General features: G+C 41.8%; 1 protein-coding gene across 1 annotated transcript; it reads left to right on the forward strand.

The window, feature by feature from the left end:
- The first annotated feature begins 73,112 nt into the window (after positions 1–73,112).
- On the forward strand, positions 73,113–232,796 carry LUZP2 (leucine zipper protein 2). Its single transcript, XM_054171665.1, has 12 exons — positions 73,113–73,506; positions 152,293–152,410; positions 154,081–154,151; positions 158,802–158,883; positions 165,272–165,334; positions 185,158–185,220; positions 188,224–188,286; positions 192,364–192,438; positions 198,248–198,412; positions 215,521–215,607; positions 229,706–229,783; positions 232,109–232,796. The coding sequence occupies exons 1-12, from the start codon at positions 73,445–73,447 to the stop codon at positions 232,214–232,216; spliced, it is 1,035 nt and encodes a 344-aa protein (XP_054027640.1). The 5' UTR covers positions 73,113–73,444; the 3' UTR covers positions 232,217–232,796.
- The last annotated feature ends 55,562 nt before the right edge of the window (positions 232,797–288,358 follow it).

A 288,358-nucleotide genomic window follows, 5' to 3' on the forward strand; every position in this document is an offset into this window, starting at 1 on the left:
CAACCCTGACTGATACTGTGATACATGCCACCCTGTTACTCCTCCACCTTCAGCAATGAATATATGGCTAGAATTGCCCCTTTCAGGCAAGACTGCTTCTGAATTCCCAGAGATCACAGAACTTCACATTGTCTGTCCTGCAAATCCTGCAGACTTGGCATGAATTCATAGTAATATGCTAAGTGATCTTGAGGAGGCTGGTTTTTTTGCTCCATTAGCTTCTCTACAATTTACTTTCAAGTTAGGGAAATCAGCCTATCTGGCTTGCTTTGACCCTTAGGAACACTAATAAAGTTTCTCTGGGTCTCACTTCAGGTCCTTAAATTCTTAAATTTAGGACCTTACATTCCTTTTAGGTCCTAAAATTCTTAAGATCTTAGCTTTTTTAAAAGAATGTCATGGGACTAGGAGCTGACCTTATAACGCATTGATTTTGTCTAGCTCAGGTATTGCAGCAGCAATAGCAGTGCTGGATCAGAAATCATGTTACAGAAACTCTGCAGAGGTGGTGTTTCATCTCAAGGTGATATCTTTGTACTTGTGGTTGGGAAAACAGCAAGGAAAATCAGCAGCATTCATTAAGTTATTATATAATCAAGTTTATCTAATTACATTAACACTAATGCATTTTTATCAGCCAATATATATCAGAGCTCTGTAGGATCAAATCAAGGTGCTTCTGAAATTGAAGTCATTTTGCCTTTTGGTTTCAATAGGGAAGTGCATTTACTCCAAAACATGTTTGCTTCATGAGATAACTCAAATCTTTCGACTGGTTTATTGTAACACACCTTTATGTGTCACAGAAATGTTTGCTCCTGACAATTTTCTCACCTGTGCTCTTACACAGAATCACAGGAGGCCAACTGTTGCTACAGCAGCAATGAATTTGGTCCCAAACAAAGATTTTTACCTGAGAGTACAACCTCCTTGGGGAAATGCTAATGAATCTTTATTAAATACTGATGATCTGTCTTGCTTGCCTCTAGGTGAAGTCAGAATTATGACAATTCCACCAGGTTAAACTAGTTCTTTGGGTTTTTTACCTGAATGGATATTGTAGTTTCTATTTCTAGAGAATATGGTTTAGCAGTCCTCTCATCCTCACATTCTCTACAACTATGCATTGTGTGAACATTAGGTAGTGTTGTTTCTGCATTTGTAAATAAACCATGGGATTTGCTGCCTTTATAAGAAGCAGCACTTTGCTACAGGCAGCATAGAAGTGGTGCAGCCTGCACCTCTCCCATTTTTGAGAGCTCTGAAATGTTTAAGGAGATGGGGATGTGAAGCTTGATCCCACCAGGAGCAGAAGAGTTCAGCTCTGGGTGACACCAGATGCTTAAGCATGTCATTAGCTTATTTCACTTCAGTAGATCTGAATAAATTACTGTGACTCTTCATGTGTTTAAAGTTAAATATGTGTTAAGTACTTTACTGCATCAGGAGTAAAGTGCTAATCGAGTCCCTAATCCTCCGCATATCCCAGCACTGGAAACTGTGTTCTTGAAATGGCATTTAAATGATACCGGAAAGTGAGTCAACAGATTTTCCCTCCTTGCATTCACTTAAATGCTGCTGCTGGCTTCAGTATGAAGAAAATAAATCAAATTATCCTGTGAGGAATGGGGATGTGCCTTCTGGAGCCTGACTTGATGCTCTTATTAGGGAAAGGCAGGTAGGGAAGGGGATGAGCAGTGCCTGTGCTGGGCTGCTGTGTGAGCTGCTTCTCAGGTGACCATTTCTGCTTTGTTACCATTAAGAAAATGCATTTGTTTTTATGAACTTATACTTGCAGGATTCTTCTGCTGAAGCAGATGCTGGTTGAGTTTGCTAGTGTACTCCTAACGTTGTTACTGTGGTCCTGTCTTTAACACCTGCAGGTCACATTTTGAGAGGTAGCGTAGCTTCTGTCCAGGGTTCAGCTGGCTCTGTCAGTCTCCATATAATCCTGTTGGTTCTGTCTGCAGTCAGACTGCAATGTGGAACATGAAAGTTTGCTGCAATGAAAGGGAAAAATAATCTTTATTTAAAGAAAAGAAAAAAATAAATAAATCTATGTGTGAGTTTTCAGTGAGCCACACAAACAACATGTGCTCTTGGGCTCCCTCGTGTTAGAAGAATTGCTTTGCATTTATCTGGTACTTGCACCTAAATTTCCTGCTTCTGAATAGAGAAGGAAAGGATTTAGTGCAGTCTAACAACTGAAGAAATAACACCAAGGAAGAAATCCTTTTATCAGCTACTCCAACACGCAATAAACAATAGCTTTGAAAGCAAACAACTGTGTGAAGCAGTTGTAGTTGAATGGGCTACTGCCTCTCTTGAATGTATCCTACAGAGAAGCTGCTTTTACAGCGTGCCCTAAGTAAAGCATACAGTTCATTCCTGGTTTAGATTGAAAGCACCTGGCATGCCTGTTCCTAGTGTGGGTTGCTTATTAGCTGGCTGGATGTTTGGGAGGGGAAGAAGTAAGCTGTTCTGCTTTATTTCTTCTGCAAAGGTAGGTCACTGCTTCTGGTGTCTGTGATTTGCTTCTCTGCTTTAAGTGTGTATTATTAACAGAAAATCTGTCTATAAATGAGGGTCTGCAGGCTTCTCGTGTATTTCTCTGTATTTCAAATCAGATATTTGTCAGCAATACTGAGAAAATTGAGCCAACAAAGAGCAGGAGATGGCTGGAAGAATTGCTGCCTAAGTTCTCTATATATGGGCATCAGAAAGACTGCTTTTATTTATTTATTTGCCTCCCAGTGGGGGGGAGAAATACTTCAAACATACTTTAAAAGAGAAGTTATGGCATTAGATGCTTAGTATCTGTAACTGTGGTGACCTAAAGCAATGTGTGGAAGGCAGGATTCAGTGGGCTACAAGGATATTGTAGTCCTTGGTGGTTTAGTGCAGTTATTATTTAAAGAGTACAGGTTGCAGAATGTGGTAAGCATGAAAACAGCCCTGGGAGTAATTTTACCTACTCTTAAAGGCAACTCAAGTCTGAACATATGAATGTTGGCTAACAGTGTCCCCATGTAGAAGATGTTGCAGTGACATAACTTGGAGGTCACAAGCAAGGCAGTTCCCAAGTGAAGCCCTGTCTCAAAATATGTTTGGAAAGACAGTTCTGAAGGCTGAAATCTAGTGCTTGTCTGCAACGGTGACCTCTGAAAGGAGCTGCGTGGCATAATGCTCTGGTAGATGGCTGAAGCTATTCAGCGAAGCACTTCTGCATCTATGATAAAGGACATCAAAGAGTTTCTTGCAGCATTCAAGGTCTTTGTAGAGCAGATGTGAATTTTCAGACAGTCTGTTTAGTTTAATAACCCCAGCGACTTCTTTCACCTAATCATTCCTTCACTGACTTTTAGCTCCGCTCAGCTAATTTAAACTGCTACATTTTAAGGGCACAGCCTTGTAGTCTCCATTAAACAAGGAGGCTGCTAAGCTGTGGATCCAAAGCTAGCAGATATATTCCCCTAATTAGCAAGTGAGCAAATTTATCAAATCTAATCAACTCCACTGCTTCCACTACTGCAGGTGATCAACTCTCTGCAAACAAATAAGATTTTGTAGGCAGAAAAGGTATCAGCATGTGTGTGGGCTGTGCGTCTGCACATAACGTTTGGGATGGGGAGTGAACTGTTCATGCATGTCCACTGTGGCAGGCTACTTGATACTTTCAACTACCCCCCTCAGAACGTTTAAAAATAGAAAGCTGATGGTTTAGCTATCATTTCAGTACAGTTGTTAGTTTGTGAGGTAATCTGCATAGGAAGGACAGTGGTGGCTGTACCTGTATTGTGTGCTGGGTCAAAGTGGGCTGCCTCACAGTGCTGGGTTAACTCTTTGAGGTCTTTTCCAACCTTACTGATTCTATGAGAAATGGCATCTGCAGAGAGAAGCAGCACAGAAACCATCAAGTCCAACATATCACCCAAGACCTCATGACTACTAAACCATGGCACCAAGTGCCACATCCAATCCCCTTTTGAACACCTCCAGGGCCGGTGACTCCACCACCTCCCTGGGCAGCACATTCCAGTGGCCAACAACTCTTTCTGGGAAGAACTTTCTCCTCACCTCAAGACTAAACCTTCCCTGGCACGGTTTGAGACTGTGTCCTCTTGTTCTGGTGCTGGTTGCCTGGCAAAAGAGAACAACCCCTACCAGCTTCTGGTGTGATTGTCACTGGACTTAGGGTTTGTGGGGGTTGTTTGTGGGGTTTGTTTGTTTGTTGTTGTGCCTTTGTTGTTTGTTTGGATTGACTACAACAGAATCACAGAATTTCAGGGGCTGGAAGGGACCTCAAATGATCATCCAGTCCAACCCCCCCACAAGAGCATGGTCACCTACACCAGATTACACGGGAATGCATCTGGGAAGGTGTTGAATATCTCCAGAAAGGGAGACTCCATAACCCACCTGGGCAGCCTGTTCCTGTTCCAGTGCACCCTCACTGTGAAAAATTTTTTTCCTCATATTTATGTAAAACTTCCCATGCCTCAACTTCCGCCATTGCCCCTTGTCTGTCATTGGGCACCACTGAGAAGAGCCTGGCTGCATCCTCTTGGCATTCACCCTTCACATATTTATAAACATTAATGAAGTCACCTCTCAGTTGACTTGCTGGAGCGTGTCCAGAGAAGGGCAACAAGGTTGATGAGGGGCTTGGAGCACAAGCCCTATGAGGAGAGACTGAGGGAGCTGGGGTTGCTTAGCCTGGAGAGGAGGAGACTCAGGGGTGACCTTATTGCTCTCTACAACTACCTGAAGGGAGGTTGTAGTGAGGCAGAGGTTGGTCTCTTCTCCCAGGCAACCAGTACCAGAACAAGAAGACACAGTCTCAGGCTGCATCAGGGGAGGTTTAGGCTGGAGGTTAGGAGGAAGTTTTACATGGAGAGAGTGATTGCCCATTGGAATGGGCTGCCTGAGGAGGTGGTGGGGTCGCCGTCGCTGGGGGTGTTCAGGGCAAGGCTTGACAGGATGCTTGGTTGCATGGTTTAGTTGATTAGGTGGTGTTGGATGATAGGTTGGACATGATGATCTTGAAGGTCTCTTCCAACCTGGTTTTGTTCTATTCTATTCTATCTGTTCAGTTTCCTCCTCTCTAAGCTAAAGAGCCCCAGCTCGCTCAGTCTCTCCTCGTAGGGAAGATATTCCACTCCCCTAATCATCCTTGTGGCTCTGTGCTGGACACTTACACCAGAAAAGAAAACACAATTAGTTCACCAAACTTTGTGGTTTTCCTAAGAAATATGTAAATCAAGTGACAGCTTGCAATGGGAAAAAATAACTGAAGAGCTGTTAAAGGATATTTTGTTGCAGCTGCAGAAACGCTGCTAAAGATTCTGCTTTTACAAGTGGCTCTTTCACTTCACAACAAAAGTGTCTAGAGCTGGCCTTTGAGCCAGCCAGCCTCTCAGCTGTGGTAATCTCATTTTTCACTCCTTGAGTATATAACCCCAGCCTTCAATCTATATTCTGTATGGCTGCTTCTTGTGTCAGACTTCTTCAAAAGAATTAACCTACTCTGATTTACACTTCAGATTACAGCTGAGATTCTGGCCTTTGCCTTTTGACATATGAATTAATGAGAAACCAGAAGGAGGAAAATGACTTCTGAGCAGCTTTGCAGAACCTGTGGACTACTGATTTTTTCCAAAATAAATGTAGAAGATTTTACATAGATACTACTTTCTTGTTTATACTTGTATAAATAGAAGAATAAATATCAATCAGTCGTGAAGGGAAGGTTTACTGGCTTAGTATTTTAATGTTTTTTCTGTTTCACAGAATCACCAAGGTTGGAAAAGACCTCAAAGATCATCAAGTCCAACCTGTCACTGCAGACCTCATGAGTAAACCATGGCACCAAGTGCCACATCCAATCCCTTTTTGAACACCTCCAGGTGACTCCACCACCTCCCTGGGCAACACATTCCAATGGCTAACAACTCTCTCTGGGAAGAACTTTCTCCTCACCTCGAGCCTAAACTTCCCCTGCTGCAGCTTGAGACTGTGTCCTCTTGTTCTGGTGCTGGTTGCCTGGGAGAAGAGACCAAGCCCCCTCCTGGCCACAACCACCCTCTCTTCTCCAGGCTAAACAATCCCAGCTCCCTCAGCCTCTCCTTGTAGAGCTTGTCCTTGAGGCCTCTCCCCAGCCTTATTGCCCTTCTCTGGACACATTCAAGTGTCTCAATGTCCTTCTTAAACTGAGGGGCCCTGGAATAGCTTTTACAAGCCAGTATGACTGAGCAGTATGTCTGAGTGGGTAATTCAGTCACTAAATTACTCACTACACACAGCTAGTCAAAACATACCAGAGGGCTTTTTATTTTTTTACTAAATTGCTTTGCAGATTTCCTTCAGAGGAGTTTAGTTTAGTTTAGTTTAGTTTAGTTTAGTTTAGTTTAGTTTAGTTTGTAAAAATTGTGGTAGTTACATATCACACCCTCTGCTCTGCACATAACACTTAGTTCTGGGTGTTAAGTTCTGTTTTGGCAAATGACCAGTTATGCTGGTTTAAATTAATTTCTGCCACTTGTTGTTGATATGCTTGATGTACATCTTGGGTGAGCTTTAGTTTGAAAGTAGCAGGCAATGAGTTGAGCAAACTGTAGAAACTCCTCTGCTGAATGATTAAAACATTACTCTGAGCTATATGCCAAGAAGGCTAATGGCATCCTGGCCAGTATCAGGAGTAGTGTGGCCAGCGGGAGCAGGGAAATCATTCTGCTGTGTACTCAGCACTGGTTAGGCCACACTTTGAGTACTGTGTCTAGTTCCGGGGCCCTCAATTTAAGAAGGATATTGAGACACTTGAATGTGTCCAGAGAAGGGCAACAAGGCTGGGGAGAAGCCTTGAGCACAAGCCCTATGAGGACAGGCTGAGGGAGCTGGGATTGTTTAGTCTGGAGAAGAGGAGGCTCAGGGGAGACGTTACTGCTCTCTACAACTACCTGAAGGGAGGTTGCAGCCAGGAGGGGGTTGGTCTCTTCTCCCAGGCACCTAGCACCAGAACAAGAGGACACAGTCTCAAGCTGTGCCAGGGGAGGTTTAGACTCAAGGTGAGGAGAAAGTTCTTCACTGAGAGAGTCGTTATCCATTGGAATGTGCTGCCCAGGGAGGTGGTGGAGTCAGCATCCCTGGAGCTTATCAAAAAGGGTTTGGATGCGGCACTTGAAGCCATGGTTTAGTAGTCATGAGGTCTGTGGTGACAGGTTGTACTTGATGATCTCTGAGGTCTTTTCCAGCCTTATTGATTCTATGATTTTATGGCCAAATCCTACAGATAAATCCATTTGTGCCAGCTAAAGGTCTTGATCACTATTTTAATAGTGGTGGGAAGATAAATGTGAGATGTATTTACTTTATCTCCTGTTTTTGCCAATACAATTGGGGAATAACAATTAATATTTGTGTGTGTGTATATATTTGTTGACCAGACAATGCATGGTTCTCCTTGACCATTACTTTGATTTGGCCTTGGCAAAACAATGGCCAACACTGCTGTATGATTTATATATAGATACACACACATACATCTATGTGTGTGTATATGTATATATCTATCTATCTGATGCAGGCCAGTTTTGGTATGAACATGAAAGTGCATGAGCCTTTCTTTTTTTTCTCTACTATCAAAATTACTTATGTTCACTTACCACACAAATTATAAAGGGACAGAAGCTCAGCCAGTGCTATTTTAACTCCTGAAATTTGATCAAAGGCTTGAGAAAAGTGTGCTCTTCTCCCAGCTCTGTAGGGAGATAAAAAAGACCTGGGGCCGGTACTGAACTGTGTTTTGTACCAAGGCTTTTGACGTCTGTGGTCTTGTTGAAGGAATAAAGCCCCTTTGCCAGTGCTGGGGCTGTCATGATTACCATCTCCCCTTTCTCAGATCAGACTCCTGAGCAGATGGCACTTGGGAGGAACCCACTGACAGTGCAGAGCTGGGATTCCGAAGGGATGCCGGTGAGCTCGTTCCCTGCTCCTCTTATGAGGAGAGGCTGAGGGAGCTGGGGTTCCTTAGCCTGCAGAAGAGGAGGCTCGGAGGACACCTCATTGCTCTCTACAACTACCTGAAGGGAGGTTGTAGCCAGGTGGGGTTGGTCTCTTCTCCTAGGCAACCAGCACCAGAACAAGAGGACACAGTCTCAAGCTGTACCAGGGGAGCTTTAGGCTGGATGTTAGGAAGAAGTTCTTCACAGAAAGAGAGATTGGTCACTGGAATTTGCTTCCTAGGGAGATGGTGGAGCCTCCACCACTGGAGGTGTTTAGGAAGAGAATGGATGAGGCACTTGGTGCCATGGTTTAGTTGATTAGATGGTGTTGGGTGATAGGTTGGATTTGATGATCTCAAAGGTCTTTTCCAACCTGGTCTGTTCCATTCTGTCCCGTTCTGTTCTATTCTATTCCTTGTGAAACCATATCAAAAAGCAGCTTATGCTCAAACAAAGGGAGTTACCAAACTTCCTACATTCAAAATTGCTACTTGTCAATACCCAAGGATCAAAACAGAAATGAAATGCTGTTTAGGGTTGAAAATGGGGCATGGATATTTGTGCATGGCCATTTGAAAAGTAATAAGAAGTAATCCCTGTAACAGAAGGACTTTGTATATGCTACTTTTCTTTATGTTGCTATTACTTTGAGTAAGGGGGATGTGTAAATTTTCCTGGAGACTCTCATGGAATAGACCTGTTAGTGTTACTGGAGGCAGTAATGTTACGCTGCAGCCAAGCGCAGCGTGATATTTAGGGTTAGTTCTTGCTCCTTCAAACAGCGAAACAGCACTGGGATGTTTGGATTGAGTGGTTGTGTGCTCAAGGATCTTGCTTCCTATGCTTTAAATCTGAGTTACTTCCTAAATGCCTACTGGTGTGGTAAAAGCAGTTACAAGTCTGACATGATGTGTGTCTCCTGTGGTACTTTATTTACATCTCCTAAGTAAAACTCTGTACATCATTCAAACATATTAAAAAATGTTTCCTTCCCTTTGAGTAAGGAAAGTGCCTCTTCTTCTGGAAGGAGTTAAAACACTGAGCTAAACACTTCTTGGTGTTTAATGACAAATTAAAACTACTACTCACAATGCAGCTTCATCCCATCTTATCAAGTAACCTGATTCTGCTGTAAATCAAAGTGGGGTGGGGTGTCTTTGGTGATGTGCTTTGTTTATTTGTTTGCTTGGTGGTTTGGTTTCTTTGGTGGTGGGTTTTTTCCTTTGTGTTCTTGAATATTTTTCTTCTTCCTGCTGACATAAGAAAACAGATTTAACACATCAAAATGCCAGCATATAGAAGCAGAATAGGGATGAAGTTCTTTGTACTTCTTATAATCGGATTAGGAAATGAGAACATTGCTATTTGTGGAGCCTTCTTTATGGCTAAATATCAAAACAGTTTCTGAGGTTCAATGCTGCTTCAGTAAGAAGAAAATACCTTTGCAGAAGGCTGTGCTCAGGACTGGTGCTCTGAACCTGAGAACCAGTTGCTTATCCAATATAAATCACTGAGATGGTTTTGAGGTCAGCAAGTCATGCTGTTTCATACCAGCAAAGAAAGCAGTTGATGATCCTTGAAGTCTCTCTCAACCTTTTTGATTCTATGCTTCTATGATGCCTTCCAAATGCTGTTCTGTTTCATTTTGGCTCCTAAATGAAATTTGCTACGTGTGGTGTCCTCTGTAGTTTATAGCTTCTGCAGGTATCTTCAGGAGAAGGTTATAGCTGAATGCTGTTTGCCTGCGGCATGTGGGCAAAGCAGTAATGCTCCTACATTCCCCTGAAGTTGCAACTAGGTATAGAGATGTCCCTCATTTCCTGTAGGCATTTAATAGTACAGGACAGCACAGCTTGTGCCTGATTAAAGGAAGCTGTGTTGAAGCTCGTTGATGCAATTTCCACATAAACAGTATTAAGATATTTTGGTGGCATTTCAGCACTCAGTGTGCTTTGCAAGTTGGAGGAATTATATTATGAAGCATAACTTAGTAGACAATTTATTACATGGAGCTCAGGATGTTGTTAAGTGGAACTCTGCATGTATTACAGTTTTACTTGTTGAACAATTTATGTCTGATCATGGTAAGGAGTCAATGGGATGCTTGCTGTGAAGATTGTATCTTTACTTGCTAAGTCTTCTGCTGCACTTGTTTGCAGGATGCATTATCTGTAGTTTCTCAGTACCCTGTAGCTGCTTGAGTAGATAGTTTGTTATAGTCAATAGAATAAAGTGATAGAATGCTGAAGGTCATAGAATGTGATGTGATTTAAGCAGCAGAGTCGAACTCTTTACTTGTGTTTTTGCTGTCTCAGATTGTAACAGTTCTTGGCCCTATAAAATAATTGAGGATCACTTTTAGGGCAGAAGTAGTGCAATAATATTGGCCAAAAAAAAAAAATAGTTGGGGAATCAGCAATGAGCTATGAGCTCTAATTATTTTTGTACACCTCTTGACTGGAAGGCATCTTAGGTTACTACAAAGAGAAAGGTCTTGATTCTGGAAGGAATTTCCCACAAGGAAAAGGGCACATTAGTAGATAAGCAACATATAATGTGCCAATGGCATCCTGGGCTGCATCAAAAGAAGTGTGTCCAGCAGATTGAGAGAGGTGATGCTGCCACTTTGCTCTGGTAAGACCTCCCCTGGAGTACTGCATCCAGCTCTGGGACCCTCAGTGCAGGAAGGACATGGGTACAGAGGAGGGCTCTGAAAATGGTGAAGGGGCTGTAACACCTCTGCTACAAGGACAGGCTGAGGGAGCTGGGGTTGTTCAGGCTGCAGAAGGGAAAGCTCTGGGGAAACCTAAGAGCAGCCTTGCAGTACCTGAAGGGGGGCCTAAAAGAAGGCTGCAGAGGGCCTGTTTCCCGCAGCCTGGAGTGATAGGATGAGGGGCAGTGATTTGAAATGAGAGGAGAGTTAGATTGGATGTGGCTGGTGGAACACTGGAACAGGTTGCCCATAGAGGTAGCTAAAGCCCTATGCCTGGTGATATTCAAGGTTAGGCTCAGCAAGGCTCTGGGCAACCTGATCTAGTGGAGGATGTCCCTGCTGACTGCAGGGGGGTTGGACTGGATGACCTTTGGACGTCTCTTCCAACCCAAACCATTCTATGATCATCCAAAATGATTATAATAAAAAATAGAATAGAATTAACCAGGCTGGAAAAGTCCAACCTATCACCCAACACCATCTAATCAACTAAACCATGGCAACAAGCATCCCATCCAGTCTCTTCCTAAACACATCCAGTGGTGGCGACTTCACCACCTCCCTGGGCAGCACATTCCAATGGCCAATCTATCTTTCTATGAAGAACTTCTTCCTAACATCCAGCCTAAACTTTCCCTGGCACAACTTGAGACTGTGTCCTCTTGTTCTGGTGCTGGGTGCCTGGGAGAAGAGTCCAACCCCCAGCTGGTTACAACCTCCCTTGAGGTAGTTGTAGACAGCATTGAGGTCTCCCCTGAGCCTCCTCTTCTCCAGGCTAAGCAACCCCAGCTCCCTCAGCCTCTCCTCACAGGGCTGTGCTTCAAACCCCTCCCCAGCTTCGTTGCCCTTCTCTGGACACCTTTCAGCAACTCAACATCTTTCCTAAACTGAGGGGCCCAGAAGTTCATGTAACCCCATGACTAGAGCTGTTCTTATGATTAAATAACTGAGAAGAATTGGAGTGTTCAGGTGGAAAACTGGAGACAAAGGGAGGAAAAGAGGGAAGAATCTACTACAGTTGCCGAATGTGTTTTAAGGAATATCCTAGAGAGAAAAAAGATGATACAACTTCTCTTGTACTCTGAAGATACATCACTTGAGCTCAATTAACATATATATTAGTGTTTGTAAACAAAACACACCTCTAAGAATCCCTTTTTTTTAGGAGTGGGAGTGCTGAAGGATTACAGAAAACTGTGTGGGAAATTGAATCCTTTCCTTTCCTTTACATTGCCTTTTATATGAAAGCTGTGGTATGGGAGCAGGGAGTACTCTGATGCTGGAGAAAGCATTTGATTTGACTTAATCAGAAACAGGAGGTTTTTCTGCTCATTTACATAGCCTCTTCCCTGGAGGTTTTTAAGGTGAGGCTGGATGTGGCTCTGAGCAAACTGTTCTACTGTGAGGTGTCCCTGCCCATGGCAGGGGGGTTGGAACTGGATGATCCTCGAGGTCCCTTCCAACCCTGACAATTCTGTGATTGTCTTTTCAGAAAAAAAAAGGAAGAGAAAAAAGGCTGCTTAGGGTTGAGCAGCAGGAGGCTGAATCAAAATTGTAACACAGTAATTGAACATGCTGGAAATTCCTGGGATTTGCAAGCGGATCAATTGAAAATGTTTGGGATGGTAATTGAAGGCAAATTAGCAATTTGGACACCAGGTGGTTTGAATTTGAATAACAAAGGAGAGGAGACAAATATGTTGCTGTTCTGAGGGAAGTAGGTTGGAAATGCCCAGATTACAAAACAGAAACACAGCTGAAGTTTTCTTACGATGAAAACTTGCTTACTGGGTAGAATAGTAGCTGGTGTTTGTATTCCAATATTCCAACAATAGCTCTGAAAGATCTTCTTTTGTTAAGCCTTTGTAATAGCTGCCTCCATAAATACTGTCAATAAGATAACCTGCATATGAGCTGCTTTTGGGTTTTAGGCTATCTGCAGAAGAATTACAAATCAATGTGCTTTTGCCTTATTATTTAGTTCCACATCCCCATCCAAGGGTTGGTACAAAAGAGCCTCCTGAGATGAAGACTTTCTCTTTTTTTGTCACAAGGCTTCTTTCTTACTCTTCAAATCATAGCAGAGCTGTCATTTGCAGAACACTGCAGCAAACAATAGAACGCTGTCGTCTTAAGAGGCTCTTGTGCTGGGGATGTCTGCTTTATTCAAGTGGCTTTTGTGCATCTTCAGAGCAGGTATAGCTTTTAGATTTTGATTTTGATTTTTTTTGTCCTTTGGTGAATGTTTTCATGAAGAGCAAGAAGAGAAAGAACAGGTCATGGACCTCGAGTTCCTTGTCTGTGGGTTTTAATTTTATACTAGATGCTTCAATGCAGTTCACTGTGCGTTAGTTCTAAACACCATCAATAATGTCACCTTTGATATGCCTGAAATGTTGATTTTCTTTCTGATCAAGTCCCCAGATTCTAAGCTTTCACAGGCAAAGTACATTTCCATCTGTCTGGGTTTGAACATCGCTTAGCATACTTGTGAGGAATATATTAGGAGTTTGAATAACACAAATGTTTTGGTTCTCTGTGATTGTCTTTGTTTATGCCTTTATTTCCCTTTGTGGCAGTTTTAGGCTGATGCCTAGGAAATTTTCCACAGGTCCTGAGCAGAAAGTGGAAGAATGTAAATCAATTACCTTTGGATGTAAAGGGAAAATAATGAGAAGGTCTGAATAATCCCGCTGGTCTGACAACTAACATAAAGTTGTTTGTATAAAGTATTCTTTCTCTTTTTCAGCTCTTTGCTCTAGCTGACACTAGCTGGTGGCTTTTGTTTGGCTGTTGCTGATCTTGGCTCTGTTCTTCTTGTGGCTAAGTAACTAACAAGCTACTTTCTGCTCTTCTATTTTTTCCCCCTTGTACAAGGGGGAAGGGGGCAGAGAGGGGGAAGCTATTGATAGCCCCCTGGTTTTGTGCAGGTGGATCCTTGGGTCATTTATAAATTGTAAATATATGTACATGGACAACTACATGGTGTGGTTGTAGCCAGGAGCGGGTTGGTCTCTTCTCCCAGGCAACCAGCACCAGAATGAGAGGACACAGCCTCAAGCTGTGCCAGGGGAAGTGTAGGCTTGAGGTGAGGAGAAAGTTCAGCCTCTCCTTCTAGGGATTGTGCTCGAGGGCTCCCCCCAGCCTCATTGCCTTTCTCTGGACATGTTCAAGTGTCTCAATGTCCTTCTTAAATTGAAGGGTCCAGAACTGGACACAGTACTCAAGGTGTGGCCTAACCAGTGCTGAGTACAGGAGCAGAATGACTTCCCTGCTCCTGCTGGCCACACTATTCTTGATGTAGTCCAGGATGCCATTGGCCTTCTTGGCCACCTAGGCACAGGAATGTGCTGCCCAGGGAGGTGGTGGAGTCGCTTTCCCTGGAGGTGTTCAGGAGGGGATTGGACGTGGCACTTGGTGCCATAGTTTAGTCATGAGGTCTTGGGTGACAGGTTGGACTTGATGATCTTTGAGGTCTTTTCCAGCCTTGTTGATTCTATGATTCTGTGTATATTTTGTACATATTCATTGCATTTCATATTTCCAGATATTAGTTTGCTTGCAAAAACAGCTTCATTTGCTTCCATCCCAAACTGAACTGTTCTGCCATATTTTTTTGGGGGGGTAGTTCTCCAAATTAGTTGGGGGTGTGTGTGGTGGGGTTGGGGTGGGTGTGATTTCAACTCACCACACCCTTCTGTATAGGCCAAAATGAAGTTAGTGACTGTCACAACACTGAAACTCATTTGAGGACTTCTGCTTAAATGCTGAGAGGGGGGAAAAAAAGGAGACATGCTGTTGGGTTTAAACCATTTGATAACAAGACAGATGATTCCTGCAGTGCTGCTTTATGAATAGCAAGTATGAATTAGGGCAAAGCATAAATCTGCTAATGTGCATTTAATCACCAACAAATGTCTGGACTGTGTTCTGTAATAGCCATGTGCTAGTGCTCACTGAATCCAAATGAAACAGAAGGAGGATGATCAGATGTGGATGTGGAGTTCTCTGGTTCTGATAAAGCTAAAAATCTTATTTGTGACATAGTGGCTGCCTGTCCTTTCACTGGCTCGGTACTCAGACTTCCCCTCTTCTGCAGCTCTAATATTTATTAATGACACTCCCTTATCAGGAGCTTAGTGACTGACCTGGGCTGGTTTCTCAGCCTGACTTTGTAAATCATATGCAGTTCAGTTTCTTTTGAAATATCTTAACATTTTCTCTCAGATGATCTGTGCTTGGTGGATTCATCGATCAAGGAATGCTTTGCAGTATGGAATTGTCATTGCTACTGAGTAACCATTTGTGGTGGTGCAGGCTGAGTGCCTCTTGTTGCCACCACACAAGCCATACCTGCGATGTTGCGAGGGTCCAGCCCAGTGGGTGGACATGGGAAGTTATGTACTTCAGTCACCGGTGGTGTCCCCCAGGGATCAGTGCTGGGCCCCATCCTCTTTAATATCTTCATTGATGATCTGGATGAGGGGATTGAGTCAGTCATCAGCAAATTTGCAGATGGCACCAAGTTGGGAGCAGATGTCGATCTGTTAGAGGGCAGAAGGATCTGCAGAGGGACCTCAACCAACTGGACAGATGGGCAGAGTCCAACAGGGTGGCATTCAATGAGTCCAAGTGCTGGGTGCTGCACTGTGGCCACGGCAACTCCATGCAGAGCTACAGGCTGGGGTTGGAGTGGCTGGAGAGCTGCCAAACAGAAAGGGACCTGGGGGTGCTGATTGACAGCTGCCTAAACATGAGCCAGCAGTGTACCCAGGTGGCCAAGAAGGCCAGTGGCATCCTGGCCTGCATCAAGAACAGTGTGGCCAGCAGGATCAGGGAAGTCATCGTGCCCCTGTACTCAGTACTGGTTTGGTCACACCTTGAATCCTGTGTCCAGTTCTGGGCCCCTGAGTTTAAGAAGGACATTGAGACTCTTGAATGTGTCCAGAGAAGGGCAACAAGGCTGGGGAGAAGCCTTGAGCACAAGCCCTATGAGGAGAGGCTGAGGGAGCTGGGGTTGTTCAGCCTGGAGAAGAGGAGGCTCAGGGGAGACCTTACTGCTATTTACAACTACTTGAAGGGTGGTTGTAGACAGGAGGGCTTGGTCTCTTCTCACAGTCTCAAGCTGTGCCAGGGGAGGTTTAGACTCGAAGTGGGGAGAAAGTTCTTCACTGAGCGAGTCATTCGTCATTGAAATGTGCTGCCCAGGGAGGTGGTGGAGTCACCATCCCTGGAGGTGTTTAAGAGGAGATTGGACATGGTACTTGGTGCCATGGTCTAGTCGTGAGGTCTGTCGAGACAGGTTGGACTTGATGATCCTTGGGGTCTCTCCCAACCTTAGTTATACTGTGATACTGTGATACCATCCCTTGAGGTATTCAAAAAAGGCTTGGATGTGGCACTTGGAGCCGTGGTTTAATTGTCAGGTGGTGTTAGGCATTAGGTAATGGGTTGGACTTGATGATCTCTGAGGTCTTTTCCAACCTTGTTGATTCTATGATTCTATTCTATTCTATGATTGTTGTGGCCAGGAAGGGAGTTGGTCTCTTCTCCCAGGCAAGCAGCACCAGAACAAGAGGACACAGTCTCAAGATGTGCCAGGGGAAGTTTAGGCTTGTGGTGAGGAGAAAGTCCTTCACAGAGAGAGTCATTAGCCATTGGAATGTGCTGTCCAGGGAGGTGGTGGAGTCACCATCCCTGGAGGTGTTCAAGAGGGGATTGGACATGGCACTTGGTGCCATGGTTTAGTCATGAGGTCTGTGGTGCCAGGTTGGACTCAATGATCTTTGAGGTCTCTTCCAACCTTGCTGATTCTGTGATTCTGTGTGATTCATCCTGTAGTGCCCTACTCCCTATAAAGCCATCAGCAGGATTCTGCACTTTCTCTTTCTTCCTTCACCTCTCCTGTGGAGATGGTCCCTGTCTGGTAATGGGGGGTGGGGGGGAGAGTCATCTTGCAGTCTCTTGCGCCTCTCTAGGCATAAGGATGGGAGGAGAAGGGGGAAGGGCAGTCTCAGATCTGGCCAGCTGAGATTAGCCTAACAGTAGAGGTCGGGGGCGGGGGAGGTGCGGGGATGAAATAGCCCTGGGTGTTTTGGGTGTACCCTCAGGTGGGAAGAGGGAAGTGTTGGGAAGTTTTTGAGTATGCTTTGGGATCTCTTTTGTCATTGTGCTTGTGGTTCTCTGTAAAAATATTCAGTGCTTTTCCATTTAAACTTTCCATCTCTTCTGCAATCCATTTGTCTGAGTCTCATTTTTTCTGCCTGTGGTGGGAAGGAAGGGAGGATCGGCCCTTCATCCTATCACACCATTCAAACAAATACTGCGGAGCTGGGTCTGTTTTGGGGCTGTGTATTAAGCAAGCTTTCAAACTAGCTCATGAGCAGGAGCCCAGCTCTATGTGATCAGCACAGGCATCGCTTGTTTCCCTCCCCGCTCTATGGTTTGGTAATTGGAAAATGTATTCATGTGTTTAAGAGCACCCAAAGAAAGAGTGTTGGCAACTCTTGAAATGGTTTGAAAGCAGAGAAGTAGGGCAGCTGATTTACTGACAGTTGTTTGGTTTTTTTCCTTTTATCTCTCAGTTTTAAATTCTTTCCTTTTTTGGATAGAGTTTTGCTTGTCTCCAATTGCTTTGCAGCACCTGGGCTCGCAGCACTTTCTCTCCCTCACATGGAGTTCAAGTATATTTTCCTACAGGACAAGGAATAGTGTGCTAATGCATGTGCAAGGATTATCAGGCATAATCACAAGTCTGATGGTGCAAGTATTTAAATATCAAACTTCAATTTAAAGGATATTTAAATCTCTGAAGACTTAAGTATCATTAATCCTTACATAATAAGTGCTTCTGAAAATGGGCATATGCTGAAATGGTCAGTTCTGTATGCTTTGCATATGATTTGTTAGTCATAGTTCATGTGCTTAAAGCATATTTGCATATTTAGTTATTAGCTTGAATTGCTTGACCTATTTTGGGGACCTTTAAGTAAATAACATATTTCACCTTGTAACAGAAATGCTCATCTTCTGATGCATAAAGGTTTTACCAGCCTGTGAATTATGCTCACTGTTGTGACCCAAATGGTATCCAACCAGGCTGGGTTGGCTTCTATTTGAAAATATTTTTATAGTGAGCTTTCAATAAGTGTTCTTGACCATTGAAGTGAGAGGTCTTGCTGCAGCCGTGGCACCCTTTGTAGGGAATATGGCACCGTGGATCATAAAAACATATTCATTTTTTTTATGGTGTTTTAAATCACTGAATTCTCCAGTAATTTTCCAATGATAATAATGAAGAAAATTGGCTTAGGTAATCTGAGCTCCTTTTGCAGCCCAAGAATGTGTGCTCTGCAATTTCTTCAGGTATGACTGAGGAACGCAGCCTGCCAGATCTCAGTGTATGGAGAAACTGCACCATTGTGCTGAATTTGCTTTGTTGGTTTGAGTGCTGCTCCAATGAACAGTTGTTCCTTGGTTTCATTATATATTTTTTTTAACTCTAATTAAACACCAACTCACCCCAAAATCCTAACAACATAAATGTAAAGGTTAATAATTGCATTCAATAGTAAAGACTGAGCCAGTTACAAAAGGAGAATGGAATACAGAATACAGAAATACCCAGGTTGGAAAAGATCTTCATGACCATCAAGTCCAACCTATCACCCAACACTATCTAATCAACTAAACCATGGCACTAAGTGCCTTATCCAGCCTCTTTTAAAACACTTCCAGTGATGCTGACTCCACCACCTCCCTGGAGGACAGAAGCATTTTCATCTTTTAATTTTAAAGGTCATGATTGCAGCTTGCCCTGTAGCACTGAATATGTGTTGAACTCTCAGTCTTCTAGCTTGTGTCTTGTCCTCTCAGTTATAATTGGTTGTGGGTTGGGCCATATTCATTAAAGTGAACTTGATCCTTCCTGATTTGTTTGAACTAATATTCATTGGCATAACTCATTTCTTAAATTGCCCTGTAGCCATAACCTGCAGATCAGGGCAAGAAGGAAGGGTTTGCCTATATCTGCCATGAAAGAAATGATGTCATGTATCTGCTAGAGTCTGTACCTCCTGGTAATTTACAGACTATTTCCTCCTCCTCATTAGACTTGGGATTGAATCTGTATCCATGCAGAGTTCCAAATCAAGCTGGATAAATGTGACATTTTCTCTATGTCGAGATATTACACTAATTCTGTACAAATGGATTCTCTTTGGTTACTGTGCAAAGGGAAATGTTTTTGTTCCCAGATGACAACTGGGTTAACAGATGCGATTTAAATGTCATTTGCAAACACTAACAAGATCATTTCAATTGCACTTGTGTATATAAATCCCTGCTGTGTCTGTGGGGGAGATGGGGGAACCATGGGCAAAGCTGACTGAAAGGCTTTTCTTTCTTTCTTAAGAAACTTCAACTTTTCAGTGTCTCATTCTAAACCAGAATAAGAAGCTACCACCTTATGGCTAAATTATAAGACTTTTAAAATATCACAGGGGGAAAAAAAAATACGATGCACAGAGGAAGAAGGAGGAGTTGGAAGTGTCAAACCACTGAGAGAAATGCTGTAGCTGCACAACAGCCTTTCCTAAGAGATAAGGAACAGCTGCAGAGCGAAGTCTGCCAGGCTGGAATGGAGCCACGAAGTACCAGAAATAAGCTTTCATGAAGCATCAGGTGGATTTGATGCAGCATTTAGGAGGCATAGCCTGTTTTTCCTTGGAGAGGACAGTCATTTTCCCTTTCCCAAACCATTTTGCTTAGTGGTTTTATTTTATGTGTGGTTTGTTGCTGGTTTTTTTAGCATTTACTTTTTGGGTTCTTATTAATGCATTTTTGGCTTTTTGTTTTCAGTCAGGAGTGGGGGTGGGAATATTTGTTTTTTTCTGGTAGTTTGGTTTTGTAAATCTGTTACTTTAAAAGACCTGAAGATACAACCATCCTGGGGCAATTTCAGAAAGCAACTCACTTTGTTGCAGCAGATGCGTAGTTTTGGAGAAAAAATCTGAAGATGGATGAGAAGTAGGTGGCTGAGCCTTGTAGAAATGATTTTAGTAACTAGCTCAGAAGCAAGAGTGAAGCAGCTAGGACTTGGCATTGGGAGAGTGGGAGAAGCAGAAGATATGGCCAATACAGTTTTTACATCTTAAAGGTTCAATTGGGATGCCTTTTTTTGGGGGGGTGGATTTTTTCTTCCTTTTCCCCCCCCCTTTCTTTTTGTAAGCCTTGTTAAACAGTACTTGAAATACATCTGACGAATGAATAACAAGTTCTCCTTGACACTAATGGCTGAAACTTCTGTCTTCACTCTGGAAATTCAGTTTCTGGTGAAGACCATTTTAAGCCAGATTTGAGCTGGTGGCACTGAGTGCTGGGTACCATCACAGTTCTGTCTCTTGATTTCATAACACTGCTCAGCACTTTTCAGAAGCTGCTCCTTGAGATCTTGATATGAGTAGAGATTGTTCTGTATTTCTTTGGCTTCTAGGAGTTTAGCTGACATGGCAGCACACATGCTAAAACGCTCTTGCAGTGTCCTTGCTTGGTTTGTGAAGTGCTTCATGATCTTCTGGTAAAAAGTTTAGCTTCTGGCTACTGGATTTTCTGTGTGTTTCCAGCTCAGTAGGAAATTACTTTTGTGGCTGAACAGTGATGCAGATTTCCTTGATAGTCAACAAGCTAATTAAGTTGTCTACTTCAGTATTGATTCACCTTTCAAATATAATGCAAAGAAAGAATGATAGCACAGGAGCTACTCAGAAATCCATGAAATTGATGGGAATTATTGTAGTGACCAAGCCTCACTATCAAACCAAAGGGCTCTCTCTTACCATACTTATGTATTACAGTGGCACTTCATTTGCATTAGGAAAACGTTTCTGGCTTCTGGATTTCCTCATTTCTTGTCTTTTTCTTCTCTTGACCTTTTTGTTACTCAGCACTCTTCGCTTCTCCATGGACCATTAGAGATGCAACAAGAGACTGTGTTGTGAGAGCTCTGATCTCTGATCACAGGATATCCTTCCATGTTCCATGTAACATTTTGGTTTGGTGGGGCAATATAAAGCCATATAAAGTTAAGTGGTGTGATTAGTGCCTGGTCTTCCTCCCAATCAGCGATACAATTAGTTCCCATTTTGCAAGCTTGACAAGCAATTTTCCAGGCAAATTTCTCATTATGCAATTTGTCAGGAAAATAAATCAAATTATCCAAGATCTGTGAAAGTTTGATGGAGAGTCTGGACTTAAACCCAAACCAAAACCACAAGAAAAAACCCCAATGGCAGCACAAAAGTACATCTGTGATAGGATATTTTGAGTTTGTTTCATTCTAATGTTTGAATTTTGAGTGAAGGGGATTAAAATTAAAGGTAGCAAGGGGCATGCAGTAAAATCCTTTAGATGAGGGAATCTTTTATTTAGCATAGCTGGCCAGCATGCTGTCAAATTCACACAGACCTAGAGACAGAGAGCTGTATTTCAGCTTTGACCCTCAACTTCACCTTCACTGTGTGAGGGTTTTTTTGGGGCTGGCAAAGCTATCCAGAGCCCTGTGACAGAGGTAGATAAATGGGTGGGGAGCAAGCAGCAGCTTCCCTCAGAAGTTGTAATTAAGGGGGAGGTATATGAACCAAGATGCCCCTAGCACAGTTGTATTTCCTTTTGTAGCAACCCTTTTACTGTGTGTAAGGAGAGGTTATTCTGAGCCCTTGTGAAGGGTTCCTGGACTCCCTCTCATACTTCCTGTGCGACCATATTGAAGGTTTTCCAGTTGGATAGAACTTAATGAAATGCCAAGAGTGGATAGCAACAGGGAAGAGGGTGTTTGGATTAGTACATGCTGTGTAACAGAAAATAGTAGGGGAAAAAGGGATAGGGTTCTTTTGACAGGAAGAACACAACTTATTTTTTCTGTTGCAGAGCCCTCCTGAGAAGCAGGGGGTTCAGTTGGGGAATTAGAAATAAGGCTAAGCAGCCAATAGAAGGTATTATTTAAAGGGAAGTTGGAAATGAGCATCACTTAAGTACTTTCTCTGGCTAATTCTTGGACTGATTTTCTCGTTGTGTTTCATTTTGGTGTTTATAGGTAAATTGTGCTGCTGGTTTGTGCATTTAGGAACGTGAGCGTTAGCTTACTGCGGTTCTCAGTCTCAGTGGTGTCCCATATTTAAACAGAGTACATTTTTATCTCATGTATCTGATTAATATATTTCAGATAGGAGTAAATTTAGCAAGATAATAATTAGTGTGATAAATATCCAAGGACTGATTGCATAATGTCAGTGGCAGATAGGGTTTACCCCATACACAGACAAGCAGCACATGTGTTAACACTTCTATCAGACATGCTCAAAATAGATTTCTCATCAAAAACATTAAGTAAGAAGTAACATTGTTCAGTTAAAGAAATGTACAATGTCAAGCCATACAAGTCCAGTGGTATTTCAGACGTTTCGGTGAAGCTGAGGCTGTAGAGAGATATGAGCCTGCATCTCCTTGCTCTTAATGCTAAGCTTTAACTACTGTCAAGCCCTGATTCAATATGAATCAGGACATGTGTCTTTAGCAAGCAAGTAAAATCTGATCTTTAGTTGCTCTGCAGACTGTTGTGAACCCAATCCACATTTGCTACTTGTGGTAGTTTAGGCTATGCCTTTACATTTTTTTTTCACAGAACAGTAGTAAAATGTAAAGCAATCACTGTTGGGTGTTAAAAGGAAAAGAAAGGTAATTCTAAACTATTCCATAGGAGAGGAACTTAAACTGGTTGTACCAAAACAACCTTTCTCTTCTCTTCTTGCTTCTTTGGTCTGGAGAGATACTAACTTGCTTCTGCTTGACCTTGGCTGCACTGTTTTGGTTAAGTCTCACAGCAACTTTCTCTGCTCCTTTCTCCCATTTTGTACTGGGGAGGTATGCGTGTGGGGGGGTGGATGTAGAAAAGGAGAAGCTAGTAGCTTCCCCTGGTCTTTGACCAGGGGGATTCTTGTGCTGTTTATTAATTGTAAATATCTGTAGGTATTGTAAATCCTGGATATTTTGTACATCTTCATGGCATTCCACTGTAGATTGCAGTTTTGCCTGTAAATACAGCTTTCATTTGCTTCCAATTGAACTGGTCTGGCAAAGTTAATGTTGCGGGGGGATGGACATTTCAACCTACCACACTGTTATTTTCTTGCTTTTCAAATTCCAGGTCCTTCCTGTTAACAATTCTTTTCCTTAGCTTAAGATCTTCAAGCTAGTGAGAAGAATCCAGTAAACAGAAAGGTGTTTGGAAAAGGAAAATGAAACTAAAAGCCCAGGAGCCTTTATCCTTGATTAGGTCCCTTTTGTCTAGCTCTCTTCATCATAGCTTTGTTTCCTTTAGAAATGATGTTCATGTGCTCTTGGTAAGCACAATAAATAGTTAGAGCTATGCATTTTGTTGCATTATGCCTCCCCTAATATCATCATATTTGCAAAAATCAGTTAATGTCCATAAACAGGAGATGTTATCCCAAATCATTTACTGAATTACAAGAAGGAAGACATTCCAAATTCCCAGGTAAATATTTTTCCAGTTGCTGAGATGGTCATTGTCTTTGTTGTCACTGAATGTATGTTGCTGCAATTACTGATTCTTGTCAGGGCAGCTGTGTGAGAGACAAAGGAAAGGAAATGCAGGTTTATCTTTGAGGAAGTAGAGGGGTAGCTGTTCCATTTTGACTTAGAACTGGCCTTGCTGCCATTGTGCTAACACACAGGACCATGCTAAATTCCAGCTTGATGCAGTTTCTCTGCAATATCGTTGGTGCTACTGAAGTCATTAACAAATATGCATGGACAAGGTCATATAAAACACTGGTGCTGACTCTTAGGGTCTTGAGGGAGGTTTCTGTAAGTAATTGTGTGAGTTGTAAAGATGGCTTATCCTGCTTGTGTTAGTTATCTGAGATTGTATTCAGGTCAGCTGCAGCATCATGCAGTACTGAACTCAAGGAATGTGTACTGCAGAGCAAAGGTGGAAATTCTAATAGAAAGCTTTTGTATCTGTCCTAGAAACGTCTTTGTGCAGTGGGTAGCTCTTATTCAGGTGGCTTGTATAAAGGTATAGCTACATAAATGGTGACATTCAATGTAATTGCTGCAACCTGGTTGTATGGTTCTTGGGGTCTCATATCTTCTCTGTGAAAACAAAAAGCACACTAAACTTCTAAATAAGCATAAAGCTGTTCTCACTCCTATGGCTTGACCAAGTGCTCCTGGCTTTGACTAATCGGTGCACTTCTCTTTACAACCACAACTATGAAAGCTTTGGTGTTGGTCACTGCTCACAAGTTGCATCATCTGTGTATGGGATTTGTTTGGGGTTTTTTTTTTAACACAGATGAGGGTGGTGGTGGTGATAACTCCTCTAAGAAAAAGAGGAGGTGTGAAGTGTGATCCTTCATATCTTTGCAAGCTCTCAGTTCTGCTGGACTGCAGTTGAAAGCTGAGGTTCTGTAATATTTCTCAAGTCTTTCTGTTTTGACAGCTGATCCTGGAAAATTTGGATGGTTAGAATCTGTTCAGTGATTTGCATGCAAGACAAGTCTTGAATAGAACAGGGCTTAAATTAAAAAAAAACAATCAAAAACCCCAACAGTGGAACTAGCATGTGCAGTCAGCAGGGAGAGAAGTATATGTCACTAAAAAGGGACTATAAGAGCAGATTTATCTATGAATTGCATTGTGTAAGAGATTAAATAGGATATAAAGAGACACTAGCATGGAATGAAGGAGTAACTGGAAAAGAAAATAAGTTTGCAGAGTCATATTTTTGTGAACAGAAATGCATCCAAATAGCACAAAACATTAAAGCTTACCAGTGAGTGAGAATAAAGCTTTACGCTGTGAAGGTAGGTGACTGATTGCTGTTGTAGATCTACACAGCTGAGGACAAGTATTGCTGTGGTAGCAGTCTTGTTGGTTTTTTGCCCTGTCTTTCATCATGTCTGAGTCAACCATCTTATCTCAACCCATGTGGTCAGCAATGGGCTGTTGTGGCCAAGAGAGCCAATGAGATCCTGGGGTGCATTAAGAGGAGTGTGTCCAGCAGATCAAGGGAGGTTCTCCTCCCCCTCTACTCTGTCCTGGTGAGACCACACTTGGAATATTGCATCCAGTTCTGGGCTCCCCAGTTCAAGAGGGACAGGGAACTACTCAAGAGAGTCCAATGGAGGGCTACAAGGATGATTAAGGGACTGGAGCACTGCCCTATGAGGAGAGGCTGAGAGCCCTGGGGCTTTTCAGTCTGGAGAAGAGAAGATTGAGAGGGGATTTAATAAATGTTGAAGTATCTGAGAGCTGGGTGTCACGAGGGAGGGGACAGGCTCTGCTCAGATGCACCCTGTGATAGGATATATATATAGGATAGGGCAATGGATATAAACTACAACACAGGAAGATCCACCTCAACATGAGGAGGAACTTTTTCACTGTAAGGGTCACAGAGCACTGGAACAGGCTACCCAGAGAGGTTGTGGAGTCTCCTTCTCTGGAGACTTTCAAGATCCATCTGGATGCATTCCTGTGCAACCTATGCTAGCTTTTATGGTCCTGCTCTGGCAGGGGGGTTGGACCTGATGATCTCCAGAGGTCCCTTCCAACCCCCTAACATCCTGTGATGTGGCAAAGGGAAATTAACCATGTTTATTTGTGAGAAGTTAAACAAAAGAGGGGGAAATAGAATACTTGAAACTGTAAAGGCAGTGGCAAGTTTCATTTGGTGCCATGGTTTAGTTGATTAGATGGTGTTGGATGATGGGTTGGACGTGATGATCTATTCCATTCTATTCCATTCTATTCTATTCTATTCTATTCTATTCTATTCTATTCTATTCTATTCTATTCTATTCTATTCTATTCTATTCTATTCTATTCTACATTGTTGCTTGCTTTTGGAGGATATTTAATATGGCTAGATAGTTTCATGGATCTTCTTGGGCCTTCTGACAAGTATACAGCTCCAAGCAACCGTGAGGGACTGAAGGATTCAAAGCAGTTTAAGCTCAGCCTATTCTAGATTTGTGCTTCTCTTCTCTTGTAGATGGCTACCAACTTACAAACAATTCTAACAGCTGGCAAGAAAAACACTTGGCTTAGCTGTCAACACCAGAACTGACAATTATGAGAAAGGCCACTTCTGCTCTCACTTACACTGCTTCTGCATTAAGCTATATTTTGAATAACAGACTCAATTCTCATTCATAGAATTTCAACTTTCATATAAAACTTTCTGACCACAGTTTAAGGCACTGAAACAGTCTGGAATGTGTGCTGTGTTGGGATACAACAGAACTGTTGAGTGTGAAAAATACTCTTGCCCAGCAACAAATTTCAGTTATGATTAAAACATTTATTTGGCCTTTACTCTTGGTCAGTGTATTGCCACTCTTTGAAGTTGCAAGCTGAGCAGAGCAGGTGATAAATTATATATGTGTATGTATCAAAAAGGCCCTCAAAAGAAGAAAATGTGTGGTATAAAAGTGCAACTAAAGAGGACTTAAAAATATTACAGACTCAGACGACTCAAAGGGAGAATAAAAATACAGAAAGCAAAGGTGAAAGATGAAAGGAAGCCTGCAGAAAAGGTTATGGTAAATAATAAGAAATTTATAAGCAACAAAAGGTCAGCAAAGGAAACAGCCAGGCCTCTGTTCAGTAACAGTAGTAATTTATTGACAAAAGAAAGTAGAGTGCTAAGAAATGAAATGAATTCTGTTTCAGTGCTTGCAAAGGAGAAGCGAAGTGAGATGCCAGAACCAGTCATAAATTCCCCCAGAGCAAAGAGTAGCAGTGAATAAAATAGGAGTTGTGCCAAAGTAAGTACTCTAGAAATTAGAGAGTCTGAACCTTAGAGCTAACTAAATTGCACAGCTAAAGCTTGTAAGTCTACCTCAGAGCTGTGCTTAGCAGAGCTGAGGGAGCCTTTTGCCTTTCCTTGATTATTTATTTTTCTCTCCCCTGGAGGAAGCATCACTCTGGTCATCAAGAGGAAGTTCTGCAGGGTCTTCTCCATCTCCCTGGGCAGAGTAGCAGGAAGGAACATTTTTATCTCCCTCCCTGTTGTCAGTCTACTTATTAGCGACTGGAAGACAGAGTAAGCCAAGTACTGTCACAAAGGATCGTTTTAGGGACAACAATAGAAAAGTGAACGCACTGGGAATGCACTTGGCAAACAGAAAACTGATGAAGAAAAAACTGAAGAAACTTCAGAAAACTGAAGAGTCAGTATTGGGGAAGGCTTTTTTTAAGAGAGAAAATTGTACAAAATTTGGGAGGCATGCCAGAACCTTCTGGGGTGAGCACGGTGAAGGACAAGCATGGACCTCACCTACCCATCTGCCTGTCCTTAATGTCTTGGTGTGGCTTATCTTTGATAGGGGAATATCAAATGGACGGTGGAAGTCCATCTTGCAGAAAATAGAAGCTAATAGTGAGTGGAGCTCTGGATTTGATGACAGAATATGCAAGTCATCCTCTTTTAAGCAACTGCACTAAGCAATGACTTCACTGAATTTGGAGAGACGAGGGAAGGATACTTTTAGTCCATGTAGTTGTTTATTTGAGATAAGCCAATAAGGCCTTTTCCCACAGAACAGTAATTAAACATTTTAATTAGGGGTAGATCCTCATCTGTTTTTTGATGATGGAGACAGACTAAGCAGTCTCGTGGTATTGTTAAGCACTTCAAAATGTATCACTGTGTAGTCTGTATGCCACACTGCATTGTGTGGCATGCTTCATTAGTCCATGCGTCCACATTAGCAGCAAATTGAACAAGGTTTTACCCCTGTCAGGATTACAAGGTGTAAATGTTTTTATATGTGAAAATAAAATATGTGTACAAAGCTGTCAAAATTCTCATCTTTGGTAATAGGAGCAGCATCAACCTTTGGTTAAATGGCCTGAGTAATGTTGCCTCCTATTACTTATTATTTTGTTAGGTAATCCAAACGCTGCTTTTCAGTGAATGAAATCCCACCCTGCGCTGGAAAGCTGAGCTTGATGGGAACATGATGGGAACTTGGTGTTCTGTCTTGCTGATGGTGAAGTGCTTTAAAAAAAAGGCAAAAAACCACAACAGAGTTTAAGCTTTTGACCTCAGTGATGTGAAGAACTGTGTTCATGCCAGTCACCTAGAGCTGATTACACCTGATACAGGGTTAGGGACACTCTACAAAATCAAGCATCTTGTCCTGAGTCAGTGCAGTATGTACAAAAAAATGAGTTATCCTCTGTAGATGCTTATTTTCACTGACTATTTATTACAGGGAAGGTGAGAGTCACCTTCAAGTGTTTATAGTATAGATGTCTCCACTGAGCTAAGATGAATCTCAGAATAATAGCTTTTTCTCTTTTGGAATAAGAGGAACAGTATTGACCTTGCCATTATAAATGAGACTTTCCTGATGGCTACCTCACTTCATGCTGGTAGTGTTTAATAATAGCTAAATAGATATGGAAGGCTACACCAGACAACAAGGATTAGTAAACAGGTGATTATTTTTTTTCTAACAATTTTCCTCTTTATTTTTGCTTCTTTCACTCTTTTGTCATGCTTGATTTTGTTTTGGTTGGTTTGCCTTGATTTTCTGCCTCTACTGTTCCTCCCCTCCTTTGTTTTAATGTTTGGTTTGTTGGGTTTTTTTCAATTCTTCAGGCTGGAACACCCAAATCAGTGTTTTAGTGAGTGAAGAACTACTAAGTAAACCACCCCCAAAAAATCAGGAAATGCATTCATGTGTGTGCCATGAAGGAGAATGTTGGGAAGACAGTCAATACTGTTTCAGTTGCTGTTTAATAAATGGAACCACTGTCTAGCTAACAAACGCTTGTGTTTCCCTCTGAGCATCAAGATGGAAGAGTTCATCGTGCAGTGTTTCCTTCCCTTAGAACAACTAGAAGTTCACAGCACTTATTACTTCATTTTTTTCTCTGCACAGCTGTCTAAAAGCTCTTATAGTGGTGTTGTGTTCTTTGGGACATTATTTTCCATGTAGAAAGATTTCTTCCACCTCTGTTTTCTGATACATTTTTTTTTTTGAGTTCTGGCAGCGGAGTTTGTAGCTCCAATTTTCTTTTCACAGCATTGATTGGGAAGCTGCTGCCCCTACCACATACTAATGTCTGTCAAACACTTGATTCATTCTGCAGTCTGAAAAACCTTGAGCTCCACAGTCTGCCAGCACCACCAGAGTGCTGTGGGCTTCTGTTCCAAGGAGCTGTCACGCTGTATATCACTCAGAGCTCTTGCGCATCCAGCCACTTCCCATGTGATCCTCTCCTTTAGAGAGAGCTTCCAGTTGGCAGCACCTGATCCTTAGTGCCACTGAAAGCAAGCAGACAGTGAAACATTTGCCAAAAGTTTTAAATAAGGAAACCATAACTGAGCTGAAGAGCAAAGCTGTGCTGGGGCAATGAATAAACCATTTCATTCAAACACAAAATTTGTTGCCTCACTCTATTCATTAATGAAGGTGATGGGTGCCACTTAACTCATTAGAAATGAAGTATGGTACATGTCAGCTGAAACAGAAGAACTGGGAGGACAGCTGTAATTTTGCAGTGCTATATGTGATATGCTACCAGGGATACACTCAGGGGGGCTGAGTAATAAGAAATGTTCTCAGTGGTGGCCAAAATCCATGCCACGGTGATGTAAACCTGCCTGGGTGCATCCCTGTGTAACCTGGTGTAGGTGATCCTCCTCTGGCAGGAGGGTTGGACTGGATGATCTTTCAAGGCCTCCTTCAGCCCCTAAAATTCTGTGAGTCTGTGAAACTCATCAGTGGAGGAAGCAGTGATCCACCCAGAGGTTCTTAAGGATATCATTCATGCAGTACATGGTTTCTGTGTTGCCCAGCCTTTTCAGGGGTTGTTGCATTCAGTGATGAATAGAATGATCCTTCTACCATTTTCATCTTTGAAGCATTTTTGTGAGGCTTAATTTTGCCAAGGTCTGATACTTTGCAATAATTAATGTTTTGCTGATTCAGGCATTGAGCATATTAGTGCATAACTTCCTTAGCTTTAATAAAGACTATCTCAATATCCTTCACAGTAAAGACATTGCAGAAGTGTTAAAAGTATTCTTGCATAAAAATGTTTCCCTTCTTAAAAGTTAATCCTGTATTTGAGGTCTTCAGTAATGATATTTCCTACCTACATAATAAGGGACTTCAAGTCCATTTCTCTCTGAAATTTACATTTTAATGACAGCAAGCAAAAGGGCAGGGAAGGAATATTAAGGAAAAATCCCAGCTTGGGACAACATATCCAATAAAAGAGTCTTTTAAAGCTGATGATAGCTGCTCCTTTTGTTCAATGGTGCCAAACACGAAAATTGAGGTACTGATTAATGGTTCGGTGAGGTTCTACTGGGTAACACACTGTGCTGGAACTTCACATGCATGCCAGCTTCTTTTTTGGATCTGGGTAAGGAACAAGCCTTGATTAATGAACAATTATATTTTCAATTAATTTAATAAATGGTCCTTCCCTTCTGTCCCCTTCTTCTTTAGCAGACACTGGCCTTGGTTCTCCTTTGATTGGCACGTTGTGAGCTGATAATGTTGAACGAGTACAGAAGAGAACTTTGCAGAAACCATACATCAAAATTGTCCAAAGTTTCTGGGTAGTCCATAGGGGAAAACCCTTTCTTTCCCCCCCCCCCCCAAATTATTTTCAATGACAAATGAGTATTTTTGGTGGTTGTTGTTTCCCACAATTTATTTTCCTGCCTCTAATGACTTCATCTATAAAATCCAAAATATCTGGGGCCAAGCTATATGGTATGAAGTGGCTGTGTTTGTCTTTCAATGTGTCTGAAATATGGCATTTCTATTTATTTTGACATCTTGGATAAAATAGGGCTAAAAATAGTATTTATGCTGCCAGAGTATGTCTGGAAGGACATGACTTAGTTTAAAAAAGAAAATAAAAAGTTTCCCAGGGAGCTGTTGTGTTGTGATAAATTCACTGTGAGCAGCCAGGGAAGAACTTATTGGATAAAAGTCAGGTGTTTCAATGTATATGATAGTGGATTTTGCCCTTATATCTCCATTTAAAGGAAGAATGTCTCCCAGGAATTGATTTGAGCTTAGGGTGTGCTGTGCATCTGAACATGGATGTGACAAAAAGTCTATCTTCACTGTTTATAGAGAGTAATGAATGTGTCCAGAGAAGGGCAACGAGGCTGGGGAGAGGCCTTGAGCACAAGCCTTATGAGGAGAGGCTGAGGGAGCTGGGGTCGTTTAGCCTGGAGAAGAGGAGGCTCAGGGGAGACCTTGCTGTCTACAACTACCTGAAGGGAGGCTGTAGCCAGCTGGGGGTTGGTCTCTTCTCCCAGGCAACCAGCACCAGAACAAGAGGACACAGTCTCAAGCTGTGCCAGGGGAGGTTTAGGCTGGAGGCAAGGAGGAAGTTCTTTACAAAGAGAGTTGTTAGGCATTGGAATGGTCTGCCCAGGGAGGTGGTGGAGTCACCATCCCTGGAGGTGTTCAAGAGGAGATTGGATGGGGCACTTGGTGCCATGGTTTAGTAGTCATAAGGTCTGTGGTGACAGGTTGGACTTGATGATCTTTGAGATGTTTTCCAACCTTATTGATTGTATGATAAGATTCTAAATACAAATATAATACAGTTCTATATGTTCTAAATACACAGGATAAATATGAAGGTCTAACCATGATAACTAGCTGTGATCTTCAGAAACAGCCCTGGATTTAGGTGGCACAATTTAAATCTAAATCTTGCTGTTGACATTTCATTCTAACCACATCTGCCCTCTATCTGTTAGAGAACTATATCTAATAATTGGAATTAGGCTTATTGATTTTTTAAAATTTTTTTTTTGGAAATAGGTTTGGAACTACCTGAAGCAACTCTAGGAACATCAGTTAACTTAGAGAGCTTTCTTCAGCTCTCATAGACTCATAGAATCAGTAAGGTTGGAAAAGACCTCAAAGATCATCAAGTCCAACGTGTCACCCAACACCTCATGACTACTAAACCATGGCACCAAGTGCCACATCCAATCCCATCTTGAACACCTCCAGGGATGGTGACTCCACCACCTCCCTGGGCAGCACATTCCAATGGCTAATGACTCTCTCAGTGAAGAAGTTTCTCCTCACCTTCAGCCTAAACTTCCCCTGGTGCAGCTTGAAGCTGTGTCCTTTTGTTCTGGTGCAGGTTTTCTCCGAGAAGAGACCAACCCCCTTCTGTCTACAACCTCCCTTCAGGTAGTTGTAGAGAGCAATGAGGTCTCCCCTGAGCCTCCTCTTCTCCAGGCTCAGCAACTCCAGCTCCCTCAGCCTCTCCTCGTAGGGCTTGTGCTCAAGGCTTCTCTCCAGCCTCGTTGCCCTTCTCTGGACACATTCTAGACTCTCAATGTCCTTCTTAAATTGAGGGGCCCAGATCTGGACACAGTCTCCTTTGTGCTAATCATATTATTCACACTGAAACTGTATCAGTATGCAGCTGGCTGGCTGAGTGGCTTGTAGCTCTACGTCTCAAGCTCTTCCTCTGTCAGAAAATTACCTCATTGCCCTCTACAACTACCAGAAGGGTGGTTGTAGCCAGGAAGGGGTTGGTCTCTTCTCCCAGGCAACCAGCACCAGAACAAGGGGACACAGTCTCAAGCTGCGCCAGGGGAGGTTTAGACTCGAGGTGAGGAGAAAGTTCTTCACTGAGCGAGTCATTCATCATTGGAATGTGCTGCCCAGGGAGGTGGTGGAGTCACCGTCCCTGGAGTGTTCAAGAGGAGATTGGACGTGGCACTTGGTGCCATGGTCTAGTCGTGAGGTGTACCGTGACAGGTTGGACTCAATGATCCTTGGGGTCTCTTCCAACCTTAGTTATACTGTGATACTGTGAAAATTCTGAGGACTGCACAACAGAGAAGTGTTGCATTGCTGTTCATTCCACACAGTTAAATAACGATATCTAAGAGTTGTTATGTGCTGCCTTCCAACATCTTTCTGATTCACAATCTTTTCTCAGTGGGCTCATCCCAAGTGGACTAGGGCTAGTAATCCCAGTATGCTTAGGAGGCATTGCTTGATTAATGAACACCTCTTCTGAGTTATGCATTAGACTTCCTGCCTTTGAGACTGTCTTAATTAGCTAAATGCAAAGGCTCTCCTATCAGTACATGGACAGATTGTGATATTTTAAAAACAAAAATATGGTAAAAAGGATGTTAGTCATGTTCAAATAGCTAGCAAAAGGATGGCAGATTGTTCAGGGTGCTGTTCTTTGGGGACTTTTTGTTCCACATAGCTCTGCTTTTTTGCATGGTTTATGTATAAGAGGGGTTAGACATGACAGAGTGTTTGATGTATTTGAAGCATGTCCTAGAAAGCTGGTGGAAGAAAAAAATGTGAGGTACTTGGAATACATGGAAATTTCCCAAAGGTGGGACCAAGTCTTTAATCCTAACCTAGGGAGTGAGAGGTGACCCTGACAGTGACTATTTAGTATTGCTGTGTTTTTCAATACTGTCAGTTGGAGAGAAGGGAATTAAAATTCATTTCAGCTGGAAACAACTGTATGAGAAAGCTCAGTCTACTTTGGGCATCGGTCAATTTCATTTGCTAACTTTACGTGATTATGAACCTAGTCTCTAGGTTGTGGATTGTTGCTTGTTTTGTTTTGTTTTGGGTTTGGGTTTGGTTTGGTTTGGTTTTATAATAGGGCCAAGTAACTTCTAGTCTGTTAACTGCTTGTGGTGGGTTGAAATTTCCTCCCCAACCTTAGCTTTGCCAGACCAGTTCAACTGGAAGCAAATGAAAGGTGTATTTACAGGCAAAACTACAATCTACAATAGAATGCAATGAAGATGTAGAAAATACACAAGATTTACAATATTTACAGGTATTTACTACTAATAAACAACACAAGAGCCCCCCTGGTCAGAGATCAGGGGGAGCTACTAGCTTCTCCTTTTCTGTATCCCCCTCCCACCTCAACTCCCTGTCCACAAAGGGAGAAAAGAAAGGAGCAGAGAAAGTTGCTGTTAGACTTAACCAAAACAATGCAGCCAAGGTCAAGCAGAGGCAAGTTAGTATCTCTCCAGACCAAAGAAGCAAGAAGAGAAGAGAAAGGTTGTTTTGGTACAACCAGTTTAAAGTTCCTTATCTTTCCTATGGAATAGTTCAGAATTATCTTTAGTTTCCTTTTTGCACCCAATAGTGATTTATTTACATTTTATTACTTTTCTGCTCAAGATCTGTTGAAAAACTTTTAAGGTATAGCCTAAAACTACCACACTGCTTTATGTTGCTTTTCATGTTGAGGGCAGAACTGGACTCTCTTTTCTAATGCACAAGTGAAAATCTGCAGGAATTTTGAAGTACTTCAGCATTTGTGGAGCCATCCTACAGAATTATGAGGGAAAAGCAAGAGTATTTGAGCAGCAATTCATGGCAAACTCTCTCCAGGCATTCACAGGAATGTGTGCATCTTCAGGAAGGGCTTTGTCTGCTTGAAGAACTATTCACCTTAGTTCTGGAGGTTTTTACTTTGCTTTGTTTTACATGCATATATTATGAAGTCTTTGTACTGAAGAATCTGCAGTCTGGGGTCAGAGTGGCTGGAGAGCAGCCAGGCAGAAAGGGGGTACTGGTCGATAGTAGGCTAAACATGAGCCAGCAGTGTGCCCAGGTGGCCAAGAAGGCCAATGGCATCCTGGCCTGGATGAGGAATAGTGTGGCCAGCAGGAGCAGGGAGGTCATTGTGCCCCTGTACTCAGCACTGGTTATAGGCGACACCTTGAGTACTGTGTCCAGCTCTGGGCTCCTCAGTTTAGGAAAGATGTTGAGATGCTGGAAGGTGTCCAGAGAAGGGCAACAAAGCTGGGGAGGGGTTTGGAGCACAAGCCCTGTGAGGAGAGGCTGAGGGAGCTGGGATTGTTTAGCCTGGAGAAGAGGAGGCTCAGGAGAGACCTTATTGCTGTCTACAGCTACCTGAAGGGAGGTTGTCGCCATGTGGGGATTGGTCTCTTCTCCCAGGCAGCCAGCACCAGAACAAGAGGACACAGTCTCAAGCTGTGCCAGGGAGGTTTAGGCTGGATGTTAGGAAGAAATTCTTCATAGAAAAAGGAAGAAATTCTTCATAGAAAGAGGAAGAAATTCTTCATAGAAAGAGTGATTTGCCATTGGAATGTGCTGCCCAGTCAGCACCATCACTGGAGGTGTTTAGGAAGTGACTGGATGGGGTGCTTGGTGCCATGGTTTAGTTGATTAGATGGTGTTGGATGATAGGTTGGACTCGATGATCTCGAAGGTCTCTTCCAACCTGGGTAATTCTATTCTATTCTATCTTTCACTCCTTGCAGCTCATACATTGCTCTCTTCCTTCTGTCATGTTTCATTTTTCTAATGTATCAGTTTTGAGCTCCATCAGTCCAAGTGGCCTGGAAATTTCAAATGCTTCCACTATGTTAGTAGCTGCTAAAATTGGCACAAAACATAAGTATTCCTCTTAAACAATTTTTCTGTTGTGTAGATAAGGAAGTATGCCAGAAACTTGAAGAATGCTTCTGGTAAGCTTGCAATTTATAACTGCAGTTGATCACTTTCCTGAAATCAAAGGCTTTGAAATCACAATCAGAATTGAGAGCAGAGCAGCAAATGCTTTGCTCTTCAATAGGCTGCGGGAGCTAACCTCCTTTTAATGACTTATCTCCTTGGTTTGATCTCTGCTTGAAGCTGCAAGAAAGCTAAGCTGTTAGATTTTTTGCTGGTGTTAACCACCACCTTTTCACCAGTAATGCTGAAAAATATTTAGTGCAGCCCAGAACTGGATTATGGTTACAAGAAGAGCAGGGAACTTTTTCAGCTTTTTTTGTATTACTTGTGTTGAAGTGCTGAATATGTAGACACAAAACACACACAGATGTGCATATATAGGTTCTACAAATATTATAACAGTTTACAGAACATCCTCTTACACATGTATACACATATGCTTAGATTTTCTATAAATATTATAACAGTCTATAGAACATTTGAGAAGCAGGGGAGTAAAGGAAGAGATATGAGGCATTCAAAGTTAACCTTCAGTGGGAGAGTGTGGCTGGAAAGCTGTCTGGCAGAAAGGGACCTGGAGGTTCTAATTGACAAGCAACTGAATTTGAGCAAGCAGTGTGCCCAGGTGACCAAGAAAGGCAGTGGCATCCTGGCTTAGATTAGAGATGCTGTGTCCAGCAGGAGTAGGGAGGGGATTGTTCCCTGGTACTCTGCTCTGGTGAGGCCACACCTTGAGTATTGTGTCCAGTTTTGTGCACCTCAATACCAGAGAGATGTGGAGGTGCTGGAGCCAGTGCAGAGGAGGGCAAGGAAGCTGGGGAAGGGCATGGAGAATAAATCTTGTGAAGAGTGACTGAAGGAGCTGGGGTTGTTCAGTTTGGAAAAGAGGAGTGTGAGGGGAGACCTCATTGCTGTTTACGGCTACCTGAAAGGATGCTGTGGAGAGGCTGGTGCTGGTCTCTTCTCACAGGTAATTAGTGATAGAACAAGAAGGAACAGCCTCAAGCTGTGTTTGGGTAGGTTTAGACTGAATATTAGGAAAAAAATTTTCACACCAAGAGCAGTCAGATATTGGAACAGGCTGCCCAGGGAGGTGGTAGAGTCACCAACCCTGGATGAGTTTAAAGGTTGTTTGGATGCACTGCTTGGTGAACCTTACAGAGCAGGGTTATAGGTTGAACTTGGTGATCCTGAGGATCTTTCTCAACTTGAATGTTTCTGTGACTCTGTGATTCTGAATAATAAAAAAGCCTAGTGAAACCAACTTTAATCTGAACTAATAAAAATATGATAAGCCACACAAGTGTGTTGATAGTTGTAAACATGCTCTGATAAGGTCTTGCATCTTCAGTATTGGGGTTTTTTTTAGCTCCAGTGTACTCCTAATGGAAAGAATAACATTGCTTTTAATAGGAGAGGTTTCCAATTCAATATTTCTATTTTTGTGAAGTCAATATGGAGATTTTCAGCCTGATTAATGTATCTGTTCAAAGTATGTCCAATCCTGCCTCCTTCAATTGCTTCTTGTTTCATGGTTTTTAGGTTAGGTGCTGAGAGCCCTGCCTCAGGGCATGCTCTGCGCATCTCAATACGTTGCTGATGTCTAAACTCAAAGGAATCAAAAAACTCATGCCAAGCCTTCAGGATGAGCTTGCCTGCCTTGTGCTGCATGGCACAGGAGCATTCCAAGTGTATTCAGCTTTCTATGAACTGGAGAGTTCTGAGTTGTGCAAATATGCTTCTGAGGTGAGGAAGGATTTGGGCGGGAGTAACCCAGTGCCTGGTCAAGGGCTCTGACCATTAACTTGTTTCATGCAGGATGGAGGGGAAGCATCAACATCACTGTATTGTTTGCCATCCTATGAGATAAAGTTAACACTGTTTTGCTACTTTCAAAAGACCATTTCCATAGGCAATTTGCAGCACATTTTGAATGGACAGTGGTGTATCCTCTCAGCCTGAAGAAGCAGGAAACATCTTATATGTTTCTGGCATATAATCTGCTTGCAAAGTCTAACAGTTTGAGTTTCCTGGGGTACAACTTTGAGGAATATATGCTATTAGTAGATTTATTATTGCTTTTCCTCTTAGGTATGGCTACCTCTTTTATGACTATGGAAATACAGAACAGTAGATATAATGCACTTACCTACAGAGAAGGTGGGGAGGAGTTTGGAGCACAGCCCTATGAGGAGAGGCTGAGGGAGCTGGGATTGCTTAGCCTGAAGAAGAGGAGGCTCAGGGGAGACCTTATTGCTGTCTACAACTACCTGAAGGGAGGTTGTAGCCAGGTGAGGATTGGTCTCTTCTCCCAGGCACCCAGCACCAGAACAAGAGGACACAGTCTCAAGCTGCACCAGGGGAGGTTTAGGCTGGATGTTAGGTAGAAGTTCTTCCCAGAAAGAGAGATTGGCCATTGGAATGGGTTTCCTGGGGAGGTGGTGGAGTCACCATCACTGGAGGTGTTTAGGAAGAGACTCGATGGGGTGCTTGGTGCCATGGTTTAGTTGATTATATGGTGTTGGATGATAGGTTGGACTCGATGATCTCAAAGGTCTTTTCCCAGCTGGTTTAGTCTAGTCTAGTCTATTCCATTCTGTTCTATTCTACATATAAAGCATTATGCAGTAAATATAGTTGCTACAGTTTGAAGGGGGAACTTTAGCCTGGTCCCTGACTGCAAAGACTGAAAGCAATGATAAGGTCTATATAATTCAATGGCTTGATATTGGGAGATAGAGTAGTGGCAGAAACAGTTCTCTCTCTCTCCTGTTGTTTCTGCTTGCGATTTTCCTCTCTCTTTCTTCCATGGCCTTGCTTGGGTGTCTCTGTTTTAGACTGCTCTGTGGGGTAATGGGAGGGAGTGGGGGAGGAGATGAACGGGTCCCCTGGATCCATCCAGGGGGGGCCTGAGGAGTTTCTGTGTTGTTCATCAATTGTGTGTGTGTATATATATAGAGAGAGAGAGTACATATATATTGCATATTTTGTACATACTCATTGCATTCTATATTTCTAGATGTTAGCTTGCTTGTAAATATAGCTTCATTTGCTTCCAAAACCTTCTTAGCTAGTCTGGCATTTTTTATTTTGGGGTGGGTAGCTTCAACCCACCACATAGAGTCCAGGCTTGATTGTCAGAGTAGGAAGTTTTGCCTAGAGTGGATTTTTGGATTATCTATGAAAAAAAAGAAATGAAAAATAACTGCCATCTCTTTACCTTGCTGTTCTATTAGTTCTTCAGTGCTGAACAACAAAAACCCCACAACCCTCTAACTGTAGCCTCGGAGTACTTTTGCATTCTACCGCTATGATAATGCTAATTATGTGGTGCTGATAGCCGCCCTCGGTGACCACAGTAGCTCTCAGGCAGTCTGGGTTTCTATTTTCTGGGTCTCTCCCTGTGTGAGGAAAGATGACATGAATAATTAACCGAATGGCACCTCTCCTCTCCTCTCCTTTCATAGCGTGAGTGCTGCAGTTAGGAGTGCACAAAGTCTGTGTCACGCTAACTTGGAAATCCAGGAGTACTTCAGGGGCACGCACAGCTCTCTGAAGCTATGGCTTTTTAAAAGTCTGCTCTTAAAGGAGAAAGCATCAGCAAAACCCTTTACAGTTTTGTCATGGAAATAAATGTTTTGGGTGAGTATATTGAATTAATTTCTTATTGAAACTCTTCATCCTGAACACCTTATTTTTTCAGGGTGTTTGAGAAGTTGAGGAGAAATCTTCTGTGTCTCAGATTAATGCTGTGTTTTCCATCTCAGTTAATAATTTCTCTGTGTTCCTAACACTGTACTGGGTAACCATGACAGTTGCTTACCAGTCCTTGTACATTTTACACTGTAAGGGATCTGTTACCCTCAGGTATTCATTTGCATTCAGAAACTTAGCTACATCTTACTTTCTTTATCCTTTGATGCAGTGCCTTGCTAATGAAAATCAGATCATTAGTTGGATTTATGGACCAGTAGCTCTATCTGTGAAGCCCAGAAATCAATCTTTTGACTTGCTCTTTTGAAACTGCTTCTCCTTGAGCAGTTGGACTATACTCAACCAACACCAGCTATGACTCTCCATCAAGCTTCTGGCTTAGTTTTGGAGATTGTTACTGAAGTAGTTAACAGGGGAAAAAAGTGTTAGGTACTGAAAAAGTAAAGATGCAAGTGTTTAGGAGGACTGCTTGCTGAACATGTGTCACAGAGGGGATAATAATGCAAGAAGAAAAAGGACTCTCTTGCCTACGTGCATGTGTTTGTCAGTGGAAGAGATGAGAATAGAGTCCATAAGGAGTTGTGCTACATGGTTCTTCTGTGCTAGATCATTCTGGTGGGATGTTACTGAAAAGCTGCTTGTTCAGAAGTTGTCAACAACATAAGCTAGCCTGAAGTCAATGCACTTCTGAATAAATAGCTGCATAAATTAGACACTTACCAAGCTGGATACAGATGGCAAAGGGTCCCAGAGACATTTTCATTATGGATATTGATCCATGGACAATCTGGACTCATGTGCTGGGAAGCTAAAGTTAGGATTTTCTTAAGTTGTTCAACATTAAATTTGACATTTCTTCCAATATCACAAATACCCATGCCAAAAGGAATTGTCTTTGGACGTTACGGAGGAAGGGCAGGATTGCAAGGAGATGTTTGTATATAATAAGCAGTGACAGTGGTGGGCGGCTTAAGTTGTCAGGGGACACTGAATTCGCAGCTGGATTGTTAACCTCTGTGCAACAGGATGGTGATAATGCTTTTGAAATACTGCCAGTGCTACTAGGAAAATGTATTGCTAAAGTCAAATGCTCCACACATCAGAATAGGTAGATTTATGTGATAACTTGGCAAAACCCCCGAGAGAGTCATGTTTGCTGCAGACAGACTGAGTAAACTCCTAGTATCCTTATAGATAATGTCTCTGAGGAGCTTAGCAACTGTTATCTAGGCTGTGAGGAAGTGAATTGAATGGGCTTCCTTGTCTGCTTTTTGTTTACCAGTGCATTTAAAGAAGTAACTACAAGCTGAAGGTAGCAAATGCTATAGAACTGATATTCATTACCTCACCTGGGCAGCAGATTGCTGCCTCTTGAGCACTATTCTGGTTTCATGCAATTATTGTTGCAAATAAGATCAAGATAGAATTATTACCAGCATCAGTTTAAAAGATGCTTCATGGACTGTCACAGCTCTCTGTGTTATTTTGTTCTGTTTTATTTAATTTAATTTCATTTTAATTTATTTTATTTCATTTTTGTTTAGTTTGTTTTGTTTTGGTTTGTTTCATTTTGGTTTATTTTATTTCATTTTATTTCATTTTGGTTCATTTTATTTCATTTTGGTTTATTTTATTTCATTTTGGTTTATTTTATTTTATTTCATTTTATTTTATTTAATTTCATTTTATTTCATTTTATTTCATTTTATTTTATTTTGGTTTATTTTATTTCATTTTGCTTTATTTCATTTTGGTTTATTTCATTTTATCTTATTTTATTTAATTTCATTTTATTTAATTTAATTTTATTCCATTTTATTTTATTTTATTTTATTTTGGTTTATTTCATTTTGTTTTAAGTCATTTAACTTTATTTCATTTTATTTGTTTTTCTATATTCTCAAAGCTACAGAAGCTGAAAATCTGAATTTGTTTCAAAATTCAGCTAAACTGAAAACATATCCTAATATCAGTCTAAAGGATGTTAATGAACTGGGATCATCCTCTTTCTGTAGGAAAGGGAAGCATTCAGTATGATGTCAGGCAGCATCAAATATTAATGATGGGATTACTCTGTATTCATAGAATCATAGACTCAATAAGGTTGGAAAAGACTTTGAAGATCATCAAGTCCAACCTGTCACCCAACACCTCATGACTACTAAACCATGGCACCAAATGCCACATCCAATCCCCTCTTGAACACCTCCAGGGATGGTATTAAAACTGTTGCTTCTGTCTAGAAAGACTCTGTACCTGAACAAGGCAAACGACTCACACGGACATCATGAGAAGTCTGTGTCTAATCAAACACAAACCACCACCAAACTTGGGTGTGCCAGTTTTTGCATGTAGTACAGAATGGCCTTTATAGGCTTTTATAGTACCTGAGGGAAATTACCAAACTGCAAGTTGGGTATTATAAATGCTTATTCTCTAGATATTAACAGCTGCAATATTTCACAAGGAAAGTAGCCCTATACACTATGCTATGCCTTGAATCTTTGTAATACACCAGAAAAATATTTCTGGTACTTCTTGGAAAAGAATCCATGTAGAATTGCTGCCCAGGGAGGTGGTGGAGTCACCATCCCTGGAGGGGTTCAAGAGGGGATTGGATGTGGCACTTGGTGCCATGGTTTAGTCATGAGGTCTGTGGTGACAGGTTGGACTTCATGATCTTTGAGGTCTCTTCTAACCTTGGTGATTGATTCTGTCATTCTGTGAAAAAATGCTGCAAAAATGGAGAATTCAGTTTCCTGGGCTAATATAAAAGAATATAGGATTGATGTATAGTGCTTCTTTCTTTTTTCTTTCTTTCTTTGAGGTGAAACACTGTTATCAATAAAATAATGAACAAAGAATGGACTGTCCAAGCAGCTGTAAGGAATTTGTGAGAGCCACTATGTCATGGTGCATCTGTGCATATTTCTGTGGCCAGCAGGAGCAGGGAAGTCATTCTGCCCTGTACTCAGCACTGGTTAGGACACACCTTGAGTACTGTGACCAGTTCTGGGGCCCTCAGTTTAAGAAAGATGTTGAGCTGCTTGAATGTGTTCAGAGAAGGGCAACAAAGCTGGGGAGGGGTTTGGAGCACAGCCCTATGAGGAGAAGCTGAGGGAGCTGGGGATGTTTAGCCTGGAGAAGAGGAGGCTCAGGGGAGACCTCATTGACTTCTACAACTACCTGAAAGGGTGTTGTAGCCAAGTGGGAGTTGGTCTCTTCTCCCTGGCAAGAGGACAGGGTCTCAAGCTGTGCCAGGGGAGGTTTAGGCTGGATGTTATGAAGAAATTCTTCACAGAAAGAGAGATTGGCCATTAGAATGTGCTGCCCAGGGAGGTGGTGGAGCCACCATCACTGGAAGTGTTTAAGAAGAGACTGGATGAGGCACTCAGTGCCATGGTTTAGTTGATTAGATAGTGTTGGGTGATAGGTTGGACTTGATGATCTCAAAGGTCTTTTCCAGCCTGGTTAATTCTCTATTCTGTATCTTTAATACATGAATTTTATGAGCCATGTTGCTGATGTGGTTACTAATGACAAGTGACAGAAAGCTGCTTGAAGCACAAGGTAAAGTGATATCCCAAGCAACATCAAATGGCTCTTGAATTCTTCAAGCCCACCTTCATTGTTTTTCCAATGCTTAAACAACTATGAGCCAGTTAAGCTGAAGGAGGAAAGCAGAAATAAGGATGTATCCACTTCACAGTGGGGTAGGCAGAGTATTCTAAAGTGATGTACTGGAAAACCTTGTACAAACTGGTATCCAAAGATGATGTACAGCTAAACAATCTGCATCTCAGAACTACTTGTTCCCAGCATGGAGTATGAGTTGGTTCAGGATGATACCCTCTAATGTTTCTTCACAGTGGCTTATTATTTGTGTCAGCTTTTCATTGTTGCTAGCTGTCAGTGCTGGGATTTTTTTTCCTTTTCCATGTAGCTATTACACTAAGAATCTGGCATAGTGTAGGAACTTTATGTCTTCTTATTTTTATGTTGTATACAGAGATTTGATGTCATGTACTGTTGAAAAAAACCCAACAAGCACAACTCTAAACTTATTATTTGCATAACTAAACAGAAAAGATTTTACAGAATTAACCAGGTTGGAAAAAACCTTTGAGATCATCAAGTCCAACCTCTCATCCAACACTATCTAATCAACTAAACCATGGCACCAAGTGCCTCATCCAGTCTCTTCTTAAACACCTCCAGTGATGGTGACTCCACCACCTCCTTGGGCAGCAAATTCCAATGGCCAATCTCCCTTTCTGTGAAGAACTTCTTCCTAACATCCAGCCTAAACCTCCCGTGGCACAGCTTGAGACTGTGTCCTCTTGTTCTGGTGCTGGTTGCCTGGGAGAAGAGACCAACCCCCACGTGGTTACAACCTCCCTTCCGGCAGTTGTAGACAGCAAGAAGTTCTCCCCTGAGCTTCCTCTTCTTCAGGCTAAACAACCCCAGCTCCCTCAGCCTCTCCTCATAGGGCTTGTGCTCCAAACCCCTCACCAGCTTTGTTGCTTTTTAAATTAAATCAAGGTTAATTAGCTTAATTAACTATCAACACAATGAAAAATTGTCAGTGGAATTTTATATCTTGTCTCTGGTTTAGCGGAAGATTTTTATCATGGACTGGAATAGTACAGGAAAGACATTTAACTTCTTAATGTCATATTAGGGATGGGAAATTTGTTTCCAAACCAGCTGCACTGAAGTATGCTATACTAATATTTCTCAGAAGTGTGAGTGAAAGAGGGTGACTGAAGTGGCAAAATTATAGCCTTTTCTTTTAATGCATAGATCTCAATGTTCTAGAGAGAAATCTGTTTTGAGAGAAACTGAATGTAAATCAAGACTTGCTCAAAGATGTACAGGAAGGAAATTTTCTGCTATTTGCAGTCTGAAGAAATCACAGCTACTGACTCTCTGAATTGCCTAAAGGCCTTGATTCTACAGATAGACTCCAAGCACACCAACATTCTGCCCTGTAATTTGAATTAAGGTCAATCTCTACTGTATGCAAGTTGGCCACCATCTGATGACTCATCTACATGATGTGGAATGATGAATTCAGGGGCTTAGTCACATCACTTGAGTGCCTCCATTGTGCACTGGCAGACTTCATGTGAATGCCTCCAGCTGTGGAACTTTGGAGGTGCAAAATCCTGATGATGATTCATGCAGTTAATCTTTGTACCCCCTTATGGAACTTCATTTCTCATGTCTAGCTGACTTTATATATATCACTGGGATCAGGGGAGGGGAAAAAATAAAATTGGAACAACTTCTTTTTATATCAAGTCTTCAAGTATAAAGTGCAGTCCTTTTCCTGAAAACTTGACATTTATGCAAGCAAAGTTTTCAACATCTTGCATGAATCTCAGTTCTTTCAATACAAGCTCATCCTTGTTTTATTTGTGGATTAGTCAGCAGGGATTTGTCTTCAAGACCTACCACCTAGTTACATGAAATAAAAGATGCAAAGTGCCAGAACTGAAAGAGAAATATTCTACTTCCCCCTTCCTTCTCTGTAGAAGTAGTAAAGAGTTGAAGGCGGTGATGTAAAGAGAACACATTGAAAATAGTTTTGCTTTTTTGTTCATTTGGGTGTTTTTTTTCTTGTTAAAAAGGTGACTGTTGTACCTTTAAATGGCAGCTGGCAGAGCTTTTAGTTGCAGAAAGCTTATGAGATTTGGACAGGAAGTTAGCATTGTCACTCATGGTTCACACTCTTGTAAATTAAATAGATTTCAGGTTTGTAGACATCAGCAGTTTGATCTAGTTCCCACGGCAGGTAAAGTGCAGGAGCAGAGCTTCAAAGCATTTTTATTGTTTCAATCTGATTCTGAATGATAACTTTAACAAAAAAATAGAAGGTTTTGAAACAACTGAAAACAAACAAACAAGAAACAACTAGGGGAGTATCAGCTTGGAGCTAGTGCTCCCTTAAGCAAGGAAGCTTTGGAACAACTCTCCATGGCCCCCACCCCATTGTTTAAAAGGTGAAGATAAATTTCAAACCATCCAAGCACACTTTAAATTGAGATCATCTCCTACCTTTTGGGATATGAATATTCTGTATAACAACTGCTTCTTCAAGTGTCAAACTACTTGTGATTTCCTTAGGCTGATTACAGTCCAGTGACTTTATTTATTTTATGGTTGATTGGTTGGTTGGTTTTTCCTGATGACAGGGATTGCTCCCCCAGAAGAGGGAATATGTAGATTGAGAAGGAGGAAGAATTTACTTAGAGCAAAGAAATTTCTCTGTGGATACATGATAATGTAATCACTAGCAGGGAAGTCATTGTGCCCCTGTACTCAGCACTGGTTAGGCCACACCTTGAGTACTGTATCCAGCTCTGGGCACAGGACATTGAGACACTTGAACATGTGCAAAGAATGGCAATGAGACTGGGGAGAGGTCTCGAGCACAGCCCTGTGAGGAGAGGCTGAGGGAGCTGGGGTTGCTTAGCCTGGAGAAGAGGAGGCTCAGGGGAGACCTTATTGCTCACGGGAGACCTTATTGCTGTCTACAACTACCTAAAGGAAGGTTGTAGCCAGGAGGGGTTTGGTCTCTTCTCCCAAGCCCCCAGCACCAGAACAAGAGGACACAGTCTCAAGCTGCACCAGGGGAAGTTTAGGCTCAAGGTGAGGAGAAAGTTCTTCACTGAGAGAGTCGTTATCCATTGGAATGTGCTGCCCAGGGAGGTGGTGGAGTCACCATCCCTGGAGGGGTTCAAGAGGAGATTGAACGTGGCACTTGGTGCCGTGGTTTAGCCATGAGGTCTGTGGTGATGGGTTGGACTTGATGATCTTTGGGGTCTCTTCCAACCTTGGTGATTCTGTGATTCTTACTTTCAGGATAGTAATTGAGGTGAGATTGACCTTCCAAATATTCATCTTTGCTGGTGGAGACCAATTCAAAATTAGCAGTTCTTTCTGGAGATCAAATCAAAATTAGCAGGTCTTTCTGGAGGGACTTGTTTAGCTTTTGTCTTAGCTGTTTGCAAGAGACACAACTACTGGAGTAGCTGAGAGCCAGTTCCTCCACTGCTCTATGCTGCACATAAGAAAAATTCATCACTAAATCGAACAAACTGCTTCAGGAGAGAAGCTGCTTATCATGTCCTCTTCTGCAACAACACAGCAGCACTAAGAGTAATCAATAGTGAAATACACTGTTAAATAAAGCCAATTAGAACCCATTAGAATATAATTTTACAAGGAAAATCCTATCCATATTTAAGTGACAGAGGCTTCCTTTTTAAACTGCAGTATTAGTGCTTACAAGGAAAAGAAATGTATGACCATAGTTCCATTTGAAGCCTTCAAAACATGTGTGCAAAACATTTACCTGTGTGGGAATGGAGCTGTCAAGTTTTACACATCAATCTACTAAAGATTTCTGTTACACAGGCACGCTATAGTATCACAGAAATGAATCTGTAAACTGGTTGACTTTACAAGTGAGAGAACTTGATTTCTCCTGAGGCTTCAGGCTGTATGATTTGCATAAAAGTTGCATGCTATGTGGAGGTTCAGGTCCCCTGGGAGTGATACTTACGTTTCTGTGTGGCAAGAGGAATGCTTCAGGCAGGTAGATGCAAACCAAAGAGAGACCAGCTTCTGAGAGTGGCGTGTGCTAAGACAGCAAGAGAGATATTTGGAACCATAGCTTGCTTTCCCAGATTGCTCCCCAGGTGGATCAGAATAAATTTGATACTGAACATGGGGAATTCTTTGGAGACTGTAGAATGTGCAAATTGATATGTTTGGGTATGTTGCAAAAAGTCAAACTTCCCACAGACATCTGAAAAATCCCATTCTGGGGTGTGGAGTGCCTCTCCTGTGCTCTACACCTAAATGGTTTTGTGTATCTGCTCCTCAAAAATCTATCACTGAGAATCTTTCACTTGCAGACTGCGTGTAGTTATTCTTCCACTCTCTCCTCTCCACAAGGAGATGAGCAACACCAGAAATTATTTCCACAGTGCATGTTCTAGTAATTGCAGAGGCTATGTATCTGAATGCTTATGCTTCAAATTAACTGAGGTGCATGCAGCTTCCTTGTCTGGATAAAAGTTAGTGAGCGTGTTTGTTCTGACCCACAGTCTGATGAATTGTATTGTTAGAGATGGTAACAGACAATAAGGTTCCTTTTTCCCCCCTAATAATCCACCAACAATGAGCAATAGCTGCTTTATCACCTTTCCATGCAGTCATTCATGTCTATATCTACAGGAATTTCTATCTATAGATAAATATGTAGACACATCATGAAAAAAAATCTGGAGATATCACCCCAAAACCATTGCTTTTTCTTAGGATTTATAGACAAGTAATCATAGAATCAACAAGGTTGGAAAAGACCTCAGAGATCATCAAGTCCAAGCTATCACCCAACACCTCATGACAACTAAACCATGGCTTCAAGTGCCACGTCCAACCCTTTTTTGAACACCTCCTGGGATGGTGACTCCACCACCTCCCTGGGCAGCACATTCCAATGGCCAATCTCTCTTTCTGGGAAGAACTATCTCCTCACCTTGAGCCTAAACTTCCCCTGGCACAGCTTGAGACTGTGTCCTCTTGTTCTGGTGCTGGTTGCCTGGGAGAAGAGACCAACCCCTACCTTGCTACAACCTCCCTTCAGGTAGCTGTAGACAGCAATAAGGTCTCCCCTGAGCCTTCTCTTCTCCAGGGTAAGCAATCCCAGCTCCTTCAGCCTCTCCTCATAAGGCTGTGCTTGAGACCTCTCCCCAGCCTCATTACCCTTCTCTGGACATGTTCAAGTGTCTCAACATCCTTCCTAAAATGAGGGGCTCAGAACTGGACAAAGTACTCGAGGTGTGGCCTAACCAGTGCTGAGTAGAGTGGCAGAATGACCTCCCTACTGACATACACTGCAACATCTCAAGAAGACAAGGTAGAAAATTATTTTATATACCTGTAAGATAACAGATCAGTTTCTGAATTGAGGTATAGATGCAACTGAAAGCAATAATCAGAGCAATAGTTATTATTGATTGGTCTTATAAATGCAAGCTTGTAAAATATTTGTTGAAGAGCAGAAGACCAAACAGATTGTTGGTCTTGGTTAGTCAAAGATTTTGGAAATTACTAGTTTGTTATTTACAAAAGATCACAGAATCATAGAATCAGTCAGGGTTGGAAGGGACCACAAGGATCATCTACTTCCAACCCCGCTGTCATGGGCAGGGACACCCCACACTAGATCAGGCTGCCCAGAGCCTCATCCAGCCTGGGCTTAAACACCTCCAGGGATGGGGCCTCAACCACCTCCCTGGACAACCCATTCCAGGGCTTCAGCACTCACCCATTGAAGAACTTCCTCCTCAAGTCCAGTCTGAATCTCCCCACCTCCAGCTTCATTCCATTCCCCCTAGTCCTATCACTACCTGAGATCCTGAGCAGTCCCTCCCCAGCCTTCTTGTAGCCCCCTTCACATACTGGAAGGCCACAATGAGGTCACCTCACAGCCTTCTCTTCTCCAGACTGAACAGCCCCAACTCTTTCAGTCTGTCCTCATAGGAGAGGTGCTCCAACCCTCTGATCGTCCTCATGGCGCTTCTCTGGACACGTTCCAGCATGTCCATATCCCTCTTGTAATAGGGGCTCCAGAAATGGATGTCTGAGACCAGAAAAATACAGACAAAAGAAAAAAAAAAAGTTCCTAGGTGTCAAAGGATTTGAAAATTAATGAAGATGAAATCAAAAGCACAAAAATGATAATGTACAGAAACTGAAGCATGACAGCAAACCCACAGTGGTTTATGTGGGCATGGAAGAAATATACTGGCTGTCAGAATCCACATCTCTTTAGGGAAATAAACAAACTTAACAAAAAAAAAATGGGATGGAATAAATAAGTCACTAATAAGGCAGGAAGTATCAATGGCTTTCCATCTCCAAATGGACCTTTGTGAAAACCATTTGATTTCTGTACAGGAATTTAGAGGGAATGAAATCTCCGTTTCAGAAGTTTTTTGACACATTAGTTATTTCCTCTATAGAATGGATGCTGGGTTACTGTATTCTTTTCAGCTCTGTAGGTGAGCAATAAGGACTAAGTCCATGATAAGATTTGCATTTATTATGTTTCTATCTCTCAGTAACTCTTTTCCACTGGGTATCAGAGAAGCTGCTGCAGTACACCTACAGAGCCTTTCAATCCTGTAAGAAAATCCAATTGAAGGATGAAGTAAATTGATGCAATGGTAATGCCAAACTTAGTCTGATACTCTCTGTGCTTAACCTTATGAACAGCTAGCAGAAATTATATTGGAGGTAAACCAAAACATTTGAAAAGTAGAGATAAAAGATTACTTTTCAGTAGAGACCTTCCCCTTCTTACAAGTTCCCTTTGGGTTTTGAGCACAAAATCTTAGTTTATTTCAGTAGGCTTAGCTTCTTAGGGCTGCCTTCTGCTACCTTTTGCTTTCTGGTAGCTTTTTGGCTAAGAAATACAGGACTCATTGGTTAGCTTTGTGCTTTTAAAACCCCCTCACTTGGGATCTTGGCCTTGAGCATATGCTTAAAAAGAAGCCTATACTGAGCATGATATTTAGACAATCTTTACAGAACATTTTAACTTGAGACTGAAGTTACTGAAACACAGCTTTGAAGAATTTTGTCCTTTCTCAGGCACTTTATTGCTGGAAGAAATAAAGGTTGAGATTTTTAGGTGAGCTTTAAGGTAGGTACTTTCTTTAACCTAAATTTTAGTATGATTGGAGCAATCAACTCTTATAAAGTGCCAACAGTATCCTAGTGCAGACATAAATCATGACACAAGCCTTCAGGAAGTCTGCTCTGGGCTAGGATATAAATTTTCATGGGTAGTGTGAAGCTGGCTACTGTGTGATATTAGCAGCATGGAGTGCAATCAGCTGGTAACAAAAAAGCACTAAACCTATTTTCCTCAAATTGTTTCTTGTAAGGCCAAGTGCTTTGTTGGTCCAAGATACCTAAATTACAGTTATTGTAAATGTCTCCTTTAAAAGCATTCACTGACTGCACAGAGCAGCCTGGCTCCCTCTCCAGCTACAGGCAACCCCAAAACATAGAATACAGAACAAACCAGGCTGGAAAAGACCTTCAAGATCATCAAGTCCAACCTAACACCATCTAATCAACTAAACCATGGCACCAAGCGCCCCATCCAGTCTCTTCCTAAACACTTCCACTGATGGTGACTCCACCACCTCCCTGGGCAGCACATTCCAATGGGCAATCTCTCTTTCTGTAAAGAACTTCTTCCTAACATCCAGCCTAAACTTCCCCTGGCACAGCTTGAGACTGTGTCCTCTTGTTCTGGTGCTGGTTGCCTGGGAGAAGAGACCAACCCCCACTTGGCTACAGCCTCCTTTCAGGTAGTTGTGGACAGCAATAAGTTCTCCCCTGAGCCTCCTCTTCTGCAGGCTAAGCAACCCCAGCTCCCTCAGCCTCTCCTCACAGGGCTTGTGCTCCAGACCTCTCACCAGCCTTGTTGCCCTTCTCTGGACACGTTCAAATAATAGTAAATAAAATAAATAACAGCAAATAGAATAAATAATAGTAAATATAATTGACTAGTAAAGTGAACTATAGAAGCCACAAAGTGCTCCACCTTCTAATGGCAAATAACTCTTTCTGTGAAGAACTTTCACCTCACCTCAAGCCTGAACTTCCCCTGGCACAGCTTGAGACTGTGTCCTCTTGTTCTGGTGCTGGTTGCCTGGGAGAAGAGAACAACCCCCATGTGGGAGTCTGCCAGAAATGATAAGCAATTAAATTCTCTATAATGGCTATGAAGTTAATAGAAGCAGCCTGCCTGGTTCAAAAATACTGCCTATCTCTCTCTGTAAACATAAGCCATATTAACCTTGTAATTCACATGCTGTGCATTACTGATCTTTTATCCCCGTATCTAAGACCGGGGAAATTATTATTGGGTTTGAGGACTGCTAGACTAATGAAGAAAATACCATTTCCCTTCTATTGATGACTTAAGGTGGACTGAGAATCAAGGTTACAGGAATGTCAGGGATGAACTCATCCTACTCTTCTTTCAGAGAATAGCTGTAGCTTATGAATACAGACGTGACTTCCACCGCTGGAATCTGTTATCTCGTGATGCTAAATGTCCAGCATTGCTGCTAGTCATTGCAGGTGCCTGAAATCCTGTGGTATGCTTCTAGCATGAATGCCCTTAAACTCAAAAGCTGTGTTTTGAATTAATTTTCAGGGGGTTTCAGAATTAGGAAGTTAGGGATTTTATTTTTTTTTTTAATTAGTTTTTTTCGGTCTTGCTGGGGTCAGAGTGGCTGGAGAGCAGCCAGGCAGAAAGGGACCTGGGGGGTACTGGTTGACAGCAGCTGAACATGAGCCAGTGGTGTGCCCAGGCAGCCAAGAAAGTCAATGGTACCCTGGCCTGCATCAGAAATAGTGTGGCCAGCAGGAACAGGGAGGTCATTCTGCCCCTGTGCTCAGCACTGGTTAGGCCACACTTTGAATCCTATGTCCAGTTCTAGGACCCTCAGTTTAAGAAGGATATTGAGACCCTTGAACCTGTCCAGAGAAGGGCAACGAGGCTGGGGAGAGGTCTGGAGCACAAGTCCTGTGAGGAGAGGCTGAGAGAGCTTGGAGTTTTTTAGTCTGGAGAAGGGGAGGCTCAAGGGAGACCTTATTGCTCTTTACAACTACCTGAAGGGAGGTTGTAGGCAGATGAAGGTTGATCTCTTCTCCCAGGCAAGCAGCACCAGAACAAGAGGACACAATCTCAAACTGAACCAGGGGAAGTTTAGACTTGAGGTGAGGAGAAATTCTTCACAGAAAGAGTTATTGGCCACTGGAATGTGCTTCCCAGGGAAGTGGTTGAGTCACTGTGCCTGGAGTTGTTCAATAGAGGATTGGGCATGGCCCTTGAAGCCATGGTTTGTAAGTCATGAGGTGTTGGGTGATAGGTTGGACTTGATGATCTCTGAGGTCTTTTCCAACCTCATTGATTCTATGATTCTGTGATTCTATGATTTGTAGGAGGGCGTTCAAGGATCCTGTTATGATAATTCATGCTGGGAATTAAGACTGAAATTTTGTATGGTAGTCAGTCTGGGAATTATAGATTAGGTCACCTATTAGAGGCTATTTTTTATGTGATTCAAGAACCTGTATTCTTGAGGATCGAATACATGATGATCCCTAGAGGAAGTGCTTTGAAGACAGTGGCAGATTTCCCTCTTCCTCTTGCAGCTGATGCAGAGAATGCCTTGAGGGTCTGCTTCAGCCCATGCTCTTGAGCTCCTTCAAATTAAGTTTGTTCAGCCTCAGGATCAGTAGGTGGAGAAGTCATCTTGTCATTCTCCTTCTGTCCTGTACCATTCTGTATGTTGCACAGTCACAGCATTTAGCAAATATCACTGTAACAAACAAACAAACAAAACCCAAAAGGAATTAGATGAAGTAGAAGATGAATGATACTTTGGTTTCTTACAAGCATTTGGCAAAATCAATCCAAGTGGTTCCAAAGGGAGAAAAAAACTCACATTGCCTTGATGTGAGCGGTAGGCAACTTTCATGGATCAAAAACAAGCCTAGAGAGGAAGACTTAAAACCAACCAAAACAGTTACAGCATGGGGAAAAGTATTTTGGAAGACAATTTAGGGAACAAAAGTAGATCCTTTAATGACTTAGGAAGGTGTGTTAATCAGTGGTAGGAAAATTGCCACAGTAGGTGAAGGACCATTTGGAAAGCACATGGAAGCTGTTCCAGAAGAACTTCATTGGAGCAGCTGTCTGGCAGATTGAGGACTGGCAAACAGAGGCCAAATCTGCATGATAAAATTTTATAAACTCATAACTGGGAGGCCTGAAACTGACTGCAGGAAAAGGACTTAACTGCTTCTGTAAGAGAGTGGTAATCAACTCGACTGCTCATTAGAGCCCTCAGAAAGAAAGTAATGGAAACAAATGAACAACATCTCATTTAAATCATTAAAATTGCTTTAAGAGAATTATAGTGGGAGTCCACCTATGCTACTCCTTGACGTAGCATAAGAACAGTAAATCAAATAAACTGAAAATTAAAGAGTTTAGGAGATGAATTTTAATGCTCATTTAATGGGATTTCTTTCTTTCTTTCTTATAGAACCTTTCATAATGGAACTGATTTGTGCAAAGTGTCAGAATTGAAGGAATTAATTAGGGGGGAAAAAAAAAGGGGTTCAGCATGGGTGAATATAGATGTTGTTAGAGTAGGTAAAAATAAAATGAATGCAGGTTTTCAGGTTTGTTTTAGTTAGACAGAAACACTGGGTTGGATATAAGGAAAAAGGCACTGGAATAGGCTGCTCAGGGAGGTGGTGGAGGCACCATCTCCGGAGGTATTTGAGAAACCTGTGGGTGTGGTACTTTGGGACATGGTGGTCTTAGGTTGATGGCTGGGCTGGATGACCTTAGAGGGCTTTTCCAACTGAAAGTGTTCATAGAATCATAGAATCAGTCAGGGTTGGAAGGGATCACAAGGATCATCTAGTTCCAACCCCCCTGCCATGGGCAGGGGCACCCCACACTAGATCAGACTGGCCAGAGCCTCAGCCAGCCTGCTCTTGAACACCTCCAGGGATGGGGCCTCAACCACCTCCCTGGACAACTCATTCCAGGGCTTTACCACTCTCACCCAGTGAAGAACTTCTTCCTCACATCCAGCCTGAATCTCCCCACCATAATGGTTACATGATGTTTTCACATAGTAAAAAATGCTTTCTGTACATGTTCCACTATTATGAGGGCAATGTGTTCTTTGCCAAAATCTTCCTGGGAATTATTTCCCTACTGATGTGAAGGTGTGAAGGAGTGGAACAGGACACACACATGGGCAGAATAAGTGAAAAAGAGGAGAGAAGAACTGACAAGCAATTACACTGATGTTTGATGGAGCAGTATTTGTGTTTGTACAGCCTAAAAAAGCTGTATTGGAAGGGGGGTGGTGAAGAGCAAACCCTGTGTACTACCCTCATAGTCTAGTTACACTGAAACATCTGTTGCTTGCTTAGATGCTATTTACAAAGAGATTTTTGTGCAGATGACTGGTACAGAGCTATGGCTCTTCTGAGGAAGTTACACAGCAGTGTTTATTCATCACCACCTGCTGCTTTGTGAACAACAAGACATACAGCTGGCATGTGCCTGAGGAGAATAAATGTCCAAACCCAAGAATGACTAAAGAAGGGGGGAAGAAACCCAACCCAACCAAAAAGAGAGCATAAATTACCTGTCAGATGGATTTGGAAGGCATACTGCAAGGCTGTATGGAAAATATGAGCAGTACCACCCTGTTCCAAATTATGTTAGCTTCTACAGTCTGCATTTCTATAATGAGCTTCATAAGTTAAAGCAAAAATTACCAGGATTTTAATACATAATTTAGCAATGGTTACATATGGAGATCATTGCCCTTTCCTGTAAGTTGTTTGGTCTTTTTTGTTGTGCAATACTTTGTGGGTTTGTTTTGGTTTTGTTGATTTTGTTTTGGGTTTGGTTTCAAACCTTGCTTCACAATGTATCCCTTTCTTCAAGTCTTGTTTTGTGCCTTTAGAATAGAATAAATGTAACCACGTTGGAAGTAACCTTCGAGATCATTGAGTCCAACCTATCCTCCACCACCAGCCTCTCTTCATAGGGCTTGTGTTCCAAACCCCTCACCGGCTTTGTTGCCCTTCTCTGGACGTGTTCCAGCAAGTCAACATCTTTCCTAAACTGAGGGGCCCAGAACTGGACACAGGACTGGCCTTTAAACTCCTCAAACCATCAGGAACTTCTCCCCACCTGCATCCTTCCTCACAAGGAACTGCCCAGTCTGCTTGAGAAACATTAATAGTAGCGAATACCAAAGTCTTCAAACGACATTTTTAAGGCTACAGATTATCTACAATACATAATAATATGTTACTGCTCCTTCCCAACTTTGGGCAAGTCATAAATTCAGGTGGCTTGACACAGCCTGATTGCAGAAACACTCTGAAGCAAGTAAATATTTGAGAGCTTAGGTTACCACAGAGGCTGTTATATAGCAGGAGACAAAACGGGTGTACTCATTCCATTTTCCCATTCTATGCTCACACCAAGGATAATTGCAGTGTCTTAAAAACAAACCAGCTTAACCCTGCTATTATGTTATTCTGCTTCAAAGCAGTGCTGAATTCCACTGTAAAGAAAAAGTGACATTTGGTGCAATAAAATCATTTTTTCTTATGAAACAAATGCGCAAAAAAACCCCAAAGCCCCAAAAAACCCAAAACCCACCACAACCCAACTAATGTAAAAATGCCATAAACTGAGCTCCATTGGGTAGCTCTTTGATCTCCTGAGCAGTGTCATTGTAAGTTTGAAGCCTACTCACAGAGACAAGCAATCTGGCCCTTTGCAAAGAAGGTCATACACAAAACACAGGGAGGAACCTTGCCTGTAACAGAAATGTTTGTCGTTTCTGTGTGAAATCCCTCCCTAGTTTTATCCAGGTACTGAAATCATCTCTCCACTTTGGTCAGCTTTCTATAAATTGAGGTTTTCTTAACCTTGTTTTCTATACTATACAACATAGTCCCTTGTTGGACTTCAGGTGCTTAAGCTGCATTTTAGTCCACAGCTGTTGCGAGAAGCAGATGGGGATAAACAACATCTGAAGTCTAATATCTGCTTTAGATGCTGCACACCTACATGTTCTTAGAAAAACAGTACCACATGGCATCCATTGCACCAGCAGCCCCAATGCCAAACAAAACCATTGGCAGGACTGTGCTACATATCAGACTCATGAAGGATTTTATCCATATCTCTCTTATAATAATAATAATGTATCAGCTTTTCCATACATCAGAAGCTATCTAATTTGGGGATTGAGGGGTCAAAGTATCAGGAATAGCGTGGCCAGCAGGAGGAGGGAAGTCATTCTGCCCCTGTACTCAGCACTGGTTAGGCCACACCTTGAGTCCTGTGTCCAGTTCTGGGTCCCTCAGATTAGGAAAGATGTTGAGTTGCTGGAACATATCCAGAGAAGGGCAAAAAAGCTGGGGAGGGGTTTGGAGCACAAGACCTATGAGGAGAGGCTGAGGGAGCTGAGGTTGCTTAGCCTGGAGAAGAGGAGGCTCAGGGGAGACCTTCTTGCTGTCTACAACTACCTGAAGGGAGGTTGTAGCCAGGTGAGGGTTGGTCTCTTCTTCCAGGCAACCAGCACCTGAACAAGAGGACACAGTCTCAAGCTGCACCAGAGGAGGTTTAGGCTGGATGCTGAAAAGAAATTCTTCACAGAAAGAGAGATTGGCTATAGGAATGGGCTGCCCAAGGAGGTGGTGGAGTCACCATCACTGGAGGTGTTTAGGACTAGACTTGATGGGGTCCTTGGTTGCATGGTTTAGTTGATTAGATGGTGTTGGATGATGGGTTGGACTCGATGATCTTGAAGGTCTCTTCCAACCTGGTCTGGTCTATCCTACCCTATCCTATCCTATCCTATCCTACCCTATCCTATCCTGTCCTGTCCTGTCCTATCGTATCGTATCGTATCGTATCGTATCCTATCCTATCCTATCCTATCCTATCCTATCCTATCCTATCCTATCCTATCCTATCCTACCCTATCCTACCCTATCCTATCCTATCCTATCCTATCCTATCCTATCCTATGATGCTGAGGAGACTTTGGCAAAGGCAGTCATCTTCCCCAGAAGGCAGCAAGCAACAAAATGGAAGCTAACTACCCTAGATCCTATGCATTATGGTTCTCACTCATGTAGTCTGTTATCAAATTAACTTTTGGTGGGCTTCACCTTGTCACTTATAGTGCTATGCCAGATTGTGCAATTACCATTTCTGTATGACAGGCAGTTGCCAGACAGCTGGGGGTGGAAAGAAAAGCGTAATAACGATATGCCTCATTTGTGACCTGAAAACCTCTTCTTTCTGTTAAAATCTATGACAGGATCTGCCCCAAATTAAGGAACTCCAACAGGAAAGCCTTGAACTATCGAACATTAAAGGTCATTTTAGTACAAAAACATAAAGGTCAAAGGAAATCGTGGAAAGTTGTTTGGAAAGGATTGAAATACTTATTGTGGAGTGTTTTAAGGGGTAATGTTTGATGAGGAATGAGTAAACTAAAGAAGAATGCAAAGAATTAATTTGCATTTTGGTTTTTTTTTTTAAGTTATTCTGAGCATTTTCCAACCTTCCATATTTAAATTAGCACTTTACACATTATCCTTCACTAACTAATGAGAAGTGATTAGCTGAAGGATTATATAGAAACAAATTCTTCATAAACTAAGATGCAATTTAATAGATTTTACAGGGTAACCAGGGTGAAGATTTACAATGTCATGGTTTGTCCTAGATTAATAACAAGTCTCAGTAGAAATGCTCAAATAATGTATTGAGTTAATCTTTCAGTCATGCCTGTTCTGTTCTGGGTAAAAGTCACCCGCCAAGAAAGTCTCTGTGCAGTGAGAATTACATGCTGATAATTCTTTTATACTTCAAAAATGGTAAACAAACCCTTTCATCACTTCCTATCCCTTTATTGGGATTATTGAATACTAATATATTGCTGCATACTTTGATTTGCATGATCTTGATAATAGGCTTACCCTTTGGAGAGTCACAAAACAGGAATCAGTAGCGGTGACAATTTAGTGTACATTTGATATTCCAGAAGGGATAAAGAGATTGTATTGTTTCATTTAAAGGCTACAGTAACATGATACTTCAACCTCACTCTCCCAGAATCTCAGTCATCTCCTTCCTTAACTGCTGCTTTATTAAAGAAACAACCAAACAAACCCCCCAAATCACTCCAATGTACCTTCCAGCACAGACAGCACAAGGCTAAAAGATGAGCAGAAGGATGGCAGAATAGGTGTGCAGGAAATGTGATCTTCTGCTTAGTTTTAAACCTAACATTTTAAAGAAGAACAACTTGTCCCTTACTTTTGAGATTTCTCCTGCTTTCCTTAATTTTCCCAATTTAACCATTTTTGGATAAGCCAGCCTTACAGTGGGTGGTTTGGTTGGGTACTACCTCTCTCTATTCTCTGTCCTAGTGAGGCTGCCCTGGAGTATTGTGTCTAATTCTGGGATTCTCATTTCACAGAAGAGCCCAATAGAGGTCCACAAGGACGATTAGGGGACTGGAGCATCTCTCTTATGAGGAAAGGCTGAGAGACCTGGGACTCTTTAGCCTGGAAAAATGAAAATGGAGAGGGGAATGTATCAATGCCTATACCTGTTTAAAGGGTAGGTGTCAGGAGGATAGGGCCAGCCTTTTTCCAGTGGTTCCCAGTGACAGGACAAGAGGTAATGGGCACAGACTTGAACGTAAGAAGTTCCATCTAAATATCAGGAGGAACTTTGAGGGTGAGAGTGCACTGGAACAGGCTGCCCAGAGAGATTGTAGAATGTTCATCTCTGGAGACTTTTAAAACCCACCTGGATGTATTCCCATGCAACCTGATTTAGGTGAACCTGAGTTAGAACGTGAAGTAGACTAGATGATCCTCAGAGGTCCCTTCCACTCCCTATCATTCTGTGAACCTATGATTGGTTACAAAAAAACCCCAACAAACCCCTCATTTAAAGCATGCCTCTTGCTTGAACAGTCTCTCAGCAACTTATTTAAAATATGAAATGGTTTTATGCTGCCTTGAATTCAGAGTGATCTTCCCTCAGAGAAAGATGCAGAATACAACATCAGAAAGATGGAGCCAGAAATGTCAGGGAAATGCTTGGTTTCCTCTGGTGTCTTTTTAGTGAAGATTATGTTAGAAGGTGAATTCAAGTGAAAATGTAGGAGCAAGTGGTTCTGAATGCATGATTTCATAGCTGTGTATTATGGATTTAACATGTGCACAAGCTTAAATGTGTCTTTCAGCAGACCTGTAGGAAGCTCAGTGTGTTTAGCAACTTACTGTCACCTTTGAGATTCTGTCTGAATGCATTTGGGCTCTCTTTTAAACAGAAGGGGCTTGAATGTCTCAAGTGCCCTTAATGTATAGTGCTCTATATCATGATAGGTACTCACCAGTTTTATTCAGCTTAGGACGTAATGAAGAGAGTGTTTTTCTGGGGAATTACACTGTGAACTGCCTTTTCTAGAGGGTTTTATAGAAATGCCAGTGTTCTTAGGGACAAATCATCCAACCTCACACACAGTTCAAATAAATGACTTTTCCCCAGAACCTATTGTGATTACAGAATGGGATTTGAAAGCAGCAGTTAAGTGTGTAGATGCCATCCATGTTGCATGCTGTGCTTTAGTGCCAACCTGCTTTGCATGAGTTTGCTGTGACCCAGCTCATGGCTATGAAAAAAAATAAATCATCTCTCTTCTCCAACCTTCTAGCCAGTGGTTATTGAACAAGAGTAGCTGCTAGATGTATTCCCCATCAGGAGAATCCATACTTCTTGAAAGAAAAGCAGCAGTGCATCCAGTTATGAGGTGAATGAATAGGGGTTGACTTCTAGCTCTGTCCCCTGATAGTCAGTCCATTGCTATGTTCTTTGTTGCTCCAGGCATTATAACTGGTACATCTGCATTTTACATCTGCTAGTAGAAACTAGATTAAAGAGGAGGCATGAGAATACGCAGAAATTCTATAGAGGTAAAGCTTGTTCTGTCTTATTCTTCAGCAATTCACACGTGACACTTTGGATAGATATTCCTCCTAAAATCTGAAAGGATACATCATGAATGAGTGATAACTCATATTTCTGAATGAAAGTCAGGAAGCAAAATGTTCCTATAGAAAGAAAATGTATTTAAAAAAAATTAAAATAAAATAAAATAAAATAAAAAATAAACAAACAAACACAAAAAAACCACCCAAACAAGCAAACAAACAAAAAAAAAACCACAAGCCCAATCCAAACAAAAAAACAACAAAATTAATGAATGGTGTGGCCAGCAGGAGCAGGGAAGTCACTGAGCCCCTGTACTCAGCGCTGGTTGGGCCACACCTTGAGTCCTGTGTCCAGTTCTGGGCCCCTCAGTTTAAGAAGGACATTGAGACTCTTGAGCGTGTCCAGAGAAGGGCAACAAGGCTGGGGAGAGGCCTCGAGCACAAGCCCTACAAGCAGAGGCCAAGGGAGCTTGGGGTTGTTTAACCTCTAGAAGAGGAGGCTCAGGGGAGACCTTGTTGCTGTCTACAACTACCTAAAGGGAAGTTGTAGCCTGGAGGGGGTTGGTCTCTTCTCTCAGGCAACCAGCACCAGAACAAGAGGACACAGTCTCAAGGTGTGCCAGGGCAAGTTTAGGCTCAAGGTGAGGAGAAAGTTCTTCACAGAGTTGTTAGCCGTTGGAATGTGCTGCCCAGGGAGGCGGTGGAGTCGCTGTCCCTGGAGGTGTTTAGGAAGAGACTGGATGAGGCACTTGGTGCCATGGTTTAGTTGATTAGATAGTGTTGGATGATAGGTTGGACTCAATGATCTTGAAGGTCTTTGCAACCTGGTTAATTCTAATTCTGTCCTGCAGCAATCTCCATGTGGCAGGAGAGGGCTCTTTCTCTGTGGTTTTCATCATGTTTTTCCAGATTAGTTTTTCAGCTGCCTTAAAAGCAGGATTATAAAATCCTGGGTTTGTTTTGGTTTTTTTTCTTTTTTCATTTCTAACAGATTTTCTATCTATGTGAACAGAATTTTGCATTCTACTCCATCTGAAGAATACAAATCTGGGAATGTGATTTGGAGGCATAATCACAGAATCATAGAATCAGTCAGGGTTGGAAGGGACTACAAGGATCATCTAATTCCAACCCCCCTGCCATGGGCAGGGACACCCCACATTAGATCAGGCTGGCCAGAGCCTTATCCAGCCTGGGCTTAAACACCTCCAGGGATGGGGACTCAATCACCTCCCAGGACAACCCATTCCAGGGTTTCACCACTCTCACAGTCAAGAACTTTTTCCTCACCTCCAGCCTGAATCTCCCCACCTCCAGCTTCATTCCATTTCCCCTAGTCCTATCACTACCTGACATCCTGAGAAGTCCCTCCCCAGCCTTCTTGTAGGCCCCCTTCAGATACTGGAAGGCCACAATAAGGTCACCTTGGAGCCTTCTCTTTTCCAGACTGAACAGCCCCAACTCTTTCAGTCTGTCCTCATAGGAGAGGTGCTCCAGCCTCAAAACTCCCATATCATTTTGGTGATAAGATGAGCTGGAAAATCACACATCTGAAGGATTGCAGTTTGAGATTCTGGGTTCTGCTGAAATCCATTTATTAAACCAAGTTCTATTTGATATCAGACCTCACAGGTGACACTACACACCCTATATTTGACCAAAAATGATGATAAAATGGAGCATTCTGTGAAATCTAGCAATGGCAGGAAAAGGTGAACAGGACAAGAAAGCTGTTATGCCACTGTTTAAAGATGATGAAATTCTTTTAAGGTAAATAATAAATCAGTACTACTGTTAGGGTTTTTTTGTCCACTGCTTTTGGTGTTGAGGAATGTTGGGTTAAATGTGAAAGTTTTGTGGTTACTCAATGCTATTGTAAAGCTACCTTTTCTTCTACATTATATTAGGTAGTAGTACTTTCTAAATATGACTAGTATTTGCCACTTCAGTGTCTTGTTTGATATACATAATGGCTTTAATTTGAAACTGCAGATCTGGAAAGAGAATATGAGATAATCATAAAGTCAGGGAAGGGCTTAGGTTGGAAGGGACCTTAGAGATCATCTGCTCCAACCTCCCCACCATGGGCAGGGATACCTCTCAGCTAGACTTGGCTGCTCAAAGCCTCATCCAACCTGGCCTTGGACACCCCCCAGGGAGGAGGCATCCACAGCCTCTTTGGGCAGCATATTCCAGAGTCCCACCACCCTTTTACCAAAGAACTTCTTCCTAAGATCCAGACTAAGCCTCAGCTTAAAACCATTTTCCCTTGACCTGTTGCTAGACACCATTATGAAAATAGAATAGAGCAGAATAGAATAGAGCAGACTAGAATAGAATAGACCAGACCAGGTTGGAAGAGACCTTCAAGATCATCACGTCCAACCTATCAACCAATCCAACACCACCTAATCAACTACACCATGGCACCAAGCACCCCATCAAGTCTCCTCCTGAACACCTCCAATGATGATGATTCCACCACCTCCCCAGGCAGCCCATTCCAATGGGCAATCACTCTCTCTAACCTTCCTGTAGGATCCCTCCAGACATTGGAAGGCAATTCTAAGGTCCTCCTAGGGTCTTCTCTTCTCCAGGCTGAACAACCCCAGCCCCTCAGCCTATCCGCACAGCGGAGATATTCCAGCACTTGGACAACCTTTGTGGCCTCCTCTGGATTCACTCCAGCAGCTCTGTGCCCTTCTTATGATGGGGACACCAGAACTGGACACAGCATTCGAGGTGGGCTCTCACAAGAGCAAAGGAAATCATTCTTAAATGTTATGAAACCTTTCTAGGCCATACTTTGAGAAAATATAAAGTGGTGATTTCTCTGAAGTCTGAGCAATCATAAGGGTTTTTGTGAGCTCAGTAGCTCAGCTCTGAGCTTGCTTTTTACCCTATGCTTGAGTTTTCACTGCAGCTAGGATCACAGATGGCTGTGGAGAAGTACAGATGCTGTTTTCCTACTGTGATTCCCAGCACTGTACAGAGAGACAAAAGCAGTGCGTTAACATTTGAAGTAAGCAGAACAAAAGTGTCCTGCTCATACTTGTTTGCTGTGGTTGATTGACAGTTTACTCTGTTTGTCACCAAGCATTTTTGTGGGCTGGGTGTTTTAGACCATTATTGAGATGTCTGGAGTCCCTATCACAGGAAGGATCTGGAGGTGCTGGAATGTGTCTGGAGAAGGGCCATGAGGATGAGCAGAGGGCTGGAGCTGCTTTCATGTGAGGACAGACTGAGGGAGTTGGGGCTGTTCAGTCTGGAGAAGAGAAGGCTTCAAGGAGACCTTATTATTGCATTCCAGTACCTTAAGGGGGCTTACAAGAAAGCTGGGGAAGGACTTTTTAGTGTGTCAGGTAATGATAGGACTAGGGGGAATGGAACAGAAAAATAGAAATTAGTAGATTCAGATTGGATGTTAGGAAGAAGTTCTTCCCCATGAGGGTGGTGAGACACTGGAACAGGTTGCCCAGGGAGGTGGTAGAAGCCCCATCCCTGCAGGCTTTTAAGGCCAGGCTGGATGTGGCTGTGAGCAACCTGCTGTAGTGTGAGGTGTCCCAGCCCTTGGAGGGGGGGTTGATCCTTGAGGTCCCTTCCAACCCTACCAATTCTATGATTCTATATACAAGTAATGTCAAAGCAGTCACATGGTAGGTCTGGCTCAACTGCTTCTGCCTGTGCTTGCCTTGTTTGTTTCCCAAGAAGTGCAACTGTTGCATTAGAATGCAGATAGCATCAAGACTTTTTTAGCTATGCAATTAAAACATAACATTAGTGTGATAATCTCACTGTTGATAGAGTTTAGCAATTTCACTGACTTCCCATTAATTCTCTATTAATGACACTTTTGTATGATCTTGATAGTATAATCCTAATGCATGTCACATCTAATAAATTTTGAATTAAAGCTGTGCTCCTAGCTCTTCAAAAAAAATCATTTTTTAATAGGGTATAACAGCAAACAGTTCAAAATATTAGGAAATTCTCATTATTTCATCAAGGAAATCCAATTATCAGTTACATTCCTCCTTTATTCAGCTGTGCAGACTTCTCTCTGCAGAGAGGAAAGCACATATGTGCATCGCTGGTGGGACTACGAGCACGCAGCATGTTCTGTTTGTGGCTGTGAAAAGATAACTGTGGAGCATTCTCCTTTGCTCAGTCTCTTTTAGAGTAACCTCTATTTGGCCATGAAAATGCTGCAACAACTTATATATTGAGAAATAACACAGTAAAGCAAACCAGGTATAGAATGAAGAGGAGAACATTTATGACCATCATAAAAGGCTGCAGCAATTCCAGACTGACAAGATGGAGGTATGGTTTATGTGTGTGCCTTCTGTGCTACTAGTTATTATATTGTGTGTTTTCTGAGCCTCCATTTATACTTTTGAGAGACTGCTCCTGATGTTGTTTAATATCCAGGCAGAAATACTTATTATAAATCAAGATCCCTTACGGAGAGCTTATCAGCAGTAACTTCTCGATGCTTCCACATCCCCCCAAGTGTTTCAGATTATTTCACACTCTTGGCTTCAAACAAGGAAATGGTGATCAAACTGAATATGGATTTAACAAAGATGTTCAAGTATTTTGGGTGTAGGAGTCTGAGTAGTAGTAGAGGTACCAGCTCTGACATTTGGGTCATCTAGATTGGGAGGTTTGTGAAGTTCAAGGCTGAAATAGGCTAATGACCTTGTTGGAATCTCTTGGGTTGCATGCAGTCTCTTTACAGACCAAATGTCTTACAGCTGATTTCACTTCTTTTTACACTCTATATATTCTTTACATTAATTTAATTTATTTTTATACACTTCTGTATTCTTTGTATTTCTTTTTGGTGGCTCTTTATTTATTTATTCTTTTTATTCTTAACACTGCTGGTCAGTTAGGATCCAAATATATTAGGGCAGATCATCTCCCCTACATAGAATAGGTGCCAGCTTACCTTTGCTATGTTAAATTGAGGGTGGGGATGGAGAGAGGAAGCAGGAAGGAATTTTTTTTTTTAATTGGTACAAATGTTTTAAAGAAAATAATTTGCTCAACTGTTCAAGTGGCCTTTAATCAGGGTCTTAATTTTGAAGTTGATTTTTGGTTTGATCCTCTAAGGAATCGGTGCTAAAAGAATTGACGCTAAGCATTCAACGATCTGACTAAGAGGAGAAAATACTTTGAAGACTTCTCTTCCACAGTACAAAATATTGCTTGCTTTCTGGCAACTTCAGTCTCATGTTGATGTAACAACAAAACAAAAAGTAATCAGAAAAGAACATTCTTGAATGCCAAACTGATTTTAAAGTTGTCTAATCTGAAATGGAAACAAATCTTTAAAGCAATTTTTAGCATGCTCTGAAGTCTGTTAAACCTAGGAGTCCATTCGTTGTGAAACCAATGAGAGCAATTTCTGATCCCTCTAGGGCTACTCAGATGTGACTGAAATTTGTTATTCTTTCCTTGATTTGTTTAAAATGCTGTTCAAACACTGTTGCCCAGCCTTTTTGGTTTTTAAACCAATTAGTCTCACAGAAATGGGGTGGGTGGGGGGAGAATATTTTCTGAGACTTGATTTCCATTTTATCTGGAAGGTTCATCAAGTAGCTTTTGCTGTATAAAATTCAAACTTACATAACTTAATGTTATTAAATTAAACATCAATTATTTCACAGTTAAATAGTTCTTTAATAGACCTGTATGTGGATTGCCAAACCACCTTGGTACCCACCTATCTTTTCTACCTTCAGATTTTAAATGAATGCCAGTTTCAGAGGTAAATTTCAGTATGAGAAGGCAGATTTGCCGTGTAGTATCTGCTGGCTCTGAGATGATAATAAAAAAGTTTTAATGTCAATGACTGCTTGACTGAAACACTGTTTCTGAAATCATCCTAACTCCTTTCTTTTTGTACAGTGACTTGGTGAACCCGGTGGTGTGTTTGATTTAAGTCTCAGCTCTTATAGCTGCAGAATGAAAGAGGTCTCTCTGAAACCTTGGGCTTGAAGTGCCTGGTACAGTGAACTCTAAATAAACACCACTGTGTGTGACAGCATCTACAAGTTACCGGGGTGATTTGTTTCAGATGTACAAGGAGAGAAGTTTGTAACAGCTTCCACTCCAGAAGCTGCTGCAAAATATCATTTCACATTTCCTAATAGCAAGTAATGCTTGCAGGTAATTTGTGTATGTTGGGGGTTGTTCCTAGTTCTTGTTCTTGTTCTTGCACAACTTATGCAGAAAGCCGCAGGGGATCTGGTTTCCTTTGTACTGCTTTCTTCTCCTTCTCCCTTTCCTCTACCACATACAACTTTAATTGTAAATGTATGGATGAAGCGGTTCAGAAATTCAGGAGTGAGTTGGTTTTATTGTGTTTTCTGAGATCCTAGAGCTGCTTATTATCGTGTATGCAGTGATCAGATCAAGTCTTGTTGTTGCTGCCAGGATTTCTGAAGTTATAATGCTACATAAAACGTAGGCAAACCCAGGGTGTTAAATACATAATGATTGCTGATTTGTACAGCAGAAAAAAAGCAGGTGTTCTGTAGAATGAAATAAAACTTCCCCCCCTCCCCCAGTAATCACATGCTCATGAAACTTCTCATTTCTCTCTATTTCAGCTGCAAAGATGTGTGGACTGCATATATTTGCTAATGCTTCAAATGACAATTTGAATTGGAAGTCTAACCTGCTAAAAGAAAGGTTAACAGCCAGGTTAAATTTACTTACATTTCACTTATTTGTTATTTTAATGAACTTACTTCTGAACTGGCTGCTTCTTGGATTTAAAGGGGGTTACCTTGAAAATCACTTACAAAGTTCAAATGACCTTCAAAGGCACATTTGTAGCAGCTTTTACTCAACTCTGATGTTTAAGCTATAATTTCAGCACTATGGTAGCCAGGATATTTTTTTTTTCCCTTCCAAAGTTACTTGGGCAATAACCTAGGGCAGTTGCACTGTCATTTTTTCAGCTGAATATAAATGAAGATGATGTAGCAATACATTGAGAGATAGTACTCTAGCGTCATTTTGTTAGGTGAGGTGGCAGTTAAGCTTACTGCTCTAAGTTTAATTTTTAATATTAAAACAAAAGCAAAAAAAAGAAAGAAAAGAAAAAGAGAATAGAATAGAATAGAGTAGAATAGAATAGAATAGAATAGAATAGAATAGACCAGACCAGGTTGGAAGAGACCTTTGAGATTATCAAGTCCAACCTATCATCCAACACTATCTAATCAACTAAACCATGGCACCAAGCACCCCATCCAGTCTCTTCCTAAACACCTCTAGGGATGGTGACTCCACCACCTCCCTGGACAGCACATTCCAATGGGCAATCACTCTTTCTATGAAGAACTTCTTCCTAACTCTCCTCATAGGGCTTGTGCTCCAAACCCCTCCCCAGCTTTTTTGCCCTTCTCTGGACATGTTCCAGCAAGTCAACATCTTTCCTAAACTGAGGGGCCCAGAATTGGACACAGGAATCCAGGTGTGGCCTAACCAGTGCTGAGTACAGGGGCAGAATGACCTCCCTGCTCCTGCTGGCCACACTATTCCTCATCCAGGCTAGGATGCCATTGGCCTTCTTGGCCACCTGGGCACACTGCTGGCTCATGTTCAGCCTATGGTCAACCAGTACCCCCAGGTCCCTTTCTGCCTGGCTGTTCTCCAGCCACTCTAACCCCATCCTATAGCTCTGCACGGGGCTGTTGTGGCCAATGTGTAGAACCCAGCACTTAGATGTATTAAATCTCATGCCCTTGGTCTCTGGAGACAGTGACATAATGGACTTCAAGGTGCTGTGGGAGTTGCATTAGCTACCTGCGATTTGGACTGCTTTTCTGCTATGTGTATATTTGTACAAAGCAATAAGAGATGTCCTGTTTCACCTGAAATATATACTGCTAAACAGAAGTGAAATACAAGCTCCTGAAAAAGACACTGCTAGAAACTCTTCCAAGTTTCTTGCACACATTTGTCACTCGTGTTCTTTCATTTGCCGTGCCAGCAAGTCTCCAGGGCATCACCATTCAGAGCAAGTGAATTCCCACAGTGTTTATAAAAGCATGTGTACTGAAGATTGAGTTGGGAATCAGTCACCCCAAGCCTATTATCTCACAAAGTGGTACTGTTAATGTGTCAGGTTTCAATCAAGAGCAGTAATAAGCTGCATGCATTAACTCTATGTATGTGTTTGTGCTGATTGTGTTTGTACATGTGGAAATGAAACATTAGGCCCAGTGTATTGAAATGCTTCAGCCTGAGACTTCAGTTTTGCTGCCTTCTTTTGGTAAGAACATTTGCCCTTCAGTAGCTGGAGAGATCTATTAAAAGTTTAGTTAAACCAAGGAATATTTCCCAAGGCAGCAAAAATCTCCACTGGAAGGGGTGGTGATGGGGGAGGATTGAGAAGATAGAGTGGGAAAAGCAAGAGAAAGAAAACAAAAAGGTAAAAAGAATGTCACATCTATTTTCAAGTTTAAGGTGAAATCTTTCTATGAGGGGAGGTAGAAATGAGAGTAAGAGTTGAAGTGTCTCCTGTAAGTCACTCATCCCTTCTGCACCTGCTCTACTAGTACTGCTGTGTCAGAGCTCTGCTGGTACACGTCTTGCACCACTGAGTTCTACAGTGTTAACTAGCTCAGAATAATTATACTTAAGAAGAGACAACCTGTGTTTGTGGCTTTGTAATTCCTCCATTATTTAAGATGCTGTTTGTCCTACTGTATTTCAGAGATTCCATTATTACATGGGAATTCAGTATGTCTGGCTAGTCTTTGTAAGATGCAGGTGTGCAATATGTTGTGTTGTGTTGTATGGAGTATTGTGTCCAGTTTTGGGCTCCTCAGTTCAAGAGAGACAGGGATCTGCTAGAGGGAGTCCAATGGAGAGCCATGAGGATGATTAGGGGTCTTGAGCTTCTTCCCTATAAAGAGAGACTGAGAGACCTGGGGCTGTTTAGTCTTGAGAAGACTGAGAAGGGATCTGATCAATACCTATAAATATCTGAGGAGTGGGTATCACGTGGAAGCAGTCAACCTCTTTTTCAGTGGTGCACAGTAATAAGGAACAGTGGATACAAACTTGAACATAGAAGGTTTCACCTCAACATGAGGAGAAACTTCTTTACAGTGAGGGTGACACTGGAACAGGCTGCCCAGGGGGGTTGTGGAGTCTCCTTCTCTGGAGACATTAAAAACCAGCCTGTCAATGCATTCCTGTGCCGAGCACCCTAAGTGATCCTGATTTTGGCAGGGGGGCTGGACTGGATGATCTCTGGAGGTCCCTTCCAGCCTCTAACATTCTGTGATTCTGTGTATCAAGTGTAAAAATGTACCAGGTTATTGTTTTAGCTATGTAAAATGGTGCTTCAGTTCAACAAAACTGTGCATGCATACACAACCTCTATCATTCTGTGATTCTGTGTATCAGGTGTAAAGATGTACCAGGTTACTGTTTTAGCTATGTAAAATGGTGTTTCTGTTCAACAAAACTGTGCATACATACACTTGGATGAGTGTATGTATATGTGTATACACACACATATAACAGTTAAAAAAGCTGGCATCCTCTGCACTGCAGTGGTGCCATCTACATCATAATGTAGCCTGCTTCACTGGACATGAAATTGGGATAGTTGAGTTCTTACCCATAGCTTTATCTCAATTGTAGGTTGTGTTTTTTGGTTGGTTTTTACTATTTTTTCCCCACATATAAAAATCCCCTGATTGCATTTGTAAAGCACACTGCAGTACAATGCATTGTGGTTTTTCCACCCCCCCCAAAGATTGTTCCCTTATTCTCCTGAAAATCTTTTGCACAAAGCCTTGCGAGGGCTTCAACACTGAGAATTTTAGGAAGATATGATAATGGTTTGCTTTGTTAAGAATATTTACAGAAGCTTCTCTATCAGCAAATAGGCATTCAAAATAACTGACTATAACACACACCATCACTTCATGATTTTCCTGGTGGGTTTTTTTTTTTTATGATTACCATTCTTTCCATATAATGAAAATAAAATTAGGACCCCTGCTAGAGTGGTTACTGGATAAACACAGGCATAAGTAGATGTCTTTCTGCTCTGGCAAGCATAATCTTGTGCTGTGTTTTGCAAAGAGAGACGCTTCCTTCATTTCCCTTTCTGAAGCAGGCAATGAGGTTCTTGCACTCTCAGTGTGTTTCACCAAACTTGCAAGAGCCTGGGTTTCAACTGGTGTTCAAAATGCCCTTGGAATTTTGCAGGAATAGTTTTGCTGTTTTCTTCAGCTTCTATTTTCTGTGTATGTTTATTTGTAAAAGAGCATACATGAGCACCTTACTTCTGCTTGCTAAGCTAGGAGTAATTATTTATCTAGTAAGACTGTCAATAAATTTAAGCCAAGAAAAGGAAAGCCTTTAATTATAAGATTGTTTCTATCCAAGGTCTTTGAAGTTGTTACACATTGATATTTGATCTCACTTTAAGTGTATGCAGTACTAAGCAAATTGACTATGTGAGCCATCTAAGAAGATCTGCAAACAATTCTCTCACATTTTTTTGGTAAAAATACACTTTAAATGCACATTGTGGGGATAAAATAAATCTCCTTGACAAAAAACAACCCAAAGGAAAACAAAAACCACCAAAGCCTTCATAATGGAAAGGTCCAGATCAAGGTTAGTTAGATGAATACAAGGGGCGGGGGGGGGGGAGGGGGGAGGGGGAAACAACAGATGCTTTTTAGGATAGGATAGGATGGGATGGGATGGGATGGGATAGGATAGGATAGGATAGGATAGGATAGGATAGGATAGGATAGGATAGGATAGGATGGAATGGAATGGAATGGAATAGAATTAACCAGGATGGAAAAGACCTTCAAGATCATCAAGTCCAACCTATCACCTAACACCACCTAATCAACTAAACCACGGTACCATGTGCCTCATCCAGTCTCTTCTTAAACACTTCCAGTGATGGTGACTCCACCACCTCCCTGGGCAGCACATTCCAATGGCCAATCGCTCTTTCTGTGAAGAATTTCTTCATAGCATCCAGCCTAAACCTCCCTGGTGCAGCTTGAGACTGTGTCCTGTTGTTCTGGTGCTGGTTGCCTGGGAGAAGAGACCAACCCCCACCTGGCTACAACTTCCCTTCAGATAGTTGTAGGGAGCAAGAAGGTCTCTCCTGAGCCTCCTCTTCTCCAGGCTAAGCAATCCCAGCTCCCTCAGCCTCTCCTTGTAGGGCTTCAAGCAAGTTGCTTGAGCACAGTCAGGTAGTATTTGAGATTAAATGCCCAGCCCTTAATTATAGAAATTTCCTTGTAAAGATGCAGGTTCTTGCTTTTGTCCTACCTGCATTCAGCACTGAGAGTTTTTTGTCACAGCAACACAATTTTATCTCAGCCTATCTGAGCATGTAGGGTTGCAATAGCTACACTCCTTGCTTAGCCACTGCTGCCATCTCCAAACAGCCTCGCTCTGTGTAGGCTGTGCCCAAGTGAGAGCCCCCCACACCCATGTCCTGAAAGGAGGTAGGAAAGCTTGCTGCAAATCCTGTGCACTGAGTCCTTGAGGTGCTCATAGGCTGAAACTGACCTGTGACAGTCCTGGGTAGCATAGTCCTATCAGACCAAGACTAAGGAAGCAGTACTGCTAAGGAGAAAAGCTTCCTAACAGTTCAATCAATTCTGAATGAAGATGTGATATCTGGGGGTTGTAACACTACTATAGCTGCAGACTACCTGTACAGGAGCCACTAAACCACTCATAGAGAAAGCATAGTAAAACCTTCAGAAGAAACCAAGATGTAGCAATAGGCTTCTTTCTTCTACTCTTCACCATAATCTACCCTAAAAAGACAAAAATAAAGAGTTAAAAAAGCAGTGCAATAATGGAAATGAAAAATAATTCAAGTTGCAAAATCTCATGAGTTTTCTTAAGCTCATGCAGCATCATCAGGCATAATTTTCTCCCTTGATGCACCAGTGCCTTCCTCCATGTTCTGTCTGTGTGCACATAAAAGGGAGATGTAAGAACTATTAGCTGCTGTGAGGTGCCTGGTAGCCTGGGATGGTTGGCTTTTTTTCTGGAAGAGAAAATGACAAGCTGACTGCACTTTTTATGACCTTTTTACTATTCTATCATAAGTATCCATGGTAACATGACTGTTTCTTTCATGCTGGTATGTAGCATCAAAATAACAATAAATGCTGATTTAAATTAATGGGGTGGAATAGAATTTGCTGCCAGATGTGCTGAAAAAAAAAATAAACAAATTTACTAGAGTTGGACACAAGGAAAAGGAGTCAGAAAAACATACTTTTATTCCTTTCTGGCTGTGTATGTTGCCTTTTCCTTGTCTCTCCTTCCCTCTCATTGGGAATGAGAATGTAGCAAATAATTTAATTTATTAATTCTATTTGTATGTCAAGTCAGTGTCTGGTTAAGGGTCAACACTTATTTCCAAAAGGTTCCAATCCATTCCAAACAGTGAATTTCTATTTGCTTTGATGGATTCCAAAATGTCTCCTCAATTGCCAATTAAATAAATTGGCACAGCAGCCTAAACAATTAAACTTGTATTTTATGCTTGTGATGTATAATGTAGCTGTGGTGGAGTCACCATCATTGGAGGTGTTTAGGAGGAGACTTGATGGGGTGCTTGGTTGCATGGTTTAATTGATTAGATGGTGTTGGATGATGGGTTGGATGTGATGATCTTGAAGGTCTCTTCCAACCTGGTCTGGTCTATTCTATTCTATTCTATTCTACTCTAGATGCCTTTCATATGTTCAGACAAGCACCAGATGACCGAAACTCCCTCTTGTAGCAATCACACTTGCTTCACTTGGACACAAGTTTGTTTGTTGCATTCCATGGAAAGATGATTCTTGTTTAAATGTCATACTTTGGTATGTTTTTGCCATCAGCTGAGCTTCGCTTGTGTCAAGGTAGGGAATACTTAGAATCTGAAAGCACCTTTATCCAGGGCTGATTTATTCAAATAGAAGTTAAGATCTGAGTAAATACAAACATGGTGAGCAGGAAAACACCCTTAATAGCACCTAGTTGCTTCAGGTCCTGAAGGGTTTTTAGAGGTGACATTGATGTTTCAAAGTATCACTTTGGAAGCTATTTCTGCTCTTTCCTTCAACTTGATGTTGCACTGAGGTGAATGAGTATCTCATTGAAATAGTAACTTGTGAATTTTTACCAACAGAATCCACACCGTTCCAGATGTTGTAGCTGGCTGATCTGAGACTTATCTCCTCCTTGGAACCATTCTGTTTCTGTATCACCTGTCTTTGTTTAACGTCTTTATAAGACACTAATTGGAAAATATTAGTGCTGGATTCATTGTTTTGATGTGGTGTGGGGTTTTTTAAAATTTATTTATTTATTTCTTTTTCCTTCCAGAAGGATTTTCTCAGCTATGTTCTGCTGTCACCTCAGAGAGAAGTGCCCAGCCCCGTGTGCCCATCCCTCCCTGGCCGCCGCTTAAGGAGCGGGTACCAGCGCATCCTCCGGCCGGGCTGTGGGCTGCGAGCTGTGGGCTGCAGCGGCAGCAGCAGCAGCAGCAGCTCGCCCTGCCTCGTGACATCACTCCTGAGCTCAAATCCCACTCGGAGCTCCTTGCCCTACTCAGTCTGCTGGTTTGTCAGCTGTGGCGGAGCGAGGACCCTCCCCAGCAGGGCAGGCAGCTCCCCAGGCAAGGCGAGGCTCGGGAACAGGCGAGGAGAGGGGGAAGAGTCGGCGCGAAGAGGAACGGAACAGAACGGAGGAGCTCCAGCATGAGATTAATCTCCGCTTATTACTTGCTGCCTTTCTTTCCTGCACTGGTCTTCGGCACTAGGTGAGTACCGAGAGCTATTTTGCTTGGAGTTCTGCTGGTTTATTTGTTGTTTTCTGTCTTAGATTCAGTGCTCTCAAGAGAAATGATAGAGATTTCATCTTCAGCTGGGGTAGGAAGTTTAGAGCAGATATCTTCTGTGATTCTTATCTCGCCCCCTCCCCCTCCCGATCCTCTGAAAGAGACTGAGTCTTCTCTTGGTGTTTCTAGGCTTTTTTTCCTCTTGTCATGTAAAACTGCTACTCCTGTAGAAATTGACCCACAGCTTGTGTGGTGTAGCAAGACAGTAACAAATACAAGGTTTGCGTATACAGCAGCAAAAACAGATCGAGTTTCCTTGGAAAGAAGGAAGCCAAACAGCTGAAACTGAGACCATGCTAACCTTTTATCTTCTATAGAGTGACAAGATGAACACTTGGACAGTCTCATGTCACTTTATGTTTCCATATCTGAACATAGACCTAGGGTTTACCTTTTATTTTATTTTTTTAGTTTAGTTTGGGTTTTTTGTTTGTTTGTTTATTTATTTTGGGGTGTTTTTTTACTGTGAAAATGCAGGTGAGAGGTTGCAGTGTTATGCCAATGCCAGAAAACATGTGTCAAAAAGTTGCTGGAATCTAGAAGCATTCCTTTCTGTGCAATTATAATCAATCACCGAGAAAATATGAACAAAGTCTATGGCAGCTTAAAAATAAAACCTCTTCTGACCAGGCAGTGTTCTGATAAGATAATGTGTACTGCTCAGTTGCTCAGAGATAGTATATTCTCTCTGTTGTGGACAGAATATGTTCAGCAAAGCAAAGATAAAGCCGAGGCACTCTATCCCATTGCCTCGATGTACACAGATGGAAAGTTAATGCTGGTACAGAGCAGATCTGTTAAAATGATGCTGCTGTCAGTTCAGGCTTTTTAACTTCCAGTTCCTTATCAGAAAACCAAGCTCAAATTTTGACTGTGATATTTCTCTGCTGTGTTAGGAGTTCGTAGGGTACTTAGTAATAAGTCCACAAAGCATGTTATCAGCAGATGTGTGCGTGTACATTTATCAGGGTGTCTCTTCCCTGTAAAATCAGCATGGAAGCAGCTTTTGGCACGTGCACTGTGTGTTTTTAGACTTAATTGGTCACTGAGACTCAAAAGAAAATAAAAGGAAAGGAAAAAATTGTCTGCAGGTGCAGCAGGAACACATCTCTACATAAACACAAGTAGCAACACAATCTCTGAGTGGAGAAAAGGCCTCAAATAGAGAAGTTAAGACTATCCAAGTATTTCAGTTACTTCAGTCCCTTGGAGAGGGTTGTCTTGGTGAGGGTAATACTTCTTATTTAGGGACTTTGTAATACCAGTCCATGCAAATCACTCCAATGATCTTTGAAATATAACACCTGGAAGAAAATGGTATTATACTGTGATTCAGTAATTATCCCTTCTGATTTAATAAATGGTCCAAGGAAACATTCACTAGCAGTCAAGTGTGAAACTTCTGGTCAATTCAGATTAATGATTTTGCACTCCTTTAATAGTGATGCATTCTCTGCTAAATCATGCCAGAGTTAAAAAGGGGAGGAAGCATCAAGCCTGTTTTTAAAGATGCAGGCTTATATCCCACATGAGCTTTTGCAGATTAAACTCTAGTGAAAAGGGAGGTGGGAAACTATACTAAATTTTCACATTTTGATGTTTTGATGAAGTCTTGCAAACTACCTCAACATTCAGAGGGGTAAACTGGAACAAGGTGCTTAGTGTAAAGCCGTAAAAGCAGGTCCTCATCTTGTTCAGAAAATACTATCTGTGAGAAAAATGACCTGTAAAAGCCAACAAGTCTCTCCCCACCTTCCAAACAGTAGTTGGAAATAAGATGAAGAAGCTGAACTTGCCACATTAATGCTAATTGTGAGCCGTATGACTCTGAGGAAGAGCTGTACTTTCATAAGAGTATAAGTTTGTGGCGCATAATTCACCTTCTTGTGTAACGTGAGGGATGAAAATGCTCAATGTGAGCGGACTTCCAGCTAAAAAACTCCACCCAAGTAGAATGTGTGCTGCAAAGTGAAATTTTGCTTTTGATGCCAGCTTGGTTATCCTGTCAAAAAGGAGACTGAATGTCTGCTGTAGAGTTGGAGATTTATAAAAGTCCTGGACAACTCTGTTCAGCAGTTGCTTGCAGTCACTTAATTTTTAGCTGGCTGCATAGAACATGGAGTAATTTTTCAACAGTACACGATGGAAGTTTAAAAAATGATTTGGTGCTATCAATATGCCATCTACTGGAAAGAGATTATGCTTTAATCTCCTTCAGCAGAAGGCAATTCTGCCTGTGGCAGTTAGTATTTCTTGTAAACATATGGTTAATTCATGGGTTGGACCCAAACAGAGGTTTGCAGGACTAGTTTATGTGCAAAAAAAGCCAACCCAGGGTCTAATATCCTGCTGCCTGAAATTGCTTAGCTAAGGCAAAGCATCAGCCTTGCAGGGGAGAAAGTTTTCCATCATGAAGGTTTATTTTTCTCAAAGTTTGTACAGCACAATGCCTCCTTTTTGTGCACTGGTACTGGACTCCGTGAGCATGGCACTGTAGAGGTGGACAGCTGCTGCTTTTTATTCCTTGTCATGTGGTGATGCCATCCCTTTTTCCATCATGTCATGGTGACAGTTTGAAAGATCTCAGCATGTCTTCAAGCCTAATTGAAAACAAATAGGAATTAATGAGTTCAGCTCTTACCACAGCATGTCATCTTTTCTTGGTTTATAGTATTGTTAAAAAGAGGAAAATAGGCAGCTGGCACTTTAAATATTGCAGTCATCGTTGAATCTGATTTTCAGAATTGTTTGAGGGGAGCTTATCAGCATGGTCTAAAGTCAGGCATGAGCCAAATGCCTATCAATTTACAGCAGGTTCATGGTTTGGAAATGAGCAATCTTTTCTTCATTACTTAAGCAGTTTTGGTGGGGCTTTGAGTCACCCGTAGTCCTATTTCCAGTTGCTTGTAGTGACAAAGAGGTAAGAAGATTGAGGTGTCCAGTTAACTATAGATGTATTGATGGAATGAGTAAAATTTACTGCTCTAAAATCAGACCCATAAAATGTTAAGGGGAATATTTTGGAAGGTGAATCTAACTTGATAAAACTACTCTGAAGTGTGTGTTTTCCTGTCCACTTTTACTTTTCTTTGGATATCTTGGTTTGGGCAGCTATAATGTGATGGTTGTGTACATGATGCTTTTTTTGTCATGCTTCGCTGAAGACCATGTTATTGTTTTCCCATACCACTTCAGAAATGAGTCAGTGAGTGCACACAGTGCCAGAGTCAGATCCTGCAGCCACCCCTGTGCTTTTGTGGCCCCAGACACCTAAGCGTTCGGACTGGAAATTGTTTCTCGAAGGAAATGCTTGCATGAAGTCAGTCATTGGCGTCAATAACTAAGAGCTGTAGTCCAGCCTGTCTTGTCTAATGAGGCTTCCTTACTTCCAGTTAAAAGGACAGTTTTGTGAATATTACTTGACCATTGCTATTGAAAAGCTGGACACCAATAATCTTACAAATTTTATTTTATTTTCTAAATGACCAAACTCTGAATGCTTAGAAGCTTGATGTGATACAAAATTTGCCTTTCCCTCCTCTAGCAATAAATTCCCTTCTGTCCATACATGAAATATGACAAAGATGCAAAGACACAGAGTATTCTGACAGAACACTTTATAGCTGAGAACAAGATCATATACCATACAAGATGCACTTTAGTAATAGAATAGAATAGAATTAACCAGGTTGGAAGAGACCTTTGAGATCATCAAGTCCAACCTATCATCCAACACTATCTAATCAACTAAACCACGGTACAAAGCACCTCATCCAGTCTCTTCCTAAGCACCTCCAGTGATGGTGACTCCACCACCTCCCTGGGCAGCACATTCCAATGGCCAGTCACACTTTCTATGAAGAACTTCTTAACATCCAGCCTAAACCTCCCCTGGTGCAGCTTGAGACTGTGTACTCTTGTTCTGGTGCTGGTTGCCTGGGAGAAGAGACCAAACCCCACCTGCCTACAACCTCCCTTCAGGTAGTTGTAGATAGCAAGAAGGTCTCCTCTGAACATCCTCTTCTGCAGGCGAAGCAACACCATCTCCCTCAGCCTCTCCTCATAGGGCTTGTGCTCCAAATCCTTCCCCAACTTTGTTGCCCTTCTTTGGACACGTTGCAGCAAGTCAACATCTTTCCCAAACTGAGGGGCCCAGAATAGCAACCGTACTACCACAGCAACTCATTAAATGGATGTGCAAATAGCAGGGCTGCAGAAGACAGAACTTATTTTATGGCAGAGAAATGACCACTGGTCTTTTTTTTTTTCTCTTCTTACTGCAGCTTACTGGCAGTCTGACTGCATTGGTGTTAAAAGGCAATCTGTAGTTAATTGGCTTCAGAAGAATGCCACCTCTGCAGTTTGTAGCAGGATAAAAGTAGTGTGCTCATTTCTGGAGGGTGGATGTTGCTTCATGAAGATACAGGTGTTGATCTGGTGTGTGTCTATTGTTGCAGGTGATAGAAAAACAGTTGGCTTGCCTTATTAAATGTGAGAACTAGATCTAAATGCTTTATTTATTTTTTTTCCCTGCATTTATTTTCAAGGTTGACTCTTTTCTTTACATTTGTTTGGTTTGGTAATCAAGAATATGAAAATATTGATATTTTTTTCAGCCCCTCAGATAAAGGTGTGCAAAAGATTCAGTTTGAGACTTAAGGAAAGATAAAGGGAAACACCTTTGATGTTATTGTAAGGAGGTGTGGGGGAGAACATTTAAAAATCTTTGTCAAGGTCTTGTCTTAAAAACACTGTTTGAGCTATAATCAGATGTTGAAAGTAACTGATTTTCATTTAGACTGATAGGAAAGCAGAGGGAACCCTGCTTCTTTCTAGAGTTTGAGGTGGAAGAATGAGACTCGGTCTGTGCTGATGCCCTCGGCCGTAGCCACGCCATTTCTACATACTCTGCCAAGTAGTCAAAAGTGATTCTCACTTTTGAGATCTCAGGCTGAGGTCCTGCAATGTCCTTGCTTTTCCCCACGACTGAAATGGAACTCTACAGAACAGTAGTAGGCTACTTTTTTTAGCAATAAAAAAAAAGATGCTGCATTTTTCTGTAGGCTTCTGGATAACACGAGACTCTCTTAGTATCACACTTTCCAAACTCTTCCAGAAATTCAGTGGCATTGACTCATGCTTAGAATTCCTTTCACACTTGCTTTGGCTCTCTGAGTTTCCTGAGCTGTGCAAGCTTTCTGATTTCCATCAATGTGGATGATGCTGCATGTTTGGTTGATCACTGGTGAGGACTTATGTTTGAAGGACAGAAGTGGCATTTAGCACATGTCTTGTGTCCGTACTATGCTTACAAACCCATGGGCTTCGTAGTGGTCTGTGTTGAAGGCTAATAGCACAAATTTACCAGTGGCACAGCTCTGTTATTTCAAGGAATATGCTTAGCATCATGGCTTTGTTTTGATGACTTATAAACAAGTGTCTAGATCTCCTTGGTGAAACAAAGCCTTTTCTACCTTCTGGGAGAAAAAAAAATCCCCAAAGCACACAAAACCCAACCAACCAATTAACAAAAAAGGCAAATGTAGAATGTGAAGGAAGAAGAGGAGGAATAAGGGGGGGGGAAAAATAAGGGAGGAGAAGAAACAGCCATCAGGAAAGACCTATTTCAGGTTTGATCTAATCTGCAGTCAAAATGTTCTAGAAGTTCCAAGTGATCTCTGGTAAATCTTGAGGGTCTCTACAATCCAGTTTTACTGCAATAGAACAGTGTGGATTCTGCTTTTTATGCTCTGTATAATGCCTGCCTGCCCAGGAGACTTGCTGTGGAGCTACTTTTGACATTTTAATATATTTTTGTGTGTTTAGAGAAATTGTAAGGCTGACTCTTTCGTGTTCCTTTCTCATTTATTAATTTAGAGCTGGGGCAGAGTAAAAGGATATCTTAACCTCAACTTGTAAGCCCTGTTTCTGTGAGATTGTGAGTTTGATATTATTGTCTATATTTAACAGAAACTTGTTCACAGATAGTAATCCTCCTGATACGCTCCTCTAATGACAAATACATCTCATTCATGTCACTTGTCAAAACTGCTGTTCAACTCATTGTTTAGTTTTGCACAGCTGCATGGTAAGGGTCAGATCTGTAAATATTCTCTGTGTGGAAGACAAGGAATGTGTTTGGCAGGAAGAATAAAGGCATTTCATACCATCCCTCAGTCTTTATGTTGTGCGAAGGTTTAAGATGCGTAATGTTGCAATTGCTATTTCAAAGACATCAGAGTGGCAATTTTAGAAATGCTGAATAATAAGTAGGACACTGCATCAAACAGCAGGTTTTGTGTGCTATGATTGAGTCCTCTTCCTTCCTTTCTTGTGCTGTTACTCACTCATCTTAGCTCTTACCTCCTATCACTCCTGTGTTTATTAGTCTTTGACTGTGTATTATCTTTGCAATGCTTTCTGTAGTGTTCCCTGTGAAGTCTCTGCTGTGTTAGTTGAAACAAAGAATATTTGGGTGAATCATGATTGAAATCAATGTGTCTGACTCTCACAAGCTGAAGAAACAAGCATGGACAGAATTTCTCTATATCTTCCCTGCCAATATTGATTGATAGTTTCTATGGAAAGGAGTAGAGAAGTGCCAAAAAAAAAAATGCAGTGTGTTTTGTCTTCACTTGCTGTCTTAGGAAGGTTAAGGCCACTATACTCCCAGCTACTGTATTTTACCTAAATGGTTATTTTATCCACCCCCCATTTACATGTTGTTATTTATGAATGGTCATAGTTGGTTAACTTCTACTCACAATTTCCTTGTGAGATTTATGTAGATTTCCTTTTCATTTACCAATTCTAAAAGTGGAAGCTGGTTGCAAAACAGATTTCCCCAGTGTGGGGCAAGTTGAAGCACTTTGAAAATCAAGCACATATTTGCTAAATCCCATCTAATCACAGAGCTAACAGCTTTCCCTTCTGGTTAGAGATGGAGCTGCAGCAGCTTCTAACTTCTCTATACAGACACTACACTTCCAGGCCACTACACTTTCACAGTCTTGTCACTGACTTTGCTCCTGTGTTATCTCTTAATGAGCATCAGAACACCTGTGAAAGGGCAGGCAAATGGAGGTTTGTGATGGAGTACAGTCTCTGTAATTTCACTGTAGAATAATGCTTGAATACATTTTCAGGAACTCATATGGGTCTTTATAAAACTTGGCTTGGTAGTAGGTGACAGGAAGGGAAGTCAAATTACCTGGCACGGCAAGGGATAAACAAAATGAGATTGTTTACTGTGACTATACAGTTGTTGGAGTTCCAAAACTTCATTCTGCTTTTCAGGTGTTTCTGATTTTGTTGATGTGAATGACTACAGATGTAGGAGCTGTGACTTTGTACCTCAGAATTGCTTGGGGAACCAAGGGACACAGAGAAACAATAAGCCCAGTAATGAACCATGTCCGCCTTGCGTACGCTATGCTCATCACAGATGAATGATCTTCCAGTCATGTGTTTGTTTCAGGCCAGCATGTGGCAGCAAATGAGGTAGGGAGGGTGGGGAGAAGAGATTTTACTGAAATGTGGAAAAGAAAAGAAAGTGTGGAAAACATGAACTGACAGGACTGAAAAGCAGCTGTATGCTGGGTGGCATTAGGCTACCTGTTGAAGAAGTTGCTTCCCCCTTGATGAAGTGTGGTGTAATGAAATGTGTGCTCGATGTGCAAAGAGAGAATGCCTATCTTGGAAATGGAGGAATAAAATCCATTTTACTACTGCTCCACTTAGTTTTTTTGTAAAGAAATCTCTGTGCTCAGGCAGGGCACAGAGCAAACGGCTGCCTTGAGTAAGTCACTGAACCTTTGAGCTGCTTTGCTGAAACCGATCAGTTGATGATTAATTCTTCTTTTCTGTGTCAAGATATGCAACACAGCCATTGTATCCTTACTACTTATTACTGACTGCCAGAGTCCATCATCCCTGCTGTACATCTACCCCTCTGCTCTACAGAGAGTACAGAAGTTCCTGATATGAGCTCCTCTGAAAGTAGGCACTGTGGCTTTTTTGTTGGATTTGGTTGGTTTCCTTTTTCCTTCCGTGAAGGGAGCCAAGATTTGCCAAGGGACCAGACATTTCAGGAAGGCTTAATACCTATAATCTGTAGTGGATTTTCTCTAAATGAGCTGAATGAGTCTAATCTGATGCCTTTGGAATTTCAAAAGCAGACAGCATGTTGGCTGTACTAACCTTGTGAAAACCTGAACATCAGTGAGAGCTGTATGCTTTGAAAATGAAACTATTTAGCTGCTGATGTGTAGGGGGGAAAGAGTCCTGATTGTTAGCAATCCATCCTGGCCTCTTTTAGAAGGTCTAGCCTTGCAGCTCTCTTTGTTTCAGTCCGGGCTGAGGAATAAGGTAATTTGGCCTAATGTAAATTCCTAATTGCTTAATGTTCAATTCCCCCAAACTTTGGAAACGCTGTGGCCGTGGTCGGAATCCGCGTTAGCATTGCTGCTTCCCTTCTGTTTCTTCATTATGCATCTCTAACTTTGCAATCAGTGCTGCCTGTGCTATTTAATCCACTGAAAGATCAGTCTCAAATACTGCTTTCTTTGAAATCTCTTCTTGTGAATATGAATGATGTATGAAAAAAAAAATGCACTCCTCGAGTACATGGGTAGTGAATAGAGACTTCTCTGCAGGTTTTTTTATTTACTTGTAAAACAACTATCTGCTGTTCAGTATACACAGATGTGCTGTATTTGGCTCAGGGAAGCTTATGAAAGCAGACATTCAATTTAGTATTTTTCTTTAACTCATATCTCCCTCTTTATCCCTTGTTTCAAGCATCCTAGTTCCTTCCCAAATTTCTACTCAGCTGGAGCTCTTTAGGCTCAAGGGGAAATTGTTATCTGTTACTGGAAGCAGAAAGAATTAAATTGCTGTAAGAAAATAAATCAATCTGTTTTAAAGAAATGCTAATCAGTTCTCCAACTAGTCTCAGAACAACTCCCTGTTTCAATGTGTTAGTTATGCCTATTAATATGTTAGTCAGTTATGCCTATTTAATACATACCTAGACTGACGACATTTAAATAGCTTCTGAAATAGCTAGGAAGAAAATACAGGATAGAGATACCAGAACTAAGTGTTTAAGGAATACATCTTCCCTTTTTTTTATGAGGCTAATCCTTCATGGATGGCTTATAAAATATAATCTGAAAAGTTTAACCCCTTTCCATCAAATAGGTGATGAAGAGAAGTTGATATTGCAGTCAGGGTTAAATATTGCAGCTTTCATTTTACTGTAGGGACAATATGTTTCTTTGCTGCTTAAACCTTATGTGTTAAAAAGGTATTTTCATGTGTAATGAAAAAAACTTTCCCAATAACATTTAGTCATTACAGGAACATGAAGTTTTTGTCACCCTAACTCTTGACACATTGCATTAAATCTATGGAATAAAGTGCTGTTGCCAAGGGTGGTTGCTACCAGAGGAACGTGAAAGAACTTTGGAAGAAGCAGTATGGAATAATTTCATCTGCCTTAAATCTTTTCACATTCTAGGGCATGAAATGATCCTTACAGTAACTGCAGCCATTCCTGTAGAAGACTACTCAGGTCACAGAATGTTTGTTCTTGCAAATATTTGCAAGGACCCATCTGGAAAAATAAGTAGAGGAGTTTTCAGCAGTTAGTTTGATGACTGAGCTGGAAACAAACACACACGTTCAAGCAATCCCTTCCCAACCACCCAATCTGCAGGGAACCTGTATCCCTATAAAGCTTCATTGCACAAAGCCAGAAGTGAGAAATTGCCACAGCCATTGTAGGGCCTAATAGAATGAGACAAGATATCAAAGGGAGGGTGATGGGAAAACAGACTAATTTGGTATCTGCTAGAAGGGGGTAGATGAAAAAAGACATTATGTGGTGAACGAGTAAGTTGGACTATTGATCCTATTCCAAAGATATTCTGCTTACCTGTATCCTACCAGAGGCAAGCTACCTGAAACTACCTGATCTTGAAGGTCCCTTCTAACCTAAACTATTTTATGAATCTACACTCAGGAGCTACTCTTTCTATAGAAAGTTAAAAAATAATAATTAATTAACATATATGTAGTGTGTGAGCAAAAATTGGGGGGAAGCAGTTTTGCTCTGCTCTCCTTGTTACTGCTCATTACTTAGAAATTATGGTATTGGTGTATGTTTAATCCTTTTAGCTTTAGCTTAAAAAGTGGTGTTAAAATATAGCTTTAACGGAAATGCCATCATTGGGGGGGTTTAGAAGGAGGCTTGATGGGGTGCTTGGTGCCATAGTTTAGTTGATTAGATAGTGTTGGATGATGGGTTGGATGCGATGATCTTGAAGGTCTCTTCCAACCTGGTCTATTCTATTCTGTTCTATTCTCCTAATAAGAAAGTAGTAAAAACCCAAACACTTCCACCTTGATTCTAGGGGAATAGAACAGATTTCTCCTGTGTTGTAGATACCCATGCTCCATATACTTAAAACCTTATAAATGGCATACATCTAATTCTACCTTAAGGGTAAAGTTCTCAGTATTCTACAGATAACACTGTTTTATAAGTAGTGTGTGTGTGTGGAAATCTCCTTAGTGCTTATTGCTTGCCACACACTGAGGATGGAGAGAATTTTTACCTGCTTCTTGGTAATTTCATAACGGGAAAAAAAAGTGACAGAGGGAAGTCTCCTCAGCTGGAGTAAATGCCAAAACATCATTGTAGGTGCTGATAAAAAGAAACTAAAGACTGCAAAATTATACCCAGTTCCATTAATGCATTTTCTGAATGCAAAAGTTCCCTTTAGCTGAAGGGAAGATACATAAATATGTATAGTGTATGTGCCTCTGTGCAAAGGATTTCAAGTTGTAGGCACATAATGAAGGGTGGAAAATTGATTTTTGACTATCTTTTCTCAGTGGCTTGAGCAAAGCTGTATAATTCTGTTTGTACAGAATTAAATGCTTCAAAATGGCCAAGTTGTTTTGTTTTGGATCTTGTTTTGATTTTAATGCTTAAGCGTCAAATTTGGACACACCTTCAGCAGACAAAAATATCAACTCATTTCTACACATAGCACTGGGCTTCATTTTTTTATTTTTTAATGTCCTGCCACTTCCTTTGACTACAAGAGATTGTACTGGAGACAAACATTGTTTCTGACAAGTTCTGGAATTCTTCTGCTGACTGCCACCTTTGCAGATTTACAATTGAACAGGCCTTGCGCTTCTGCGTAAAAAAGATCCCAGAATCACAGAATGGTAGGGGTTGGAAGTGACCTCTAGAGATTATTGAGTCCAACCCCCCTATCAAAGCAGGATCACCTAGGGCAGGTCACACAGAATGAATCCAGGCAGGTTTTTGAAAGTCTCCAGAGAAGGAGACTCCACAACCTCTGGTGAGCGGTTTGGAGCACAAGCCCTATGAGAAGAGGCTGAGGGAGCTGGGGTTGCTTAGCCTGGAGAAGAGGAGGCTCAAAGGAGACCTTATTGCTGTCTACAACTACCTCAAGGGAGGTTGTAGCCAGGTGGGGGCTGGTCTCTTCTCCCAGGCAACCAGCACCAGAAGAAGAGGACACAGTCTCAAGCTGCACCAGGGAAGGTTTAGGCTGGATGTTAGGAGGAAGTTCTCTGAAAGAGGGATTGGTCCTTGGAATGTGCTGCCCAGTGAGGTGGTGGAGTCACCATCACTGAAGGTGTTTATGAAGAGACTGGATGGGGTGCTTGGTGCCATGGTTTAGTTGATTGTGTTGGATGATTAGTTGGACTTGGTGATCTCAAAAGTCTTTTCCAACCTGGTCTGGTCTGTTCTGTTCTGTTCTCTTTGGGCATCCTGTTCCAGTGCTTGGTCATCTTCACAGTAAAGAAGTGTTTCCTCATGTTTAGGTGGAATCTCCTGCTCTAGCTTGTACCTGTTGTTCCTTGTCCCGTCACAGGACACCACCCCAAAGAGCCTGGTGCCTTCATCTTGACACCCATCCCTCAGCTATCTATAGACATTGATTAGGTCTCCTCTCAGTATTTTCTTCTCCAGACTAAACAGCCCCAGGTCTCAGTCTTTCTTCATAGGAGAGATATCAAAGTCCTCATAGCTCAAAGTCCTCATAGCTCAAAGTCCTCATCCTCATAGCTCTAAAAGCATTCTGGAGATTCCTTGAATTTCAACAGAATATTACATTTAGTTGCCAGTGCTCAATGCTTTTGTGGCATAGGTCTTAACATTATGTGGCAGTTTTAGGCTGATGCCTAGGACAATTTTCCACAGATTAACTAGAAAGTGTTAGAATGTAAATAAATTACCACTGGATGTAAAGGGAAAGTGATGACAAGGTCTAAATAATCCTCTTGGTCAAAAAGTTAGTTGTATAAACTAACTCTCTTGGCTGCTTTACTCTAGCTGATACTACCTGGTGCTTTAGCTTGGCTGTTGCTGACCTTGGCTGTGTTCTTGTGGCTAAGTACTAACAAATTACCCTCTGCTCTTCTCTTTCCCTTTTCCATTGCATAGGGTGGGGGAAGGGAACAGGGAGGGGAAAGCTGTTGGAAGCCACCTGGTTGTGTCCAAGGGGGTTCTTCTGCTGCTTATAAATTGTAAATATATGCAAATATTGTACATTTTGTACATATTCATTGCATTTCATATGTCTAGATTTTAGTCTGCTTGTAAATACAACTTCATTTGCTTTCCAACTGAGCTGCTCTGGCAATTTCATTTTGGGGAGTAATTTCAACCCCTCACATGCTACTAGAAAAGTAAGTTGAGAAGCTGCTGCTGAGCTGAACACTTACTCAGCATTCTGTTATCTTGGTGGGTGTTTCCTAGCTAGGTTGGGTTTTCAGTGTGATCTGTGGCAGCATCTGCTGCACCCTGAGGGCTGTTCTGAACTACTCCCTTATGTGTGTGAAACAGTGGGTGCTTTTGCATGCTCTCTTCTTAACTACCACTGAAGCTATTGCAAAATTTCCATGGCAGGTATCCCTTGAAATCTTCTTTAGAGAAAGACATCAATCTCTCTCTCATGTGCTGGGTTAACGCCCATCCTGGAAGCAAGTGGGGGAAGGCTTGTGAGAGCATTGCCCTCCCTGCAGGGGGTTTTCCCACTGGGAAACTAAATTAGTCTGTTCCACTCCCTCTCCCTGCCCAGCAAGGCTATAAAAAGGAGGATACTGCAGCCATTAACTCTCTTGGCCCCTGTCTTTGCTTGACAAGGACTGCTGGTGGCTCCCTGCTTTTCTGCCATGTGGTCAGGCCTGATCCTTCTCCCTGCTACCTCCACACCTCTTCAGAGACTGGTTTTGTATTCTTTTTGTTCCTCCCATCCATCCTTGCTCCTTACCCTTGTGAACCCTACCTGTTATTGTTACATATATATATTGTTTAAAGGAAATTCTTTACTTCTCTACTTCTAAGCCGACTCCGAATTATTTCTTGGTGGATTTGCTCCTTCCCTTTCTTTTTCCTCTCTATTGGGAAAGAGGAGGGGGGAGCGGGGGAGGGCTTCTCAGCCATGCCCCGATCTGAGCACTTAAGTCCCAGTTAAGGCTCAAACCACCACACTCTCAAATCCTTTTATGAATGGGCAATATTACATGTAACCTGTCAATCCATGTTATGAAGGTTAGTTGAGCTTTTGAAAATTACTAGCCTTGTAAAATTTGATTTCAGGCCTGATTGGAGCAATAGGTGGGATGAACAGAATCCTGCATCTGCCTTTGAGTAATAATAAATAAACTTAGGCAAAAGATTAAAACAAAAGAATAAAAAAATCATGTTTTCCCTACTTGGGACAGCTGGGCTTCAAAGTAGAGTCATGGAATGGTTTGGGTTAGAAGGGACCATCAAAGGTCATCTAGTCCAACTCCCCTGCAGTGAGCAGGGACATCCTGCACTAGATCAGGTTGCCCAGAGCCCTGTGTTACCTTTGGTAATAAATGAAAATATCAGTCATCATAAAACTTTTGCATGCAGCGATGATGAGAAATTAATAAAGAGATTTGTGATCAAAGACACAGAACTACTTAAATGACAAGACAATGGTGTTATGGGGAAATTGTCAATAACACTTAGGCAATCTGTTTTCCTTTGGATAAGAGTTGTTCTAAACTCCTATACCTAAATCAGAGTGCATTTCACTACTTATTTACTCTCCTGAGAGTTGCTGCTCTTAGCATTCTGCAATCATACAGAAGCAATTTATTTATGAAGATTTGCAATAGCTAAGGATTTAACACTGTCTTCACATGGATGTTTTAATGATTGTTTCCTCACTGCAGAACTTCAGCCTTTTGGCCCATGTTATAGCAAACTGTTCCTTAAAGGAAGAGAATAAAGAAATGGCAGCTTCGAGTCAAAAATTAGGAGATCCACTTACAGAAACCACTGAGATAGAGATCTATAAAATTGTATCATAAAATAGCACTAACTAACTTCTGCAGAACAGAGCAACGATCAGTGCTCACTCTTAAACTATCAGTACTAAACCTTCCATCACTGTTTTCAGTTGAGATAATTTGGAATTGATGAAGTTGTCTGCGTTAGGCTTCACATTTTTATTTGTGTGGAGGAGAATTGTCAATGGGAGAACAGCAGGTTGGGAAGGACCTCAAGGATCATCTGGTCCAACCTTTCTTGGCAAGGACAGAGTCTAGACAGGATGGCCTGGCAGCCTGTCCAGCTGTGTCTTACAAGTGTCCAATGATGGGGAAGCCAACGTTTGCAATTCCCTGTGAAGATTATTCCACTGGCTGACAGTACTTGAGAAACTTATGACAACTACAGTGTCCCAGAAACATCTTTAGCAACTCTGTCACTTGAAAATTTTAAGCCTTTATAGTTGTTTTCACTTACATTTTCTTAATGTTTGCTGCAGAGAGTGGTTCATAGGATATCGCTGATCCACTGCATTAGTAGGGAAAACAATGATTGACTGTTCCAGCACTCATCAAATTCATAATGATCAGTTTAACCATATGACTTTTAATGTGCAAGAGTGAAGAATACAGGTGTGGCAAAACTGTGTTTCAATTTATCTTAGAATTCAGTAGGCAAGTCAAAAGAGTAAAAGGTGTTTCTGTAAGCAAGTGGACACTGTACACCAACAGGCAAAGCTGTACATCATACCTGAAGGATGGTTCTACTGAAAAGTGCATCTGGATATTCTGATGTTTAAATCCTGTGATGCTGAGAAGATAAGAAAACTCCCCTTTTAGAAGCCAGTACCTGAGGTCAATGACCACACTGCCACGTGAGGATCACTGTATTCCTTTCCAATGTGTAAGAAAGAAATGCGGTACTGTGTTTCAGAGTGGAACTGGCTCAGATTGTGAGCTGGCATCTGCAACTTTATTCTGTCTATGGTTCTGGCTGCTAACCAAATGGAGACATCTTTTAATTGTGAGCATTGTATCTTTGCCAGTTCAATTAGCACTTTCAACATTTGGGTCCAAATCGATGTTTAAGACTCGATTCTTAGGCTGAGCTTTGTAAGAACAGCCAAACATGAAAAATAATAATATTAGATGACCTCTATTTTCTAAAACTAAACTAGCTCCTTCGAGATAACTGCAGCATATAAACCAGAGCTCCCTCCCTATTGCTCATGCAGAAATATTTTCTAGTCTGTGTGCAGTTTTCCACCCTTCCAAATTATACTCACTTTGTGTGTTATTGATCAGTCTAATGTCTACCTGTCTTCTTTCTTATTCACCTGCACAGCTGCTTCCAAAAGGTGTCTGTGCCAGGGGAAGTTTAGGCTGGATGTGAGGAAGAAATTCTTCACAGAAAGAGTGATTGGCCATTGGAATGTGCTGCCCAAGGGGGTGGTGGAGTCACCATCACTGGAGGTGTTTAGGAAGAGACTGGATGAGGCACTTGGTGCCATGGTTTAGTTGATTAGATGGTGTTGGGTGATAGGCTGGATTCAATGATCTCAAAGGTCTTTCCTAACCTGGTTAAGTCTGTATTCTGCTTCACTAGGAAATACAAAGGGGTAGCCAGTGCTCCAAAAGGCCACTTCTAAGTTCATTCCTACTTTGTAAGGTGTTGGGCAATAGGAAATCAGGAATGGAGAGGTCTGTTGGAAGATCTCTGCTTTATGCTTCATTTCATAAGGAGTTCATTGCTAAGATGCCGCTAGATTTAAAAAAAATCTTTAATGTGGAAGAGAATTGAATAAAATATTCTGTATGGCATCTGCAGCAGACATAAGACACAGAGATGGAGAAAATTGGGTGTTCATGTAGGATACAATGATGGCTAATATATCTTTTGCTAATCACTCATTTTCACTAATAGAGAAAAATTGTGCTAAGAGTAGAGAGCTAATTTATGTAAACTGCAGTAGCTGAGTTGAATTTTGCAAGTGGTGCTTTTGGGGTTGTTTTGCTTTTGTTTTTTACCTGCTGAAGTATTTGCAAAATCTGGAACCACTGACTTAGGCTGTCAGTATTATTCCCTTATGCTAAATCAGTGGGCAAGATGGTGGAGAGCATTAGGAGCAAGTATTTATCTTGACAACACTAAGGTGATTTGGGTAGAAATCCATGTCTGGTTTTGGTGTTTTTTTCAGCAAGTGGTATGAAAAGTCCAGAACAGAAAGTAATTTACTTGATTATCTGTTATTGTTCTTAATGTATTGAACACTAAAGCATAGTCTTCAGTGTTTTCTGAAGTTACAGGTTGCACGCAATGCTTAATGCTTGCTGCTAATCAAGCAGTGACTAAACGAGGAGGGCTGTAGGGCTCTGCATAGAATATGGTTTGAAACAAGGTTCTGGTTTACCCCATACTGTTGTATCCCTATCCTCTGGTGACCAACAAGGTCTCTTTTAAGACTGGTGTCTTTCAGGCTTGTTATCATTTATCCTTTGTATTCGCTTAGTTCCTGCTTAAAGGAGCTAATAGTGTGTTGCTATTTCAGTGAATTGCTCATGCCTTACAGGTACAGCTATCAATTGGCTTGTGCCATCTGTTTGGAGTTGGTTTGTTTGGGGTTTTTTGTTAATGTTATTATGATTGATGCTGTGTTAGTTTTTAGTTTGATGTAATTGTTATTGTGCCTGCCCTTTGAGAGTCAGGAAAGAGTGTACTCTTCTAATTAAAAACGTGGTGTTGTGTTGCCACGTGAAAATGACAGTTCTTACATTTCCCTTAGCAGTGTCAGAATGTATACAGATATATCAGGGATGGTGGAATGTAGACATAAAATGCAGTGCTTGAGGGGAAATAGAAAGCAGGATGGAGGTAGATGAGGTGTAGTGCATTCTAAGAATGCTAGTGTGACAGTACTGCCTTTGTGCCACGTTGCAGTCCTGACCCAGCTCTGTTCTATATCACTGTGCCCTGCCCCCACCAGAAGTAGTAGGCATTATTGCACACCTCAAGTCCATGGGTCTTGGAAATGTACTGGAAAGAACTGCATCATTAAATTATCTTACATTCAGGGAACTGAGTTGAAAATATTTCTGGTTTAGCTTTCATTATAGGATGAGAAGAATAGGGATAGAAAAATCAGTTCAGCTTCAGGAAAGAGGAGGAGAGAAGGCAGGTAATGGAGTGAGAAAGACTGAGATTGAAATCCCATTTATTTCTCCAACAGATACTCAGCGATGCCATGTGTATTAAATACCAATGTCAGAAAAGATTCACATGGTTTCACTAGATGGCTAACATATGTTTGGTACACTGCAGTAAGCGAGAAACAAATGTTTTTCTCTGAAGGCCAGACTGTAACTTTGGATTTTAATTCCTGCATGAGGTGGAGCATGAATTGTTGAAGAACTTGGTAAATGATGCACAACTGAAACAACGGGGACAGAAAAGAATGTGCCCTGGCTGTTGCTCTCCCATGGTTTTAAGCTTGAGGGCTTGTGCAGCTCTGAAAAGAGCAGCATGTCTAAGGCTTGTGCATGGAGATTTGCACAATGAAAGTTCAGCTCAGATGCTGGAGAATGAAGTAGCGCTGAAAATGTAACTTGCAGAAATACAGCTGTCGGCATGCAGTGGAATTATTGCCAACAGGTAACAGAAGCAAAGTGAAGTATCACTTTCTGGAGGGACTGATAAGTAGTGAAGGATGAAGAGGAACATTGCTTGACAGAAAAATAGCAGTCTGGAAACAAGTGACTTTGTAGAAGACTTAGTTATAGTATTGGAGTTTCCTTTAAGGCTGACAATAAAATTTAGAGGAAGGGTTGTAGAAATAAGATAGAGAACGAACTGAATCATGAAGTTATGTGCATGTGTTTCTAATTCAGATAGTGAAGGAATAAATGCCTTGAGTTTTCCAGTAAAATGGCAGAGGAGCCAGTTTACTATCTCCTTATGCTTTATCTTGTGTTGAAATATGAGGTCAGACATGTACTTGTTGGAACTTAGAGACATTTTAGATTAAGCATCTAATTTTCAGGAAAAACTCCTGTGTTCGAAAGCATCCTGTGGTGAGTGAATATTGCAGAACTATTTTTCCTCAGCTGGTGTATTTGCAGAGATTGGTAATGTATCAGCTGCTGCTTACATTATTTCAAAACTGTCCCTGGAGTTTTGTAGTTTGAAAATCATGGTTATTCTTCAGCTGTTATGAAGCTATTATGAAAGTCAAAAAACTCCCCATTCTTGTCAAGCTGCTGCACTTGATCGCTAACAACTCATTATTTCATTAGAAGAAGTGGATTGTCTCAGATAGCTGTGTGTTGGAAAATTTGAAATATAAAGTATTTCCAGTATTAAGGGAGCCTAGGAATAAGTGGGACCCCATCCTGTGTTGAGCATGACTTTGTTCCTCATAGTTTAGATATGATCTGTTTGTACTTTTCAAGAGAGGTGTTGCAGGTGTCAAATGTCTTTTAGTTTTCTTTTCATGTTACAACAGAAAGAGAAGGGAAAGCAGGATTAAACTGTCATACTTTGAAAACTTCATCACTTCTTTCTTCTCTGTTACATGATTACTTGACTTGGTAATAATGGACACTGTATTTCCTGAGGGGAAAGAAAATAAACCAAGCGACAAAAAGTCAACACCAACACCACCCAAAAACCCCAAGCAACCAACACCACAAAACAAATCAAAATCCCACAAGCTGAAAAGAGTGGTAATTAGTAATGGTTTGGTTCTGGCAGATTAATAGCTTTAAGAGAGACTCTTAAGCCTTTGTTCTCTGCCCCCGTGTTTGCATAAGTAACCCAAACAAAACTATTGAAACTGCATGACCGCAGGAATGTTTTGGGTTGATATTTTCTGGATTGAATGTTGGTCTTGCTTCAAATCAGCAAGAAACCATGTGATTGACCTGACTGCAAGCAGAACTTGTTCTTGTTATTGGATGGGTCCTTCCTGACAAGACTTCAGAGAAACAGCAAAATAAAACCTTGTTTCTCTTTTTACTAAAGACAAAACAAGGTTCCATCTTCCATGATCGAGTTACATTTCAGACAGTGAGATTAGACTTATCCATCACCTTCCCTGCTGTGAATTAACATCTAGATGTTCTAAGAAGTTGGTGATTTATACCTAAGTGATCTCTAAGGCAACCTTCAAGTAAATGTAGTTTCAAATGTGTTTACAAGAGCAGCAAAGTCTGCTTATGTTTGATATTAGCAGAAGAGCAAGCACATAAGGAAGAAGTACTGCTCTCCAAATTCAGGTTTAATTGCATTCTGACGCAATCATGAGGAAAGTTGAAATGTAAACTTTACCGCACGGATGGGATAATCCTCATTATAGTCAGGGAGCTCCAGCTGAAAGATATTTGCAACCATTCTCAGTGAATGTTAAAAAATTTTCCCTACCCAATCTTGGCACTTCAAGCAGCCTGGAGGGACCCTAGAGTGGTGTTTGCAAGGTGCCATCAGCCTTGATAACTCTCGATGTGAGGTCCAAGTGCTACCCTGCAGGGGTCAAGAACTCTTCTATCACATGTACTTCTGTGCATAGTAGAATGATGTGAAATGTGTCTGTGAAGTGTTGTTTAAAATACTTACAGTTTAAAAAACATATTTTTTTTTTAACTTTCATTTGATACTATAAAGATAACCAAATGGTTGCTTGTCCCAGTGTAGCTTCTATGACTTAATACATATCTCCTTACAGAATACAGAATTAACCATGTTGGAAAAGACCTTCGAGATCATCAAGTCCAACCTATCACCCAACACCATCTAATCAACTAAACCATAGCACCAAGCACCCCATCCAGTCTGTTTTTAAACACTTCCAGTGATGGTGACTCCACCACCTCCCTGGGCAGCACATTCCAATGGCCAACCTCTCTTTCTGTGAAGAATTTCTTCCTAACACCCAGCCTAAACCTCCCCTGGTGCAGCTTGAGACTGTGTCCTCTTCTTCTGGTGCTGGTTGCCTGGGAGATGAGACCAACCCCCTCCTGGCTACAACCTCCCTTCAGGTAGTTGTAGAGAGCAATAAGGTCTCCCCTGAGCCTCCTCTTCTCCAGACTAAACAATCCCAGCTCCCTCATCCACTCCTTACAGGGCTGTGCTCCAAACCCCTATCCAGCTTTTTTGCCCTTCCCTGGACACATTCGAGCATCTCAACATCTTTCTTGAACTGAGGAGCCCAGAACTGGACACAGTACTCAAAGTGTGGCCTAACCAGTGCTGAGTAGAGGGGCAGAATGACTTCCCTGCTCCTGCTGGCCACACAGAACTTCCTTCTTACGGAAGGTCAGAATTTCTGTTAATCTTTCCTCTGTATAATCTCTCCCACCTTGTAGTTTGACTACAGATCTTTTGACAAAGTTATTCTTAAAAAAAAAAAAAAGCAACAGTAAATTTCTTTCAGAAATTAGTGTTTGATGGGAGACTTTAATTTGAAAGAGAAAAAAAAATAGAATTGACAACATACTAATGAAGTATGCAGATGCAATTGTCAAACATGCATATAGCCAGTATAATTTTCCATTAGCAGTATGGATTTAGACCTGTGAAAGTCCTACAAAGGTCAAGCTAAGGTAAAAAAATATGTTACCAAATCAGTCAAACTATTACTTGTACTGTACATTTAACGGGCATGGAATTCATGCAGTAATGAGGATAGGGTATGGGTTTTAAGAGAGTATACCATGGAAAATTCTGCTTTTTAAAGTCAGAAATCCATTTAAATCACTCAATCTCCTTGTTGATTTTAATGCAGGTCCACCCCAGTGAAACAGGCAGCCGTCAGAGGATGTATTTTCAAGTTCATCTGCTATTGCACACACAACAGTGCTCATTAAACGGCTTCTCTTACAACAAGTAATTGGAAAAACTGAGTGAGAAGAGCAGAATTATGCACTGTGACTTTTCAGGCTGTTGTGGTACAGAAGAGTAGCTCAGACCTGCTTTCTCAGGTTTTCAGCATTAACTAGGAGCCCTTTGGGTTTGGACTTGGTCTACGTTTAATGATCTTTGATGTTAGCAAATTAGCTTTGGATTTACGGTTGCGCTGCGAGTAACTGGAAATCTTTTTCCTAATGAGTGGGTTAATTCCTCCTCTTACTAATTTAAAGCCATGGCATAGGTGTCCATCCAATGGAAATGAAAGAATGACTAAACATGAGTCACTTGTTCCCTCTGTGTTATTTTCTTGTGTCACATCAAAGCTATTTTTCATCTCTCTCTTACCAGATTTAAGTCAGAGCTGCAGTTAAATTTGGCTTGAAAAAACCATTAAGGAAAATGTATTTGTATTTTCTTGAGTAATACAGCCTTCCATCGATGAGTTATATTTGTTCAGTAGAAAAAGATACCTACTATTTAAAGGCCTGCATGAATCAGACTTACTTGCTGCTTTCCGTTTCAGTGGGCACTTAAATGTTATTGTGCAGCACGAAATGTGTTGCAAACTGGTTCAGTCACAAAGCTAGGAATTGGGCAGGGGGTTGGCTATAAAACTGAAGTCAAACAGAGGTAAGATTTCAGTTCAACAGTTCACAGCAGGGAAAAGGATTTGATTATTGTTTCACCTTTCTTATTCAATGGAATACACAGCATAAGAGAACATTCTTATTTTGCTGGTTTTATTTGTTGCCTTGACAGCGAGTGCCTAAATCTACTATATCCACTTATTGGCTAGAAAAAAAAGGAATGAATTTGTTTTCTCCTTTTCAGAATCTGTGTTCTTATTTTAGAAACAACAAAAAAACACAGTTTTGACCAATTGAAAAGAGCAGCTAAATTTTGGCAGATATTGCAGGTGGCTTTTCTATGCTGATCAAAAATTTGGTGTGTATCTGCCATGAAGAGTCTAATATGAACGCCTTGTGAGTTAAGAAACAGAAACAATTAGAGATAACATAGGTGATTCCTCTATCTTTAAAATGGGCACACTTCTCCTTAGAAAGACCCTGTTGGATACATGTATGCCAGATGACTGTTCTAAAAGGCTTGCTCCTGATTGCCAGGAACACTAGCAAGTGAAACAAAGAGTAAACTCAATTTAATTGCCTTTCATACTTTGAAACCTTGTGACTGTCCTGTTAGAAAATGGATAGTGATGGAAATATCCCATAGATAAAACCCTGCTTGGATTTATCTGCTGAAAAACACTGACTTCAAGGAAGACTAATTTTAGTGCATGATAAATGACCTTAAAAATCAACTTTCTGTTTGGGACCTAACCACAGTCTTCTGTGTCTGCTCTTTAAGATTTTAGTCACAGGTATCAGCTTTAGTGGCTCACAGAGGTAAGGGAGAGAGGATTGCATTCTCTTTCTTTCAGGGCTCTGTTCTCTGTGGCCTCTTCCACTGACAGCTGAAGCATTTGAAAGGACTTCTTGCTAACTGCAATTGTAAAGTCATATACACTGTGATCAAAGGAGTCAAAGTCATGTCAGTGAGACTGATTTGGCCTTGCACATCTCTGTACAAGTTTCATAATAGGCTTTGGGGAATGTTGGGAGGAAGACCTAACTAGATTTCAGCTCCCAACAGGAAAAATTGACTGGCACCTGAAATACATTAGAAAAGAATATTTTTCCTTCACATCAGGAAGAAATGGTAGATACAGATATGTGCAATATGTTTTTGACTCTCTGTTACTCATTTATGGATGGGCACAGCCCCTAAACCACACACTTTCTGTGAATGGATAATTTAATTTTCCTTTGTGAGTTACTCCTGATCTCCTTTTTTTTTTTTTATTAACTATCTGATAGAACAATTTTCACTCATCACACATGTAGAAATAAATTCACAGAGCAAGTTAATGCAAGGTGTATTTAGTCTCCTTGAGACCTGCAGCAGAGAGTAAGAGTGAGAATTATTCTGATCTGGTCAAAAGGAAATAATTCCTAATATGAAAATTGTTTCTTGTCTGATTTGTAAATGTACTTGTTCATTTACTGCATAGAGAAAAGTGGTGTGGTAAATAAATGCTCCTGGTACCTCCAAGGAGTAAATGGACGTGGCTGAAACGAGCTTTCAGCTCTCTCTGAGTGTTCTCTCACATGCCAGTGACTGTGAAGGAGAAAGTGAAAGTGAGAGATGGTTAGGGCAGACTTGTCAGTTGTTATTGTGAAAGCAATAAGGGATCCTAAGAGATCTGAGTAAGGCTCCACTAGCCTATGAAGTTAGGACTCTCTCAAATTCTCTCTGTGGGTCAACCACATTTTAGTAATGAGGTTTAAACTTCATATTGCAGGCTTTAAAGTACCAAGAAGCACAAACCCAAGCAAATAAGCTTCTATTCTCAAGAATAATGATTAAATCTTTCTCTTTTTCTTTCTTTCTCCCCCCCCCCCCCCCCCCCCCCCCCATAGTAACAGAATAATAGCTGAAAAAATGCTGTAGGGATAGATGCAAGCCTATTTCTTGGGTTCCAAACTGTGATAGGTATAGCCATGGTGTGAGTATGGATTGGGTTTTGTAATACCTCTGGGGTGTACTGGTACTTGCGTCCTGCTGATGTCTAATGATGGCCTCCTCTTGCTGCTGCTACAGATATAGGTTTGTTCAGACTCTTGTTATTTTCATTTCATATTTCTTTTCTTCCTCCTAAAATCCTGACAGCTTTCCTCTTCTGCCATTTATCTGCTTTACTTGCAACGCATGTGTTAAGTTATTCACTAGTGAAGTGGTGTGAGGGAAGCTTGATTTTACATTTTAGTCAGCTCCACTGAAGGGCTCATAAAGCACATAAGACAGTAGTCCAGGCACAAGCAGAATTCTGTGTAGATAAGCACATGGAAACCAGAGAAAAAAGGCACCTGGCAGATTAGATGGTTTTGATGAAAGCAATTCAAAGAATCGTTAATCAAAACCATTGATCATAGAACATCAATGAAATGCTTTAGTTCTTTTCCTGGGCTTGACCTTGAATAGTCAATTGCGAATTTCACTGTGAGAGGTTTGGTTCTGTGGAATCTATGGCACAAATTAACATCCTTCAGGGTTTTTTAAATGTCAGAGGTGTCTTGTAAACCGTAATCCCAGAATCATAAAGTGTGTTACAAGCTACTTGTACGGTCCTAAGTGACACATAACTTGATATCCTGTGGTTGAGATCAAATTAATTAGACCCTTTTCCTAAAACTGTGTCACTGTAGACTTGGAATTTTGTTTGAGCATTGTTCTCTTCATGCTGTTGTGCAGCAATGCTGTGAGACATGCACATGGAGCTCCTCCAGACTGCTAGAAAATAAATACAACTTTACAAAGGGATGCAATGAGTGAGCTGCAAAAGAATGCTTAATGCTTCATAAATCTCCTTTGCATTAAGGATCTTTTAGGAATTGCTTTAATATTATCTGAGAATCAGGACATGATTAAGAGTTAGTAGTGTGCATTTCATTAAGAGACAGTTATTTTTCTTCTGTTTTGGGATAAAAATGTGTTTAAATTTCTCCATGAAAGTGCCTGTATTGAAGCAATTATGTCAAGAATAAATACATTTTAAAACCTCAATATTTTAAGTATTTGAATAGTTAATAACTGTATTGATTAGTTACTCACATAAGGTTATTTTTAATGCCCTTACCTGTAATGGGAGTAAAGATATTGACCTGAAAGAGAGAATAGAGGTGCAGAAGCTTTGTATCATTAAAAAGCACTTATATTATTAATAATAAGAACAGTATTAATGTTGAGTGGGTATTTGGTATTAGTTGGGGTTGTTCCTAGGTAGGTAATGTAGATTGTTTGCCATGGTGTAGAAATGTGTTGCTCTCCTTCACTGCAAAAATTTTGCTCCCATTTCAGTAGAGAAGTGTCCAGAGAAGGGCAAGAGGCTGGGGAGAGGCCTCGAGCACAAGCCCTATGAGGAGAGGCTGAGGGAGCTGGGGTTGCTTAGCCTGGAGAAGAGGAGGCTCAGGGGAGACCTTATTGCTGTCTGCAACTACCTGAAGGGAGGTTGTAGCCAGGAGGGGGTTGGTCTCTTCTCTCAAGCAACCAGCACCAGAACAAGAGGAAGAAGTTCTTAGTAGAAAGAGTAATTTGACATTGGAATGTGTTGCCCAGGGAGGTGGTGGAGTCACCATCCCTGGAAGTGTTCAAGAGGGGATTGCACATGACACTTGGTGCCATGGTCTAGTATTCATGAGGTCTGTGGTGACTGGTTAGACTTGATGATCTTTGAGGCCTTTTCCAACCTTATCGATTCTATGATTCTAAGTTGCAGGACAGGCTGACTGTTGCTAACAGCATAGGTCATATTCTTCTGTTCTTAAATAATTAGCCCATTTTGGAGAAGAGAGGGCAATAAATAGGGCTTGATTATCAAATTAACTGTCTTCAGGTGTAAGAAAAGTTTTAGTGGGGATTCTGACTTGGCACAAGGAAGGCATGGTGTAGATAAACAGCTTTTTCTAAGATTTCTTCCTTCCTTCCTTCCACTTAGTGCTTAATCATTTGGTTGAGTAAGACCTGCTGCTTTTCCTAGTTACTTGTCCTCGTTTCTTAGTTACTATTGAGATTTTCTTTTTCCCCCCCCTAAACAACCACAAAAAAAGGGAACTTTTTTTCTGGGTTAATGAACTTTCTTGGAATGAAAATGCAGTCACTACAGAATTAAAAAAAAAATAACACCAGAAACCCACAACAGCAACAAAACCACAAAACTTGGCAGAAGCTTAATCTCTGGTGGGTGAGTGGGGCTTTTAGGCAGGCTTCCCAGGGACTCTTTTTTGATTGGTTGGTTGTTTTCTTTTTCTTTGGAGGATATTGTGTTGTCTCTGGCTTTTTCTGATGGGTTGTTTGGAGGGAAATTTTTGCTGTGTGGAGGGAGGGTTTGCAGTCTGGACGTTTGTTGGTTTGGTTTGGTTTTGCTAAGGAATTATTTATATAATGATTGATGATGAGAGAATGATCCTTAGAAGCTGATATATTTTCTATCTTTACTTCAAAGGTAGTAATACAAGCAGTTTCTGGAAGTGATGCAGGGAGGTGGTGGAAGCCCCATCCCTGGATGTTTTTAAGACCAGGCTGGATGTGCTTCTGGGCAACCTGATCTAGTGGAAAGTGTTGGGAAATGGGGTTTAGAACTAGGTGATCCTTGAGGTCCCTTCCAACCCTGTGATTCTGTCCTTCTCTAATGTAGTTGTCAAAAAGTGTATTTGCAAGTTAACATAAGGCAGAGTTTATTTACAGCCTAGACTGAAAACTGATGCAGCCTGACCCTTGAATTGGTGAAATTATGCTAGAAAACAGTGTTGAACCAGTTCAGGTACTTTGGTACTAATGCTATTGAGCAGTACATCTGCTGCAGTTTCCTGGTGGCAACTGCTGTTTCTTTGGTTTTCCATGTGGTGGTGGAGTCACCATCACTGGAAGTGTTTAAAAAGAGACTGGATGAGGCACTTAGTGCCATGGTTTAGTTGATTAGATGGTGTTGGGCGATAGGTTGGACTTGATGATCTCAAAGGTCTTTCCCAACATGGTTTATTATGTATTTCATAGAATGGTCTGGGTTGGAAGTGACCTCTGAAGGTTATCATTTCATCTTGTTTATGTCTTCCAAATTAGCTTTAATTTTACTGTAAGTATGCTGCATTAAGCTAAATGTGCTTAGGCTTTCAGATGCATGCATGAGCAATGCTAGAAGGCCAGCCAGTCAGTTTTGGTTTCACTCGTCATGTTCTGTATACACTTCCTTTCAGAAAACCATCCTGGACAAAATTTAACTACATAAAGGACTGCAGGCATTTAATCTCCTGAGAAAATAATACAGTACAGGACAAATACCAGAAAGCACACAAAACCACAATTCAAACAATATGGGATTTATTCCCAGTTCTGCATTGTTTGTTTGTTTCTTTCTTTCTTATGACTCCAGTAAGGTCACTTTTGGGGGTTTATTGTAATTTTGCTCTCTCCAGTCCTTTAGACTGTTTCTGAGGAACGCTTGAGGGTTCAACAGTACTAATAATCTGGCCAAAGTGCTTCACAGAAGAGAGGACATCTGTGTCACAGAGGTAAAATGTGAGCTTAGCAGACCAGATGAAAATTGAGCTATAAAACTACCTGAAAGGCAGTAGGCTAATTGCAGAACTAAAATCAAGTTGCTCTTTCATTTGGGGTTAATCTGACATCTCTGCATTCTGCTGCAGAAAAAAAAATAGTAGTTTCTGGTCTGGAGTCCATTCCTTTTAGAATACATTTGGATTGAAATAATGATGAGAACACAGTGCACCTGAGCAGAATGGTCAGCTGTCCTCTTACATGAAGAATGAACTAATGAAGCACAATTACCCACATGCATAAAGCTACACAAGCAGCTTGTTTTAAAGCAGTTGTTTGTTTTTCTGGTCAAATGGGACCTATAATATTTTCCATACAAATGTGTTTTAAAGACCTTCATAAAAATAGTTTGCTGGGTAGGTGGAATTATTGCTCAACACTATATTGAGATTTAAAGTGTAGTCATTATTTTGCACTCAACAAGCTGTTAAAAAAAAATTCAGCTTTGGAACCCAAAGTGATTTTGGTTAAACATAAAGTGTGTGGTTTTCCTTTTTTTCCTTTTTTTTTCCCCCCAATAAAGAATATTAAAAGAGAATAAAATTATTTATACTTTCTTAGAGAAGTGCTGTTGGTTTATTTTGTATCTGTATATTGTATACTTATCTGGGAAAGGAAAACATCCATGGTTCCACAAGCTGTAGACAAGCGGGGGCTGGTCTCTTCTCCCAGGCAACCAGCACCAGAACAAGAGGACACAGTCTCAACCTGTGCCAGGGGAGGTTTAGACTGGATGTTAGGAAGAAGTTCTTCATAGAGAGAGTGAATGCCCATTGCAATGGGCTGCCTGGGGAGGTGGTGGAGTCGCCATCTGTGGAGGTGTTTAGGAAGAGACTTGATGGGGTGCTTGGTGCCATGGTTTAGTTGATTAGATGGATGATGGGTTGCATGCGATGATCTTGAAGGTCTCTTCCAACCTGGTCTGGTCTAGTCTTATTCTTATTCTTTATTCTTATTCTTTATTCTTATTCTTTATTCTTATTCTTTATTCTTATTCTTTATTCTTATTCTTTTCTATTCTATTCTTTCACTCTGCCCATAACAGCTGGTGTCATGCTTTTTACATGAACAGAAATAGATTGATAAATCCAAATTTAAAACCTGAAATGAGAAAGACCTTGGATTTCCTTGTTTGAAAACTGACATGTAGAGTGAAAATTTTGATTGTAGGAGCCAGTGAAGTGTGTTGAGCCCAAAATAAATAGATAAAAAAAAAAAAACCCCAAACAAAACCAAGAGGCAATCTCTTATGCTTTGCTGTTGGCTGAAAAGAAATCTCATTGTCAAACTGAGGGAGACACCACATCAATCATAGCTGGTGTGTGTTTGCAGGGATTTTTCTTGGCACTCACCTCAACCAGTGTACCTGGTCAAGAGAATGATGGCAGATGAAAAGATCAAGGCAAACAGCAGCAGAAGAGTAATAACTAGGTCCTGAGTTTCAAGATGATGCATGCGTTACTCTGAGCAGTAAAAATCTTATTTCCACGTGTTTCTGGTACTGGACAAGCCAGTTCAGTTTTATGGAGGTGATCTATTGAAACTACATGGTGAAGCAGTTAGAAATCACAGAATCAGTCAGGGTTGGAAGGGACCACAAGGATCATCTAGTTCCAATCCCCATGCCATGGGCAGGGACACCCCACACTAGATCAGGCTGGCCAGAGCCTCATCCAGCCTGGTTTCAAACACCTCCAGGGATGGGGCCTCAACCACCTCCCTGGACAACCCATTCCAGGGCTTCACCACTCTCATAGTGAAGAACTTCTTCCTCACATCCAGCCTGAATCTCCCCACCTCCAGCTTTATTCCATTTCCCCTAGTTCTATCACTACCTGACATCCTGAGAAGTCCCTCCCCAGCCTTCTTGTAGGCCCCCTTCAGATACTGGAAGGCCACAATTAGGTCACCTTGGAGCCTTCTTTTCTCCAGACCGAACAGCCCCAACTCCTTCAGTCTGTCCTCATAGGAGAGGTGCTCCAGCCCTCTGATCATCCTCATGGCCCTTCTTTGGACATGTTCCAGCACATCCATATCCCTCTTGTAATAGGGGCTCCAGAACTGGATGCAGTACTCCAGGTGGGTTCTCACCAGAGCCGAGTAGAGGGGAGGGTCACCACCCTTGCCCTGATGGCCACACTTCTCTGATGCAGCCCAGGATCTGCTTGGCTTTCTGGGCCGCAAGTGCACCTTGAGAGCTCATGTTGAGCTTCTCATCCACCAGCACCCCCAAGTCTCTCTCTTCAGGGCTGCTTTCCAGCCAGTCACTGCCCAGCCTGGATTTGTGCCTGGGATTGCCTCGACCCAGGTGCAGGATGCGTATTTGAAATGTGGAATGATGCTCTGTCAAAACCAATGGATGTCACCAAACCATCCTATGAAATAAGTGCATTGCAAGCCTTCTTCCATAGTTCAACCAGTTGAAGGATATTTAGGTAGTTTATGTATTATATGAATAATGTATTTCCCCCCTGCTAGGAAAAATGCTAAGCATAGCAAACCCAGTTAATTATAAGTGACAGCGCAGCAATCAAAGTGGAAGTAACTTCTTGCTCTGTTGTTGCTGTTGACAGCAGGAAAACCTGATGAAATAGAATAGATTTCCTAAATGCTTCTTGAACAGGAAAAATTCTGTGTTAGAGTCAAACAAGTATGGTGGCAAATGTAAGAATAGGATTTGTGGCAACACCTGGCAGTGAGTCTTTATGAAGTAAGAAAAACAAATAAATACCTAAAGCTGTGACATTGACAGTTTCAGAGAGAAGAAAGTCATCAGCTATCTAAAATCAATAGTGCAATGGAATTTTTTTCATTTATGAACGAGCACATCAAGCCAAATGGCATGAGTAATGACAACAAATTAAAATGTATCGGTCAGAGACATGCTAAATTAGAGGCATTCACCTTGAAAGTCTTGGTTGATTATGATTTCAAGAAATGGAGAAGCAATGGTATTTAAAACTTGATGTGCACTTCAGATTTTTGACACAAGTCATCAGCAAGTGAAGCTGGGAAGTACTTAGCATGATTAAAAAATTCTGAGGAAATGTCCTGCAGAACACAGGAATTTGCTGAACATTTATTCTTACAAAAGTAATTAATGCAAATGCAAGCTAGGAGGAGACTTGATAGGGTGCTTGGTTGCATGGTTTAGTTGATTAGGTGGTGTTGGATGATGGGTTGGATGTGATGATCTTGAAGGTCTCTTCCAACCTGGTCTGGTCTGGTCTGGTCTATTCTATTCTATTCTAAACCCAGAATCCTAGAGCCCTCAAAACTACAAATACCTTATTATTTATTTTTTCCAAATATTGAATTTCTACTTAGTGTCAAGTTCTCTGGTGTTACTGGAATTGTTCTCACCTACAGGGTCCTACATTTCTTTATGGAATAGAATAGAATAGACCAGACCATGTTGGAAGAGACCTTCAAGATCATTGTGTCCAACCTATCATCCAACACCATCTAATCAACTAAACCATGGCACCAAGTGCCTCATCCAGTCTCTTCCTAAACACCTCCAGTGATGGTGACTCCACCACCTCCCTGGGCAGCACATTGCAAAGGGCAATAACTCTTTCTATGAAGAATTTCTTCCTAACATCCAGTCTAAACCTCCCCTGGTGCAGCTTGAGACCGTGTCCTCTTGTTCAGGTGCTGGTTGCCTGGGAGAAGAGACCAACCCCTGCCTGTCTACAACCTCCCTTCAGGTAGTTGTAGAGAGCAATAAGGTCTCCCCTGCATTACAGACATGAAGTACCATGTGAAGAAACACTAGAGCAAGACTTGTAATATTTTTCTTCTTGGCTCAGGGAAGCAGAGAGGAAAATGCCTTTACAAGCACACATCACAGCTAAGAGAATGTCATGTAAAAACTTTTACATAATGCTTGCACATCCATGTTTCATTTTATGTTTTAACCTTTGTAGGAGATAATGATTCACAGAACTACACAGGTAGGTAGTGCTAGAAATGAAACCAGGGCTGGGAAACATCATTCTCAGAAATGCTCCAAACTTCAGACTCTGTTTTGAGTTAACTCTGAAGCAGTTGTCAGGACATCCATTACTCCTAGATTGCATAGTCTATGCCTATAAAAGCACAATACTCTATGAACATTGTGCAGAATAAGAGGACACAGTCTCGAGCTGTGGTAAGGGAAGTTTAGGCTTTAGGAGGAAGTTCATGACGGAGAGTGTCGTTAGCCATTGGAATGTGCTGCCCAGGGAGGTGGTGGAGTCACCACCCCTGGAGGTGTTCAAGAGGGGATTGGACATGGCACTTGGTGCCATGGTTTAGTTATGAGGTCTGTGGTGACAGGTTGGACTTGATCTTTGAGGTCTCTTCCTACCTTGGTGGTTCTGTGATTCTGCACACAGGGCATTCAGGTATCAATACAGTTGGACCACACAATTTGGTTTTTTTGGGGGTAGATATTGAGACTTGTAGAAGTATCACTTACCCCAGTATACTAAGATGTGGAATTAAGAGAGAAAAGAATAGCTGTACATGGAAGTTAATTTTTGTAGGTAATTATTTATATTTGCTTAGAATAGGCAAGCAGCTAAAGAGGACAATTTAAGTTGCTTTTATAACAGTAAGGTCAAATTCATATGAACCCCCCAAATCAAAAATTCATTACCCAGGAAATCCATTCTTAGCAAGACACTTTCTTTGAAGACTACGAATAAAAAAGAGACTACTCCACTTTTTCATCACTCCCAGCATTTCCTTGGGATAGAGGAATGCTATGTGCTGTATGCTATGCACACTGACTAGAAAAGAGTAAGTGATTTAGTAGATTTTAGTCCTGTAATTAAGAGCAGTAGGGCTAACCTGTTTGGCAACAGAAGGGAAATTCAAGATGCTGTATTTTGAGGTGGAATGTGTTCCAGGGTAATATGATAAAGCCATAACACAAACTCTCTGTGTGTAGCTATGATGCAAATCAAAATTTCTGCATGCAGCTGTAAACCTGGGAGTCTCTTTAGAACCTGTTCCAGTCTGCTGATTTTAAATGAGAATATCCTCATTGCTTGACAATCCATCATTTGCCACTGAGGGTATTTTTGCCTTGTGATTTCTCGTGGCTGTGGTTTACAAGGACTGAGTTTTGTTGGCAGTGGTGCTTGGGTGTTGTGCCTTTTTTTTTTCAGCCTTCTTTTTCATTTTTTTTAAACAAACAAGCAAAGCACTCACACACAAACACCCCCCAAAAAAAACCCAACCAACCAAAACTAACACCTAATAAAAGTGAAGGCACTTTTCCTGTCTTAAATTACTATTGTAGTCGGTGAAAAGTACTAGAAATGATAGTTTGTTAAAATGGTGTCCACTGTAATATTAGGATGCAGGAACATCATAGAATCATAAAGTGGCTTAGGTTGGAAGGGATCTCAGAGATCATCCACTCCAACCTCCCTGTCATGGGCAGGGACACCTCACAACTAGATTTGGTTGCTCAAGCCCTCAACCGATGTGGCCTTGAACACCTCTAGGGAAGAAGCATCTACAACCTGCTTGGGCAACCTGTTCTAGAGCTTCACCACCCTTGTACTGAAGTTCTTCCTTAGATCCAGTCTAAGCCTATTCTTCCTCATCTTCAAACCCCTTGTCCTGTCTCTAGATACCCTCATGAAAAGTCCCCCTCCAGCCTTCCTGTAGCATCCTGTCAGATACTGAAAGGCAGCTCTAAGGTCCCCCTGGGAGTCTTCTCTTCTCTGTGTCACTATTTCAATCCTTTGGGCAGACTGTTGGCCAAATAAATACTAGAGTATAATGATTGAATTTTAGGTGGTAAAGCAGACAGAATACCTGAGCTGCCAGTGTCTAGCAGTAAATGATAATGGAGCCTGTATCTTGATTTTACTGTGTGTATGAGAAATAATTCTCTTCCACCTGTTTATCTGCAAACCTAGTTTCTAGGAAAAACAAAATCAGAAATTAATAGCTTTAATCTCTAAGGCTTGGAAGTAACACTGCATCTATCAATGAGACACCTTATTCCATTGATAATTGTGCTGCATTTGTCCAGTTAGATTTTGCTTATCTTTTGAAACAGCATAAACTTTGCTTATCTTAAACCACAGACTAGCCAAGTGCAGCTGTACTTACAACTGCTCTGTTCTCAGCTTTATGAAATACAAAATCATTAAAAGAGATTAAAATTCAAAATGTTTTCAGCATATACTGAAAGTTTTCTTGTCATGTATATTATCAATATATCTTGGCAACTTTGATTTCCTTCTTGCAAGTGCTTGTTTTAAATACAAGATGGTGGGTTGGTAAGAATCGCGGAACGTTAGAAGTTGGAAGGGACCTTGAAAGATCAACCAGTCCCACCCCCCTGCCAAAGCAGGATCACCTAGAGCAAATTACATAGGAACACATCCAGGTGGGTTTGGAATGTCTCCAGAGAGGGAGAATTCCCACAGAATCACAGAATCTTAAGAGCTCAGGGGGATTTCCTCCTTTACTCCTCACCTATTGTTACAGTTTAAAGCTAAGTGTTTTAGCTTAGTGTCCTAACTATAAACAAAGAATAGGTACTTTGTGGACATCTTTGAGTAGAAAGTGAATAAAATTGGCCATGGGATACAAAAAGAAAACCAATGATGTGTCTCTATAATGTCATTGGTTTGCTAGTGAGGGAAGAAGTGAGCTGCATAAACATTTCTCTCTCTCTTTGCTTCCTCTCTCTGAGATCTCTGCTTCTGCATTGCTGCCTTAGCTCTTTCCTGACCTTCTGCTTGTGTGTTTGTGTCTGTGAGGTACCATTGAGGGAGAGGAAGAGGGGGAGAGGCAAGGTTGTGAGCAGCCCCCCTGGATCATCCAGAGGTGTCTGGGAACAATTCAAGGGGTCCTTGTGTTGTTTCTAAATTGTTTGTATTTGTCCATATGTTTTTCATGTTATGTTCCTAGATTTTTACTTGCTTTGTAAAACTGGTAAGACTGAGGCAGTAATCATAGTTTCCTGTGGTACTTCCCTAGGTACAAATTTGGATAGAATTTGCATAGTTTACAAATGAATGTGACTTCTTTATGGATTTGTCCTGACTCAGTGCCACCCCTATTCTTCCAGAATCCAAATATTGAAGTGTTACTACAGGCAGTGCTGTCCCAAATATTAAAATACCACTCATTCACTCAACAGTTGCAAAATCAGATGCAGTTCTACAGGAGCATAATGATGTGGAATTATGCTGTAAACTCTTTTGAAAGTCAAGGTCTGTCCTATGTCCTCTTTATTCTGCTGCATACTTTGTAGTGCCTGCATCAAATTATTCATACAAAAATCCCCTGGAAAAAAGCACACAGCGGGTGACAAAGGTTCTCTTTACTCTGAGGTGCGCTTTGATGTTCGTTGTCTCTCTCTGCAGGATACCATTAGGCACCTTCTGCATGAACACACTAGGACTGCAGTGTCTTTGGTCACTTTGTTCTTGAAGTTCTTAGGTGAGGGCAGAGAGAAAACACACATGCAAAGCAAGTACAACATAATAGTGAAGCCTAAGTCCATGCTACCTGTCCCTTAGGTGACAGAAAGCTTGTGAATCTAGCTGAAGAGCAAAACACATGTAACACAAAGAAAATAGTTTGTCACTGATGAGCAAGATGACTTTAATAGGTAGCTGAGACTGCTCTGTGGGGCTTTTATGGATTTATTTATTTCTTCCAGCATGGATTTTAAAGGGAGATCAAATGGCAGAGAAGTTTAGGGTGATAAGTCAAATAGGTGCACAAACTCCACATAACTAGCTCATATTGCTGCCTTGTTAGTGATGCAGACTTGATGAGATCATCTGGAACAGCAGTTTTTTATCTGATACAAGTAGGAGATAAGCAATCACTTCCTGAATCACAGGCCTGAAACACTGAAATCTTCAATAAAGATTGGAAGTTCAGACCAATGCTCTCGAGTGACAGAGGTGAGGATTGAAAAGAACAGGTGAAGATGAGAGCTCAGAATCTGCTGTTTCATCATCAGCAAACATGGGTTTCTCTAGTCTGATGCTCACTAAACAATTAATGAGCATAATGAAACAGTGCATGCAGAACAAGATATTGCCAAAAGTGATAAATGCAGGAGTTAAAGTGCATTAGCCATCTGAAAGAGGAGCCTAGAAAGAAATTAAACTTCTGGAAATATACCATCAACCTACCATGGAACAGAGAGGGCATCAGTTTAATTACTATGAATCACAGAATCACCAAGGTTGGAAGAGACATCAAAGATTATCAAGTCCAACCTGTCACCACAGACCTCGTGACTAAACCATGGCACCAGGTGCCACATCCAATCCCCTCTTGAACACCTCCAAGGACGGTGACTCCACCATTTCCCTGGGCAGCCCATTCCAATGGCTATCAACTAAAGAACTTCTTCCTAACATCCAGTCTAAACTTCCCCTGGCACAGCTTGAGACTGTGTCCTCTTGTTCTGGTGTTGGTTGCCTGGGAGAAGAGACCAACCCCCAGCTGGCTACAACCACCCTTCAGGTAGTTGTAGAGAGCAATAAGGTCTCCCCTGAGCCTCCTCTTCTCCAGGCTAAGCAACCCCAGCTCCCTCAGCCTCTCCTCATAGGGCTTGTGTTTGAGGCCTCTCAGAGGAATCTAGAGAGAAATTAAACTCCATCAAACTACCATGGACAAGAGAGGCCATCAGTTTAATTACTATGAAAGGATTAAAAAGTGAAAGCCAGACTTTTTAGGTTTGAGCAAAAGTTAGTAGCAGACCAACACTGTCAGTGGCTTAATTTATCTTTGTTTAAGCATATTTAAAGATGATATCATGAGGAGAAGGAAAAACAAAGCGAAAGGAGAAGTCTGTCCCACTAATAAACACACACCTCTGTAGACAAGGATCAGGGAAATTGATATTGTGCAAAGAGAGAGATAAACAAAAAAAGCATAAATGCTGAGTAACTAACTGTGAAAAAGATAGCTGGTGCTAGGGAATTTATACCAGACCACCAAGAAAATATTGCAGGGAGCCATCCTTTCAGTCTGACCACTTGTTGTGCATGGTTTGGGAGTTTTGGTTTGTTTTTTTTCATGTTTGCTGTTTTGACATTCCAAGTTAGAGTCCCCTGTAAGAGCTTTTATCAGACTGTATGCAAGCACATATTTTGGAAACTTTACTGATTGCCTATGACATGATAAACCTTCAAGATTTCTTCAAGGGAGAAGTTTTCTCTGAATTTCCAGCAGAAAAAAACACCTATTACATCTAGGCATGGGTTAGGCCACACCTTGGGTACTGTGTCCAGTTCTGAGCCCCTCAGTTTAGGAAAGATGTTGAGTTTCTGGAATGTGTCCAAAGAAGGGCAACAAAGCTGGAGAGGGGTTTGGAGCACAGCCCTGTGAGGAGAGGCTGAGGGCGCTGGGGTTGCTTAGCCTGGAGAAGAGGAGGCTCAGGGAAGACCTTATTGCCATCTACAACTATCTGAAGGGAGGTTGTAGCCAGGAAGGAGTTGGTCTCTTCCCCCAGGCAACGAGCACCAGAACAAGAGGACACAGTCTCAAGCTGTGCCAGGGGAGGTTTTGGCTGGATGTTAGGAAGAAATTCTTCATAGAAAGAGTGATTGCCCATTGGAATGTGCTGCCCAGGGAGGTGGTGGAGTCACCATCACTGGAGGTGTTTAGGAAGAGACTGGATGGGGCACTTGGTGCCATGATTTAGTTGATTAGATGGTGCTGGATGATAGGTTGGACTCAATGATCTCAAAGGTCTCTTCCAACCTGGTCTGGTCTGGTCTATTCTATTCTATTCTGTTCTATTCTATTCACAGATAGCATCAGTTTTAGCACATGTAATGTCAGCTTTGGAAAAGCCTCAACCCTTCATTTTTTCATGAATGTTTATTAGCCTCTGAAAAAAGGTCACTTATTGGGTGAAACCCAGCAACAACATTTTAATCACTTCTGTAAATTCCAATGATTTGCCCTGTTTCTGTACCTGCCTGGGGTGAAACGCAGCTTAGAGAGTAAGCAAATCACAGCTTGTGGACTATTTCTGTGATCTCTTCCAAATGTCCAATTCATTTAATTTCAGGGTATGTTTGAGGATCTCTTCTTACAGGAATACCCTAGCACCCCCTAAAAGTTATTCTAAGAGCAGGGTTGGACCCCTGTCCAGCCATCTATGATGCATGGTAATTTATTTTTTCTGTGGGTAGTGTAAAAGGGAGAGGAAGATTTGGGAGATTTCTTCAGGCTAATAGCATTTTCCCAGTGCCTGCTGTTTGGTCTCTATTCCATTTGAAAGCTGGAATCACTGTCATCTTATAACAAGTGTGCACAAAGCTCACAAAACTCTTAGTGATTTTGCCATGTCAAGGTGATGTGTAGGAGAAAGGCAGGGAGTACTTTCATGTGCAGTTAACATTTAGCTGGTATAGACTGAGTTTACTTTGAAAGGAGTAGAGGACTGTACTGATTAGAAACCATTTTCATAATGAGGATGTTTTTAAAGTATTGCCCAGTTGAGAGCAATGATAATGAACAATTATTGTGAGATAAGTTAATTAACCAAAAACCATAGTTGTAAGTATTTATAAGCCTGAAAACTAGGCCAGCAGTGGTTCATCCTGGGGTATTAGGGTTTCATGGAGCATGACTTCTCAAGTTTAGCACAATAATGGACTTTGATTTTAATCCTGAGTCTGGTCTTAGAATAAAATCATGGAATCATAGCATCAATAAGGTTGGAAACGACCTCAAAGATCATCAAGTCCAACCTGTCACCCAAGATGATGATCTTGAAGGTCTCTTCCAACCTGGTCTGGTCTGGTCTATTATCCTATCCTATCCTATCCTATCCTATCCTATCCTATCCTATCCTATCCTATCCTATCCTATCCTATCCTACTAAACCATGGCACCAATTGCCACATCCAATCCCCTCTTGAACACCTCCAGGGATAGTGACTCCACCACCTCCCTGGGCAGCACATGCCAGCAGCTAACAACTCTCTCAGTGAAGAACTTTCTCCTCACCTCCAGCCTAAACTTCCCCTGGTGCAGCTTGAGACTGTGTCCTCTTGTTCTAGTGCTGGTTGCCTGGGAGAAGAGACCAACCCCTACCTGGCTACCTTCAGGTAGTTGTAGACCTGGAAAGGTCTCTGACCTTTCTTGAAAATCCATAGTGTGTTCCTAGCCAAATAACCTTTTCTTGTGAGGGAATGTGCCATTAGTTTACTTTCTGCTGATAACTCTTTTTGGAGCATATTTGGAGCACCTCATGTGGAAGTTGTGAGGTTATTTAATGAAAAATTAACCTTTAGCTCTAGGACTTTAATAATGCAGGCTTTCTATATTGACTACATATATCGTGAGACTACACTTGGCATTAGTACCATAAAATATAGGCGAAACTTAACAGTTAAGTATTATTTGTTTCAGATACAGATTCTTAACTAATTTTTGGACTAATTATATGATATTAATGCCCCAGGTCATCTCTGCTCTTAACTTAAAATCACTCCTGGGATTTTGCTCTCCTTTTCCTTCCAGTCATTTGAAAGGAGAGTAAGGAGTGCAAGAGATTTTTACTATGCACAAACTTGAGTATTTTCCATATGCTCTCAGCTGACTATTGTTTTATCTGATCCTCATATTTGTGGGGAGAGGAGGGGTTGATTGCTGAAGTGAAAGGATTGAAATTCTCCAGTTGTAGCAGTGCTACTATTTTGAGCCAGCCAGCACTTAATCTGATACCAAAACAGTGTCATGCTTCTCCTGTTTTCGGATGTGCATTTCCTTATACATACATCAGTGTATTTGCTTACAAGGTGTATCAGGGAAGTGATCTTGCTGAAGCTTTAGCTGAACCCTGATCCTCTCTGTGTGACTGATTGCACATAGTCACTGGTGCTGGCAAGAACACAAAGAGAGGATCAAGTGGTGACAGTCTTACTACAGGGGGGGGGGGGAAAGAAAGGAAAAGATGACTCTTCATCTTGTCTTTAATTTGCTAAACTAACTAATAAGATATTAAGATCCATGCATGGACCTGGCAAATCAATTCCAAATATATTTCCAATTTCCAATGCTCTATGTTGTCATATATTATCTGAACCAAGAGATGCAAAAACTTTTAAGATGTCTTTAGTATGTTGTGGCTGCTGGGGCATACTCATGTGTAGAATTGCATTACCCCTTCCTCTACCTGCTAACGTGTTCATATGTGGAATGTCTGAGCACAGCAGTATAATGCCTGAGTCTTACAGTTATCCCTTTACACCTGTGCACATCTGACCATGTTCTGAAAATGAGTCTGTGCTGTTGGCCACCACCTGCATATCATAGAATCAATAAGGTTGGAAGAGACCTCAAAGATCATCAAGTCCAACCTGTCACCCAACACCTCATGACTACTAAAGCATGGCACCAAGTGCCACATCCAATCCCTTCTTGAACACCTCCAGGGACAGTGACTCCACCACCTCCCTGGGCAGCACAGTCCAACAGCTAACAACTCTCTCTGGGAAGAACTTTCTCCTCACCTCAAGCCTAAACTTCCCCTGGTACAGCTTAAGACTGTGTCCTCTTGTTCTGGTGCTGGCTGCCTAGGAGAAGAGACCAGCCCCCTCCTAGCTACAACCATCCTTCAGGTAGTTGTAGAGAGCAAGGATGTCTCCCCTGAGCCTCCTCTTCTCCAGGCTAAACTACGTTGTTTCCTGGTGGTGGGATGTTCACGAACTTCTCTGGTGGCTCTGCTCAATTACAGTAAAGGATGTTGGCAGGCTGCACTGATGAAGCACTTTTACTTTCCTGGATATTTCCTTATTTCAGATTTGGAGCTAAGTAGAATTTCTAAACCTATGTTATTAATTGACTTCACAAAATCATCTCACCCAACCCTCCTGCCAAAGCAGGATTACCTAGAGTAGGTCACACAGGAACACATGCAGGTAGGTTTTGAAAGTTTCCAGTAAAGGAGACTCCACAACCTCTCTGGGCAGTCTGCTCCAGGACTCTGTCACCCTCACAGTGAAAAAGTTTTTCCTTAGGTTGCTGTGGAACCTGCTCTGTACCAACATCATGAGATCTTGTGCAATAGGTTGGACTTGATGATCTTTGAGGTTTTTTCCAACCTGATTTTTATTATGGTTCTATTCTAGGATTCTAACATGCACCCATTGCCTCTTGTCCTATTGGACATCACTGAGAAGAGCCTGGCTCCATCCTACTAACATTCCCCCTTCACATGTTTATTCATTTGATAATTTTTCCATATTGGTAACTTTGAAAATGCATTTAACAGTGCTAAGACTCTTTGAAACCTAAAGGAACCTGCAGCTGAGTTCATGAAACTTTTACTTTTTACACTAACTGAATAGAATAGAATAGAATAGACCAGGTTGGAAGAGACCTTTGAGATCATTGAGTCCAACCTATCATCCAAAACCATCTAATCAACTAAACCATGGCACCAAGCACCCCATCAAGTCTCTTCCTAAACACCTCTATCTAGATGGCAATGCCCAGAAAGTAAAGATCCATCACAGAGAAAGTTTCATTTAGATACCATACAGCCAATTTCTACCATTTAACAGTCTCCATTCAAGGATTTCTAAACACAAAGTGTGGTTTCCTAAGGTTTCTTACGAACAGTCATCCTATCAACACTGAAGTATGTGCAGACCTTAGATGCTGATACTGTCACAGAACCAAAGCATTAGTGAGGGATTTTGTTCTTCTCATTCCAAGCTGAAAGCAACATTATTAAAACCCTTTCTCACTGTTCAGAAGCCTGTAAAGCTACTATCAGTAGTAAAAGAACTGTGTATCTATTACACACAATAATGTAAAGATTCATTTTCCTCCTCCATTATCTGTCAGCTCAAATTAACAGCCTGTTAGTTTATCGATGATAAATGCACTGTGTTTAATGCAACGGGACAGTCCCTTAATTTGAGCACCTAGCATGGTGTCAGCCTAAATCTCCTTCAGCTGATTTAATTAGCAAAGCTCTGTGTTAATCAAATTGCAATTAAACTTTCAGAGTTGTTCTAGGGATAAAAAAAAAAGAAAAGAATCCCTTCACAAACCAAAAAGAATTAGAATTAGGCCAGTGATAAAAGTAATTTAAGTTGTTTTGTTAGTAAGTGTGTTGTGCACTTGATGAATTATTCAGCACTAGGTGTCTGTAACAGATTGCCAGATTTTAATGAATTTTCCTGATTTGACTTCCCATACTAAATTGTGCCATTTCTTGCATAGTTATTAATTGAAGAGGGTTCATTAGCAAAATATATTCATCAATATATTATCTCTTACCAATAATGGCACTATTTTCCTTTTCCATATTCAGTGACTTACTACCTTAGTGACTCAGAAAATCTTTTTTGTTTTTTGTTTGTTTTGTTTTTTTTTTTTCATGTGGGCTAAAATCATTTAACCACTTTGCTCATTTCTTTGTGAGGAGTGCAAATGAGATGCTTTTCATTCCTGTTTCCCAACTCCTCATCGGGATGTGCTTAGTGTTGCGAAATATTTGAGTGAGTTGTGGGTGTTTCCTTCTGGTTGGTGCTCTTCCAGCTTGAAGATACCAAGTTCTTCACGTTGCTGCACTGAGTTGCTGATTTATGAGGGAAAAGAAATCCTTTCCTGAGATGCTGCTTCCCCAGTGCAGCAGAAGCTGCGTTTTCTCAAAGCCTGCCTTGTCTTTCTCAGTGTCATCTCTGTGCCCTTGCTATAGTATGTAACATCTACTGACTGCCAAGTGTGCGCTCATGAGCTGGATTGATGTTCCTGCACAACATTCAGCACTGTTGGTGCTTCACTCTGTCCCAAGCAAATTTCCTGGAAGTCCAAGCAGTCTGGAAGTGCTATTTGCTGGTTATTGACTTTTTTATGTTTAGGTCTTTGTTCCAATCTCTTTGTAAATTTTTGTTCCAATCTCTTTGTAAATTCCTTCATAAATGGGGTTTGCTGCTTTTGGGGCAGTTCAGTTTGGGGTTCTTTAGATCCTTTTTAAGGATCTAAAGGGATTTTTAAGGGTTTTTAATCTCTCTTGGCTGAAGTAATTTGTAGAATCATAGAATTGTTAGGGTTGGAAGGGACCTCAAGGATCATCCAGTTCCAGTCTCCCTGACATGGGCAGGGACAACCCCACACTAGATCAGGTAGTTCACAGCTACATCCAGCCTGGCCTTAAAAACCTCCAGGGATGAGGCTTCCACCACCTTCCTGGGCAACCTGTTCCAATCTCACCACCTTCATGGTGAAGAACTTCCTAACGTCCAATCTGAATCTACTAATTTCTATTTTTGTTCCATTCCCCTTAGTCCTATCACTCCCTGACACCCTAAAAAGTCCATCTCCAGCTTTCTTGTAGCCCCTTTCAGATACTGGAAGGCCACAATTATGTCTCCTTGAAGTCTTCTTTTCGCCAGACTGAACAGCCCAAATTCCCTCAGTCTGTCCTCATAGCAGAGGTGTTCCAGCCCTCTGCTCATCCTTGTGGCCCTTCTCTGGACATGCTCCAGCATTTCCAGATCCTTCTTGTAATAGAGGCTCCAGAACTGGATGCAGTACTCCAGGTGGGGTCTCACCAGATTGGAGTAGAAGGAGAGAATCACCTCCCTCGACCTGCTGGCTATGCTTCTCTTGATGCAGCCCAGGATGCAATTTGCTTTCCGGGCTGCAATTGCTCACTGTGGCTCATGTTGAGCTTCTCATTCACCAGCACCCCCAAGTCCCTTTCTTGATGGCAGCTCTCAAGCCAGTCCCTGCCCAGCCTGTACTGGTGCTTGGGATTGCCCCAACCCAGATGCAGGATCTTGCACTTGGTCTTGTTGAATCTCATGAGGTTGTTATGGGCCCACCTCTCCAGGCTGTCAAAGTCCCTCTGGATGGCATCCCTTCCCTCCAATGTGTCTGCTGCACCACACAGCTTGGTGTTGTCAGCAAACTTGCTGACCCATTTGAGAACCTTACACCCACTGCAAAGATACACTGCAAAGTCCATGCATGGCATGTAATTATATTTGTTGATGTAAAGGGGAAAAATACCAAACTTATTTGAATAACATAACATAGCTTTCCCAGTAAACTACTGAAATAATGCAGCCCATATGTTATTGCATAAATTTGTCTCAGTAAGGTAGTTAGACTTTGAAAAACCCCCATGTGTTTGGAGTTGGTGAGAAAGGAGCTAAGCAGAAGAAAACAACTTGTAGAAAATAATAGAGATGGAAGCAGAAGGAAACAGCTCATAGAAAATAATAGAGATGGAAGGCAGAACCACGGCTCCTCTGGCTGTGATAGTTACACATCCTCTATTTGATGCAGCCAGTCTTTCTTTTAGTATATGTTTTCCTATCATTAGAGCAGTCATATTTACCAGGATGTGCTCCATGGGAGATGAGAATTAGGGCAAGCTTGTTACATGCAAAGAGCCCTGATGTTTGGAAAGAGCACAAAAAAGCATGGACTAAAGTGGGATGTTCCAGGAGATTAACTGCGTGCTTATGATTTTGCTGACCCGAGGTTTAGTGTGAATTGTTTAATTGGGGATTTGAACATAATGTAGTTTACATTCAAAACAAATCCACCCTAGAGTAAAAACTGCAGGTACACATGTAACAGAAGAGAGCTTTATTTCCACAAAGGATGAGTGTCTGTATTTACATGAAACGTGAAGAAATAGGCTGAGAGTTTACAGGTGTAAAGATAATTTGCGTGGCTCACACAGCTGTACTAGAGCAGGTTGCTTTGCTTTCACTGTGTGTGTACATATCAGATTAGGAGGTTGCTTGTGAATCAGCAGCAAGAATCACAGCCAAATGGAAATACTGCTCCTAAGATTTCCTGTCGTCTCACATTTCACTGCATCACTCAGGGAAACTGAAGCCTTCATCGCATAGGGTTTATTCCTCTGGTTTGCAGTTGGTCTCAGCTCCTGTATGGTGACAGACATTTCCTGGTGAGTTTCCATGATGCTTGTTCCCTTCCATTTTTATTTATTTATTTGGTTGGTTGGCAGAGGAGTGGAATGGCAGCACTTGGATGTATGACTATGCTGCTAGCATTTTGCAACGCCTTCAAAATAGCTAATTCATGCCAATTAAGGGAAAAAAGAACAGGAGCCCAACACTTTCCAGAAGGCTAATGAGGCCCTGTATAGAAACCCTTTTCTAACCTTTTACAGCCACATGGGGATTTTGGGGGTGTTTTTCCTCTCCTTACCTCACCTTCCCCTCCCTTCTTTTATCCATTGGCACATATCTGTTTATTGCAACTGAGGGTTTTAATAATTTGCAAAACATTTGAGATTCATTCTTTCTCTAGGACTTAATGGTTTTATCCAGCAGCATGGGTGGATGAGGAAGAGGAATAACAGTCTAAGCAATGATTTCTATGAGTTGAAGTAGCCAGCAGTGTGCCCAGGTGGCCAAGAAGGCAAATGGCATTGTGGCCTGCATCAGAAATAGTGTGGCCAGCAGGGGCAGAAAGGTCATTCTGCCCTGTACTCAACACTGGTTAGGCCATGCCTTGAGAACTGTGTCCAGTTCTGGGCCCCTCAGTTTAAGAAGGACATTGAGACTCTTGAACGTGTCCAGAGAAGGACACTGAGGCTGGGGAGAAGCCTCGAGCACAAGTCCTGTGAGGAGAGGCTGAGGGAATTGGAGTTGTTTAGCCTGGAGAAGAGGAGGCTCAGGGGAGACCTTGTTGCTCTCTACAACTACCTGAAGGGAGGTTGTAGCCAGGAGGGGGTTGGTCTCTTCTTCCAGGCAACCAGCACCAGAACAAGAGGACACAGTCTCAAGCTGTGCCAGGGGAAATTTAGGCTCGAGGTGAGGAGAAAGTTCTTCACAGAAAGAGTTGTTGACTGTTGGAATGTGCTGCCCAGGGAGGTGATGGAGTCACCAGCCCTGGAGGTGTTCAAAAAGGAATTGGATGTGGCACTTGAAGCCATGGTTTAGTTAGTCATGAGGTGTTGGGTGACAGGTTGGACTTAATGATCTCTGAGGTCTTTTCCAACCTGACTGATTCTATGATTCTATTCTATGAAGTACTGCAGGTAGAAGTTCTTCAAAATTAATTCATCTTGTATTGACATTAATTATTGTCTGAAGTTATTGTTCTTACAAATGTCTTAAAATGAGGTTAGATGTCACCTTCACTGAACACCTAGCTTCAAGATTTATTGTAAAATCCACTGATTTATTTTCTTCTCTTTTTTTTTTGTTTTCAAAAGTAGTTTAAAATATCTAAGCAGCTCCCATAATATTCCAATCAATGTAGCTTGCTTCAGTCTATTCCCAGTATTGTGACTGTAGTTCAAGAGTTTTGTTCATCAAATTTACAGCTGCTTCTGAAATGCTCCCAAACGAGTCTCAATTTTTGTCTGTGAAGAGGTGTTTTGTATTCACAGAATTATTCACACACCTTTTTGCTATGTGAAATGCACACCAGCATTCCCAGTGCTACAGTTACAGTGCTCAGACTATAATGCTTTATTATTCTGAGCTCTTCTCTCTCTAGGATGTGCATCTATCTGCCCAGTCTGAAAAATCCTGGAAAGTTAGGAATAAGTCCAGTGGTGGGCTACTAAGATGATCCAAGGGCTGGAACACCTCTGCTGTGGGGATAGGCTTGAGAGAGCTGGGGTTGTTCAGCCTGGAGAGGATTCCAGGGTAGACCTCATAGTTGCCTTCCAATACCTGAAGGGTTCCTACAGGAAGGCTGAAGAAGGACTTCATAAGGGATCTAGAGACAGGACAAGGGACAATGGTTTGAAGCTGAGGGAGAAGAAGGTTAGATTGGATCTTAGGAAGAAGTTCTTCAGTACAAGGGTAGTGAGACTTTGGAATACGTTGCCCAGGGAGATTGTGGACGTCTCCTCCCTGGCAGTGTTCAAGGTCAGGTTGGATGAGGCCTTGAGCAGCTGAGTCTAGTTGAGAGGCATCTCTGCATGGCAGAGAGGTTGGAGCAGATGATCCTTCCAACCTAAGCCACTCTATGATTCTAAGATCTTTCTGCTATTTATGTGATCAAGTGGATTTTATCCACATATTGCATGGCATCTTCAGGGTAAGGATTAGAAGAATTAACTGTGAATGAAAAATGTCAGATTTTTCTATAGAAATGTTGAGGTTAAAACTTTACTGTGAGGGTGCTGGAGCCTTGGAACAGGCTGCCTATAGATGTTGCAGAATCTTCTTCTCTGGAGATTGACAAGACCTGTCTGGGCATGTTACTGTGTGACTTGCCTTAGGTGATCCTGCTTTGGCAGGGGAGCTGGACTTGATGATCTCTAGAGGTCTCTTTCAACCTTACCATTCTGTGATCAAACAACCAAACCAAACAAACAAAACAAAAGAAAACAAAACAAAACTGTGGAACCACATCTTACAGGTAAATACCTTTTTCCCGAGGTTAAAAACACTCAATTTCTGAGTCAAGCTGCTCTTCTACAGTTCACAGGCACAGGAAACAAACCCAAGGAAATAAAAGAAAGCCAAATGCCTGGGAATCAGGATATAACTAAGTCTCATAATTAAAATGAATGTCATTCAGTTCTGAGCACAGCAGTGTCTTGACTGTACAGAATTTGCCTTGAGTGCAGGGAGGACGCAGGGAACCTCCAGTCCTATCTCTGTTCTCTTCAGAATTCAGAGCACATGCTGAGGCATCTCTTATTTCTTACACTCTTTAGATAGTAACTGCATAGGAGAAGCCTGTGGATTTGCTTCAAGTCATCACAGTTTTCTGGTTAAAATATTTATCTGTATATTACTTGGATGAGAAAATGATACAATTTAGTCACCAATGCCAGGATCTCTGTTTTTTTTCCACACAGCTCACATTTCTCAGAGTCTGTTTTTCCGCAGAGCTCAGACAGAGCTCTCTGTTCAGCAGTGTTCATCACGCAGCAGCTACAGTTACAGAGGAGGAAAGCTGTTGGATGCCAACAACTAAACAAGGTGGGGGGAGGGCGGGGAAAGGGTTATAGATTGACTCTGAGGCTCATCTTGCAGTGGTTAGGAAGGTGTGCTTTCTCCTGGAGTAGTCTTGCGTGCTAAACTTAAAGCCTTGACCGTATTCTGCTGTTTATTCAATAATTAATAAGAATAACAGGGTTTAAAAACTTTATCTCAAATTGATTTGTTGTTTGCAAGTTCTTTAGCTGAACTTCATTCTTAATTTATTTTCTAATCTTTAAAAAAAAGAAGAAGAAGAAGAAGAAGAGAGGGAGAAAAGAGAAGATTAAAAGGCTTAGTAATAGAAACATAGAACTGTTCAGGTTGGAAGAGACCTTTAAGATCATCAAGTCCAGCTGTTTGCCTAGAGCACTTCAATCCCACCACTACTCCTAAGCTACTGCCACCAAACCACATCTGTCAGCACCACATCCACACATCTTCTAAATAGCTGCAGTAGTGGTGACCCCACTACCTCCCTGGGCAGCCTGTTCCAATGTCTGAGAAGCCTTGCTGTGAAGAAATTGTTCTTAATGTCCAACCTGAACCTCCCTTGGCACAACTCCCTTTTCCTCTCATCCTGTCACCTGTTGCATATGAGAAGAGCCCAAGCCCTACCTGGCTCCAACCTCCTTCTCCACACTAAACAGCCCTAGTTCCCTCAGCTGCTCCTCACCAGACCTGTTCTCCAGACCTTTCCTCAGCTTTGTTGCTCTTAGTCTGGGCACACTCCTGCCCCTCCAATATCCTTCTTATAATGAGGGGCCCAAAATTAAACGCAGTATTCAAGGTGTGGCCTCACCAGTGCGAAGTAGAGGGGATTAATCACATCCTTAGACCTGTTGGCCTCTAATTTAGATCATGCAGTGTTGAAACTTCATTACAAAGTCAACACTAAAGCCAGAAAATAACGGCTGGAAGGACTGAATAACTTTTGGGCTATTTATCTGTCATGCTCATAGGACACACGAGAAAGGGAAGTGATGAATGAGATAGCTCTGGTACTGTCCCCTTTTTACTGAATCAGTGACCACAGCCTGTACTGAGACTCAGAGCACTGCACACACACAGAGAAATGTCAGGTATTACTGGAGGACTTTGATGGGGTTTGCTTCTATAAGTAGCAATAATGTTTTTATCTTACTTGTTAAAATGAAGACCAGAGCAAAGTCAGAATAAAGTCCCATTTGTGCAGAGTAGTAGCTTCTTCATCTGTCTACTCCAAATAAAAATGACACAAAGAAAGGAAAGAGACATAGTGGCTAGCAGGATGTTAATATCATGCCAAAAATCACTTCTGCTGTTTTCTTGGAGGAGAGGGAATAATTTACTTAAGTGATATAAGAAGTCCAAGAGACAGTGTGCCGCTGAAGATAAGAGGTAGAAATTCTGTTGGAAATCTAGGGATGCTTTATCTGTGCTTGTATAGAAACGATTCTGGATAATAGGAAAGGCTTCCTAGAACTGCTCATGCAGAAGAGTCAGAACATTTCTAATGATCAGGAGGTACTGAAGAATTTTAAGTAAGTCAGGAAAATTGATGACACTGCTGGAATATCTTTCCTGTATAAAAGATTTTATTTGTATTTATTTAGTACAAAACCAATTGGGAGTCTGCCGACTGCTGCTTGTTTTTAAAACCAAACCAAACCAAACCAAAGAAACAAAACAAAGCCAAAGAAACAAAACAAACAAAGAAACCCCAAACACACCCCATACCAAAAGACAAGAAGTAATAAATAATAACCAGCTCTTTCTTTCACTTGCCTTGCTTTTAATTTTCTTCTCAGGTGCTAGAACAAGGAGGAAGGAAATGAGGAACTTGTTCTCAACCAAGGACATGCTCTAAGTCCAAAGTCAATGAGAATATCCGGGACAAAGCAGTTAATGTGGTATGCTTAGGTGCTGACTGGCAAGAGTGCTGTGAATAACAAAATCTTCCTCATCATGTCTGTTTATCTACTAGGTAGGACCAAATAGCAGCTACCAGCTGTGGTCACAGAGCTGAGTAAACATGAACCAGATGGAAAGTTTTGGCTTTTACTGCTGTAATTTGAAGCTGTTTCAATGAGGCAGAAAATCATTTTACTCTCCTGTACTGCACAGTGGTAACTTCAGTGCCATTCTTTTCCTCGTTTCTTAGAAGTTTAGCTTTTCAGAACTAGAATATATTGACAAAACAAGGTCCAGTGTAGTGTCAAACAAGAAAGCCAGAAGGAGATAATCAAGAGAATCTGAAGGAACCACAGAATCACAGAATCACCAAGGTTGGAAGAGACCTCAGAGATCATCAAGTCCAACCTGGCACCACAGACCTCATGACTAAACCATGGCACCAAGTGCCACATCCAATCCCCTCTTGAAGACCTCCAGGGATGGCGACTCCACCACTTCCCTGGGCAACACGCTCCAATGGCGAACGACTCTCTCAGTGAAGAACTTTCACCTCACCTCCAGCCTAAACCTTCCCTGGCGCAGCCCGAGACTGTGTTCTCTTGTTCTGGGGCTGGTTGCTTGAGAGAAGAGACCAGTCCCCTCCTGGCTACAACCTCCCTTCAGGTAGTTGTAGAGAGCAACAAGGTCTCCCCTGAGCCTCTTCTTCTCCAGGCTAAACAACCCCAGCTCCCTCAGCCTCTCCTTGTAGAGCTTGTGCTCGAGGCTTCTCCCCAGCCTCGCTGCCCTTCTCTGGACACATTCAAGTGTCTCAATGTCCTTGCTAAACTGAGGGGCCCAGAACTGGACACAGTACTCAAGGTGTCGCCTAACCAGTGCAGAGTACAGGAACACAAGGACTTCCCTGCCCCTGCTGGCCACACTATCCTTGTTGCAGGCCAGGATGCCATTGGCCTTCTGTACCTTTTTGCTGTGTGATACAGTGGTTTAAGAATGCTAACGACTGGAGAAGGTGATTCCGTATTTTGCATGGTGTTTCTATTGCTGTTCTCTAGCAGAAAAAGGAAATTGTACTCTCATTTATGTGGCTGATAATGGAGGTGAGGTTGAGCTCTGTTGGTAAAATTTGATTTGAAATTTCCCTAGACTATAACTTCTCATTTAAATGAATGGGGGCCAGAAAAGCACAACCCTTTGCTCTGCTAAATTATATTGATGTAACTGAGGAAAAGGTGTTCAGTTCCTCAAAAGCTTTTACAACCTGCCTGCCTTTGCGCTCAACACACTTAATGTTCTTTAATTATTTGTTATTGCCCTTTTAAATTCAGTTATAATTTCCAAAATGACCCAGGTATTGTGTGACTAGACTACTGTTCTGTCTCTTTGAAGAAGGCTATATTTGGATGGTAATACAATTTTTACAAACTGTTGAAGGGAGAAAAAAAGAAAGTTCCTTAAATACAGCAATGAAATGTAGGCTAAGAGTGTGAAATTGAGTTTAGAGCACTTTTGACACACTATTCAGGTTTTTCCACTTGTGCTAAAGGGCACTGGGGAAAATATTTAGAGGAGATGCCTAAAGTTAGAATAGAATAGAATTCACCCAACACCATCTAATCAACTGAACCACGGCACCAAGCACCCCATCCAGTCTCTTCCTAAACACCTCCAGTGATGGTGACTCCACCACCTCCCTGGACAGCACATTCCAATGGCCAATCTCTCTTTCTGTGAAGGTCTTCTTCCTAACATCCAGCCTAAACCTCCCCTGGCACAGCTTGAGACTGTGTCCTCTTGTTCTGTTGCTGCTTGCCTGGGAGAAGAGACCAACCCCCACCTGGCTAACAACCTTCTTTCAGGTAGTTGTAGAGCACAATAAGGTCTCCTCTGAGCCTTCTCTTCTCCAGGCTAAGCAACCCCAACTCCCTCAGCCTCTCCTCATAGGGCTTGTGCTCCAAACCCCTCACCAGCTTTGCCCTTCTCTGGACATGTTCCAGCAAGTCAACATCTTTCCTAAACTGAGGTGCCCAGAACTGGATGCAATTATTGCAGCTTTCATGATGCAGTGATTTAGGGACAACTTTTTACAGAGGGAAGCAGTCCTGTTGCATCTAAGTGACTTCTGCAGATGAAAAGGTTCTGGGATTTCCTGGAGTTTCATGTATTTTGGAGGAGTTTTCTGGTAGTTCCTAGAGACAAAGCACATCAAGCGAACCAACCGTTCTCAGCACATTCCTCTATGTGTTGGGGGAAGGGCTAAGGGCAAGTTGCCATCACTGATAAGGCACTAGGTATAGAATAGCAAGTTGCCAAATTAATTAGTATATCAACAGAGACATTTCTTCAGGCTTTGTTCCATCCTTTTGTTTTCAAAGAATCATAGTGTCAACCAGGTTGGAAAAGATCTCAGAGATCATCAAGTCCAACCTACTACCTCATACCTAACAACTCATGACTAACTAAATTTTCAAACACATAGTTCAGGAAGTATGACCTCTTTAAATCATTTCTCTATTTCTCTATTTTTTTTCCTGTTTCACTTGGTGGCAGTGGTATTTGTATCATTATAATCTGGTTTGGTAGCCAACCATAAAATAGGATGGGATTAGTAAGGACAAACAGTGCTGCTGGGAAGAAAGAACTATATTCAGTGTATTTTCAGGGTGCTCAGGACCTTTTTCTGAGCTGCTTACCATAGAATGGCTTGTGTTGGAAGGGACCTTAGAGGTCATTTGTTCCAACTTCCCTGCCATGGGCAAGGACACCTCTCAGCTAGACTCAGCTGCTCAAGGCCTCATCCAGTCTGGCCTTGAACACCCCCAGGGAGAAGGCATCCACAGCCTCCATGGGCAACGTGTTCGAGTCTCACAACCCTCATACTGAAGAACTTCTTCCTAAGATCCAATCTAACCCTGCTCTCCCTCAGCTTCAAACCATTGCCCCTTGTTCTGTTTCTAGACACCCTTATGAGAAGTCCCTCTCCAGCCTTCCTGTAGGATCCCTTCAGGTATTGGAAGGCAGCTCTAAGGTCGCCCTGGAGTCTTCTCTTCTCCCTCATTCATTTTATTAATTTGGCTCCAAAACCTATGAATGTTCTTCATTCATATAGATCAAAAGTATGTTTACAGCCTAGGATTTGCATACACTGGGCAAGCTGAGTGTTCCTGGTTTAGCTTTGCCACCATTTCTGGAAGGAAAATAAATTTAACTAGGCTAAATGAACTAAAAAGAGTCATGAGTGCTGGCCGGATCAGAAATGCCCAAAATTTTACTTCATTTTTTTAATCAAAATGAAAGTTTCATTCAGGTGAGATTAACAGTTAATATATGTGGCTTCATTCCTTTGATACCTTCGGGAAATAAGTTTGGTTGTTGTTTTTTTTCCTTCTTGCAAGTGCTATTCTCCCATTAGCTTGTTTAGCCACTCACCCAGAACTATTAATTCTGGGATGGTTGAGAGCAGCAGAGTGAATGAGATGTCTCATTTTATCTGTTGATGCTGGTATTACACTTCAGCTCTTGTTCTCTGGAGGAGTCTGCAGTTATTGTTGCAGTTTTAAATGAATCAGAGAAAAACGTCCATCATCTAGAGCAAGTCTGTTGAATCTTGCTCCAAGGCCCAGCTTGAATTAATTTTATATGAAAAGAAGAAGAAGAAAAAAGAACAGCAAAAACTACTCCATGGGTCAGATGTGAGGTTGATAGCTCATATGCTGGAAGAAAGGCAATGAAGCTGTGCTTGGACAAACATTATTCTTTCTACATTTCTAGTCTGAGATGAAACCCTAGTTATGAGCTCCTCAGACAAGTAATTTTAAGTAAAGATCTTAGTTAGATGACAGATTATTGCAATAATCTTTTTCTTTTACCACTTTTTATGGTACTGCATATTGGAAGGAGTAATGATAAACAAAATTCCATAGAAAAAGAACCAATACTCAGGAAGGAGTTTTTTCCACTTGTATGATTCATTGAAGTGAGCATACCATGGAGAGAAAACTCTATCTTGAGTTACTTGGGAAATGGATCTTTGATTTTATGCTGAATGCTTATTATCATTGTATTCCCTTGATTAAAATGAAGGAAGAATTCAGGACAAAGTTAACCTGTGGAACAGAGGAATACTTTGTCGTGTCTATGACTAATGGACTTGATAGATAAAAATATTAGCCACAGCTCCTGGGTTTTGTGTCAGCTGAAAATATAAGTCTGGGCTGGTTAAAAAGCATGGAAATTCTCCTTGTACAGATAGCTGCCTGATTGCACAAGGTAGAGAAAAGTGGGGGTGGTCTTCCTTCTCATTTATTTCCTAGTGATTCACTGAGATCTTTTTAGTGTCCTTTTCTGCTTTCAATATGGCTGAGAGAGCTGGGATTGTTTAGCCTGGAGAAGAGGAGGCTCAGGGGAGACCTTATTGCTCTCTACAACTACCTGAAGGGAGGTTGTAGCCAGGAGGGGGTTGGTCTCTTCTCCCAGGCAAGCAGGTTTAGGTTTAGGCTGGAGGTGAGGAGAAAGTTCTTCACTGAGAGAGTCATTTGCCATTGGAATGTGCTGCCCAAGGAGGTGGTGGATTCACCATCCCTGGAGGTGTTCAAGAGGGGATTGGATGTGGCACTTGGTGCCATGGTTTAGTCATGAGGTCTGTGGTGCCAGGTTGGACTTGATGATCTCTGAGGTTTCTTCCAACCTTGGTGATTCTGTGATTCTCATGCAGCATTTTCTGTCCTCTCTAATGATGCTGTGTCACTGTCACATGTAAAGACAGGTAAAGAGTCATGTGCTGTAACTGCTTAAAGGAATACTTTTCCTGTATGAGTTTGCTCTCACAAGAGTTGTTTGGAGGTTTATTGGCTTTTTTTTAAGAAAAAAATAGGTGTTCATTTTTCAAAGGTTGTAAATTTCCATGAACTTATGGATGAATGCATCTAACCTCAGGGATAATGCCACAGATGGGAAGTAACCAGCCAGAATGGTACTGTAAATACCCCAGGGTGACCTTATAGCTGCTTTCCAGTACCTGAAGGGATCCTACAGGAAGGCTGGAGAGGGACTTTTAATAAGGGTGTCTAGAGACAGGACAAGGGGGAATGGTTTGAAGCTGAGGGACAGTAGGTTTAGACTGGATCTTAGGAAGAAGTTCTTCAATACAAGGGTGGTGAGTCTCGGAATACGTTGCCCAGGGAGGTTGTGGATGGATGCCTCCTCCCTGGGGGTGTTTAAGGCCAGACTGGATAAGGCTATAGTCAGAAAAGTAATCCACGAGCAGTGAAACCCTGGCTAACTGGGGGGCCTGTAGTGTCTTAATAATTAATGAAGATTGTAGCTTCAGCTCTTCTTGAGTGTTAATAGGAAAACTAGCAAAGCATTGTTTAGTTCAGGCAACTATTTTTCTGTTTGTTTTATCCAGCATGTATTCAACATGTATTGTTGATTTCAGAAGCAGCATTAAGAATCTAATAATGCCCACTAGTAAATAGAACAGAATAAACCAGGTTGGAAGAGACCTTCAAGATCATCGTGTCCAACCCATCAACCAATCCAACCCACCTAAACAACTAACCCATGGCACCAAGCACCCCATCAAGTCTCCTTCTGAAGACCTCCAATGATGGTGACTCCACCATCTCCCTGGGCAGCCCATTCCAATGGGCAATCACTCTCTCTGTATAGAACTTCTTTCTAACATGCAACCTAAACCTCCCCTGGCGCAGCTTGAGACTGTGTCCTCTTGTTCTGGTACTGGCTGCCTGGGAGAAGAGACCAACATCTGCCTGTCTACAACCTCCCTTCAATAGTAGAGTGCAATAATGCATTTAAGTTTGTGCTGTGGCAGTTTAAAGTAAGGGAGCACGACATGAGCCCAACAGGTGAGCTCTCAAAGCAGACGTTGCTTTATTCTGGCTATATTTGGGTAATGGAAAGAATGAAATGCTACCTAATGAATGAAGTGGCTGCATTCAGAGAAAATGTTGGCATCCAAATTACAGCAAGAATATGCACAGGACTTGGTTGGTTGGTTGGTTGGTTTTAATTGATGAGTAAGTGTGTGTTATGATAGCTTAGATTTGTTTATCTGGAACAAATGAAAACTTATTCTATTAAAAATGGAGGAATAGAATGGTCCTAAGTGCATGTTAGCCATCCTTTTAAACTGAAAACTATAGGGACTTCAGAAGGTCTTAATGTCTTCAACCTTTGTAGGTATCAACATATTGATATTTGGAAAGGTTTGGGTTGTTTGGATTTTTTTAAACCAAGAAAAAATCCTAAATTATTCTCAGGAGACAAAAAAAAAAAAGAATTAGGAAGTTGATGGAACTTCCATTCCAAAGATGCTCTGCTATATATACATCTGTTGCATTTCAGTGTAAAAGAAGTTTCACTCTGCAGAGGACTTATCAGTTATGAAAGCAATGTCATTAAGTCATTGAGAGCCATCTGCCATTTAACAAAAAATAGCAGAGGCTTGTTGAGGAATTATCACATTTTTAGTGAGCATTTTTCAGAGCAAGTGGGACAAGACTTGAAGGCTAAAAAGAAGCTTCCAGGCTGTAGGGTCTATATATGGAAATGTGTGTGCTTAGATATGTATACAAAAGCTCTGAGACAATCAGATGACTTAGGAGTCAAATTCTCACTGCACTTTGCCTTCCAGCCATTGAGATGTTTATATTTTTTTTTAATGACAGAAGCATCCTTCCTGCATTTATAATACTGTTGCAGCAGATATCACATGACAATAATTTGTCTGTCCACACTCCATTTTTATTTGCTTAAAATGGATCATTGACTTTTTAGGGTATCAGTATGTTCTAATTGACTTTGGTTGTTTCCTGGGTTAGAACTACCAACCATCTCAAATATAACCTTGGCACAGAGCTTGATAGCGTGCTACAGCTCAGTACTGTGCTTGATGAGCTCTCTAGGAAAGGATCACAGTTTATATATAGCTCCAGATATAATTAGTACACCTTTGCTCTTCTGAGGGAGGAAGCAGAAGCACTGTAATGAAATTATGATGTTGGTTGTGTGATGTAAGGCTTGGTCTGTCATAGTTGTCACTGAACCAAGTGTCAAAGGAAAAATCTTGGAATGATATACAAGTTGTTCTGTGTATCCTATCTTTTGAGGCTTGTGGGGAGTGTTAAGTTGGATAGCTGTACTGAAACCCCTGTGAGTATGCAGACTGTTATCCCTAGGAAAACAATAGGTACAGATACCTGTCTACAATCTTGAGATTTAAAAACAAAATCAAATTCCCCCAAAACAAACAAACAAAAACCACCCAACTGCAAGAAACCCCAACTATACCAATAGCACCATCTGGGGGCTCTTAGCTTAGTTCCCCTTTTGGGTTGAGTCCCTTTATTCTCGTCTCTTTTTTTGGGGGGGTGTTTTTTGTTTGTTTGGTAGTTTGTGGGTTTGTTTGTTTGTTATTTTGTTTTTTCTCTCTCTTTTGAACACAGGGTTTTCTCACTTAGGTTTTCACTACACAGACCTTGGCTGAATCATAGTTAAAAGTAATTCAAAGGCTTTTCTCTTTCGCTTGCCTTAATGAGTCCTCTAAAACTTGAAAAATATCACAGAATCACCAAGGTTGGAAGAGACCTCAGAGATCATCAAGTCCAACCTGGCACCACAGACCTCATGACTAAACCATGACACCAAGTGCCACGTCCAATCCCCTTCTGAACACCTCCAGGGATGGTGACTCCACCACCACCCTGGGCAGCACATTCCAATGGCTAACGACTCTCTCAGTGAAGAACCTTCTCCTCACCTCTAGTCTAAACTTCCCCTGGATCATTCTTGATAAAATCTCAAATGTCAAGTACAACTTCATAAATCACACTTCTAAAAGACTAAAATGAAAAGTGGGGAAATTAAAATGAGTAGTTATATGGATCTGCAATCTTTCTCCCCACACTCGTTACAATTGATGCATCTTACAAATGAGTATTCCTGAGACTGTTACAAATAGTTGGAAATGCTCTGTGCAAGGAAGTCTTGCTCTCTCATGGTCACATTATTTTAAAGTGCTGTTAAAGAGAATGAATCACATTCATCTGCAGTCTGGGTCCAGCACAGAACCTCTTCTTTGGAAGTAGTTAGATCTTTGCTTAGCTTGCATGAAAGGTTTCAAGAGTAAGGACGATATTTGCCGTGAACAGCATGATTTTCTGCAAACCTTTCACAAAGAGCCATATGGAGCCAAGGCAGACCTCTGGCAAAGTTGCCTTAAAGTCTTTGGTTGAGCTTTTATCTGGGGAGCAACAAAAGTCAATTAAACACACATGAAACTTCTGACTTATTAAAAGTCAATGGTCCGTTTAAATAGGGGAAAATGTAGTGCACCGGGACAAATGCTCTGAAGAATTATGCAAATGCAATACTTACTGTGGCTGCATCATGAAGGAAGAAAAAGATTATTACTATTACTTTAATAATATGGAATAAATTTGTATATGGATTTAAAACACAGTGTGTCCGTTATAGGTGATAACTGCAGGCCATTACAGGAAGGTGTTTGGCTTACATTTGCAGTAAAGTCAGTCACTGATGGAAAATCACTTTCAAATGACCAAGGACCAGCACTCCTGTATATTTGTGGGAGTTTGAGGCAGACCCTCCCTTGCCTCCCACCAGGGCAGAAAAAAAATGAGACTCACACAAACGGATTGCAGAAGTGGTGGCAAGTTTAAATGGAAAAGCAGTGAATGTTTTACAGAGGAACTACAAACACAGTGACAAAGGAGATCCCAAAGCATACCCAGAAGCATCCCCCCCACTCCCCTCTCGCCACCTGAGGGTACACCCAAAAGCCCCAGAGCTCTTCCTTCCCCCCTCTCCACTGCTAGGCTAGTCTCAGCTTGCCATATCTGAGATTGCCCTTCCCCATTCTCCTCCTGGTATTAGGCCTAGGAACATGTCCAGAGAAGGGCAACAAAGTTGGTGAGGGGTTTGGAACACAAGCCCAATGAGGAGAGACTGAGGGAACTGGGGTTGCTTAGCCTGGAGAAGAGGAGGCTCAGGGGAGACCTTCTTGCTCTCTACAACTACCTGAAAGGAGGTTGTGGACAGTGGGTGTAGGTCTCTTCTCCCAAGCAACCAGCATCAGAACAAGAGGACACAGTCTCAAGGTGTGCCAGGGGAAGTTTAGGCTCGAGGTGAGGAGAAAGTTCTTCGCTGAGAGAGTCATTAGCCATTGGAATGTGCTGCCCAGGGAGGTGGTGGAGTCACCGTCCCTGGAGGTGTTCAAGAGGGGATTGGATGTGACACTTGGTGCCATGGTTTAGTCATGAGGTCTTGGGTGACAGGTTGGACTTGATGATCTTTGAGGTCTCTCCCAACCTTGGTAATTCAGTGATTCTGTGACCTCAAGAATCACCTAGTTCCAACCCCTCCAGCCATGGGCAGGGACCCCCCCCACTCACACTACATCATGTTGCTCAGAGCCACATCCAGCCTGGCCTTAAAAACCTCCAGGGATGAGGCTTTTACCACCTCCCTGGGCAACCTGTTCCAGTGTCTCACCACCCTCATGGGGAAGAACTTCTTCCTAACATCCAATCTGAATCTACCCATTTCTATTTCTTTTCTATTCCCCCTAGTCCTATCATTACCTGACACCCTAAAAAGTCCCTCCCCAGCTTTCTTGTAGGCCCCCTTAAGATTGTGTGTTTCATATCCTGGTTCTGGATGGGTTTTCTTCAGGTTTCTTTCTTTGTTTGCTTGTGGCTTGTGCTTGTTTCTTTTTTTTAAAGATACAAGTGAAAAATCAAGAAATCGAGTGTAGGTCTCCTCATGTCAATAAATTCCATCAAAGCAAGTTGTAGAAGAACCTGATTTCCTACTGCAGTAGAAATAAAATTTTAATAAAGTGTCTTAAGCCCCTTTCACTTGTCTTTTGTGAAAGTATATCAGCTTAGTGAACCAACACATAAAAATAAAATGAGTTGGGAATCCTCACACTAAGGCTCTGGGCATTGAATTCCGAGAAGGGGGAAATGTATTCTCTGAACATTACTTTAAACTCTGTACATTCATGGAAAAAAAAATAGAGGGTGCATGACAACAGAAAATCCCTTGAATTTGTCTGATGAGAGGCTGTGATGAATTCAATAAAAACTTCTAAGAGTTAATAGAAACTTGATAACTTTCTGAGAGTATTTACAGCATCCCAGAGTGGCTGAAATTGGAAGGGACCTTTGCTAACGGTTTTAGTGCAAGCTCCCACTCAGACCAAAGTCAACTGGAGTAAGTAGTTCAGGGCTGGTTTGGATATCTGGATGGATGGAGACTCCACAAGACCTCTAGAAAGCTGATCTCCCAATTAAAAAGCATTTTTCCTGCATTGGAAGCTGTTCAAATGTTTCATGTTCCAGACATCTTCTGCACTTACTGCAACTCTTGCTGGGTTATACCTCCAGTGACACTGATAATGTGTCTTATGTACTGACATATTAGGAAACCTTAATTTCTAATTTTTAATTGTTATTCTAATTTTTCCATGAGTGGAATAATTCCAGCCCTCAATCTAGAGGCTTAATGATCACCATTAAGTGAATATACAGGCAGGAAATGCACATAAATTGTGGATCTGAGCATCTGCTCAGGTGTCATCTTGCAGTCTCTCCTAAGATTCTGGCCAGAAGTTTCAGATGCTTCTGAACTCTCAATACAGACTCATAGAATGGTTTGGGTTGGAAGGGACCTCCAATGGTCACCTAGTCCAAGCCCCCTGTAGTCAGCAGAGACATCCTTCACTAGATCAGGTTGCTCAGAGCCTTGAATGCCTCCAGAGATGGAGCCTCAACTAACTCCCTGGGCAACCTGCCCCAATGTACCACCACCCTCATGGGAAAAACCTTGTTCCTCACATCCAATCTCAATCTGCTCTTCTCTCATTTCAAACCATTGCCCCTCATCCTTCACTGCAGGCCTTTGGAAACAGTCCCTCTGCAGCCTTCTTGTAAGCCCCCTTCAAATATTGGGAAGATGCTATTAGGTCTCACCAGTGCCTTCTGTTCTCCAGGTTGAACAACCCCAACTCCCTCAGCCTGTCCTTGTAGCAGAGGTTATCCAGGCCCCTGACCACTTTCATGGCTCTCCTCTGGAACCTCTCCATCAGGTCCATGTCCTTCCTGTGTTGAGGGCTCCAGAGCTGGACACAGTACTCAAGGTGAGGTCTTACCAGAGCGGAGTAAAGTGGCAGAGAAGGTAGAAATTGCCATCTTGTAACAATGTGGAGATGAATCTATTCCTGTGTTCCTGGTGGTTACTTTTTTCTTAGAGAGTGCTGAAAAGGTTTAAAGCAATGTTATCTTTTCCCCTAGCTTTCATTTTGGAGGCAGGTGTAATATGTAGAATAAGCATCCATTCACATATTGTCATTACTGTAAATGAATGAGTCAAAGACAACCTTGCTGATACATACAGAAGGAACAGATTGGGAGATCAAGTGGAATCTTAATTTCCTTGTAAATCTAGGAGGATTTTGTCTTTCAGAGAACTTGCCCCTCTCCATGCTCTGAGGAAATAGAATAGAGTAGAAGAAATTAGGTGATATGAATTCAGTTTTGAGCCCTGCACTACAAGAAGGACACTGAGGTGCTGGAGCATGTCCAAAGGAGGGCAACGCAGCTGGTGAAAAGGTCTAGAACAAACCTTATGAGGAGCAGCTGAGGGAACCAGGGCTGTTTTTCTCATGCTGTCTTCCCAATACTCAAGCCAGGGATCAGAAGTTTGTGCTGATTAACAACAAGTAAAAATTTCCCAAGCTGAGACACTTTTGTCCGTGACAGAGTCTAGCAAAAGAAACAGCAACTCCTTAATTCCATTATTTCAGAAGTGGAGTTGCCAGATTCTTTGCTGAATAAAGATGCAGACATTCCTGATTTAGACTCATATCGAAGCAAGAACATTATTGATGCTATGGTGCCTTTGAGAGCTGCAGAAATGAAAAGCCAATTGCAAGGTCAAACTCTCAGTTCAATTCCTAATTCAATTTATTTATTTAACCTTAAGAAAACTCACGAGATGTAAAACATTTGACTTCTAATGTGATTCCTGAAAGAGGTAAAACATTTATACTTGTTCAAAAAACATTCAATAGAAAGGGCAGCTGTCAAAACCCTGTTACATAATGAAGCCAGATTTTCTGAGTTCAAATCTAAGATCTCAGTCCAGTTCAATTATAAATGACAAATGCCCTTGAAGTCAATGTTGATTTGAGTCAGCACCTTTCTGGAAGTTCTTATTTCCATGAAGAAACACAAAGGTGTGAAGTGGGGCTCAAAAGTACAAGGAGTTTTAGTGTAATTGGTTTTTTTTCATTCAAATATGCAATATTTTTGCATTGTCCATGTGTTGTCATTCTTGCATTTTAAGTATCATAGTATCAGTCAGGGTTGGAAGGGACCACAAGGATCATCTAGTCCCAACCCCCCTGCCATGGGCAGGGACACCCCACACTAGATCAGGCTGGCCAGAGCCTCATCCAGCCTGGGCTTAAACACCTCCAGGGATGGGGCCTCAACCACCTTCCTGGACAACCCAGGAATATTGTGTTTTCTTGATTAGTTTAAGTGCTGACTATGACAATCAGGGGTGATTGTCCTTGTTGGATCTTGCTTCATTTGGAAACAGGTTATACTATTGTTTATAGAGTCTGAAATAATACTGTCTACATTTCCTCCTGCTGCCAATCTAGAGTTTTCTAAGATTAAAACAACAAAAGAAAGAAAGAAAAAAAAAGGGCAGGTTTATAAGTTCAGAATTTGCATAGTATCCTGTTAGTGTCATAGATTGTGCTTGATAGCTGTCTGAAAATGTGTCTCATTACTATTAGAGTTACAACATAGTCTGTTTTCTGGCTAATTGTTGTAGAGAACATAAAAATAGATTCCCTGAGATTTAAATTGCTCATACAATTCATATCAGATGTCAAATTGTGTTTGCTCAGCCTACCTGGAATACTAATGATGACAGCAATAAAAATGGTCTGTTCAGACCCCTGGAGATAAGCTGTTTGACTACCAGGAACCTGCAGGCTGGAAATGTCTGGAGTGGATTTTTGCACAAAGCATTAGAAAATCAAGACCTGAGTGATTAACAGATTATGGCATTAAAAAATAGCCTTTGCCCTTCTCAGCATAAGCTAATGATAAAAATTTCCTAGCTCCTGGATAGAGTGCATCTGTATTTTCTATTCAGCTGCTGGAACCCTGAGGGCAGCTAGTTTCTGTACACACTCCTTGGCAGTGCTACGAACATTCCTTGGTGGGCTGTGGACAGCAGAGCACGTGCATAAACTGAGCACAACAAAAAGAAAGTGCAGAAAACCTGTTTAGCATACCAGATCATCTATTAGCTTTGAAATGTATCTTTGGGATTGACAGCAGCATTGTACTCCAGGGTTTATAAAAGTAAAATGGACAATGTTTGCTAAAAAAAAAGAGCCAGACATTGCATTGTATTCTAAATGAGGGCTCATTTTCCTGTTCTGTGCTGTTTACATTAGGGATTTGCCTGGGTACTCACAGTTCTGCTCCACTGGTGTGGAAAGAGAGTAGCTGCAAAAAAGGCCCCCAGGCCTTAGGATTCTGCTTTCTGTATGTATGATCCTTCCATGTCCTTCAAATGTGATGCCTACCCTGGCACTTGGCAGTTTCCAACTCTCAGCAAAAGGACTGGAAAAGGAGAGGATAGGGAAGTACCGTTGATGAACTTACTTGGCAATGGCTGCCTCACCAGATTTGGACTACTGTAGAGGTCCTGTGAACTAGAAGACATCAAAATATATTGTAAGCTGTGCTGGTTTGAGCTTTACCTGGAGTCTAAAAGCCCAAATTGTAACAGATTGAGATTCCTCCCTCTCCCTTTCCCGGTAAAGTAAAGTAAGGTAAGTTAAACCAAAATCAGGTAAGGGAGAGGAGAGGTAAATTCATGAAAGAAATAGTCTGGAATCAGTTTGGAAGTAAAAGAGGTGATTTTTTTAACAAAATAAATATATATCTCCATCTATCAATCACAGCGAGAGTTTAAAAAGATAAGGATAAATAGGAAAATATACAAAACCAAGCCCAGGTAGCCTTGTATTCCCTGGATGTAAGTGGAATCAGTTCTTCAGAAAGCATAGATGCAGCTTGGAAAGTAGCCCTCCCACCCCCCATCGTTGTAGGCAGCAGCAGATAACCTCTCTCTAGCAGATGAAGCAGGGAAGGAGAGGGAAGTAAAAGATGTCCTCCCTTTTTATAGGCTTGCAGGACAGGAAAGGGGAGTGGAATAGATCACCTTTGACCCAGGGGACCCCTCCTCCTGGGAGAGGGAAAAAGTCTCTCTCTGCCCACCTGGATCAAGTTTCTTTTGTCCACCTGGTGCTGGGTTCCTGTTTCAGCCCCCATCAAGGATGGGTGTAACCCAGCACATAAACTTAACAGGAGATTACCGGCCCAAGGATTGGTTCTGCCTGACATTAGATAACTACAAACGATAGAGCAAAAGAAGCTCCCTTTTGAGGTTGCTTCATCATAGAAAATAAATTTCTATGAACAGTATTCTGTGCTAAGATTTCACTGTTGAAGCCTTGGGACCCAGATGCTTCTTTTTCCACTTAGTTTTCTCTGTTTAATATAAATATTTTTCATGCTGTTCTAATTAAAACCCTACGCTCCATAAGGTAAATAGCTTTGCCAAAGCTAGCTTAAGCATAAGTTGCAAACAGGCTTTAGGGGGAAAAGCTTAAATATGTAGAGGAGGATGTTGCAGTTGTCATGGAAGAGTTTCAGTTAATTAGAAAACTGGATTGTTTTTTGCTAGGCATACCATAAAACATATCTCTTCACTTCCACATACACACATACACACACACACACACCCCAAAGAAAAAAGAGCTATATGAGTATTCTCTTTCCCCCTCCCCTTCTTTTCTTTCCTCTGAATCATGTTTGCTGAAAAGCTTTACTTTCACAGGTTATTTCAGACTGTGCAATAGAAAATGACGAATTATATATCAATTTTTGAACAACTAAGGTCCAGTGATCATAATTTCTTCAGGTTTGGCTACATTAAAAATAGCAGAATAAAAGTAGCCAAATTGGGCTCTGTGAACGTGATGCTGGACTTTAAAAAGTCAGTCAAATGTGAAAGATAATGGATGAGAATTTAATATATCCTTGGAAACTGGTAGATGGGAACTATTCAAAGATCTCCCGGGGAAGTATATAAGCTTTCTGAATACAGCACTGAAGCAAAAAGGTTGTAAGAGCTGGGAAAAAAGTACACATACAGCTAAAATGGAAATGAACTCCTTAGAGCTGTCTCCCTCTTAGAAACAAGACACTCACCTGTACCCTTTCTACAGTTCTTGACTTTGGAAGACCAAAGGTGCTTTGAAGGTTTTATCAGACATCAGCTTGAAATATAGCTCTCTTGTGGCTAATAATTAATGAAACAGAACAATTTCCTTCTGATTGGTAGATCTGAGTATAGAATAGTGCCTTCTGAGCCTAAAAACTTAATTTACTTATATAGGAGAGAACTGTATTTCACTGGGCAGCTTAGCAGAAGCTGAAAGTGTCCCACATTTGTAGTACAGACTTAAAGGATACTGCTTTGCATTCGGTTCATTCTCAGAATCCCCTTGTCTGTCAGCTGTGAATGCTTACCTGGAGCATCTCAAATTCCTCCAAAAGCTGAGAATAAAATAGTATTTGAAAAGTTGAAGAGAAGATGGGCAGAAAAAGTATTTATTAAATCAGATTTTTCCTTTAAATTTGCTGTCAATATTTGATGTCTTTACAGAAGTTTGTCATAGTTATGGTTGGTAATATGAAGTCTTTGCAAGTGAGCCCATAAAAGCAGCATGTGGTGAGTTACAAGGAAGCTACAGTTAAGGAAGAATTCTTGCTCCAACCTTGCAAGCATAGGTAGACTTTAGGCTCCAAATGCAAAATAACTGGCAGCTCCCAGCCCTCCTGTGCTGTCCCCTGCTTTGTCTAAGCAGCAAAGATGAACTGATTTGGAAAGAACCTAAGTAATTACTTATCTCCAACAACTTCATGTCAAATCAAACCTGTAACTGCAGGCAAGCAGACGTGCTGCGTGCCAAATGCATTTCCTTCAACTCAACTGTGTCATCTTAATGCTAGTGGTTTGTCTCTCTTTGGGGCTGATGTGAACACAAAATGCCAAACTACCATTCTCCTAGCAGTGTGCCTGGTGAGGGTCCTGAGGAGGAATTAGTCTTTCTAGTATGCTTGTTTCTGAAAGCAGTGTTATCAGGGCCCCCCATACCAACACTGACTGCCATTTGAACAAATGTGTGTTTAGGGAGCTAAGACTTTTGTGCCTCTGTTGTGAGTTGCCAATTGATTTCATAAATCTTTTCTTCCCAGTCTTAGTTGCCTAAAGAGAGAAAGGTTATTGAGCCCAACTGTTTATCAGCCAAGAAGTGGCATTCATTTTGCTTACCCTAAAGGTACATTGGACTCTTGGTGTTACCACATGAAACGAAACTGATGTGTCAAAACAAAGCAAACCATCTGGAAAACCAGAAAGGAAACTGCCTTCTTCCTAGTTTTGTTTGCTTTACAAGTAATAGACTGTGCTAAACATCTTGTGGTTTTAAACCTGAACTTTTAAATATGGATTATAAAAGTAGTGAGGTAGAACAAATAATTATTTCATATTTGGTTGCCAAACAGCAACATTAAACTAAATTATATTTCTTTCTTCCTAACCCCTCCCCTCTCCACTGTTACAAAGTCTTTGGTGTTTTGTGTCCTATACAGGCTGTGAATCTGCACTGTTTTTGAAGTTTAATGTATAAAATATGAAGCCAATTAGTTAGTCTGAGAAGTGAGATAGTGAAGTGCCCATCAATCCCATTTATTTACAGCTGGTTTACTCTGTATAAAATAGGGTAATACACTGTGAATAGTTCTATTTTTCTCCTGAAAGGATCATTCCCATAAAGGATGGCATTGTACTCCTACCATCATGAATATGTAATTTCCCATAAACCCTGAACAACACCAACAAGAACTGCTGCATCACCTCTAAGTGCTTTAAAGTGTTGTTCTACATTGCTGCTAGAGATGAAAGTTTAAATAGTTGAAAATATGAACCAAACTCTCCCACACGCTCATGACTGGTCTGTTGAACACGGGGGATGTTGAGCTATCTCCTTTGCTCCTGTATATTTGTTGCTCCTTTTCCCTTCTAGCACTCTGTAAATCACATTTAAAACAATTTTGCATGGGCTAAAGCTTCCTTTCATATATTGCCTGCCTGAAGTAAAAAACCTGTGTACCTTCAGAAGATGATCTGTTGAGTGCAGTAGGCATTTCTCTCTGGAAAATTGCTAGTGATCCAAGAGTAGGATGTTGCATCAGTCCCTGGTTTCATATACACATGCAAATGTACTATCAGTGTGAGTGCCTTTAGTAACAGTGAGACTTCTTCAGATACTAATAGTTAGAAATTAATGGTTGTCCCTTGGAGAAGGGGCACTGTGAATTAGCTAACATGCATTAGTTTCATGGGCTGTAAGCAGAGAAAATGAAATGCCATTGGGTTTTGGGTTTGTAAAGTCAAACCTGTGTAGCTGATAGAGGATTTGGTTGTAGGCTTGTGTTGACATTTGGATATAAAACCAACCAGTGGTAGAGACTGGGAAGGAGGGGCAGCAAAAATCTGCCACCCAGATGGCACAACACTGAGATCCTTTGGAGAAAGTGCTGTATTTCTCCTAGTGTGACTGTTCCACCTTGTTGGAGTGACAGTTGGGGGTGCATCAGGCCAATGCATATGGTGTAGGTGCAGCTGTGAGTGTGAATCTTGTCCTAATGAAGCAGCCACCTTGTTTAGGCCAGCTAATAGTAGCCACCTTGCTTAGGCCAGTTAATAAATGAGCATTGTCTCATTACCTGGTGTTCCTTTTCCTCATGGTGTTCTTGTCTGTTCACTAACAAGGTTTACTCCAGTGATAAAAATGACCCAGCCGTTTTCTGGATTATTCAGGTAATAAAACAGCCAGCAGAACAAGACAAAACAAAAAGTGTTTATGAAGTGCTTTGGGCACAGGATAATTAAACACAGTGGAAACACAGATGTGAGGTAGGGAGCACATTGCCTGAATGTTTTGTCGTAGACATGAAGCGTTTCCTGAAATTGAAGTGCTAAGTGAAACCCACCAAAGATTTAACAAAGAATTGATCCAAATCTCAACGAAGTCCCTCACACTATTGAGACAAGATTCAGAATGAACATGATAGAATAGAATAGAATAGAATAGAATAGAATAGAATAGAATAGAATAGAATAGAATAAACCAGGTGATGATTCATGAGTGCAATTCCTTCTCACTTAAAATTCCTATCAAAATATGTTATGTCCAAGTATTTTGAAATGCAAATTTGTCATATAGGAAAAAAAAAAACCAAAACCAACAACCTATAAATAAACCTAATGTAGAAAAAAAAATCAGTTGTGCCTATTGTGTTGATGTATTCTGTGATGTCAGCCATTGGAGTTTATCCATTCACACATTGTTCAGGGGTGGGTGTTTTTTTTTTTCTCAGATACACTACTGATGAATCATCAAGCCATAAATACCACAGGCAGCTTTTATTAGGCAATTACGTTTTATCAAGCTTAATTGTATGAAGACTAACTTCATCCAGACTTCATAAAGAGAAAAATCAATATGGTTTTAGTCATTGGTCCGATGGGAAGAGCAGCTGGTGCCCAACTTATCATGTATGACTTTTATTTTAAACTTGAGTTTCAGCACAATTTTTTTTTTTGAGGGAAACATAAGCATTTCACAGGATAAAGAAGTCTTGAAATTGTATATATAGCTCTGTGTAGCATCTGTCAAGAGAAGAATTACAAAGCAGAGAAGATATTGTGCTATGGTGCAATGTTTTCTGCATTCAGCTATTTCTGGATAGCTTTCTGGGGTTGAATTTGAGAGGACTAGATCTGTCCTATGCAAATTTTCACTCTCTCTCTTAGCCAAACTCACAATATTTTGGCAAGTATTAGAAAGAGGTATAATTTTTTGCTTTTATATCCCTTAATTTTATTTCATATTTCTTGCTCTTCAAAATCTGCTTAATCCATTTGAATCAAACAGAGGGGGGTTTAATTTCTACAGTGGAAAAATATTGGTATTTGGGTTTTTGTAATGATTTGTGTTGAATGGCAATAGCACCAGATCAAGTGAAAGCAGAGGCTAAGAATTACACTGACCAGGCTGTTTTATTCACCTTGGAGCAGAACTGAGGAAAAAGTTAGGCTGCAACAGCAATTTTAAATATTTGGGAGCTGGGAAATTGGTGAAATAAATGATTTGGAAATTGGGTATATTTGGGGGGAAAACAAAGGGAGATTTATTGCTGCAAGACTAACCTGATATAGTCATGTTTTGTCATGGTAGTTGTTTATAGAATCACAGAATCACCAAATCACCAAGACTGGAAGTGACCTCAAAGATCATCAAGTCCAACCTGTCACCACAGACCTCATGACTAAACCATGGCACCAAGTGCCACGTCCAATCCCCTCTTGAACACCTCCAGGGATGGTGACTCCACCACCTCCCTGGGCAGCACATTCCTATGGCTAATGACTCTCTCTGTGAAGAACTTTCTCCTCATCTTGAGCCTAAAGTTTCATCTTGAGCCTAAAGTTCCCCTGGCACAGCTTGAGACTGTGTTCTCTTGTTCTGGTGCTGCTTGCCTGGGTAGTTGCCTTCAGGTACTTATTGCTGTAGACAGCAATAAGGTCACCCCTGAGCCTCCTCCAGGCTAACCAACCCCAGCTCCCTCAGCCTCTCCTCATAGGGCTGTGCTCAAGACCTCTCCCCAGCCTCGTTGCCCTTCTCTGGACACATTCAAGAGTCTCAATGTCCTTCTTAAACTCAGGGGCCCAGAACTGGACGCAGGACTCAAGGTGTGGCCTAACCAGTGCTGAGTACAGGGGCACAATGACTTCCCTGCTCCTGCTGGCCACACTATTCTTGATGCATGCCAAGATGCCATTGGCCTTCTTGGCCACCTGAGCACACTGTTTAAATAGCAAGGAAAAGTCTTTCCTCCAAGTTTTAATATATATTATCTACTGCTAGCAACTCAATTATTTTGCTAGTATCTCTTAAACACTTGAGAGAGGTGGATTGGACATGGAGGTGCAGGTACATCTCTACACTCTTAAGGTTGCTGGCTAGTTGTAGAGATTATTGTACTGTATTTAAGGGTAATAGCATTATGGTCATAAGCAAAAGTTTTAGATATGCAGTAGAAAATCAGCCCACATGCAGCATTATGGACATAAATGATGAAGAAATACAGAACTGAAAAGGGTGATGTTAGCTATCAGAAAACATTCCCGAGGCACCTGGGGCTTTTTAGTCTGGAGAGAAGACTGAAAGGTGATCTAATTAATGTGGAAGAGACACATAATCACAGAATTAACCAGGCTGGAAAAGACCTTCCAGATCATCAAGCCCAACCTGTCACACAACACCAGCTAATCAACCAAACTATGGCACTAAGTGCCTCATCCAGTCTTATTTTAAACACTTCCAGGGACAGGTGACTCTACTACCTCCCTGGGCACCACATTCCAATGGCCAATCACTCTTTCTGTGAAGAATTTCTTCCTAACATCCAGCCTAAACTGCTAAATTGTTTCAGAGTCATAGAATTGTTAGGGTTGGAGGGGGCCTCAAGGATCATCCAGTTCCAACTCCCCTCCATGGGAAGGGACACCTCACACTAGAGCAGGTTGCCCAGAGCCACATCCAGCCTGGCCTTAAAAACTCCCAGTGATGAGGCTTCTACTACCTCCCTGGCCAACCTGTTCTAATGTCTCACCACCCTCATGGTAAAGAATTTCTTCCTAACATCCAATCTGAATCTACCCATTTCTATTTTTTTGTTCCATTCCCCCTAGTCCTATCATTACCTGATACCCTAAATATCCCTCACCTGCCCCATTTCCCCACTTTTTCCCTTCATATCACAGAGCACCTGGGCTCTGTTAGAGTCTCCTCCCACCTCAAGTGTGGCCATTTGGCCCTGCCCACCCACTCTCCTTTATAATCGCCTCCAGGAAAGGCAGAAACCCCAAGCTGAGCCCATTTGGGCTGAGGGATCCTCCTCTCATCACTGGTGAGTGCCCATGGTGTGCACTGGGTGATGGTGGTGGTGACAACAAAGGCCGGGGGGCCTGGTGGCCCCCCGGTTGTTAGGACCAGAACTGATGACTACTCCACTATCATCCACAGGTGCTGGCTGTGTCTCTTTCCTGGGGCTGAGCTCCTCTGTGTGATATCTTAGCTGGTGAGGGTCTTGCCCCTGGCTCTAGGATGGCTGCAGTAATGGTGGTGGAAGAGCAGGAGCTGTTTAGCCATATGATATGATGCTAATTACACTCTTTTTACCTGGAGGCCCCTGGAGTCTGCTCTCATTCAATAAATCTCTGCTTTTGTGTCTCATTTACAGACCATTGCTTCCCCCTCACTGCTTCCTTTTGGAAATATGGAAGCAAAGGAGGTGGGAAAAAAGCAATAAAGTATATCTGGAAAATGTGTTCAGTTACCAATCAGTGCTGAACAGGAAGTTTTTAGGAAGAGGAGCAGGTTGGAAAGGGACAATCACTTCTTATGAATCACAACACAAATATCATAAAGAACAGACAGCACAAGACTGCATCTTCTCCATTGTGGTTATGTTTCATGGGGGTAAATGCAGAGAGGAAAAAAAGTTCAATGCAGTCACAATTCTCTACAGAAAAAAATCACTGAGAAAGGGACATTGTGAGAAGTGAATCCCTATCCTTTATACAGAAACACAGAATTAACCAGGTTGGAAAGGACCTTTGAGATCATCAAGTCCAACCTGTCACCCAACACCATCTAATCAACTAAACCATGGCACCAAGTGCCTCATCCAGTCTGTTTTTAAGCACTTCCAGTGACGGTGACTCCACCACCTCCCTGGGCAGCACATTCCAACAGCCAATCTCTCTTTCTGGGAAGAACTTCTAATGTTCTGTGATCCTGTGGTGTGAATAGATATCCCATTAAAGACTCAATCTGTAGAAGTGATGTGAAAAGTCAGCTCCACATACAGAGAACAAGTCCATGGTTATGCATTTTGAGCAGTTGCAAAGATTTTAGTAATTTCCCTTCCAAGTGCATAAATCCAGTCAGGATTTACTGCACTAAGTGAATCTTTGGCAACGATAGCTCGAAGGAAAATGCCTCAACACATCCCCCTGTATGTTTGGGAGAAGGAGTTATTTTTCTGTGGGGTTAGTCAGAAGGTTTTTCACAGTCATAAAGTTAACTCTGCTTCTGTGACCTGTGCACTTTGCTGTGGATGAATACAAGTTGCTGTGTTTCCCCTCTGGGTTGCTATTTTCATTATCCTGTTATTCATCATGATTCAACTTGCTGTTTCATTTCCTAGGGCCAGGTGTACACACCAGCTGCAAGTTTTCAGAAATCTCCTTTTCCTCCTTTGCTCTTTGATGGGAACTGACAGTGGCATCTTTTCCCTGATGAGTCATTGATTCTACAGAGCCATGAGTCTGCCAGAAAGAGACGAGATTCTTTTGCTTTATTTATGAAGAGTGCATTAAAAACCAAGAGGAAATAGATGGAAAGGGCCTAATTTTGTAGCTGCTAGCTGTGTAAAAAAACCCAAACCAAATAAAATGTACCAGCACTGCTACTGCTTTGTGAGCTACTATAGTTAGAATGGGTCTGGCACTTAAGCAGCCATAACCTTCTATAGTTGTATACATGCTGACAGTATTGTTAATTGAGCCAGGACCACAAGACCATGGATTACTCTCAATAGCTGGGGGTGAAACATCCCAAACAAATATTTTGCACAGACTACGAAGGTCAGTTAGGTAAAAAAAACAACTTTACCATAAATCCCCTCATTTTCTTCTCAGTGATGTCCAGTGGTAGGACAAGGCAATGGGACCAAGGCAAAACAAATGAGGTTCCACATGAACATAAGGAAAAAGTTTTTCTCTCTGAGGGTGACAGAATCCTGGAGAAAGCTGCCCAAAGAGGTTGTGGAGTCTTCTTCTCTGGAGACAATCAAAACCTGCCTGCATGTGTTCCAGGGTGAGCTGCCCGAAGTGATCCTCTTCTAGCAGGGGGTTGGCACTAGATGGTCTTTCAAAGTCTCTTCAAAACCCTAACATGCTGTGGTTCTAAATTATCTTCACCTCACTTATTTTAGAGCTTTACAGATTCTTACCTTCAATTTCCAAATACACTGATTTAGAATTGTAACAACTATTTTTTCTTTCCTGACTACAAACTGCATTTATGTGTACACATCTGCCAGCAAGAATAGCTTCAAAAGATTGCTTTAGAAACACCTCAGTAATTGTATCCTTTTCAAGTGTACCCTGTAAGCAATATTTACTGTTTATGATGTCTGGCAAGCTATCAGTACACTTGGCATGGTTTGAGGCAGGTGTCTTTCTTTTAAAGAAACATAGAGTCATAGAATTGCTAGGGTTGGAAGGAACCTCAAGGATCATCTAGTTCCAAGCCCCCTGCCATGGGCAGGGACCCCTCATGCTAGATCAGGTTGCTTCGAGCCACATCCAGACTTAAAAATCTCCAGGGATGAGGCTTCCACCACCTCCCTGGGCAACCTGTGCCAGTGTCTCACCACCCTCATGTGGAAGAACTTCTTCCTGACATCCAATCTGAATCTACCCATTTCTAGTTTTTTCTATTTCCCCTAGTCCTATCATTACCTGCCACCCTAAAAAGTCCCTCCCCAGCTTTCTTGTAGGCTCTCTTTAAGATACTGGAAGCCCACAATAAGATCTCCTTGAAGCTTTCTCTTCTCCAGACTGAATAGCCCCAACATAGATTTGTGTGGTAGTTTATGGCTGTGCCTGAAAAATTTTCCACAGATCCTGAGCAGAAAAGTGATAGAATGTAAATAAATTTCCACTGGACATAAAGGGGAGAATAATGATAAGGTCTAAATAATCTCATTGGTCTGACTACTAACATATATAAACTAATTTTCATTCTTTTCACTTCCTTTGCTCTAGCAGATACTAGCTCTGACTTCTGCTGGCTCTGCTGACCTTGAGTGTGTTCTTGTTGTGGTCAAGTACTAACAAAAGACTCTCTGCTTTACTCCATTCTTCTACAAGGGGAGGGAAGGGAGCAGAGAAGTGGAAGCTATTGGTAATCCCCTGGTTTTGTCCAGGGGAGTTCTTGTGCTGTTTACAAATTGTAAATATATGTAAATATTGTATATGCTGTACATATTCATTGCATTCCCTGTTTCTAGATTACAGCTGTGCTTGTGAATACAGCTTTCAACTGAGCTGGTCTGGCAATTTTATGTTGGGGGCAACTTCAGCCCACCACAGTTCTCTATATTCCTGTATATTTTTGAATACAATTCTGTATTCCTGTCCGCTCTTTAAACTAAGACAAGACTCTTTTCTTGAGTATTGCTGCTTAAAAAGAAAAATAGCCAAACCTATGAGGCTGGGACTTTATCCTCTCACTGAATTTCCTTAGACTTTATAGTAGAATTCCCTAAATGGTTAGCTGTAATTAGAGCAGAAAAGTGTTGCGTGTTTCTTAAAGAAGGGCTTAAAGAGTAGAACTGGCAACAGATTTACTGAAGGAGACATCTATTTCAGTTTGTCTTAAATTGCAGATTGTATTCCAATATCCTCTTTTGTTTTAAGGGCTGTGATGTTTTGTGGATGGTGGTTAGGTTTGGTTTGGTTTGTTGTGTTTTTTCCCCCCATCAGGGACAGTCACATACCATAAATAATTGAAATCATTATCAAAGTTCTATTTCAAAGACAGGCTTGGTAAACCTAGTGGGAAACTAAAATCGATTTTACTTTGTCATGACACAGTGCATATGATTCAGTGAGAAATAAACTCAATTCTTATTTTGAAGACTAAAAGCTTAACTTCTAATGTTTAAGGAAATAGCAGTTAGAGGTGGAGTGATCTCTGGGGTGCAAGTCTTTCTAGTCACTAGATATTGGTCTCTGTTGTGTGGTGAAAATTAGAATCTCTCAAAATGTTTACTATAATCCATTAAATCATGTCAGTAAGGAGAGTCAGAGCAGCTGGCTATGCTTAAAACTATAAATTAATATCACACTCTTGAAAACAAATTATATTGGAATTTACAAGGACACTACATCAATAGGCTGGTGGTGAAAGCGAAACAAATTGCTGTTAGAGTGCTACAGATGACCTTAACATGCAGAGTATTGGCTAAATTGTTCTGTTTCATAATGCACATTTTTAAAATCAAATTTGTATGCTAAAATGACATCAATTTTAATCCCAAGTGATAGGCTGATAGTGACACTTTATTTGCAAAATGGTACAACTGGTGTAACCTAAGTGAGAGAACAGATTTGGTTAGTGTGTGATTACACACTGGGTTTCCTAGGAGTGAGTTTAACTTATGTTGGCTGCACATAATTGTACTGCAAAATGAGTAGAGGAACCTGTTAGGTTTTGAGGATCAGAAGATTTCAGAAAGTCACTGGAATTTGATGTTTTTTTTATAGTAGGGTGTGACTGACTGGTCACATGTCACATGTGCTGAGTCAGCTTCCTCCAGAGTGATCCTGTGCTACAAAATCGGCATCCAAAATCAGCATCAACAAATTGTTCACTGTAGACCTTATTTTTCTGGTTGCAAGAATCCACTCTCCCTCCACACCAACAATAATTTTTCATTGAGTTTAATGCTTCACTGTTTTTTCTGGGCTAATCTGAGGGGGTTTATGCTATCACAAGGGTGCAGAGTGGAATGTTCCTGTCTTGAAATACGCGGGCACTGCTCTTGGACGCAATGTGGAGAGTCAAGCTTGATATTACAGAATCACTGAATCACCAAGGTTGGAAGAAACCTCAAAGATCATCAAGTCCAACCCATCACCACAGACATCATGACTAAACCATGGCACCAAGTGCCACATCCAGTCCCCTCTTGAACACCTCCAAGGATGGTGACTCCACCACCTCCCTGGGCAGCCCATTCCAACGGTGAACAACTCTCTCAGTGAAGAACTTTCTCTTCACCTCAAGCCTAAACTTCCCTTGGCACAGCTTGAGACTGTGTCCTCTTAGAGATAATGTTCAGGATTAAAATCCTTTGAGGAGCAAATGGCTAAGAGATCTGATAGCTGCATCCTGTATCTTCATTCTCTATCCTTGTTTTCAATTATTTTCTAACAGTTGTGAGAGTTTGGTTTGGTTTGTCACTCGTTGTGATAAGTTGGTTGTTGGCTTTTTGTGGGCTGCTTTCCTGCCTAGCATGCCCTAAAAAAATTAATAATAATTAAAACCAAAAGGTGCACACATAGCTAATATTAAATTTCATTTTAACATTTGAATTAAATTGATTTGTTAATAACGACAATGTCTTAGTTTATGCAAACTGAAATGTATCAGTATTTACAAGAGTGAAACCTGCGCCAACTGAATAACAAACGGAACTGTGTAATTGGCTGCTTGATATAACTGCCCTTGAAATACTCAAGCTAAACTGGAATTGGAGTGGAATCCTTAAAACAAGGTGTTAGCCCTTGCAGGTAATTCTTTCTCAATGCAGCATTTAACTTTAAACAAAACCAGGACATTTCAAGGGCAAAAGAGACCATCAAGCCTAACAGGCTTTTTTATGATGCTTAAAGAGGAATGGAAGTGATGACCTTATTGAAACTACCTGATTACTTTAGCAGGAAGAAATTCTTCCTTGACCTCTGTTCATCTGCAAATTAAAATGGGAGTATTCTCTGAAGCTTGTCAGGTTGATTACACATAATATTGTTACTGCTGGGGTGAGCCAGCTCTCTCGCAGTGATGTATACCTTGTTTGATAATGCCTAGCTCATGTGATAGCAATAGATGCTTCTGTATAAACCTCGGTACAGGACATTTTATTTACTTTGCATCTAATGATCTGAATGCTAATATTTATTAAGTGTTCTAGCACTAACTGGATGTATTTTATATAAGATCTTTCATTCAGTTTGATAGAAAAATGTGAACCAAACTCCCCCACATAAATAATGCTTACATTCTGGAAGGTTCATCACCTGGGCGTATAGATTTTTCTGTAAACACATGATGAGTTTGACTCCCTGACCTCTATTTGACATAATTTATTTTTTATAACATTGCTAATAGAGAAAATATAGGATAATATCCACATCAAGGACAACCAGGTTACTTATTTGTGCTGTTTAGTTACCAGTAGGTAAGCTGAGTCCTGGCATTACCTCCTTACACTGACTTCACCCCATGTCATACAGCCATCCCCCCAACTAGATCTGCAGTTTCTCCTTTCCTCTGGTGATTGGATGTAATCAAAATGGCATGGAACCACAGTTTCTTGAAATAAAGTTCATCCACATGTTGAAAGAACAAGCAAAGCTTATAAGGAGAAGAACTTATCAGAACTTTCTGAGAGCTGAGCTTTTTATCTATCAGCTACAGAACATACCAGAAAGATGGTTGGTTTTATTTTATCATCCAGGGAAAACCTAACAATCTTCTCTTTTCCATTGCAACTTTCCCCTGAAAAGAACTTCCCCTATAAAACTAAACAGCTGACCTAGCAGTTGTGCTGAAGATCTTCACTGAAAGTGCTGGGTGCTACCTTGTAGACCAAAGCATCACAGTCCTCTGGCATCAGCAAGTAGAAACTGGGAATATTTTTTGTGTTTCATTAGAGATGCAAACTCAACTGTGCACTTTTATTTTGCAGCTTCAGTATAATGTTGATTCTTTGCCCAAAGTCTGGTGTTGATGTGAGAGACATTTTATTCACTTTCATCTCTTCTAGGTATCCAAAGTATCATTTAATATAGGATATTTTTCCGTAGTTCTAGCATACTTTGTGGGCTGTCTATTGCTAAAAAAAGATAGGACTAATATTGGATAGCATATTTAATTTGCTTTACTGACTTTCTTTGCCACTGTGTGTATTCAAAATCTATTAAAGGAGCATTAAGACTCCCATTTACCTTCAAGCTCTTAGATGTGATAATAAAATAGTACTGATGTGTTGCAGAGTTGAAGTACTCTTTTCCTTCAGAACCAGTTGTACACTAAGGAGGGGAAAAAAAGAGAGAGGAAAAAAGAAGATTGAGTTGTAGAAGGAAGGGGTGTTTCAATTCACTGACCAGTCTCCCTCAAATTGACAATTTTTGATTCCTCTTGGCAGATTTGTCAGGTCTTGTTTAGACCACAGGGAGGTTTAAGTGAGGAGAAATTGTGGAATGAAATGAATTTTTCTGAGTTAAAGATTCGGATCATCCTTCCCTCAAATTAATGGGTTTCACAAAACTTCATGCTGCCAAATTTTCACTTGGTTTCACAGAGTCACAGTTGGGTTGGAAGGCACCTCTAGAGATCATTGAGTCCAAGCTCCTCTGCAGAGCAGGATTACCTAGGGCAGGTCACACAGGAACACATCCAGGCGGGTTTTGAATGCCTCCAGAGAAGGAGACTCCACAACCTCCCTGGGCAGCCTGTTCCAGTGTTCTGTCAACCTCACAGTAAGGAAGTTTCTTCTCATGTAGAGGTGAAACCTCCTGTGTTCTAGCTTGTACCTGTTGTTCCTTGTTCTATCACTGGGCACCACCAAAACCAGACCATCACCTCATCTTAACACTGCTCAGATATTTCTAGACATCAATAAGAGGAGAAGGCAGAGAGGAGATCTTAAGACTAAACACTCCCAGTTATCTCAGTCTTTCCTCATAGGAGAAATGTTCATGTTCCTCAATCATTCTGGTACCTCTCCATTGGACTCTTTCCATCAGATCCCTGTCTCTCTTGAACTGGGAAGCCCAAAACTGGACACAATATTCCAGGTGTGATCTCACCAGGGCAGAATATAGAGGGAGGAGAACCTCCCTAGACCTGCTGGACACATTTGCAAGGATTATCTTAAAGAGAAGTTATACAGAAGATAGCCTGTGTGCCATCACTGGTGCTAAATACACCTTTTCTGCCTCCTGTTCATCACAGACTCTGCACCTTTCACAGTGTTTGTCTGCTCTGTATATGCATATTCAGATGCAGCACATCATGTTGACATAGGAAATATCTATTTATCTACTTGATGTGGCCCTGGGCAGCCTGATCTAGCTGGAGGTGGCCCTGCTCGCTGTAGGGAGGTTGAACAAGATGACCTTTGAGGGTCCCTTCTAACCCAATGTAATCTGTGAATCTATGTTAGGAGACATGAAGTTGTGGTTTATATAGGTGAACAGGTGCACTCACTCCCATTTTGTGATCTGTAAAGAGTGTTGGAATTAATTCAATTTAGATGAGCTGAGGCTGTTTTCAGCTGCATTGAATTATGTTTTGAAACTGTCTCATGCTTTTATTTTCTGTGTTAGACAGGGCTATGAAGAACTGGAGAGACAGCTGAAAGAAGTCTTCAAGGAAAGGAGCAATATCCTTCGGCAACTGTCAAAGACTTCTAAAGAACTTGAGGGCATTAAAGTAAACCTCCAGGTTGGCTTCTTCTTAACTTGAGTTTTTCATATTAATATCTATTTATTATTAAGGGTGTGGAGGGTTCTTGCATTTTGCCTTGGTGTGTTTGTTAAAGTGAGTAAGTATTTTGTTAACCTTGCACTTAAAATAAACCTGATGTTTTTAGAGAAAACTTAAACCTCAGGAGTTGAGCCCTTTGACCATTTACTGAAAAGAAAAATAAAGAAAAGATGGAAGTAGAGCATAATGGAACAAAATAAAAAGGAAGGGAAGGGAAATGAATAAGCTGTTTTAATAGAGTTATGCCTTTGTCCTGGCAGCTACCCTAAAGCATCACCTTCACTCTTGCAGGTTGCATCTTTGCTGATGAGCTACATGCAGTCAGCCTAGTTCAGCTGCTCACTTTATCTACCTGATGTGCCATCTACACAGCCTGACTGGATTTACTGCAGGGCATCACTTTACAAGTGCAGCTGACAAATTGGACTAGATAAGCCTGCAGCTAGAGCTGAGGCACCTCTGTGTTTAACTCCAGTATCACAGGCAGGCTGAAAGGGCAATAGTCAGATTAACTTGGGAGTCCACCTAGCTCCTCAGAGTGAAAAGTAGATTAAAACTCCTGCTCTGGATTTGAGGTCCTGAAATCACCAGATGTTCACTTAAGAACACATCTGCCATTTCCAGATGTAGCCTGTTGGGCTGGTGAAAACATTCAGACTCCTTATCAGTTAAGATTTGTCTCTCTATTTCATACTGTGCATAAATTCAGTATTTTTCTGACACTGCACTTTTAACTTCATGTTGATGTAAGATAGATGGGGAAAATATAAGGAGTAAACTCATACTCTCTTCACACTGATACTCTGTGTCAGTACTGTGCTACATCATGATATTATAGTCTTATATTAAAGATCTCTCTTGCTCTAATTAATGTGAACTCTTGAATAATTTATCTTTCTTATTTTCATTTTTCCCTTTTTCCTTCTTTTCCCTTTTTCCTTCTTTTCCCTTTTTCCTTCTTTTCCCTTTTTCCTTCTTTTCCCTTTTTCCTTCTTTTCCCTTTTTCCTTCTTTTCCCTTTTTCCTTCTTTTCCCTTTTTCCTTCTTTTCCCTTTTTCCTTCTTTTCCCTTTTTCCTTCTTTTCCCTTTTTCCTTCTTTTCCCTTTTTCCTTCTTTTCCCTTTATACCTTCCTCCCTTTCCCCCCATTTTTTCCCCTTTGTTTTTCCTTTTCCCCTTTTTTTTCTGCACCAGGTTTTTGTGGTTTTTTTTTAGAATGGGATTTCTTCTGCAGCAGGGCTGCAGGTAGTGTTTTGCAGGGATATATACTATGAAACATTTTAGTCTCAAGACTGCAGAGATCTTTATATAGGCAAAGAGTAGTAGTATTGTCTTCTATATAAACACACTTGGTCATAACAATTTTGATGCTTTTAGTAATTTGCTTGTACCTGAATCTGCTTGTTTTATTTGATTAACTCTAATGTACTATTGGAAAAGCAGCTGTGTACAATTAACTGTGCTGAGTTACAGTAAAAGAAGACTCAGATCATTGCTCCATTTCCCACAAGTGGCAGTATCTGTAACTCACCAGGATTATTTTATGCAAGAAGACCAAATGTATCTATCATTTCACAGATTAATAGTATTAAAGATCTCTTTGGTAATAAGAATTCTTCCTTTGCTATCAGTCATTGAAGAATGATGAAGCATCAGCCAAAAATGATGTGCAGAAGCTTCTGGAACTGGGCCAAAAACAAAGGTAAGACCCCACACCTCCTCCCTTCTCTTCACATTTCCAGACTGAAGACTGTCAGAAGTTCCCTCTTTCCTTTTATTTTATGTAGAAACACTGCCATGTTCCAGAGTCTGTTGACAGCAACAGAAGTGCAGCGAATGGTAGTCTGGGAAGTGTCTGAGACAAACGATGTATTAGCTGATACTTGGACTTCTGTTAGGAAAGGAGATGAAAATGCTGTAGTGAGATATCTGCTAAAGAAAGGGATTTTGAATGTCTCAGGAAGGTTTGGCCATGAAATTTTCTCTTAAAGAATAACATCAGAGTTTTTAGAAAATTACTGGTAGATGGTAATGCCCAATTCTTTGAACTACTAAAGTATCTCAGTATCTGAATTTGGACATGATGAGATGTATGTATTCAGGCCTCTTAATTAAATCTCCATGCATGTAGGCATTCAAACTCACTAGCCATTCTACAAATGTAGGAATACTTGCACTGGGTTTCTGTGAGGAAGGCCATCAGGAGGAGAGAGAAGTGTTAGCTTCAAATTATTCATTGAGCACTTAAGAAATAACGAGTCTTCATGGCTGGGAATACAAGTTCCCAGCCTAGTCCTTAGTCTCAAATCCCTTAGTGCTGCTTCATTGTAAGCAACTCCCATCCTTCTACTTCTCTTAATATTTGGAATTCAGACCAGCAGCTAGGAACATCAATCCAGTTTCAGTAGCAGAGAAATGTAACTAACACAGGGATCATTTTCATTGAAACAATATTGTATACTGAATGCATAGGTACTTCATATTTTTACTTAAGAAAATATTAAAAAATCAGGATGGAGTTTATGCTTCTTTCCTTGTTAGAAATGTGATACTTAAATCCCACAGCCATCTTTCCACTCTTACTGCTTTTAAGACAAGTAAATTGCATGGGTACAGAAAGGGTTTGTGGTAAAATGTGCTTCAGCCCTTCAATGCATGACAAACAAGATCCATAATACAATACATAGAGAAATTCATATTTTTACTCTGATACAGAAGGATCAGATGCATAAAGATCTTTTAGGCATTCCAGACTGCTCTAGTAAATTATGAAAACTAGACTTTAGCCAATTTTCTATTTAAACACTTCTATTTCTTATGTGGATATAGTTTCCAGTAAAGAGCAACAAAGCTGGTGAGGGGTCTGGAACATAAGCCCTATGAGGAGTGACTGGGGGAGCTGGGGTTGTTTAGCCTGGAGAAGAGGAGGCTCAGGGGAGACCTTATTGCTGTCTACAGCTACCTGAAGGGTGGTTGTAACCAGGTGAGGGTTGGTCTCTTCTCCCAGGCAACCAGCAACAGAACAAAAGGACACACAGTCTCAAGCTGTGCAAGGGGAAGTTTAGGCTTGCTCTTAGAAAGAAGTTCTTCACAGACAGAGAGACTGCCCATTGGAATGAGCTGTCCGGGGAGGTGGTGGGGTCGACATCCCTGGAAATGTTTAAGACAAGACTGAATGAGGCACTTAGTGCCATGGTTTAGTTGATTAGTTAGGGTTGGCTTATCGGTTGGACTTGAGGATTTTGGAGGTCTCTTCCAACCTGGTTGATTCTGTGATTTTAGGTCTCAGCATCCTAACTATCCTTGTCATGGACTCCATCCCTGATACATGAATATGTTTTTGTAGTGTTTGATTGTTGTGCAGTTTTTATAGAGATATCAAAAGTACTAGTGGGGCATTTAGTAAATAGCTCTTAGTAGCAGATGGAAAAATTGAGTCTGCTAAAGGGAAAAATCAGTGCATACTAGAAGTATTCTTCCTAACCTCCTCCTCAAATCAACCCTTGCAGTCTTTCAAGGTGCCCCCAAAAGTACATGGTGACTTTTGCTTCTGAAGGATTCAGCTGTTGAGTATACTGCACAACAGCACTTCCCAGAGACAGAGCCTGGATCCCTGCAGTACGACATTGCCGTGCTTCAGGGAATAAAAGGCTTTTACAATATACTCCAAGAAAATGCCTTGGAGATACTGAGAGTACTTGACAGCTGTTTAGAGGCTTACTGGGTTTCTCTTCCAGAGAGGGTCGAAGTTGAGTGTAAGGTGTTAAAAATGTGCCAGAGAATCTCCCTCACAGAATTTCACTCAGGGTCACAGTTTATTTGCTGAGATCCCCAGGCTGTACTTCCTCTGGAGTAAGTGAAGAGCAGTGAACATAATGTTTAAATGTATTGAATTTGAACCAAATGTCACAATATGTCCAAATAGCCATCTGAGCTTCTTTCTTTGGACAAACATGAGCTGTGCTTGGGCTGTGAGCACTACTTTGATTATTCTCTGCAATGATGGATGGTACAGCAAAGTTTAAAGTTCTAGCATCTCAGCTTGTGTAAGCAGATGCAGTTCTGCTGACTTCAAATTGAACTTTTTTTCTTTTAATCTCTTTTGTGTGAGTTCTTCAGTACTTCCCAAGTTGCAAGTAAAACTTGATCACTTACTAAGATGCTTCAAGTTTGTTTTTATCCTTTCTGTGCACCATCAATGCCTTGATCGCATCTGTTTGTAAAGTAAGGAAGCTGTTTTGTGCTGATGGTGCATTGGTTTCATGCTGCTCAATCACCATTTCAATTAAATCTGTTCAACTAGTGTTGCTAAAATTGCTGAAAATAGTAGTTATTGGCTAACAGGAAAGATGATCCAGCAGCTCGTGGGTTCTTACATGGTTTCCATTCCTGTTTGGTTTCCACTGGTCTAAAGTATTATCTGCATGTAAACTCAGTTCTGTGTTGGTCTTCAGTCTTCAAACTCTACAGCTGTTCTAAAACTGCTTTAGCCTGGAGAACAGGAAGCTCAGGGGAGACCTCATTGCTCTCTACAACTCCCTGAAGGGAGGTTGTAGCCAGGTGGGGGTTGGTCTCTTCTCCCAGGCAAGCAGGTTTAGGTTTAGGCTGGAGGTGAGGAGAAAGTTCTTCACAGAAATAGTAATTGGCCATTGGAATGTGCTGCCTATGGAGGTGGTGGGATTGTTCAGCCTGGAGGAGGCTCAGGGGTGACCTCATTGCCCTCTACAACTACCTGAAAGGTGGTTGTAGCCAGGAAGGGGTTGGTCTCTTCTCCCAGTCAACCAGCACCAGAACAAAGGACACAGTCTCAAGCTGTGCCAGGGAAGGTTTAGGCTTGAGGTGAGGAGGAAGTTCTTCACAGAAATAGTAATTGGCCATTGGAATGTGCTGCCTATGGAGGTGGTGGAGTCCCCATCCCTGGAGGTGTTCCAGAGGGGATTAGATGTGGCACTTGGAGCCGTGGTTTAGTTAGTGAGGCGTTGGGTGACAGGTTGGACTTGATGATCTCTGAGGTCTTTTCCAACCTTATTGATTCTATGATTCTATGAAAAGCTCCACAGTGTGTCATATGCTGTGAGCAGGTGACCCACAGAGGATCTCAGCCACCGCAGCTCTCACAATTTGGGGAAATTCAGTAACTGAAGGGGGCTTTTTCTTTAAATAAAGCCTGCTCCAAGCAGTGATCCTTGGGATTTTGTGGTGGTTGTATTATTTTTTTTATTATTTTTCTTCTCTTGGGTTTTGGTTGGTTGTGTGGTGTTTCTCGTTTTGTTTTGTTTCTTTTTTGTTTTGTTGGGCTTTTCTGGTTTGTGTTTGGTTGGGTGTGGTTTGGGGTTTTTTTGTTGTTGTTCTTGTTGGGTTTGTTTTAGAATAGAATTAGAATAAAATAGAATAGAGTTAACCAGGTTGGAAAGGACCTTTGAGATCATCAAGTCCAACCTATCATCCAACACCATATCACCAAAAAAGTCATGGCACCAAGTGCCACATCCAGTCTCCTCTTAAACACTTCCAGTGATGGTGACTCCACCACCTCCCTGGGCAGCACATTCCAATGGCTAACAACTCTCTCTGTGAAGAATTTCTTCCTAACATCCAGCCTAAACCTCCCCTGGCACAGCTTGAGACTGTGTCCTCTTGTTCTGGTGCTGATTGCCTGGGAGAAGAGACCAACCCCCACCTGGCTACAACCTCCCTTCAGGTAGTTGCAGACAGCAATAAGGTCTCCTTTGAGCCTCCTCTTCTCCAGGCTAAGCAACCCCAGCTCCCTCAGCCTCTCCTCACAGGGCTGTGCTCCAAACCCCTCCCCAGCTTTGTTGCCCTTCTCTGGACACGTTCCATCAACTCAACATCTTTCCTAGACCGAGGGCTTTGTTTCCTTTTGTTTGTTTGCCTTTTTTTCTTGTATGCCAGAATCTTCTACTGAATTTTATGCTGCTTCTCTCTAGAAACAACCAGGTGAAAGCTGAATTTTATCAGAGCACAAGTTATTTATTTATTTTAAAGCAGGTATATACTGTTTCTTACCAATAATAGTATGTTTCCATTTCGATGCGTTCTCAGTGGCCCACTTTCCTCCCTTTTTTGGTGCCAATCCTTTTTACTAGAAATTATGCACTGGCAGATGTTTTGCCCAGCAGGCTATTCAGCAGATGTAAAAGGTGGCCAATTTTGATCACAGATCATTTTTGCCTTGTCTTGGCACAATAGTTTATGGGTCATTACGATTTTATTAGCAAGTGCAGCTATCTGTTGCTCTGAATAATTAAAGGTGCCTTCTCTTGAATCTGAGGAATTATTTCTTAATAGACACTTGTGATGCATTTTGTGTTCTGTGTTTTCAACAAACTAGGGAAGAAATGAAATCTCTCCAGGAGGCCTTTCAGAAGCAGCTTAATGAGGCAGCTGAGAAAGCAGAAAAGCAGCAGGCTACCGTGAGTGACTCTCTGCCTCTCTTTTATTATTTTGTTTGTTTCTTTTTTTTTTTTTTCAGTCCTTCTGCCTTGAAAATTTACCATTAGCTCAAATATACCTTGGATGTACGTGATAGTGAGAAAAGTTCAATTCTCACCCCCCCCCCCCCCCCAAACCACAGCTAAAACTGTCACAATGCATATAAAAAGAAAAGGATTTCGTGGACTTGTTAGTACTCAATGAGCTTCAGGAGAAAGAAGCTGGAAAAAAGTTTGTTCAAAATCACTGAGCTCACTTTCTTCAGTCATTTCTGTAGCATCTTGGTGTGTGTATACATGCTTTTGGAGTCTTGGGCCTCATCCTTTCCCTGATGAGGTTATCTATGCAGACCTTCATGCCTCATCCATACTTCTCTACATTATCATACATCCACAAACTCTTTTGGTGTTATTACTGCTTTCAGCAACTAAATAAAGTGCCCAGTTTTGACCATGGCAGATGGAATAACCATTATAGGAAGGTATTGGGCCCCACTAAGAGTTTATGCTTGAATGAAGTTCTGTTTCTGAATAAATTGTACAATTGGTTGGATTGATGTGTAATGCTTTCATGTTGCTTGGTAAAATAAATATAAATCAGTTATATACTACTTAGATTTTTAACTCAGCTGCTCCTTTTGCAGGTTTCTATCAATTAACATGATTTTTTGCAAATTATTTTATCCTCTTTGTTGCTCATAAGTTTGAAGGGAAAATATATTGTTTTACCTCTTCACGCATAAGAAATACTCAGTCCAGCTTTGGTACTTGCACTTTGGTACTTGTCATTTTGTCTAGAGAACAGAAATCCTCTTTTGTTCTTGAGGGGAGAAAAGTAGCAAACTGAATATAGGGAACTGGAAAAGTGTTAACACATTTTGGGGGTCTTTCTCAATAGCCATCCAGGAGGAACAACCCTCTGCATTTGTTTTAAGATGTTTTTGTAATGAGGCATGATATATGGTCCTGAAACAAGAGCACAATACAGTGCCTAATTTTCACCCAGTACTCAGAACATGCTAGTTGAAAGCTGCCCTTTGCCAGGTGCATGGAAGCATTCCCACCAGCTTTAGCAGCACAATGAATTCTGGTCCTGCAAATAAAACATGGCACACATATTTCACCATTTCATCTCTATATGAGATTTTGATATTTAAGACTAATTCAGATGTGGGTGAAATAAATCTCAGATGTAGTGAATGGGTTGGATGTGACACTTGGAGGCTTGAGGTGAGGGAAAATGTTCTTCCCAGAAAGAGTAATTGGCCACTGGAATGTGCTGCCCAGGGAGGTGGTGGAGTCACTGTCCCTGGAAGTGTTCAAAAAAGGATTGGATGTGGCACTTGGTGCTATGGTTTAGTTGTCATGAGGTGTTGGGTGACAGGTTGGACTCGATGATCTCTGAGGCCTTTTCCAACCTGGTTCATTCTGTGATTAATGGTTTTGTTGTTGTTTGTGTTATAGCACTGCTTTAAACTGGGGCAGCAGTGCTTCGTGTTAAATTCTGTACGCACCCTAGCACTGGGGAAGAGCACAAGATTTGGCCTGTGCTAGTGAATAAAAAACCATTACCTAGAGCAGAAACTTGGAAAAACCCCTCTGAGTCGATAACAGAATTTGGAGTGTTGTCAGCTGCTCAGAGAAACTGAGTTCTTGAGCTGTATTCTGAAGTTTGCCAATAATAGAATCTTAACTTTGCCACAGATTGTAAGGAAAGCAGTAGTGTGTCCTTGGCTTGTGACACTTACTTCTTTGTGCCTCAGGGTACAATCTACATAACGAAGCTCACCAACACACTGGGACTGAATGAATATTCAAAAAGTGCTTCAGGATCCTCAGATAAAAACTGCAATAGGAATGGAAATAATATTATTACTGTCACACAGGGTTACTTTACACCTGCTCTCTCCATGTGTTTCACACTTTTCTGAAATAAATATGAATGCTATGAAAGAAGCTCTAGGTACTTTGAGGAGAGCCTAGCTAGGGGATAGGGGCTTGAATTTAATTCTGATTTAATGAATTGTGGGTCTTGTTTCTCATCCAGTTTAAACACACTTCATTCTGCAGCATTTGGTGAAGTAAATCTTGATTTTTTTTTCATCAGAGTAAATAAGAATGGAATTACATTTCCCAAAGCCAAATGAATAAAACACAGGAGGGGGTTGGAAATGCATATTTCTTTTCTGCACTTGCAAAGGGTGAGCTTTACAGTGCTTGCTGCAGGTTAATTCACTGTATATATTCAACAGGGACACCTGCATGAAGGTGTTCTTTATTAGGTAAATGCAAAAGTGTAAGTAATAATTTACACAAATTAAGTCAGGTTGCCTGAAAAATAACCTGGAAAGTATTCAAGGCCACTGACGAAGCCCAAAGAACAAAGGAGACACCACAGCAATACAGTACACTTTGCATCTACATCTTGTGCAGTGTGTGGCAGGACTGTAGGAAGCATGAATAGTTCATCAGAAACAATCTCATCAGCATTATTGTGCATTCTTAGCCAGTTTTGTGGCTACTAGAAGAGATGCCAAGAATGGTAGGCAGCTAAAAAGTTGCTGTTCTGTGGATCTGCTGTAGTGTTGTTGCCTCTCAGAGAGCAGCCAGGGAGCTGCTGCTAGGCAGTAATAACTTTCTGAGTGTAGAAAGAGCGGCTCAGGCTGGAAGAAACAAAAAGGAGATGTAAAGACACTCCTGTCCTTTACAGTACTAATCACAGTGGGGGCTGACCTAGCGTCCCTTAGCAGGAGTGAGCAGTCACTTTCTGGGTTCTTTGTGTTCTGTATCTTTGTGGTCCACCTCTGGATGAACTCCAACAGCCCTGTGTCCTTCTTATGCTGGGGACACCAGAACTGGATGCAGTATTTGAGGTGGGGTCTCACCAGAGCAGAGTAAAGGGGCAGAATCCCCTCTCTTGCCCTGCTGGCCACACTCCTCTTGATGCAGCCCAGGATGTGATTTGCCTTCTGGCCTGCATGAGCACACTGCTGGCTCGTGGTGAGTTTCTGACAAAAATCTAATACTAATTAATAGATAAATTACTAGTTAGATGTTATGTTCATCAAATAAATTGTAGTGGCTAGAAATACATTTACCTTTGCTTTTAAAAATATTTTACACTTTGTAGTGCACTTTTTGCCAAAGGAAAGACTAGTTCCTATTTATTTTGTTTAATAGCTTAACCAGTTCTTTCTGATTTTTGGAGTCAGTTCCTACTCTATAACTTGAAAATTAGAGCATGAAAATGAATACTGAGCATGTTGGGGTTTCTGGATGTTGCCAAAATCATTAAGGGTTAATGAATGCATTTCAGACCCATCTTAATTGCTCATGTCTTAGTCCTGAGCAAGATACAAGAAGGCTGGAGGTAAGCAAAGAAGCATACAGCTGAGCTTTGACTGTGTGCTAATGATGCTACATTGGTATTCTTCCATCCTCCCTCTGTAGTGAATAACTAACTATTGTCTGACTCCTAGCATTAGATCACCACCATCTGCTAAAGTATTCTGTATTTCGTTGGGGGAAAATTTAATTTGAACATTTCAAGGTCACAAACTGCTGTGAGTAAAGGCCACTGGATGGAAGCTGTTGCCTTTAATAAACATAATGAGCTCTGAAACACACAAAGCTCTGAGTACCTTGGATGTCTGTCTCCAGGAGACAGCAGCAGTGTCCTTGCTAAATATTGCAAAGTTCAGCCTTAGACCAATATGTTTTCATTATGTATTTTCATAATTATAGCTAGATGGCAATTAAAGGCAGCCAGCATGTGGGAAAAGGTGAATACCAGGAGCAAAGTGTGGGGAGGAAGGAGGAAGAGATGTAGAAAGTTTCATAGTTTCAATTTTTTTGGTTTCTGTGCCTTTCAATTTAGAGCTGGGTTTAAAAGTCCATTCTTATTTATTATGCTGTCAGGATGTGGTGACTGGAAGTAGAATTTTTACATCTCTTCTGGAAAATAGTATTATGCCTTGTCCTTAGGACTGACTAAAAGCATCATGTAAATGGTCTGATACAGACTGATCTGCCTTAAAGCATGAAATTATAGACATAGATGAAGTTAAATGGATAGAGAGAGTTATTTCTCTGCTGGCTGCAGTAGCCAAGCCCTGTAAATCCCTCCAATGGAGCTCTCTATAGCTGCATTTTATGACTAAGTGATTCTTTGCTTGTTGGAGATTTAGTAGAACAGCATTTAAAAAAGCTGTTCTACTAAGAAAGCAAAAATTAATGACTTCTTAATTAATATTTGCATTATTTTTTTAATGAAAGGCATGTAAAAAACATCTCTTTCATTATTTAAGTAAGCTAAACCAGTAAGTTTGTACTATTTAATATGCCTGTATTAGTGGTATCAGATACATGTCTATGTGAAGAGTAATCAACAAAAATTGCTGGTTTAACTGACACAGATTGCTGATTAATTTAGCAGTGCTGCAGTGTCTTAAATACCTCTCCCCTAGAAGACCCAAGTTGATACTTCCAAGCTGTGTATGGAGAAGACACAGACAGTAATTTTGCTATCCTATCTCTTTAATTATTTCATATATTCAGATTTAGAAGTTAAGTGCTTTGGAGGAATATTAATCTCTTGAGCGTCAGGCCTGAGAAAGGGAACACTCTAATGGAGGTCAGTATGTTCTTTTTGTCAGGGTTTAATGGCAACTGGCAAATCATCTGAATAGCTGGAAAACCAAAACCCATCATGTGAATAATTATTTCACGTTTTCCCCCATTAACCCTTACCTCATATTTTGTTGTTGTGCAAAATCTTGGTGTTTATTACACAGTACGTACAGAGTAAATGTAGGCAATTGTGAATGTGATTGCTAGGCAAGTGCTGAATAGATTAACTGTTGTTAAAACTTTACCCTCAGTGGTAGCTTGATGCAGGGTTAGTGTTTGTACAAACAAACCACTTAGACAAAAGTTTGGAGGAGTTTGCAAAAGAAGTTCTCTTTGTTCACATCAGGAGTCACTAATCTCATGGAGGCCCCCCTACCTATCCATCTCTTTTAAGTGGTTGTAATAACTTCTGACTTGTCTTTTGAAACTGATGAGAGGCATGTCAAGTCCAGTGATGGTTTTTAAATTACTGACATCTGTCTACTTGAGTTTGGACATCATTCTAAGAACAGCTATCATGTCATTGTCATTTTTGATCTGCATGGCATCCAAAACATTAATCTCTGGCTCCATGTCTCTATAATCTAAATGTGCTTTGTTTACTTACAGAGGCTTTGTTTTTCATATCAAATCTGCTGCAGTGTCAGAACTGTAGTTTCCCACAAACATAGGTAGACAATTGTATCAGTAGGGGAGAGAATGCAGCATGGCACAGTGAAGAGCATTTTGCTAATTAAGGCATCCAAAAGCATCTTTCAAAGTGAAAGGAATGTGGGGTTTTTTTAATCCTAGTTGCTATAATTACACCCTCCTTGCTCTGATTATGTTCCATAAGCTAAGGATGAAAGCTCAATCCTGGGACTGATTTATGAAAACAATCTTTTAAACTGTGTTTGATTAAATTCAGTCATAGTTTTAAGATTAGAATGTCTAATTCCCAAGGGAAGTCATTCAATTTAATAGGAAGTAAAGACTTAAACTTCAATTCTTTCACATGTAGTACACTTTATTCCACAAAATCAAGGGGTTTATCTCATTAGGACCAGTACTGCAGCAATCAAAAAGAACTGTTACAAACCTGCTTTCAGAGATGCTATGTTTTTAGAAGGTAAAAAAAAAATAGGAATGAATTTTAGATCATAAAATCAGTTAATATTGTTGTAAAAATCCTTACCACATTGGACTTCATGGTGAAAAAATAAACACTACATGTAGTGGTGGAGAAATTAAGTAAGACTCTTTGTGTACAGTGATTTTGTTCTCTTGGATCCTGTTTTCTAGTATGCTCAATGCTTACAGTCTTAGCAAATAGAATAGAACAGAATAGAATTAATCAGGTTAGAAAAGACCTTTGAGATCATCAAGTCCAACCTATCATCCAACACGATCTAATCAACTAAACCATGGCACCAAGTGCCACATCCAGTCCCTTTTTGAACACCTCCAGTGATGGTGACTCCACCACCTCCCTGGGCAGCCCATTCCAATGGCCAATCACTCCTTCTATGAAGAACTTCTTACTAACAATCTAACTCTGGCTTGCACCAATTTGGAATATAAACAGAAGTTTGGTTTGGTTGGGGGTTTTTTTTTGGAGGTTTTGGTTTTCTTCAGGTTGGTCATTTGTGAGTTTTTTTATTTGTTTGTTTTCCAAGCTGTGAGTAGAGTGAGAAATAATTAGTGGTTCACCTGGCATTTAGAAACATTACAACTCACACACAAAATTTCTCTGAACTTGCAGATTAACTTTTTGAAGACTGAAATGGAAAGGAAGAGCAAAATGATCCGTGACCTCCAAAACGAGGTAAGAGCATTGTCATCTCCATGCTGAATTTACACCAGAAAGAAATTATGGCTTGGCTTTATATTTGAAGCACACGTTGTTGTAGTAGAAAGATAAAGCTCCAATGAAGTACTCCAAACACAGAAGCAAACAAAACTGAGAGTGTGTCTTTAGAAACAGCAATTTATTGACTGTAATTGGTGCATAAGGCCATAGTGCATTTCTGTATCTTTCGCTGTACTTATGAGTTGTGCTTTTGCAGAAAGGAATGCTTAATTCAGTTCTATAAATCATTGATACAGGGTGAGACACTCTCTGCAGTCTTATAGCCTGCTTTGGTAATAAGAAGCAAGAGGAAGAGAAAGGAAATACCGTCTTAGAATTACAGTCCTTAATAAAATAAAAAAGAAAATCATGTTCCTAAGTTGTTTGCTTTAGCTGCAGATTAATCCCCAAATACCAAATAAAACATCAGTGTGTTTGTTTAATTTTTGTTAGTATTAAAGTGAATTAATTTGAAATTTGTTCTTGGAACAAAAGCTTGAATCATTTGAACAGCTTCGTGTTTCTTCCCTCCTTTATCGTCCCAAACATTCTTTCATTGCTACTTTATCCAAACACCTTCACATAGATAAATACTGTAGAAGGCTGCACCAGTGATCTGCTCTTTTTTTTTGCTTCTAATTTAACTAAACTGCCTCCAAATTTCCAATTTTTTGTTTATGTTGTCAATTTGCAGAATGTTCCAAGAGCTGTAGGAAGAGTCTGTGAGCACTTTTGATTTTACACAGAAGAGTGTTTGTGATTAGAGAAGCAATGTGGTCTTAGTGTAGCCTGGAAGCCAGAAGCTCCAGCTTTCTCTTCTTGGCTCAGACACCTAAAGGTGCCTTTGAGAAGATTTAGATTTGAGAGCATTGCTTAGTCCTTCTATGTATATGTGGAAAAGGAAACAATAACTCTACCTATCTAACAGCTTCCTATTGAACTTTATATATATGTTTACTTCCTTGAAAAAGGAGGTTAATTAATATCAGCTTTTCTGGTATTCCAGTAATGGTTTTTGAGGGTTTCTCTAAGGACTTATTACTTTGTCAGAGATTTGGCTGAATTTAAATGGTGTGATGTTGAGGAAACATTATGTCACCTAGGTCTCTTCAGCTTGAAGAAGAGGAGACTGAGGGGGTAACTTCATGTTTGTAAAGATGTGAAGGGCAGTGTCAGGAGGATGAAGCCAGGTTCTGCTCAGTGATGTCCAAACATAGAACACAGAGCAATGGGCAGAAGCTGGAGCAGAGGAGGTTCCACATGAACATAAGGAAAAACTTTTTCACTGTGAGGGTGCTGGAGCACTGGAACAGGCTTCTCAGAGAGGTTGTGGAGTCGTCTTCTGTGGAGATATTCAAAACCTGCCTGGATGTATTCCAGCGTGACCTGTTCTTGGTGATCCTGCTCTGGCAGGAGGTTGGACTCAATAGTCTCTAGAGGTCCCTTCCACTTCCTAATGTTCTGTGATTCAGTCACTGAATATGCAGCATGCATGTAACAATCTTGGGTTTTAAGATGAGATATACTATGCATTTAAATGATTTATAACATTTTATATGTATTTATTAAAAGTGCTAGCTGCAGACAATGAAAATGGAATTCCTTTCATTGCTACTTCTGTCCTTCACATGTTGCTTTCACCCTCAATTTGTACTGACAAATGGTGAATTTTGCAATCTCAGCCTCTTCCATGACTGTAAAAATAATTCCCTCTTTAGTTCTGTTCTTTCAGCGTGTGCCCTGCTGCCATTCAACTTTGCAATTTGGAGATAGGAATAGACAAAAGCCTTCCAACTAAATGCAGCAGCTGTGATGTAGTGTATGAGATGACATTGTACAGAAAGGCAATTTTCAGGCTATTCAAGGCTTTGGTAAAAAAAAAAGTTAACCACAAAAATAGTCCCTGTTGTGGAGGAAAAAGGAGCCAGATAGAATACATACAGAGTTTGTGTCTAAAAAATCCTTTTTTTAGAGGTTTCTATGTGCTTCCTACAAAACCAGGGAAAAAAACCACCCAAAACCAAACAACAAAAACAAACCAAAACCAAAACAACAAAACCCAACAAAACTGTCAGGCTTCCAGCTATGGATTTTCTCCAGGCTGAGCAAGTCCAGCTCTCTCAGCCTGTCCTTGTAGCAGAGTTGTTCCAGCTTCCTGACTACCTTTGTGGCTGTCCTCTGGACCTACTCCATATGGTCCATGTCCTTCCTGGTTTGAGGGCTCCAGAGCTAGACACAGTAGTCCAGGTGAGGTCTCACTAGAGTAAAGTGGCAGAATCACCTTTTTCCATCTGCTGCCGCCCAAGATGCCATTTACCTTTCAAGCTGCAAGCTCATGTCCAGCTTGCTATGCACCAAGACCCCCCCAAGTCCTTTTCTGCAGGTACAAGTCCTTTTCCTACTGGTACACCTATAAAAGCCATCTCTAGTTAAAAGTGAGTGTCCTAGCTGATGTATATGTGATTTCCCTGTATATGTAATTGTCCAGAGAACGGCAACAAGGCTGGTGAGAGGCCTTGAGCACAAACCTTATGTGGAGAGGCTGAGGGAGCTGGGATTGTTTAGCCTGGAGAAGAGGAGGCTCAGGGATGACCTCATTGCCCTCTACAACTACCTGAAAGGTGGTTGTAGCCAGGAAGGGGTTGGTCTCTTCTCCCAGGCAACCAGCATCAGAACAAGGGGACACAGTCTCAAGCTGCGCCAGGGGAGGTTTAGGCTCAAGATGAGGAGAAAGTTCTTCACTGAGCGAGTCGTTTGTCATTGGAATGTGCTGCCCTGGGAGGTGGTGAAGTCACCGTCCCTGGAGGTGTTCAAGAGGGGATTGGACGTGGCACTTGGTGCCATGGTCTAGTCATGAGGTCTGTGGTGACAGGTTGGACTCGATGATCTTTGAGGTCTCTTCCAACCTTGGTGATACTGTGATAAATGAGTCAGGATTCTTCCCTAAAAGTTAATAAATGCTATATGTTCCCTACTGAAAGGTAATGAAATGTTAGTCAGCTTTGTCACACGGATGCTACGGTGATCTAAAAAATGAGAATAAAAAAAGGTTTGTTCTTATTTAAGCCATTTAGTTGCATTTGGCAGGAAATTATTGTTGAATTTGTCATATTATCTTTGGCTAAACTGTTTTACAGTATCTCTGTTTATACCTCCACTAAGGTATTCTTTATATATTTGTAACTACCCCATCTATTTCTAAAGCTGATCCACTGGCTTCTATCAAGCAATATATTTCTTAACTAATTAGGCTGTGGCAGGACTTTGAAAAACATGAACTACATAAAGCAGTGTGGGCAATACAAAGTAAACCAGGAGTGGGAAATGAGTTTGGCTGTAGCTCTCAGTAATATCTGTTCCTTTTTGCTGTGAAGCACAGTTTTAAATGACTACCTTGCAAACAATACTTTTGTTCTATTCATGTATAAATTGTGGTTATAGCTTTGGTGTCGAGTAAATTACCCTAAACCAGAATTTTCTCCAACTCTCTGGGCTTCGCTGCACTAATAAAAGGTAAAGTCACAGCAGTTTAAAGTCTCACCTGATCTATTGGGAATTGCATGCCTTGCAGGGTGAATTCAATTGAATTGCATTGAATTATACTGGGGGGAAGGAAAACAAAAAGAAAAAGTAAAGGAAAAACCACAACAAACCTCCTTTAGTGAAGCGGAAATATTAAGGGTTTGAGACTGTATGCTAATGCTGTTCTAGGAGTTTCTTTTCTACTTATTCAAATATTGCTACTACAAAAGAGTCAGTGGCGTTTTCCTGTGCTTAAGCTATTTTCCCATCCTTGCTTCAGGCAGGGCTGAAGGGTGCCATGCTATCTGATTTAAGTTCTGCTGTTACCTTGAAAGTTTGGGCCTGATGATCCTTGAGGTCCCATCCAACCTGGCAAGCTTGAAGTTCCTCAGTCTCCATGTTCTGCAGATAAAAATAACTGGAGTTTTTCTATAGAATAGAAATAGAATAGAATAGAATACAAATAGAATAGGAATAGAATAAGAATGGAATAGAATAAGAATAGAATAGGAATAGAAATAGAATAGGAATAGAAATAGAATAGGAATAGAAATATAATAGGAATAGAAATAGAATAGAGTAGGAATAGGAATAGAATAGGAATGGAATGGAATGGAATAGAATAGAATAGAATAGAATAGAATAGAATAGAATAGAATAGAAGAATAGAAAATAAATAGAATTAACCAGGTTGGAAAAGACCTTTGAGTCCAAGCTATCATTTAATTTCTTTGATTGTGTGTTTCTGTTCTGATTCTATGAATCTGTGTGTTTCTGTTCTGCTTGTAGTTGGGTTTGGGTTTTTTAAGTGTAAAAGCCTGGGTAAAATCCTGTTTCCTCTTTGGGTATTGCATTGCTTCATACAATTCAGGAAACGTCCTCAAATACTAGCATTAGGGGCAACTTGTAAGGGTATCATATTCTGCTGAAGGACTTTGAATTCACTCTGATTTCTTGACTGAGTCCACCTTTTGGAGGAAAACAAGCTCCTAGTTTAAAAGAGTGATTCATTTAAAATAGTTCATTGAAGTTTTTACTGAGTATAAGGGGAAAGTGGAAATGCAGTTTAATCAGTTGGAAATAGCTCTTAGGGGATAGTTCATATGATCAATCAGAAAACAAATCATACAGCATCAAGATTGCCAGAGAGAGATATATTTATAGTGATACAGTGGTAACTGCAGTGAATGTTAGAATAAATAAGGTTTTGCTTTTAAAAGCTGGGTGGATTTTTTTCCCTGTCCTTCAGGCCCAAGTGTGTAGGACACTTCTTTTTGTTTTCAGTTGCTGTTGTGAATGTTAATCAGAATTAGAGCATTAGGTGAAGGAAAACAATGGATCTGCGGTGTCTGGACCACTCTCTCTAAGGGGCTGCCACAGTTTTGGATTCTTCATTTGTTCTTCACATCCAGATGCAAGCTTTAAAGATTCACAGCTATGAACTACTAGAAAGTGAAGAAGCTTGAATAAGAATGTGCAGGGGGGAAAGCATCCTTAAGCAATGAAGAGGGTAAAAATTAGATGTATATCTATTCGGGCTCTCTTTTCATTCTGTACTTAGCCGCATGTTTAGAAAACGTTGCTTGGATTTTGTCCAATACTGCTCTGTGAGGAGAGGCTGAGGGAGCTGGGGTTGCTTAGCCTGGAGAGGAGGAGGCTCGGGGGGACCTTATTTCTGTCTGCAACTACCTGAAGGGAGGTTGTAGCCAGGTGGGTGTTGGCCTTCTCCCAGGCAATCCGCACCAGAACAAGAGGACACAGTCTCAAGCTGCACCAGAGGAGGTTGAGGCTGGATGTTAGGAAGAAGTTCTTCACAGAAAGAGAGATTGGCCATTGGAATGTGCTGTCCAGGGAGGTGGTGGAGTTGCCATCACTGGAGGTATTTAGGAAGAGACTGGATGTAGCACTTGGTGCCATGGTTTAGTTGGTTAGATGGTGTTGGATGGTAGGTTGGACTCAATGATCTCAAAGGTCTCTTCAAACCTGGTTAATTCTATTCTATTCTATCTTTCATTTCTATTAACTAAAGAATTGAAAATAATAGCAGTGTTCTTTGGTAATCTTGCTGAAGTCCTTCTGATGTCTTCAGACTCATAATCCTCTAGCTGGGATATGATCAAACTAAATACTTCAGTTGTGATTTGATCAAACTAAATAAAATATTTGGAATGGTAATTGCAGTTATATATGGGTATTCACAGGATCACAGGATGTCAGGGGTTGGAAAGGACCCGAAGAGATCAAGTCAAACCCCCCTGCCAGAGCGGGACCATACAGTCTAGCTCAGGTCACAGAGGAATGCATCCAGATGGGCCTTGAAAGTCTCCAGAGAAGAAGACTCCACAACCTCTTTGGGCAGCCTGTTCCAGTGCTCTGTGACCCTTACAGTAAAGAAGTTCCCACCTTGTGTTGAGGTGGAACCTCCTGTGCTGCAGCTCACATCCATTGCTCCTTGTCCTATCGCAGGGAGCAAGTGTGGAGAGCCTATTCAAAGAGGACAGCAAGATAACAATAACAAATTACTTCATTGAGACTTGTTAGAATTACCCCAGAAAAAAAGCTTCACATAGAAGTCTTAAGCTGCTGTTCATGTCACTACCTAAGTTAAGGTGTCTGTTCAGACTATTCAGTATATAAAACTATTTTTTCCTGCCAGCAAAAAGAATTGGTTCTCATCTCCTCTTCATCTATTTCAGCCTGAAGCTGAAATATTTTGACATGCAGATATTTTTGCCCCTGCAGAGTAAATAAATAAATAAATTCAATTTCTCAGGAGGGATGTCCAGATTTGGTCAGCTCAGACATTTAGGTATTGTTTTTTTTCTAATGAATAGGTCAGCTTTGCTAGGGAATTGCTTGGCTTAAAAATGTGAAAGCACTGATTGTGCAGCACAGTGGGAACAAAACATTCAAGTTTAACTGGCTTCTTCCTGTAAAATCACTGCAGCAATTCACTCTTACTTTAGTGACACCTAAATTCACATTCACTGTCCAGTTAACCTCACACCGAGGCTTAAATACAGAAATTTTTGTATTCTAGCCCCAAATGGCCAATTTTATTTTGCCCAGAACCATTTTTAAAGACTTATTTCTGGATCTTTTCTCCCATATTCCCATTTGAACAGTGTTCAACCATGTTTGGGGCTGCAGCTGTTATTGGAGAAGGAGATATTAAACAGATCAATCGACTTGTCACTAATTTTAGGCATAATAACTGGTAAGAGTTGCATTGATTTTGTTTAGTTGTTAAGCACTGCATTGATCTCCAGAAAGCTGTTTTTCATGGCTATGCTGGAATTTAAAAATACAGTTTTCATTAGACTAGCTCCATGTGCCTTTGTCATCTCTCTCCAAATAATTTTGCTCATTTATCAAGTTTACCTACAAAAACTTTTCCATGGAGTGAATCTTCTCCAGAATTTCATTTCAGAGAATCATAAGACCAATAAGTTTGGAAAAGACCTTAAAGGTCATCAAGTCCAACCTGTCACCCAACACCTCATGACTATGAAACCATAGCTCCAAGTGTCACATCCAATCCTTTTTTGAACACCTCCAGGGACGGTGACTCCACCACCTCCCTGGGCAGCACATTCCAATGGTCAATTACTCTTTCTGGGAAGAACTTTCTCCTCACCTCAAGCCTAAACCTGCCCTGGTACAGTTTGAGACTGTGTCCCCTTGCTCTAGTGCTGGTTGCCTGGGAGAAGAGATTAACCTCTTCCTGGCTACAACCTCCTTCCAGGTAGTGTAGAGAGCAAGAAGGTCTTCCCTGAGCCTCCTCTTCTCCAGGATAAACAACCCCAGCTCCCTCAGCCTCTCCTCACAGGGCTGTGCTCCAGACATCTCCCCAGCCTCATTGCCCTTCTCTGGACACCTTCAAGTGTCTCAATGTCCTTCTTAAACTGCGGAGCCCAGAACTGGACACCGTACTCAAGGTGTGGCCTAACCAGTGCTGAGTACAGGGGCAGATTAGCAACCACCATTTAAAACAACCACCACAGTAATGGTTTAATTGCTCTTTCTATTTTATTTGTTTTCTCTTTAATGAGCATCTCTCTTGTAAACAATTTAAAACATGCAGAGCTGAATGGATTGGGAAATGTTTCTTATGTGAAATTATAAGGATTTAATCAAGCAGGTGCTACTTAAGGTATTCTGGAAGGTGTCTTCTTGTGTCAATTTACTTCTGTGCATAAGGATCTGAGTAATATTTTATCAAATAACTACTTGAACTCAGGAAAGGTCTTCATGGATTAAAAAAAAGCCCTGTCAAAATATTAGATTCATATGGTTCAGCCACAAGCTAGGCTGTCTTTTGGATGTAGTGTGATTACTTTCTTTCAAATGTAAACCAGGTATTCCATTTCAGACTATAAGTTTAATCCTGTCTGCATCAGGTATCAACTTTCTGGTGGTGGTATTTTTGCATTTCTGCCAAACACAAAGGGACCTAGGGGTGATGATTGACAGCTGCCTGAACATGAGCCAGCAGTGTGCCCAAGAAGGCCAATGGCATCCTGGCATGCATCAAAAATAGTGTGGCCAGCAGGAGCAGGGAAGTCATTGTGCCATCCCTGGAAGTTTTCAAGAGGGGATTGGATGTGGGACTTGGTGCCAAGGTTTAGTAGTCATGAGGTCTTAGGTGACAGGTTGGACTTGATGATCTTTGAGGTCTTTTCCAACCTTGTTGATTCTATAATGTTTCAGTGGGGGACCATGAGGTCTGCTGTGCAACTCTGTAGGTCTGGGGTGGTGAGACCCCGGCCAAGGTTGCCCAGAGAGGTGGGAGATGGCCCATCCCTGGAACCAATGCAGGACAGGTTGTTCTGGGCCCTGAGCGATCTGCTCTAGTTGTATATGCCCCTGCTGACTTCAGGTGGGTTGGACCAGATGACATTTTATGTGTCCCTTTCCACCCAAACCACTCTGGGATTCTGGCTTTCAGTGCTGTGCCACTGGGAGATACCAAAAGGGGTTTGGGGCTTTTCCTACCTAGAAAAATCCCCAGACACCATACAAAACCAGAGAAACAGAACAGCCATTAACAACTTCCTTCCATTTGGATATGTGTCCTTTATGGCTGTTGACTTGTGTTCTGAAGGTGAAAGCAAGACTGTAAGAAAAGCTATGATGGAAGCTGTTGGAGCAAATGCCAGTGGTTAGGATTTGCCTTTGCTAATTTCCAATATGTTGAATTCTGATAAGAAGCTGCCTTCCATTTAAAATTATGGACATGGACAGCAAAAAAAAACACCCCATATTGGTTATCAGATATATTGAAAGAGTTGTGTAAACCAAAATTCCTAGGAGATGTGATGATGCCTTATTTGAGGCGTCAGACAGGCTAAACGAGTGAGGAGGGGGAGCTGGATGGTCAGCCAGTCTCTCTTGTACTCTGCTGCCTCTCTTCCAGCAGTCACAGAGGCCAGTTGAACACCATTAAGTTTCTGAGGTAATTCCCATGTATTGTCTGTATTAAATCAAGTGCTTGCAATGCTGTAAATGTCTCATTTTTTTCCTGCTGCATGGAGTCTGTAGGCAGATCAAATTGAATAGAATTTTTTTTCCCATCAATTCCCAATAGCATTTTTTTCTGCTTTAAAAAAATAATCATCTTTTCTTGCTGAGCATTTGTGTGTTGCAGCCATGAGCTTTTCTGTGTTTGGCTTGGTTGATGCTAGGCACTTAGCATTTTAAGTGTAGCCTTTATGCTGATGAACTACAAGTCGCTTTAAGTGAAGACTTTGGCTGTCAGTTCTTCAAAGCCTAGTTACTAACTTTTGAATAGGAATCTATGAGGCCATGGAATCTAAATCCTGAATATCCCCATCCCTGGAGGTATTCAAAGTGAGGCTTGACAGGGCTCCTGGCAACCTGATCTAGTTAAGGACTAGGGGAGGGACTGGGGAGGGACTTCTCAGGATATCAGGTAGTGATAGGACTAGGGGAATGGAATGAAGCTGGAGGTGGGGAGATTCAGACTGGATGTGAGGAGGAAGTTCTTCACCGTGAGAGTGGTGAAGCCCTGGAATGGGTTGTCCAGGGAGGTGCTTGAGGCCCCATCCCTGGAGGTGTTTAAGCCCAGGCTGAATGAGGCTCTGGCCAGCCTGATCTAGAGTCCCCACCATGGCAGGAGGGTTGGAACTAGATGATCCTTGTGGTCCCTTCCAACCCTGACTGATTCTATGATTCTATGCCCCTGCTGACTGCAGAGGACTGGATGACCTTCCAACCCAGACCATTCTATGATTCTATGAATTTGTGGGTATTTGGAATGTCAGTTTTATCCTTGATATGGGATTTGGATTTTGAGAAATAATTATAGATTCCAAAACAAGCAGCTGTGGAGCAGCAAGTTTATTAAAGATTGCTCCCCTGAAAATCCAGCTGCGTTCAGAACTATTGAAATCTATTTTGCAGATAAAAGCATATTGCTTTTGAGTACTGTGTGTAGCCAGCTCTAGCTTTAAGAAGCATTGATGAGAAGTACACCTTCCATGACCTAGAGCCAGATCTCCAAGATAGTTCTGAAAAGTATGTGAGCATAAAAGTTATTAAATTTGCTGGGCAGATGCATTACTGAGATTGCTTGCCTGTGACTGACAGACTAATATTCTACCTGATATCATTGGATTGAGTAAATTACATTTTTAACATCCTTTCTTTTCCAAGACAAGTATTAATATGAAATCTGCTGACTGTCAAATTTCCTGTCTCATCTAAACCTCTTAGCACTTCATTTCGACTAAAACAAAAAGAAAGAATCTAATAGGTGTTGAAACATAAACACATTAAAAAGATAAATTAATTCTGCACAGCTTTTTGTAGGTCTTCTCTCAGGAACAGCTGTCTTGAATCTTTGTGTTTTATGAAAGCAGGAAAACAAGATTGAAGCTTGCATACTTTGCATGGATTCCCAGCTTGCATTGTGTTGGGAGACACCCTTAAAGGCCATCTTACTCATCTCTCTTGCAGTGAACAGGGGTACCTCCAACTAGATCAGGCTGCCCAGGACCACATTGAGTCATTTTCCTTCCATGACCCTAAAATACCCAAAATTCTGGGCTTAGATTTCCCTTTTAAAATGATGTCTGCATGGATTTTGGATCTGGGATGGATCTGAAATGTGGGAAAGAATCCCAGCTTAGATCTTCCACAGTCTGAGACGCAGCACGACAGCTCTCGGTTTTGGAGTTTGTGAGGTAAAGGTATGTTGCCAAACTGCTGGATGCTGTTGAGGCTGAGACCTGCCCAGAAGCTCTGTTGGTTCTGTGAGGTTTTGTGGGGTAAAGGTATGTTGCCAAACTGCTGGATGCTGTTGAGGCTGAGACCTGCCCAGAAGCTCTGTTGGTTCTGTGAGGTTTTGTGGGGTAAAGGTATGTTGCCAAACTGCTGGATGCTGTTGAGGCTGAGACCTGCCCAGAAGCTCTGTTGGTTCTGTGAGGTTTTGTGGGGTAAAGGTATGTTGCCAAACTGCTGGATGCTGTTGAGGCTGAGACCTGCCCAGAAGCTCTGTTGGTTCTGTGAGGTTTTGTGGGGTAAAGGTATGTTGCCAAACTGCTGGATGCTGTTGAGGCTGAGACCTGCCCAGAAGCTCTGTTGGTTCTGTGAGGTTTTGTGAGGTAAAGGTATGTTGCCAAACTGCTGGATGCTGTTGAGGCTGAGACCTGCCCAGAAGCTCTGTTGGTTCTGTGAGGTTTTAACACTGTGGACTCTGAAAGACTGTAGAGGTGAGACAGAGAAGGAGAACAAACATTCATGTATTTAAAGTATTTACCTGTGGGATTACAGCTTTTGGTGTGTGACTTGTTTGAAACTTGGATTTTATACAATGCTGAAACGCACAAACCCCAGGAAGACCTGTTGTCTGACACTTAATTAATTTACCATTAATCTCTGGGAGTGTTTTAAGACCAGGTTGGATGAGGCTTTGAACAACCTGGTCTAGTGGGAGGCGTCCTCTGCCCATGGGATCTTGAAGGTCCCTTCTAACATAAGCCATTCTATGATGATAATTTCATTAAATGAGCATGATGCAGCTAAGTAATTTGAAGAAAATGTGTTTCTCTTGCACTGGGTTTGTGCTTTTTGCTTTTTCATGACCCTTACTAGCTTCTTTGGGTGTTTTTGTTTCACTCCAGAATCTGCACCTAATGAGCACATAGTTGACACACTTGGCCTTTTGTTTTCTTTGTAGACCTTTTCCTCTTGTGGGAGCAGTAAAATTGCACAGGGCTGTTATTCCTCCCTGCCTTTGTAGAGGAGGTGGCATTCATATCTTTTGCTTCTGTGAGTGCACTTGTGTTTTCTTATGGCATTGTTGGAACAAAGGAGGTGCATTTGTCATTTATTTTGCTTAGCTGCATTTCCTAGTACTTTATTCAGATGGCAGATCCCTTTAGGACTGTGAAGCCTCTGGTGCTGAGGGAATGCTACAACAATGTTCTCCATGTTTGCAGCTGCCTTTGACAGGTCCCAGGGTTGAAATCTCAGGTATAAAATCCATGCAGCTGCATGAAAATTGCAGTGTTTGTTAATTCCAGGCTTTACACAGGAGTAATGGACCTGGTGCATAGTCTTCTTAAATCAGCAGACAGACAAATTCATTACTTCCCCTCTGCTCCTTTTGGTCTTACAGTTTTGTTTTGTTATTTTTTTTAACATAGCCTTGTCATCATTTATCATATCAGGGTGCACTTGATGTGGTTAGCCAGCACAGAGCTGATGTCTGAGGGCAGGGCGTGTGGTCAGCTCATGACTGACATTGCACATACTGATGTAGTTATCAAAGGTTAGACTAGTTAGCTGGATGAATCTCTGAATGAGCACAGCCTGCTGGAAAGATGTTTAGAATGTGAATCAATCCAGGACAACTGTCTCAGGGATATCTATTTCTGGACTGAAACATATTGTAGTAACATCTTCAAGAGAGCCGATACACATTATTAGGTGTTTATAGATGGTACCTGGCAAAGCTTCTTTTGAAAATTAAACATATTGGCAAAAAAAGTTCTGTAACAGCAAATCCTCAGTGCACTGCTACTGGGAGAATTCAGAAGACAGAGCCTATTAATATTAAAGTGAACCTGAGTGATATGACTCCACAGAGAGCAGCATATACGTATTCCATAGTCATTTCCTGCCCTTCTTTCATAACTCTGTCATTTATGTTTTAAGGCAGATGTTGTGACAATTTTGGGTCTAAAATATGCTTAATGCAGCATTTCATGCCCTGCAGCTGGTACAGCAGAAAAAGTGAAATAGTAGAACAGAATGTAACCAGTACAACCCTCTACTCTTCTAGTGATAGAGAAGTTCAGGTCTTTTCACAGTAAAAAAAATGTGGTTTACATTTAATTTGTTTTTCTTTGCATGTTTGGTCCCATTCAGCATGCTCCTTTCATTTCTGTCACCTTGCTTTAACAGAGCTCTCACCGAGCTTTTTCTTTTTAAGCCTAACCCACAGCTTGCAGCAGGGCCAGCTTCTTTTCACCATTCTGTTTACAAGTGTTGAACAAATGAAAAGAGGGAGCTTGAGGCTAACATCTACCTAACGAGGTGTTCTGCTTTGTTGATCCCACAAACCATCCCCAGGGCACTCAGCCACCTCTACCAAAGTGAAAGATCAAAGAATTGTCAGGTTTCTTCTCTAGATAATCCTGTGTGGCATAGCCAATTACCCTTCATTTCTGATATAAATTCTGTAAAATGGGATTCAGTATTTAATATGCTGCTATGTTTTTAATTAGAATATCTGACATGGAGAGAATTAGAAAGGCCATTTGCTGTCTCATAGCAAAGTCCTGTTGAAGTGGCTGGAGAATTGCAACTGAATATTAAACCCATCCAATAAATTTTGTGCATCATTTTCCCATCATGAGCTATCTTTAATCAGATATAAAGAAAATAAATGGTCCCAACCCTTTACAATCCAAATGAAAAACACCCTGGGGAATAAAAGAACACTTGTTCCAGTACACAGCTCAAAATACAATCATGGAATGGTTTGGGTTGGAAGAGACCTTAATGATCCTGTGGTTTCAACCCCTCTGCCAAGGGCAGGGACACCTTCCACTACATCAGGTTGCTCAAGGCCCCATCCACCCTGGCCTTGAGCACTTCTGGGGATGGGACCTCCACCACTTCTTTGACAGCCTGTTTCAGTGCCCAACCACCCTCATAGTAAAGAATCCCTTCCTTACAACCAATCTAAATTCACCCTCATTTGGTTTAAAGTCAATGCCCCTTCTCCTATCACTATATGCCCTAATGAAAAATCCACCTCTAGCTTTCCTGTAGGCCCCCTCAGAGCTTTCTGTTCCCCAGGCTGGACAACTCTGCCTATCTCAGCCTGTCTCCATAGGAGAGGACCTCAAGCCCTCTGATCTTTGCGGCCCTCCTCTGGACTTCTTTCAACAGGTCTATGTCCTCCTTATGTTGAGGGCCCCAGAGCTGAATACTGTACTCCAGGTGTGACCTCACGAAAGCGGATCTGCAAAGCATGCAGATCAGATGTGCATCATCGGTACTAAAATACACTGGTGAGCGGAGTCCATCAGCTGCTGGGCACACAAAAAACTGTGAGGAAAAGAGATTCTAACATCCTCCAGAATATTAACATAATCTCCTCTTACAAGAAGTCACAGTGTCTTCACTGACCATAAAGGCAAGGTGGAACTGCAGTTCTTACCTGAAAAACTTCACATATAATGCAGAAAACTCAATTTAGCTGTCTGAGAGAGAGGAAGGGCTAAGCTGCTGGAATTAAAGCAGTTGCACTGTTTCATGCTATATGAACCATTTTTCATTATCATGAAATACAAAGCCAATATCCCAAGCAAAATGGGTATCAATACATCATAATATCAGATAAGACCAGGTATTTGATTCTGGTGTGTTGATGTCTTTCTCCTGATCTCCTTCCTAAGGGTGCAGCGAAACACTTTGGTTTAACAGGAGATGGAAAGCAGTTCATCTTGGCAATTGGCCCTGACGCTCCTGCTGAGGAGAGTCCAGGGTTTTTTGTTGTTCTTGGATGTTCTTTGGGGTTTTTTTCCTTGGGTATTTTTGGCTTTTGGGGTTTTTTGGGGGGCAGTGTTTTTTATAGGATGCCCATAAGAGAGAAATGTTCAGACTCTGAGCAGGGGCTCAGCATGGTTTGATTTGCTCTATTCATCAAGTGAAAGGAGAGACAAATTTATCTTGTATACAACAAATAACTGCTGTCAGACCTCAGATAAAATGTCTGAATTGAAGTTGATTGCTGGGAATAATTTTCTGAGAGAGAAAGTGATTTTCTTTCCTTGAACATATTTTGCGTCCTCCTGCTTTCAAAGGCTAGCAGGCAAACCAAATTGTTTGGTACTGATGATGTCTACATTGTATAGTTTGTTCATCCTGGGTTAAGATTGATGCTGTTTCAAAGAGGTAATGCCTGTGTTTGAAATCATGAAACAAACATAAGAGCCTTAAAGCATTCATCTATGTGCCTAGAGGTCAAGGTAACCTAACTTCAAGGTTAGAATTGATGCCTTTTTGCATTGGTGGCATAGTTTTACCTTTCTGATAGTAGTGTAGATGATACAACAGTTTTAATCCCTGTAACTTCAGAATTGCAATGACAATAAACCCTTTTAAACTGGACCCAGGGGTAGTTTGTCACATTTAATGCCCATAAACTCATGAGGTGTTTATTGTGTATGCTAAATGAGGAGGGAATATTCTGACAAATACAATATGCAGTTAGATAATGAATTGTTTTAATCAAATGAGTGTGCAGAAAAGGAATTAAAACTGCAACTGTAAAAGCTCTTGGACCGAGCTCTCAAGTGCATTGTTTGTGCTATTGTTCTTAAGTCTTTGTCCAAGTTTTCCAACAGGGACATGGGAATTAAACCAAGAAAATAATTACTAAAAAACCCTGTCACATCTTTCAGCCATTATGCATCGATATTGTATGGACAGAGAGGGAAGGGAACTTGCATTTTCTTGAGCTAAAAGTTAATAAAATTATTTAACAATATGAAAAGAAGAGACTGCTGGCATCATGCTTATAGTTTATGAAAAATGCTAAGGTAGTCATATCTGTCTGCTTTTTTTTTTCCCCTCTCTCCCACTTCTCTGGAGTGGTGAAGTGCTCACTGGTAGTTTGAAGCCAGACAGAACTTCTGTTGCCCCGAGAGGGACAAAAGAATGACACTCACACAAGTGGATTGGAAAGTGATGGAAAGTTTAAATGGAAATCAATTAGTGTTTTACAGAAATTGCAAAGCATAGTAGCAAAGATATCCCAAAGCATGAAGAGCCCTTACAGCACACCCTAAGGCCTTCCAACCCTTCCCTTCTCCCTCCCCACCTGAGGGTGTATCCAAAACCCCCAGGGCTCTTTCTTCCCCCCACTGCTAGGCTAGTCTCAGACTGGCCAGGTCTGAGACTGCCACCCCCCTTCTCCTCCTGGCATTATGCCTAGACAAACCCAAGAGGCCTTGAGATACTCCTCCACCATTACCCAATAGGGAACAACTCTCACGAGAGCCAAAAGGGAAGAAAGAGGGAAAGAATGACTTTGCAGATGGATTTATAGGGTGCAGGATTTATGGGTATGAAATAGGCTGTTTCCTATATCCACCTACTGGGTTGGATATTGAGGACACCGAAGGTGTAACTTACGTGGCAGTAATAGGAGGCACCCAGCCTGAACTGCCACACTGGTCATGACTGGGATTGCTGCTGTTGTGCTAACATGGGGGCATCTCTTCAGATACTTTATGGATGTTTTGGCTGGATACTGGTCTTGAATTCAGAAGAATAAATGACATACATGAAGGAATTATTTTCCTAAGGTAGGAATGTAAAGGCATATATACCCCTCCAGCCAACAAGGAAAGGGGATGTTATTTTTCTTGCAGGTTCCAAAGGCACACTGGCAAAGCAACTATGGCACTACAGCTTCTGTAAAGTGCTTTTATGTTGGTGGGAGATCTTTAGGTAACTGAAATATAGAGTGGCTGCCAGTGTTCGTATAATGAATTCAGCTTCTGTTAAGCCTGGTCTCACAGGCTGAAAATCGGATGAGAACTCAACAAAATATGCAAAAGTTATGTCAGTGTAAAAAGAAAGGGGAAAAGAAATGTCCAGGAGCTGGCTGACAAATCTGTTTGGGAATGAGGCAGATAGCTTTTTTTCTTTTTCTTGTCAGTATGGAAGCTCTGTGAAGACTATGTTAGCAAATCTGACAAGCTGTCATTGGCAGTTCTCACTTTTTTGGAGGACACAAAATAGACACTGTACTCACCACTATTTCTTGAGCGTAGCTACCAGGACAGTAGGAATTGACTTCACATGCTTTTACTGGTATGCTTCACATTCTGCTGTAGAAACTGATCGCTGTTGATCAGGATGCAAAGCTATTTTTGATGGTGACATGTGATTTGCAAAGTAATATAAAATCACTCAAATTGTAAGGAAGTGTGATGGGTTAATGCCCATCCTGAAAGCAGGCATCGGGGGGGAGGGCTTGTAAGAGCACTGCCCTCCCTGCAGGGTTTTTTTTCCCCTGGAAAACTAAATTAGCCTGTTCCACTCCCCCTCCCTGCCCAGCAAGGCTATAAAAGGGAGGATACTGCAGCCATTAGCTCTCTTGGGCCCTGTCTTGGCTTGGATGAGGACTGCTCGTGGCTCCCTGCTTCTCTGTCATGTGGTTGGGCCTGATACTCCTCCCTGCTACTACCACACCTCTGCAAAGGACTGGTTTTGTATTTTATATTTTTTTCCCATCCATCCTTGTTTCTTAACCCTTGTGAACCCTTTCTCTTGTTGCTAGGTTGGAAGGACCTCAAAGATCCTCAAGTCCAACCCGTCACCACAGACCTTATGACTAAACCATGGCACCAAGTGCCACATCCAATCCCCTCTTGAACACCTCCAGGGACGGTGACTCCACCACCTCCCTGGGCAGCACATTCCAATGGCGAACAACTCTCTCAGTGAAGAACTTTCTCCTCACCTTGAGCCTAAACTTCCCTTGGCACAACTTGAGACTGTGTCCTCTTGTTCTGGTGTTGGTTGCCTGGGAGAAGAGACCAACCCCCTCCTGGCTACAACCTCCCTTCAGGTAGTTGCAGAGAGCAGTAAGGTCTCCCCTGAGCCTTCTCTTCTCCAGGCTAAACCATCCCAGTTCCCTCAGCCTCTCCTCATAGGGCTTGTGCTCAAGGCCTCTCCCCAGCCTCTTTGTTCTTCTCCAGACATGTTCAAGAGTCTCAATGTCCTTCTTAAACTGAAGGGCCCAGAACTGGACACAGTACTCAAGGTGTGGGGTAACCAGTGCAGGGACAAAATTACTTCCCTGCTCCTGCTGGCCACACTATTCTTGATGCAGACCAGGATGCCGTTGGCCTTCTTGGCTTCTTGGGCTCACTGTTGGCTCATGTTTAGGCAGCTGTCAATCAGCACCCCTAGGTCCCTTTCTGTTTGGCAGCTCTTAAGTACTGATCAAATTATAACTGTTTTGCCTGCATTCTGCTAACCCTGGGGTTCTGTGTTGCTAATAGACTGGCTAATGAGGTAGGATTGCTAAATCCTCTAAAACCAAGTTACATCTCCAAAACGGAGTCCATCTCCTAACTTAGAATATTTTGGTTTCAAGCAAACTCTTCTAACTATTTACTTTTACCAGGTTACTTTAGCACAAAATGTGAAAATTGTGCCCACCATCTAATACAATGTGTGTCTTGTAGAGGTGGTAAGCATTTGCATCTTCACACTGGGGGTTACTGCAGGGCCTCCTCAAAATAGTGCATGTGGAAGTTGCTTGCAATTAGTTAACGCATTAGTAGAACTATTCCTTATAGCAGCTTGTGCTGGGCAAAAGGAAGATAAATGAGTAAAAATGTAAGGATTACAACTCATCCTTAACTTGGTTCTGAAATGTAGGCAGTCTATATCCTAAGCCGCCCATTGCCAGACTGTCGGGGAACTGAAGGATAGTGAAGCTAGTCAGTCAAAACAAAGCAGTGACTTCCTGGATTAATTCAGAGCATCTGCCTAATGAAGCAGTGCCTTTGACACATCTGTTTGGCCATCACCCCAAGAGGAGATGTTGACCTTTTATGTGAAACCAATCACAGCTACTAAATGAGCATCACTCTTTAGTTATACACCTGGTGAGCAATAGACGTGCTAGATGTGCATCGTATCTTTGGTTTATTTTTGGTTTCTCTCTCTTCATCTTCCATCTGACACCCAATTCCTATTGTGCAGAGCCAGTAGTCTTGTTTTGTGTTTCTACAGTGGTTAGTGTGATGAGGTGTTGCTCTGTGATGAGCTACAATGTCATTTTTTCCAAATATAGAACAAAAAGTGAGATTTATAGAATAACAGTTGTTCTCACTCCTCACACACCCAGCCCACTGCAAGTTGTATTTTGCAAGGCAGAATCTGAGTTTTCTCATTCAAAGTTACATTCCAATCCCTTTCTGTTGCATTCCAGAACTGTGGGTACCTGTGTCAAACAGCTGGAAAAGAATTTGTTTTTCATAGAATCACCAAGGTTGGAAGAGACCTCAAAGATCATCAAGTCCAACCTGTCACCACAGACCTCATGAATAAACCATGGCACCAAGTGCCACGTCCAATCCCCTCTTGAACACCTCCAGGGATGGTGACTCCACCACCTCCCTGGGCAGCACATTCCAATGGCTAACGACTCTCTTGTGAAGAACTTTCTCCTCACCACCAGCCTAAACCTGCCCTGGTGCAGTTTGAGACTGTGTCTTCTTGTTCTGGTGCTGATTGCCTGGGAGAAGACACCAAGTACTCAAGGTGTAGCCTAACCAGTGTAGTGTACAGTGGCAGAATGACCTCCCTGCTCTTGCTGGCCACACTGCTCCTGATCCAGGCTGGGATGCCATTGGCCCTCTTGACCGCCTGGGCACACTGCAGTTTCTGCTAAGGGTTAGGGCATTTTTTCTCTCCTTTTTTCACTTCAGCATGTCCAGTGGAAATCACTGAAGTATTTTGGAAGATTTCTATGTGCAGTCCTGCTGCTGTGAAAGCAGGTTTTAATGTAAGTCATAGCCTCATAGACCTCTGTAAGAGAAAGTATTGTGCCATGATGCTTCTGTCTTGTATTCTTATCTGTGCCTTTGTTGGTGACTTGAGGATGTTATCTACCTATAAAACAAAACCAGTGTGATCAAAGATTTGAAAAAAATACCTTAATATTCCAGTTATTCTAAATAATAAAACTGTAATTTTTTTTCCCTCTCTTCTTCCAGAACAAAAGCCTCAAAAACAAGCTCTTGTCTGGAAACAAGCTTTGTGGTATTCATGCAGAAGAGGTAAGTCAGGGATCCTCTCTATTGTTAGCATACCCCAAATAAGCTTGTATCAGCATCTTTTGTGTTGATGTTCTAGTCTAGATTACTGTATACTATGTATGTATGGTGAGTGCTCCTAAAGCCTTCTCATGTCAGCTTGTTTCTGTGACTTCACTAGAAGCAGCTCAAATGTGTTAGAGAGTTGTGAGTCGTGAAATCATATTAAACAAAATAAAGTCTGGACATGTTTACAAAAAGTAAACTTAGCTCTACAACATGGGTAAAACTGATTTCCTTTCATTGAGCTCCATGCCTGGAGTAGGGCAGGGATTGCCAACTGGCTTTTATTTTGGAAATTAGCTTATGGAGACAAGAGAGATTTGTTATTATTCTTAGAATGTTTCATTACCTCAAGGAAAAAAAGGGTCACTTTATGAAAAGGAGGGGAAGAAACCTCCCTGCTGCTGAAGAGTAATCTGGCAAAGACAGTTGATGATATAGAAGCCCTATATTTTTTTTTGCAAATATATAAATGCACATGTAACTGCAAGCATGTGAGCAGTCCCTTTAGTTATTCAGCTTCTCATGAAGGCTTGGCTTGGCTTTATAGATGCAAAACATCCATGACTAATTTATGTGTAAGTCATTACACTTTGCCAAGAAGAAGAAAGAAGTGTAACACTTTTTGTTCCTGACTGAAATTGTCATAATTATGGTTGAACATGTTTTCTTTATTAAAGACTCTACCTTTTCACTTCAAGGCTAAAACCTCTGAGGTCAAAGTCATGTTTTCTAGTTCTATTCACTATTGAAGACTGAAGGTCTTCACTGAAGACCTGCAAGCACTCTTTCTGAGAAATCCTCAGTTGCAAGAAATAATAGTTCTGGGATACACGTTTTCTGTTCTATATCACCATGGTTGTTTCCAAACATGCCACAGAATATGAACACAAATAAATTTTTCTTCCCATGTTTACTGCTTAAAGAATTGGCAGGGTGTGCAATGCAGCTTTCTGTTTCCCCCTCGTTTTCAAGTTTGTTTTTCCTAGCTGCATAGCATCTTAAGTGCTCGGTAATTAACTTGAAGATCTTTTCCCTGATTGTGTCTTCTTTAGTATTTGCAACATAAATGTCTTTAAATCTAAGGGCAAAGCCTAAGATTAAATTTATTGTAGTGGGACAAGCCTGGCTGTCAGAAAATTTCAGAAAGCTAAACCTAAGCTAACTAACAACTCAAGGCAGCAGATTGTGAGTGTATTTTAGACTTCAAGAATCTCAGCCTTTATGAATCATCCTGGCAAATTTGTGACTTTTAAGTGGGTTAGTGCCATTAGAACAAGAATAAACGCTTACAGGAGCATCCTTTTTTGTTGGTGGTTTGTGGTGTTTTTTTCCAGTCAGGTGGTGTCAACCAAAGAAACACAGTGTATTTTCTGCTCTTTAAGTACTCACCAAGCATAACAGCTGTATGAAGTCAGTATCTTTATAGTTATTAGATCAAATACCCTTCATGGATAGAATTGCCTACCAGGATGCTCTTGTTTCAGTCTGCTCTGAAGCTTCATGCAAACACTTTTAATGAGCACTGTGATTCCTTCTTCCCCAGCTGCATAGAAGGGAGCATGCTCATGATCCTACACAGTGCACATGACTGGATTTTCTTCTCTGAAAACTCAGAGCCCTGGACAGAGGAAGGCAGGGAGGAAGGCAGGGGGACGCAACCCTCAGGCTTCCCAGGACACAAAAAGTGGCAATATTCCCAGATACTGTGGTTTAGAGATTGTTATCATCTTGTGTCTGATGCTGCTCTTATCCATCAAGAAGTCCTCTCCTTAGGAGTGAAAAAAATGTCACAAAACAATGAAATTTTAGAATTAAAGACTTGCAAGTCATGTACTTGGGTTTCAGTTACTTATATTACACACTGAGTACATTAATGCAAATCTATATTCAGTCACAGGTTTGTGATTTAGCAAATGAGTGATACCTCAGTTGCAACTCTTAGGTCCTTCTTGTGGTGGGTTGAAAGGCCGATCCTTCCTTGCCTCCCACCAGGGCAGAAAAAAATGAGACTCAGACAAACGGATTGCAGAAGTGGTGGTAAGTTTAAATGGAAAAGCAGTGAATATTTTGCAGAGAACCACAAGCACAGTGACAAAAGAGATCCCAAAGAATACCCAGAAGCATCCCAACAGTCCTGAGTGTACACCCAAAACCCCCAGGGCTCTTTCTTCCACACGTCCCCCTGCCCCCTTGCCTCCACTGTTAGGCTAATCTCAGCTGGCCAGATCTGAGACTGTCCTTTTCCTCTTGGCATTAAGCCTAGCCAGGCCCAAAAAGGCCTTGAGATAACTGCCCCTCCATTACCAGAGAGGGAGCATCTCCCATGAGGGCAGCAAGGGAAGAAAGAGGAAGTGTAGAACCTTTCTGGTAGTTATATAGGGAGTAGGACATTATGGGATGAAATACGTAGCTTTCTGTGTCCACCCACTGGGCTGGACCCTCAGGACACCGCAGATGTAGCTTGTGTAGTAGAAGCAGGAGGCACCCTGCCTGAACCACCACATTTCTATAGACATTTTGGGTACCTTGCATGTCACAGAGACTCTACATTTTCTTAAGCACAGTTCCTTGAGCAACTGGTTCAAAAATATCCTAGAGCAATAAGTTGGTTAAGGTTTCCTCGTGGGTCTTTAGTTGGTGTGGAACATATTCCATAGCTCTTCTGGTTGCTATTGGCACTTTCTGCTGTGTGGTTGAAACAACAGCCAATATAGTTACAGAAGGAAGAGTTGAACTGACCTGATCTTGGCAGTTTGTTTCAGAATTTGGTGCCATTTTACATTTTCCATGAAATTTTTGCCTGGTTTAGACATGCTACCCTGGACAAGCCATTGACATTGATTTTGGTTATTCTGCATTCCCATCCTGGTGTTGTCAGAACTTGCTACTTTCTCCCCCGCCTCCCCTAATTTTAAAAGGAAAGATTTAAAACCCCTCTGATGTTATTATCCTCACTTTCAGTCCAAAAAGATCCAAGCCCAGCTGAAAGAGCTTCGTTATGGGAAAAAGGATTTGATTTTTAAGGTAAGTTTTATTTTAATATAGCTAGCTAATTAATACACTAGAAATAATATAGTACTGAAGTAATCTAGTCTGAGACTGTTCTTTGTTGCTCTGCTTCTAAAGAATCATTTCCTTCTCACCACACTGAAAACAGCTCAAAGCACCATCATGCAATTTCAGAAATAACATCTATTTTGGTTTTCTTTTTGGTTCCTTTGGAGCAAGGAAGATAAGGTGCAAAGCCTAAAAAGTTGTCTGGTGTCCTTGTGTTTAAATAGACAAAAGCAGTGGCAAGTATTTCATTTCTGAGTGTCTGTGTTTATATGCTCACAGAAAGCAATGTTCTCATTTCCTACTGGTAACCAAAACTTATTGCCCTATTCCATAGCTTCTGTAACAAGTTTTTGGTATTTCTAACTGAACTATGAAACATTTTACAGATGGTTCTTGGTTGTGCTTTGATTTACAATCCTCCATGGCAATGTCAGTTATTGCAAACTTAGGTAATGATTGGACTTAATGATCTCAACTGCCATTTCCAACTGAAATGATTCTATGATTGCCAACACTTAAAACAAAGCTTTGTGATAAGCTGAGCAATGGGATGCTTCTTAGATCCCTGGAACCAAATTCCTGCTGGAAGCTGGAAATACCTTTACCAAAACTGAAGCTTTTAGGGGGAAAAAAAGGCCATGGCTTATGCAATTCAATTGAACAGCCTGTCTAGCTAGCACATTTCAAAGAGGAAAACCAGAAAGGGAGGTGTGAGGACATGTTGCTGAAGGGCATCAACTCCTGGTTAACAGAGGAGATATTAATCTCTGCTAAAGGAGGAGAGTGATTCAGGTCACCTGACTGCAGGCTGCTAATTGAGTAGTGCTTTTATTCATGACATAAAAGAAGAAGATAAGTAGTTATCTTCTGAGTGACTAAAGCTAGAATTACTTACAAAGTAATTCTTCTCAATGTGAGGCCCAAATTGCCTTCTGGAAGTATTTAACTCTGTCTCCTGTCTCTCTGTTGCATGCCTCGTACTGCAAACCTGGGATGACATAGGCCACTTAAAATGCACACTGTGATTTGTCTTTATTTTATTTGGTTGGGATTTAATTCTTTTTTTTTTTTTTTTTTTTTTTTTCCATCCACAGGTTGATTTTAAGGTGTGGTGTTTTTTTCCAGGAACATTTATTTCTGATCATCATAAGGCCCAAGCCAGGGGAAGAGATTTAGAAACAGGCACTAGTCATGGAGATCATGGAGGGTTGGCCTCTTTTCAGTGGTGCCCACTGGTAGCACAAGTGGCCAAAGGCATAAACTAGAACACAGGAAGTTTTTCTTGAGCTTCAGGAGAAAATCCTTTACTTGGGGGTGTCAGAGCACTGGACCAAGCTGCCAGAGAGATTGTGGAGTCTCCTTCTCTGGAGACTTTCAAAACCCACCTGTGCACCTGGATTAGCGGGGGTCTTGAACTAGATCTCCAGAGGTCCTTTCCAACCCCTACCATTCTGTGATTCTGTGGAGGGATTTAATCATGTGTATTTCCCAGTTAGGATATTGGATTATGTATTAACATAATTGATTTTTATCCTTATTGTAACAAACCTCCTACTACTATTCCGGGTTTTTAATGGTTTCATGCAGTCCTGGAAATCATGGATTTGCAAAATGTGACTCGTTTCAGCACTTAGTAATTCAGGTCTATTAATTTATTGTCAGTGCATTATTTTGCACCACAGTTTGGAGCATGAAAAATTGTTGTAACTTTTTTGTTTTTAATGAACTGAACAAATCCAATTCGAAAAGTTACTGCATGACCCTGAGGATGTCGCCTTGAGGATGCAGAGTTGCATTAGACTGTAATGCAATCTTAAATAGCTTGTCTGAGCTAGTGTGAGACAAAGCTAGTCAGTACCAAGGTGACTTAAATCTAGCAGCAGCAGCTCCACTTATAACTGGCACCTTACAGCTATTCAATCAACTTACAGACCTAGTCTAACTCCTGCTAAAGTGAGGAGCAGTTTACTATTAATATCAAATTGAAATTGATTGGGACTTTGAGTGACAGCTTCCAAATGGTTGAACTATAATAACGATTTTGAGTGTGCCCAGCAGGATTGAAAAGTTTAAAAACTTTGTCATGTCAAGTATTGAAAAATCCCAAACTGCCTAAAGATCAGAGAGAAAAAACCCACAGGACCAAGGGAAAGGCTTATGAGCTGAAAGATGAGTCAAAGCCTCATCCTGTGTAAACGTGTAGTAGCAAGAAAAAGGGAATGTTTTCTATGGCAGTTATGGAACAGACAGAGAAAACAACTAGTGAGTTTGTAGCTACAACAGTAAAAAAACCCCGTGCCTTATTCTTTTTGGTTGCATGGTACTGTGCTATTAATGGCAGAGCTGAGAACTGCAGGGATCTGGAAGCTCCTGCTTCCCTAAAATGAGCAGTCCTTGCAGAGAAGTTATTTCCCTAAAGTGAGTTGTCTGTCTGATTGTATCCAGCTCTTAGGGAAGAGAAGATGAGTTTCTTTATTTACTGAGCGTTTAAAAGCATCTTCTGAACGCCTGCACTCAATACATTTCATATACATGGTAAAAAGGCAGTTCTGGAGAACTGTGAAGGAAAATAGTGTTATAGAACAGAATAGAATAGAACATAATAGAATAAACCAGGTTGGAAGAGACCTACAAGATCACCGTGTCCAACCCATCATCCAACGCCACCCAATCAACTGAACCATGCAACCAAGCACCCTATCAAGTCTCCTTATGTGACAGAAAAGTCAGCAGTCCTCCTGCACAGGGCACAGGCTGCTTGCCTGAGCCTGCCTTCAAGCACAAATGTCTCAAAATGCTTTCTCATTATGAAGTACTCTAATTTGCTACTGCTGTGAGTTTTCCTTTTGTATCTCCAGAGAAGGAGAATAGAGAAACAAATCTAGAGTTAACCACAGGTACACCAGCAGACAGTAGCATTTCACAAGGTGTCTACATGCGTGAATGCTATATTATTGTTAACATCTCAGTGTTTAAAACTACAAAGCAATGTTTCCAATTGCAAGCAGACAGCAGGCAAATGAATGAAATAATAAAACTCCTTCACTGACTCACAGAATGTAAAGGGCTGGATGGGACTTCAAATGATCATCCAGTCCAATCCCCCTGCCAGAGCAGGGTCACCTATACAAGATGACACAGGAATGTATCTGGGAAGGTTTTGAATATCTCCAGAAAGGGAGACTCCACAACCCCCTTGAGCAGCCTGTTCCAGTTTTCTGTCACCCTCACAGTGAAAAAAAGTGTTTCCTCCTGTTTCCATGGAACTTCCTATGCCTCAGCTTCCACCCATTGCCCCTTGTGCTGTCATTGGGCATGACTGAGCAGAGCCTGGTTCCATCCTCTCGGTACTCATCTTTTGCATTCTTATAAACATGAATGAGGTCACCCCTCAGTCACCTCTTCTCCAAGCTAAGGAGCCCTCAGCTCCCTCAGTCTCTCCTCATAAGGAAGATGTTTCTCTCTCCTAATCATTTTTGTAGCTCTACACTGGGCTCTTTCAAGCAGTTCCTTGAGGTCATTCCTGAGCTGAAGGGCCCAGAACTGGACACAATACTCCAGATGCAACCTCACCAGTGCAGAGGGGGAGGAGAACCTCTCTTAACCTTTCTTATCCACCCCAGAACGTCATCGGCCTTCTTGGCTGCAAGAGCACACTGCTGGCTCATGGTCAGCCTTCCATCCACTAGGACCCTCAGGGTCTTTGAACCCTTTGAATTTTCCAGAAGAGTATTATGGTGTAATTCTAAATATTTTATACCATGGGATTAGTGTTGCTACAGACATTAAAATCAGAGTGAATTTGCATTCACATAAATAGAGCAGATTTGAGCCCAGTTCCCACATAAAAATACACTTTTTCTCAGGAAAAAAAAAACACTATCCCTTGAGCCCTGGTCTTTTTGCAAGCAATTCTGACCCAATTCGTATATTTTAGTTGTAAAATTTATATCCTTTCCTCTCTCCCAGGCACTGCATGAGAAATTATAGGGGGGGTGGAAATCATTGCAGGCTGCATCAGCTTTTTCTTCTTTATTCCCACAGGCACAACAGCTAACAGATCTGGAGCAAAAGCTAGCAGTTGCAAAAGATGAATTGGAAAAGGCAGCCCTTGACAAAGTAAGAAGTGTAATGTAATGTAAGCATGTTTGTCTCTATCAGCTAGGAATGTTGCACTGTAATCTGACAAAAACAAATGAAAGTCTTGCTGTGATTTAGATGCATAACTTAATTGCACGTACCTGGGAGTAATGCTGCTGAAATCAGTGGAACTAATTATGATGCATGGAGTTAAGTACAGCTGCAAAGTTATTTAAGAGGAGGGCAATCAAATTAGAAACAAACATCTCAACAGCCTCCAGAAAGCCAAAGGCTGCAATTCTTTGTGTGCAGAAGTATACTAATGGGAATGTGCTTGTAACCTCTGCCATTTTTATCTGGGCTTTAGTCAGAGTTCCAAGGAGGACACAGTATAGAAATAGGGCAACCTCTTGTTAGGGTGGGAATGATGTGACAGAGCTGACTCTTCTGTAGGCAGAGATGCCCAGTCATCTGGGGGAAGCTATGGGGAGCCTCAGGATAGTGACAGAGCAGGACACATTCGTTCCTGTCAGCTGTGCAACAGGGGACCATCCCTTTGGAATGGAATAGAATGGCATGGCATGGCATAGCATAGCATAGCATAGAATATAATAGAATTAACCAGGTTGGAAAAGACCTTCAAGATCATCGAGTCCAACCCATCACCAACACCATCTCATCAACTAAACCATGGCATTAAATGCCCCATCCAGTCTCTTCCTAAACACCTCCAGTGATGGTGACTCCACAACCCCCCCTCCCCCAGGCAACCCATTCCAATGGCCAATCACTCTTTCTATGAAGAACTTCTTCCTAACATCCAGCCTAAACCTTCCCTAGTGCAGCTTGAGACTGTGTCCTCTTGTTCTGGTGCTGGTTGCCTGGGAGAAGAGACCAACCTCTGCCTGTCCACAACCTCCCTTCAGGTAGTTGCAGAGAGCAATAAGGTCTGCCCTGAGCCTCCTTTTCTCCAGGCTAAGCAACCCCAGCTCCCTCAGCCTCTCCTCACAGGGTTTGTGCTCCAGACCCCTCCCCAGCTTTGTTGCCCTTCTCTGGACACATTCCAGCAAGTCAACATCTTTCCTAAACTGAGCGGCCCAGAACTAGACACAGGACTCAAGGTGTGACCTAACCAGTGCTGAGTACAGGGGCACAATGACTTCCCTGCTCCTGCTGGCCACACTATTCCTGATCCAGGCCAGGAGGTTACTGGCCCTGTTGGCCACCAGGGCACACTGCTGACTCATGTTCAGCCAGATGTCAATCAGTACCCCCAGGTCCCTTTCTGTTTGGCAGCTCTCCAGCCACTCAGACCCCAGCCTGTAGCTCTGCATGGGGTTGTTGTGGCCAAAGTGCAGCACTCAGCACTTGGACTTGTTGAATGCCATCATGTTGGACTCTGCTCATCTGCCCAGCTTGTCAAGGTCCCTCTGCAGAGCCCTCCTACCCTCCAACAGATCAACTCCTGCCCCCAGCTTGGTGTCATCTGCAAATCTACTGATGATGCCCTGAATCCTCTCATCCAGATCATCAATGAAGATATTGAACAGGATTGGGCCCAAAACTAGGTTAGCTAGGAAGAAAATGTCATGCAATAGGGAAGTTATCCAGAAAGGAAAAAAGGAACTTCAGCACACTATCAAGGACTGCTGTTTTGGTTTGGTTTTCTAGTATTTTCAGGTTCCATTAGACATTTATAAAAGCATACCCCTTGCACTCAAAGCTTTTGTCTTTACTCTGCAATATAGCAAACGCTGAAATCATCCTCTTGAGTGAGGAGTTGCATCCACACTGCAAAATGTCATCTGTGCAAGCAGTGCTCACAGTAGCATTATTCAAACTTGTGTGTGCATCTGGTGATAGAGCTGGAGTTTGTGGTTAGCATATTGAAGTGAACTGCTCCATATAGTAAGTAAACAAATTAAGCCTGGTCCTTCTTTGCTCATATAATGCTCACAGATATGGTCTCTCACTAGTCCATGGCACTAGCAAGAGAGGAATGCTTGCCCTAAATATCTTGCTAAATGCAGTTATTCATTGTAATGAAGACAGTTCTGAAGGAGAAAGCAAAGAACAGTTGACATCAGGAACTTTTAATGAGTGTACCATTAAGGGCTTCTGTCTGCAAATTAAAAGGGGATTTGTAGCACACCCAACTGACTTCTCTGACCCTCTGTTTCTTTCCTGTTAATTATTGCAGTATTTTCATTTCAGTCTGAGTAGGCTTAACAGAAACATGGTGTCATCTTCTTGCGAACCATCAGGAGAGTCTTTTTGGTTGGTGTCTTTGCTTACATGCTATAACAGCGCAGTGGAAATGGCAATCACGAGTAAAAAGTGCAGTGCACAAGATGGGAAAAGACAAAGTTCATGCCAGTGCGAATTGTAAGCCAGTTTTGTGAGGCTAGAAATATCCATGTTTGGCTGCTTCTCTCTGCAGATTAATAAGACTGTTAAAGCAGCAGGTGCCTTTTTCTCATGGTTAAAAGCTTTCCTGTATGAACTGCGAACAGAAGAGTTAAAAGTGGCTTATCCATGCCCTCAGTTGGCATGCATACTTTCAGCTGAAGGAACAGAAGTGATATGTAAAGCAGTGTGCATTTTTGGAACAATGAGCTCTATCAGTAATGAATAATTGAGTGATCAGATCTCAAACTGGGCCTATAAATAGGCATTAATTTATATTTTTCCTTTGAGAGGGCATCAGATTTTTCTGAGCTGACAGTGGACTTAGAGTCCCTCAGAAGTCTGTTTTACACAACACTTCTCCAGTTCCCATGATGGATCCTTCGAAGACTGACAGCTTTGGCATTATCACAGCCCAAATTATTCTGTACTGAATCCAGACACATGACAAGAGTACACACAGGTCTGGGAAATCTGAAGACAGTGTTTTGATCAGCAAGCAGCCTGTTATCCCCACAATCACATCTACACAAGGTTATTGACATCCCTGGTTCCCATAGTGCTCCCTTCAGTTGTACTCTCATGCTTCCCATTTGCACATTTCCTATCAGCAAAGTCAAATTGGAATTTTGATACCCACAAGATGAAAACAAAATAACCTGTTCTGGTTTTGCCTTTGGAATGGCAAAATGGCTGGCTGTAGCCAAGCCTACTGGATGACAGGCGTGGGAGATGAGGGGATGAGAAAGTAGCCAGAGGGATTCCTGGATGGGAAGAGTGGTTTCAGATCTGTGTGGTTTGCCAGGAGCACTGGACTCATATAGTGCTGTAAAAGCTGAGTCCATACCTTCAAGCAAAATCAGGCAGTGTGCTACCTCTAACAGTTTGATGTTTGAGCTTATTTTGACTTTGTCAGCTGGTGATTTATGTTCTTTGTGCAGTCACTTCTTGAAAGTGTAGGGATAAAGACACACTACATGAAAAGAACTATGCTAAGATCTTCTGTTGTCAGTTAGAAATTAAAAAATCCTGGAGTCAGATGGATGAAGTAATCCATCCCCTTTTACACTGCCATTAGGTCAGAGGCATATCAGCCTGGCCCAAGGTTCATACATTTGAATAACTAATTCATGTGAGGTGCTGTCCTCTGATGATAATCAAGCATTCTTCCTCACTGCACACATCTTAAAGGAGATTCAGTTTTGTCTGTTTGCAACCAAACCAAACCATTCCATCTCACATTACTTTGATTTCCCTTATTGTGCTCTGCATTAATAGTCTTTTCATAGCTGTCCTTTGATCCTACCTTAGTACCTGTCTTTGTTGTAAGATACATGCCTTGGTTCCAGCTCAGTTTATCTGCTGTGAAACATTAAATACTTCATAAAATGGTTTGTGTTGGAAGGGACCTCCAAAGGTCATCTAGTCTGGGAACCTCCTTCTGCAGTGAGCAGGGATGTCCTCCACTAGATCAGGTTGCTCAGAGCCCTGTCAAGCCTGATTTTAAATATCTTCATGCACGGGACTTAACTCCCTCCCTGGGCAACCTGTTCCAGTGTTCCGTCACCCTCATGGTAAACAATTTCTTGCTAACATCCAATCTAAACCTGCCTTTCTCTCATTTCAAACCATTGTCCCTCATCCTATCACTTCAGGCCTTTGCAAACAGTCTTTCTGCAGCCTTCTTGTAGCCTCCTTCAAGTACTGGCAGGCTGCTATTAGGTCTCCCTGGAGCCTCCTCTTCTCCAGGCTGAACAACCCCAGCACCTCAGCTTGTCCTCATAGCAGAGGTGTTCCAGCCCCCTGCTCATATTTTTGTGGCCACTCCACCAGGTCCTGTGGAAAATGGACTAAACTAAGGTGATGTATGCCAAATGCTAGTGCTTAGGATTTGTATAACTGTGAAGTGTTTTTGTACTGTATGTGTAGTATTTCACACACATAGTGTGTAATGTTACTTACACACATATTTTCCATCACATTTTGCCATGGTATATCTTGATTTAAGTGACTCCAAAAAGGAAATCTTTGAAGGTTAAAAATGTACTGATGTGGCCTGTATTTATAGGTGCTTTATTAATATAAATAATAAAAGCAAGGTTTTTACAGTTTTTACTAAGGTCAAATGCTATCTAACTCCCCCTGAAATGAGCCTAAAGAAGTTACCTCAATATTTAACACTGAATTCTGTCTTGCTGTGGTGGAGCAAAGATTCGAAATGAGAGGGACAGGGATCTGCTGGAGAAGATCCAGTGGAGGGCTACAAGGATGATTAGGGGACTGGAGCACTGCCTTATGAGGAGAGGCTGAGGGACCTGGGGTTTTTTGTCTGGAAAAGAGAAGACTTAGAGGGGATCTAATAAATGTTTATAAATATCTGAAGGCTGGGAGTCAGGAGGGAGGGGACAGGCTCTGCTCCCTTGCTCCCTGTGATAGGACAAGGAGCAATGGATGTAAGCTGCAGCACGGGAGGTTCCATCTCAACACCAGGAGGAACTTCCTAACTGTAAGGGTCACAGAGCACTGAAACAGGCTCCCCAGAGAGGTTGTGGAATTTCCTTCTGTGGAGACTTTCAAGGCCCGATGTGTTCCTGTGTGACCTGTGACCTGTGCTGGATTCTATGGTCCTGATCTCGCAGGGAAGTTGGACTTGATGATCTCTTTGGGTCTCTTTGAACCCCTGACATCCTGTGAGATTTTGTCAGTGCTGTAGTTTTCTCATTGTTCTTACTGTCTCAGCTCATTTCAGTGACAGACTGCTACCTTCATTAATACACCTAGTTGCATTTCTGTGGGTAAAATAGCAGCAGTCTAACACAAGTCGCAAGCACTTCACCATTTAAAACTTTGGTTTTGATGGACAGTAATGGAGCTGGGCAGTGATATTCTTAATAGATTAAAAAAACCCTATGGTTTATTTATTGCACACTACAACAGAATAATATGCCCACGGGGGAAGTCATCTTTGCTGGATTGCAATCAATCTTTATACCCCGTGGAGCAACAGCAACGATTCTGAACATTGTAAACAAGACTCCATGCTAAGCCTGTGTCTTTGCAACAGCCACAAACATTTACTTCTCTGTAACTATTATGTGTAAAAACCTGGATACTGTATGGTATTTGGTAGATTGTATTTTTGTTGTTGTTGTTGTTTGTTTCTTTCCAGGTAAAATAATATTTGCTAACTATTTGCAATCATGTGGATAAAACTGCATGGAGGAAAGGGAAGAGTGCCATGACTTTCTGGGCAGTTTGGTGTGCAACCCACAATAATCTAACCATGGGAAAAAACACTGCTTCAAATAGCCTTAATTTCTTCCATTAATAAGCAGCAGCAGCAACTGCTCATAAATGTTTGGTTTAAGGCAAAGAGAGAAAACAAGCAATTCTGTTCATAATAACACATTTTAGAGAGCTGATGGTTTCTCATTTTTCCCAGGAGTCACAGCTGAAAGCTCTGAAAGAGACTGTGCAGCTTTGCTTGTCTTCCGTTCTGCACAATCAGCCTCCCACTAAGAATCTAATCCCTTCAAAACCAGCTGAGAAGCTGACATCCCCAGTTACAAAAGCCTCCAAAGTGCCATTCCCAGTGACAGGCACCAAGGTAAGGTTTCTCTCTCCATTTTTTCAAACCTATTTGAAAGTTTGCCCTGTAAGAGCATCAAACTGGAACTAAGGAGGATTTTAAATTCATTGGAAGATTAGGATGAATTTTGAGGGTAATTCTAAGCCTGTTTCTGATGTCAATAAACTTTTAGTAAAGTTGGGAAGCTACTACTTTTTTTTCCTGTCTATCACTTGGTAAATGGACCATGCCTACATAACAAATCTACAAGGAAGATGGATTTACATCTAAAATAAGGCAGGATGTTCATTCATAGGATTACTTACCTGTTAGGCACTGATAGTGAGTTTGTGGTAATCTAACACTAAACAGCAAGTCAGGTTTTGCTTATCATGGTTCTATTTTTTAAGTGAAGAAGACTAATACAAAATAGTCTGGGACAGCCAAATCAAATTTGCCAGGAAGGTTCTGTATAATTGATAATAGAAAACATAAAGGATGTTCTAATCGTGTAATATGGGAAAGGAGAAAGCAAAAGGGGGAAAAATTGTGATGAAAACTGTTTCAACTCAGCATTTTATTGAACTCAAGATACACAGTGATTAACACCTGTGCTGATAATTTTCCTCTCCATGGTTGCATGCTGCTTGTGAATTCAGGTGATACAGTTGTAGTGGTTTGAGCCTTAACTGGGAGTTAAGAGCTCAGATGGGGGCAAGGTTGAAAATCCCTCCCCTGCTCCCCACTCCTCCCTCCCAACAGAGAGGAAAAAAAGAAAGGGAGGGAGCAAATCCACCAAGAAATAATTTGGAGTTGGCTTGGAAGAGTTTTCTTTAAGATATATAGATATATAGAGATATATATAGAGAGAGATAACAATAGCAGGTAAGTTTCACAAGGGCAAGGAACAAGGATGGATGAGAGGAGGGGAAAAAAAACCCAAGAGTGCAAAACTAGTCTCTCTGAAGAGGCACAGAGGCAGTAGGGATCAGGCCCGACCACGTGGTAGAGGAGCAGGAAGGCAGCTGCAGTAGCTCTTGTCCAGGAAAGGCAGGAGCCAAAAAGGAGAGCTAATGGCTGCAGTGTCCTCCCTTTTATACCCTAGTTGGGCAGGGAGGGGGAGTGGAACAGATTCAGTTTCCCAGGGTGAAAATGCACTGCAGGGCGGGCAAAGCACTCACAAGCCCTCCCCACCCTGCTTCCAGGATGGGCCTTAACCCACCACATACAGTAGATTTAGAACTCAGTGATTTCAGTTAAGAAGGAATTTTATGCAGAAGAGTGACTTCTTAAGTTCTCTCCTGAAAACTAAATAGGAATTGCTAACTCATAGCCAATTTACAATTTGTAAATGGCAGCTGTTGATCTTCACTATTAGCATGGAGACTGAAACAAACAAGCAAGCAAGCAATATATCTGAGTGTAATTAAAACAGAAATAGAACTTCAGACAACAGAATATAATTATAAACTGGATCCCACATTCCTACTCTTACAATAAAGGCTGTTGTTTCCTTAATAACTTTTGCAGGAAGAAACCTTCATTCCCTCAAATTGCAACCTCTGCAAACAAAACACTGTATAAATTAGTGGCAGCACATGGGGATACTAGTGCTCATTTAGATTAAGATCACTGGTTCTGCATTCTGCAGGAGACCAGACTTCTTTTGTAGGTCAAGCAGTCTGAGTTTTGCCCCAGGATCTCAAAAGCACATTTTTCCTAGTTAATGTGGCTGTCGAATTCTCTGTCTTGTTCTTGTTGCCCTTCTCTTCAAGGTGGAAGTGTCTGTGTCTCTGTCAAGAACGCAGAGATGTGCTGAAGGGAAAGGCTCAACAAGTCTTTAAAGCATTTGAGGTCTCATTGGTTTTAGAAGTGTTACTGTAGTGCAATAAAAGAACTAGGAATACAGTGTAGAAATTGGAATTACATTATTCATATTTGGCAGAAATACGGAGTACTTTTCCTTCACCCCCACACCCACCCCATGATCATATTCATATAGATTTTGTCTTTAATGTTCCTGTTAGTAAAGTATAGCAGTATTTCTGTGCTCCAGCCTTTGGAGAACCAGCATTTAGTCCTCTGTGTGGGAAAGTGCTTGAATAAGTCATACTGCCTCTTTAACAGACAATGCTCACATTTCTCCCCACTTGGCATATGCCATGAAAATGTCTGAGAAAATAATGGCCTGCAATCCTCTTCTTCCACACACTGACACCTCATTATTATAAATCTGTGCATTATCTGTGATTATAAACCCACTGAAATCTGCTGCTGTGAAATAGGTTGTCAAAGAATCCTAGTCAGTCCATAATTATACCCTCTGTACTTGAGCCGTACTACAGAAGGATTTTGTAACGATGACATCCATTCTTATGTATCTTTTCCTTGCCATTTGCTTCCTCTTTCAGACCAACTAACCCTAACTAGGGTTTTCTCCATTTATTTGGGGTTCTTTTAATTAGATTTTCTTATGCATTTTTATGCAGCAGTATTTTTTATGTGAATATAAATGCGTTTGATTGTTTAAATACAGTTGTGTTTGTGAAAAATGGGAATCTCGGATGAGCAGCAGTTGTGCCTCTTGTCATGCCTGATAAAGCAGCAGTTTCATCTGCAGGGAAGAAATGATTTCTCTGCTTAATATCTTATTTGAAAGATATTCTCATCCAGACTAAAAATTGCTTTAAAAAATGTCCAATGTATTTTAAATCCACGGAAGGGTCCATCAAGCATTGCATGATGCCTCTGTCACTTGGGGACAATCATCCCTGGGACCTGGATGCTTCCTGCTTGAAAAATAGCGGGGGGCAGGAAGGGAAAATAAGTGGGTTGCATATTTTTATTCATAACTGATGACCTAACACCTGAGTGCTTGTTAGAGATGATATTTAACACAGAGAACATGGTGTAGAAAGGGTAATTAGGAAAGCAAATTGCCACATTTCTGGGGAAGGTTCATTTTTAAAAATTGATTTCCTAGTGAAGGTGCTTTGGTCTTTCCAGACAATGCAAAGAATGTAAAGAAGCATAGATCAGGTTTAAAAAAAATCAGAGTATAGAAGTGCCTGAATCAATGCAAAGAAGTTGTCGTTCTAGATAGCTTAAGAATTTGGCACAGTGGCGGCTAGTGGGATATCCTTACCTTTAAATTGCAGAGAAAATTCCCTGGCAGGGATCAAAAGCAGGATCAGTCTGTGACATGTCCTAAATGGGTTAATATTTGCAGTGTGCAAGAACATAAAATACAGAATGCACCACTTGAATTGGCACTAATACTTCAGACCAAAGCCATTTTACCTGTCATGTACCTGTCATAACACCAATACTGCTGCTGAAAGCATTGACCGTTACAAATGGATTTAGGGCTCTGTGCATACAAGTTCTATGACACTAACAACTAAACCAAGCATAACCAGAAGGCTGATCATTAATCCTGAACTATGAGGTCTTTAACTTTCTGAATTGTTGGCAATTATTTTTACTATAGAGTTTCTTTTGCTGTGTAATGTTGCAGCAGCAACCATTCTGTGTTCTGACAGTGGAAAATGTTCCCGAACTAGTTAAGAGCTGTTGGATGCGGCTTTCAGTGTGGCATTTCCCCATTCCCATTACAGGGGTGATGAGGAAAGAGAAAAACTAATAGAAAGGAGGAAGGCTGAAACTCCATTTTCCTTTTTTAATCTCCAGAGGAGTGCCAAAGCACCTGGGTTCTTAAAGGGTACTGCTAATGGATAGCAACCATAGCATCTCCTAGGCTGCCTGCTGTTGGATGTGTGGGTTGCATGAATCAGAGCTCTGGGACCAGCTTCCTCTTGAGGCACCTTCTGCACTTACTCTATCTTGGCATGACAAACAACTCTGTGAATTTATATGGAGTTAGCAGATGGAATGCCTTTTTTTTTCTCTGTTTTAATTCCTCTTTATAAATAGGTTAAAAATATGCATTGTAAAAATTCATAATAACAGCTATCGTTCAAGTATGTGCAGTGTAAAGGTGCCTGTGCTCTAAATACACCAAAATGCTTTAGCAGCACTGTGGAAAATTAATGGCAAACCACAGTCAGAAGTGAAACAGAAGCAAAACAGCAACAAAAAAAGAGGTCTATTTCCAGCACCAAGCTTGAATACAGAACTGATGGAGAATGCAGTGACACATATCAGAGTAATAGTGACTGCTTTGCTCTATAGTGGTTTTGCTTAATGCAAAAACATTGTTTCATGTATTCCCCAGATAAATTCCCTCATTAGAAATGCCCTGAGGTTTTTGTGTATTTTGTGAACTGCACTGTTTTAGGAGTGGAAATACACATTAATTCAAACTGTGAAGAATAGCACCCCCTCCCATCTTGTACAGAGCAGAGGTGGAAAGAGAAGGTATGAACGCTGCTCTGGTGTCCTAGTCTTGATGAAGGAAACAAAGGCTGCATAAGAATGAGAACTGTCCTCCTGTAGAAGTGTATAAGACAGATTAATAGGGGAACTACCACTTCATTTTAAAAAGACTTAAAGTTCTCCCAAGGAAATGCATCACTTCTGTGGTAAAAAGTGCTGCAAGGAGCCATTGCCTCTGTCTTTGATCTATTGTGAGTATTTTGGACTCCAGCATACAATGATCAGTGTAAAACTTCAGAGAAGTTAAAGTACTGTGGGCCACCCTTCTTTTATCTGCAAATAAGTACTTCATCCATTCCCCATCAAAGTAAACTTGGGGAACTTTATATCTTTGTTAAATCTAAGAAAGTGTTCTTGTATGAACAGGAACAAGGAGAGCTTGTGAGACTGTTCAAATGAGGTGCAAGTCTGGAAAGTTGGTCAATAGGAAAGTTGAGTCTGAAAATTATTTTTTATTTGTCATACAAGAAATTCAGAGGCTGAGTTTTCTGTGTTGGTACATAAACAATGTCTTTAGGTTAAATTCAAGCTCACAGTTATCCTGAGTGCATAGATACTAAGCAGGCTTGGGGAAGAGCAGCTGGAAAGCAGCCTGGTGGAAAAGGATCATGGGTGTTGGTGGACAGCTGGCTGAACAAGAGCCAGAAGTATGCCCAGGAGGCCCAGAACGTCAATGCCTTCCTGGCCTGGATCAAACCCAAGTGTTAAAAAAACATGTAGACATAGCACTTTGGGACATGGTTCAATGACCATGGTGGTGTTATGTCGATGGTTTGACTTGATGGTCTTAGAGGTCTTTTCCAGCTGAAATGATTCTGTGATTCTACACTTTGCTTCCACCAGAGTTAATGAGATGTCCCCGAGACCTGCAGTTTCGGTGACCTGTAGATCACTGCATTCAGCACCAGGACTGAATAACCATAATTAAAAAAGGCAATTACTAAATGCAAACTCAGCCACATTTATTAATGCACTCTAGTGGCATGCAGCCGTATAACCCTTTCCTAAGACACAAACAGTATGAGAATAAAATAGCATTGAAAAATGTTAGGATTGAATTGCAAACAGTTAGGAACAGTAGATCTCTTTCTATGGTATTTACCATGAAAATCTCAGGTGCTATGAGTATCTGCAAGGCAAATGCAGTAAGAAATCTATTTTTAAGGAGATAAAAGGTAATTTAATTGCAGAAGAATGAATGGCGTGGCATGTTCCTTCATCTAAGTTTCTCTCCTCTTCTTTTTATAGCTGTTTTTGGCCTGACAGGCATTTATTCTCACTTTGTTTAACTAAGATGCTGACCAGAGTCTTGCATTGTTTTTAATGATGCCTCAGAAGAGTGTGGCAGCTCTTCCTCATAGCTCTTCTTTCCAGGACTTGCTTCAGATTGAGCGTGTTTTTGTTATTGCCTCCGACAGCTTCCAGGGAAAGTTTTTAACAGCCCTTTCTCTTCAGTGACTAATTTTTAATAAAATTTTATTACATGCTGGAAAAACATTTAACAGCAGAGATCATTATATTGAAAGCTGAAGCCCTGTGCTTTTATTACTTACTTTAAAGAAGTCTTCATTATTAGCACATTATCTTGATAGTAAATTAGTTTTAGTGTTTTTTTTTTTTTTTTTTTTTCAGCTAAGTACAATCAAGGGAAAGTGGGGGAAAAAATCAAACACCTAGCATCTCTTATTAGTCCATAACTTAAAACCAGTATCATTCCCCTTTGAAGTTTTAGTGACATGATCGTTATAATCGTTGTCATTTTGTTAGCTATTTGACCTCAGTCCTTTTTGCTACAGAGTCTAAGTAGCTGGACTGGCCCAGGGTTCAACTCTCAAATTAACAATGGGCTAATGGGCTGGAGAAGTAATTGGTAACCATTTATTACTGCATTTTGGTGGCTGTTAACTGCAGGTCAGTTTGCTGTGTATGAAAAATGCTCCAAAGTCTCACTCTTAATATGCTCTTTTGAGGTCCCTTCCAACACCTAACATTCAGCACCAGAACAAGAGGACACAGTCTCAAGCTATGCCAGGGGAGGTTTAGGCTAGATGTTAGGAAGAAGCTCTTCATAGAAAGAGTGACTGCCCATTGGAATGAGCTGTCCAGGGAGGTGGTGGAGTCACCAATACTGGAGGTGTTTAGGAAGAGACTTGATGGGGTGCTTGATGCCATGGTTTAATTGATTAGATAGTGTTGGATGATAGGTTGGACTTGATGATCTCAAAGGTCTTTTCCAACCTGGTTAGTTCTATTTCTATTCTATTCTGTGATTCTGTGTAACAGTTCAACTTTTTAGGACCTTCAGCCTCATCAGCACTCACATTCAGCTGACTTACGTGGCAGCAGAATCAGTAAAACCATTCCACGGCACTCTCCCTCATAATCCATCCATTGTGCAAATGTTAACCTGGAAGGGGACAAACTGCCTTCCTCTCAATTTCCAGTTGGGAAGGTAATACCATAGTTCAAACTCATCATGGAGTTTGTTTAGCACAGCTTTATCTCCAAATTATGAGACACACCTGAGAAATATATACTCGATTTGTTGATTCCATGGTGCATCTTCCTTTGTGTTTCTGTTGTGATGTGGCCAAACACTGGACTAGGGAACTGCAAAGACAGAAAGAAAAGGTTAATGTGTAACTCACACTGCAAGTCAAGTGGGAGAAACAAGCGAAAAAAACAGCATTTCAATTCATGTTTTTAAGATTAGATTTGCCTCAGTAGAGTTGAATAAAACAGTTTCAATGTGATTGTAGAGCCAAAAATAGGAGAAGCACATCAGCTAGTTTCTGTTTGATGTGTTTTACCAAGAAACAAAAGAGTTACTGCATAAACACTCTGTTGAAAGGTAGTAAATTGGTTACATAAGTGCCAAGAACAATTAAGCTTGGTCAAAGTGACCCTTCATCCTCAGATGCTAAAATTGGGCCCAGATATTACAGAATATTCCATTTATTCTATCACACACGCTGATCTGAGATCTCCAATGTCAGCACAAAAGCCTAAATCTCTATTAGGAAGACATTAATAAGCTCTGCTTATCTCCAGATCCATCTCACAGAAATTAAAACTGTATCTATTATTTAGTGAAGAAGTTTTGGTGGTTGCTTTTTTTCCTCAGCACGTTAGGAGCTCGAGAGAAATGTCTCAATACTGAGGTGGTAGACAGCACATAATAAAACCCCCAAGCCTAGCCCCACCAGGCTCTGCAGTATAGTACTGGTACAAATGATGTACCTTTGCTCTGCACTTGGATATTTTTAATTTTTTAACTTTTTCATGTAGTTTTTGGTGGGGTTTGGAAGGTCCCCCTGGAGATGATCTAATCCAACCTTCCTACCTCAGCTAGAGCAGGTTGCCCATCTCCTCATCCCAGGTGAGTTTTGAAAGTCTCCAGATGAGGAGACTCTACAACCTCTCTGGGCAGCCTGGTCTAGTGTGCCAGCACCTTCAAAGCAAATACATTTGTCCTTAATTTCAAGACAAACCTCCTGCGTTCTTGTTTGTGCCCTTTGCCCTGTGTACCGTGGCTGGGCACCCCTGAAAAGATCCCAGCCCCATCCTCATGATCTCCACCCTTTAGGTACTTGCCATCCTGATTTAGACCTGTTCAGATCTTATGTTTTAAGTGCATGTGATAGCTCAGCCTAAAATGTATCCACTCACCTCACCTGTTTAGGACCTAAAAGAATGCCTGTATTTGTTGGGAGATGGAATTATTGCTGTAATTTGCCACAATATTCTTAATTTCAGTTGACTGATATTTCACTTATTGTCCCTGAGTGGGGTAAACCATGAAAAATGCAGCCTGGGCAACTGAATGAAACAAAGTTCTTTCCTATTATTTCCACTGATTAAGCGATCCTGCAGTTCACTATATAGTACTTGTGCTTTGTCATCTGTGAAATAAGGGGCACTGACTACTGCAAAACACAGTAGGAGAGCTATTTTGAGCATGCTGTTTGTCATCAGGTCCACACTTCTTCATTGTTCCAAACAGGTCGCAATTTATGCTGTGAAAAGCGAGAATTAAAAGCAGGAAGATGGAGAGAAGCTAGCATGAATAACTCTATCTGCTGTTTTAATGGCATGCAAGCACATTATCAAAATAGAGAATTATATTTCTTTCTTCCTAATCTACAGTCTAAATCTTGCCCTCCTCAAGCTTCAGTCCATTTCCTCTCATCCTACCACTCCAAGCCCCTGTGAAACATCCCTTCCCTGCTTTCTTCTAGGCCCCCTTCAGGTACTGAAAGGCTACTATAAGTTCTCCCCAGAGCCACCTTTTTTCCTGGCTGAACAGCCCCAACTCTTGCAGCCTGAAAAGCAGATCTAGCTTTCACTATGTCCAAACCCAGTTATTTCTCAAATTGCCCCCAATTCTTTTGCTTGACTTAGAGAAGTAACACATTAAAAGTTTGTAATTGAAATACAAATGATTAATGATGCCCAAAGCCTATTACCAAGTCCTTGAACAGCACAATAATTCAAGAAAGTCTTGATGCTCTGCATGGCAAATCCAGTTGTATTTCTAGGCCAGCCTCACAGAGCCTTCAATAATAAATGTAATTCCTTGCCTGGCCGCTTTAGAGGTTGTTCTACTTTCCCTTTTATCTATATAATATAGGTTTAGGTGCATTGGGTGCAATAAAGTACCTTGAAAGTAGTTTAGCACTGATGTTTTTATGCTTTTAAATATATCCAGCAAAATATGCAGGCCTATATGGTATAAGTAAGTGTTTTTAGAGTCTACTTCTCTTGAGATATTTATGCAAAGCTGTCTGTGGACCTTAACAACACACTATCAGATGAATTATAAAAATGTCTGCAGTAGAACTTTATGGTAACCCTGTGACCCAAGTGTGGTGCTACAAGATCTGAACTCAGGACTGCAATCCTGTAGTACTACATAAACATTTTCTTTCAACTCTGTGACAGGATTGGAAATTAGTCTAATGGAAATCCCAAACAGAGAGGTCACAGGAAAAGGCTCCATGGGGGGGTTAAAAAAAAATAGAGGTAAGGGATGTCCTACAGGAATTCCACTCTGTTTTGTAAGACACTGAGCATGCTCAGCTCCCACTGACACTGCTGTGGTGGTGGCCAGGGTTTTGCAGGACCAAACCCCTAACATGTTAGCAACAGCTTTCCCATGGCAGTCAGCTGTCCTCAAAATACATAATATAGAATAGAATAGAATAGAATAGACCAGACCAGACCAGGTTGGAAGAGACCTTTGAGATCATCAAGTCCAACCTATCATCCAACACCACCTAATCAATTAAACTATGGCACCAAGCACCCCACCCAGTCTCTTCCTAAACACTTCCAGTGATGGTGACTCCACCACCTCCCTGGGCAGCCCACTCCAATGGCCAATCTCTCTTTCTATGAAGAACTTCTTCCTAACATCTAGCCTAAAGCTCCCCTGGAGCAGCTTGAGACTGTGTCCTCTTGTTCTGGTGCTGGTTGCCTGGGAGAAGAGACCAACCCCCACCTGGCTACAACCTCCCTTCAGGTAGTTGTAGACATATTTACAGCTCACACTCTACATGATTAGAGGCAGCACTAGCCTTCACAAAATGTTTATATCATTAGCCCAACTGACTTGAAAGAAGGGAAATTGTATAGCCATAGAGCATTTCTCTTACCTATAAAAGGCAGGATTAACAAGAGCTGTGCAAACAGATGGAGCAGAAGAGATCTAATAGCACTGCTTCAATTACCTAACTGGATTATATGAAGTGTAATTCAGTTTTTGTTCTTTAAGGCACAAACCTTCATGTATTGATATACACTCATATAGTGGGTAATGTTTTTCAAAAGGTACTTTTCTCCTCTTTGCATATCAGCCATACAATTAAAGTGAGACAGAACACCTACCTGGTTACAAACAAAACCCCAACAGGTAATCACAAAAAGAAAAGCATTTCAGCAATTCTGCTGGCTTCTCTTCTGGAATAAAGTGTCACTTGCTGGCAGTAATACCAAAATCTCATATTGCTTTTTACTGACAAGGTGCAATTTCCATTTCCATGGACTCATAGCAGCCTTCCATTACCTACAGGGGGCCCGAAGAAAGTTAGAGAGGGAGTTTTTACAAGGACATATAGTGACAGGATGAGGGGGTAGTGACTTGAAACTCAAAGAAGGTAGATTTATATTAGATGTAAGGAAGAAGTTCTTCTCCATAATAGTAGTGAAGCACTGGAACAGGCTTGCCTAGAAAAGTTGTGGATGTCCCCTCCTTGGAAGTGTTCACGACCAGGCTGGACAGGGCTTTAAGCACGCTGTTCCAGTGGAAGGTATCCCTGCCTGTGGCAAGAGGGTTAGAACTAGGTGATCTTTATGGTCCCTTCCAATCTGAACTATTCTCTGACTTTAGAGTCTTATAAATACACAAAGTGTAGCCTAGTATTTATGTTAACATCCTGTAGTTAAGTTTGCTGTATGGATAGCAAGTTTGGATATTTTTAACAATAGAAGACCTGTTTGAGTTTGGCAGAATGTAAACCAAGTGTGCTTTAAATTCACTTTGCAATTATGTCCTCTGCTAAAATAGAGCAGATAAACAATAGGTTACATTGCTACAGGTAATGAATGAGAAATTATGTAGTCTCATGGTGCTAAAGCTGTTGCATTCTTCATTGAATTAACATAAAATTACCGGGCCCAGGTGCTTTTGTAATTGGAACTCATTTGGAAAATGTTAGTGTTCAGTGATCCTCAAAGCTGAAGAGATGGGTTTGGTGGTGGTGTTATGATGCAGTGCCATTTCAACTAATGTCAAAATGCCATCTGGCCTCACATTTCAGTAGCTTTCCTTACATTGCAGAAGGCTTCTCTGTGTATTTAGTTGCAGGACTCAGTTCTGTTATCTGCAGAAAATAACAACCGTCTTTTTTAGCATGAATCTTTCTTGTAACTGCACAAGTTCTCATCACCCAAAAGTATAGACAGTAGATTTGCCCTGTACACAGAACATGCATGAAAATCCTCCACAGTAAATTGTTAATACATTTCAGACTTACACATTTACAGAATCACAGAATCACCAAGGTTGGAAGAGACCTCAAAGATCATCAAGTCCAACTTGTCACCACAGACCTCATGACTAAACCATGGCATCAAGTGCCATGTCCAATGCCCTCTTGAACACCTTCGGGGATGGTGACTCCACCACCTCCCTGGGCAGCACATTCCAATAGTGAATGACTCTCTCAGTGAAGAACTTTCTCCTCACCTCAAGCCTAAACTTCTCTTGGCACAGCTTGAGATTGTGTTCTCTTGTTCTGGTGCTGATTGCCTGGGAGAAGAGATCAACCCCCTCCTGGCTACAACCACCCTTCAGGTAGTTGTAGACAGCAAGAAGGTCTCCCCTGAGCCTCCTCTTCTCCAGGCTAAACAATCCCAGCTCCCTTAGCCTCTCCTCATAGGGCTTGTGCTCCAAACCCCTCCCCAGCTTTGTTGCCCTTCTCTGGACACGTTCAAGTGTCTCAATGTCCTTCTTAAACTGGATACAGGACTCAAGGTGTGGCCTAACCAGTGCTGAGTACAGGGGCACAATGACTTCCCTGCTCCTGCTGGCCACACTATTCTTGATGCAGGCCAGGATGCCATTGGCCATCTTCGCCACTTGGGCACACTGCTGGCTCATGGTTAGGTCGCTGTCAATCAGCACCCCCAGGTCCCTTTCTGTTCGGCAACTCTCCAACCATTCTGTCCCCAGCCTGTAGCACTACATGGGGTTGTTGTGGCCAAAGTGCCTCACCTGGCACTTGGATTTGTTGAATGCCATGTTGTTTGACTCTGCCCATCTGTCCAGTCAGTCAAGGTCCATCTGCAGAGCCCTTCCATCCCCTAACAGATCAACATCTGCTCCCAGCTTGGTGTCATCTGCAAATGATATACCCAAGCCAAAATTTTGCTGGGTTTTTATTAGGTCTAACATAGCTCTAATGGGAATGTTTGAAGATATTGACAACTGAGACTTTGGAATTATATATTTATTTTTCTTAGAGTAATGTGTGTTTTTTCAAGAGAGGAAGGACCCACTTAAAAAATTTAAAGCAATAATGTACATGTGATGTCCAACAAAATATACTGCTGGGTGTGGCTGCATGTGTGAGGGGCAGCTTCTGCACTTGCAGTACTGTTATGAAAAGCATGATTCAGGAAATTAACAGCTAAATATGTCATCTATCATCCCAAATGATCTATTTGAAAGAACATGTCCTTTCTCTCTGATGGATGTTCAGCCACTTGAGGTTATTGTGAATGTTCATCTCAAAGAAATTCCATTAAATCCAGCACAAGTGCATGTGAAGGGGGGGGGGGGGGGGGGGGGGGGGGAAGCAGATGTGATCTTTGATTATCCATGGTAACAATTTTCACTTCTGATGGGAGTGAGGTTGTTCTAGCTCTTTGCAAAACTTCGTTTGTGGTAAGCAGCTGGGTTTTACCTTAAAGGTATTTGAATACAGAATCATAGAATAGAGTGAAAAAGAAGACAATAAGTAAATAAGCACCATTCTGTTTGCTTAAGAAATAACATGTGGAAGTCCTTTCTCTCTGATAGATGTTCAGCCACTTGAGGTTATTGTGAATGTTCATCTCAAAGAAATTCCATTAAATCCAGCACAAGTGCATGTGAAGTATGTGTGTGGGGAAAAGCAGATGTGATCTTTGATTATCCATGGTAACAATTTTCACTTCTGATGGGAGTGAGGTTGTTCTAGCTCTTTGCAAAACTTCTCTTGTGGTAAGCAGCTGAGTTTTACCTTAAAGATATTTGAATACAGAATAGAGTGAAAAAGAAGAAAATAGGTAAATAATCACAGAACTTCCCTATGAGATGGGTTAGGACTACATATGGGTCCCTCAGTACCCCTCAGGAGAGAGTCCCCAACAACTATAACCCTTCTCTTTTTCTTTGTGGAGCTGGTTGTTATAGTTGGTGGAGACTGCTTGGCTTTAGCTATCTCCCCAGATGGCTGCTCCTCAGCCCTCTTATCCACATTGCCCTTAGCCTGCAGGGCCACATACTTATTATGCAAGGGCAATGGAAGAGGAGGACAGGGCAGGGATGGATTTCCCTTGCTTCCCCTGACAGGGACCTGTATCCATCCAAATAAGCACCATTCTGTTTGCTTAAGAAATAACATGTGGAAGTGTAAAGATCTGATACACCGCAGGATTGGTAGTCCTTTGAGAAGAATTACCCTATATAAACATAACTATGGGCATTAAATAGACATAAAACCTTAGCTATGTCTTTCCCAATTATCATTAAATGATATCAACTGTGCAACACAGAAAAGTTGGTTACCTGTTCTGTAAACACAAATATATGCTTATATACATTGGCCCAGAAGGCCAATGGCATCCTGGTCTGCATCAAAAGAAGCACGGGCAGCAGATCAAGAGATGTGATTCTGTCACTTTTCTCTGGTGAGACCTCACCTGAAGCACTGTGTCTGGCTCTGGAGACCTCAACATGGGAAGGATATGGACCTGATGCAGTGGGTCCAAAGAAGGGGCACAAAAATGACCAGGGGGCTGGAACACCTCTGCTCAAGGACAGGCTGAGGAGCTGGGGCTGTTCAGCCTGGAGAAGGAGACTGCTTCAAGGTGATCTAAAAGCAGCCTTCCAGTACCTGAGAGAGAGCCTAAAAGAAGCTGCAGGAGGACTGCAAAGCAGGGCTAGCAGGGTGTCCAAGAGTCTATCACACCATCCAAAATGCTGCTGTAAACTTCTGTAATGCAAATGATGCTGCTCAAAAAGGAATAGGGAAGGAGAAAGTGAGAGGATTGACACTTTGTTCATGTCTGATAAATATTCAAGGCATTATGTGGCAGTTAGCCCATGTGTGTGATACACAGACAAAGTCCCTGGCTTCCAGGAGCTGTCAGACAGAACTGACTCTGGGAAGGAGATAATTCTGGCTCTTGCACTATACACCTTGCCCAGAAATGCTCTGACAGCTTCATCCACCTGCCACATACAAAACTGCTGTAGTTTTTCACAGTAAGTGCTACAAATCCTTGAGCATTTGGGGGTTTCCCAGACAGTACAATAAGCTGATAGGGTGCTTGGTGCCATGGTTTAGTTGATTAGGTGGGTTGGATTGGCTGATAGGTTGGACACGATGATCTTGAAGGTCTCTTCCAACCTGGTCTATCCTATCCTATCCTATCCTATCCTATCCTATCCTATCCTATCCTATCCTATCCTATCCTATCCTATCCTATCCTATCCTATCCTATCCTATCCTAATCTATTTCCATCCCAAAGGAATAAAACATCTCCCAGAAGAATACAAACTGTTTGGGTGAGCTGAGAAATGGGGATGACACATGCCTTGGTTGTTTCCTATCTGTAGCCCTTTGCAGACCATCTGTTAGTACCCGCTGTGGAGGCTGGGGAATGGAAGCATGCCCCCAGACCGGGGAGGTCTCTGAGATTGGCCTCACTCAGCGTGCCAGACAAATGTCAAGAAGTGCAGCCAGGCACAACAGGCACACCAGAGACAGCCTTCCCTGCAGGTAGCATTTGATTGTAGATCAGGCCAGTGAAGCCTTCAATAGTGAAAAATATGTTCCTGGGCAAAATCCAGTGACTTCTGCATTTAAAGTTTATCGAAGCAAGATATGAATATCACAACATTGCCCATTATGAAAGAAAAAATATCATGGGTCCATGGGTCACATAGAGTTGGGGTTTTGGCCCTTCGCTATCAGGAACTTACACTCTGCCAGAAATCACTCACTTTGCTTCCATTCAAAATGCTGTGCAATCTTCTTGTTAGATCAGCATGAGCATCCTTAAATACACATTTTTTTTGGTAATGTGGAAATTGAATGTCACTAGTAGAAGACCTTAGTGTAGAAAAGAATAACCTGTGAGAGTCTAAGTAACAGGACAAAAATGTGTTGATGAAACCCATGTTTATGTTGGCAGGTCACCTGGCAAGCAGTTCTGTCAGTAGCACTCTGGCATCTCGTGTGAACAAACACTGACTAGAGACAGTTGTGCACTCATGCCAAAAGCCATGTGGGAAGAAGAAAGATCTGTTAAGACTGCCTGTAATATAGGAAAGAATTGAACTGCCCATCAAAGTCAAAGCATCTTATGAAAGCTTTGCAGTTTCATTTTGCAGTTAAGATGAGGATATTATAATAATAACAATGCATGCTTTGAGAAGAAAATTTGTTTGATGTTAGAAAATAAACTATGTATAAAGCATGACTGAAGGAAATTTCAAAGGCATGAAGAATTGGGCTCCATGATTCATCCCAGTGCAGACTTTGGGAGAGAACTCAAAGAAATAATGAGTTTGGTTTGATCCTCTGTCAGAAGCATTCTGCAAGTTTTGCTGCAAGCAAAGTGCACCCTGATGGAGTCTAGCTCTGTCTGGAAACAGATAAATACACTGCAAACATTTTTTTGCCTATTTCTACCTTCTGAAATGCAAAGCCTGGTGTTTAGTCAAGCTTGCAAGGGCTCACCAGAAATATGTGGTAATTTCTAAGCTATTTTAAAGAAAAAAAGATAAAAGGGTTGATGATCCCTGAAAAAAAAAAATATTCACATGTTAAAAATCCTGTAGCTTTGAGGAGGGTTCAGAAAACTGTAAGCAAATTGGGAAGGAGTTCAGCACCAGTTTCCAAATCGTTTCACTCTGGAACATTTGATGGTATTTTTATTAGTAAGCTGTCAGTCTAGTAAATATGCTTTATTCAGACAAACAGTAGCATATTCATCTTTTATTAGAAGGGATTATTTTTAATAAGAAAGGATTTTGTTCACAAAACCTCCCTCAAAATCTCCCACAGCAGCAGCAGCACACAGAGGAGCTTTCACAATTTTTTTAATTCCATTTCACCCCCCCCCCCCCCTTTTTTTTTTTGTTCATGTAAGAAATCAGTCTCAAAATGTTATACATTAAGAGTACCTACAGAAGATGGAAGAAGGAACTGTGGCGTTCTGGCCATAAGGCCAGAACTCAAATCTAAAGGACCCAGCCAGGCCCTGGCAGGACAGCTTCTTGGTCTCTGTCCTGTTAGGTGTGGTGGTGTTTTAAACTATAACTCAGGATGTGCAGATCAGTGTCAGCTTGGGTTGTGTAGTCGCTGCCCCATCTAGCAGTCCATCTGGAATGTAAGGAGGTGAGTGAAAGGCACAAAACAGAACACGCTTTGCCAGCTCGCAAGGATGTGAGGTCCCAGAGGGCAGATGCCGCAGAAAGCTGAAGTGAGCTAAAGCAGTTTATAAATAACTTCAACTCAGGGCCTAAAGCTCTCCCAGAATCCACAAGATTGAGAAGAATAGGAGTTCTAAAAACACCTTCCCCCCCCCTTTCCTCCCCCTTCCATCCAAATATTTGCACAAAAGAAAATGTAATATAACTTGTGTTTCATTCCAATCTTGCTTAGTAACAAAGAAAATCCACCACCAAATCACATTGGCTTGGTCAGTTTTCAGATATAGCCTCGATTACTTCTATGGAAGTAATCCTTTGCAATGCTCTGCTTTAATGAGAATGTACATTAACTCTTACCCTCTATGAAACTTGCTGGAAATGCAGAATATAAAGTAGCTGGCAATTTACAGTATCTGAACTCTTGTATTTTTTGTGGGGGCTTTGTTGTTGTTGTTTTCCTGATTTTTCAAATGTGGCTTATTTGAAATGTATCTCTTTTAACTCTTTATTTGATTTCTTTTTGTTGTTGTTGTTCTCAATGTCCAGCGAAATGCCTCAGCAGAGAAAGAGAATCTTCACCTGGCCTCAAGAAAGGAAGAAAATCAGAGCATCCAGGAGTGTGATTCTCAAGATGTAAGCTTAGCTCACCTAGAATGAATCTCACCTAGATGGAAATATTAATGCCTTTAGAAACTATTAATGTGACTGACTTTTCCTAGTCAAGCTGGTACATACATTTTACAGCCTGGCTATATTCTATATTACAATGCTGAGGAGCAAATCACAGAATGGTTTAGGTTGGAATGCTCTTTAGAATGGAATAGGATAGGATAGGATAGGATAGGATAGGATAGGATAGGATAGGATAGGATAGGATAGGATAGGATAGGATAGGATAGGATAGGATAGGATTGAATTGAATTGACCTGGAAGGTCTGGAAAAGACCTTTGAGATCATTTATTGTCAATGTGTACAGGTATACTCTTTGGCTTTCTTTTAAAGGCTCCTTAACAGAATTTGTAGAGTTGTTGCAGGAAGAGCAGCAGTGGGAAAGATGTGCTCAGTTTAACCATTTCAGAACTGTTCCTAGTTAAGAGTTGTTGCATTACAGTGAGATGCTGAACCTTGTTTACATATTGTTTCCACTATTAATCAGGCAGAGCTGTCACAGATGCTTCATTTGATAACACTAAAGCTTTGGGGAGATGTAAGAGGTGACAGCTACGTACGTAATTTTGTCCACTGCCAGCCTAGGAACGTTGTAAGCTGTATTTTTCTTATGACATGTCTGACAGAAAGCTCAATCTGCTGCTTTTACCGAGGCAAAACTGATTCAAACAGCACGGTGGGAACTGTTAATAGAAATCCCAAGTGCATGTATTCTAGCTGCAATTACCACAACATAAATAAAACTGGAATAAATAGGAAAAGAGGGGCAAAATACATTGAGTGAATGTACTGTGTGCTCAATAATCCTATACAGAGCCATGGTAGGAGAAATACATGAGACAGCAGGAAAAAGCCTGTCACAACAGTTCTTGAGTAAAGCATTGAACACATAACCTTCTCTAGATAGAACATGCTCCTGTGGAGGTGACTGAGTAGCTTGCTGGTAGTGAGCACAGCAATGTAAAGAAAAGTTCGTTAAGCAAATCTTGGAGAATTTAGTGTCCCACAAATTGTCAAAATCTGTAGATGTTATCCACTTTGCTTTGTTTGCTAGCCTCAACTTTTATTTTTCAGTTTGCATAGCTAAGCATCCCTCGCTCTGTTTCAAATGTGTAATCCAGCTGCAATTCCTTCCTTATGGATGTTTGTAATAATGAGTGTAGTTTACATTGCAATGAATGCAAATGAAGATTTGTTTACAAGTGGGATACAGGCAGGCCACACCAGAATGGCAAATTTTGAAGTTAGATACTGCTGATCCCCCCAGTAGCCAGGTGTAGGTAGGATACCCTGTAATACAACATTTTGATCAGTTAAAATCATCCCAAATTTGTCAAAGATTAAAAACCTAAAGAACTTAGCTACAGTTTTGTTCTCCAGGATGTAGATGATGAGGATGATTATTAAGGAATCCTATTTATATTATTTTTTTCTTAGTCTTGTCCAGGGATGTTTTTCCTATGACTGGCTCCTTGAAAGTCTCTATGCAGAACCAGAGTTCTGCTGGGCTCTTTTCACTGCATCCTTTCATAGAATCATAGAATCAACAAGGTTGGAAAAGACCTTAAAGATCATCAAGTCCAACCTGTCATGACAGACCTCATGACTACTAGACCATGGCATCAAGTGTCACATCCAATCCCCTCTTGAACACCTCCAGGAAAGGTGACTCCACCACCTCCCTGGGCAGCACATTCCAATGGCTAACAATGCTCTCTGTAAAGAACTTTCTCCTCACCTCCAGCCTAAACTTCCCCTGGCACAGCTTGAGACTGTGTCTTCTTGTTCTGGTTGCCTGGGAGAAGAGGCCAACCCCCACCTGGCTACAACCACCCTTCAGGTAGTTGTAGAAAGCAATAAGGTCTCCCCTGAGCCTCCTCTTCTCCAGGCTAAGCAACCCCAGCTTTCTCAGCTTCTCCTCATAAGGCTTGTGCTTGAGCCCTCTTCCCAGCCTCGTTGCCCTTTTCTGGACACATTCAAGAGTCTCAATGTCCTTCTTAAATTGAGGGGCCCAGAACTGGACACAGTACTCAAGGTGTGGCCTAACCAGTGCTGATAACAGGGGCACAATGGCTTCCCTGCTCCTGCTGGCCACACTATTCTTGGTGCAGTGTGGCCAGCAGCATTCTCTTCCCAAAAAAACTGTTGGGAGTTGGCTTTTATAGCAGAATGTCCCTTTTTCATATCAAACAATTCTTATGTGTGCAACATATCATTTGAACCCATCTATTTGGTAGTGATAGAGCATCAAACAATTCATAAAGTGATTTTCTTGCTCTCTGTTCTCATCTCAGATTTCTGGCTCTTTGTCCTTGTAGAGTCTGCTCTGATAAATAAAAGTGATAGTGCTTTTATTTACTGCCTTAATTTCCTGCAGTAAACAAACACTGCATGCTCATTAATCATTCAGTGACAAAGGACACTGAGTATTGGAGCAAAACTTTTACAAGTTTCTAAGCAACCACAGCATTTTGCTTCATTTTTCTCTATCAGCTTCAACTGCAGAGCTTTGATCACATTGTACTGTCCCATTGCTTTCCCAAGGGAGTGATGAGAGGAGAACGAAATCCTCATTATAACAAAATTTCAGCCTGAAAAAATTGTTAAAGTGAATTCAGTAGCTCCCTGAATGAGGACTGTGAAAGTCATAAGAAGTTACACCATCTTAGCTTAAGCATCCACTAAGTGTGTTGTGCTCTAAAATAGAAGGACATGAAGAAGTGCAAAGTGTCTCCTGGAATCTTACATGCACACTTCACATACCTTCTGCTCCATGTCTTCCTTCTAAAGAATGAGGGTGAAAGAAGCTTGAAATACAAATCTGCAAAAAATTCATGAATAAAATTAATTAAACATGTCCTTGAATAAACTGTGGAGTTAACTGAGGTCATGATTACTAAGATACCTAGTTAGCCAGTTGACCTAACAATGTCATCCTTTTCTCCTTTACCTGATTTAGCTTCTTTGGAACTAGCTCAGTTCTTTCTCTCCCACTGTACTTCTACAAACATCCCACATACCTGTTTAGTGCCTGCTGAAGGCAAAAGGAGGTCTGTAATCATAGAATCATAAAAAGATTTAGGTTGGAAGGGACCTCCAAGGGTCATCTAGTCCAACCCCCCCCTGCAGTCAGCAGGGACATCCTATGAGGTTGCTCAGAGCCTTGTCAAGGCCAGCCTTGAATAGGAATAGGGCCTCAACTACCTCCCTGGGCAACCTGCTCCAGTGTTCCACCAGCCTCATGGTGCAGAACTTGTTCCTAACATCCAATCTAAATCTGCTCTTTAATTTCAAACCATTGATCCTTGTCCTATCACTGCAGACCTTTGCAGACAGTCCCTCTGCCACCTTCTTGTAGGCCCCTTTCAGGTACTGGAAAGTCTCCTTGGAACTTTCTCTTTTCCAGGCTGAACAACTCCAGCTCCTTCAGCCTGTCCTTGTAGCAAAGGTGTTTCAATCTCCTGTTCATTTTCATGAACCTCTTCCATCAGGTCCATGTCTTTGCTGAGTTGAGGGCTTCAGAGCTGGACACAGTATTCCAGGTGAGGTTTCAGCAGACCTCTGTGAGGTCTTCCTAATAATGATGGCAAAGAATGCTGAAGCTTCAAACTTTGGTCTGCAGTGGTGGAATTACGTCCTGAGTGTAAAAGCTGGAGAGAATATCACTTATTTAAACCTCTTGATTTGCTGTCCACTTGTGATACGTTGCCACGATTATTTCAGCACTAAAGCCAGTTCTGATTTGCTGCATTGCTGCAGTGTGGAATATCCTTCTAAGTTTCATTGTTCAGAGGTCTGTAGATCAAATTGCATAGCTTAATAGCCAAGGGACGTGCAGAATTTTAACTGGCACTTGAAAAATTCTTTCTAAATGAAGATGCACACTTGGCTGATCCACCTTTGAAATTTATACAGCCAGCTGTGAACCTCTCCTGCTCTGCTGTGTAATTCACTGGGTGAACGGGATGCCATACCTTCTGAAACTTTGCATACTTTATTAATCAAGCTGCATATTTTATCACCAGAATTTCACACAAAGATGCTTTGGTAATTAAACTGCACACTGAACTGATAAAGGCAGCCCAGGATCTCAAGACCTACGCCCCACCTCCGTTTTCCTGTCTTGTTAAATTTCTCACGTACTCTTCCAGAGTTGTGTTTTCCTCTTCATCAAAGCACTGCTTAAAGGCAAAAATCACCTGTGTGAAAATTCTATTTTATGAACACAAAATACCATTAATGTGTTTCTTAAGGTTTATGCAGAGGAAGTGGCACCTGTTTGACATCACTAAATTTGGTCTGTTTCTCTCTCTGGACAGGGCGGTTGTGGAGTTGACATGCCTGGAGGTACTTAAACTGTGTGGACCTGGTGGTTAGGGACATGGTTTAGTGGTGACCTTGCAGTAGTGGAGCAAAGGTTGGACTAGATAATTTTGGAAGTTTAGAAGTTCTTCCCCATGAGGGTGGTGAGACACTGGAACAGGTTGCCCAGGGAGGTGGTGGAAGCCAAATCCCTGGATGTTTTTAAGGGCAGGATGGATGTGGCTCTGGGCGACTGGATAGGATAGCATAGGATAGGGTAGGGTAGGGTAGGGTAGGGTAGGGTAGGATAGGATAGGATAGGATAGGATAGGATAGGATAGGATAGGATAGGATAGGATAGGATAGGATGGAGTGGAGTGGAGTGGAGTGGAGTGGAGTGGAGTGGAGTGGAGTGGAGTGGAGTGGAGTGGAGTGGAGTGGAATGGAATTAATCAGGTTGGAAAATACCTTTGAGATCGAGTCCAACCCATGGCAGGGGGCTTGGAACTAGATGATCCTTGGGGTGCCTTCCACCCCAGACAGTTCTGTGATTCTGTGATCTTGAAGGTCTCTTCCAACCAAAGATATTCTGTGATACTGTGATTCTATCATGTAGAAGAAAATCACAAGAATTCTGTTGTACTTAGTCATAAAAACTGTAAATGTTGCCTGAGCTAAATTTTAAGGAGACATTAAAAGTGAAATGACATAGCCAGCTACCAAATGCATGCAAATAAAAGTTTCCAGAATCACTTTTTCATGAAGTCCTTTTCCTTAGGAAAAGTTTAGCTTTCACTGCTTGGGATTCTCAGTGCTATATGTTGGAGCTTTTACAGTTGAGTGTTCAAACGTTGGATCCTTTTTGATATTATATGATTAAAACCCCAGCATACATAATTTACTGACAGGACAAATTAATGGCAAAGAATGCTTCCACACATAAAATAGAGAGATTGTTCTGTGATAGTAATTTATTCATGGGTTAAATTCTGGGATCTGTCACTGGGGTTTAGATAGAACACACTATAATTTTATATATATATATATATTTTAAATTAAAATAAGGAAATATTAAGGAAGTGGAGGGGGGAAGAGAGGAGACAGGGCTCTAAGTTTCAGAGAAATCCATCTTTGTGCCTTGTTTCATTGCTCTGAGTCATTAAACTACTTCAAGGACTAGTCGTCATTTACTTAATAACTGTGTACTTGGATAAAGACAGGCTTTGATTATAAACATTGAAGGTTTGCTTCCTGAATGTTGAAAAGGGGGATTGCTTGTGTGGGCAGATGATGATGATGAAGCTAGGACAAAGTGTACTTGACTGAGGAGTCTTTAGGAACCGGGGAAAATATCTGTAGCAGAATTCCTCTTTGTCTCATGAACCTATAAATGTGGTGCTTTGGTAAATGTTAAGCTTAGCTGGGTGAAGAAAACAAGGAAATGGTCCAAATGCTCCTTCCAGCCCAGGGAGAGGAAATACTGCCTGAACCCCACAAAGACAGAGATTGTGCTTCTGAATTGGACTAGGACTTTGCTATCCCTGCTACCTTTGAAACTGCCAACCTTAAGGAAAGGCAGAACAAAGCACAGGATGTAGCTTAGGGTTAAAGTGCCCATTTTTGTTCCAAGTGCTAATGGCAGGAAATAGAGTTCAATAATGAAGTTAGAACTGGAGGGTGTTGTTAGCATTTTTTTGCTGTCAGTTTCATAAATGCAAAACTGCACTTAGTGTTTTTATAATCATGTATGAGAAGTTCATTATAAGACAGCTTTTCACCCTGCTAACAACTTGCCCTTTTTAAAATCTTGCAAGATTTTAGTCATCCAGTGGCTTCAACTAGATCAAAACATCTGCATTAAATTAATGTATCTTCTCCTTACTTTAGACCTTTCCAAGTATTTAGTCTTGCCAACCCCTGCCATGTCCTCTGCCTCTTAATCTGCATTCTTCAATCACCTTCTGGAACAAGCAAGAAAATAGCCTATATTATTTAGTTGCATCCTTACACTGGCCCCAGATCCACACACTACACTTTTGGATCTCCTGAAAGGCTTTAGCTAAGAGACAAAGGGCAGTCATCTAGACATGGTGTCGTTATTTCCTCCTGGTATTAGAAATTTATCTTTTAAAAGAGAAAAAAAAAATTATATATATATATATATATACACACACATATATATATACATATTTTATTTAGTTATTTTGGCATCTAGCTTGGCTGAACTGTGGAACCATTGCAAAGGGCCACAGGGAATATACAATGTATTTATTCAGGTGGCCAAGAAGGCAAATGGTATCCTGGCCTGGATCAGGAATAGTGCAGCCATCAGGGGCAGGGAAGTCATTCTGCCCCTGTACTCAGCACTGGTTAGGCCACACCTTGAGTACTGTGTCCAGTTCTGGGCCCCTCAGTTTAGGAAGGATGTTGAGTTGCTGGAACATGTCCAGAGAAGGGCAACAAAGCTGGGGAGGGATTTGGAGCACAGCCCTGTGAGGAGAGGCTGAGGGAGCTGGGGTTGCTTAGCCTGGAGAAGAGGAGGCTCAGGGGAGACCTTATTGCTGTCTACAACTACCTGAAGGGAGGTTGTAGACAGGTGAGGGTTTGTCTCTTCTCCCAGGCAATGTGTGACAGAACAAGAGGACACAGTTTCAAGCTGCACCAGGGAAGGTTCAGACTGGATGTTAGGAAGAAGTTCTTCACAGAAAGAGAGATTGGCCATTGGAATGTGCTGCCCAGGGAGGTGGTGGAGTCACCATCAGTGGAGGTTTTAGGAAGAGACTTGAGGGGGTGCTTGGTGCCATGGTTTAGTTGATTAGATAGTGTTGGATTATAGGTTGGACTCGATGATCTCAAAGGTCTTTCCCAACCTGGTTAATTCTATTCTATTCTATTCTACTCTACTCTACTCTATTCTATAAGTCATTACACAGAAGTTGAGACTGAACTGCCTGCAGTTACCTGAACTTCCTCAGAGTCTTCAAATGGTGACAGAGTAGTAGTGGCTGTTCCTTGCCCTCCCATGAAGCCAGCACAGATGTAAAACTTGTGACCAACAGAGACTGTGTGCAGACAAACCCCTTTCTTCCTTTGTGTGTTGGTCCCACTCCTTGCCATACAGCTTTCTGAACAACAGCAGGGGAAGCAGTGTTGTGAAAAGTCCTGTTACACATGATGTGAAAGCCAGGTCCTCTTTGAAGTAGTGCTGACAAGATCTTAAATTACAGCCTGCTTTCTTCTGATGCTACAAGAGAATTCAATAGAGTTGCAGTAAACTAGCAAGGCTGACTTGTGACCTCGTTTTTCTGGGATTTTATTGCCTTTTTTTTCTTTCCTTTTTAACTTCTGAACTTTGGATTCTTTGTTGTCTTTCCTTATAGACTTAACATTTTATTATCTTTCTTAGCAGCAATCTTCCTAAACAATATTAATTCTTTGAACAAACAGCAACTGAGCTTCTCTTAGAGAAATAGGGAACGCTCTTGTGGGAGAAACACCAAGCTCTGAGTTCATCCTAATGGCCTTAATGTGCTGAAACCTCAACTTAAAGCTTGGAAAAACCCCAGTATCCTTCCAGCAGGCACTTCTGAAATACCATCTTCATAGAACAGCTAAAACACATTGACAGCATTTCAACCCCTTTATTTTCCAAAAGCAATTATATTTGCTGTTGGCTTGTTTCCACCATGTCAAGCTATCCTTCTGTATGTGTATAATTACTGCACCCCTCACAGGAGTGAGTCTGACAGAGAGGCTTGCATAGAAGAGCAAATTAAACAATCTTCCAGCCCCTGGCATTAGAGGGAACTAACAAAAAATCCAGAAATTTAAGATTTGCCTGTACGTCATTCATGGCTGTGAGAAGTATTAGAATGGAATGGAATGGAATGGAATGGAATGGAATGGAATGGAATGGAATGGGAGTAGAATAGGAGTAGACTAGACTAGACTAGAATAGAATTAACCAGGTTGGAAGAGACCTTCAAGATCATCATCCAACACCACCTAATCAACTAAACCATGGCACCAAGTGCCTCATCAAGTCTCTTCCTAAACACCTCCAATGATGGTGACTCCACCACCTCCCCAGGCAGCACATTCCAATGTCCAATCACCCTCTCTATGAAGAATTTCTTCCTAACATCCAGCCTAAACCTCCCCTGGTGCAGCTTGAGACTGTGTCCTCTTGTTCTGGTGCTGGTTGCCTGGGAGAAGAGACCAGCCCCAGCTACCTTCAGGTAGTTGTAGAGAGCAATAAGGTCTCCCCTGAGCCTCTTCTTCTCCAGGCTAAGCAACCCCAGCTCCCTCAGCCTCTCCTCATAGGGCTTGTGCTCCAAACCCCTCCCCAGCTTTGTTGCCCTTCTCTGGACACGTTCCAGCAACTCAACATCTTTCTTAAACTGAGGGGCCCAGAACTGGACAAAGTACTCAAGGTGTAGCCTAACCAGTGCTGAGTACAGGGGCAGAATGACCTCCCTGCCCCTGCTGGCCACACTGTTCATTTGGTTGATATTTCCCTATTTATCTAAGGTGGCCTTTAGGTGAGGGCAGGTGTATGTTTGTGTGTGTGTTTATACACAGACATATCTACATAAGCACATAAAGATGCAGGGTGTGTATGCGTGTGTGTATATATGCATGTGTTTCTATGTGGTTGTGAGGGTGCATATATGTGGGGTTAAGTTTAGGTTGCTTTAAATCCAGATTGCAGTTATAGCAGGAGATGGATTTGATGGAGTGGGTCCAGAGGATTGCTACAGAAATGATCAGGGGGCTACAGCACCTCTGCTACAAGGACAGGCTAAGGGAGCCAGGCTTGCACAGCCTGGAGAAGAGAAAGCTCCAGGGAGACCTAATAGTGACCTTCCAGTATCTGAAAGGGGCTACAAAAAGGCTGCAGAGTGACTGTTTCCAAGGGCCTGCAGTGATAGAACAAGGGGCAATGCCTTGAAATTAGAGAAGAGGAGATTTAGGTTGGACATAAGCAAAACGTTCTGCACCATGAGGCTGCTGGAACACTGGGACAAGTTGCCCAGGGAGAACCCATCCCTGGAGATATTCAAAGTGAAGCTTCACAAGGCTTTGAGCAACCTGACCTAGTGTCCCTTCTGCCTGCAGGGCAGTTGGACTAAATGACCTTTGGAGGTCCCTTCCAATCCAAGCCATTCTATGATTCTGTGATTCTATGTTGTCATGACCATCTGCTTTAGGAATTGAATTGACAGGCCCATGGACCAGTAGGGCTCATTCATTGGGACTTCTCACACTTCTGGCTATTGAACTGCTGTTGACATATTGAAAGTCATCACTGTTGTTCGATCTGCAATCTATTTGTTAATGATATACAAGGTTCCTCTGTGCCAAGGAATCAATAACAAATGCTTGGTGCATTAACAACATCAAGACATAGAGCTGCTTTGGTTAGAAAAATGTCCAGTTCTACTACCTCTCTCTAACAGTGATCCTTATGGTGTGCTATTAAAAAGCAAACAACTGTGAAAGAACAAATATGCTAGACATAAATCTTCACTGCTGGTCTCCTACCAAGACAGCCTTTATCTGGTCTATGAGAAGAGTATGAATGGTTAGTCACTTATACAGCATCAGTTTTATCATCTGATGTATTTTCATTAAGCCAACCATTAGTTTGTTTGTTTGGTTTATTTTTTTCCTTCTAATATACACACCTTAGATGTTTGATTGGTATTTTCATAGAATCATAGTATCAGTCAGGGTTGGAAGGGACCACAAGGTTCATCTAGTTCCAACCCCCCTGCCATGGGCAGGGACACCCCACACCAGATCAGGCTGGCCAGAGCCTTGTCCAGCCTGGGCTTAAACCCCTCCAGGGACAGGGCCTCAACCATCTCCCTGGACAATCTATTCCAGGGTTTCACCACTCTTATAGGGAAGAACTTCCTCCTCACCTCCAGTCTGAATCTCCCCACATCCAGCTTCATTCCACTCCCCCTAGTCCTATCACTTCCTGATATCCTAAGAAGTCCCTCCCCAGCCTTAGGATATCATTTGCATTAATTTCAATTAATGTTTTTTGATTCCTATCTCCTGTCTGTTGTCTTGGTGAGACAGGTTACCTGAAGGGTTTGGGTTTTTTACAGTATATACAGTTTATTTTTAAATGATTTAATTATTTTTAATGATAACTCATTAGCATTTTTTTCTGCCTTCTTCTTTACATGACCTGAAATGCTGTTCCATTTTTTGACTTGCCACATCTTTTATCCTCAATCTGCTCACCTGGAAGTCTTTAAAACCCTTGCTTTTTTTTCTAAATATGACTAAGCTGAAAACATTTCATTGAATTTGGCTCACTAGTAAATACATTAGATAGCAGTCCTGCCAGGACCACACTTTTAAGCTTTTGATGCATTAAAATTTTATTAAGAATTCCTATTGCCATCTCACTCTCTAGACTTTTCCCAGAACAAAAAAACTACCTCTTGGTTTTGTTGGTATTTTTCATCATAAAATACCACACATGGAAAAAAAAATAGAAATGGGTAGATTCAGATAGGGTGTCAGGAAGAAGTTCTTCCCCATGAGGGTGGTGAGAGACTGACACAGGTTGCCCAGGGAGGTGGTGGAAGCCTCATCTCTAGAGGTTTTTAAGGCTAGGCTGGATGTGGCTCTGAGCAGCCTGATGTAGTGTGAGAGGTCCATGGCCATGTCAGGGGGGTTGGAGCTGGTTGATCCTTGAGGTCCCTTCCAACCCTAACAATTCTATGATTCTTTATGATTTTTCCCCCCCACTAATACTACCCTGATTATTCCTATGATGTGATATTAACCCAACTTTTGAGTAAACCAGGAAAAAAATCAAAAGGGACTCCTCACCACCAGTCACATAATTGCAGCATCTCAGAGGCTCTTCAGCAGCTTGAACATGACTAAAGCCCCCCTGAAGTATTATGAAATCCTTGGCAGCACCCCTGACTCTCTAGAAGCTTGCAGGAAGGAGGCAGATGTCCCCTCTCCAAGTAGTTCTGTTAATAGCATGTTTCATTTTCATATTCACACCTGTTCATAGATCAACTTTGTTACAGGCAAGGGAGACCAACGAGATTTCTCAAGTGCAAAAATGTAATGAATTTCTTTCCCCTTGTCAATCTCTTGCTTTTTAATTAACTCTAATCTGACATCAGCTCTTCTGAAAGGGTATTTATGAAGTTCCTTGATATTTGATGTACACGTTAGGGTGTTTATTTTTAAGTGTTCTCTGCTCAGTGAGGAAATTATTGTTGTGTTGTGGTTTAAGATGCCAAAGGATGAATTAGGGTTTACCTTCCCCTTTCTTAAGACAATAGGTCTGAAAAAGATTTCTCAGAAAAGACCATTTAGGGATTTTTTTTTCCCATCTCTTTTTGTTCATGATTCCTTTGCTGTCCTAAACCCAAACAACTTTTTCTGTTCTAGGTGTAATTAATCACAATGTAAAAAACCAACCAACCAACCAACCAAAAATGCCAAAACCCGCCAACTAACCAAAAACTGCAACAGACAAAAAACTGTAGAAATGCCAGGAAACCTTGTAGTGACAGCTGGCTGAACATGAGCCAGCAGTGTGCCCAGTGTGCCAATGGCATCCTGGCCTGCATCAAGAATAGTGGGGCCAGCAGGACCAGGGAAGTCATTGTGCCCCCATACTCAGCACTGGTTAGGCCACACCTTGAGTCCTGTGTCCAGTTCTGGGCCCTTCAATTTAAGAAGGACATTGAGACTTTTGAATGTGTCCAGAGAAGGGCAACGAGGCTGGGGAGAGGCCTTGAGCACAGCCCTGTGAGGAGAGGCTGATGGAGCTGGGGTTGTTTAGCCGGGAGAAGAGGAGGCTCAGGGGAGACCTTATTGCTGTCTACAACTACCTGAAGGGAGGTTGTAGCTGGGAAGGGGTTGGTCTCTTCTCCCAGGCAACCAGCATCAGAACAAGGGGACACAGCCTCTAGCTGTGCCAGGGGAAGTTTAGGCTGGAGGTGAGGAGAAAGTTCTTCACTAAGATAATTGGTAGCCGTTGGGATGTGCTGCCCAGGGAGGTGGTGGAGTCGCTGTCCCTGGAGGTGTTCAAGAGGGGATCGGATGTGACACTTGGTGCCATGGTCTAGTAGTCATGAGGTGTTGGGTGCCAGGTTGGACTTGATGATCTTTGAGGTCTCTTCCAACCTTGGTGATTCTATGGTGCTATGATAGTGGCTATTATTGGATATTACTGAAGGCATGTTTGATTTCATATTCCTATGAGCAAAGCTCATGTCTATATAGCTATGATTTTTTCACCGTTTTTCATTAATCTGTTGGATTGTATCTCATGCACAAAAAATATTATATCCAGGCTTGACTTCAAGAGCTCATGCTAAACAGGAAGAATTTCAGAGGAGTAATGTTAAAACTTAAACTAAATAATATTATTGTTATGGTAGAAAGAGTCTTGAGCATAGAATCATGGGATGGTTTGGGTTGGAAGGGACCCCTGGAAGATTATCCAGTTCCAACCCCAGGACACCTCCCACTAGCCCAGCTTGCTCAAGGCCTCATCCAGCCTGGCCTTGAATATCTGCAGGGAGGGAGAATCTATGACCTCCCTGGGCAACCTATTCCAACATTTCACCACCCTCCCTGTACAGAATTTCTGTCTAATATCAAGTCTAAATCTTCCCTGAAGTTCGCTCAGCCTGTCCACAAAGCAGAGCTGCTGCAGCCCGCTGATCATCTTCATGGCCTTCCTCTGGATGACTTAAAAACCCTTCATTTGTTAGTACTCCATTTAAATGCACCAGTTTTCATTACAAAACCAGTAAAGAAATTCTATTGTGATCACATATTCAAGTAATGACTAAAGTTTAGCAATATTTTACTGTATTTCACATTTTCATATCTTCACTTATGGCATCATTAATCCTGCTCCTGAAGGGACTTTAATTTAATTACAGCAGAAATTTCAGTGCTGGTTCAATCTGTACTTAAGACTCATAACATGAGATCTCTTTGGTTCAAAAAGTCTAACGTGTAGTTAGTTTTATTTATGCTCCTCAACTCTCTTTTCCAGACACTGAAAAGCATATTGCCAAAGAAAATGACATTATTGCTGGAGTCAAATGACAGCAATGAATCTAACAAGGATTTCTATACCTTAAGTGTCATCTCACTTCCCCATTCAGAGAATTGCTATACCAAGGAGATTGAGCAGTTAAGACAAGAGAATAACAACACAGAAGTCCTACTTTCAATGCTAGTCTTCAGCTGTTTGTTGCTACTTTTTCACCCATAACAAGGATTTCCATACCTTAAGTGTCATCTCACTTCCCCATTCAGAGAATTGTTATACCAAGGAGTCTGAACAGTTAAGACAAGGGAATGACAACACTGAAGTCCTACTTTCAATGCTAGCTTTCAGCTGTTTGTTGCTATTTTCTCACCCGTAACAGACAATTATAAGTAGTTATCTGTTCCATGGAAACACTCTAAGAATAAACTTCACTTTTTTGTTATGAAATTTGAGGGGTGGGGGGCCTGGAAGGGGGGCAGCCAGGTAAGTATGGTTAAGTTTGCAGCCACATTAGATATCATAAGAGGGATTAATAGAGATGATGGCAGGAGGTGATTCACTTAGCTATGATAAGTTGTTTTCTTTGATTCCATCAGCCAGGCTAAAACAAACAAACAAACAAACAAAGCTATTTTTAAGAAAACTATTTATATTTTAGGAAAAACATATGACATACTTATTGCCAACATTTGTATTGACAGGCTGGCAAGACGTGTTTGGGGAACGGCAATAATTCAACATCGCATTTGAAGACAGCAGAAGCAGAGACGAGCTTTCAGGTATCCTATTTCTGAGCAGTTCTCAGGGTTTTAGCTAAAATGTCTTGTAAAGCATGCAAGTACTTGAAGTATTCTTAACTCATTCTGCAACTACCTGAAGGGAGGTTGTAGCCAGGTGGGGGCTGGTCTCTTCTCCCAGGCAACCAGCACCAGAACAAGAGGACAGAGTCTCAAGCCGCACCAGAGGAGGTTTAGGCTGGAGGTTAAGGAGAAGTTCTTCACAGAAAGAGTGATGGGCCATTGGAATGGGCTGCCCAAGGAGGTGGTAGAGTCACCATCACTGGAGGTGTTTAAGAAGAGACTGGATAAAGCACTTAGTGCCATGGTTTAGTTGATTAGATGGTGTTGGGCGATGGGTTGCACTTGATGATCTTGAAGGTCTTTTCCAACCTGGTCAGGTCTGGTCTACTCCTATTCTATTCTATTCTATTCTATTCTATTCTATTCTATTCTATTCTATTCTATTCTATTCTATTCTATTCTACTCTACTCTACTCTACTCTACTCTACTCCACTCTATTCTGTTCTACACCAATGCTTCTGAAACAGAACAGATTTTTCAGTTCAGACTTTGTTCCTGATTGCAGTCCATCCTTTCAAAATGGCTTCTGGTGGTAAAATTCTGGAAAACTCGTGAAGAACTGGACAATCCCAGTAGCCAAATGCTTAATTTGATAGTGTGCTGTCTGTAGCACGTAGTTATATCCAAAATAATTCATAGACTCATAGAACGGTTGAGGTTGGGACAGACCTCAAAGATCATCTAGTTCCAACCCTACTGCCATGGGTGGGGATACTTTCCACTAGCCCAGGTTACTCAAGGCTTCGTGCAACCGGGTCTTAAACACCTCCAGGGAGGGGGCATCCATGACTTTCCCTGGGCAACCTGTTCCAGTATCTCACCACCCTCACTGTAAACAATTTCTTCCTAATCTCCAATCTAAGTCTGCCCTCCTCAAGTTTCAATACATTCCCTCTCTTCCTATCACTACAAGCCCTTGTAAAAATCTCCTTCCCAGCTTTCTTGTAGGCCCTCTTCAGGTACTGTAAAGCCTCTCTATGGTCTCTCCAGAGCCTTCTTTTCTCCAGGCTGAACAGCCCCAACTCTCTCAGCCTGTCCCCATAGGGGAGGTTCTCCAGCCCTCTGATCATCTTTGTGTCCTCCTCTGGGCCTGCTCCAGCATTTTGATGTCCTTATGCTGGGGACAGCAAAGATGGACACAATACTCCAGTGAGGTCTTACAAGAGCAGAGTAGAGGGGCAGACTCTCCCCCCTCATCCTGCGGCTCTCACTGCCTTTGATACAGACCAGGGACAAGGTTATGTGAAGCTGTATGGAGCCATGTTTCCTATGGGAAATTTAGAGTAACATATATCTGAGCTCTTCATTTGATAGATCACGAAGAAGAAGATTTAAATCACCATGATTGTGAAGCAACATCAGACTTGTATGGTTTTAGGCTGTCAAAGATGGTTAAACAATCTTCCTTTAGTGGAGATCAGAATCCTCTTCTAGGCACAGCTGATGATGTCCAGTGAGGACAGACTGAGGGAGCTGGGGCTGTTCAGTCTGGAGAAGAGAAGGCTCTGAGGAGACCTAATTGTGGCCTTCCTAAGGAGACCTACAAGAAAGCAGGGGAGGGACTATTTAGGGTGTCAGGGAGTGATAGGACTGCGAGTAATGGGGAAAAAAATAGAAATTGTTAGATTCAGCTTGGATGTTAGGAAGAAGTTCTTCCTCATGAGGGTTGTGAGACACTGGAACAGGTTGCCCAGGGAGGTGATGGAAGCCTCATCCCTGGAGATTTTTAAGGCCAGGCTGGATGTGGCTCTGAGCAACCTGATTTAGTATGATGGGTTCCTGCCCATGGCATGGAGGTTGGAAGTAGATGATCCTTGAGGTCCCTTCCAACCCTAACAAGCCTATGATTCTATGATTCTAAGACGGTGCCATCATTGGGGCTGTTCAGTCAGGAGAACTGTGGGGAGACCTTCTATCAGCCTTCCAGTACCTGAAGGGGGCCTACAAGAAAGCTGGGAAAAGGTTTTTGACAAGAGCATGTAGTGACATGATGAGGGGCAATATCTTTAAGCTTGAGGAACTGGATGATCCTTGAGGTCCCTTCCAACCCTAACAGTTCTATGATTCTGTGATGAATATTATGTCCTGTTGTAGCTGTTTAAGGCTGATACATCACTCCACTAGAAATGCAGCTCAGTGTGCACTACTGCCATGGCTTTTAAACATATTTTTACTATTGTTTGCTTATATATGTGAATATCCTGCCTGCAGTGCTTACTCTGATGCTTTTTTTTCACCTTCAGCAGAAGTTGCACAGCCCTCCATGGACTAAGCCCGAAGATAAAAAATCAGCTGAAAGAAAGGAGAAAAAATTTGAAGAGTCTGTTAGCACAAAAGAAAAAAAACTCTGAGCTCTACTAAACTCCATTAAAAAATGCCCATCACTTGCTTCCATCTTCATCTTCTTTTTAGTCCAGAGGCATGAAATGTATCAGGTTTCTCAAGCATGCATTTTCCACTATTTTATGAATGTTTGTAAATTAGTCTAGAATAGACCAATTAGTACCTTCCAGCAATAATCCAAAATGGATGTTTGAAGAAATGCTTCATAACCTAGTCTGATTTTGAACTCTTGTTCTACCTGATCAGTCATTGCATACTACAAATTAGTTTCTTTGTAAACAGCAGCTGTTCTCAAGTATTTTCTCAGTCTGTTCTATTTCATGTACCTTTATGGTAGATTAGGTTTTAAGTCAAGAATTAAGGGACAGTTAACTTGGGGGGCTGGGGGGAGGGAACATAATAAATCTGTGCAAACAACATTGAAGTGCAACTCATAACAGTAACTGTAAAAATGGGGTGGGGGGGGTCCATGTATACTCATCTTTCAGTAATACCATTTCAGATCTGCTCACTTAATAAAAGGTGGTTGGTTGGTTGGTTTTTTTCTAACTGCTATCACAACTAGTCCATTTTTCAGCCCTGAAGCATCAACAGAAATGCAGAGTATGGGTAGAGTCTTGGATTTTAGGATTCAAGCAAAACTGTTTGCAGGTGGAACTGAGTTCAAATTTTGTAGCTTGGGTGCTGGCCATGAAAGGTCAGTTTTATCCCTTATAGTTGTCCTGATCTTAACAGGATAATTATACATTACATGGTAAAACCTCCATTTGTTCACTACAGCCCTTGGTCACTCCAGCAGAAAGAAACATTTTGGATGGGGTAAACTCCGTGATTTTTAGGGTTCTCCTCATTTTTCCTGAGTCAGCAGAAAGGGAGCAGAAGGTAGAGTGAGAGAGTTTTTACTGCTTTGTGCTTGTGTCATTGCTGGTTTAACTTCACCATTCATATGCCTCATCTGGCTGAGATGTGAATCTTTCAGGAGCTAGTGCCCTAGGAATGGCCTGATGCAATGTTTATACTTTATGCTTTCCTCTGGCAGGAAGCAGGATAAGTAACTGTAAGTTGTAAACTCCCACCCTCCTCTTGTTACAGACAGCAGTGCATTACAGCTTTTACTAGACTGTAATAATTGGTTATGTCAGTTTGCTTTTCCTCATTTTTGAATCTGTTTAAAAAGCAAGCAGCAAAATTTTTCCTTCAGCTATGCTCCCTGCTCCAGTTTTACCTGTCCTTCAACAGTCTCATCCAACAGCTGCCTGTTCCTTGCTGATGTGGATAATATTTTGCCCTGACATCTTCTATATGCTCCTCGACTCAAAGGTAGTCATTGCAGAGTGGAAGGCTCTGTGTCTGGAGAAATTACAACACATTTTGAAAGAAAATTAACTCATGAGCTGATGAAATGATGGCAAAATGCTGATCAAAGTCATGCTATTATCAAAGAAAAGATTCTCCATACATGTTACAAGAAGTACAAGCCTCGAGCACAAGCCCTACCAGGAGAGGCTGAAGGAGCTGGGATTGTTTAGCCTGGAGAAGAGGAGGCTGAGGGCAGATCTTATTGCTGTCTGCAACTACCTGAATGGAGCCAGGAGGGGGTTGGTCTCTTCTCCCAAGCAACCAGCACCAGAACAAGAGGACACAGTCTCAAGCTGTGTCAGGGGAAGTTTAGGCTGGATGTGAGGAGAAAGTTCTTCACAGAGAGAATTGTTGGCCATTGGAATGTGCTGCCCAGGGAGGTGGTGGAGTCACCATCCCTGGAGGTGTTCAAGAGGAGATTGGACGTGGTACTTGGTGCCATGTTCTAGTAGTCATGAGGTCTGTGGTGACAGGTTGGACTCAATGATCTTTAATGTCTCTTCCAACCTTGGTGATTCTATGATTCTAAGTGAAATCCTGGTCTTAAAAATTATCAGTAATGTGCCTTTTTACATCTGATCCTGAAATCAATTATCATCAAATTGTACCTATCAAAGACAATGTGAATTTGTTTTAGGCAAACGTCTGCTTGTGGCAGACATTTACTGCAGTTCAGTTGTAGCCACCCCAAACCTGGCTGTAGAGCCTTTGTTATACTTCAGAATTTTCAGTGTGCAAGAGCTGTGATCCTGTCTCTTCTTCAGCTAGTGCTAATTTCTAGCTATGTCAAAACCAACCTTTCTTTCCACATGACACACCTGAACTGAAGTATCTGAGGAATGGCCTGAAAAGGTCACTGAAACTTGCAGTCTTCTGTCTAGAAAGAACATAGATCTTCGCGTACATGGCCCGGAGGAAGGAGGAAAGCTGTCCTACCCAGCACTTCTTTCACCTCTCTAAAGCATTCCACAGTGCTGATGGCATGTCTACTGTTGTTACAACTGCTGAATGCTGTGTGGCATGGCATGACCTGGGGCTGGTGGCCACAACAAGAAAAAAATGTGCCTGTAAGTCATGAATGGTGAGCAGCCTTCTGTTTTCTGGGAATGGGCATCATTTTAGTAGCATTTCACTCTAGATAATTATTGTGATGAATCTGTTTACCATCAAAAAACCAAAGCAAGGTCTTGGGGTGGGTGAGGAGTTGTGAGGTTGTTTTTTGTTTCGTTTTGTTTCCAAAAGGTTTATTGTTAGAAACATTCCTCTGGGATTCTGAGCTGGGGTGTGGTTGCATGTATGTGTGCTTTCACTTTTGTGTGTCCCTTTTCCTAGGTGATGGTGAGGATCACAGGAGACAGGAGTGAGCAAAGCCATGTTGGTGGGGAGAATTAATCCTCTTGCTTTGATAAAGCTGTAGAAATCGATTACGTCTAGTCTGAGGATTACTTGACTGCCTTCAGGTGGGACATCGATTGCCACAGCGTAAGTAGCAGTCTCACTTCTTGAAGATGATGGCTGGGGGAATTCCTGCCAATCTTCAGACCTACTTCTTCCAGAATAACCAACATAAAGATGCAGAATTAAGGACAAATTCTGAGGGAGAAGTTAATCTTTTATCTGTGTATGCTGTAAGTGTATCTGGTGCATGCTGTAGGTACAATTTAAAGAGGTATTGCTATTCTCAAGTTTCTAGTCTTCAGCTGAGACTTTAGGTACACACCTAAAGTGAAATCTGTTCCTGATGGTTGCATCTCAGAGAACTACAGTCCAGAAATGTATTTACACCTTTCCAGTTTGGGAGGAAATTTCTTTTATATGTGTACATGGGGGAAAATATATATATATATAAAACAGTTAGAGAGGACAGTGGGATGTATATGAGTGTGTGTGGTAAAAGGCAAAGGTTTTGAAGGGAAAATAAAAAAAGCCCTCACAGCAATGCTTGCAGGCATTAGCATTGCTTGTCAGTAGCCAAGGTGTGTATATTTTCACCCAGTGGATCAATAACCATTCTTTCATTCCTGCTGTGTGAGCGAGGATTTCACATTCCAGCCCTGGGTTGAAGCTAAATAGACCTTGCTGTTCCCTCTGATCTGTAGTTACTCAACATTATAAACAACATGGTCATAAAGAAGCTCCAGTTTATACAACTTCAGCCATAATGCCACTTATGTGGTCTCTCCAGAATACTCTCAAAGCCTCTTACACTCAAGTTCACTGTGGCACTGGGGCAGCACATCTTAAGGAAATGCTTTGCAGTTCCATACAGTTGCCTGGCAACCAGGTCATGAACTGCACCCTTCCCTTTGCAAATATGGATTGCACATAAGGAAACAAAACACTTTTCTGTTAGATATTTCAAAGTTTAGCAGTTCAAAGCAATTAAGTTTTCATTTTCAAAGCAAGCCAAAGCGTTAATTTTCCAGTCTTGCAGATATGACCAGAAAGTCATCCAACAGCAAAAGAAGTGCGGTCAGCAGGTCGAGAGAGGTGATTCTCCCCCTCTACACCGCTCTTGTGAGACCCCACATGGAGTATTGTGCCCAGTTCTGGAGCACCTATTACAAGAAAGATCTGGAGATGCTGGAATGCATCCAGAGAAGGGCCACAAGGATGATCAGAGAGCTGGAGCTCCTCCGCTATGAGGACAGGCTGAGAGAGTTGGAGTGGTTCAGTTTGGAGAAGGTTCTGAGGAGACCTTATTGTGATCTTCCAGCATCTGAAAGGGGCCTACAAGAAAGCTGATGAGGGACTTTTTAGCATGATGGGTAGTGATAGGACTGGGGGGAATAGATCCAAGCTAGAGAAGGGGAACTTTAGATTAGATGTCAGGAAGAAGTTCTTCCCCATGAGTGTGGTGAGACACTGAAACAGGTTGCCCAGGGAGGTGGTGGAAGCCTCATCCCTGGAGATTTTTAAAGCTGGACTGGATGTGTCTCTGAGCAACCTGATTTAGTGTGATGTGTCCCTGCCCATGGCAGGGGGGTTGGCACTAGGTGATCCTTGACAATCCTGACAATTCTGTGATTCTGTGATACTTGTGACAAAATGTGTATCCTTGACATGTTGCCAGTCATTTCTGGACTGAAAGGTCACTAAGCTTTTAAAATTTACTTTTCTAAGTCAGGGGGACACCCCCCAAACATGCTGCCTTGTTCTGTACAGTGCTCAGTTGGAGAGTTTGTAATTAAAATGATATAATAGTAAATACATGGCAACCTGGACATTTGTCACAAATATGGAGCGGGCTGCCCAGGGAGGTGGTGGAGTCACCATCACTGGAAGTGCTTAGGAAGAGACTGGATGAGGCACTTGGTGCCATGGTTTAGTTGATTAGATGGTGTTGGGTGATAGGTTGGACTTGATGATCTCAAAGGTCTTTTCCAAACTGGTTAATTCTATTCTATTCTATTCTATTCTATCCTATTCTTATGTATCTGTTGCATAATAGGAATACTGTTAATTGGTGTGGTGACACTTGGTTAAACACCTGCCTCTGTGCAATGCTGACCTGTAGTATAAAGTGCTGTAATGTTCAGAGGGATTTAATTTTACGCATCAGATGATATCCTCTCACTTTCTTCTTCCAGTCTTTCTGTCTTTCCTGCTGTCAGCCTGTCAGCTGAAGTGTCTGTTTCAGGGATTATGTTGCTATTAAATCCTGCCACAGCAGGTGCTGGATGTGTGCTCTAACACAATGCAGTGGTCACGTCCCATTGACAGAAGACATTTTCATATTCCTCAGGTCACTGAACCTGGACAACTGATTTGGCATAGACAGTGCTGGATGAGTGTCTGACATCTGAGCTGAGGTATTGTGTCAGGAGCTATTAGTGTTGAATCTTCCTGGGCTCAGTGGCAGGATTGCTTTTGAGCAGGCGGGGGTGGACTAGGTGATCTCCAGAGGTAGCTGTCAAGCTCTAGCATTCTATGATTCAAGTACTGTTATGACACTGTTCTGTGATTAAAGGCAGCGTTACACAGAGTTGGATGTGGTGAGCAGTAGTTTCCATGTTGTCTATGAAAGCTTTAAAATTGCTCCAAGCATAATTGCCTCTTCAGAACTACAAGCCTTGGCCAAGCTAGCAAGTATTCTACACTTTTTTTAGTGCCTATTAAACAAGAAGAACTTACCTCTTTCCTGTGATATGGAAAACATGGAGTTCAGAAAGTATCACTGACTTACTCTTGGGTTTATGGGTTTGTCATCCATCACAGCCTTGGTTGCTCTTCAAACTAGTGAATTTTTGAGAAATGCAGTAGAAGGTGGCATCTAAAAGTACACAGAATTTAAAAACAGACCAAAATTCCTCAAAGCAAAAAACAATAATCCCAAGTAAATCAAGACATATTGATGGGAAGGCAAGAGTTGATTACTGGTTAAAATAGGACCTGTATGAAGTAGGTTTTAAAGTTTCTTAATCACAGAATTTCAGTGAAGCTTCTGGGAACAAACATGGTTGAATGAACAGAAGGGAAGTGCAACTATTGGAATCAGCATTAACATATACATGATATATTTATCTATCCAATGAGAATGTGTATCATAAATTATACATGATAATCTGACAAAAGGATATACACACATTAATATAGCATCTCTATGGTTTAAATTATATTGTAATATAGAAGTTGGACTTCCAACCTTATTGATTCTATGATTCTAAGTTGTATACTAATGTATAATATATGCCCATTCATTATTGATATTATAAGCAGTATGATCTTGAAGGTCTCTTCCAACCTGGTCTGGTCTATTCTATTTTATTCTGGTATGTATAAAGTATTCTCATACAGTGTGTAGCATCAAGAATTCCACATGCATTTGTATCTGTATTTAATAATATATAGATAGAGATGTAGAGAGATGTAGAGGTATTTGATTTTGGAGATCTGTACATACTTGGAACTTTTCTTCATTTCTCTATTTTTTGTCATCTCAAGCACAAGCCATATGAGGAGAGACTGAGTGAGCTGGGATTGTTTACCATGGAGGAGAGGAGGCTCAGGGGAGACCTTATTGCTCTCTACAACTACCTGAAGGGAGAATGTAGCCCAGTGTGGGTTGGTCTCTTCTCCCAAGTAACCAGCACCAGAACAAGAGGACACAGTCTCAAGCTGCACCGGGGGAAGTTTAGGCTTGAGGTGAGGAGAAAGTTCTTCACTGAGAGAGATGTTAGCCATTGGAATGTGCTGCCCAGGGAGGTGGTGGAGTCACCATCCCTGGAGGTGTTCAAGAGGGGATTGGACGTGACACTTGGTGCCATGGTTTAGTCATGAGGTCTGTGGTGCCAGGTTGGACTTGATGATCTTTGAGGTCTCTTCCAACCTTGGTGATTCTGTGATATGGGTCATCAAACACAGAACAGGCTTTCCTTGGTAGATATGTTTCTGTGGCTTGCTGATAGGAGCATCGGAATTTAAAACCTGAACATCAACTAACTCAAAAATTCAGCTTGGATCTGGCAGGCAGAATTTACCTCCTGTCAATCAGGTTTCCAGTTGAGGTTCCTAAATTTAAAACCAGACAAATACGCGATGCCCACTATGGTTAAAATGATCTACGTACTTAATTATGTTTTCCAAGGCAGAATTTGTTAAGTAATGAAGATTAATGAAATTAATTAATCCAAAATAATCCCCCAACTGACTCCTTTTCATCTTAATTCCATTATGTCATTAATGAAGGAGACCAGAATTTTGCTAGTTTTAATTAAAAGTGCTCCTTAATCAATGAAGAGTGCTAAGCCAAATAATGACTTTCCAGCTCTGATAGCATTTATGATTGCTCATAATAAAGCATCCATTACTTCTGCAAAGCTACAAAGCTAACAAATAAGTGGCCTTTAGCTGTTGATAAAGTGACCCATTTCTCGGGTGATTCACATGCAGAGTGAGGCCATTTCACCTCCTTTGAGCAAAATCTAGCACTTAAAAAAAGTCTTCTCGTGGTGTCATTGCTCTGCAGATGCGACAGGCAAAGGCTCACTGCAGGTAATGAAATTATATTGCTTTTACCTTTTCCAGAGCCGGGGAGATGACTGCCATCTGTGGGGAATTCCCACATGGCCTGACGTTCAGCTAAATTTAGTGGTGTCAGCTGGGTCTTGTTCTCAGGGTATAATAACCTTAATATCACAGGACTGCCTTTGATGGGGCAAGTGGTACTGCATCAGAAATGAATTTTTCATTGCCAGTCCTTGGTGCACAAAAGCCAGCTCTGTATTATGAAGTCCTTTGACAGAAGCCTGAATTTTGAGTTTGTATGTTCCTCTGTATTTGCATCCTGCAGTACCCTGAAGGTGCTTTCTTACACCTTTCCACCCTTCTCGTCTCCTGGTGGACCTGGGTGATCAGAAAGGAGTTAGAGGCTGGGTTTATTTCACACATAATATATGAGATCTAATTTCTTATTATTCCTGACTGAGGACATAATGTGTTTGGTGGAAATAATGTAGTCACTGCTCTCTAAAACTTTTCAGTGATTGGTACATCTGCCTCATTCCTTTCCTCATTTCCTTCTTCCTCATTCAAATACTGTTTTAACTAGGAAAAAAAATCTGTTTTAAAAAAAAGAAAATAGAATAGAATAGAATAGAACAGAACAGCATAGCATAGAATAGAATAGAATAGACCAGACCAGACCAGACCAGGTTGGAAGAGACCTTAGAGATTATCATGTCCAACCTATCACCCAACACTATCTAATCAACTAATCCATGGCACCAAGCTCCCCATCAAGTCTTCTCCTAAACACCTCCAGTGATGGCGACTCCACCACCTCCCCGAGCAGCCCATGCCAATGGCCAGTCACTCTTTCTATGAAGAATTTCTTCCTAACATCCAGTCTGAACCCCCCCTGGCACAGCTTGAGACTGTGTCCTCTTGTTCTGGTGCTGGTTGCCTGGGAAAAGAGACTGGCCCCTGCCTGTCTACAATTTCCCTTCAGGTAATTGTAGAGAGCAATGAGGTCTCCCCTGAGCCTCCCCTTCTCCAGGCTAAACAACCCCAGCTCCCTCAGCCTCTCCTCGTAGGGCTTGTGCTCCAAACCCTTCACAAATTAGCATCCTCTGGGAAGCCTACTGGTTTGAGTTATTATGTGGAGCAAAATAATTCACTAAAGCAGGAAACCTTGCCAGAGCAGAGCCCAAAAGAAAAAAAAAAAAAAAAAGACTGAGAAAATCCTTTTATTTCCCTGGGTTTGTAAAACTTTCACTGATACAAATTTCAGTTGCTGAATTAAGAACAGCAAGGGAGAGAAGATGTAGACAATTACTCAGCGATCCTGTTTGTATGTTTTAGTGACTGAAATGCAAAGTAATAAGTTTGGATTCGTTTTATGGAGACATTTTGCCTTTTATTTTCACAACTGAAAGCAAGGAAAATAAATCAGACAGTGGCTTTAGAGGAAAAATATTTGTTTCATCACTTGATGTAAGTCTAGTCCTTCTAGCATACAGCCAGCTAAAGAGAACATGGCCACAAGTTAAAAATATGTGTGTTGCTCTTCTCATAGCAGTAGGTAGTAGTGTCACTGGCAGTTCAACACCCTTCTGATACAGTTCTTAACTGAAAAGAACATGTTCTTTTCAGTTTGTAAATCTATTTGTTCTCTTGGGAGTCAGAACATAGTTTTTCTAGCAGGCAAAAAAGCATGAAAGATTCAGCTACTCCTATGGTTAGATGCCTGTAAGGACAGATGAGAATTCATGGTGCCAAGGAGCACGGGGGTTCTGTGTTTCATCTTTCCCTGTTCAGCTGTTTACTGCATTCTGTGAAGCTAGAAGGGCCATGTGGAAGAACCAACATATGTATAGATACATTTGAGTAAGCTGTAAAACATTTTATTATAGTTTACAGTCTGGTATAAGTTAATGAATATATTTATCAAGTCATGGGTCTTCTCTGCCTAGTAGAAGGACTGGTTTTCTAGTCTGATACTTTTTTATTACTGTTCAATCAGACATCAAAACCCTGTGTGAAATTATGGGCTGTGTCTCCATTCCCATTCTGCATCTTTGAAGAACCTATTGAGTGCTTTTTTTGGTGGTGCTCAGTCTGCAGAAGCACCACACAGAGATTCGCTCTGTCATTTCCCAGCGCCTGTGTACATCAGAGCGGCTCCCCTGTCGTTCTCTAAGGTGGTTTCAGGCACACCCGGCTTCTTGCTTTGTCTTTCATCATCTGTTGCAGTTGGGAAGAACTGTTTTAAATGAGTTGCTCTCCTAGCATGTCTCTCTCCAAATTAAAGGATGGCTCAGCTGGCAGGATTCTGGTACCCAGCTCTCAGAGGGTACCAGCTTTCTTCTGCTTTCGACTGGTACCACACTGGGGAATAGGGGAAACCAGCCACATGATTTTGGGAGCATTCAGATAGCACTGTGAAAGGCACCTTGTGACTGATGTTACATTGAAACATATGAAAAAGTCAAACCTTGTAATTCTGAGTGCCAGCTTTATAGCATAGCATAGCATAGCATAGCATAGCATAGCATAGCGTAGAATAGAATTAACCAGGTTGGAAGAGACCTTTGAGATCGAGTCCAACCTATTATCCAACACCATCTAATCAACTAAACCATGGCACCAAGCACCCCATCCAGTCTCTTCCTAAACACCTCCAGTGGTGGTGACTCCACCACCTTCCTGGGCAGCACATTCCAATGGCCAATCACTCTGTCTGTGAAAAACTTCTTCCTAACATACAGCCTAAACCTCCCCTGACGTAGCTTGAGACTGTGTCCTCTTGTTCTGGTTCTGGTTGCTTGGGAGAAAAGACCAACCCCTACCTGGCTACAACCTCCCTTGAGGTAGTTGTAGACAGCAATAAGGTTTCCCCTGAGCCTCCTCTTCTCCAGGCTAAGCAACCCCAGCTCCCTCAGCCTCTCCTCATAGGGCTTGTTCTCCAAACCCCTCCCCCAGCTTTGTTGCCCTTCTCTGGCCACGATCCAGCATGTTTCCTGTCACCAGTGACTGTGTCGCTAGGCAAACATCCTTCATGTCCTCTTGATGAGAAAAAAGGGAAAAACCCTCAAATCATGGGTTACTGGAGAGCCTTTTCCTTTTAATTAAAAATGGGTTTAGTGTGAGCAGAAGAAAGCAGACATTGCCTCCCTGCTATTGTTCTAGCTGGCAAGGTTGAGCAGCTCTAATCCATAATATCTGGAATATCTCATTAATTTAGGGCTCTCATTTCTTGTTTTGCTCCTTTTGTGCAGTCTCATTCATTACAGCCTCATCTATAGAAGCAAAGAATATTCTTAAATAATAGAAAGGAACATCTTTTTTCATGTTAATTAAGCAGTGGAGTGGGGAAAGAATGAGAAATAGCCACATATTGTACACACCAGCAAGGAAGAAGTGATGCATTTGAAGAGCACCATGACTGATCAGTACTTCCTGAACTCTTCTCCTTCTGATAAAATTATTTTTATGCTTTGTGGCAGTTAAATGACCTGGAATTTGTTACTTCTACTCACCAAAATGGCATGTCAGGAGGGCTGAGCTTGTCTTGGTTTACATGGGATTTATACAACATTAATAATGAAGTTTTATCCTGTCAGCATTCAGACTACAATGCTTGAGACTGAACATGTTTGAGACTGAACATAGGGCTGCTTAGCCTGGAGAAGAGGAGGCTCAGGGGAGACCTTATTGCTGTCTACAACTACCTGAAGGGAAGTTGTAGCCAGGTGGGGGTTGGTCTCTTCTCCCAGGCAACCAGCACCAGAACAAGAGGACACTGTCTCGAGCTGCACCAGGGGAGGTTTAGGCTGGATCTTAGGAAGAAGTTCTTCATAGAAAGAGTGATTGGCCATTGGAATGTGCTGCCCCAGGAGGTGGTGGAGTCACCACCACTGGAGGTGTTTAAGAGGAGACTGGATGAGGTGGTTGGTGCCATGGTTTAGTTGATTAGATGGTGCTGGATGATGGGTTGGACTCGATCTCAAAGGTCTTTTCCAACTTGGTGAATTGAATTGAATTGAATTCTATTCTGTTCTATTCTGTTCTATTCTATTCTGATAATATATTGGAAATAAGTGATGCACCTATTACATTTATCCCTGTTTTCCTCTGAGCTCTAGATATAAAAATACCTATGTTTCTATAGTACAGGTGTTAACAAAAGGACACATCATCAGAGGCTGCATTATCAATGGGAACATGCACAGTGGTGGAGATACTCCATAGAGTTCCCCAGATCACATATCAAACATTTCACAAGGATAAATGTCTTGGCCAGGCTGGCTGGACCAGCAGCACTGGTAAGGCAAGGAATTTTCTAAAGATACCTTTGAATTTTATTCAAGGCTATATTTACTGGCCCCACTGCAGGAAGGGAAATGAGATTTGAAAGAACAGAGAGTTACTATGGATTATCTTTTCAGCATCCTTTCTTATCACAAAACACTGCCACTGATAGAAGATCGTAATCAGATGCTTCAAAGGACAGGGCAACAGATCTTTTTAGACAGCATTGCTGTGTGGAAATGCCCTACACTTTTAGATAACCCTCTGTTGCCAGTTGTCAAAGATGTGCTTGGACCTCGAAATAAGTGTTAATATTATTTCCAAAGCTTTGGTTGCCTGCTGCCAACAGAAAATTTAGTTTGAAACAAATTCTCAGGGGAAAAGAGCATTGTTCTATGATCATTAGGAGTATTTTGATGTTTAAATTACAGTTTAATTACAATGCAAAAGAATATCTGGGTTTTTTTAAACACCAGAATAAATGCTCATTCAATCCCACTAAACAGTTTTACCTCACAGTTTAAATTTTATGTTGGTTATGTTTCAATTTCGTGAAACATTTGTGCTCCTGTTTTATGAGCTAGGCAGTGCCAAGTTGTTTCCTTTGAGATAAGTCTTTGTTGTTGATGATTTCTTAAGATTAAAAACAAAAGCAAACAAAAAAAAACTAGAAAGAGGGGAAAGTGAAGAAATTAGAGGACTTTTCTCAAAGGTCTCTTCCAACCTCTTCTCTCTTCTCTTCTCTTCTCTTCTCTTCTCTTCTCTTCTCTTCTCTTCTCTTCTCTTCTCTTCTCTTCTCTTCTCTTCTCTTCTCTTCTCTTCTCTTCTCTTCTCTTCTCTTCTCTTCTCTTCTCTTCTCTTCTCTTCTCTTCTCTTCTCTTCTCTTCTCTTCTTTCTCTTCACCAAATTCATAGTGATGTGCTTCACTGACCACTTTCTGCTGTAAATATAAGAACTCTCCTGTTTGAGATAAAAAGTGTGCCTTGTTCAGTATAATTTTTCCAACAGCCACCAGTAAATGGATGTCCTAACAAAACATAAGAACAGGGAAAGAAAAACATTCTCAAGTTGCACATGGGGAGGTTTAGGCTGGATGTTAGGAAGAAGTTCTTCATAGAAAGAATGATTGCCAATTGGAATGTGCTGCTCAGGGACGTGGTGGAGTCACCATCACTGGAGGTGTTTAAAAGCAGACTGGATGAGGTGCTTGGTGCCATGGTTTAGTTGATTAGATGGTGCTGGATGATAGGTTGGACTCAATGATCTCAAAGGTCTTTTCCATCCTGGTTTATTCTATTCTATTCTAGTCTATTCTAGTCTAGTCTAGTCTAGTCTAGTCTTGTCTAATGTAAACATAGACATCCAGCAGTTTGCTGGACTATGGTCTGCAGATCCAACCTCATAACCATGGGAGAGAACTTAGGAAAGCATTTGAGAGAGTGGCCTATCACTACAGTCAAATCAATTCCACGTAAATGTTAATAGTGTAGTTCAAATGACAGTTAAGTCTCTCCAAGCAATTTAATTCTTTTCTTTTTATTAAATCACATTTTAACAGCAGAGGATGTGCATTTACTTGTCAGCTACCATATTATTACAGATTTTTATTCACTACATAGCTCTTTTATTTTCCTCTAAGCAAATTCATAGTCATCCTTGAGCAGAGGAAGAGGATGAATTTCTTTTATCCTACATTTCACTGGCTTATTATCAAATTATTATGGTCTATTAATGACTCAGCACTTGTGGGGGCGGGGGGAAAACCCACTGTGTTGTTCACATTCATGCAGATGCTTTGGTATTCACAGTCAGCTTTTGCCAGAAGTTAAGCATCAAAGGAAAATAATGAATGTTTACATTACCTCACAAATTCTTCCCATTTTCCAAGCTTTGTTGTACTTTCTAATTGTCTTGCTCTAAATTATAAAGTAAATTCTTCACTTCCAACTTGTCTAAATGTACCTCCTACAGCCAGCTCCTGTCTTAGGCTCCATGCATTAGAGATTCCAGTACCTTCAGCTGGAACACATACAGCTCATTCATTGCTTTTCCCTGGTAAGCATGAGGTCCTAGGGCCACTTCTCTGGAACTAAGAGCTGGTTCAAATATCCTTCCTTCTTTTTACAAATTGTATCTATTTCACCCAAAATTGTAGGGTTTATTAATGCTGGGGAAATTCACACTCTGGCATCCTCTCCTCTTCCTGTGCTGTCCATGAATGGGTGCAGAGCACCTGGGTGTAGAAGCTGTCATTAAGGAATGCCACAGGCTGGTTCCTATCTACATATCTACAATAAGAGACTTTGGGTGGATCATTCCTGAAATTCCTTACCTGCCCTCTAAAGCTTTGGTAGAAGACTCTGTCAAAGGCAAGAGTACAGATTACTGTGCCAACACTGCCATGACTTCATCCACTCTTGATGCATTTCAGAGACCATATTTTGTACTGTTTTTAACTGTGCCTGCAGAGTGAATTCCCACCGGCAGCTGGGGCACAGTAGGTGTCTTTTTTTGGAGACATGCCATGATTTACATTCACCCAAAATGAATCCAGCTGTTGTGTTTGGAGATGAGACTCCTGTTTGCTCTACACAGTATGAGAGCAGGTGATTCAGAGATTCCCATTACCAGCATAGTCCCGATGTGAACCAAAATGCTGATGTAGATCTACCTAATGAGACACATCAGTTGGCTCCTGCAGCAGGGGGGCTTGCTAATGTTCTTCAGAAAGGAGCAGAGGATGAAAGCAAAAAGGATGAAACTTAAATCAGACTTTTGAAAATTCTCTGGGAGATTACAGTCCAGGGATCTTCATCCAGTGAAGTGAATGTCTGCTTAGTGGGAGTGTTAAGCTGTGAACGTTCTGTCAGCTGGATGTAGGTTATGTTTTTCAGATTTGCATCTACAATGAAGCAATTTTTATGGTGATTAAAAAGAAAGGCAAGAAAAAAAAAAAAGAAGCAGCATATTTATGTCTTTGACTTAGCTTTGCCAGCCAATGACATTATTTTATGGCTATGTTCGATCCTATCAAACCTGGCATGTCATCAGCATTATAATAGCCTGCTTTAGAGCTTTAAGGAGACTGGAAATAGCATTGCTTGGTTTGAAATGGAATGAACTGGTGTTGGAAAAAAAACAAGAACTAAAAAATAATTAGAATAGAATAGAATAGAATAGACCAGACCAGGTTGGAAGAGACCTTCAAGATCATCACGTCTAACCTATCATCCCACACCATCTAATCAATCAAACCATGCAACCAAGCACCCTATCAAGTCTCCTCCTAAACACCTCCAGTGATGGTGACTCCACCACCTCCCTGGGCAGCACATTCCCATGGGCAATCACTCTCTCTGTGTAGAATTTCTTCCTAACATCCAGTCTGAACCTCCCCTGGTGCAGCTTGAAACTGTGTCCTCTTGTTCTGGCGCTGGTTGCCTGGGAGAAGAGACCAGCCCCCACCTGGCTACAACCTCCCTTCAGGTAGTTATAGACAGCAATAAGGTCTCCCCTGAGCCTCCTCTTCTCCAGGCTAATCAACCCCAGCTCCCTCAGCCTCTCCTCATAGGATTTGTGTTCCAAACCTCTCACCAACTTTGTTGCCATTCTCTGGACATATTCCAGCAAGTCAACATCCTTCCTAAACTGAGGGGCCCAAAACTGGACACAGGACTCAAGGTTTAGCCTAACCAGTGCTGAGTACAGGGACAGAATGACCTCCTTGCTCTTGCTAGCCACACTGTTCCTGATCCAGGCCAGGATGCCACTGGCCCTCTTGGCCACCTGGGCACACTGCAGGCTCATGTTCAGCCTACCATCAACCAGTACCCTCAGGTCCCTCTCTGACTGGCCGCTCTCCAGCCACTCTGACCCCAGCCTGTAGCACTGCCTGGGGTTGCTGTGACCAATGTGCAGAACCTTGCACTGGAATGTGTTCAATCTCATACCATTGAATTCTGCCCATCTGTCCAGCCTGTCGAGGTCCCTCTGCAAAGCCCCTCTGCCCTCTAGCAGGCTATGTATGAAAAATGTTGTGCAGGATGTCAGGGCTGCATGCATGGCCAGTGTCTATATTTTACAGCTCCTTTCTTGTTAATGCTCTGCACATTTTTAGAGTCTGCAAATTCTTCATCCACTTCGTGAAGGGTTATGCTGAATTAAAATTATTAGCAGAGTTCTGCCCCTTATCACCTTCTAGAAGAACTTCAATTTACCATAGGTACTTAGTGGAAATGATTTTACAGCCTAACACAAAGGAAAGGGGTGCAGCCAGGTGGCATTAGGTTATTTTGGTTGAACCCTCATTTCAAGACTTCTAAACCATGTCTACTTTCCCAGTATTATGAAGGCTTAGTAAAGGTGATATTTTGTTTTGGTTTGGTTTTAATTATGGAACTCTTTCCTTTTAATTTGTATGTTTTGAAAAGCAACATGCAGTTTGACTGTAAAACTCAGCATCATTCTCTCTGCCTTCCAAACAGAACAGGCAGGTCTTTTGATCCGACTGATAATGGTGCAGAGCAAGTAGTCTGACCTGGGTAATAAAGAACTGATCCAGCTGCAGGTCTTATTCAATAGAGACTTCTAAAGAAATGGCTGCAGCTGTTTCCATGAGAACCTGAAATAGATAACCTTCCTTCTGCTGCTGCTGAGGAGCATATGAGGTAAAGATTCTGGTCAGTCAGGACTGGTATTGTAGCTGAAGATTCACATAGCTGAGCTAATGGACAGTATCAGTTGTAGTAAGTTGTATCCTCATGTGTGAAAGTTGGGTGAGAATTATACAACTCATAATGATTCAGAGAAGAAGAAAATACAACAGATGTGAAAAGCTGACCCAAAACACAATGGATCAATTTTGATAGGAACTTAATGGAATTAAACCATTCCTCAGAGCAGTCCCAAATATATTCTGCAAGCCTGAGGTAAACACAAACACCTGAGGTAAGCTCACATCCAACCTTTGACTAGCCTTTGGAAAATGTGTGCAGTTCAGGTCAAAGGCTGAGGAATTCTAGCAGCTTCTGACAACAAAAATGTGAGAGAGAGGAGAGCCACAGAGTGAGCAGGAACTGCAATGGTCTGTGCAGCCTCTGTGCAAAGTCAGGCAGCATACCAGCAGCTCTGGGCCTAATGAGCTCTATGTGACTAATGATTATTATGTCAGAATCACCAAGGCTGGAAGAGACCTCAAAGATCATCAAGTCCAACCTGTCATCACAGACCTCATGACCAGACCATGCAACCAAGTGCCACGTCCAATCCCCTCTTGAACACCTCCAGGGATGGTGACTCCACCATCCCCCTGGGCAGCACATTCCAATGGCTAACGACTCTCTCAGTGAAGAACTTTCTCCTTACCTCGTGCCTAAACTTCCCCTGACACAGCTTGAGACTGTGTCCTCTTGTTCTGGTGCTGGTTGCCTGGGAGAAGAGACCAACCCCCTCCTGGCTACAGCCATCCTTCAGGTAGTTGTAAACAGCAATAAGGTCTCCCCTGAGCCTCCTCTTCTCCAGGATAAACAATCCCAGCTCCCTCAGCCTTTCCTCATAGGGCTGTGTCTTCCGTGTGACTTGCAGAGCACTGTAACAAACTCCAGGATGTTGTGAAAGATGTGAGGAGAAAGTTCTTCACAGAAAGAGTATTGGCCATTGGAATGTGCTGCCCAGGGAGGTGGTGGAGTCACCCTCCCTGGAGGTGTTCAAAAAGGGATTGGACATGGCACTTGAAGCCATGGCTTAGTTAGTCATGAGGTGTTGGGTGATAGGTTGGACTTAATCTCTGAGGTCTTTTCCAACCTTACTGATTCTATGATTCTATGTTAAAATGGAAGCTATCTGCTAAAGGCAAAATAGAAGAAAGGTTTTTCAGAGGGATCTATTCCCTGAAGCAGTCCAGCTTTTTGGGAGCACATGTTATAGACTCACAAATCAGCATGAAGGGATCAGCTACAGACAGAGATGTCTGCATATGGTATGGTGCTCGCTGTGGTGTAGGGATCAAAACCCAAACCATTGCTGTGTGAACTGTTCCCTCTTAGCTGTGTTGCATACTCATGACCCACCATAATATTAAGAAGCTGGAAGGTGCCTTCAGATCAGATGGAAGGAAGTGTAAGTGAATGATGATTGTTTTCCTTTTTCCACAGGAAAGATGAGGAATGGGAGGCAGACAGAAGTTGAGATGAAACTCTTAAAGCCTTGCATGAAGCTCATTTTTTCATAAAGGGATTGCAATTGGAGTTACCTTTCCAGCAGCCAACATGTGGTTTCAAGTTTGCAGAACATCCTTTTTTACTGTAAGACATGATGTGACAGCATCTAAATCCAGCCAGCCAGCACCAGCAGCCTCGAGACACAGGTACCTCCAGGCAGTCCAGCACACCTGGGTGCCCCCAACCCCTCTGGTAGCCCTTGGCAGGTCTCTTGTCACAGTTAATTTGGTCTGCACATTGCTGTTTCAAAGCCAGGCTCTGAATGCTCTGCAAACCTAAAGGGCATTGTTTGTCTGATTATTTTTTCTTCTCAGCATACTTTCCCCAAATAATATGAGACAGCAAATATAAACCATTTTGACAGTTCATTTGTCCTAGAAATCAATCCAGAGATCTCTAGTAACCTACATTAAATGTCCCAGGTCCTTACCAGGCTATAAATCTCTGCAGTGCCATTAATTCAAATGGACCACTTGTGTCAAGTCATTTGCCTTTCCTTTACAAACACCACAGATATTTCCCACATTCTCCACAGCTAGCCAAGCTCTTTAGCTTCATTATGAGCACATTCCCATCCCTCACTACTGATTTTGATGATCATTTCTAGCTCACCCTGTTGCAAGGCAGAAAAGGGTTATATGTGCAGATGGGAATGAGCAGAACTTGATATAAACTGCAGGTAATGCTGTCCAAAGTCAACCAGTGACTACACTTATGTACAGGAAATTATCAACTGATTTGGGGATTCAAAGTTGCTGTAAAAATTGGGTTATGTTTGTTAGAGTGCAAAAGCCCTCATGAAACAAACTCAGTAATAGCCAGGCTTTTAGTGTTTTCACTTAGATCTCACTGGAAAGTCTTAAACTGGAGAACATATGGAGTGCTCTCCAAGTGTGTATGTGGACAGCATGGAGATACGCAAAGACCTAATGACAGAGAGTGCTCCTGCAGCAGATGCAGCATTGAGGCTTCTCTGAACTCCAATCTGCACAAGTGATTCTGTTCACAGCAGTTACAGATAGGCAGCTTAAATTCCAGTCACATAGAATCACCACCTGAAAGGAGCTTGTAGTGGGGTAGGTGTTGGTCTCTTCTCCCAGGTAATTGGTGATAGGATGAGAAGAATTGGCCTCAGGCTGTGCCAGGTGATATTTAGATTGGATATTAAGGAAGATTTCTTTGCTGAGATAGTGGCCAGGCCCAGGGGAGTGGTGGAGTCACCATCTCTGGAGGTAGTCAAAAACTGTGCAGACATGGTTTAACTGCAGACTTGGTAGTGTTACATTAATGGTTGGACTTGAGGATCTTAGAGGCCTTTCCCAACTTTTATGATGATTCTATGAGACATCTCCTTGTTCTCTCTCATTAAATGAATGCAAAATGAAAATAGGAAGGAAAGGAAAGGAGGACAGAGAAAGAATATTTACAGAAGTATTTACAGACTTAACCAGGTTGGAAAAGACCTTTGAGATCATCAAGTCCAACCTATCACCCAACACCATCTAATCAACTAAACCATGGCGCTAAGTGCCTCATCCAGGCTCTTTTAAACACTTCCAGTGATGGTGAATCATCACCTCCCTGGGCAGCCCATTCCAATGGCCATATATACCATGTGAATGGACAAAATGCTCAGATGGGACCAGAATAATTAGTACAGATGTGCCTTGAAATTAGATTTATGCAGATCCAGGTAGAGCCTTGCCTTGAAATAGGAGAAAGAAAAGAAAAGGAACAACCCACACACACACTCTGCTATTCATTTTGATGCCTGATCCAGAGCATAAGCCTTGTATCGGGTCTCAGTAGAGCAGATAACACCTAAACCCAGAAATATGTAGAACTGTCCTTTGCAGTAGATAGTTGGTGATAAATTGCCTTGTCACTGGCTGGAGGCTTTCCAGGCAAAACTGTTCTGCAAGACACCCTAAGTGCAGAAGTTGTGGCACTTCACTCTATGTATTGTGTTCTGCTTTGCAGGCCTGTCCAGGACATTTTCCTCATGTTCTCTCCCTCTGGAGAACAGCTCAGGGAATTATTCATTAATTTATTCGATCGAATGGATTCAGCCTTCCACTATTAGAGTCTGGCCTAGAGCCTTGAGAAAGCATTGCTTGGGAGCTGAAGAACATTTTGATTCAAACTTTTTTTAAAGAGAATTATAGAACTAGCCTAAAAATAAACTAGACTATAAAAAAAAAAGAAAATAAAAGAAGATAATAGAAGATAAAAGGGAAGAAGAGAGGAGAGAGGAGAGGGAGAGGAAGAGGAGAGGGAGAGGAAGAGGAGAGGAAGAGGAGAGGAAGAGGAGAGGGAGAGGAAGAGGAGAGGGAGAGGAAGAGGAGAGGGAGAGGAAGAGGAGAGGGAGAGGAAGAGGAGAGGGAGAGGAAGAGGAGAGGGAGAGGAAGAGGAGAGGGAGAGGAAGAGGAGAGGGAGAGGAAGAGGAGAGGGAGAGGAAGAGGAGAGGGAGAGGAAGAGGAGAGGGAGAGGAAGAGGAGAGGGAGAGGAAGAGGAGAGGGAGAGGAAGAGGAGAGGAAGAGGAGAGGGAAAGGAGAGGAGAGGAGAGGAGAGGAGAGGAGAGGAGAGGAGAGGAGAGGAGAGGAGAGGGGAGGGGAGGGGAGGGGAGGGGAGGGGAGGAGAGGGGAGGAGAGGGGAGGGGAGGGGAGGGGAGGGGAGGAGAGGGGAGGAGAGGGGAGGGGAGGGGAGGGGAGGGGAGGGGAGGGGAGGGGAGGGGAGGGGAGGGGAGGGGAGGGGAGGGGAGGGGAGGGGAGGGGAGGGGAGGGGAGGGGAGGGGAAGAAACTACTTTTTAAAATGAACATGGGAAATCTCCAGGTGTTCTCACAGACCATCCTTGGCAAAATTTTCTGGATCCCAGCTGCTGCTTAGAGAGGACATAACTGGGACAAGCAACTGTCTGGGAAACCATTTGCCCAAAAGTCATCCTTTAAAAAGAGGAAGCTGAACGTCAGTCAGGTTAAATGGGCATGAGGGAATTGCAGTTTGCTGGGTCTGGCACAAAGGAGAGGTGTCAGTGTGTGGGTCACAGGATCGCAGGATGTTAAGGAGACCATGAAGTCCAAGCCCCCTGCCAGAGCAGGACCATAGAATCCAGCACAGGTCACAGGACTGCATCCAGATGGGTCTTGAAAGTCTCCACAGAAGGAGACTCCACAAGCCCTCTGGGGAGCCTGTTTCAGTGCTCTGTGACCCTCACAGTGAAGAAGTTCCTCATACTGAGGTGGAACCTCCTGTATTGTAGTTTATATCCATTGCCCCTTGTCCTATCGCAGGGTGCAACAGAGCAGAACCTGTCCCCTCCTTCCTGACATCCAGCCCTCAGATATTTATAAATGTTTATGAAATCTCCTCTCAGTCATCTCTCCAGACTAAAAAGCCCCAGGGCTCTCAGCCTCTCCTCATAGGTCAGTGTTCCAGTCTCTTCATCATCTTTGTAGCCTTCTGTTGGACTCTCTTGGGCAGATCCCTGTCCCTCTTGAACTGGGGAGCTCAGAACTGGATGCAGTATTCCAGGAGTGATCTCACCAGAGCAGAGTAGAGGGGAAGGAGAACCTCCCTCCATCTGCTGGACACACTCCTCTTAACGCACCCCAGGATCCCATTGGCCCTCCTGGCCACAAGGGCACATTGCTGACCCATGGATAACTTGGTATCCACCAGGACTCCTAGGTCCTTCTCCACAGGGCTGCTCTGTCCACAGGGTCAGGGGGCTGCTGGCAGCAGCATGAGCATGTGCAATGCCATAGCCTCCACCTGCAGCCCGAGGTGCCCAGCACTCCTGGTGGTGTTGCTGGTAACCCCCAGGCGCTGGAGCCTCTCAGATGAGGTGCTGAAGGGTACTGAGAAACTGGCAGGTGGCTATAAATTTTGTATAGAATTCCAGCTTTATGTGTTATCTGTTGCACTGCTGATATGGGCTGCAAATGTTTTGGTCCCTGGCTGCTGGCTAATTATGTCATTAATAAGCTGTTTCAGTATTGACCTAGTTTAAATTAGAGGAGCTGAGCAGATTTTACCTGCCTTTTGTGTTTGAGTTAAAAGCCACCATTTCATAAACACTGACTTGCACACCTGTGTAAGCAGCAACTTGCAAGTACCACTGAACATCCTAAGGTGGACAGCAGGAGCATTCTTGAATAACTGTTTCATTTTGAAGCTGAAGTCAAATTAATGCAGACCTTAAAGGAAGAGGAGAAATAAGGGGGGAGGAAATAGCTGTTCAATAGGTTAAAAAGAAAAATCTCATCTCATGTGAGCACCAGGCTGCTCTTCTTTCTGCTTGGAGGAAGACCACTGAAATTCCACAAAGCTCCCCCCAGAGTTTTTATTTTTTCATTGGAAAATTTAGTTTTACATCTCTGAAGATTCTCTAGTGAGGTTGTGTTGGAGTATGGGAGGCAATGGGCACTGCTGATGTTTGTGCACTGAATGGGAAAATTGAATTATCCTCTCATAAGCTGCTGAGCTCTGACTTCTGTAGCACACAACAGCTCTCAGTTTATGAATGAAAGGGAATTGCTTTGTGACATTTGCACATGGTAAATCTGGCAAAGGTGAAACCTCCTACCCTGAATGACTGCTGCTGGCCTTAGGAAAGCTTTAAATCAAATGGGTTAGGTATTGTCTCTGCTTGTGTCGAGAAGTAAATTGGGTTTGCATTTTAGCTGGGTAACATGCAAGGTGAGGGACACCAGGAAGATTAGCCTTCAGTGGAACAATGAGATCTCACCACTTTTGTGTGTGTTGAATCAGGCTGTCCTAGAGAAGGCAGGTGAGTGTCAGGCTCTGGCCTTCATCTCAGAGGTGGATGGAGAGCAAAGTTATTTAAATCGTGTTGGAGAACAAAGTGCAGCAGCAAGGTTAAAATCAGCAGAAAAGAAAAGGAAGGTCTTTAGATCAGAAAGAGTAAACATGAAAATTTCATATGTGGTGTAAACCTGTTGGAAAATCAGTTGCAAACCTCTTGAAACAAGGAACAAAATGACGCTCCTGCTGTTTTAAGTGAATCTCCCCTTTCCCCAACGTGATGCCTGTGCGCTGCTGTGGAGGCTGCAAACTCCCACCGGGCACGGTCCAAGGCAGCCTTCCTCCTACCAGGCCAACACTTACCCACTGAAAGGCAGCTTTACAAATGTCAGTGGAGAAACTCCTGGAGCCAAATGACACTTCAGCAATAACAAAACTGGTGTTTAAAAAAGAAAGAAAAAAGTGCCTCTGTAGAATAGAATAGTATAGAATAGAATAGACCAGACCAGGTTGGAAAAGACCTTTGAGATCATCAAGTCCAACCTATCATCCAACACCATCTAATCAACTAAACCATGGCACCAAGCACCCCATCCAGTCTCTTCCTAATCACCTCCAGTGATGGTGACTCCACCACCTCCCTGGGCAGCACATTCCAATGGCCAATCTCTCTTTCCATGAAGAACTTCTTCCTAAGATCCAGCCTAAACCTCCCCTGGTGCAGCTTGAAACTGTGTCTTCTTGTTCTGGTGCTGGTTGCCTGGGAGAAGAGACCAACCCCCACCTGGCTACAACCTCCCTTCAGGTAGTTGTAGGGAGCAATAAGGTCACCACTGAGCCTCATCTTCTCCAGGCTAAGCAACCCCAGTTCCCTCAGCCTCTCCTCACAGGGCTTGTGCTCCAAACCTCTCCCCAGATTTGTTGCCCTTATTCATTTTAGTATGTCTTCTTCTGAATGACAAGCAGAAAAGCACTTTCATTGTTGCTAAAGGCTATTGTGCCTTTCTTCTCTGTGATATGTCCAGACTTTGATGTCAGCTATCTCAGAGATGAAATTAGGAAAAATGGGGTCTGCAGCATCTGCAGTTTGCAGTGTGTGCTGTCACTGCTTTCAAGGGCTGCATTTCAAGTGGAAGCTGGGGAGGTTTGCTTTTCCCAGAAAACTGGAGCAACTGCCTCTTGCTAGACTCTAATCTCAGCATGTAGAGATTCAGCCATTAAGCTCCTATCAAGGTTAATTAAACTTTTGAAGGCAAAGGTTTGAAATGCAGACATGATAGAGAGAAACACATTTCCTCTAAGGATTAAATACAAGTCAGTGGCTGAAGCACTTTCCAGCTCCCTGGTAATCCAAGCCTTGTTCAGGTGGTTTTTACTCCCCAAAATAAGACCTGAAAAGCTCAGGACACACATTTGCTGAGCTGGGATCCTAACTCTAGCCAGCAAAAAATGATCAAACAAAAATATAACAATAAACTGTTTAACAGTTCTAACTTAGACAGCAATGAGAAGGGAATGAAAAGTCAGAGAAAAATATGGAATATGACCTGAGTGATTTTGCATAGAACCATTGACTCAATAAGGTCGGAAAAGACCTCAAAGATCATCAAGTCCAACCTGTCACCCAACACCTCATGACTAGTAAACCATGGCTTCAAGTGCCACATCCAATCCCTTTTTTGAACACCTCCAGGGACAGTGACTCCAATGGCAAACAACTCTCTCTGTGAAGAACTTTCTCCTCACCTCCAGCCTAAACCTTGAGCATCATCTTTCAAAAACAAACTGAACATTTTTCCATTCAGGTTTTGGTTTGGTTTGGTTTTCCCCATAAATGTTTTGTCCAAATGGGCTAAATATTCATTAAAATCCATTTTTAACAACTCTTGCCCCAGCTTGGCCTTTCTAAAATGAAACTGAAGAGTCAGCATGTGAAATATCAGAGAGGAAGGCTATTGGCTAACTGGATGCTAAACAGTTTCATACAGATGTCTGCTTATCATGCAAATAGTTTATTTGGATGCAAAGACACATTAGACTCCACTGATCAGGAAGTGAAAAATGGTAGCTGTTGCTTCATGCTCTCCCAGTGTATGTGATCAGAATTTCAGTGGCTTTCCTCTAGTACATCAGACAGCAACACTGCAACAAGCAACAAAAAAAAGGAGGGACACACAAACTGTGTGTACAAAGGAGGCTTGATTTCCAGTGTAGTGGCTATTAGTGGTTGATGATGGGCTGCAGAACAGATGCCTTTAAATCAGCAGACCATTATGCATATAGCTGTTAACAAGACAAAGCACCTAATTTCACCTACTGTACTCTTAATTTTACTCCTGGTATGCTGGTCACATGCAGATCTCAGTGTGACATTTAAAAGGAGGTCTCAGGTGGTTTATCAAGTACTTTATAACCCCTGATTTGCAAAAGGCCAACTACCTGATTTTACTTTTCAGTTCCAGAAAATAATACAGCTGATAGCCTTCTGTGCCACATGAATGGGTTTTCACTAAATGTTAAACCCAAACCATTTCTTGACCTTTCCCTAATATCACACCTGTTATTTGTCTCTCTAAATGGTGCTCAGACCCTAAATATTGTGTTGTGGTTTAACCCCAGCTGGCAATTAAACACCGTGTAGTCTCTCTCCCCCTCCTCACCAAGAAATAGAGTATGAAGAGAGTCAGGGGAAATAAACCTTATGGGCTGAGATAGACAGTTTAATAGAACAGAAAAGGAAGGGGTAATAATAATAATAATAGACTACACAAAACAAGTGATGCATAGCACAACCACTCACCATGTGGTGACTGATGCCCAGCTGATCTCTGAGCTGTGGTATTCCCTGGCCCTCTCCTCCCAGTTTATATACTGGGCATGATGCCTTATGGTCTTGGATACCCCTTTGTCTTGTTTGGGTAGGCTGCCTGGGCTGTGTCCCCTCCCAGCTCCTTGTGTACCCCCAAGCTCCAGGGGCAGGACAGAGTGAGAGACTGAAAAGCTTTTTGAATTAGTGGAAGCACTGCTCAGCAACAACTAAACCATCAGTGTGTTGTCAGTGCTATTCTCATCCTATATCCACAGCACAGCACTGTACCAGCTACCAGGGAGGAAAGAAACTTTGTTCCAGCTAAAACCTGGGCACATTGGGGTGACTCTTTTTTACTATTCCTGAGGATGATGTAATCATCCTTACTTCTCTTGCAAAGGGCTTGCTTTTTCATGGAGCTGTTGATGGGATGCATAATGAAGGTACTCCATCAAGGATGTCAGCTGAGTATTGTGTCAGCACATAACCCTTAGCAGATCACTGTTCTCTCTGTTCTAAACAGGCTACAAAATGTTTCAGCTCCTGGACAGCACATCATTTATTCATACTAGAGCGAGTTATTTCTGAAGGCAACAGATGAAAGCAGAAGCCTGTTCCTTGACAAAGATGGGCTTTTAACTGGTGCAAGTACCTGCAAATAGGGAATAAAGCAATTCGGAGAGGCCCTTCTGATAGTTCTGTCATTTTCTGTTGAAGAGAACCACTTTATGTTGCAAACTAGTCAATGTCAAGTCAGTATTCAGTTTTGCTTTCTCTTCTTCCTCCATTATCACTTAACAAAGCTTGACTCTCATGCCCTGCTCCACAGCAGCCTGCCACCACTCTAGAGGTGACTACTCTTGGTTGCTCATCACCAATATCACCATCAGGGCAGCTGCACTGACCAAACAGGATGGTGCTTGTGGGTACCTCCCCATCTCTGTGCAGTTCAATGTCAGCCCAGGGCTTTCTCCATGTGTCAGGGGTCCATGCATACCTCTGATGTTAAAAAGCACCTCAAGTCCATGTGCAATTGCTTGTGCTCTGTGAAGCTGCTAATGAAAGTCTGAAAATACTCTCTGGTCTGCTTGGTATTTCACTGGTGGCTAAAGGACAAGAATAGCAGATGGCAATTCATCCTCTCTGTAAATGAACAGTTAGGGACTTAGTAGCAGAAAGACACCACAGAGGAAAGATTTATGTGATTTGTGCTCTTTTTTCTGCCTTTCAGAATAGTTTTTCAGAGTCTTGAGCAGTTGCTAGGCCTTAAAGTATTAAAGTTTATACATCACTGCTGTGAGTTTTTCTCCTCGAGAGTGGAACTGAAATGTGCTCTGTGGTCAGGTTAACTTTTTGAGTCCCTCTTGTTTGTTCTTGCAGTCTACACCCAACATCAGCTACTACAATCACAGTGCAGACTGTGAATCCATCAGAGAGAAAGTCTGTAAACATGATAAAGCGACGACTCACCGTCCTCACTATCAGTTTCTCTCTTTTAATTTTTCCCTTTTTTCTCTCTCATAGGTGTCAGTGGTGATAAAAGAAACACTTGAAGCAGAGTGTTGTCCAGGCTCCAGTGGTTCTTACACCATACTGATGTATTTAAGACCCCAATACTCTCAGCCAAGTGATGACTGACTAAAAATAAAGCAGTTTATTAGGGTGGAGGAGAAGGATGGAAGTTTTAACCTAGCTTTTGTATTCTTACCCTTTATTAATGAACAAAGAAAAAAGTAAGCATTTCACAGGTATTATGTTTATCCAAGGAGCTGTTGTGTGTGTATTTATGAGTATTCTTGAATAGACATACTCATCAGCATAAAAGGTTTGCATTGTTAATTGCAATAGAATTGCAATAAGTTGCAAACAATTGCTCTGAAAGGGTACCTAATTTTGCTGCTAGGGCCTTCCATAGGCAATAGGAAATACATGGGACTTCTGGGATTCAGCAGCTTTATGGCCTGGTGCTTTGCAGTCAAGGCTATGAGGTGCCTGTGCTTCTTTCCTGTGTCTGTTTCCCCCGTCGTCCTCTGCAAACAGCTGAAGCTGACAGAGTCAGGAGCAACTCCTCTGTTGGTTGAAGAAGAAAATCTTTGAGGAGCTGCTTGTGGTAGAAGCACGTGGTTGCACACTCCCAATGGACAGCAGGAGAGGGACACAGCACACCTTCCTGCAGAGGTAATTTGTCCCACAGGCTTGGACTGAATGAGTTCAAGCTGTTTAAGGCCAAATCTAGGAGCGCAAGCACAAGGTAAAACAATAAGCCAGCAACAAAGTGTGATCAATTCTGGAGGCTAAAGCCTCTGCTCACCAGAGAAGAAGCAGTGGCAGCAAGATCAAGTCCTGTAAGAGCAGACAAATATGAAAACTCCTTTCTAAAGATCTCCTTTCAGAATATAATCCCCAAAGTCTCCTTAAATCACAGTGGATATAATTGTTATGTGCCCCATGGTTCATCTGGGACCATTTCTTTCCCCAGTCAAACCTCCCACAGATTCATTTGCTGTGTAAAGAATTTTCATTTCACTGTAGAGATGAAAAAGAAGTTTTCGTGCTCACCATGGAAAATACACTCCTGTAAATGAACCCTTTGGGCCTTGAGGAACATAGGAGGGCAAAAAACCATCATGTATTAATGAAGAGAACTGCTGGTTGAACTCCAGTCCCAAGAAGTTTCTCCTGTCAGAACAGGCTGAGTGTGCTGCATGTGTTCATGAAGGATTGCCTTGGGGCTCTACACAGGCCAGCTAGATCGATGCTTCATAGAAAAAAACTGTGTCTTGAAAACCAATGTTTTCCACAGCATCCTGGCCCTAAGTGCTGCTGAAGGCACAGGGTGAGGGGTTGGGTCAGGCTGGACCCATCTTTGTACTCCTGTGCACTGCCCTCCTGACCTGAGCTGTGCCAGCTGCAGCCTTCAGCCAGGGCTACAGCTTCAGGTGGCTGCATAATTCTGGAGTGAAAAAACACCTCCTCTAAGGAAACAGTCTGGTAGCAATCTCTTCAAAGGACCAGCAACTGTAAGTCAAATATCCAAGACTAATGTTCATTTGAAAGATCCTAAAGAGCCAAGATGTAAAAGCAAAGGCTGACATCTCTACACAGCAGCACAAGCAGGCAAAGGGAATAGAAATTAGGTATGGAAGGAACTTGGTTTACTGATACTTAACTTACAGAGTGAGATTCTCATTTCCTTGCAGCAGAACATCCCCCCTGAGCAAGGTGAGCCTGTCCGGCACATGGTTAGGACTGCTCACTACTCCCCTGATCCCTTCAGTTGTACAGAACAAAAGCACTTACAGTATTTCCTCCCTCCTATGCCATTTATTTCTCCTGGACACAATAAAAATAAGGATATAAAGGAGATGGATTGTGTTTTACCTGCTCTGTCTATAAACACACCATCAGTCTGCGGGGGTTTTTCCTTTGGTATCCATCACACTAAGCATGCAGTGACGGGGCAGTGAACCAAACCAGTGAGAAAGGGTAATGGCTCATTTATTAGATTAAGAAATAAGCCATGAAGTTTTTCTTCCCTGGGAAGTCTAGAGTGGTGTTGGCTTCTCAAACTTGCTATTGACACTGGCTCAGCAGACGGTGCCAAGAGAATATGGGGCGGGGAGGAACCCACAACAAACTGAGAGCAAAATGTTTACATCAGTGGTTCTTTAAATGGAGAAGTAATGCCAGCTGAACTCTGCAATGTGTTTATAATTCACTAGTGCTTAAAGAAGACACGTCAGCCAGGGCTTTATGCATCAGAAACAATGCTAAACTGTAATTTTCTATATGATAGGCTACCCAACACAATATTTCTACTCCATCTCAAGCCCCAATTAAGGTAGCAGTCAACAGGAGATGGAAAGCAATTTTGCTCCTGACACACAAATAAATTTCAAAGTGATTCGATATGCTGATTAAGCTATTCATAACAAAAGCAGTGCATACATTTCTGGTTAATTTTACCTTGAAGCACCAAAGTAGATCCACTTGAGAATATAGAGAATTTGGGGTTTACTTATTGATGTTGCAAGGCAGTGCTATAAATCCAGTGGCTTTGGGACGAGGCATAAAATTCATCTGCAGTACTCAGATTGCAAGCAGCTGTGGGTGCAGTTTAAACTAACTTGAGGTTTAGTCATGAGGTCTGTGGTGACAGGTTGGACTTGATGATCTTTGAGGTCTCTTCCAACCTTGGTGATTCTGTGATTCTGTAAAGGACATAGCTTTTGATGATCTCTATTGTCTTCTTTGGCACTTCATGCCAGAGCCAATAGAGGTAGGCAATTTTGATGGGAATTCTAGAAATTGCAAGTCACTCACAGGCAAGAGTGACATTAGTTTTAGACAGAAGTGGCCAGCAGTCCAGCATATTTCCAAGGAATCTTGGAAAATTTGGTCCTGAAGGGCCCATTGGCTATCACAGTATCACAGAATCACAGATTATTAGGGGTTGGAAGGGACCTCCAGAGGTCATTGAGTTCAACTCCCCTGCCAAAACAAGATATCATTGTGATGGGTTAATGCCCACTGCTGGCTCATGTTCAGCCTACTATCAGCCAGTACCCCCAGGTCCCTTTCCACCTGACTGCTCTCCAGCCACTCTGACCGCAGCCTGTAGCGCTGCATGGGGTTGTGGGCAGTGTGTAGAACCCGGCACATAGATGTGTTCAATCTCATGCCCTTGGACTCTGCCCACCTGTCCAGCCTCTCAAGGTCCCTCTGCAGAGCTCTCCTACCCTTTAACAGATCAACACCTGCCCCCAGCTTAGTGTCATCTGCAAATGTATTGATGATGGACTCCATGTGCTCATCCAGATCATCAATAAAGATATTAAAGAGAATGGGGCCCAGCACTGATCCCTGGGGGACACCACTAGCACCTGGCCGCCAGCTGGATGTGGCACCATTCCCCACCACTCTCTGGGCTCAGCCCTCCAGCCAGTTCCTAACCCAGCGCAAAGTGTTGCTGTCCAAGCCAGGGGCTGACAGCTTGGCCAGGAGTTTGCTGTGGGGGGAACGGTATCAAAGGCCTTGCTGAAGTGCAGGTGGACTACAAGGAGGCCTCCCCTTCCACTGGAAAATAAAATTGTGTTCTGTGAGAGGGAACAGCTGGCAGGAGGTTACAGCCGATGGTGGGGTGCAGCCAGATTTACAGTTATGGCTCAGTTACAAATGTTTCTGCGAATTTATATTCTGCAGACAAGTTTTTATGGCTCTAATGAGAACCCATGTGCTCTACTCTGGAGCGTTATTGTAATGTTAGCTAATAAAAATTGCATTGGTGGTTCTTCCTCTTGCCTTGCCATGTGACTCCAGGATTTTTCTCTTTGTTTAGCCAGACACTCTGTCACTGTGGTTGATGTTTGCCAGCCTTTTGCATTTCAGAGAAGAAATTGCTTCTGAAGAAGAAAGCAGCTCATTACCCATGGAATACAGCAAAACCAAAATGAGATTTTTATGTCTCGGGGTGCTTTGTATCTTAATTGGCTTAGATATCACAGCCATGTAAAATAAGCAATGCAAAACCAGTTCCAGCTACTTCTTTTAAGCTGTTTGCTTGCACTGGGCTTTCAGAAAGGAATGGAAGAATATGTGCTAATTCTACACAAACTTGTCTTATTTAAAATATAATGGATGCTTACAAAGCTACACTTAATTAATATAAAACCAGATAAAAATATCCAGAGAGGAGAGTTAAAGAAAGTTTAAGAAGTTGGTTTAAAAAGGAGTTAGAACTGGAGACTTTCAAGACCTGTCTGGATGTGCTCCTGTGTGACCTGCACTAGGTTATATGATCTTGCTCTGGCAGGGGGGGGGGTTTGGACTTGATGATCTCTGGGGGTCCCTTCCAACCCCTAACATCCTGTGATGGAATGTGGAGTGAGTCCAGAAGAGGCCACAAATATGATCAGAAGGATGGAGAACCTCCTCTATGGGGACAGGCTGAGATAGCTGGGGCTGTTCAGCCTGGAGAATAGGCAGCCAAGAGGAGACATTAGAGCAGCCTTCCAGTACCTGAAGGGGGCTACAAGAAAGCTGGGAAGGGACTTATAGTGATAGAGTAGAGTAGAGTAGAGTAGAGTAGAGTAGAGTAGAGTAGAGTAGAGTAGAATAGAATAGAATAGAATAAACCAGGCTGGAAAAGACCTTTGCAAACATCAAATCCAACCTATCACCCAACACTATGTAATCAACTAAATCATGGCACCAAGTGCCCTATCCAGTCTCTTCCTAAACACCTCCAGTGATGGTGACTCCACCACTTCCCTGGGCAGCCCATTCCAATGGCCAATCTCTCTTTCTGTGAAGAACTTTTTCCTAACATCCAGCCTAAAACTCCCCTGGTGCAGCTTGAGACTATGTCCTCTTGTTCTGTTGGTTGTTGCCTGGGAGAAGAGACCAATCCCCACCTGACTACAACCTCCCTTCAGGTAGTTGTAGAGAGCAATAGGGTCTCCTATGAGCTTCCTCCTCTCCAGGCTAAGCAACCCCAGCTCCCTCAGCCTCTCCTCACAGGGCTGTGCTCCAAACCCCTTCTCAGCTTTGTTGCCCTTCTCTGGACAAGTTCCAGCAACTCAACATCTTTCCTAAACTGAGGGACTCAGAAAGGGACACAGGACTCAAGGTGTGGCCTAACCAGTGCTGAGTACAAGGCAGAATGACTTCCCTGCTCCTGCTGGCCACATTGTTCCTGATGCAGGCCAGGATGCCATTGGCCTTCCTGGCCACCTGGGCACACTGCTGGCTCATGTGCAGCCTACTATCGACCAGTACCCCCAGGTCCCTTTCTGCCTCACTGCTCTCCAGCCACTCTGGCCCCAGCTTGTAGCACTGCATGGGGTTGCTGTGGCCAATGTGTAGAACCTGGCACATAGGATGTGAGACAATGGCTTTGAGATTGCAGAGGGGAGATTTGGACTGGATATTAGGAAGAAAGTCTTTACAGTGATGGTGTTGAGATACTGGAACAGGCTTCCCAGGGAAAGTCATGGATACCCCCTCCCTGGAGGTGTTCAAAGCCAGGTTAGATGATGCCTTGAGCCACCTGGACAAGTGGAAGTTGTCCCTGCCCATGGCAGGGGGATAGGAACTAGATGATCTTTAAGGTCCCTTCCAACCTAAACCATCTTATGAATCTATGAAGCTGCAATGTAATTTAACCTGAGCTGGAAAATACACACAATAACACTGGATGGAAATCTATTACAGTGAAAATCTGTAAATCCATCTGGTTATTTTAGTAACCTAATAAATTTCAGCACTTCTGTCTGAGAGTTTATTATGATTTAATATGTCTACCTTACCACATTTACAATCTAATTTAACAATGCAGCATCAATTTCTAGAAATTATGTGTGTTGTAAACTGATCAATTCAAGACCTGGAACACTTAAACAATGAATGGCAGCAAGTTAGTTTTTTGTTTTGTTTTTCATAGACCTTTTTTTTTCCTGAGACTGTGGATTTCAAAACAATAGGAGAACTTTATACCTATATTTTTTCACTGTTTCACTCTGTTTAAAAATGTCATGATTTATTTTTTTAAGAGATATCAAGAGTTTTGACAAGCAATATGTATTTTTTGTTTCTTGGGGAAGGACTCTCTCTCACAATAATATTTCTCTTCCAAACTACAGGTTTAGAATAGAGTAGAATAGAATAGAAATAGAGGGGAAGGGAAGGGAAGGGAAGGGAAGGGAAGGGAAGGGAAGGGAAGGGAAGGGAAGGGAAGGGAAGGGAAGGGAAGGGAAGGGAAGGGAAGGGAAGGGAAGGGAAGGGAAGGGAAGGGAAGGGAAGGGAAGGGAAGGGAAGGGAAGGGAAGGGAAGGGAAGGGAAGGGAAGGGAAGGGAAGGGAAGGGAAGGGAAGGGAAGGGAAGGGAAGGGAAGGGAAGGGAAGGGAAGGGAAGGGAAGGGAAGGGAAGGGAAGGGAAGGGAAGGGAAGGGAAGGGAAGGGAAGGGAAGGGAAGGGAAGGGAAGAAATACAATAAGCCAGGTTTGACACATATTAAAAACAGACCATGAGATAGAAGAGCAAAATAAATCTCTATTTATGAGGGTGTCCTTTCAGTGAGTGACATCTGAACCTATCAGGAGGTTATTTGAATTTATTTGAGTGGTGAGTTGGGTAGTGCTAGCAAAACCTACTTCTCTCTGTCAAATGTGATGTTTTTAACCAGCAATCTCTTCCATCACCGGGCCAGTTTAGCCAGTTTCTTGGGAAGTATCTTCTTTGCAGAATCTGAATCTCCAGTGATTGAGTCCTGTGTCCAGTTCTGGGCCCCTCAGTTTAGGAAGGATATTGAGGTGCTGGAATGTGTCCAAAGAAGGGCAACAAAGCTGGTGAGGGGTTTGGAGTACAAGCCCTGTGAGGAGAGGTTGAGGGAGATGGGGTTGCTTATCCTGGAGAAGAGGGGGCTCAAAGGAGACCTTATTGCTCTCTACAACTACCTGAAGGGAGGTTGTAGCCAGGTAGGGGTTGGTCTCTTCTGCCGGGCAACCAGCACCTGAACAAGAGGACACAGTCTCAAGCTGCACCAGGGGAAGTTCAGACTGGATGTTAGGAGGAAATTCTTAACAGAGAGAGTGATTGCCCATTGGAATGGGCTGCCCAGGGAGGTGGTGGAGTCACCATCCCTGGAGGTGTTTAGGAGGAGACTGGATAGGGTGCTTGGTTTCATGGTTTAGTTGATTAGGTGATGTTGGTTGATAGGCTGGACTTGATGATCTCAAAGGTCTCTTCCAACCTGGTCTGGTCTATTCTATTCTATTCTATTCTATTCTATTCTATTCTATTCTATTCTAAAAATAAAACAAAATAACAAACCCACAGTGACTGCAGAGAATAATTAATTGTTTCATTACATTAAACTGGAAGAAATAGTTGTACACCCAGCACACAAGGACTTGTAACTCCTTCAGGAATATTTTATACAAAGGAATTTTATGTATAGAGAAAATTAGAATAGAAAACTCCTGATTTATTAGTCTTTACTTGTGCTGCTGTGTGTATAGGTGAACTAAACTATCTGGTTGATTCTCCTTTTCATTGAATCATAGTATGGTCCAGGTCAGAAGGCACCTCCAAAGGCCATCCAGTTCAATCTCCCCACAGTCATCAGGGATATCCCCAACTAGATCAGGCTGCCCAGGAGCTCATCAAGCGTCACCTTTAATATCTCCAGGGAAGGAGCCTCAACTGTCTTCCTGGGCAACCTGTTCCAGTGGTCCACCATCCTCACAGTAAAGAACTTCCAATCTAAATCTGCCCTTCTCTAGTTTGAAGCCATTGCCTCTTGTCCTGTCACTGCAGGATTTTGTAAACAGTCTCTCCCCATCCTTCCTGTAGCCCGCTTCAGCCACTGGCAGTCTGCTATTAGGTCTCCTTGGAACCTTCTATTCTGCAGGCTGAATAATCCCAGCTCCCTCAACTTGTACTTGTAGCAGAAGTGCTCTAACCCCCTGATCATTTTGTGACACTCTAGACCCACTCCATCAGGTCCATGTCCTTCCTATATTGAAGGCTCCAGACCTGTACACAGTACTCCAGGTGAGGTCTCACCAGAGCAAAGTGGCAGAATCACCTCTCTGGATCTGCTGGCAAGGCATCTTTTGATGCAGCCCAGGATGTGAATTGGCCTTCCATACCTCTCCTTTTCATCTTGTTTCTTTAAACAATTGCAGTTGGGATTGTTTCACTTTTATTGTCTAAACTTGCAGAGCCCTGGCTGCTGAATGATGTTTGGGTCCTACTGGCAATGAGTAAAACTGCTGGGTGCTCAGAAGTCTCTGATCAGCATTAAATTTTCACATTTATACAAGTACAGAGAATTTATATTTCATAAGTCTCAGAAAAGACATATCAGCAGTCTGGAACTGCACACAGAAGGGGAGGGGGGGAAACTTTATGTCAGAGTTGCATCCCAACAAGAAATAGCAATTAGTGGATGCCTTGTGAGACAGCAGTTTTATCTTAGTATTTGTAAATCCCTGTTTTTATATCAGAAATAGACAAATCAAAAGCTTACCCAGATGGGTAAATTAGGGAGTGAGTAAGAACTAATTAACTAACTTGCATACCAATCACATTGGAAGAGGCATTACTTCCTGAACTAAAGGTAAGCCTTGTCTCAAGTGGCCTTCCACCAATAAATTCCATTCACAAGTGTAAAAGCCTTTTCCTGACTTTGCATTGAAAAATCAACGTTTCATCGAACGCAGAAAGGACATCAAGTCAGCTAAGAGTTCAAGTGTGCACTGTGAGGCTGGAGATAGAGAACTGAATGCTTCACATTCTTCTGGAGGGTTAGACTGTCTTCAAGATAAGCCTGTAATGAAGAGCACTTCTCAGGAAGGTGGAAATCTGCAGTTTGCTAACGAGGGTGAGTGGAGGAGCCTGACTCTCACAAGAAACACAGGGACTGGGAATTGCAGTTCATGCAAAACAGGAGGTTAATATCACATTGAAAGTGTATGAAATGAAGTGTTTCTCAAGCTCAGCTGAATGACTCATTCTGAATGAGCCTAAGCCAAATGAGAGATTGTGATTTTATTCTTCTGCAGACACAAGGTAAAAAAAAAAAAAATAATGTTTGCAGTGTAATTTTTATACTGCAGTAATTCATGTGGAAAACATCTGCCCAATTCTGTCTTGATTTTGGCACTTGACATTAGAGAAAGCATAAAAACTCCTGTATTTTCAGCTATTTAATATCCAGTTGTGAGACAGGCTGCCTGTCACAATGTGTTTAGTAGAAGTATTTCAACACCTGAGTCCTCACACAGATGGGGTGATGCACCGCTCAGGTTTTTTTCCAGGTGGTTCTAGTCAACATCAGACAGCAGACTGAGCACATTCTACATCTGCCTTTGTTTTGCACTTTTCCTTTTAGTAGGAGAGAATCTACAGCAATGTATAATGAACCACACCTTGAGTACTGTGTCCAGTTCTGGGCCCCTCAGTCTAGGAAAGATGTTGACTTGCTGGAATGTGTCCAGAGAAGGGCAACAAGGCTTGTGAAGGGTTTGGAGCACAGCCCTGTGAGGAGAGGCTGAGGGAGCTGGGGTTGCTTAGCCTGGAGAAGAGGAGGCTCAGGGCAGACTTTATTGCTGTCTACAACTACCTGAAGGGAGGTTGTAGCCAGGTGGGGGTTGGTCTCTTCTCCCAGGCAACCAGCAACAGAAGAAGAGGACACAGTCTCAAGCTGCTCCAGGGGAGGGTTTAGGCTGGATGTTAGGAAGAAGTTCTTTAGGCTGGATGTTAGGAAGAAGTTCTTTATAGAGTGATTGGCCGTTGGAATGTGCTGCCCAGGGAGGTGGTGGAGTCACCATCACTGGAGGTGTTTAGGAAGAGACTGGATGGGGTGCTTGGAGCCATGGTTTAGTTGATTAGATGGTGTTGGATGACAGGTTGGACTCAATCTCAAAGTTCTCTTCCAACCTGGTTAATTCTAATTCTAATTCTAATTCTAATTCTAATTCTAATTCTAATTCTAATTCTAATTCTAAATATGCAATTAAATTAAGCAACTGGGAAGTCTGTGGTCCACTTCCAAGGATCAAGATTAAAGTATTCAAGGTAGAAATCTCTGGAATTCTGATTTCTTAGAGAGAAACACTTGCATTGTTGAATTGGAAATAACACATTTCTTCTGTGGGGATCTTTTTTTCTTGTTTCTAATCTCAATTGTGCCTGTAGTGTCAACTTTTCTTCCTAGAGCATCCTTATCTTTAACTGTTAGCCATCTGTAGTTTTTCTTATCCTACTTTATATTCAGGAAAGGAACTCTTTAAAGGTCTTAGGAGAGATATGAATTTATTTTCCATCAGTTTATTCAATGATTATTCTCCTTATCTAGTGAAGTGGTATCAAAGCTATCAGCTAACTTAATTTTCCTAAAGTGTCAATTTTATTTAATACTGGTCTCCACTTGTGCTATACAGAAAGGGCTGAGGGGGTTCTCTTACCTTTCTTGGGGCTTAGATTTCATGCTGTCTCTAGCTGGAAAATGCTACTGGCAACAATTTCAGACTCATGAATGGCAGGAATGTTAGCTGGGAGCAGAACAGTGGTAGAAAGTCCAAGTAGTCCTCCATGAATGGGGCATCTGAGAGGTGGTTACAAATGTATATTGACTGGTCTGATTTTATGAAAGTGGTTTAAAAAAAATACACTAATGTATCTATTGTGTTATTCTGCTCCTAGAAAAAGTTTATACTGAAGAAATATGTCACTTGAGGAATTTTAGTCTTTTTAAGAATGGCTGGATGAGATGATCTCCTACAATTGTGTTTGAGTCTCATTTGCCCTTAAGCAGCAGATGCAGAGGACAAGACATAAGTATTTAGGAGGGGAAAAGTGTTTTGCAGTAGAATTGAAGGAACTTTGCCCCCTCACCCTCAGGGCAAAAAGCAGTGAGCTACCTTGATATTTCTTCATATTGGTATTCTGGTGACCAAGATTCCATGTGGGAACTTTTGTCTGCCTCAGCACAGACCTTGCTTTATATATGCATTCAGATTGTCCATCAAATCCATTTCATCACTCTAAGCACAGAATAAATATTGCATGCTCTAGGCTAGGAATATGCTCTTTCCCTATAGCCTCATAAAAGATTTGAGAGAAATGAAGACTGTGAATAGTGAGTAATCTGCCTAAAGTCTCCCTAACTGTTAGGACCCTGTGATGTCATTCACTTACAAACACAAAGCCGACTTTTGAGGAGTATGAGAATCTGGTCTGGAACTGAATGATTTGTCTTAATTTTTTGCCTTCTTGGAGCTACAAAGGACAGGTGTTTAACAACAGAACTGAAAGAAGGTCCATTTTTTAATATGGAGAAAGTCCTGCTGCATTGGCACTACAACTGGACATTCCCTCAGGCTGAAGTCTTGCAGGAAAACAGTATACTAATACACATTATAAAATGTATAATAAATGAATAGCAATCCTGCTCATTGGGGTGAGAAAGAAAGAAGTGAGATGAAATGCTTAGCAGGCATTTAAAGAACTTCCCTCATGCCAGTGTCTTTGGGTTAAATGGGCAGAAAATAACTAACCAAGCAAACTGTATTTTAAAACTCTTCTTAAATCAGTGTAAGGTTATGGACTCTTCAGAGGAGTGGCACTGGAGACGTGTAACAGTATTAGCAGAATGCCATGCTCTGCACAAAATAGATTTGGGTAGTCTTGAAATTACATTCAAAGGGTTCATTTGCAATTAATGTGAATGGAAATTTGTGCTTCATTAATGATATTTGGGGGGGAAATTGGAGCATGACAAACTGTCTAATAAATATCAGCATAATGACTTCTGGGTTTAAATACTACACTAATGGGAAATGTGAAAGGAGAGATGGGGTTGTTATTCAAACTTTAGCCCATTTATTTAAACTCTAGATTGTTTTCAAGCATGATAGTGCCTCAGAAGGTGATTAACTTCTACTCATACTGCATTGTTTTCTACCCATACAGTCCAGAGTGCTTATGAACTTCATTACTGCCATTATCTTGGATGCACAAATCATTTGCATTTATTGGACTCAATGATCTCAAAGGTCTTTTCCAACCTGGACTGGTCTATTCTACTCTACTCTACTCTACTCTACTCTACTCTACTCTACTCTACTCTACTCTACTCTACTCTACTCCACTCTACTCTACTCTACTCTACTCTACTCTTATTCTTTCTATTCTATTCTATTCTATTCCGTTCTATTCAGTTCTGTTCTACTCAGTTCTGTTCTATTCTAGTCTATTCTACTTCTATTCTATTCTATTCTATTCTATTCTATTCTATTCTATTCTATTCTATTCTATCAGAACCTGAATACCACTGGGGAAAAAAATGTTCAAGCTTATATATAATGAAAATTTTTTCATTGGTGCATTAAAGCACCTCCTAAAATACAGCCACCACAACCTCTGTAGCACACAAGATAAGCTGAGCCCAGTTCCCAGCGAGGAACAGGTTCAGTTTGTGTTCAGGATATGGATTATAATAATGCAAAACAATTAGGAGGAAAGGGAGAGAAAACCTCCTAACCCTCTATAGTTAATTTGATTTTTGAGATTATGAAGCTTTATATTTTTCTTTTTACAGTGTTTCTTCAGGGCACAGATAAATTTCACACATTACATCATGTTGGAAGGGATCCTCAAATGCCGCCTTGTCCAATCTCCTTGCAGTGAGTAGGGACACATCCAACTAGATCAGGCTGCCCAGGGCCAAATGAAGTCATGTACCTCTGGAAAGGATCAAGTTGTTCTTTATTTTAGTGATTAGTTTACCCTCATTTCTTGATGATATTTTATGGCATTGGTATTTATATATTACATTGATTGATATTTTTGTGTATGTGGTATGTTTTTCCCTTCTAAAATGAAGACTTCTCCAAAACATGCAATAGTGATTTTTTTCCCTCTTCCCTCCTCTTAATCTAGAAATGCAAAGGCATTTCTATATGGGTAATCAAAATACAGGCTGTAAATAACTTGAACATGTTTTGGCTGTTTCCCCTTTGCAGGCATTTGGGGATACTGAGAATAAATTTATGTTCCTTAGGCATTCCTTACTTGCAATATCAAATGGAAATTGGTCAAACTAAAGGGGAAAATATCTAGAAACTGCACTACAGGAATTAGATTTGACAGGGATGTATGGGTAATAGTCAGATGAGGGATAAAGAAAGAGTGTAATAAATTAGTTTTAATCCTTAAACTTCTTGAGGTTTCCTTCTAGGTAGTGAGATAAAGATCATTAGGTAATAAAGTTCAAAGTCTGAACTTTCTACTCTTTCTTGTGCTTCCTTATATCAAAGAAACCTATTTTTAATTAAGAATTTAGAAGAACAACCCCTCTGTCATCTTCATGCAACTCACACAACATTACTTTCTACTCAGAGGAGCAAAACTATTTAGATCTTTGGAAAAATAGGGAAGAGAACATAGCACATTGTCACAAAACATCTTTATCCTAGCTAAACACCCAATGCTTTTCACCTATTTCTTTTCTAGGGGCAGAAAGGGACCTGGGGGTACTGCTTGACAGCTGCCTGAACATGTGCCAGCAGTGTGCCCAGGTGGCCAAGAAGGCCAATGGCATCCTGGCCTGCATCAGAAATAGTGTGGCCAGCAGGAGCAGGGAAGTCATTGTGCCTTGTACTCATCATTGGTTAGACCACACCTTGAATTCTGTGTCCAGTTCTGGGCCCCTCCGTTTAAGAAGGACATTGAGGCTCTTGAATGTGTCCAGAGAAGGGCAATGAGGCTGGGGAGAGGTCTCGATCACAAGCCCTATGAGGAGAGGCTGAGGGAGCTGGCGTTGTTTAGCCTGGAGAAGAGGAGGCTCAGGGGAGACCTTATTGCTGTCTATAGCTTCCTGAAAGGAGGTTGTAGCCAGGTAGGGGTTGGTCTCTTCTCCCAGGCAACTAACGGCAGAGCAAGAGGACACAGTCTCAGGGGAGTCTGTACCAGGGGAAGTTTAGAATCATAGAATCAATAAGGTTGGAAAAGACCTCAAAGATCATCAAGTCCAACCTGTCACCACAGACCTCATGACTAAACCATGGCACCAAGTGCCACGTCCAATCCCCTCTTGAACACCTCCAGGGACGATGACTCCACCACCTTCCTGGGCAGCACTTTCCAATGGCTAACAACTCTCTGTGAAGAACTTTGGGACTTGAGGTGAGGAGAAAGTTCTTCCCAGAAAGAGAGTCTGGCCATTGGAATAGGCTGCCCAGGGAGGTGGTGGAGTCACCATCCCTGGAGGTGTTCAAAAAGGGACTGGACGTGGCACTTGAAGCCATGATTTATTCATGAGGTGCTGGGTGATAGGTTGGACTTGATAATCTCTGAGATCTTTTCCAACCTTCTTGATTCTATGAAAAAAATAAAAATAAAAAGGCTGTGCCACAATATGCATTGAGCAGTATTTTCTAATTTGTATCTTTTTCAGACATAGTTTTATGACTGAAATTCAACTCATTGCTGCCCAGGGCACTTTTCCCTGCTTTTTGCTGGGAGCAGTTGTATTAAGCCTGTCTTGGCTCATTAGAATTGCTGTTTAGGAAGCTGAACTAAATATTCTTGTCCTGTATATAAATACTAAGGTTTCTTGTGGTTTGGGGCTTTTTTAGTATGAACCAAAATCATGTGGTCTTCAAAAACCTCATCTTATATTTTTTCCTCTCACTTCCATTATTTTTCTAGCAGTGAAGTGTGGACTTCAGGGACATCTGAAAGAGAGCCCTAGCTATACAGATGTGATGGCCTAAGTCTCATCAGTTTCAAGATGATGAGACAAATGTGCAACTAGGACAAAATGGACTTATTTAATGGACTGCAATTTAATCTCTCTCATTAAGAGCAGCTGCTGAAAGCCTGAATGTCAAGCCAGCATGAGGCGATGCTAGTGAATACTGAGTGGGTAAAATAAATTCTCCAGGAGGAAACAAGAAAAGAGATTTCAGGGAGGTGTAGGAGAGAAAGAGATGTTGGACAGGGAAAATCCAGTAGAAATGGTGCAGGGTGTTGTTCTAGGAGTGTTATCTGTTGTGTTAATACAGCAGCACAAAACATGAGGATTTTTTTGAGTAACAGAGTGGGGAGAGGTCTAACTGGTGAGTTAGAACTACAACAGCCATTGATGTAAACAAGAGGAGGTTGCCCTTCCTGCAATACATGTTTTATACCTACTATTCTAGTCTGTATGGGATTAGTAGCTGACAGCAATTCTGCTGTCTGTGAACCTGAGAGAGAGAAATCATTCATTTGAAGAGTCTTCAGATATTTCTGCAAGATGAGGAATCTCTAGTAGTTCACTTGGGAATTTAGGCTCATTCAACCATCTTACTCTGGAATTCTTTCTTTTCTCAGTTTTCATCTTTAAAAGTGAAATTAGCCTCCTCACCTTATGATTCCTGTTATGAGAAGAATATGACTCCTGTTATGACAAGTATGACTCTGAGGAAAGTTCTGCCTAAGGAGAGTTCTGCCTAACAATGGCAATAGTAAACTTAGCCAAGAAAACGGTGATAACAAAAATTCTTTCAATTGAAATCACTTCAAATGAGCACTTGGACTTTGCAGGTCAAACAAATCTCCCCAATGCTGACTGCAATGCAGTCATTGACTTGAGAGTTTGACTTGTTGGCACCTTCTGCAGTATCTTTCAGAATCAGAATAATTAACGCAATGGTTTTGAGCCTCACTTTGTAGAGAAAATGAATTTATATCCAACTGAATGTGTGATGCTTAGATAGGAATTTGAAAGTTTTATAAATGCATCAGGCAAACTATTTCCTTATTCTGTCTGTAGTGCTGTGCACCCTGATAAGAGTGCTAGAAAGCCTGGAGAAACAAGATTAATGGAACGTAGAGCATCTCTTCCATAAAGCATTCATGCTACAGTGGAGGTGGTAAACTATAAAATAGAAAGGCAATTGAAGATTCAAATTTTTCTCTTCCTTACTGGTACAGGGGCAGGAGAACTGTTTTATTTTGGTTAACTCTGATGCATCTACACTGCCTAGGTACATTATCTCCAGGATAAAATACTAAATATTAACCCTTGCTCTGTCTTGTTTGCTGGGCAGTGACTACTTTTTTTTTATTGCCAGAGGTTAGATGTGAAGAAAATTCTTAGGAAATACTTTTTAAGATCTAGCTGCCTTGCCATGCTAAGTGTGTATTGTGTGAGACTGTCTTGCTTTAAGCTGAAGCAGCTTAAACGGAGGACAGAATGAATTTATCCCAAAGGGGTAAACACACACAGTCACACAGAACTGAAGGTTAAATAGAAATACTATTTACCAAAGTAAACAAAATAAGAAAGAAGACTAGACTAGACTAGACTAGACTAGACCAGGTTGGAAGAGATCTTTGAGATCATCAAGTCCAACCTATCACCGAACACCATTTAATCAACTAAACCATGGCACCAAGCACCCCATCCAGTCTCTTCCTAAACACCTTCAGGGATCGTGACTCCACCACCTCCCTGGGCAGCACATTCCAATGGCCAATCACTCTTTCTATAAAGAACTTCTTCCTAATATCCAGCCTAAACTTCCCCTGGCACAGCTTGATACTGTGTCCTCTTGTTCTAGTGCTGGTTGCCTGGGAGGAAAGACCAACCTTCAGCTGGCTACAACCTCCCTTCAGGTACTTGTAAAGAGCAAGAAGGTCTCCCCTGAGCCTCCTCTTCTCCAGGCTAAGCAACCCCAGCTCCCTCAACCTCTCCCTGTCAATTCTGTATGTATAAAATGGGCCTTGGCTCAAGTGATAGAACCACAGAATCATAGAATTGTTAGGGTTGGAAGTGACCTCAAGGATCACCCAGTTCCAACCCCCCTGCCACGGGCAGGCACACCTCACACTTCATCAGGTTGCTCAGAGCCACATCCAGACTGGCCTTAAAAACCTCCAGGGATGAGGCTTCCACCACCTCCCTGGGCAACTTCTTCCAGTGTCTCACTACCCTCATGAGGAAGAACTTCTTCCTAACATCCAATGTTGTACCTCCAGTGTTACAGGCTTTGTAGCAGGAGTGGTGCAATTTATTCCCAACATTTTCAGTCTCTCTTAGTCTGGCCCCATGTTTTGGAGGTGTGGTGAGTTGAAATTTTCCCCCAACATTACATTGCCAGCACAGCTGGAAGCAACTGAAGCTGTATTTACAAGCAAAAATAGAATCTAAGATGAAATGCAATGAATGTGTACAAGATATACAATATTTACAGGTATTTACAATTGATAAACAGCACAAGACCCCCCACTAGACAAACCAGGGGAACTAACAGATAGCTTTGCCTTCCCTGCTCCCTAACCCCCTGCTGTACGTGCTAGAGGAGACAAAGGAGCAAAGAGCTGTTTAAGATACTCAGCCACAACAAAGCAATGCAGCCAAGGTCAGCAAAGCCAAGCAGAAGCACAAGTTAGTGTCTCCCAGAGTGAGGAAGCCAAAAAGAGAAAGAGTTTACCAGTCTAAGTTTTATGTCTGTTATTTATCCAATGGGATTAGTTAAAGCTTATCATTATTTTCCTTTGTACACTCAATAGTGATTTATTTACATTCTACAACTTCCTGTTCAAGATCTATGGAAAATTTTCTAGGCACAGCCTGAAACTGCCACAAGAGGAATTGTACTCAATTGCTTGAGGCCTAACGAAGCATGAGGAGTACAACTGCTGATACATCCAAGGTAAAGGAGTGAGAGGAGTTGCTTTCTGTAAGTGCATAAAGACACTGTGCTTGGCAGACTTGTCTTGCTCATTCCCTCTTCCCCCCCTCTCCCATCACCCCTAGTCTGTTCCTATCTGCTTTTTAGTCTTTATCCTCTGTTCTGTTTGGTTTTCCAGATCTTAAATCAGAGAAACCCACTTTCTAAGAGGAGAAGCAAAACCATCAAATGCTAACCTTAAAGTTACAAAGAAGACTGCTATGTCTCACCCATCTGAGAAGAAGGCAATTTATCTCTCTTTTGTGATTTTTCATCAAGTCAGACTGCTGTATCTTCAGAGTTATAAACTAATTAAAACTGTTCTCATTAGCCAGTCAGTTGTTAGGTAAGTGATAACATTTGTTATCTATTTGGTACCTAAAGGTAATTTCTCTTATTAAAATTGATCCCATTGATTCCACTCTCATTAAAAACAAAAACCACAAATGGAAACAGCAGCTCTCAGCAGGGTTAAAGGATTAAGGTGATCTGAGCTCTATAATATTGGCTGTTAAAAAAAATGTGGTGGGAAGGTAGCCTTTACCTAATGCTTCTTCCCTCTGGTCCCCATGAATTAATGTTAATTTTATAGTCCAGATGCTTATTACCCAGCTGATTTCTGCTCAGTATTGCTCACTCTACCCTTTGCTTTTCTCACCCTTTCCTGTCCTCTTTCTCTGCAACTCCATGTTAGGTTTTGATGGCACAGAGCCCTGTGCTCTCCAGCCTGCTCACCTCTCTGATTTATCACAATCAGCTCCCAGCCTCTGCCTGCAGTTCTGAGCTACTGATCCTGCCTCAGATAAAACCTTCCTTGTTGTCTTGGACCTCTGCTTTCTTATGCTGCTGTTCACTTGCTGCCATCCTCTGATGGGATATATGTGTTTGCCACTGATGTAATCTGTCATCAGTTTGTTCTTATTTGTGCTCATGTAATAAATTACTTGGTGTTGTGAATGAGTTGTCTCTCTTTTCCCTGGCTTCTCAGGTTTTTTCTCATCAAAATGTTGTAGAGTTGTTCAAAGCTGGGAAAGCTTCAGCAAAATTAACATATTAATCATGCATGTTCACAGGCATGCTTGTGAGAGCCAAGGCCATGCAGCCTCCTAAGCAGTGGGGATTTGATGTTTGGGGCAGTATGAGGCTCACCTCTCAGCTCTTGGCTCTATGCACAGAGTGTAAAGCTCTACACTCATAGCATTCTCAAGTAGTCATTGTATCACCTCTGTATTCTCTGGAAGATATTTTCTGTTCTGCCCAAGCCCTTGGCAAGCTTAGGTTCTCACACTTTAATTTGAGGCATAAGGGCTGTGTAAATATTTAACATCAATTAGCAAACCAATATTGTGTTTATTCCTTCTTTCACTCTTGAAGCTGTTCTGTTGGAGATCTGAATGTTCTTCCTTAATAAACCCGGGTTTAATATACCAGAAGAACACATGAAAAAGAAAACTTGGCATACTTGCCTTCCCTCTGTCTCAAAACAGTTTTATTTTCAGGATATGCAGCTACTGTGTGGGGTTTGAACCTACACTCTCAGATGCTCAGGAAGTACTTAGGAAGAAACCAACATGGCTGAGATGTGCAAAGTGTCTTAGTTCTGTCTTCCAAGTCAAAAAGTCACAATGTTCATTAAGACAGGTGAGGGCTGGTCTCTTCTCCCAGGCAACCAGCACCAGAACAAGAGGACACAATCTCAAGCTGTGCCAGGGGAAGTTTAGACTGGATGGTAGGACGAAATTCTTCACAGAGAGAGTGGTTGCCCATTGGAATGTGCTGCCCGGGGAGTCACCATCAGTGGAGGTGTTCAGGAGGAGACTTGATGGGGTGCTTGGTTGCGTGGTTTAGTTGATTAGATGGTGTTGGATGATAGGTTGGACACGATGATCTTGAAGGTCTCTTCCAACCTGTCCTATTCTATTCTATTCTATTCTATTCTATTCTATTCTATTCTATTCTATTCTATTCTACTCTATAGGACTTTATCCAGCTCAAAATAGAAACTAACTGGCATTATTCCCAGGAGTTATCAGCCATGTGAAATACGGGAATCTGAAAACAGGGCTTTATTGGTTCCTTCTTTGTTGGCTTGAAGTTCCAGAACTCCCTACCTGTAACAACCAGGAAAACTGAATTCTGCCTCTCTGAGCAAACTGGCAGCATGCTCCTGCTCTGTCTTCACTTCTTTCCCTCTGGCTATGGATGCAAGGGGTTTGTACATCTCTTTCTAAAGTACTTGAACAAGATGATTTCCTATCTTCATGCCTCAATAATGTTTGCTTTCTTAGCTGTACATACAAATTTGGGTTCTGAGGGAAACAGATTACTATCACTTTTCTTCTCTTTTTATTTTTTCCCTTTTTTTTTAAGCACGTAAAACTTCAAAATGTTTCTGCCTTTCCCCCTGGGGTAAAACTATTTGGCAAATGCAACAGGACTACACTGATAGCTTTGGCTGCTTTAGAAATGTCTTTTTACCTCCAATGAATAAATAGTTTGCCAAATGTTTATCCCAGTTGTACTGCTGGTAGTTTATGAATATTCTTCAAATTAGCAAAGTGCTACAGCAAGAAGGGTAGGCAGCATCTGATTTTATTTCTGTTTTTCTTTTCCTCCTCAGTACTAACAATAAAGGAGGAGATGAGAAGGCAATGTAGTTTGTAGGAAAAAATTCAGGGTAAGTCAAAACAACTTGACATACAATCACAGAATGGGTTGGGTTGGAAGGGACCTCCAAAGGCCACCCAGTGCAACCCCCTGCAGTCAGCAGAGACATCCTCCACTAGATCAGGTTGCTCAGAGCCCTGTCAAGCCTCACCTTGAATATCTCCAGGCTTGGGGCCTCAACTGCCTCCCTGGGTAACCTGTTCCAGTGTTTCATCAGCCTCACAGTAAAGAACTCATTGCTAACATCCAATCTAAATCTCCTCTTCTCTCATTTCAAACCATTGCCCCTCATCTTAGTACTCCAGTCCCTCTGCACCCTTCTTGTGTGCCTCCTTCAGGTTCTGGAAGGCTGCTATTAGGTCTCCCCAGAAACTTCTCTTCTCCAAGCTGAACAACTCCAGTTTCCTCAGCCTGTCCTCATAGCAGAGGGTAATGCTTGTGGCCCTCCTCTGGACCTCTACCATCAGGTCCATATCCTTGTTGTGTTGAGGGCTCCAGAGCTGGACACAGTACTCCAAGTGAGGTCTTACATGAGCAAAGTAAAGTGTCAGAATCACCTCTCTCTGCTACTGGCCATGCTTCTTCTGATACAGGCAAGGATGCCATTGGCCTTCAGGGCTGCAAGTGCACATTGTTGGTTAATGTCTGGTTTCTCATCTACCAGAACTTCCAAGTCCTTTTTGTAGGGCTCCTTTCTTTCACCTCATCCCCCAGCCTGTAGTTATAATGAGGATTGTTGCAACCCAGGTGCAGGACCTGAAACTTGATCTCAGTGAACCTCAGAAGATTCACCTCATCCCATCTCCAGAGCTTTTCTAGGTCTTTTAGGACAACACCTTGTCCCTCTAGTGTATCAACAGCCCCACTTGTGGTTCACATATGTCAACTGCTGTTGCATATAGGTGCCTTGCTGTATTCTTTCCTGAATATATACTGAAAGAAATGTGTCTGAAATTTTGTTTTACTTCTGCCACAAATGCTTACAAGTCTGATATGACAAGGAGTTCACATCAAGGATTCTTTATCAGGTTACAGAGCAAATGATGAGTGGATGCTGATCAGCTGCTTGCTCCTCAGCTGCTCAGGTGCTGAGGAATAGGGAAACAAAACACTGACCGTCAAATAAGCCTGCAGGAGAGTGGTGAAACAAGCAAGAGGAGTAGAGCTTCTAAGTTCATATCTGTGGGGATTTGGGAGTCTTCATGCTGTGTGATTTCTTTCTCCATGATTTCATCTCTGCTTGTATGATAACACAAAGGCAGGTGAGTAAATTATACAAGGGGTGAAGACTTAGTGAAACCATATTTCCTCATGTTCACTTTTATAATGTACTGCAGGACTTGTGCAAAATGTCTTTCTAAAACTGGTTCTCACCTGGTTTCCTTTTCTGGATGCTTCTACTGCTACTGAGGCAGCCACTGAACTCTGCCCTGCAGCCCCAGTTTCTCATCAGAACCCTGATTTAAAACTTCTGCACTCAAAACATAATTCTTGTGTTAAAGAGCTGTAAAGAGCAACAAAGAGATGCAGATCAAGGAACAGCCTGAAATAAAGAGCCAGTGTGGGGTTTGGGAGTTTTTTGGGGGTCTTTTGGCAGGTGGTGTTGTTGTTGAGTTTTGGTTTTGTTTATGTTGGAGGTTTTGTTTATTTTTCTTTCTTATTTTCTTTTTTTTTTAACCAATATGTGTGTTGACCTCCATTCAGTGGCCAAAGTGAGAGCTGCAGCACAGAATGCAGGGTCAGACCCAGCGGGCAGCAGGTTTTGTCTGACCATGCCAGGAATAGTCTCACCTTCCTTCCCATCTCAGTAGTATGCCTTGGAAGGGCATTTTAAACAAAACCCCTTCCAAAATCTACCAAAACTGTAAGAAAACTGTTAAGAAACCCCAAACATGGATCAGTGGAATGACAGCTTGCTTGGAAAGAAAAGGAAAAACTCATTCCAAAACCCACTGGTGGAATATGAAATCACTTTCAGAGCAATTCTCAACTTAGAATCATAGAATCAGAGATCATCAAGTCCAACCTGTCACCCAACACCTCACGACTATGAAACTGTGGCACCAAGTGCCACGTCCAATCCCCTCTTGAACACCTCCAGGGATGGCAATTCCACCACCTCCCTGGGCAGCACATTCCAACTGCTATCAACTCTCTCTGTGAAGATCTTTCTTCTCACCTCCAGCCTAAACTTCCCCTGGTGCAGCTTGAGACTCTGTCCTCTTGTTCTGGTGTTGGTTGCCTGGGAGAAGAGACCAATCCCCTCCTGGCTACAACCTCTCTTCAGGTAGTTGTAAACAGCAACAAGGTCTCCCCTGAGCCTCCTCTTCTCCAGGCTAAACAATCCCAGCTCCCTCAGCCTCTCCTCATAGGGTTTGTGCTTGAGGCCTCTCCCCAGCCTCACTGCACTCAACATGAGGAGAAAGTTCTTCACTGAGAGAGTTGTTCACCATTGGAACGTGCTGCCCAGGGAGGTGGTGGAGGGTGTTCAAGAGGGGATGGATGTGGCACTTGGTGCCATGGTTTTGTCATGAGGTCTGTGGTGACAGGTTGGACTTGATGATCTTTGAGGTCTCTTCCAACCTTGGTGATTCTGTGAATGTCCTTCTTAAACTGAGGGGCCCAGAACTGGACACAGGACTCAAGGTGTGGCTTAACCAGTGCTGAGAACAGGGGCACAATGACTTCCCTGCTCCTGCTGGCCACACTATTTCTGATGCATGCCAGTATGCCACTGGCCTTCTTGGCCTCCTGGGCACACAGCTGGCTCATGTTCAGCTGGCTGTCCACCACTACCCCTAGGTTTCAATCAATGAGAGCTGCAAATTTTGTTTGTTTTTTTTTTCAGTGAAAGACTCAACCTTGGTTCTAGTAAAAATGTTTAGGCCTATGCTACCCAATTGTCTTGTGAAATTTGTGCTTTGTTCTCTAAGAAAATCACTGTAATAGTTTGTATATGGGCCTCTGGATGTTCTTCATTACCTTCTCAATCCTTACTGAAGTGAAATTATTTTTCTGAGTTTGCTGCAGTAATTGAAGTTTTAAAGGGAAGATTTTTCCACAGGCTTCTGAGAATATTGGATGGATGTTTAAACAGCAGAGGAGATTTAAGGTCTGGATTGTAATAACATCTCCTAGTTTATTCAGTGCATAAAAAAGTCAAGGCACAAATGAATAGCTGTGATTGCATGTGGGGGGTTCCTCCAAGTATAGAAACTGAGTAATGCACAAATGAATGCTTGGCTACAGAGGTAACAACAAACCCATAAAATCACTTTCAATATTGGTTTCATATAATGAAAGTTTTAAGTGGGTGGCTCATAATATGAAAAATCTTAAATATTTTTGGAGAGAAACAGTTCAACAAACTTCACTGGACTACTACTTAATGTCTTATTTTTCTTATTGCTAACAAAGAAGAAGAAAAAAAGGCAGAATGTTTTCTTTTAGACTGCTGTAGCAGCATGCTGAATTTAATGGCTATGATACAACCCATTCCAGGGCTTCACCACTCTCACAGTGAAGAACTTCTTCCTCACATCCAGCCTGAATCTCCCCACCCCCAGCTTCATTCCATTCCCCCTAGTCCTATCACTACCTGATATCCTGAGAAGTCCCTCCCCAGCCTTCTTGTAGCCCCCTTCAGATACTGGAAGGCCACAATTAGGTCACCTCAGAGCCTTCTTTTCTCCAGTCTGAACAGCCCCAACTCTTTCAGTCTGTCCTCATAGGAGAGGTGCTCCAGCCCTCTGCTCATCCTCATGGCCCTTCTCTGGACATAGTCCAGTATGTCCAGGGAGGTGGTTGAGGCCCCATCCCTGGAGGTGTTTAAGACCAGGCTGGATGAGGCTCTGGCCAGCCTGCTCTAGTGTGAGGTGTCCCTGCCCATGGCAGGAGGGTTGGAACTAGGTGATCCTTGTAGTCCCTTCCAACCCTGACTGATTCTATGATACTAAGTAAATGTGTAAGAACTGAGTGTGTTGCTCTCAGCATCTGTGCAACGGGCAAAATCCAGAGAATCCTGACTTTGAGAAGGCTTAAAGAAACTCAGACTGCTGCATTCATACCTGACTGTCATTATTATTACCAATTCCTGGTGTTTTGGAGTTTTTTCAGTTGTAAAATGTTTTCTGAAAGACATAATTTAAGATCTCTTTGTATCTTTCTGTTGAGATAGGATCTTGATTGCAAAGGAGTGTCTACACTGGAAGTGTGTGGTGGGACAAGCTATCCCAACTGCTGCCAGATTTTTATCCCAATGTTTTCATTCAAATGAAGACTGATATTACCTGCTGCAGTATTTTCCCTCTTCTCCCTTCAATTCCTAAATACTTCCCTCCCCCACCTCCCAGCTTTCTTCCCCTCTTGAACATCTTTCACCTTGTTAACTATCACTTGCAAGAGTCATTCTTGTCCCACTAGTACCAGGAAAAGAATGCATTGAATTAAAAACCTGTGCACTGTCACCTGGAGCTCTGTGTGTTGTACAGCCTCTATAGAAGTCAGCATCCAATATATGATCTTCAGAACTGCTCCTGCTCTTATCTGGGAATCTAACTTCTTCACTGTGATTTTTACCTAGAAATCACATCTAGTGATAGCTGCTTGCTTATCTTACATCTGTTAAAATGTAATCCTTAATGTATTTTAAGGTTGAGGAAAATACTCATAATTCACATGCTGCTTTTATATGGTTTAGGAGAACTTAATACTCTGAAATTCAAAAGCAAACCTGTAGTTCAGCTGCTGCAATTCTGTCCTGTTGTTTTTTTTCTTCTCATCTGTGACATACTATACCTGGAAAAGCAGTCAAATGCTCATTTGGAATTGAACCAGTATCACATAGCCCTGTGAACTGATTTTAATACCCTGGGTGGGAGTGTGGTTATCTAACAAATTCTCAGTTTTAACACCTAGTGTATCTGTATGGAAGTATGGTAAGAATCTTGCACCTGAAGGTTGTTCTGTGAAATCAGCACTAACTGGGAAGAAAGAACCAGCTTTAAGGGCAACAGAGCTGGTGAGGGGTTTGGAGCACAAGCCCTGTGAGAGGCTGAGGGAGCTGGGGTTGCTTAGCCTGGAGAAGAGGAGGCTCAGGGGAGACCTTCTTGCTGTCTACAAGTATCTGAGGGGTGGTGGTAGCCAGGTGGGGGTTGGTCTCTCCTCCCAGGCAACCACCAACAGAACAAGAGGACACAGTCTCAAGCTGCACCAGGGGAAGTTTAGGTTTGAGGTGAGGAGAAAGTTCTTGCCAGAACAAGTAATTTGCCATTGGAATGTGCTGCCCAGGGAGGTGGTGGAATCACCATCACTGGAAGTGTTTAGGAAGAGACTGGATGGGGTGCTTGGTGCCGTGGTTGAGTTGATTAGATAGTGTTGGATGATAGGTTGTACTCTGTGATCTCAAAGGTCTTTTCCAACCTGGTTATTTCTATTCTATTCTATTCTGTTCTATTCTAACAGCAAGATAAATTGGCAGCACAACTATTTGTCTGCTATTTTCCTGTATTTCTCCTCCAGAGATGTCTGGTTTGAGGCATTAAAAAGAATTTACTACAAAAACAAACTCATGGGTTTGTGTAGCAGTTAGGTTACTGCTTTTTATTATTATTATTGTGAGGAAGAAATTAATTCCACAAGTTGAAAAAAAAAGAATCCTTCTGTACAGAAATTAAACTGCAAGGACTATGTCTTAAGAAGAATTATCAGTATTGCAGCAAATATACACACTCATGACCATTAGGAACTGTATCTCATGTGAAACACATTAGAGCTAATAAAGCACACATGAGCATTTCTAAAGCAAACCAGAAAGAAGTCATCATTTCCAATAGCCAGAAATATTCTCTGCTCACAACAGAGAATTCCTTTCAGAAGACAAGTGTGCCTGGGCAGAAGGTTGGGGTGAAGAGCCACCAGGATGTACTAACGTGCCAAAATAAAGCAAATTTCCTTAAGTTCTGCATCTAATGCCAACATTTCAAACAAGACAAATCTTGCTCTCAGGCCTGTCACTGCTCATTGGCTCATTTTAGTTATTTATGAGATAATTATATTCCACTTTGAGTGTGTAAAACAACAAACTACTCCCATGGCTCAAATAACTTAGTTTGGTTGCAGTTTAGCAGTCCCATGCACAGAGTGCTTGCTATCTAAGGTAGCAATTTGTTGTGTATTGCGTGGTTTTGACTAGCCCATAAAAAGGTTGTGCAGTTATTCACAAATCCCAAGCTTATTTAGCCAATTCATGAATAGCTGATATTGCTTTGTGTAAGGCTGGATCACTGAGGCATGGCTGAAATGGGAACAATAAGGGAATTAGACACATTTACCCAGAGAGACTGTGGATTCACCGCCCTTGTATGTATTTTAAAGCTTCCTGGAAATGCTGCTGGGAAACTGGCTCTAGGTGGCTCTACCCACATGGGAATGCTGGACCGAATGGCCTCCAGAGGGACCTTCCATCTTCAAGTATTTTGTGATTCAGTGAAAGCAAACTATCCCAAACTGACTGCTGAAGACTGGCAGTCTAGGACAGGGAAGAGACTTCCCAGAGCTGTTTTGTCCCCTTGAGTGCAAAATGGCAACAAGGCAACACAAGCACTGTAGCTGTGCCTTGGCACCGGACAGCACCTGGGAGAAGTGGGATGTGCTGGGAGGAGGGCACAGACTCAGCTGCAGACCCTCTTCCAGCTGATTGGACCTGGGTCTCCTCTTGGAAGGATTTAAATTTCCCACCAGATGATGACTTCTGTAATTAAGTCATGGTGGTTTCTTGATGAATCCATTGGATGTGTAAGCTGAAAAATATTATGCAAGCTGGTTAACAGTGTACAAGATAATGTGTCCACCAGAATCACGAAACAACGCTTTTCTTGCCTCAGTTAGCTGAGGATTGTGCTTGGGATTCTCCCAGTGGAATCTGTTGTCAAGTCTTGTGAGAGGTCTCTTAGGACTTGAAGTATAATTGCTACTTTAAATATAATCAGGAGCTATCATTTTTGCTAAGTGCTTTCTAAAGGTACCTATGTTCTTTGCTGAAGCTGCTTGGGTTTATTTGTAGGAAGAATCAAGTATTTAATTCATCTTGGAATGCACTAGTATTATCCTTGAGTGGGACTCTTAAGATCTACTTCACAAAGAGTAAATATTTAGCATGGGGAATCTGTCCCTAAGAGGATAATGATGCCTTTAATACACTGAGCTAAGACTCATTAAAAAAGAAGGAGAAAGATAATAATTAGAAAAATAATCCATGTTAAAACTATATTGATAGAGTGTTTTCACCAAACAGTCTTTATGGTAAGGAAATGTTGAGCTTCAGTAATTTCTTTTTTTTCTTGTCAAAACAGTTTAAATTATACCTTTTTGTCTCATGGTACATCAGTAGTGTCTGTCTTGATGTACAAAAGGAAGCTTTCAGACACCATGGTGATGAGTATAATGCCAAGTGATTGACAGGCTTTCTAAAGCAGCAGTTGGCTCGTGCATTGTTCTGAGCTAACAGAGCCTCCAGAAATACTTGTAAATCTGTCAGATTTTCAAGTGAACTAAAAATATTGTGTTTTGTGGCAAAATTGCTTACTGATAGGAAAAAAAAACAAACCACAAAACTCTGTGACTAAGGTTTGTATGATGAGCCTCATGATAGTGATAATGACAGAGAGCATATAAGAGAGGCTGTGAAAGAGTAAAGTCAGGGTCAGTGAGAGAGGCACAGGTGAGAGCCTCATTAAAAGTCTTCCTATTTCCAAATAGCTGAATAAAGAATAGCTGAATAAAGAGGCTGAGGGAGCTGGGATTGTTTAGCCTGGAGAAGAGGAGGCTCAGGGGTGACCTCATTGCTGTCTACAACTACCTGAAAGGTGGTTGTAGCCAGGTAGGGGTTGGTCTCTTCTCTCTAGCAACCAGCATCAGAACAAGGGGACACAGTCTCAACTGCACCATGGGAAGTTTAGGCTCGAGGGGGAGAAAGTTCTTCACAGAGTCATTTGTCATTGGAATGTGCTGCCCAGGGAGGTGGTGGAGTCCCCATCCCTGGAGGCATTCAAGAGGGGATTGGATGTGGCACTTGGTGCCATGGTCTAGTCATGAGGTCTGTGGTGACAGGTTGGACTCGATGATCTTTGAGGTCTCTTCCAACCTTGGTGATACTGTGATACTGTAATAATATTTATGATGGGAGTGGAGGCAGAATACAAGCTACAGAGAGAAGGAGCTAAGTAACTTCAAGGAGAAAAAAACCAAACCAAACCAAACAAATAGGTGAACTTTGGGAGAAAATGAAATTTTAATATCATTCCCTGCTGTCTTCAAAAGGTTGTAAAAACGTCCAGGGTGCGCTTCCTTGCACCACAGAATTCTGATTGCCTGTTGTCTCATGGGACTCAAGACAGGGTTATCCTTTGATATGTGATTATAAGATATGGTTCCTCAGTTATGATTTCACCCTGCCACGTTCTGAAAACTGAAAGTCAACTTATGACTACAGGAGGCTAGACTCCATGGCTTGGGTGATTCGTTATATCCTTCTTTGCTGATGCTAACTTGCCAAACTCCACTTCCCCTTCCCTTAGTTTGAGAGATAAAGGTGCAGCTCTGGAATGGTTTTTAACACTTGCAATGATCCTCTTGGGAGGTAACTTAGGTGTCTAAGTTTCAGAAACTGAAACTTAAGCTCCTTAGGCATTGGCTAGGTTTTTGAAGTCGTTCTGTTTCAAGTCTGTGATTGCCTAGGAGGCTGTTCTCACTGGATGGGGCTAGCTAGTTAGCTAAGCACATATGAAATGCCTTGGGCACTTTTCAATAAGTATGACACAATTCATAGCAGTTAGGTTTGCTTTGATTCTTTTCCTCT

Source organism: Dryobates pubescens, chromosome 22, assembly GCF_014839835.1.
Source record: "Dryobates pubescens isolate bDryPub1 chromosome 22, bDryPub1.pri, whole genome shotgun sequence".
NCBI classification, from domain to species: Eukaryota; Metazoa; Chordata; class Aves; order Piciformes; family Picidae; genus Dryobates; species Dryobates pubescens.

Coding starts and splice junctions, on each gene's coding strand:
- LUZP2 (XM_054171665.1), top strand. CDS start 73,445: ATGAGATTAATCTCCGCTTATTACTTGCTGCCTTTCTTTCCTGCACTG. Junction 192,439..198,247: donor AAAAGGCAGCCCTTGACAAA/GTAAGAAGTGTA, acceptor CATTTTTCCCAG/GAGTCACAGCTGAAAGCTCT. Junction 198,413..215,520: donor TCCCAGTGACAGGCACCAAG/GTAAGGTTTCTC, acceptor CTCAATGTCCAG/CGAAATGCCTCAGCAGAGAA.